The sequence below is a fragment of the Pipistrellus hanaki genome (genome assembly GCF_964339955.1).
Source record: "Pipistrellus hanaki genome assembly, chromosome: 12".
Lineage (NCBI taxonomy): Eukaryota > Metazoa > Chordata > Mammalia > Chiroptera > Vespertilionidae > Pipistrellus > Pipistrellus hanaki.
Genome location: NC_140514.1, coordinates 29,006,473 through 29,294,830, shown reverse-complemented (window position 1 = coordinate 29,294,830; position 288,358 = coordinate 29,006,473). Strand labels below are relative to the sequence as shown.

The following is a 288,358-nucleotide window of genomic DNA, read 5'->3' as shown; positions in this document are numbered from 1 at the left end:
AAAATGAAGTTGCAAGCCCACTTCCCTCTACAGACAGGTCCTTCGCCTCTCTCTCGGTGCACTGTCTCTGCCGTGGAGCTGGGACCTCAGGGCCACAGCCCAATTTAGGTCTCCACGGTGCGGTGACAATCAGCCCAGACCTCATTTTGTAAAGTGTTAATATTTAATTTAAAGCCACCTACCCTAAAGTTCTTAGAGAAAAATGGATTGTCGGCTCCGCATGTCACCCCTTCTCATTGGCTGGAGCTGCACCCTCCCTGCCTCCAACCCCATCCCCAGCATCCCACTTCAGGAGGTTAAGATCTTTTCAAATTGGTTGCTTGAGACCAAGTTATCAAAATGGTAGTATGTATCAATTATGAACACATTTACGAAAGACAGCAAAGGATATATGCTAACGAAAGTAAGAGAGGGATTATTTTTGTCATGTGAAACATAAAAATAAAAAAAAAAGTAAACCACTTTCTAGAAGCTCCAATTGACCATCTTCTCTTAGAAAACCCACACCAGCAAATAGGACATTGCTTGTTCACAGATCATTCTATTGGATGCGGGACAAAATCCTCATCAAGAAAGTGGCTAGCGATAGTTTTTACAAAGGAAAATGTAACCATTTAGGTTATTTATATTATAACATATACTTTACTCTAAATAATTTCTCGTTAGTACTCCCTATTTACAGTGATTAATAAGGATCTATCATATTATATTTCTGAGCCCTCTGCCTTCTTCTGGACATTATCGTATATGCCTTGCACTGGAGCTGAAAAGAGTGTATCACATGAATATGAGAAGCAACAGCAGTACAGGAAGTAAAAGAAATATGTCCTGACATTTCACAAATAAACAGAAACACACACAACAATACAGAAATTAAAATATAGTGCTGCCACTGGTGAAAGACTAGTGAATGGGTTCTAAAAGTCATGGATTCAGAATCTGAGCACTACATAGATATTATCTTTATGATTCTTCAGGATATACCATTATTTATTTAATTTTAGTTTACTTCTGAACTCTGTCCCTAATAATACTTACATGCTACTTGATATATTGGAATGGAGTTCATAATAGAAAACAAACAAACAAACAAACAAAAAAACCTAAAACAATAGTTCCCAAACCTCAATTTACTACTTCTTTCAACTTTAGCAGCCATCAGATGCTTGCCAGAGTTGCTGCAAGGTGACAGCATTGATGATCTAAAGTTGCTCTCCTCTTATTTTTTCTGCTCATATTCTAGAGAAGGGGCAATATGTTGTGATCTGGCCCAAAATTAAGCATACAAACAAACAAACAAACAAAAAGATGAGACGTTGGAAAATATTCATGTAATAAGATTATTCTTAAAATTATTTAAAATCAAACTTATGTAATACCTTGATCAATAAAAGAAATTTAAAAAAATAAAATAAAATTGTGACATATAACTAATAACATTATATAAATTTGGTCCTTTAAGTTTACTGATATTTTTATTTGATTGAAATAAAGATTATATGTAATATTATTACACAAAGTATGACTTGCCAAATGTTATTAGAGAGATAAGAAAAAAAAATGATCTTAAAAACTGAGCTGGAAATACTGAATTTGAAATTGCCCCTTATTTTCATCCATATGCCTATATCCATATCCTAACATATTTTGAATTTTCCCACACTATCTAATTATTTGATGTTGAGATATACAGATCTCTCTCCTTTTTTGGCTTTTATCTAAGGTTTTATATAGCTGGTAATAATATGTCAACAAAATTGGTGATCATACCTTGACTTGTAAAATAAAACTCATTTTAAAAGTATCATAAATCTAACAGAGCATATCTTGTGTTCTGATTGGTAGAAAATTGGATATTAAACACCAGGGAAAACCGATCTTCTAATCTAGTACTTGAATACGTACAGAAAGAAAAGGAGAGAAAAAAATCATTACTTGGAATAGATAGTTTAACTGATCATGATCAATTTGAAGTGCTTATTGCTTAAGTAAATGACCTTTGGGGTGATTTCATTAGCTCCACATACTGCAAAAGGTTACATCTAAATTCAATTTTATGATTGAGTCTAGGCATATAAAAATCTCAAAATAGTGTGAATGGATGTTAAACACACACACACACACACACACACACACACACACATGCATGCATGTACACACACACAGATTCTGACACAAAGAATGGACTATAAAAATCCTGCTTGGCAGCTGCTGCTCTAATGGTTGGCTTTAAGTGTGAGTAAATATTTGAGAAAGGAATGGAGGAAGGGCAATGCGGTGATATCATCATCACCTGATGTTTGTGGTTGGGAATGACTTTAAAACTAACCCCTAGTCCCACCTTTTTAATGGTTGTAAATGACTTTTTACTATAAATAACATTTGGTCCCCCCTAGACCTATTTTATTTGTTTGATAAAGTCTCTTTACCTTTATAGAGTTGCAATACCCTATAATGATTTGATGTGGGTTCTACCTTCCTTTTCCTTTTAAAAGTGCTACAAGTCAGGCCGGTGTGGCTCAGTGGTTGAGTGTCCACCTACAAACCAGGAGATCAGGTTTTGATTCCCAATCAGAGTGCATGCCCGGGTGGCAGGCTCAATTGCCAGGATAGGGTGTGCGGGATGCAGCTGACCATCTCTCTAGAGAGGGGAACTAAGAATGGGTGTCTGAAAGAGAGGTTAGACATTGATGGTTCTGGATTCATATGTTATGGGTAGCTGAAACAGGGCCAAAAGTCATCTCTAAATATGCCCCAATTAGCAATAATAGTATTAGAGAAAAATGCAGAGATGAAATTATATGTTTATCCAACTAGCCTTGAAACCAATATGATTCATTTGCTTGAAGTTTCCTTCCCTTCAGACATTGCTTTTTAGGATATTTCAAAAGTATTTAAAAAAAAAAGTGTCTGTCTTTGAGGTTTCTTAAAAGTTTAGGACCACTTGTGTATTCCTTTCCATTCTTGTCACTTCTCTTGCATCTTCTTCTTTCTTCCTCCTGCAGATCATTGCACAGCAGGGCCACTTCCCAGAAACTGGGTTTTCCTCTTCCTGAGTCCTTCTGGCTGTCAATTACAGGGTCTATGGCCACAGTGGTCCCAGGGGAAGGAAGAACATGATGTGACCCATTGGTGGTCCCCCTTTTCTTTCTTCTTCCCCCTCATTCTGGAATCCACATAGGGGACTTCAAACCAGACTTCACTATCTATGAGACACGCGACTTAACATACTCACTTTCCATCTTAAATCTCAGTGTTTTATGTTTGGGTTTTTGTTTGTTTATTTTGTTTTTTCATTAAATGAAACTCAAAACTCCTGCTCTATCTCCCTTACAGAGCTGCTAAAAGGCCTGCTGAAATATAATACAAACACTGAGCCCGCCAAACTATGTGTTACTTTGCAATGTGAAAAGGTGGCTAGTAAGCATTTTATTTCACTACCATGTTTCCCCGAAAATAAGACCTAGCGCATGGAAAGATAAGACATCCCCTGAAAATAAGACCTAGCGCAACTTTGGGAGAAAAAATTAATATAAGACACTGTCTTATTTTGGAGCAAACAGGATAGAAGCAGAGGATCACACAGAAAGGGTAGAACACAGAGGCCTGGCTTTGAGTCACAGTGCTACTTCCGGGTTGTATGCTCCTGGCTACATCACCCAATCTCTTTACACTCCAATTTGTTCTTCTGTAAAAGGAGTCACAATAATATTAGCTCACCTATCACCTGTAAAAGGTGGTAATATACTCGTATATACCTCACTTTTATCACAAGGATTGAGAAAATTATTTCCAAAATTCTTCTGTGCCAATACAAATAGAGTAGTTATCAAACCCTATGGAAACCACATTTAATCAGTATAGTCCTAGCTCTTGTTACATTAAATATAGGCCACTCTTCCTTAGTGAAGAGCAGTGAGTCCTGAGGAACAAGCAGCATACCTTTAATTTCTGAACCATTGCTAACTTTTCTATGAACTTAACATTGCACAGTATAATTTTGTGACCATGAAATTAGCAAGCCAATGGTATGATTGTATAGAGTAGGACAATTTTAAGCCTTCTGTGGTTTGATGGCTATTTGATGATTTTAAAACATTAGGACAGTGGCTGCCTTTAGGAGCAAGTTGTGGGTAGTGGTTGTGAAACTAGAGAAGCAATAAGTCCAGGCTGCCTGTCACTACTTGAGCCAACCCAGCAGAGACAAGGTCGAATCATATATGAGCATGTATTACAATACTGCGGGCAGTATGGGAGAACAGCAGGTCATCCACAAAACTCTGCTCTCCACCCCCATAAGCCAGCTGCTTGTGTTGGGTAGAAGGATGAAGAGTGCATGGGCAAGTGGGCATAAGAGATAAGAATGGGTATGCACAATGGGCAGTGTATAGGCAATGCAGGCTGGGGTTGTGCAAAAGGCAGGAGTTCTTCAAAGGCCTGGAAGTTTGAAAAGGCCCGGTGCCCTAATCCAGTGGTCGGCAAACCGCGGCTTGCGAGCCACATGCGGCTCATGAGCCGCAGTTTGCCGCTCTGTGGACTAATGTGTTTGCCGGCCACTGCCCTAGAATTTTGGAAATTCCACTTTTCCTTTTTTTTTTTTAAACATGCTATCCTCTTCCTGCTTCTACCCCCCTCTCCAGGAAAGGTGTCCCACTCAAATATTAAAATCATAATAACATGGTTGTGTACTGTGGTAGATTCAGATTCTGGAACTGGATAGCCTGGATTCAAATCTCATATGCCCTTTTTATTAGCCATGTGGCGTTGTCCAATTGTGCCTCAGTTTCTTCATCTGATAAATGGGTATTACTGATAATGCCTGTGTCACAGCATTGCTGGGTTTAATACATTCAAAGCACCTGTGACAATGCCTCTCACGTGCAGAGTAAATGTTTGGTCAGTACTCTAGAAACTACATCATCCTTTCAGAGCTAGCCTTGCTCTGCTGAAACCCAAGAATTTCTTATTGAATCAAGTTTCTCACTTACTTCTAGGATCCTGCTTAGTAGCAGCTACAGCTTTAGTATTATTCTGTTGCATTTTCTCTGGCTATCTCTAAAGCAGACCTTATAATGTGGTTTCTTTTCATGATATTAAACCTAAAATAAAAATTGGGTGAGAAATCAACCTAAGGACTTGTATGCATGCGGATAAGCCTAACCAATGGACACAGACAACAGGGGAGGTGAGGGCAGAGTGTGTGTGTGTGTGTGTGGGTGGGTGGGTAATGGGAAAATAAGGACACATATGAAATGCCTTAATCAATAAAGATATTTTAAAAAATTGGGTGGATGGCTCATTAAAATATCCTTTATTTTCTGTCTTTGAAAGACCAGAGACTTCCATTCACCATCATCCCATCCCTACCCCTCTTCCTTCTCTGGCAGCACAATCAGGCATTACGTTCTAACGTCATTTTCCACCAGGCAGCCCGTGCCACACAAATAAGTGATTTGGAAACCATCCTGAAAACATTTCAACTTATTTGGAATCAACCACTTGTTGGTTAATTTGTTTATTTCTTGCTAGAAATGGAGAAAAGGAGAAAAGATGAGAATTCAAGAATTTTACATCACTGAGAGTTTAATCATCATGACAGAATTCATTCAGATGATACAAATCTTAGACAATAATGACCAGGAGAAACCTAATAAATTATGCCAGCCCTGTGTTATAGATAAAGGCACCGAGTTTTAGATACACCACCTCCTTAACCAAAGCAGTTAACAAATACAGATTAGCACCCCGTTTCCTGCCTCTGCTCAATATTCTTTCTTTCCTCTGCCTTTCAGCCAAAGTGACTGTGCTGTGACATCTCAGAGGAAAAGTAATCAGGAATTAACTATTCACAGAGCTGCACAACAAAGGTAAAGGGCTTTTATACATCAAGGTAAAATCTGGCGGAAATGCCACTTCCATCCTCAGCTGCTCGGATAATTAATATTTTCAGAGTGCTTAAAGCATAATCACATGCATTTAATAATTCCAACAACCCTGTGAGAAAACTCACTTTCTCTCGCCCAAAGTCACAGAGCAAGTAAGTAGTTAACTCCCAGGCTCAAGCTCAAGTCTTCTTTAAACACTGACTTACATTCTTAAACAAACCTCTCAACAATTACTGTAGACAGGATTAGTTCTTGGTGCAGAAGGGAAGAGGCAGAAGAGCTCCAACCAGGTAAACAACTACACAAAATTAAGGCCAGAGCAGTGACGGAGGTATGATTAGGGCGCCACGGAAGCCCAGAGGACAGGGTCAGAGAACTTCTTACAGGATATGCAATGCAAGCTAAGTTTTAAAAACAAAGAAGACATTAATTAGACGAGGCAGCAGGAGAATAGCAGTTGGGGACTACGTAACATGGAATAACAAATAAGAGCTACTTGATATTGAGCGCTTGCTATTCTTGCACTTCATCCATTTCTTTTTTCCCTCTCATTTTTTTAAATTAAGGTATTATATGTGTATATATCTTACCATTGCCCCCCCTCTTCCCATACATGCCCTCACTCCCCAGAGTTTTTCGTCCATTGGTTTTGCTTATATGCATGCATAACAAGTCCTTCGGTTGATCTGCATTCCATCCATTTCAATGATCCTATATAGTAGATACTATAATATTCTCCTTTATAATTGAGGAAAGTGAGAACCAGAGAGGTGAGGTGATTTGTCCAATGTCACACAGAGCCTAGATTTCAACTTTGTCAGGCTTCAGGAATCCTCATGCTTAATAAGTGCCCTACATTCCACCACTCACAGTGAGAGAGAGAGAGAGAGAGAGAGAGAGAGAGAGAGAGAGAGAGAGAGGAAATGTGTGAAGTGTAGTTCATAAAGGCTGGCCGAATGGGCCAGAACCAGGTCTTGACTTGCATTCCCTGTGAATGTGCTACAGCGCTCGGTGCTTGGTGCCTGTCTCTGCCCTGACACTGATGGGATGCTCGCCACTAAAGAATACTTGCCATGGAGAGGAGTAACCTGACTTAAGTTGCATGGCAATTAGGTCAGCTTTGGACACGGTGATTTTGTGGCGCGGTGAGAGGGATAGAAGCATTTGGCAGTCAGTTGGGTACCTAGGTTTTGTGCTCACAGGACATGAGGGGTTGAAGTTTGGGGGAAAACTATGGGGTGTGGCAGGGAGAGTCATGGGTGTGAATGGTAGCTGGGCAGCAGCTTTAGAGTCAGGGGAGCCCTGAGAAATGGCCATGTAAGGAGCTGGTATAGGAGTGTATCCTAGAGGATGTCCAGAAGCAGGAGAAACCCACAAAACCTGGTGTCGCTGACGTTTAAGGGAGAAGAGGCTTCAAGGAGAGAGAATTGGTATAGCAGTGATCGGCAAACTCATTGGTCAACAGAGCCAAATATCAACAGTTACAAGAATTGAAATTTCTTTTGAGAGCCAAATTTTTTAAACTTAAACTTCTTCTAAGTCCACTTCTTCAAAATAGACTCACCCAGACTGTCTAATTTTGTGGACTCAAGGGGCCAAAGAGCCACATGTGGCTCGCGAGCCGCACTTTGCTGACTACGGATTTATAGTATTAATTGCAACAGTAAGGACAAATAAGACAAAAGCAGCATGACTACACACTTGACTCACCATCACATTTCTTTAAATCAGTGGTTCTCAACCTTCCTAATGCCGTGACCCTTTAATACAGTTCCTCATCTTGTGTTAACCCCCAACCATAGAATTATTTTCATTGCTACTTCATAACTGTAATTTTGCTACTGTTATGAATCATAATGTAAGTATCTGTTTTTACGATTATTAATACACAGGAAAACAGAGGTCAGCAAACTAGTGGATTACAAGGAATTCTGTGTCAGACAGACCAGGGATAGAGTTCTCTGCTCCACCTTTAATAGCCTTTAGGCAATTTAGGGAACAGGAAGCTTCCATTCTGTGTTTAATTATATAAAATATTCTATTGTTTCCTGATAATACCATAAGAAAACAGCTGATAACAGCTGACACTTGTTCTATATTTGTTATACGCAACGTAACATGCAGTGTTGTCTCCTTCCATCGTCGCAAATATCCTAATCCTATGTTACTAGCACTATCATTATCCCCCTTTACCAGAAGAAGAAACTGGGGCACAGAGGGTTCAGAAATTTGTTCAGGAGCATAGAGAGTAGGGGCAGAGTAGGGAGTTAGCTTAGCTGATTTTATCCTGGAGGACATGCGTCTATAAACCTTGCTCTCGTGCTCACAATGAGCATCATGGTGGTTCCAGAAAAAACAAATGTCTGGCAGACAGAGGGGATTATGGCACAACAGGATTTGCACAGGCAGAGAGGGCTCCTAACAAAGCTGCTGCCCACCAACCCCTTCCAAACCCAGCACCCAGGCACATTGTAATTCCTATGGACACATACACTCACACACTCACACACGCACGCACACGCATATATGCAGATAAGTAATTATAATTGTGTGTGTGTGAGTGTGTGTGTCCATATAAAATAGAGCAGGATTTTAAGAGAAAGTGACTGCGGTGATGCTTTTCCTTGCTCCAGAGAAAGCCACGTTGGTGGGAGCAAGGTTTAAACTCTCAGCCTTTTCCTCTGCTCCAAAGCGGACAGCCTGTCAATCAGCAGAGAGGCGCCTTACCCAGGAATGCCAAGGCAGTCACCTAACTGCTCCCTGCCAATTTAGTGAGGGATTCATTCTAGCTCTCCTTCCAAGTGCCTGGAAATTAATGTAATATTTCCTGTGCTCATTTGCATTGCCTGCGGGCTGGAAGCGCCCCCTTGTGAGGGCCACCGAGTTAGGCAGGGAGCTGTCTCCAGGACAACCCAGTACCAAGTGCAGGCGGGAGCCCTTGCAGAGTGGCGCTGACACTGGGATTGGGATCTGTTCTGTGAGACTGTGCCCGGCTGATAGATTGAAGTGGTAATTTGGGATTTAACTAATAGAGCAGTAAATGTATGAGGATGAGGGAAGTCCAGGGGGAGCAGAGACTAGGGGAACCATACAAAGTTGGTGAGCGAGGCTTGGTTTTGTTTTGATTTTTTAATTCCTGTCTGTCCTTTGGCTTTGCGTTGGAATCCTGAATTTGAGCATCTCTTCTGCCACTGCAAACATATTAGTAAAGTGGATTGCCTTTGTTAGTCTAAATTGCTGTGTGTTTACAAAGACATTTCAAGAGAACGCCACTCGAGAGGAAGCTTCTCTTGGACCCAAACACAGTGTCTACAAGTAACTCTTGACCTTGATGCATCTGTGCCCCTTGTGTAATGCAAGTAGGTGCAGCCGCGGTTGAAATCTTCCCAAACTATTCATCTCTTATGGATTCACTTGTTCTATTGTGAGCAGAGAGACACCTCCACGCTAGTTTAAAATCAGGATCTCCCAAGACTGTGATGAATAAGAGAGACATGATTTGCCCTCTGGGATTTAGAAGGACAGTATTTTCTCAGCCAGTACTTGTTGAGAATCTTATTATTCTGGCAGATCCTAAACACATGCATTAGCTTATTTCATCAGTCTACACATCCCCAAGCATTGCTGGGATCACTATTTTTTTTTTTAATATATTTTATTGATTTCTTACAGAGAGGAAGGGAGAGAGCTAGAAACGTCGATGAGAGAGAAACATCGACCAGCTGCTTCCTGCACACCCCCCTACCGGGGATGTGCCCGCAACCAATGTACATGCCCTTGACCGGAATCGAACCCGGGACCTTTCAGTCCGCAGACCGACGCTCTACCACTGAGCCAAACCGGTTTCGGCTGGGATCACTATTTTTTAAGTCCAACCACTTGGCAATTTTTCAAAGGGCAATCTAATTTTTAAATGAAGAATAAAAAATAATTTTTGAGAATTCAAATTAATTGGAGGGGGGTATTTTTAAGCGTTGGGGCAAGGGAGCAAAGGTTTGAAATTCCTTTCAGTACGTTAGAATCTAGTAACCCACAAGAGTCGTTGCCGCATGCACACCAGGGAGAAACCAACCCACTCACATAAACAGCTGGTGAAAGAAGCACAGGCCACTTCACATGGCAGGCTTCGTCCTCTGTTTCCCCTGAAAATATTTTTCTTGCTCTGATACTTACTTTCATTTTATTATTATTTTTAAAATATATTTTATTTATTTTTTACAGAGAGGAAGGGAGAGGGATAGAGAATTAGAAACATCGATGAGAGAGAAACATAGATCAGTTGCCTCTTGCATATCCCCTACTGGGTATGTGCCTGCAACCAAGGTACGTGCCCTTGACTGGGATCGAACCTGGGACCCTTCAGTCCGCAGGCCGATGCTCTATCCACTGAGCCAAGTCAGTGAGGGCTGACACTTTTATTTTAAAGCTGGGGCAAAATAAACTTAGTCACCCCCTTCCTCAAGGGAACCCTGTCACTTCACCATCAGAGGCAGGGTTTGTTTCTAAGCTGCTTCTCCCACCTGGAACATAGTAACATTTGAAAAAAAGTCAGACCACTCATCAGTTCCTAAACCCTGAGAATGACCCACAAGGCAGGGCAACAGCGGCAGGGGTGGGCAAAGCGTGAGGTCACGGGGGTTGTTCGCTGCAGTGATGGTGCTGAGACTGGTTCTCCTCATATTCTATTCTTTCTTCACCTCCTTGAACAGTGACAATGGATGGAACAGGCTCTTCTGAGGTCTTCTGCATGGAGACCTCTATAGCCACTGATGTGTTTCGACCCCTGCTCCTTTGTTCATGTTGGTCCATACACTCAGAATGCCTTCCCAGAGACAGATACACCAGGATGCACATGCATAGGCCCCTAACGAGACTTCGTTCTCCTATTTGTAGTTATAATTTGCACTATTCCTTTTTAAAAGGGACCCGGCAGTGTTCACACTTCAGGCCCCACAAAACCCGGATGCTTCCCAGACCTCTCCACTTATTCAAATCCTTCCCATCCCCTAAAGCACTGGTCAGACCCCGGTTCTCTCACCGCAATACTTGTACCCTGAAAATGTAGTTACAAATGAGGGAAACGATCAGATTGGGACCACAAAAATACCTAACTGCCCTTTCATTCGTTTAGCCTCCTCTGAATTTACATTTTGTGAAAATACTTCTCAAACTCTGGGGAAAATTAATGTTAACTAAAGTCCAATATCACCAGTCTGCATGGCACTAAGGTAAATGTTTTGTCAATGGAGGTCATTTGCTTACATTAAAGAATATCATTAATTTCATATTGTCTTCATTTATCTCTAAAATTTTAGAGACAAAATTTATGCTTTTTGAGCTTTATACACTATAATCTCAAAAACACAGATTAAACATGTAAGACCAAACCTTATACAAACTGATGATAAAACTGAAAACATCGGGCTCTGCTGGTGTTGCTCAGTGGTTAGGCATCAACCTATGAGTCAGGAGGTCACAGTTTGATTCCAGTCAGGGCATGTGCCTGGGTTCCTGTCTCAATACTCAGTAGGGGACATGCAGGAGGCAATAGATCAGTGATTCTCTCTCATTGATGTTTCTATCTCTCTCTCCCACTCCCTTCCTCTCTGAAATAAAAAATATTTTTAAAACATTTGATAACACCTGTATTTGAAACAAAGGATCCTTACCATCATGAAATATGTCTAGAGTAAAATATATTCGTTATTTTTTTTCATAGAATGGCACTTTATATACTTCTATATGTGACATATAGAAGACAATTCTAAAAAATACAACCTTTTATAATTCTGGGGAAGAGATTTCTTACAAAGGGTTCTAATGTATCAGCGAAGAATTTGTAGAAGCTCCATAGCCACTTTCACTTTTTTTTTTTATCTTGACAACTTGTAACTTAGACATTTTTGCATATGAAAAAAAGAATTGATGGGGTAAGAGCAAACAAACCATTTACTATTCTTACTTGGTGAACCTAGAGCAGAGATTCCCAACTGCCCTGGGCACAGACATCCGGGGATGGGCTGATTCTGCCTGGTATGCCTGGAGCTGGGGGTCTCGGTGCCGCCTGATGATGGTGATGCTGATGGTCCCTGACGACACTTTGCAGAAGAGCTAGAAGACATTTTCTTTTTTTTTTCTTTCACTCCCTCTAATTTAATTTTTAAAAAATGCATACCAGAAATTATATTCTATCCCTATCTCATTAATGGCTTAGTAGAGCTAGAAATTTCCTGGTAAGGAGCTCTAGTTTTTTTTGTGTGTTTTTTTTTCAATTATTTGGGAAATAATTACAGTATAGGAAGATATAACAAAGAAAAATCTGGAAGTAACCTCAATTTTTATTAGTGAATCTAAGAGAGACACAGTGTAACCTGGACAAGTCATTGGGCCTTTCAAGCCTTGATCTCTTCATGTTTAAAATCAGGATGCTAGCCAGACTTGAGTGGCTCAATGGCTTAGCTTTGACCTATGAACCAGGAGGTCACGGGTTCAATTCCCAGTTAAGGCATATGCCCATGTTACAGGCTCAATCTCCAGTGAGGAGATGGGGGTTGCAGGGAATTGATTATCTCTCATCATTGATATTTCTACCTCTCTCTCCCTCTCACTTCCTTTTGGATTATATATATATATATATATATATATATATATATACACATATATATATATATAAAATAAATTTATTCTTAAAAATATAAAAGTTTATTAATTAAAAAAAACAAGGAAATTAAAAAACCTGATGAACAATATTAATGGTTGATTATAATAGAACAATATTAATGGTTGATTATAATAGAATCGGAGATACGGGAGGGGAGTGGACTGACAACTCTCGGGGAAAAGGGGAGTGGTGGATGCGGGAAGAGACTGAACATAAACTGTGCACCTATGGATGAGGACAATGGGGGGTGGGGAAAGGGCAGAGGGTGGGGTGGGAACCTGGTGGAGGGGGGAAGAAATGAGTAACCTTTGTAATAATATGAACAATAAAGATTGATTTAAAAAAATAAAAATAAATAAATAAAATAAAATCAGGATGCTAGACCCTGCAGAGGCTTCTCTCCAGTTTCTAGATTCTATAACACTGGCCATGTGTTTGCATAACACACAATGAATCTGTTTATTTTGCCATTTTAAATAATCAGAGTGATTACCAATCCACATATCAGCACAATCAATATAATGATACTGGGGCTTAGTATCAATTAGGAAAGTTGCTGAAAAGAATAAATATTTATTTATTTCTTTGTTCATTGATTGCCAGCTATAAACTCTGCTTTTGTGCTTTTTTAAGAGTATTAATTCCCAAAATGAGAAGTAGGAGATGTGGGTCAAGACTTCTGTATCACAGTCAGCTTTGAGTGTGTCCCTTAAGCTCTCTGCATATGAGCTTTCTAGTCCCCATCCCAGGAAATAATAGTTGGCTTACTAACTCATAGGGCCTCTAAGAAGCCAGAATAGGACACAGTATGCCTGTGCTGCTTTAGAAAGTTTGAAAAAGTGCTTTGCAAATTCAGGTTATATTTTTATCATCCCCCACATCTTTTCTAAATAATTTATCAACTAGCAAACAAAAATACACTTTGCATTTTTGTTATGCAGGCATTTTCTTTTCATCTATTTATTGATTGAAATAAACACAAAGAAGCAGGAAAAACAGAAAGAGATGAGTAAATGAAAGAAAACATTCCCCTACAATACACAGAAATCTATGGAAATAGATTTTTTTCCTAAAAAAAAAAAAAAAATGTCTACTAGAATATTCTTAATGATTGAATAAAAGAAAGGAAAAAGACTCAAAAGTTTCATAAATCATTTTGCACTTATTTTATTATTAGGAGAAAAGGAAACTGTGGCAATATGCAAATTATGAGCACAAGAAATTATGAAGTACATATCTGCAAATAGAATATATATATTTCACTAGGAATGTAATTAATAATTATGCCCACACCATTTTACATTGTGATGGAGTAACTACTGAACTATTATGGAAATAAAATTTTCCTTGACAAAGTTGCATTTTTAATAGACCCATAATATGTAAGATTATTCTATTTTTCTTTCTATTGGATGATAATGGTAATTATACTAAACATGATCTGGTTTCATTTCTTCCTACTGCTCTTCTACTGCTCAAAGTTTATACAATACATTAAAATGTTTAAAAATATGTTAACAGCACCAAAGAAACTAGAAAAATTGTTTTAAGCATTTGTCGGGATTTTTTCTTATTTTTAATACAAGCAGATACACAGACCACTACTGAAAAATAGGAAATAAATTGAGTCACTTTGCATTTTTGCTAATCTAGTTTTAAGTTTTAGTCACATAACTGAATAAAGATAGACTTTCCATCAAATCGCCTTCCCAACTGAAAAATTAAAAATAAGCAAACAAATAAAAAACAGATGCAAATGTCTCCAGATTCTTGAAACTTGGTTAATGAAAGGCTTTATGACTTTAAAACCTCATTCTATTAGCTGTAGTTAAAGCATTCTTTAGACCCATCCTAGAAAATGCAGTCTAGTTAGCATAATGAGTTCTTACTTTCATTATTAAGGATTTTGCCATACACCTCAGGTTTATTATTTCAAATGTCTCCCATTGTCCAGGATGGTACACATAAATGTTTAAGATGTGACTGTTCCCAGGGCATCTCTAGAATTTTTTTGTTTTAATATATAGCATTATTTTCCTATGGATCCTAAAATTAAGACTAGTTTTTAACATATCCAGTATGGTTTCATCTGTTTTTATCTGTAACTGTCCTAGTTGAAACCTTCACTATCTTGTACCCAATGTAGTGTAAAACCCAGTCTCTCTGCCTCAGTTTCCCCCTCCTTCTCCCCTCCAAAAACTGGCAGAGTCATCTTCGTAAAGCACAGTTCTGTCAGGCCAGCCCTTGATTGTGATTCCAGCTCCAGAAAGCAGACCAAGTTCTCATGCCTACCTTCCCTTCCTTTCCAAGTCCACTACAATGGCAGGGAGAGAGGTTTATTTCCCAAGGAACAAAACCCTAAGAGGTCTGGAAAATAAGAAAGCAACCCAGAAGCCAACTATAAAGTTGGAGAACATTAATTCCAAGAAAATGGGAGTAACTTAATGGAGAAAAGACTAGAAGAAAAATGGCAGCCCAAAACATCAGAGGAAGTATCAGCCCAAGTTGAGTCATTGGGTTCAAAGACTTTTGGGGCTGTCAGCAGGGAGGGAGTTGAGGAATTATTTTCTGAACAGCTAAACCATGGAGGTCTTTTCCCCCTCCTCCATCTCCAGTGTGTGACATAAACAAGATTCTCTTCCCAGGAAAAAAAAAAAAAAAAAAAAAAGAATTTCTCTCTAGAGAAAGGGGGTGTTATGAATGGTAAGGGAGCCCAGCGAGAGAAGTGGAACCGAGAGAGAAACAGAGCGGAGTTGGATGTCAAGTTAGACCTTCTCACCAGCAACCGAGGGGCAAAGAGAAAAATAAAGTGCTCCAAGGCCTAAAGGAAGCCCCTGTATTGGTGGGCTGTGGAAGTCGCTGTCTGCTCAGCGCCCACCCCTCCTTCAGAAAACCTGGCCAACACACAGTGCCTCCGTGTGAAGGGGAGTCTGCTGGAAACCTGGCCAGCTGCAGAGGAAACACACATACACACACATAGAGGATCACCATATTTGACACCAATAGCATGAAAGGACCAAGAAGAAATTGCAGAACAGGTGTGTTATTGGAGAAAAGATATTGTTCAGCAAACAAAAGAAAACTAAAAAATTGTATTCAAAGAGATTTGAAAGAATGTGATATCCATGAAGAATATGCTGTTTATACAAACAAAACAAATGAAACAAAGGAAAAGTACCTGGAAATTAAGAGAAAAAACATGCTGAGATTTAAATATATATTCTTTGGGCATAGAAGCTTGAGAGCCAGTGGTGGGAGTTTAGTGAAATATTACTATATTTACACTGCCTAAGCCCAACCAGAATTCATAGTACTTTGCTGAACATTATTTACATACTCTTTTATTGGATTAAAATGTATAGAATCATCTGATGGTTAAAAAGAGAAAGACAAAGAAGAAGGCTTAATGATGACTCCAGAATGGAATCTATGTATTATAAAACTTGACAAAAATCTGAATGCTGGGAAGAGGATGTGGAAGGCAGTGATTGTGTAAAATGAATGTGCCTTTCATAGTAGACAATCATCTTAGAAGCCTAGGATTGATAACTCAGAAAATAAAAGAGTCATTTTACCACCTGACAAGATAACGGAATAGAAAAAAAAAGAAAAAGAAAAAGAGAGGGAGAAGAAAAAAGAGAGCTGGCAGGAAAGCCTAAGCCAGGGAAAGAGAGAAGGAAGAAAAAAAAAAAAAAAGCTAAAACTGATTTCCAAGGGGAATGAAGTTGTTGGTTAAGAGGAACTTTTACTTTTCATTTCTGTGCCTCCTGGACAGTTTAAATTTTAAAAATATATATTATAGGTATTACTTTTGTTTTTAACCCACATAAATAAAAAAGTCAACCGAGAGCCAGTTAGCAGAAATTTCAGGACATACACAATTTTTTTCAGGCAAATGTCACAAAGACATAGACACTTTCTCTCACTAACCTTTACATTTTTCTCACGCAGTTTACCGTTAAGACAGAAGCCTAAAAAGTATAAATTATGGATTTCACAGTCATATTCTACTTTTATTCTTAAATTTTAAGGCAGGTTTTATGTGTTATAATTATCTAGCTATTAGAAAAGTTAAATGGAGTTCATGTGAAGAAAATTATATATATTTGATATAAACATTGTATTTAAAGCAGGCATCACTCCAGAAAACACATCCTTTTTCGTGTTTTTGTTTTGCTTTGAATCCTTGACATATACCCAATTTGGTCACCCAGAAAAGAGCACGGATCCTTCTGCCGGTTATGCAGTTAGACGCTCACACGCACGGAGTTGTACATTTCATTTTTGATGCTCCTCTGTTTGATGGACATGGGTCTGTTTGAATTCACATTCTTATACTGAGAACATAGGTAAACACTTGGGTTGCCTTGGAGCAAGTTTATGAGTGGTTTATGCTTCTAGTATTTATATAAATTATAATCACTTAAGGAACCCATCTTTAAAGGATTTAATGCACAGAAATATACTTAATAACTGCTGCCATCCATGAACTTGTTCCCAAGAACTGCCCGTAAGGATTTCCTATATTCTTGGGAGTGTCTGAGCCCCCGAGAGGAGGTGCTGCCACTGGGTCATGGAAAAGGCCCATGGCTTGGAAAACCTCACATGTTCCAAGGCCCAGAAAATACAAGATAACTGTCTAAGGATTATCTCTCCCATCCCCAGCCAGATAAACAACAATGCAACTCGCATCACAACTATGGCCAGGTAGTATGGTAGGTATTCCACTTAGACTTGAAATCAAACCACCACTTCACTGCCGTTCAAACTGTGGAGGACTCCACTTGACTCAAACTAAAGGCACCATTCCAGTCTTTTGAGCTCTCGTGTTCTTTTCCCTGTAACCTGCACGTCTCATATTGGTTGTCACTCTTCTAGTTACTGGGGGCAAGGGGAAAGGGCTGGGGGTGCTCAGGCTCCCTAATCAAGTATCACTTTCTTAAAAAAAAAAAAAATGTAGTAAGAGAAAAACCTAAGACCAATTTCAGAAATGTTAAGATCAGTTCCTGACGTTCCTGATGATAACGTCAAAGAACAATATGTGGAAATATAATATTTTATTTTTTGGGGGGGGGATCTAAAAACTTTATCAAATCATGTCTACCATGTGTGGATCCTTTTGTTCTGTATCATGACAGACACAAAGTACGGTAGTATCTGGAACCATCACTATGGAAAGGGGACTTGAAAATCTGCTCATAATACAACAAACATGTACACAGAGAAAAGGTATTGTAACTTGGCAATACATGATGTACAAATGTGGGGAGCTCAGGAGGGAGAAAGAAAAATTGTGATTATTTATTGGATGCCAACCGCATGCCAAACTTATACATAATGCACTTGATTCTTACAACTATATGAAATTAATATGATAACCTCCACTTTAAAAGGAGTAAGAAGGATTACTAAATTGAAATTAGGTCAATTGCCCAAGGTCAAGCAGCTAGTGTGTGATATAAAATTCATTCGACGTCAAAGCCTATGTTTCCATTAAGGCACATTTTGTGCAACTGAACAGATAACCTTTTGAAGCAGCGGTGCCATGTGAACTTGAGGCTTGAAGGGTTGGTAGAAAGTGGACAGGCGGTAAGGAGAAAGGAGGGACGGGAAGGGCACCTTAACCAGGGGAAGCGTGTGAGAGAGAGAAAAAAATGCAAAGTGTATTTGGAAACTTTGTTCTGGGGAAGTGCAAGCCAAGGGCAAAAAGCCAGGTCGAAGTCCAATTCGCCATTTTTAAATGCCAGGCATAGAGTTGTGATTCTGTTCTTTGGGAGAGGGAAGAGCCAAGGAAAACTTTTAAGCAGAGGAGAGGTCCTAAGGAGTGACATACCCTGACATGCAATTCTCCTGAGAAGTATGCAGAATGTATCTGGCATGGAAACCGACAGGGGAAGAAGAGGTAGAAAGAGGTTTGGTGGCTCCTAAATGTCTCAAAGACTGGAAGAAAAGAAAAAAAGAAAGAAAAGAAAAAAAATAAAAAGCACTGACATCACTTTAAATTTGTCAATGCATGCTCTGTATCTATTAAAATCTGGTTCCATTTTCACTCATCTTTCTATTTTTACTAACAAAATAATGGCAAAATTGAGCCCCAGTTCCAACCAGTACACTTCAGATCCCCAGTGTTAATGGGTCAGGTCCCTGGAGGGCTCTGCATTTAGAACAGACTGTTTGCACATGTGAACAGGGCTCATGCGTTTTGTTCATGCCCCTGAAACAATTGATGTGCTCCCGTATATGGTGTATGTTTTTTATAATTACACCAGAAGAAAGCATTCTTTATGGAAATAAATGTGCTTTTTAAAAACACATTTCTAAAAAAGCAGCAGGCAAGGCATTAATAACAAAGTGAAATGATAAACCGAATGGAAGTCTGAGAAAAAATTCTATATTTGTATTATACAGGCATTGTTTTCATTCCTGGCACCTTATTTTTCATGTACATAAAGAGAACGCAAGCTACAGCAGGGTGAGACAAAGATCAATGCTGAATGTATTACTTGGCACTGGACAGACGCAGTTTAATAAGAAAAAAATTGATCCATTAAGCTAAACCTAATTTTTGGCCTAAAATGGTTGAAATCTCTTCTTTATATTGCTAGCTTCATAAAGACCTGTAATATTTGGAAGAAACAACTCAAGGCTGAGTTTAATAAGATTAAATGTATTGCAAATATACTTAACAAGAACCTATCAAGTTGTTAATGATTGCTATTAATATCAAACAATTTTTGTATAGAATTTTTTATTAGAGCAGTTGTAAAATACAGCCATAAGAAATGCAATATAAAAAGGCTTTCAGGTAATTTGTAACAGCTACAATTGCAGAACTCAAATCTTAACCTACGAGATATAGTAATTTATTTTATCCATCAGTTTCTAACACAAGTGCAATTCAATTTGTAACGTATTTAAGTGCTGGTCTTAGGACTGTGTGGCTAAGTTCAGAAGGACCACTTCTGCAGCTGGCAGCAGTGCTGTTACATGTCAGAAAACCAGAAAGTGAAGAACTTGATGTTATAATATTTGGAATTCTTTCTGAAAATGCAAGGCTAATTTTCAAGAGATTATTTAGTTTCTTATCAGATCATTAACAAACAGAAATTATGTCTCATATTTCATAGAATCACAGAACTTTAAAGATAAGAAATTCAGTCACTGTCTGCTTCAATCTGCCCATCTGTAGATACAGAAACTATGGTACTACCTGGCTCTGTAAAATAATCTGCCAAGGGTGCATACACGGGAGGAATATTGAATGTTTTTATTCACAAGATGAAAAATGCAGCTAACAAAACGGAGGTTACAGAAATGGAAAACAGAAAACGTGTGGCCCTATCCAGAGCATATCAACATGAAAAACATATGGACAATAAATACCTTCTTACCTAAATAATGAAGGCCTTGGTTTGAATGCTCTCATCCTTTACTTCCCTTTATTTACATATCCACTGACTATTACATTGCAGTCAATCCAGAAGCACACGTAGAAGCACCTACACCATTTTCCTCAGAACACAAACGTTCAATATTTAAAATGGATGCATGATAATTAGACTATTTTATAGATCATGATTTATATAAGCACTGATACAAATAAAGTGTTTTTATATGACTGTATTCCCCAAAAAAATTGAAAAGGGAAAATCATGTTCTTGTACCTGTTTTAAAAAAAATTAAAAATCCCCTACAGGCTGGGCACTGGGTGGTGAACTGTGCCCTGTTACCCCCAGGATACCAATTTAAATCTCCCCTGCATCGGGAAGAGAAAATATTGTTTCCATTTTAATGGCTGCCCAGTGTCCTATGCAAAATGGACAGGAGGCTTCAGTTCAGTTCTGACTAGAGAGATGCTTACATTAGAGCATTGTCACCCAGGAGAACGGACAGGTCCTGGGAGGTTAGGGTGAAGGTGCCCTCTGGCCCGGAGTGCAGAGCATCATGAGTGGGAGGGACATCTAAGGTGCTTAAGAATGCCTTTCCGTTGGTGGGCGCTAATGAATTGTTTGCCACAATTACTGGATTTATTATGATTTGTAAAATCAGTGTTTGCATGTATGTGTGTGTATATATATATATATATATATATATATATATATATATTATTGATTTTTTACAGAGCGGAAAAGAGAGGGATAGAGAGTTAGAAACATCCATGAGAGAGAATCATTGATCAGCTGCCTCTTGCACACCCCCTATTGGGGATATACCCACAACCAAGGTACACGCCCTTGACCAGAATGGAACCTGGGACCTTTTCAGTCCACAGGCTGAAGCTCTATCCACTGAGCCAAACCGGTTTCAGCTGCATGTACATCTTTTATGCACAGGACACCAGCTTGCAGGGGGATGCTGCTGGCCACATGCTATGGTCATTAGGTCACGGGAGCTGAGAATATGTGGTTTGTGTTTTTTTTTCTCTGAATTACAACTCCTGAGTATTTGAAATGCAAAGTATGATATAAAAACTATTGATGATGAATCTGTATTTTGAGCATATCCATCACCTCTTGGCGGCCATGCTAATACTGATTTAGAAAAATACACACTTCAGTTTATATTGATCCGTTTTTCTAATTCTTCATCAGAAGGGTTTAATAAGGTTGCTTTTGCAATTTACTTTCTAAGTTATCCTTTTAGGAGATGAAGTAACCAAAAGATATTGGAAATCCAAAGTAAATTACATCGCACCGGTTAGACTTCCCTGAAGGGACGGATACACCCCTGTAATCTGCTCAGCTCAGAACTAATAGGCTGGGGCTTCAGCTCTGTCTTCATCTTTGCTCAACTATGACTCTTTTTAGCACACAACATTTGTCTTCAGGACATCTGTCAGATATTTAGTGTATCTTCTAACACAATTAAATTACAATCTACATTATGAATCAGAGCGCTAAAGTGTATATGAAATCCAACATTATGTTATGATCGTTATCAAAGCTCACCTAAAAGCGATGCTTTGGACAATATTATGGTCCATTTTTAAAGCTCTAAACATCTAGTTAAACAATTTTTTTAAAATCCCCTGTTTTTTTGAAACTGCAAAGTTGAGTTTATATGAACAACCAACCAAACAAACTTATAGACACAGACAACATTATGGTAGCTACTAGAGGAGAAGGGGATGGGAGGAGGTAGAAGAGGGTAAAGGGGGTCAAATATATGGTGATAGGAGACCAGAATGTGGGTGTTGATCACACAATGGAACATACAGGTGATGGATTATAGAGCTGAAACTTATGTAATGTTAATAACAAATGTTACCCCTATAAATTTAATTTAAAAATAAGTTGAGTTTATATATAACTTACTAACGGAGGAAGGGCCTAAACATATACCAAGGAGAAAAAAAGTAACCCCCAATCCTCTAAATGAAGCTAGAATTTGAATATTGCCACATTGGAGAGCACACAACAGTTGTCATCCAAAATAAAGAAAATGAAACTGAATCATTCATATCTATCTATACAAACAGAATATATATATACACACACACAAACACACATAAAATAACTTGCATAACGACAGATGGATTAGATATACATATACAGGAGTTGGCAAAAGTAGGTTTATGATTATATGTGAAACAGTTTATTCTTGTCTTCTTTCTTTCTTTTACTTTTTCTTCCTTCCTCTATTATTTACTTGTATTAGATAAATCTACTTTTGCCCACCCCTGTACTTAATGCCTTTAAAAACTATAAAATGAAAGCTAGAGAAGGAGCTACCAGGTGACAAAAACTATGGAAAATTTTCTAAATTTTACTAAATGTGACTAAATGTAATCTCTAAAGAAAAAAATAATGCCAGAATAGGAAAAGCTTACTGGGCCTTCTATCCTTCAATGTCATCTAGGGGGGAAAAGAAAAGAAAAAAAAAGAAAAAACACACACAAAACTGAACAGTGGACTAAATATCTAGAAGTAATCGATGTTTCCGAATCCATTGAACAATGAAAAGGAAATTAATATAAGCAAGCTCAACACCAATGCAAATGCAATCTTAAAAAGAGACCTACAGAAATCAAGAAAGGTGAAGGAGCTTTAAAGGGGAAGTTAATTTTAAAAACTGCTGTAAAGCTACAGGACAAACCAGGAGATTCCTATGAGAGCTGAATAGCAGTTTAGTGCATGGTCCAACAAGAAAAAAAATGGAGTAAAGGGAAACAAAAATGAAATTTATTAACCATTTCATATGATATTATTCTACCTTTCCATTAATATAAATGTAGATAGCCACTAAAAATGCATCTCTGGTTTAAACTGATGGTTAATCTGATAGGGAGGAGTCTTGATTTTATTTCCCAGAAATGTTCTGTTTGAGTTGCTGTCAACCACCATGTTGCTGAATTTCTTTAAACATTTATAACAAACCTATGGAACAAATCTATAACCACATATCATCTGCCATAGGTTTACTACTGATAGTATATATATATATTTTTTAATTCACGTGACATCTAAGACCTGAAGCTAGAAATAGAATCCAGGTCTTTTGATTTTTAGTTTACTTTAAAAAATTAATTCAAACGCTGCTTTCTATGAAGTTTCCTAATAATATGCAGTCAGTTTTCAGTTACTCAGAATAATGGGGAGATGGAGGTCATAGATCACGAAAATTGTGATTAAGACAAAGCTAATAAAAACACATTTTAAATGGAGTCAATGTAAATTTACTTAGTTGAAATTACATTCAGTTGGCTAATTTAATTATGATGCATTTAGACAATAGAATGCATGCGACTATTTTTTTAAAGATGAGGTTGATACAGTGGTACTTATATAGGTATATGTGGATGTATATGCTAATAAATGTATAAATCTATACACATATATGGAAATATAGAAACAGAAATGTATTGTTATTCATGTGAAAATCATGTGTGTGAGTATATAAATTCTAACTTTATGGGTATATTTTAACATCTGAAATGATACACACCAAAACATCGGGACTGATTAAAAAATATATGTCCAATATCAAAATAGTCTAATTTCACCTTTCTTTATTTTAAACATATATTTTATTGGTTTTTTACAGAGAGGAAGAGAGAGGGATAGACAGTTAGGAACATTGATGAGAGAGAATCGTCGATTAGCTGCCTCTTGCACACCGCCTACTGGGGATGTGTCCGCAACCAAGGTACATGCCCTTGACCGGAATCGAACCTAGGACCTTTCAGTCCGCAGACCGACGCTCTAGCCACTGAGCCAAACCGGTTTCGGCTAATTTCACCTTGTTTTTGCTAGCCATTTTGATTGATTGTGGCTGTCACTTCCTCCTCTCAAAACACTCTCATTTCAATGTCACAAACCCTGGCCCCAACACATCATCTTATTTTATTCAATTGTTAAACCTGAATCCCATGTTATTGTTTAGATCAGGCTAATCTATCAGAATGTTCACCAAAGGTAAAGTTACTTTCCACTCTGAAATTATCAAACATTTTACCTTATCAGCCCAGATTAACACCAATTCAGGCATTCCCTGTACCCCATCATGACTGAAAAGAGCCCAGAACTGCTTTGTCAAGGTCACCATAAAGGAGTGCCTTTTCATGGCATTAGGGCAGTAGCATTTTGTTTTATCAGTCCACTTGAATAACTTAAACTAATATTCAGAAAAATTAATTTGCACTTTTCAAATTATTAAAACTTCTTCCCCTATTTCCATGAGAATGCAGATTGTGACAACATTTTATGGGTACAGCTACTCATCTGGTGGGTAGGAGGTAGAGACTTTGGTTTTGCATATAGCTAAAAACACTTTCTGTTTATTAACTACAATTAATACATATTCCTTAATAGTAGATGTCTTCCAATAGCTAGGGTGTTTGTTTTGAGTAGATTTATAGTGATTCTGTTTCATCAGTAAAATTGCAAAGTGATTGCATTGTAGTTGATTATATTAATTTTTGACTACTGTCTCTTAAGCATCACTAGCTAGTACAATCTTCTATAACTAAATTGAATACAAACACAAAAGGGGAGACATGTAATATGGGGCTGAAACTCTTACCCTTGCAATCCTTCCTGCTTCTTCCCATTGAAAATGAGAACAAAAAATAAAATATTTTTTTTATTCTTTGGTTTGGGTAGATATTCGCGTCATCAACTATACTGTTAATAAAGCTGCTCAAAATATTTGCAAAAGACATACTATTTAACTTCACTTCAGTACTTCCCATTGATCACTAAAAACAGTTTTAAGGAACTTCAATGGTAAAAATGGAAATAAGTTACTGAAATGCTAAGTGTAGACGAAGTCTTAGCAATGATTCCTCCACGCCAATAAGTGTATATAGGATACCTTGCCTTAAAAACAAAGGCTTATTTACCGACAATAGACGTTAGAGATTCCTAGAGTCTATATAATTAAGAGGCAAGATTATTTGGGAGATAGTAGAGATCAGTACAATAAGAATGTTGGTTTGAATCTCATCTGGGCCTTTTCCTAATTATATGACCCATGCACAAGTCACATAACTTTTCTCTAAAAACACAATTCAGTAAAATGCAATTATTATTATAGGAAAAAGTATAGTCATTTTGAGTTTCTCTCTCAGGTCTGTTCAGCAGAGAAAGTTAGTCCTTGGGATTCAAGTGATTTCTTATCCCAATGCCATAAATATTCTTAAGGTAGAAATATATGCAGGGAATTTCAAAGAACAAATGTCAAGTAGTTTTGGCGCATAATATAAGACCATGTCTATGTGTGTATGAATATGTTAAATATACATAACAATTCTCACAAAGTCTATAGAAGAAATGTATTTCTCTCTGAGAAGGGAAACTGGGAGTTTTAAGTGGGAAAGACCTCAGGAGAGAGATTTTTAACTTTTATTTTATCCCCTTCTATTATGTTCAAACCTTTAACAATGTATTACATTATTATATGATTCAAAAAATAACTTAGAAGACAAATTATCTCAAACATCAGGATGATACAATATATCCTTTTCAGTATATGAAAGTAATTAATCCATGTACTATTTTCATAAAGACTAAATGATCTATGAAACTTAAAAGTATAAAAATTTACCAAAATCAATTCATTTCTAAAAGGAGATTAAAATGGCAATAAGTGATTTTTTTCTCCCAGAATGCCTTATCAGTACATGATGCCTTTGGGTCAATGGCTAACATTTTCCAGTCTCCAGAGGTAGAGAATATACCTACCACTCAAGAGAGAAGAGATGAGTCCCTACACCCCCTCATGAAACTCAACAATTGCTAGTTCTGTTGAATTTTCTGAGCTACCATTATATTCTTCCAACAATTTCACTTTGTTTTTTAACTTTGAGTTTCTGTGTAGATAAGCATTGAGACTCCTTCCACCACAACTACCTGCAGAATCTTCTCTATATGCTCTGTCTTCTCCCACTGCTAATACAGATGAACTGTACATATTTATGTCTAAAACAAAACCCTGTATTTGTGCACTGAATTAGATTCCATCTCACCACCTCTGGAAAATTTAATCCAGCAGTTCACCATTTCCTTGACTGCATTATCAATTTTTAGCTATTGACTGGATTAGTCCCTTCAGAATACACAATGTCACTGTTACAACAAAGCCAAGCTTCTGTTGATGTAGTGGTGGTGCCCTAGAGCTGGTCCATGGCAGCTTCCAAGAGCCAACCGTGTGCCTCTCTTTTCAACTCTGCATTTAGTGAAATTAGCCACCCTGGGGGTTTATGCTACTGAGGTTGGCAAAATCTACAAATCAAAATTGTCCACGTTTTTTACCTCACTATCTTCACAAAGTATCACCCCATTTCTTGGCATGTACCTTGGTTGCAGGCACATCCCCAGTAGGTGGTGTGCAGGAGGCAGCTGATCAATGTTTCTCTCTCATCGATGTTTCTAACTCTCAATTCCTCTCCTTTCCTCTCTATAAAAAAACTCAATAAAAATATATATATTTTTAAAAGTCTCCAATAAAGCCCAGACCTCTACTCTTACTGTAGACCCCATATTATTTATCTCAAACACAAAAGCCAGAATGACTGACCTTTTTAAAACTAAAGATCACATCACTTCCCTGCTCAAAACCCTAGGATTGTACTTAGTTTTTTCAAAATAAAAGTCAAGACCTAGATAATGGCCTACAGGCCTTTCATGATCTAGTCTTCTGTTAACTTTCTGAGACTATCTCCTAGCCCTCTCCCTCTCACTCATCCCTTTCCAGGCACATGGAAGCTGCAACTTGAATATGCTAGACATGCCTTTGCCTTTGAGCTTTTGCTCCAGTTGTTTGCTTTGCCTAAAATCACTTTTTATCTATGAACTTGGCTCCCTCCCTTAAGCCTTCCAGTCTTTTCTCACATCTTCCCCTATTTAACATATCACAACTTATCCACCAACCTTCTCTCCTCCTTACCATTTTTCTATTGCACTTTAGAATTTACTTATTTGCTATGTTTACGGTCTGCGTTTCCTCCCATCAGCAAGTATTATTTTCATGTTTGCTGGTGATCCAAAGTATTTAGGATAGTCTGGGTCCCAGTAAATTCTCAACAGATATTTGTTGGGGGGGAAAATAATAAATGTCCAACAAAGGCCGTTAATGATAAACACTTCACTGAATCTATAGCAAAGAAAAATCTGTGGTTATAAAAATTAGAAGTTTTAGAATTGTTTCTCTAATGAAATTTTTGCTTCTACAGTTTTTTGGTTGAAATGTAAGATTTACAAAAGAAATGCAGCAGTATTCCCACAACTGTACCTAAACCTCTCTCATATCTGGGACTCAAATTCTGGCGCATGTAAGAGCTCACAGCTCCTGTAGGAGTTGTGCATTTATCAGTGGTGACACAACCGTCCCGTGAAGTATTTTGTACATATGGTGTTAACTTTTATGCTTTAATATATGTGTGCAATATGTCTGAATTACACTTGCTCTAGGAATCATTACTTTTATTTTACTGACTTTTATGTATTTAAAAGCATAATACAGTATTGAATTAAAGGTGTGTTTTGGGGGATTTTTTTTGTTGTTGTTGTTCAATTTTCACAGAAGAAAAAGAATAATTACTTAAACAACCAAATGTCTTCACACCTTGTACAATACAAAATTCTCCCAAGTTTAAGAAGTGCATGAGAACTAAATATTAGAAAATGAAGGTGAAGTCCTCAAACATCTCTGATCGACTTCAAGCGGGTTTCTAACACATGCTTATTGTACCTAATTCATTTAAAATATGTTAAATAAGAGAATAATGTATAGCGCTTATAAAATAATGATGAAATATACTCAATCAAACATGAATTAAAAACTTTCAGGCATAGGTTGCAGTTGTTTCAAACTGCAACTGTATTTTGTACTCTTCAGTTTAATCTTACAGTTATTATAGTGAAGAAAAAAAAAATCTGAAAAAGAGTGCTTAATTAATTTTAAATGCCATATGCCACTTAAACAAGAATGACACTGATATACAATGAGATTAAAAACTGAATTTAAAAGAAAACACAAAAATCCCCAACATAAAAAGATTAAAAACTGAATTTAAAAGAAAACACAAATCCCCAACATAAAAGCAAAAAAACAAAACAAAGAGTGTTATGAATGCTTCAGAATAGTGAATATTAACTAAATTAATAACTAGATGAAATAAATTTTTAAAACATATAACTGTTATATAAATACTATATAAGCCCACAGATCGACTCAAGGGTTATATATCTAAGAGTGCCTACATCCTTGGATAGCTCACCCCAGTCCTGCCATCTTGCTTTCATTTCTCGCTCTATTTTTTATCTCTATGATTTCCTGTTAACTTCCTATTAACACCCATCAGAAAACCTAGTTCCAGTTCTAACCAGCCTAAGGGCAGTAGGTTGAATTAGGTCATGGAAAATATGACATAACTAATGTGGTTCCAACAAAGTCTTCATGCACTGAAATGAAATTATTTAGGAAGCATTACAGGAAATAAATATTCATATTATTTCTTTCTGTCTATATTTTGCTTTTTCATGTCTTTTTGAACTTGGTTTGATGGGAATCTATATCTCTAAGAAAAGCATTTTTTTAAAACTCTAGCCAGTATCTGAATTATCTTAGGCTAATGAAAATATGCCAGACAGAGGGAATGAATGGGTCAAATTTATAATTTCCAGTAAATATTTACAGTTTCTCTGGATCACCTACACTGTTCTCTTATTAATATAATGTTTAGAAAGTAACCTTTAATAGGAAATGTAGAATGACTAAAATATGATATTTCTGATGAGGAAAGCAAAAATAGAGAAAACAAGGGTGGTAAAAAAAAAAATGTATAGAACCAGACTCAACAAATACAGTAATTTATATTTATTCAACAACTATTCATTTGCTCAAAAAATTACTGAGTTCTTACAATGTTCCAGGGAACAGAGAAGTAAATAATTAAGTTCTTGCCTTCATATTATAATAGTGAGACAGACAATATATGCCCCCCCAAAAAAAAAAAATCAATCAATTAGTAGTAATAACTGCTATGGAGAAAAACAAATCTGGGAGAGAGAATGGGGGTACTGGTTTCATTAGGGCGAATAAGGATGTTCTATCTAGGCCCATGACTCGAGGTTAGGGCAGGGAATGAAGGCAGAAAGCAAGTCATGTGCTGTCTACCTGTGAAGGATAAAGGCATTCCAGGAATATGGAGCAGCCAAGTATAAAAGCTGCCCAGAGTCTGAAAGAGTTGCAAAGAAACCAGTGGAATGAAGAATTTGGGGTTGATTAAAGAGAGCAATGAGGTTTTGAGGGGGGAAAAAATTGGGGCCAAATCATATGGGGCCTCATGGGCCATCCAACATAGATCTTTGGGATAGAAACTCACTGGAAAATGTGCCAAAACGTCCCTGGTTTGCTGGGTGGAGAAGGCACTGTAAGGGGATAAGAATGAAAGCAGAAAACCCAGTTTAGGGACTAATGAAGGATAGACAAGCGACAATGGTGACTAGAATGGGAAGGCATCCTGGGCAGAAGAGTCAACTTTGAACTATTCTTGGGAGGTAACGCCAGTAAAAATTGACAATAGGGTTGGATGGAATAGCCTGAAAGGTAGAGAGGAGTTGAGATGAATCAGGGAATTTTGGCTTGAGCAGCTGAATGAATGGGGATGGTGGTGCTAGCATTTGCTGAGATGAAGAACACTGGGGGAAGAGTGGAAGTTGAATGGAAACTCAGTGTTCTGTGTTTAGTATGTTAATTCCGAGATGCCTTTAGAGATGATGATAAGCAACTGGAGATTAGGAGAGAGGCAGGTGCTGGTGATAAACACTTGGGCCATCTTCTCATAAACATTTGTCTAAGCCAGTGGTCAGCAAACTCATTAGTCAACACAGCCAAATATCAACAGCACAACAATTGAAATTTCTTTTGAGAGCCAAATTTTTAAAACTTAAACTTCTAATGCCACTTCTTCAAAATAGACTCGCCCAGGCCGTGGTATTTTGTGGAAGAGCCACAGTCAAGGGACCAAAGAGCATCAGATGGCTCACGAGCCACAGTTTGCTGACCACGGGTCTAAGCCATGGGAGTAAATCTTACTGCCTCCAGAGCAAGTGCCTATCCAGTAAATGAGATCCCTGAGGCTTGGACCCAGCAACAAAGCAATATTCTGAGGTGCCAGAGAGGAAAAGGGGTAGCCAGCCAATAACACTCAGGAGACGACACTGAGGCAAGAAGGGCGATGTCTAGAATACTGGCCAATACACTGCTGTAAGTGTATCGCATGCCACTGAGAGGTTAAACGTGGGTCCTGGAAACCTCAGTAGATTGACAAGCATAAGGGCCTCACCAGAGTGTGGTCAAGAAGAATAAGAGGCACACATGCAGAGCACACCAGTACCTTAGCAACAGTCTCTTGCCAAATTAGCAAAGCATCGCCTGGAATTGTATTTCATGTTGTTCCTTGGTTCTTTGTTGCTTAATTTTCAGCATGGCCTCCAGTCATTTTAGTATTGAACTTCTGCATTCAGTGTTAGGTGTTGCAGTAAAAGCTTCACTTGAAGCAGTTTAAGTGAGAAATAAAGGAAGCAGAAACCATGCCGACGCATTCACTTAGGATTCTTCTGTAAGGTAAACTCCGTTGTTGTCCTTAGCGTTCCATTATGCAGGTACTACTAGTTAATTATCTGATGTTAACATTGGTGCAGTTATATTTTTCCTCTAAATCTGTCAAAGAGGAGAAGTTAAAGAACTGCAAATACATTCCAATGACAGGATTTTAAAAAGCATATTTTGGATGTAATGAGTGTTTAGTTAGAAATAAGCTTTGAGGACATCAGGTCTCTGAGATCATTTGGAATGGGCAGGAGGAAAGTGATAGCCCTGCTGTGAGGGCTTCAATGGTTTATTTTTTATTTCCTCCTAATGCCACAAAACAAAATGAGCCATTACACAGATGGGTGAAAAGTATACTCTCATGCCCAAAAGAATTTCACAGCCATTCTCCTCTTTCTTCAATGAGCCTCTTATTGACTTTAATAAGAGTATTATGAATAAGAATTATGAGGCAGTATTAAAGGGGGAAAAATATTTAAACAATGAGCAAAACAGGTTTACCACAATGTATTTGCTTACATCTAAATGTTATTCATATTATCAAGATCCTGTTTGGATGAATCTCCATGAGAACTTCTGGACCCCTTCCACTTAGAATAAATTTCACCTGTAAATTTTGCTAATATTTCATCTGTAAATCTTGTTCATTTTTTCACTCATTCAACTAATATTCTCTGGGTACTTATTATGGGCTGGCACTCTTCTAGGTGATTCAAAGGCATCAGCAAACAAGACAAAGGTCCCTGCCTTCAGGGGCAGAGATTCTAATGAGGAACAATGAACAATAGACATCATAAACAAGCAATCACCTGGTACTTAGAAGCTGAAAGAGTCTGGGGTAAAATGAAATGGAGGGCAGAAGAAGAGGATGCAACTCTTTTAATATAGTTGTTAAGGAAGGGTTTACTTGAAGGAGGGGAGAGACTGGACATGGGTATGTAGGGAACAACAGGAGGAGCCAATAGAAAAAACCAGAAGGAATATGCCTTGTGTTTTTAAAGGACAGCTTGAGGGAGGTGAAGGAAGAAAAGAGTAAGAGATGAGGTCACAGGCTCAAGGTGGTGGGATCTAAGGGACAGCTTATGGCAATACAATGGGGACCTCTAGAGAGTTTTGAGCTGAGGAGTGACATTATTTGACTTTCAGTTCAAAAGGACCTTCTGGCTACTGTGCTGAAAAAGGAAAAGGTGAGGTTGGTAAGAAAAAAATGAGTGGACTCTAGCAGTTATCTAATCAAGAGATGATATTGATTCCCATTCAGCACAAGCAGTGGAGCTGGTAAGCACTTTTTAATTTTTGTCATATTGATGTACACAGCTCCTCACTGTTTCTAGACTACACACTCCTTGAAGCCAGGATTGTTTTCAGATTTACATTTTGAACAAGAGGTGCTCAGTAATATTTTTAATGACTGAATGGTCACTAGACCAAGGATCTAGCTTATCAGTATCTCTGGCACACACCCTGCAGTTCAAGGCATATTTACGAACGGACAACAGCACCACCGAGAGCATCAACTTTAATATATATATATATATATATATATATATATATATTTTATTGATTTTTTACAGAGAGGAAGGGAGAGGGATAGAGAGACAGAAACATGGATAATGAGAGAGAAACATCCATCAGCTGCCTCCTGCACACCCCCCACTGGGTATGTGCCCTTGATTGGAATCAAACCCAGGACCCTTCGGTCCACAGGCCAACCCTCTATCCACTGAGCCAAACCAGTTTCAGCTAGAGAGCATCAAATTTAAATAAGAGGAGCAAAAAAAGAAAGAAAGATCTACATACCACATAACGGATGGCAGCATAACATGAGGGGAAAGCTGTCCTTCATATACATGAATTTTATTTCATTGCTTACACGTTTATAGAAGTAATCTACAGCTGCTTCACATCTCTGCTTTCTCCTTAAGGTAACACAGTAGCCAAGGGAGAGAGAAATGTCTAGAGTATAGGTTCACAGTAGACTTTGTCGTGGAAATATTTATCATTATAAGAGCCAGCCGAATGATATTTCATAATACGAAGCCTTACTGTAGTTAATACTGCAGGAAAGAAATCTATCTCTGTCTTCAAATTCTATTATAATAATAAAAAAAGAAAACAACAAATGCATGTAAAATAAATAACTTCTTTGATACATGCATATTCGGCATTATAATAGCCAATCATTTGCTATTAAATCACAAATTTCTGAAACTTCAATATAGCAGGAGGGAAATTCCTTCAGCAAAAAAGCACCCACAAAGATATCCGTTCATAGTTATAGTATATAGCTAAATAATTTTTCTTTATAAATAGAGTGGTCCAGGTTTTAGAAATGCAACATCGAGTTTGGGTATAGGGTCCAAGCAAAGCTGCTTCATGCAATGTGGAAATAATTTACATGTACTTTTGAAAAGGCTAGGAATAGGGCAAATTTAAATATGTTGTCAGAGTCGGCATCTCCTAATTGAGTCTGTAGGAAAAGTCTCATCTCCGAGATATGTTCCCTTCATCCTGTGTCCCCCATTTCCTCTTTCTTCAGTAATTATTGAGAAGACTGAGTTCAACTTATAATAAATCTAGTAGAAAACTATCAGCCTGTATTGCAGGTTAGTGTTTTGAGACAGTGGTTTTTCTGTCTAATTATTCCACAAATATTTATTGAGCACTTGATACTTCCTGGGGGGGAAATGATATAGTCACTCCCTTTTGAGAAGTTAAAAATTTATGAGGAAGAGAGACAAGCTTGTAGTGAACAGCTCTGAGAGGTGCCATGGCCACCCCTGGTGGGGACACCCTGACACACCCAGGGGAGCAAGAGAAGTTCTACGATTGCATTTTGAAGGATGAGCAGAGCTGGCCAAAGAAGGCAACAGGAAAGAGAATCTTCAGAAGAGGGCAGGCATGACCATCAGCTAATTTTTAGACTGAGTGCCCCAACAGCAGTGTCAAAGATGAAGTGATAGAAAATATTGAGGACCTAAATGTAAAAAATGACAGTGGGCATGGAAAAAGAAGTCAAGAAGTATGTATGAAATAGACCATATAAGATCTGGTCTTATTGATCAGAGAGAATGAAGAGTGAGGGGCTAGGACACCTGCCAGTTCTCTAGGAGAGAGGCTGGCTGGCTAGAGCACTGTACTCTAAGGAAGGATCACAGGAGAAAAAGCAAAAAAGAGCAGAGGAAAATATTTTTTAATCAAAACACAAAATCAGACATGCTACATATTTGAGATTATGACTGAATTCACAAATGTAACTTTGTGGTCTGAAGATATTCACTGAGGAATGCTAACACACATTTCCTTCATCTCATGTTTCCTCAAATGAAAAGTTATTGACAAGATAGAGACTGGTAGACAATATTGATTTAATATTTACCCATTTTAGACCCTCCAATATGCAATCAGAAGTATGGCTTCTTGATTACCTTTTTCTATTCTACATCCCACAACAAAATCTTAGCCTACTGTATTTTAATGAATATTGACATACAAAATGAAAAGGAGAGTAAAACAATAATACTTTTCTAAATACTTGACTCTATTTGTAAGTTAATAGTGGTGACTTTTTCATTTGGGATCCTAATTTCAAATTAATTCTTTCATTAAAATTCATATACATTTCAGCTCTGGCCGGTGTGGCTCAGCTGGTTGGAGCATCATCCTGTACACAGCAAGGTCTCAGGTTCAATTTCCGGTCAAGGAACTTGACCAATTGTAGGTTCAATCTCCATTCAGAATGCATATGGGAATCAACCAATGGATGTTTCTCTCTCACATCAATGTTTTTTTTCTCTCTCTCTCTTTCCTTTCCTCTAAAATCAATAAAACCTTATCCTTGGGTGAGGATTCATAATAATCTTCTCAGAACCTCTGTATTAAAAAAACAATTCAAATACATTTCAAAACCTCATGAGGTTTCTTTATTCAAGGACTTCCTTTTCGTAAAAATATTAAAATCTCTCTCTGATCACATCATTTTTGCAGTAGGATTTCCTTTTTTTTTTCCTTCCAAATCTGCACTGGATACAACAATGCCCATAAAAATGAATCTCATCTCAAGCAGAACATTTTGAGTCAGAAATATAATTATCACTCTGTACAGCTCCCATTAAATAATTTCAATAATAACCAAAACTCTTATATAATGTACTCTAGGATGTTCTATTTCAAGCTCTTTAATGCTAGAACATAGATGAGAAAAAGGTGTATTTTTACTATATACTTCTATGTTCACAAATAATGAGTCCAACCTTCATTTGACTATACAACTATGAGTCACCAATAAAATACTTCCATTCCAAATCTAACCAGATTTTACCTACCCATTATAAAGTAAGGAAGACTTGTTTACCTCAGCAATAAAAAGCATTGTCTAAATCAATGTGTGTGTTTTTTAGTTGCCAGTGGTGAACCATTTGTAGATTAAATCAATTTGGTGAGTCACAACCAGCCCATTTACAAAATGAAACAGAAAACAGTAGAATATTTGATATCACAGTGCATTACATTTTATAAGGGTATGTATGGTTTTTGTGAAAGTTTTGTTTATATGTATCTACTAGGTCCTAAAGTAAGTTATTTTTTACCAAGAGTTGCAGTCAAAGAAATGTGAAAGCCCCTGGTTTAAATAACCTCATTCATGGATGTTGTTGAAAAATGTCAGGGGGTTATAGCTCAAATATGAAGTGAAAATAAATTTTATGAAATGTGAAGATTTATTTTTGTATAACAGCTCTCTGAAAATCAAGCACTCACTTATTTCAAGCTGTCAAGTATCTTATAGAATAATACCTAACAAATAGGATCAAAGGTTTCTCCCATACTGTGTTTTGTTACTAAGAATATATGGTCCAACATCACTAAATGACAGATTCTCACTTGCTTGATTTAGCCTTGCTATTTAGTAGTAATTATGGACAGAAGTCTCATTTAGTTGCATTGATCTTGTATTTAACTTTAGAATAAATTCAGAAGTTGAAACATAAAATGCACCATATGAGTTTTTAACCCAGGAAGACCCATAAGAGATAAGAAACCAGTGGTAAGCCTTATGAAAAACACACAAATGCATTTATTATCTTTATGTATAACGTATGTACACACACCGAAAATCTTATTAATATATTCAAACTATAGGATATTCTACTGCAGTTAAAGAATAAACGAACACAAGTACAATTCTAATGATTGTGCATCCCTGTAATTTTATGAGAAGGCTAAGAAACACTAAAAGTTACATATAATACTTTACCTATGCTACCAAGAATAAATTTTATCTAAGGAAATGGTGAAAAACTTGGCCTAATACCACACCACCAGTTATCCCTCACCCTGTGATTCTGTAACTGACATATTGTTACAAATAAATTTTAAGTTACTAGTTATCAATAAAGTATTAGCCATGAGTTTGATATTGAAAAGGTCTAAACGTTGAATAGTCCTCTTTTGAGAGAGTTAGAGTAAGTTTGAGTTTATATTTTATTTCATTTCCATCATTCCATTCCTTGGGTTCTTTATGGTGTTTTTAAAAATCCATAATATAATTCTATGGGAGTTAACATAATAGACTGTAACAGCTGTTATGGTCTATTGTGTAAATAAGTAATTATAGAATTTACAGACTATCATGTAAATATGTAATTATGGACTTTTTAAAATGTGCATTATTTACTCCATAGTCTATCGTTTACATATGTAATTATGGACTTTAAAACATGTATTATGTACTCAGTCTGTAACAGCTCCTTGGGACAGAGTCGTTCTGGCCTATCGGGTAAACATGTAATTACAGAAATGTTTTAAATATGTATTATTTATCTGATAGTGCTGCTACAGATTATCACATCCATACGTAATCACAGATTTTTTAAAAATGGCTATCATTACTTTGTATAATGCTTCTGCAAGTCAACCCAGAGGCTTTCCATTCATGGATCCGTTATCCAAAACTATGCAGTGATTCTATCATATAGAATATTTTCAAAGAATAGTGGTTTTCTGCAAGCAACCTAAGTAAATTTTCTAGTTTCCTGAAGAAGTTAAAAGAACTGACCCCAAAACAACAAATTATTTTGAAAAGAATGATGCTTTTATGATAATCACTAGCATAAGGTTCTATATTTCATTTTTCCATAGTTATCTACATTACCATAATATTTATTTTTAAAAGCCAGAATTTCTTAGCATTGGTTTCTTTGGGCAGTATATCTGGAATGCATTTCACCTGTTACCTTCTTTCATATTTAATTCTGAATATCTTAGGATGATGGTTTAAACCATTTGCCAATTTCTATGGTGTAAATACTTTCACCAAGACTGATTTCAAGCTGGCTCAGGTGACACATAGCTGCAAAACCATAATTTCCGGCAGGAGCCTGTTTCAGCATACCACTGCCTATTAGGCATTTTCAAATAGCAATAATTCACTTGTGGTACCTGAGTCTCATCCTATATAATAAAAGCCTAATATGCAAATTGTCCCCTCAGGACAATTTGACCAACCAGAGTTTGACCACTCACTATGATGTGTGCTGACCACCAGGGGGTGGCATGGAATGCAGGAAGGCCCCAGCTGGCAGCCAGGGGAAGGAAGGCCCTGATCGGCCCTGATCACTGGCCAGGCCTAGGGACCCTACCTGTGTACAAATTTCATGCACTGGGCCTCAAGTTTACCATAGAAAGTCAGGAACAAACACCCAAATGCTAAGGGCACATCAGGTGTTTAATCTTAAAATTTAGTGACACACCCTCAACTAAGAGTGACTAAGAGACTCTGTAGTGTCATCGTCCCTGGTTCAGAAGATGCCTCAACTTCCTCTTAATCAAGTGTGCTGACCATCATTCAGAGAACACTTTTTGAGGTATCGGATAGAAGCCCAGTCTTGACTCATTACATGGAGTATACCTATGAAAATGGTTTTGCAAAAATATTTTAGAACTAATTTAAGTATTAGATGATGGTCAGGCTGAAGAATTTTAAGATCTAAGTCTAAGATGCTATCTCTCTGTGATTTAATAAATAAATGAGATAAAGGTTAAATATATCACTTTTCAAGAAGCCATTCATTGTCCCACAGCTGTGTATTAACAGATATAATTGCCACTTTAAACTGAATAATAAGTTGTAATCTCAGCTAGACAACTCTGGAAGATCGACCTTTAAGAGAGTTGCCATAATAATGAATTTCAGATACTGCTAATACCAAAACTAAAGGCGTTAATAGTGTGTCTTTTATTTTAATAATAGACTTAAACATTGTTCAGAACTGTAATACAGAAATTGAAATTTTAAAACTTTGCCTTGTTTATTCAAGTAGTTCTTAAAAAAAATATGATTGAATATTCATAGATAAATCATAAAAATGGATAGTATACTAGTATTCAGCGATGATTAATTATATCAGTTACTCCTAATTTCCTCTTTAGAGACGAATATGCTGATTCCCTTACAGAGGACAGGCAAGGGATCAGCACATATACATGATGAATTCTCTATACAATAGGTCGTGTTAAACACATCATGCTGTGTAGCCAATATAACAGATGACTAGAGAAAAAGAGCTTTCAGAAAATTTCCACCCAAAGGGAACAAGATATTACATACATTTGTCTAAGAGGCTTACACGATTTTGTTTCATTCACCACTCAGAACACCCAGTGGAAGACGGGACCTTCCATCCACGCTAAATTTTAATTGTATGGCGCCTTTTTCAAGACCTGACACCACAGGCTGCATACCTTCAGGGAGAGATTGTGTTTCCCTACGTTGAAATCCCCATGTAGAGCAAAACACAAAATATACATTACATTAGAGCACATGTGTCAAACACAAGGCCCGCGGGCCAAATCTGGCCGGCCAGGCCTTGCAATGTGGCCCGCACCGCGCTGTGATCACTGCACTCCGCTGTCAGTTTATGACATTGTCAGTTTATGACTGTTCAGTAAACCATTCGGCCCGCGACTTAGGCTGGATTTTAGATTTTGGCCCCTTCTCTGATTGAGTTCGACACCCCTACACTAGAGTGTCACATGGCCAACTACTGACTAGAGCATGCCAGGAAGAGGGCAGGTGCCGCCTGCCAGAGGCTGCAATTTAATATCCCGCTAGAAAAGCAATAGGAGGCTCCTGTTCATCTGAAACCTAGAACCTGTAATAAAAACAGCGAACAATTCAAAATTGGCACCTTCGTCCTACTGGCTGATCGTGTGCCAGGATTTTTTTTTTTTTTTTTTTAAGCATACCAGAGTTGCAAATTGTGTGCAGTCCCCTGACACAGCTGAGCTCTTCCTATTTGTAAGGTGGAATTGTGGGTAGTGAGGGATTTCGTCTATAGGAAATGGAGTTTTCTTTGTTTTAAGGAAATAAATGTAATATATGTTCCCCGATGGTTCTTCGGGGAACTCACTTATTCTGGGTTTATTAAAAGGCTGCACTACATAATTTTAGAAAAGACTTCAACAGTTAACAACCTGAGGCCCAGGAATGGGAAAGGTAAGCCAGGATTTACAAACGCTCATTTCATCCAGGTGCATCTCACTTCAAACAATAAGTGCATCCCAGGAGTGAAGTGAAAATAAAATACTTATCCGCTGAATCATACTTTAAATTAACTAGGGCTATGGTGGCTTACAGCAAGCTTCAGCTGGCTCTTTGGAAATGTGGATGACCAATTTGTAAATTGCCAGCTCACGAAACATGAATTTTCAGATGTAAGGTTTTAAAGACCACTAACCACAGACACATATTTATATATGTTGTGCCCATACTTGCAACTATACGTCCTTGTAAATATTCTAAAAGTCTTACAGTTAGGATCAAAAATACAGGGAAGACATGAATGTGTGGCTTGATCCATACGGATTTTCTGGGTTTAAATGAACCTATGACATATTTGCTTGAATAAAGATGCGGGAGAAAAACAAAGGTTTCCACCATGGCAGTGATCTGTGAGGTGGGAGTGCCGAGCGGTAAAAGGCCGTGTCCACCTGGCTGCGGCAATTAACAGGAAGCTATTTGCAAGGTGGGATTATGGGCCGCGGAACCTCCGGGGATGGCCTGTTTTGCCCATGCGTTAAATCCTCATTTTGTGTGAACTTAATGAAAAGATGGCAATATGTTCTGTCAATGGTTCCCAGAGCAAGGAGGTGTCTCCTTCTCCCCTGAGTAGACGTAGCGAGATTTGTGCTGCATTTCATGGATGGAAATGCAAAGAGAATGTGCGCTTTTTTGCTCCGTTTAGAAGTCTTGAAGATAGAGAGGCTTAAACTCACACAGGGACCCGCAGTTGGTCTGAGGCTGTAGCGCTGACTGGATACACAATCAGTACATTTGTAAAGTTTGCTGTGTTTGGGGAAAAACCTCTCAACTTTATAAAATATGAAGGAGAAAGAGTGGAGTTTTTCCATAGCATTTTAAATTAGGCAATAGCTGTTTTCAACAGAAGTGGGCTGGTCTGCTCTAAAAATAAAAAAAATAAAAAAGGTTTTCATTTATTATTCTAACTAATTTGAATTCACTAGGACTGTGTACTCCAGCCAGAAGAAAGACTTGCTTTGCACAGAAATGCTCAGAGGCTGTGATACAGTCAGGTGTGGGCATACCTCATTTTCATAAAAAGAGAGACTATGTCAGATAGCAGATAATGCACATACTGATAAGTAACAAAAAGCCCAGGGTAGAATAGACAGAGACAGACACCAATAGGTCACTCTTGGTACCAGTATATGTGCCAGTAGGTGCCCAATCAGCTTCCAGGTACCCTTAGCATACACCCCATTTCCTGCGTACATCAATGTATATAGGGCCACTTGGAGCTGAACTGACACTCAGCCATTTGCTTGAAGCCATGGGCCACCAGAGATGCCCCCAGAGTCAGGTCCCTGGTCCCACCTTCTCTCCACCCCTCCTCAATCCATGCCTTCCATAAGACCAAACTGTTTTTTTCTCCTGTTGTTTGAGAGTGCATCACTTTGGATTCCTGGGACCCCGAAATATTAAGGGTCCTAGCAAACAACTCAGAAAGGCTCTTCATAATCAGCACTGGTAACCCAGTTACCTTAATCTCCAAATTCTGTCCTTACCCGGAACCCGCCACCAGAAGTTTTGGAATCTAAGCAAGTCTTGATTCAGCAGGTCAGAGTTTGTTTTTGTTTTTGATACCTTAGTATTCTTTTGGTAGGAGGAGATCTTAGAGATATTTAGCCAAATCCCTTCACTGTATAGTTAAGAAAGGTTAAGGCCCAGAAAATTAACATGATTTGACAATAGGTGGTTAAGTGGCTTAGTCGGAGGTGGACCTTCACTCCACGGAAAAGGAACTAGCACTTATTCCAGTAACTGTAAGGTAAGATTTGTGTAACATGGCTGGAGCAAGAAGGAAAACTATGAAGAGTTAGGTCAAACTAAACTAAAACTAAAGCTGCTGTAGTCACCTTATCCATCAGGATTCGCTATAAACATTAGGAAAGCTCAGGAGAAAAGTTTTGATAAATCAGTGATTTGGCAACGTGGCCATTCCACAAATAGCTCAATAACGGAACTGGAGTTTGGTGCACTGACTTTCAGAGAAGTCATTTGTGGAGAAATGGCAATTCAAAGAATTATTCTTTCTGAAGTTGTTTTCTGGTAAACTGGCCAGCTTCTGATCACCAGACAGTGAAGCATGGAATCCCCACTCCAAAACTCAAATTCTAGCCCCCATGGAGTCTTTCTAACTATTGGCTATAAAATAAAAAGATCTTTGAAACTGTCCAAAGCCAAAGAAATTAAATATGGACTAATTGTACACCACTGAAGAAAGCTGCTTTTAAATGTGTTAAAATAAATATACTGAATAAAACCTCTCAGTCGAGTTGAATGCAAATCTTATCCTACTATATGCCCCTGCAGAAGAGTGAGGTACAGTGATTTTGACTTGCCTCCTGCGTCAGGGCTTTCCCTGATACCAAGAACCTTAATTTGAACAAGACTCAAACATTTATATTCATATCATGTGGATCTGTCTGGCCACAGCTAATTTAAGCACGTCACTTTATTCCATGTACGGAATGTCTAAAGCTTTAAGGCCGGTTCCCAGAGCCTTTTATTCCTGAAACACAAACACTTACCCAGCGCTCTCATTAACTGGAACTCTCACATCTGCACTGAAGTGAAAATGGAACCTAAAGCTCTGTCCTTCCTCATGTATGTCAAATAACCCAGATTAGAAAGGGTGCATTTGACAATGGCATCTCATTCAGACTTTAGAGGGAAAGGAGTTGGGCAAGTCATAAACCTGCCTAACCATGAAAAAAAAAAAAAAAGTGCATCGATGTTTAAAATAAAAACTTTGAAAATACTTGATAAAGACAGCGTGTTGCCTGTTCCTCAGTTGCCTTTACCCCAATTTGGCACAACCGTTGGGAAGGTGTGCCTCCACACCTTTACAGCTAAAACCACGTCCAAGCCCTCCGGAGGTACAGATGGGACTGGGAGTGTATTTCCGTGGCGGAAAAGAAAAACAATTACTTGGTTGCCTCTTCAGGTTGAGATAGTCTAGGCCAGTTCTGCCCCACAAAAATACAACGTGAGCCAAATATATCATTCTAATGCTTCCAGTAGCTCCCATTGAAAAAGTGAAGAGAAACAGGTGAAATTAATTTTAGTGCATTTTATGTAACCCCAATATATCCAAAATATTAGAGTTTACGGTGTAACCGATATAAAACATTCAGATATCTTTTTCTTTTTTTGTAATAGGCCTTCAGAAGCTGGTATGCATTTTACGCTTACAGCCTAACACAATTTGGACTAACCACATTTTGACCACACAATAGCCACAAAAGGCTAAGTAGCTACTGTATCGAACAGAACCAGTCAGGTCTACACCCACGGTCCCCTTTGAGAAGGGAAGGTACTCTGAAGGTACTGGGGTTGGGTGGCTTTGAACTGAGAGTTTGTTTACTTTCAATGCTGCACATCAGGCTGCTATGAGAACATACACCAAAAAGACCATCCAACTCACGGCTGAATGCGTACCCCAGTTAACAGGCAATTAACATTCCCAAACTAAAAATTGTTTGGGCTGCCCCTGGTGTCCTAAATGTTGCCCTTTGCATCTAAAGCCAGGCAGAGAAGAAATACAGGTACCTTCTTGTCTTCCCTGCACTCCACCTTCAGGCATCCTCGATGCTCTGCGCGCTCCTTCCCCTGGATTAGCAAGAGCAGCCATTTTCCCCTCGTTTGCCTGAGCCGCTCTCTCTTCTTATCCTGCCCTTCAGTGCTGCCTGCAACCCCACATCTCCATCACCTGGCTGACGCCTGATTACAGTCAGGAGTCAACATTGCTTTCACTTGCCCTGAAACCTCAAGGCTACCCCAAAGACCATCCCCGACTCCCCCAAATATCCAGACCCAGTGCTCTTTCTCCCGGTTCCCACAGCAAACATGGTGTGATCTTAAGTCACAATATTTCCAGCAATTGTGTCTCTTTCCCAGCAATATTATCCCATCTGTTCATTAGTCTTCTCTTTCCCCCAACCAGACAGTGAGCTCCGACCGGTAGAAAGCACCCCCTGTACCTTTGTTGCTATAGTGCTTAGCATAAAACAGGTCCTCAATAAAGGCTCATAAAGACAGAATGTTGAACACTACATTGAAAGTATTATCAAGTTTATTTGTTCAAAGAATAAATTGTTCAAAAAGTATATGTCTAACATAATTTATAGCAAAAAAATAAATTAAAATTCAACCAATAGTTACCTTCCAAGTTCAGGTCTCGTGCTAGATCCGTGGTCGGCAAACTGTGGCTTGAGAGCCACATGCGGCTCTTTGGCCCCTTGAGTGTGGCTCCTTCACAAAATACCACAGCCTGGGCAAGTCAATTTTGAAAAAGTGGCGTTAGAAGTTTAAGTTTAAAAAATGTGGCTCTCAAAAGAAATTTCAATAGTTGTCCTGTTGATATTTGGCTCTGTTGACTAATGAGTTTGTGGACTACTGTATCTTGAAGCCAGGGAGATGAATAAACTCTGGACTCTCAGAGAGGGCAGTTAAGCAATGCCTAAGGCAAGAGCTTCCCAAAGGAATGTGAATACCCATCACCTGGGGGAAGCTGTCGAAAAGCAGGTTCTGATTTAGGAGGTCTGGGTACAGCCTGAGATTCCATGTTTCCAATAAGTTCCCAAGTGATGCTGCTGGACTAAGGACCACATGTTAAGAAGGAAAGGACAATGGCCTGGGAGTCGGGACACCTGACATTTAGCAGACTCTTGCTGTATGGTTATGAGCCATTCCCCTTAATACTGCCAGATCTGCTTGCTCACGCTTCAGTTGCCTGGGATAAGGGAGGAGAAAATCTCTATATTATCTATAAACTCTACAATTCTCAATATCCATGTTCTGTCAACCTGCAGAAGGTGGTAGGGACCAGACCAGTGATTCTTAGTCATCTGGAGCTAAATTCAGAATGCCAAGAACTAAGCCCAAACTATTATCTCATGATCTCTGCAGGCAGGGCCCAGGCACCAGCATTTTAAACTGCTAGGGTTGAGAACGACTTAAGGGTATTACTAGCACTCACTCTTATGCGTCCCTTTCTTCATTCTTTTGGTCATAGAGTTTCTTTTTCTGGGATACTGATCTGCATTATTATTATTAATCTGTGTTGGTTACTAACTCGATTGATTGTTGTGAACAAGGTCAGAGATTAGCAAATAATGCTCCCCTGTCAAATAAATGTGTTCCATTGGCAGTACTGCAATGCCATTGTTGGGCCAAAGAGCCAGATGAAAGTCATTGTGAGGTATTATTTCCAATACTAAAAAGGCAACACAAAACCCACACCTTGGGGCGGGTCATTGTGCATAGAAGAAAAGTTTATGCTGATGCCATAAGGATCACTCCCAAGTTTCCTAGCTTTTGGCTGTCACCTCTTTGACTCACAAGATCAAAATGAAAATAGGGATTTTTTTTCCCAATGAAAAATAGAAGAATTGACATCAAGGAGCCACTGGATATTTTTGCCTTGCAAGTGCAGTCAGATCCTAGATCCTTTTAAAATTAATTTTTAAATGAGAAAATGTTAAATGAAAAAGACCACAGTTTGTACCCATCAGTTTTCAAAAAGGAAAAGATCCTTTGTAATTCTCACCACAGCTCTTGGCGATAACTTAAGAATAGAGGGAGACATCCAAACTTCTGGTCTATACTTTTAAGATATCTTAGTTTCAAACCTGATGGTGTCTTTAACTTTTTTAGTTGCTTGCTTGAAGTAAGAAAGAAAAAAAAAAGAATTAAGATTCTTTCAACATCAACTCAAGTAATAAATTGTTCTGTAGCACAGCAGTAGCACATATTACTGAAATACTAATTGTTTCCCCCTTTATCAGTTTTCCCTTTGGTCAAAATATGCTGCCCTATACTTTTCTAAAAAAAAAAAAAAAAAAAGAGATGATTTGTGTTTCACAAATATATCAACAAATAGCTAAAAGAGTGCATACTGCCACCAAAACATTCTGGGATTTGAGAGGCAAAATATATATGATGTCCTATTATCTTCAAGGCCTTGGGATCTATCTGAGAAGATTAAACTCACCTTCTATGAAAAGACAGCTAAAATTACGAACAAAAAAAAATAATAAAAGCTAAAATAGTAGCTTTAAGGTGTTCAGAAGAGGGATCTCTCACTTCCAGCTGGGATGGGCTAATGGAAGGCTAAAGAGAGAAGGGAAAGGTTTCACCTGAACCTTGAAGGATGAACAGGGATTAGATCATTAGCCCAGAAAAGGAAAGTCTATGGCCAAGAGCACAAAGAAAGTATAAGATGGGCTTAAAATAGCAATGAGAGAAGTCAAGTTATTAATGAGACAAGGGTGTTTGACCTGTGTCAGGTGAACTAGTCCATGTCATCCAGGCTTAGATCCAAAGGAATAAGGACTATGGACAAAAAAAAAAAAAAAAAAGGAGGGTTTATTAGATTAGTTCTCTTGCACTCCAGGGACAGGATAAAGTTGATAAACATAAGTTGGTATAAGAGTTAACAAAGATAAGGTAGGACGGGGCCAGAATGGATGTAGAAGGCCAGCCTAAGGATTTTTATTTTTAAATTTTCCCACGGTAATGGGAAATGGATGAAGACTTTCATTTGCTTGTTTGCCTATTTGTTTTAGATATCACAATAAAAGTCATGTTTTCAGAAAGACAAACTTTTAAGTCAGAGATAGCACACGCTGGAGTAAAACAGAAGTTGAGGCAGAAAGAAAAGGTTAGTAGAGCGATATAGAGAAGCTGACATGAATTGTAGCACTAGAAAAAAGGACGCATCAGAGAAATTATGGAGGAAGAATGAAGGTGGGACGTGGTGAGGAATTCAATATAAGTGCCCACTGGTGCCTCCAAGTGTAAACTGCTGTCACTCACTTCTTCATGCTGCAGCCTGTTTGCTGGGAGCACCCGTGGTCTCTACTTGTGGTCTTCGGCCTGGCTGAGGGAGCATGCGTGGCCATGCCACATGTGCCAGAGAGATAACACCCTTAGACTCATCTTGAACCAGTAAGATCAGGGACTTAGAGGATAAATGCTGCATTTTCCTTACCCCTCCATTAGAACAGCTTGTAGTCCTACACTCTCCCTCAGACTACCCTAATGGGATGAAACTTCAATATCCCAGTTACCATTTGCTTAATAACACACCGTTTCTTTTCTTTCTTTTCCTTTGTATCTCCTTTCCCCACGCCCTAATCAGCATCCTCAGTGAACCTTGGCACTGGGATCCTTGCCTTGGCATCTGCTCCTAGGAACCTAAATGAACAGTCAGGAAGCAAGTAGAATTGAAAATTAGGTAGAACAATGCCCTCAACACCCAAAGACGTCCACATCCTAATCCTAGGAACCTGTGAATGTGACACCATCTAGGGCAGGGGTCAGCAAACTCATTAGTCCACAGAGCCAAATATCAACAGTACAAGGATTGAAATTTCTTTTGAGAGCCGAAAACCATGGGCCATGAAGTTTCAATGGAACTACACGTGAGTGCCCGCAAGTGGTTTTTTGTGGAAGAGCCACACTCAAGGGGCCAAAGAGCAGCATGTGGCTCGCGAGCTGCCATTTGGGGACCACTGTGCTAGGGCAAAGGGGAGTTTACAAATGTCCTTAAGCTTAGTGAGAGACCATGAGCTGGAGAGACCATGCAAGTGTGCCCCATCAAATCGCACCGATCCTTTCACTCGGAGACTGTTCCTGGTGGTGGTAAGAGAAAGATGACACTGAGATGGAGGAAGGGGGTGTAACAAAGGCAGGAAATGGATTTCCCCCCAGAGGCTTTAGAAAGGAATGCCGCCCTGCTCACACCTTGATTTTAGTCCCATGAGATTTGTCAGAGTTCTGACCCTACAGAGCTGCAAGATAACAAATTGTGTTGTCTTAAGCCACAAAGTTTGTAGTGATTTTTAAAATGGCAATAGGAAACTTATACCTTATTCTTAAAAAGACTACTGAAAATTTGAGGTGGTCATAAAAAGTGAAATAAAAAAGAACACATTGATGTTTCAGGACATATTGATGTGAATATGTTGAGTTCTATGTGTTCTTGATTGTTAGATATTCTTAGAGAGTCACAGAGTTTGTGTGTGTGTGGGGAGGGGTGAGTGCACAGTTATTCTTCAACTAATTATGAAACTGGAAAATGTTTGGTATTTGTTGTGCTGTGTTTTGTTTTAGACAGGAAGTTATTGCCGTTTAACCAGCTCTGTTAATTCATACACTATGCCTTCAAGAAGATATATACTTTTCAAAATGTTCTGGAATAGAGGAAACTATGGCAGTGGATAATAAAATGCCATTGTCAAACTCACTGTCTGTTTCCCATGCTCAGCTTCACCTGTGCTATATTTAGAAGCTTTCATTTGGAAGGGAAGGGCCTGTGACAAATGTGTTGTATAAGTACAGTCTTTGGGTTTAAAAATTTCATTGAGCTGTGGCAACACACACAAGGACTTGATGTGAAAATTTTGACACATTAATTCAGAGCAAGTTAAAGTAACTTCCAGTGCATTGTTGGAAATATATAATTCCGGACACATAGTTTTATTTGAGTGTACGGGTTTTGCTTTCAAACTCGACACCTTTAGCATATTATACTCTGAATGTTTTGCTACATTTTAATCCTGTAGTTTCACTGAGTTTCCCAATTTCGACTCCTGCCTTTTCCTACTGTCTCTCCAAGCTTTGTCCTTTGAGGGGGAAGACTGGGTATCCAATCTCTCCCTCCCCTAGAGGGAATAACTCACAACAGGGAATATTAAAACTCGGAGTAGAATATTAAAACTGGAACCCTCTGGTGAGTGGGATTTGGCAAAAGGGTTAGGTCTGCTGCTCCTACACAGAGTTCCAATCTCCATCCATCCCAGGAAGCCTACCTTTCTTTCTGACTCATCGCCTGCCTGCCTGGTTCTGGCCTGTATACTGTAGCAATGGAGCCCAATTGTGTCTGAGGCTGGGTCCTGGGCCTCTGAGCAAAGTCTGGTCATCTTCTTACCCCAACAAGACTCTGTGTCCACGAGCTCCCCTATTGACAGCTATAGCAGGTGTCGGCAACCTATGGCTCCAGAGCCGCATGCGGCTCTTTTGAAGCTTTACCGCGGCTCCGACAACTTGCAAGCCTGTGTGAAAATGAAGGTAACGTCTTACAGCCCTGATGTGCTGACACTGTGCACTGAGGTTCAGGAGCAAAAATCCCATTAACCAGGTAAATTAAATATTTTAATTAGCTATTAATTTGCAAAAATATATTTTACATTGTTAAGTGAAAAAGTCCTTTTTTTTTTCTTCAGATTGACAGCTAACTGCACGATCCGGTATATAGCATTAAGGTAAGAAACAATATATGCAGTGTTATATTTGTTTCAAATGTCTCAATGGTTTTGCGGCTCCCAGGTTTTTTTTTTTCCTTCGGAAACGGGTCCAAGTGGCTCTTTATGTCTTAAAGGTTGCAGACCCCTGAGCTATAGAATGCTCTGATATCTGTATTTGGAAGCTCACTGATGATAAGAGTTGGTGCTTCTATGAACCCTGCCTTCCCTTCAAACAAGGTCCACAGATTTGGGTTCGCCTTGCTCTGTGGCCTTGGTTACTCATATCGCTGCTTCCTCTGACAGGAGGAGCAGTGAAGATGGGGGGAGGACCATCTCTGCTATCCTACTTGGTTTTCCACAGCCTCTCACAGCATCAACTCCCCCACTACTGCTCCAAACATACAGCATCCCTCAAAGCCACATTAATTAAATCAAATTCCTATGTAAGGGAAACCCTTATCTACCTGCAGGTTGTCAAAGCCAGATGTTTTGCTTTTCCTTCTCCCTTTCTCACCATATACCACACACAATAAAATAAGCTCTAGCCAAACACATTTTAAACAATTCACTCTCTATGTACGGTATACAAAGTGCAAAGCCTGCAATCTTTTCATATATTGCAGATTCAGTTCCATCACGTCAGTGGCAGGACAGGACAATAAATGGTGCTGCTCTCTCGCGTGGGCTGTGCAGCCCGGGGTTTCAATGAGGCCCCTGCTTACAGCACATCCTCTAACTCTGCAGATATGACACCAGGTGCGCATGCCCCTCCAAAAGAAAGACAAGCACTTCCCCTAAATACCAAGATAATTTGTAGAAAGGCTATATGGTCCGAAAGCATTCCGTTAGGGCTTAAGAAAATGAAATAAGGGAGAAAGAAAGTCTGGGAAAACATTGAATTTCAAGTAAGGATGAGCTCAAATATCTTAAAGCCCCAAATAATCTATGTACCGAGAGCTTGGGGACCTTCTATCTCAGCGGATTGCAGTCCTGTAGCCATTTGTTCCCAAATGACTAAAGATGATGATTCAAGAGGATTACCTGTGGGCACAGGCTTTTAATACTGACAAATGTGGGTAGTTTTGAAAGCAGGTGCCTTCCACAACTTTTATTTGCAATGGGTTTTTTAATGTACTTGATGCTGTTTTAATTCTCTTTCTACTAAGGTCCTATTATCTCTGAGACTGGGGCTTGTGAACTGAGGATTTGTCACCCATAGCCCCTTCCAAGAACATCATCCTGAGACATTCCTCCTTAAAATTATCTACTAAAGAGTTTTCACCATCTCTTTCTCTTTGTCCTCTCACAATCTTGCCTTTGATCCTAACCCCTCAATCAACTCTACCCACCCTAAATTCATTATTTCCTCTATGCCTCGCATAATTCTGGGGACCAATCCCTTGTTTTTAAAACTACCAGACTTGATGCTAGCCTTGATTTTTTTGTTTGTTTGTTTGAAAGTATATTTTTCCATTGATTTTTAGGAAGAGTGGGAGAGGGGAAGACAGAGAGAAACATCCATGTGAGAGAGACACATTAATTGGTTGCCTCCTACAGGAGCCCTGACCAGGGCCTGGGTCCTTCCTTACCCAGGAGGAGCCTGCAACCAAGGTGCCCTTGACCAGAATTGAACCCAGGACCCTAGGGTCCACAGGCTGAAGCTCTATCCACTGAGCCAAACTGGATAGGGTAAGCCTTGATTTTTAGAGATATTAAAATATTCTAATTGTCCTATATTTTTTGCTAGAATAATTCTTAGCTTTGTTTTGTTTTTTGCTTTCATTTTAATACATGCTTACCAATTAATCAATTAAAAAATATCTACCACAAATTACTGCTCCTTTTGTGACCTGACAGAAGAATAGATTGAGTGTTGAATGAAATTCTATATGAAGCAAACAATCTACACAACTCCTAATCTATCATACTATTGGGAATATAAATTTTGCAAGCTTCTTAGGCAGTTTCCTAGCATTATTGCCATATTGATTACCAATGATGAGGTTAAAGAGTAAGTAATCACTGATGATCTCCATTCCACCAAATTCCAACTCCCTTGGAATGATCCAGAAATTTCAGGAAGGCCAGAAAAAAAGAAGCATGCCAAGGATTTCATAATACAGTATAGAGTTTGATTTCTAACATAAGTTGATCACAAGTATGTGTCTCATTGGGGCCTGAGATTCACACTTCCTGGTAGGCAAAGTCTAGGGTTAGGGATTGATGACAAAGAACGATTCCATGTCAACAAATAACAAAGTTTCAGAAATCAGCATTTCAAGTCTAAATATCACACATTAGATTTGACAGTCACTAAAATGTACTCAGAAAATAAAAGAGTCAGGGTGCTATCTACGAAAGAGAAAGATGTCAATTTTAAATCCTTAATGTTTATTATATGTATTTTTTCCATTTGGAGAATGTGTTCTAATTGGATATGTCTGTATATATTGCAAATTCTCCCACCAGAAAATATTTTGCATCCCAAAGTCATATACAGTTATGAATCTTCTTTTTTTCTACCAAAGAGTTTATCTAACTAACCTCTTTAGTTAAAAAAAAATTAAGGCCATGATAAATATTGATTAACCTTGGGAAGTAAAGAGTAAACATAAAAACAATTTCTTACTCTAAGTTCAGGTTTAACAATGTGCTAATAGCCCATAATGAAGATAACAGCCATCAGTTAATCAACCCATTAAGTTGGGATCAGAAGTGTCAACTCAACTGTAGTCTACTAATTTACTGACCTCTAATGGGTCAGCAAGATCTATAACCCAAAGACTGATCTTTCTGCTTCTGCTAAAGTCACTTTAGAGACCAATTCACTGCCTTCCACGATTATGATCTCTGACCTAGTATGGGCAGGGAGTCAACATAAAATCCATTTATGAGAATGTGCTTCGAGTTACTGAGTAATGGAATCTCAAATTAACTGATGAGTGAAGTGTCTGGGTAGAAGCTTTGTGGGAGCACCAACTTAGTTTTCCTAATGTCCACACAAAGGTGAAAATAGACATGGACAATCTGCAGGGGAACAGTCTGACCCTGGTCCGTTCTGAGTTCTTGAGTTAGCTAAGACTTGCCAGGCATTCCTATTTCTATACTGCCTTGTGAATAAATCTTAGTTTTTGAATGTTAGTGGGTCAAAAAGAATTGAGTATGGAGTTGGGAAGGTGTAGGAATTTGCCTGCCAAATTATAATTGCAAAGCAAGATTTGCTTTATTAAAGAGGTAGTGGGTTGGATAAAAAGTTGCTTTGGTGATTAACCAGAAAAATTCCTATCTAATAAAAGAGTAATATGCAAATTAACCATTACTCCAACACACAAGATGGCCACCCCTATGTGGACACAAGATGGCTTTCACAGTTGGGGGTGACCAGGCCTGGAGGGGAGGGAAGTTAGGAGCGACCAGGCAGGCAGAGGAGGGCAGTTAGGGGCAATTGGGTTGGCAGGGGAGCAGTTAGGCTTTGATCAGGTTGGCAGGGGAGTGATTAGGAGGTGATCAGGCTGGCAGGCAGAAGCAGCTTGGAGCAATCAGCCAGGCAGGTGAGCAGTTGGGAGCCAGCATTCCTGGATTGTGAGAGGGATGTTCAACTGTCTGGTGGGATCGGGCCTAAACGGGCAATCTGACATCTCTTGAGGGGTCCCAGATTGGAGAGGTTGCAGGCTGGCCTGGAGGACACCCCACTACCCCCTGCACGAATTTCATGCACTGGGCCTCTAGTAAATAAATAAATAGATAAATAAATAAATAAATAAATTAGATATAATTTGGTTGAATGTAATAAATGAGATTCAATTACCTAAGGTTTGCTACTTTCAAGGGGAAGGAAAAAAAAAGTAGGGGCATACCTTATTCCAGATGGGGCTTTGAGAGAATATACTAAAATTAGAAATCAAAAATTCATTCACTTGAATCATATTTCTACAGAAAGTATATAATAATACAAGTTTTTGGGTTTTTTTTAAAGCAGCATTTTCTTTCTCGGCTAAAATAGCAATTCACTGAACTGCAATGTCTATTAGTAACCTATCAGGTATGTGATGTGAGAGACCCAAAAGGATATGTGCAAACGAAGCCACTGGGCTTGGTTCTGCTGCCCTGGTCCCCCTCCAGCCTGTGCCAAGGCAAAGGCCACCAGCTCCAGTCTTGGTCTCACACACAGCTCTTGGCCGTGATTTTCCCCCAAAGAAAACACAGATAAGATACATTAACTGAGGTTCTGGAACCGGGCAGCACGAAAAAGGAAAAAAGCAAACCACTAAATGCACTAAACATTAAACAAAAGTTTTATTGGAGAAAAAAAATATATTGAGAATCACTTGAAGGACCTAGGACTGGTTTTGCTCTCTACAGAGGAAAGGTGTCATTCCTGCCGATGAAGTCTGGAGGGTTCCTTCCAAGAAGCCATCTTTCCTGGGAACAGAGAGCCCCCTCTGTTGTGGGAGAATTGCCCTCTGTTTCCCCCCTATCTGTTGCCTTTGTTTTCCTCCCCTGTCATTAGCCAGTCTCCTAGTACCACGGTGCCCATCTCAGCACAAAGACACTGGTCTGAAAGCCTCTGCAGGAATAAGACTTCCATCCTATGAGGGTTCGGGGGGAGTGAACCTCGGGGCCAAAAATGATGAAGACAGAAGTCAGCCTTCAGCCAAGCTCTCACAGCCTCGGTGGCTGTGGCAGGGCCAGCCTTTGGAGGTGACCTCTTGCTCAGGTTCTCAACCCCAAGGCCTGCCTCCTCGGAGAAGCACAGAGGGGAAGAGGGAGGGAGGGTGAGGAAGGTCCTGGGGATGGAGGGCCAGAGAGCCACTTAGGAGGCTCTGAGGATGGAAGGCCACATCTTTTGGGAGCCACCTCCGCCCTCCACACTTGCAGGGTCAGCGTCGGGCCCCACTTCCCCGGCAGCAGCTCGCACAGCTCGGTCCAGGGGGCAGTGGTGCAAGGCAAAGCCCCCTGGAGGCCACCAGAAGACCTGACCCCAAGAGGCCAGTGACAGGTGGAGGGGGTCCTGCTCTCCAGGCTGCTCCCCTGCCCTCACCCCAGCACCCCCATCCCTGCCCCAGGGCTGCTGCACCCCGGACACTGAGCAGCAGCAGCAGCAGCAGCAGCAGCAGCATCCCCAGTAGCCAAAGCACCGAGCCACCCCACCGCGTCTTCACCGGCATCCGGAGCCCAGCTGCGCCGGGGGCAGGAGGAGGGGGCCGGGGCGACAGACAGACGAGGGGGAGTGGCGGGGCGAGGGCGGGGGCCGCCGGGGCCGCGGGGCGGGGTGGCGGCGGGGCGGTGCGCGCAGTGGCCGCGCCCCGGGCCCGCGCCCGCGTCACTTACCGGCCAGGGCGCGGGGCAGCTCGGCGACTCCTGGGGCGGCGGCGGCTCCGGGGGGGGCCCGGTGGTCGGTCGGGCAGCCCAGGCGCTGCCAAGTGTAAACAATCCGCCATGATTTCTTTGTTTAGCTAATTGAACCTGCCGCCGGCTGGCGTCCTGGGCGCTGCCGCGCTCCCTCCTCTCCCCATCCTTCCCCCCCCCCCCCCCCTTCGCGCGCTCCCTTATTTATTTGTCTTCCCCCCGCTCCGCAGTCTTCCTTCCCTTTTTCTTTGGGCTCGGGCGCCGCTGTGCTTGGGAAATCGAGGCAGTTGGGCGGTGGTTTTTTTTTAATAAATAACAGGTGAGATGAGACCCCAATATCAGGCTGAGGTGTGATTTCTGCAAGAGGGGGGAGGGTGCTGCTCTCCCTCCCTCTCTCCTTCCCCCCACCCCCCACATCCCAGTTTAGTAGATGGTCCTCCCTGCAAAGTGCAGGACAAACAGGTGCAACTCCCAGACTCCCGGGCCCCTTTTCTCCTTGCCGCTGAACTCTGGTACCCAAGTTCACAGGCGGATGTGGGACTGGGCGAAAGAGCCAGGTTCTCCGCTTACTTGGAAAACTTCAAAGAGATGTCCGGCTGCTTAAGGGCATACAGAATGGTCTCCACTCCCGGGAGGAATAATCATAATACAGTGTCATAATCATAACCATCATAATCAGGGGAGATGACCTTTTTGCGTCAACTCAACTCCTTTGAAAACACCAGATCTCTCTCTCCCTCTCTCTCTCTCTCTCTCTCTCTCTCTCTCTCTCTCTCTCTCTCACACACACACACACACACACACACACTCACATACACACACACACACTGTCCGAAATAGCACCAAACTCAGTGGAAAGCTCACAGAAGAGCTAGGAACTGGGCATTCAGCCTTGAATTTGTATAAATCATTGTTATTTATTTTTGCACAAATATTTGGGGGAGGGCGTAGACTGTGGGGACTTATTCTGAGTTTAAAACGTTGAGGAAATATTTAGGTCCTGGTAGGAAGGAAGGCTCGGCACCTCTTTATCTGTTTTCCTGTGCCTACAACTGCATTTCATCATCATTCAAATCCTGTTCTAGGCAGATTTTATGGTGAGATTCAGGGTAATCCGTGGCAGAAAAATTCTAGGGTTATGGACTCATTTATTTAAAAAACTACTCTCAGTCTCACTTCTATTTGTAAACACCAAAAAGTATTCAGTATTTTAATTTGTAAGGAGGATTGGAAGTCATCTCTACCTTGCAGTAAAATGGTGCCTACGTTATCATCAGAATTCATCTCATAAAAAGAAGTCCTTGCCTTACCTATGATTAATTCTGTGTTGGGGGAAAGCACTATTTGAATAGAATAATGCTATCCTTAGAAGTTTGGACCAACCGCTTACAGATCAAAAATGTATTGATGTTTTGGGTAAAAGGGCTACCTGATCCCATCAAGAGAACTGAATTAGGAGTGTTTACAATATAGGCCAGTCACTGTGGTTGTATGGACCACTAGATCAATTAATGCCCAGGTGTTCAAGCATTCTGATTATGCATGCAGAAAAAGAAATTAGGTTGCCAAGCTATCGAAATGACCCCAAATCCCCTCTTTACACATGGCTTTAGTGAATTCCCTCGGGACAGTTAAGCTGAGATTATTATTGTGCTCTTTCCCACACTACTGATGTTTTTCTCTATACCTGCTGAATTTTCCAAAACTACAATGTAACTCTTCCCTTATAGAACCCACCTTGATATTTACTTTGTTACCACTATTGTGCCCTATTTCTCTTAGCATCAGATATGAGACTTCTGAGCTTCAGAATATGTGATTGAGGTCTTTGACTAGGGGATTTGTGTTCTAAGTACACGGAGGAATTTCTTTCATTGCAAAAAAAATGGACTTAAGGAACCATAGTTTCACTTAAAAAAATTTATATATATATATATATATATATATATATATATATATATATATATATTATTGATTCTTTACAGAGAGGAAGGGAGAGAGATAGAAAGTTAGAAACACTGATGAGAGAGAAACATTGAAAAGCTACCTCCTGCACACCCCCCACTGGGGATGTGCCCGCAACCAAGGTACATGCCCTTGACTGGAATCGAACCCGGGACCCTTCAGTCCACTGAGGGTCGACACTCTATCCACTGAGCCAAACTGGTTTCAGCCATAGTTTCACTTTTAAAAGTGAGATGAAAAACAAATATTTTCAGGTCTTTAAATAAATTAATTTTTAAAATGCACTTAAAGAACTGGCCTGCTTATGTAGAATTGCTGATCCACATTGACATTAAGTGTTTCTAACACAATTGAATTTTGCATAGTCCCACCATGTTCCTGTCCATCCTCACATTCATTTCATTTGTCACTTTCCAGGAGCCGAGATTTATTTTGAAAGTTGAAGGGAGAAGTGCAGGTAGAACTGAGTAGCCCATTCAACATTTTCATCTCTCTCTTTAACCAGGTGTGTTAGAGAAAACTCAGTCTTCTTCCTGTGTGTCTCCTTCCTGTGCACACCACATTCACACTTCACCTCTGACACATCTGGTCAGCAAATGTGCAGTTCTTCCCCACGCCAAGCAATTCTCATGGCACCAGCTGGAGGTTCCTATAATTTAAGTCAATTCTGACGCTATCTACCTGGAGATGGTGTTGAATTCCACATGTTGAAGTCTCAGTCCCACAAGACTGCCCCCCATTTCAGATGCCAATCATAAGTGATAAGTCCCCAGTTTACCCACAACTTCTGTCTGGCTTGGCTACAAATCATGGGTCCCTGTGACCTCCCCCGCTTCCCCCCAAACCCTTTTTGATTAAATATTTGCTAGAAGAGTTCACAGAACTCAAGGAAACACCTAGTTTTCGATTCAGTTTATTATATAATAAAGGATCTAATAAAAGTTATAGAGGATGAGCCAGATGAAGAGATATTTAGGGCCAGGTCTCAGAGATCTCAATCATTGGGGGTGGGGATGAAAATTCCAGGCTTCTAATCATGGCTTGAGCAGCCCCCATCCAGGAGCCATCTGGGAACTATCCAGGAGTCTACCAGAGCAGCCTCTGGGGAAGAAAGGTTGCTCTTAATGCTTTTATTTCTCAGAATTGTATTTCTCTCACTGGCCGTGGGCTCAGTGATGCAAATTGCTTTAGCCACTAAAAAGTGTGAAAAGCAGAAGTTTGATAGCACTTGCATGTTGAGGCTTGTCCTTCGGTTGGGGGATATTCATTTCTAAATCCAGCCACCAAGCTTCAAAGAAGCCTATACTACTCTGCTAGAACAGGAGGCCCTGTGGAGAACTGGGGTACCCTTGCCTCGCTACCAGCTGAATTCAGCCAGGTGAGTGATCCCAGCCAACACTTCGTGGTACAGAATAAATGTTCAGTCAGTTCATGAAATCATGACACTGAATCATTGTTGTTTCAAGCCACTGAGTTTTGGAGTGGTCTGCTATGGAGTGATGGTTAACTGATACAGCTCTCACCAGTTTTAAGGACTAGAGACATGGTCAGGTTCCTCCTGGAGATAAGGATTTATTAAAAAGATGCGGATGGGAGAAAGGAAACTAAAAAATTGTCCGGTAGAGCTTCATAGAACTAGAACTAGAACTTCATTTGTCTCTCAGAGCTCAATGACACACTTTCTCCAATGATGTAATAGCAATTTTAGTGACTGTCTTTTGTCATCACTTTAGAATTACTAAGCACCTTTGAGGCCATGAAACAAGGAGGTTATAAGGCACAGGCTCTGAATGGAGTTCAGTGATCCTGTATTCAAATCCCAGCTCTGCTCCCAAGTGCCAAAGCAGAGTGAATGAACTTGGATGTGTCCCAGTCCTTGCAACTTCTAGAAATAGGTATATTTAAAAATATTTTTTTTCCCTCAGGAAATTGTCCAAGTGAGACCAGAAAAGAAAAGAAACTTAATGCTTGTAAATTAAGAACCAAACCCAATACATACAAGTGGTTGTCTGGCTATCTCTAAGTCAAGTCAATTACATGTATACAGTGAATTAGGCATCTGAGGACCTGGATCCTGTAACCTTTGGTTTGGTTCTCGGTATTTGTTGTTGATACACACACACACACACACACACACACACACACACACACACACACATACACACACACACAGGCACATACACATGATCCTGATTATAAATGAGAGTAGGGGGTGGGCATGATAGAATGGATGTCTCAGGATGGCAAAGGATTGAATTTGCTAATCTTGAAAATTTGAGCAATGTTTTGTCTTCAAAAGAATCTCCAGATCCCTAAAGGCTCAAAAGTTTTATACAACCATGAACTAACATTTACAAAGTAATCAAATCTATAAAGCCAATGAGACCTAAATAACCCCATTAATTTAATGGGATAATATTTTGCCTAAACTAAGTGAACACTAACTTTATAAACTTGGTGTTGGTGAATACTGGCATTCTTTTTTTTTTCCCTGCAAAAAAAAAATAAAATAAATAATTATTGTTTCATTTGGTCCAATGCATGGAAGAGGACTTCAGAGTGGTTAAAAGAATGGCTAGTAGTTTTGGGAAGAGGATTAGGTAAAAGCCAGACACCAGAGGATGCAGAGGGGCCCCCTCAAAGGCCCCTGGGCTCCAAAGGCTCCTGATGGTGCTTGAGATTAAGCCTTTTGAAGAGATACTCACCCAGCCCAGCCTGCAGATATTAGTCGGGTGTCGCCCATCATCTTGATGAGTTTCACCTCTTTATCCAGGAAGTGGTTCTCCAGGAAGTCACAGAGATGATGGTCTGTGCTGGTAGAACCCAGGGCCTGCAGCTCCAAAAGGGCCTGGTTCAGGTTCCTCTCCAAGGCCAGGGTGGCTTCCATGGCGTCCTGAGTTTTGCCCACTCATCTTGGGAAGGCTTCAGCATGTCCAGGGAGAGAATGCAGCCACCGCGCTGGTTTTGCAACTTTAAGAGATGCTCAGGGCCAACTCACAGAAGAAGTGGCCCACACCCTCCAGAGCTATATCCTCCTGGTTGAAATAGAAGCCCAGAGAGAGGTCAGTGTAGGAGGCCCACAGATGCAGGTTGGCCAGGAGGTTGACTGCAGCCTCAAATTTGTTGGAATAATTATGACCAATTTGGGAGCTCATGGTTGTTCAGCAATAGAGTTAGGGTAGAAAAAAAGAGGTGTGTTGGCTGGTCCCGGAGGTGGTTCTGGAGGTGGTGACTGGATAAGATGCAGGAGAGTGGTCAGAGGCTGGAAGAAGGGGTCTGTTCCATCCAAACACCATTGAAGCAAGAGACAGATCCAGGATCGCCGAGGGCACTGCAGCACTGGCATTCTTACACTACCATATGCCCAGTAGTCAAGGCATGAGCCCATCATTGTTAGTATTCAAAGTTCTGGGAAATTTTCCTTTGCCCAGTTCTCTTCCTCACCTCATTTGCGCATCATATGGGATGCATTAAGTGCTTATCTGTTTCAGTCCGAGATAATTAAAGTTGGACCACTTAGCATCAGCTCTTGACAAATACGGCACTGAAATGTTCAAGAATGTACTTATCTTAAGGTTAGCATTGAATTCAAAATTCCTCCTTGAGAAAGACACTTACCAGGTAAATAGCACTGGGGTAGCAGAAAGGAGACCTGAGTTCCAATTGTACATTTGACGCTAATAACAATGTAATTTGACGGGAACTCTTAGGCATTTCAGTTTGGGAAGAGGAAAAATCTGAGACTGACAAAAGAGTTTTTAGTAAAGATCATAAAGTAATGTGGTGTGTGTTGTGGGGTGTGTGTGTGTGTGTGTGTGTGTGTGTGTGTGTGTGTGATGGTGGAATTTCAGCATGTGTCAGAGAAAGGGGGGACTTGTGTGGCAGGGTGGCCTTTTGGTGTCTTTCCTATCATGTCTAGCTTTTAATCCCACCCAGATTTAGAGTTTACCCTCATCTCTTACTCTTTGGTTTAATTTTCTCTCCTTTGATTTTAATTCTGCCATGTCTCCTAAAAAATTTAGGCGGGAGTATTTTTACAGTTGTCTTACATTATACTGTTTACTTCCAAAGGATGGCCATTAGTGATGAATAAAACAACTCTTCTATTATGGCTACTAAACGTTCATTGGTTTGGTTTTTCGTTCAGGAAATACAATTCCTTTCTCTCAGTCTAGGAAAAAAATTGGCTTGAGAAGATTAATTTTCAAATCCAAGGAGAATAAAAATTGGGAAAGTCATGCATTTTGTAAGTGCTTGGAATGAGTAGGAGGTTCTAATATACAGCAGAGTTATGAAACGATGAAGTTCTCCTAACAGTTTCATGATACTTTAGTTTTGAACTACAGCCACAGCATCCATGGCAAACCCAGGGAGAAGAATTGCAAGTCCCAACAATGCCTCTCCCTGCATTTGGCACAGGCAGTCGGGGGACATGAATCTCCCTCCTCCAGCCAGGCACTTCTTGGAATGGGCGCAGGATCATCGATGGGCGCAGCTGCTGCTGTACTTGAGGGTCCCAGAACCCAGACACAGCTTCCTGAGCAGCCAAATGAGTATCTTCCTACCTATTAGCTCCTCGCTTCCCTTTTTTTTTGAAGCCTGAAATATTAAAATTAGCCCAAAGTGTTTTTAAATTTTAATTATGCCCTTTGGAATCCGTACTTTTGGAAAACTGTTATTTTTCCTTTAAATAAACCAATATCTGAAATGCATACTTGCTGTGTGTTAAAATACTGCTTTACAGAGCACACTTTTTTATAGTATGCAGCTATGTAGGAAAAATAGAAAAATCCACAGTTCACTCTTTCATGTGTTTTTAAAAGGATTCTCAGGCTATGCCTAGCAAGCTTTTTCGTCTTTCAGTGATGCATACACTCAATTGTGAAGTAAATGCTACCATTGGTCCTAGTAGTAAACCTATGGGAGAGGGGAGAGATGTAAGTAACTGCCACCTTTATATCCTTATGTTGTTCCCTCTTTAAAGGTGGGCCTCTCCATGTAGAAGTAATAATAAATGCTTTCTTTAGGAGATGGTGATTATATTAATGATGCTCCCTTGCCAGAAGAAGCCACAAAGTGTTTTAAATTGTATTTTTGTCATGATAGGGAGATTTCAAATAACTTAGCTAATTTTAACTAATAACTACTGAGAATTAACATTATTATTTAATGTAATCGGCCCTTGAATAGAATGTAAATCCAAGAAGAAAGCACGAGGGAAGATATAGAACAGATAAAGCTTGGAGATTTGTAATTCTCAAGAACAGAAAAGGGAGAACCCATAGGAAATTAAGTGCTGGTTTTCTCAAACAAGGAGATTAGATTTTCTTGGTTCTTAAAATGACTCTGCACAGCATATATTTTAGACAGAGTGCATTCTTACAATATCCTGCTATCTACAATGTAGATTGTAAGCATTTTCCACATCAAGACCTTTTATTTTATTTCCAGTTTCCGTTTCTTTTCCCAAACATCAAAGTGAGCTGTTACTTTACCTTGTTTTTGTAGATTATTTGACAATATAAAAATATATTTTAAAGGCTTATGTATTATAAATGCTATGTCAACTTGTTCATGCAAATAAAGGCACTTAGATTTGTAGCTGCATTTGAGAAGTACACAAGCACAATAAAACTTCACTTAATATGCTCCAGCATTTCTTCAATAAACAGTGTGAAGTCGGATTCCTGTGTAATTTAACAGTTGCTAGTAGCAGCACTCTATGAAACTAGTTGAAAATAGCTCCTCTGCAACATGAAGCACAAACACAGAGAAATTATTCTATAGGTCTGCTCATTTCCCAGGGTTCTGTCCAGATTGAGCCAACTGGTGCAGAAGCATGAACTTGAGAAAAAGCAGTATGAGCAAGTTCAGGTGTTGAGCTATTTTAGCTGTTTCTCCTCACCCTCCCTCCGTTCCTCCCCTCAGGTCACTTGAAAACACAAATAAAAGTGACTAGCATGTTAAAATGCCAAAGAATGTGGAAAATTATCTAAAGCAGTAGTCTCCAAAGTAGAGTGCAAGAGCAGATTATTGGAATTTCCACCTTTAGGTACTTATGATTATTTTATTAGTTTCATCTAAAAATAAATGTAAATTATGCTTGATCTTTAACAAGAGAAGAGCACCAGTGCTCTCAATAATGTGTAGGGCCAGTGGCCGGCCGCCCATCAACTATGGTCCAAACAAATCCTGATGGAAGAAATGTGTACACAGAAAGTCATTTCAGTGGGCAATGAAGCTATTCTCTCTGACACCTTGAATTCAACCCAATTCTTTCACTGATTTGAAGCAGGAAAAGATGAGCCATATTCTCCATCCATTCAAAAGGAAGAATTTCTGGCTCAGCCCGCATGGCTCAGTAGATTGTTGACCTATGAACCAGGTCACGGTTCAATTCCAGGTCAGGGCATATGCCTAGATTGCAAGCTCAATCTCCAGTAAGGAACATGAAGGAGGCAGCCAATCAGTGATTCCCTCTCATCATTGGTGTTTCTATCTCTCTCTCCCTCTCCCTTCCTTTCTGAAATCAATAAAAGAAATATTATTTTTTTTTTTTAAAGAAAGGATTTTGGACCTCTAAGAACCTTTCACCATAGGACAGTGTTGAGAAAGCACTTTATCTAAACCTTCCCTGTGTCACACATCATAAAATAATGAGTGCGAATGAAAGATATTTTTAAGAGTTCTGAGAAGAGAGAGCTTCGCCTACTGGACTTGACATTCATAAAGGACGTAGCATCTAAGCTTTTAAAAATCGCTAGGATTAGACAGATACAGTTAATCAGAAGAGTTTAGAAAAAATATAAGCAAAGGCCTAGAAGTGGGAAAGCCTAGAGGCATGTACAGGAACAACGAATGAGAGGAGCCTGAGTAGACACAGTTCGTAAAGGTAGATCCAAATTGTGGAAGTCATGTAGGAAGAGCTACTTTTTTTCTGTAGAACAAGGACTCTCCATCTCTATCTCAGTGTGATATTCTTTAATGGATAAAAATTACACGTGATTCACTCACCTAAACTTACAATTAAGTGTAGCCCCTTTCTTACCATTGGAGAAAGCACATCTATCTACCTCCCTATTGCTTATAACCTGACCTGTTTTTAGTATCAAATGTACAGATGCCTCAAATTAATCTGTGGTCAAGAACTGTTATGTCAGGCAGTGGGGGACAGTTTGGAGAAATGAGTATGTTTAGATGAATCACCAGGAAAATATTGTGATAAAAATCTATGTAATACTTGTTAAAAAAAACAGTGTCTGCGTTAGTATCATGAATGCAAGTTCTCAAAAATAGGTGGGCGACGAAGGAACATCAAGCTTGAGGATACAACGCAGGTCCAAAATTGCTAATTCAGTAATTTAGTATGTGCGAAGGATTATTCTGTACTTCATTCCAGCTGAAGAATTCATTCTAAAACCTGAAAATTGAGACTCTGTAAGCAGCTTTGTTTTTCTTCTTTTGCATGCATGGTGCACTGCAAAGCTCCCGAGAGCTGTCATTTGGCTCTGACCTACTTTGGAGCACATTTCATTTTCGGCTGGGAGCTGTGACAATGTGTACTTCCTCAGGACAGTAAGAAATGCCCATCTTTTGGATTAAATCACATTTCCCACAGAGGAACTGGATGGGGAATTGGTCTCAAATGGTCTAAACCCTTTGCCTTGTGTGATGGGATTGCTCTTATTGTTTGGTTTGGTGGTGAGGAGCTTCAGGGATCTCTGGGTGAGTTCCAGTCCACCTTTTGGTCCAAATTACCTTTCCGCCCTTTTACAAAATTCTTACATCTCTCCATTCCTCTGCCTCCTTAATGGAACTTGTTTTCTCTATCCGGCAAGTGAAACTTTTTGACCTCCTCTGACTGGGTTATCAGCATCTCTCTGTGAGTTGGTCAGCAGGATGGAGATATTTCTCAGAACAATTCAGCCAGCCTATATGGTTCCTTCTGGGTACCAATTACCTCAAATCTCACACATAATATACTAGTAAGTCTGCTGGTACAAAAGGAGAATGTTTTTCCTGCATCTCACACTTCCTTATATTATGTTTGATTTTTGCTTCTTTGATCCTTAGTTGAGAAATTTTAATAGCTTCTTTACTTTATTGAAGTATAGAAAGACCATAGGATTTTTATTCATATGGAGAGCTGGGATGTCATTCATTAGTTAGGTAGTACAGACAATTTCCTTGTATTCTCATCTCGGTGTCTACTTGCTTTCCTGGAAGAGTTTGAGGTCCAGGGTCATCTGGTAGACAGGCTCTAATATGGTCCAAATGAGTGCTGTCTCCTGCTTTATACCTTTGTAGTCCTCTTCCACATTGAAAAAATGTCTACTATCTCAGGAATGATGGAGTGTGGCTCCTGAGATCGGGTCATAAAATTTATTGTGACTCCCACCTTGCCTCCTTGAAAACTATTCACTTTGGGGAGTGCCGGTTGTGCCATAAAGACCCTTAATCAGCCCTATTGGGAGGAACACGAGGTGAGGATCGAAGGCTTCTACCAAGAGTAGGTGCCAGGCATGAGAGTCAGCCGTGTTGGAAGTGGATTCCCTAGCTCGGGTCAAACCGTCTGATAACTGTAGCCACCACATTGGCCACCTGGACTACTAACTCATGAGAGACCCGAAGCCAGAACCACTCAGTTAAGCCACTCCTGACTTCCTGACCCATAATAATTGTGTGAGCAATAAGTGTTTCTAGACCAGAGAATCTCTGTAAGATCATTATTTACTCTGTGTGCGTGTGTGTGTGTGTGTGTGTGTGTGTGTGTGCGTGTGTGTGTGTTGCTGTGATTATTCCCTGTTAGCATGAGGAGAGCAACTTATCCAAGACTTTGTAAGCTAAAAGGTACAGAGCCAGGGCTCAAATATGTATCCCTCAGAGTGTAAGTTCACCCTTCATTGCTCTGCTCTGCTGCCTGCCTATGGTTGCTTTAAGCCTTTAAGTTTCAGGGTAACTTGCTGTGCAGCAGTGAATTTTATTAACAGAGGACTTCTATTCTTGGTTGCAGCTGTTTTACCCCTCAAGTATCTACATTAAAAAGTGCACAACTCTCTATTATGAGAATACATTTTCTCCCCAAACCCTTTCTGCTTTGCATGAGAAAATGATATTCCTTTTATTACCATTCTTTTGACCACTACAAAGCATTTAACATTAACTGACAGTAATTGGTACCCATGCCCCATACTTTTCTTAGTTACTAAATTCTACTCTAACCTCTGTGAGGGGTGAGGAGGTAATCGATATGGAAGAAATTTAATCTCAGCCTGCTGCAAAGGACAAGCAACACACAATATGTTATTGCAAAGTTGATATTTTTTCCTGAGAAGAAAACAAAATCTCCTATAGAGGCTATTGTTGGTTATATCCACTATGTCACTACCCAATAGATAACATATATTTTATATTATCTTCACAAATTTTACTATAATTGATTAAGAGCTAAGAATCCCGGGTTCGAGTTTTAACTGTGTTATTTCGTAGTCTGTAACCTTGAACAAAATACTTTTTCTTATTCTTTGCTTTTACATCTGTGAAGTGAAACTATTAAAGTGTACTTGTTCATTCCACCAATACTACATTTATTTAGTATCTTCTATATGCCAAAGGTGAACAAGACAGGCATGACACCTGCCTTCTAAGACTTTATAACTTATGTGTAGCATCAGATGACTTCATTTTTGGACTAAATTCAGGCTGAGAAAGGGTCTGTAAAAGGAGTCCATCCAGCACATATTTTTGTAGCATCTGTGATATTAATTTGTTGAGCTAGTTGCTAATATTCCATAATTAAATGCCCCCAAATTAATAACACCAGATCAATTGTAGCTATTTATACTTTTCAAGGCACCTTCCAATTAACATAGAGAGCCTCTCAGAAACTATTGGTAATTGCCAGATTTTATTACCTGGACTGTCCATCTATCTACTTTTAACTCTGCCTTAGACTATATTAGATTCCCCAGCTACCTTTTCTCAAATGGGTTTCTTCAGAACATTATCCCACCTGTAATTGCATAGTAAAGCATAGGGATTTGTTAAAGTCTGCCTCCTCTCTAGATTAAATCATAATCTAGGTCATTGTTCTATCCTAGTATTTAGTATGAAGGAGGTACTCAATGTATATTTATTATGAATGAATTTTATATGTTTATAAATGAAACACCTGAGTCAGAGGGATTAAATGACTTGCCTAAAGGCACATACTTAATTGTATAAGCACCATATTTAGGCCAACACCTACATGGGTTATTTCAAAACTACTTGGGTTAGACATGATGTGAGTCTGTACTGTTGGTCTTATGCCTCTTACCTTGATTTGTTTTTTTAAAGACTTTATTTTTTAGAGCCATTTTAGATTCACAGCAAATTTGAGAGGAAGGTACAGAGAGTTCCATAGGCCCCCTGTTCCATACATAAATAGGCTTTCTCATTTCAACATTTCCCACCAGAATAGTCCATTGTTACAACTGATGCATCTACATTGACACATCAGCAGCAGCCAAAGTCTATAGTTTACATTATGGTTCACTCCTACTTGATTATTTTTCTATATTGGTTGTAGCCACAGCAGGGATAAGGATAGCACCCCATAAGAGAGGTGTTAAGGGGAAGACAAGAGAAAATCAGATGCAATCCTTATTGTTCATGGGTTTTGCTCCATGTAGCAGACTCTCCCAGTGAAATAAATTTTTACTAGTAATGAGGAAGAAAAATGGAACCAAATTTTTTTCATTTCAGATATAAGTACTTTTTAAATCATTAAATAGAAATTAACTTGGCAAATAATTCTTTTGAAATTAGGTATATTAAATTAAATTTTTATTAAAATCATTAGACAATATGGAAAATGAGGTAAGAATTTTGCCTTACTAGTTTGTATCTCTGATTATTTTCCATTTCTCAATTACAGAATCTTAATGAGAGGATTTTTTAAATGGGAACTATAAAAAACTATATTTCTCTTTCCTTCTTCAGAAGCTGGCTTCTTTGTTTAGAAAACTGTATTTACTCACTTGCATTTTGTGGTTTTGCTTAAGTGTCAATTTCCCTGTAAAGTTTAACTCTATTAAAATATATTTGCCTGTGGCCATGCCATCTTTAAATTTTTCTTAATTTGCATGCACTTCATATCTCAATGGGAAGCCTAAAATGTCTGACACAAAGTCTATACATAACAATACTTTTGATTGACAGAAGGGTTTATTATGCATTGATATGACATCATATTTATGTATAACAATGACTTTTTGACTGACAACTAAGCAATGATAGAATTCCAGATACCTTCTATATACCATTTTTTTTATAAGAAACTAAAATATCCAGATAATTGGCTGAAATTTCAGTTTTCATGCCAACTGCTTAGCATTGAATATGGAAAGACACAATGAGCTAGTTTCTCATTTCTTACCTTTTCTAGTGGCGAAAAATGATATTTTCTCCCAGTAGACTATCGTATGGTTCCATGGTTCCATTCCTATATTTTATTTTAGTAATTTTGGTGTTAAAAGTTGGATGATATTAAATGATTTAATTTTGGTAAATAGGCATGCTTACAACTGGTCTGTGGAGTATTTTCCAGAACCTGATCATGAAAGTAGAAAATATTAGTGGCATTCTGCATTCTGATGTCATGAGAAGGCTCTTTCAGGGGGTATAATCCACATCAGTGTGTACCAACGCCAATCAATTAACTCATCTGTGTGGAGCGCCTATCATGCAGTCAGCATTCAACACAAGGTTCAGAAACAAGAAAGACTATGGAAGTGCTACACGGCAGTACACAATTGAGTGCTAAATATGTACTAGACTAAGAACCCAGGGAAAGGCAAAGCCAGAGTGGGAAAGGAAATCTAGTGGCCCACCCTGTAGGAGACTCAAGCTCCATCTCAACTTTTACAGTAACCAGCTGGAAGACTTCGGGCAAGCTGCTTAACAAGTTCATGTCTCAGTTTCCTCATCTGCAATGTGAGCTAGAATGACCTCCCTACTCTATTGCTGGATGACTTTATGTAAGACAGGCTCCTCAGAGCAAGCAAGGCCTGCCCTGGGTCTGGAGGGCAGGTGTTAAAGCCAACCCTAGGGTGAGCATGGATGGATGAAGAAGGATGTCCAATCAGAAAGAGAGCCTGCACAAATCTGAAGTCTTTATAATAAAAAAAAATGGCCCTGCTCTTCACAAAATCAACATCTAACTTAGCTATGTGACAAAGTAGAATAGTAGCATGACAATGGTAGAATGCTTGTTCCTTCTTGCAAATAAATATGCACTTTTTAAAAATAGAAAGCATCTAGCTTTTAAAAACTGATTTGAGCATTGGTGGTTGTCATGGTGAAATGATCAGCTTCTATGTAGCGCCACAGCACTGGATTATAACCACCAAAAACAGGCATCTCCCTCAATCCCTCCACTAGGAAAAAGTTGCAAATCTTGTATTTATATTGCAGTCATGAGTTGTTTTCTCAATTCTACAGGCTCTCTGAGTTATGTACATTTTCCTGTGTTCTTTACAGAAAAGAAGTAAGATGGCCAATTCTATAACAATTTTAGAAATAATAAAGTGGAGCATTCGTTTAGGCTCTGGCCTTGAGAACATCTGGAAAGGATCAAAGATTCAGCACTAAATGGAAGGAGAAAAGCAGCCTTTTACTCAAATTAGGATGTAAACAATAGAAGATTTTGGCACTTTTACAGTAGTGGCAGCTCTGCTTTCTAAATTTTCTTCATGTTGCCTCTTCTTACACCTTTGATACCTATAAACTTAGCCTCAGGTACATGGCTTTTACCAGCAGTTGTGCACTGAGCTAAAATGAGGCTCAAACAAGCAATCTGTGCTCAGTAATTATTTATAATTCACAACTTGTGTTGCTTTTGCCAAATAAAAGCTACTTTAGAATAATTCTGTATTATTCTATTTGGAAACATTAGGTCCCATCTAGGTATGGCTATTGGCAGCAAAATTCATCTTCAATAGTCATTAACAAAGAGAGTGAGTTTAGCTTTTTTTTTTTTTTTTTTCATCAAGAGAAATTAAGCCCAGCATTATATTCTAAGAAAAGATAGTGTAAGACAGAATCCATTTTAGATTTCAAGACAATACCAGTAAATGGATGGATACATAGGTAAAATCCATGGTATACAAGGTAATGTATATAGACAGAGAGTAAAATATAAATAAATACTACATTTTTATCAGGTTTTTCTTTCATGAATTATAATTAGCAGTAGTTTGGGTGATATTAGCTTTGTTGTTCTGTTTTGTTGTTTTGTTTTTTGTATCTATATCATTTAAAAAACACACACAAAATAATGCTGAAGTTAAAAAAAATTTAATATAAATATTTATGACCCTCAATAGCATGGGTTGAAATTCCCCAAGATCTAGAAGTTCATATTTAAGATAGACAAAATAAACTTAGCACTTCAGAAATACTATATGCTGCTATGGTCTACTAATGTAAATTTGGAAAACTGCAAGCAAAATAATAACATTTTGCAAAACTAAGTTTTTACAACCAGCAATATGAGGAGCTCCTGGAAATGCAGTGGCAGAGCACCTGAGTCTGTGCGGGCTGCAGAGGTGGTGAAGGGGGTGCAGCAGCCCACAGGCTCAGACCTGCTCCTGCATCCAGGAGACAAACTCAAGGATGCACACAAGTACTTCACAGAGGAACTTGCCAGGTGCTGGGTCCTGCATCACCAGGTTTGTTGTTGTTGTTTCTTAGAGGGGCAGGGATCAAATGTCCAAACAACACAAGCTATGAGTATACATTCGAACATAACCTAATTTATTTCCACAGGCTGCTGAACTCTGGGACAGTAGACTCACACTACTGAAGCTCAGAATATCTTCCAACGTTTAAGGGGTCCCAACCTGCCAAGAGGGTGACTTCAAGTTGGAAGTTCCCCCCAAAAAACTGGACGAAATTAGTTTGAATGCACACATTGTCAATGATAAGAGAGAGTGAGAAGGGTAGGCAGCCACTGAACTGTCCACACTGCCTGCCCGCAATCTTCCATCCATGTGGGAACCACGAATGATGTTACTTTGCACTGAAACAAGATTCCATACTAATGTTGGACACAGGAGAGAAGCTGGCAGGAAGAAGGATGGGGCTCAACCAGATCATAGATAAAAATAATCTTGAGTTTTCATACGTGGAAGTTATCTGTAAACTTCACCAGTAAGATGATGTTGGGAGAAGTGAAAATGAAGTTCACAGAAATACTGGCCTTGGGAAGTCCTACAAGTATTCACACTCTGCATTTCCCTGCAAACATCCTTTGCTGATTGCCAACACAACGGACAAGTTTGGGCACTGCTTTCAAATCAGGGGAGGGAATCTCTTGAGGAGTTATACGCAGTGCATCTTCACAATTAGGAGAGCATCTTCAGACTGCAAAGAGACTTGCTGACATACCTACTTGTAGAGACAAATGACAAAGAGAAAATGGCATTAGTCCACTTGCTTCCAAATTGTGTTTCCTCTCAATTTTAAGTTTTCACTACAAAACAATCTCTGTAATATTTTACTCCTTATAATTTTCCAACTTTTTCTATCATATGCATACAAAGTAAGACTATATGTTATTCTTTTTGCATTTTTTTCTGCCCCACCCCAATCCACCTTCTTTAGCTTTAAATGAAGAATGTCCCTATGGGAAAATGTCCTCATTTTGCAGTCTTTCATTGCTCTATTTTGATTTCTTCTCAACTTAATAATTCAGTTCTTTAGAGCCTACACATCTCAGTGAAATAACTTGGTTATTTTGTACACACAGGAACACACTCATAACCACATGCCTGTGTACATGCATGCACACACACACACACTTTAAATTTAGCTCTTTTTTTAACAAGGCAAATTAGAATCACATCAAATTTAAACTCACATATTTCTGTAAAAATTTACAAGTGAATATGTCATTCTGAGTTCAAAAAAATGGAGGATGGAGGAAATGGTTTAAATGATGGAAAAAAATATATATATAGTTCCCCAGAGGCTGAAATATTATGATAATGATTTTCATAATTCAAATGAATACATAATTACTAGACATCAATGTGGAAGATTTATTATTCACTAAACTAAACCAAAAAAATCAGTAGCTATCACTATAGGAAAATGTATCCTCTTATAGCTGAGGTAAATTAATTTTGTTAGTGAAATGTCATTATGTTGTCATATTTCCACTCTTATCACTTATTCAAACATATCCATTTTTCCTTCCTAATGTTTTATTGCTAAGATAATTGAACTTTGCAGTTTTTATCTCAAGCTTATATTACTTTAAAATCTCTGTGTGCATTATTACAACGAAAGGGCAAAGGTAGAGATAGGACTTATTTAGCTCTCATGGTTTATGATTGCATTGAAGCTCACAATTGATTATGGCTTTCTAACCTCTCTTTTCCTACTCATTACCCTCTTCATTTTATAGCACTATTTCTAGCTATTAGACTATCTTTATTTAGGAGGCACAAAAGGAAAAGACCAGGAAGAATTTGAAAAATAATATATTTTTGTTTGGATGTTTCCATTTAAAGCAGGTTTGAAAATGCAGAACTGTCTAAGGTATACTAAATATTCATTAGGCAGTTTACCTTTTACTAAGTTCTAAATGAAAATGACCCAGCAAAATCAAATTGAAATTTCATAGAGCACTTTTCAAGTATGGTTCTAAAACATACATTAAACAAAATGCATTCATTTGAATGCAAGTCTCTCTCTTTCTCTACACACCCTAGGGTCTATTATGCTTTCAGTTCAATGCCTCTGAAATGTGTGTGGTGTGGATCAAATAAATAGTTCAACAGCTTTCATAAGCAAACAATCTTATGGCCTGGTATATCAACAAACCTCTTGTGCTATTTCTTTATGCTTCCCCACTTACAAAGGTTAATGCAAATTTCATTTGAATTCAAGCAAAATATTCTGCGTTATTTTCTACATAGACAAATCTGTTCAGAAAGAGCCCATCAGAATTTATCCATGTGAATCCAACAGCCCTTTATGGACTTGTAGAATTACAGTAAAATATGTTCACTTTCAGAAATCAAACCTAGAGTCATAGTTCTTAGAGGAGGAAAGGTTCCAGAAATCATGTAGCCCAACTCTCCGATTAAAAAAAAGAGAAGAATTTAGCATACATTCAAAATAGACTATTACGTCACTTAAATTATACCTTTCTCTACCTTTGATAATATTCTTTGTCTTCTTGTGTGCTTTGATACTAACATACACACTCTAGATTTTTTATGCTTCCAGGTTACATGGCATATATTTTTCTTTCTACTTTCAATCTATTTGTGTCTTTATATTCAAAGTACATTCATTTTATAGAACCCACAAATGGGTCTTGTTTTCTATTCCAGTATAAAAATCCTTGCCTTTTAATCAGGGTGTTAGGTCTTATGAACTTAATGTAATTATTTTATTTTTGTTATTTTCCATGTCATTTTTGTATTTCCTTTCATCTGCATTTGGTTTAATAAAATATTTTTGAAATAAAAATTTTATCTCTAGCCACTTTGGTTCAGTAATAGAGCATCAGCCTGTGGACTGAAGGGTCCCTGGTTTGATTCTAGTCAGGACATGTATCTTGGTTGCAGGTTCCTGGCCCTGGTCAGGAGTATGTGGGAGGCAACCAATTGATGTGACTCTCTCACACTGGTGTTTCTCCCTGTCTCTTCCTCTCCCTTCCACCCTCTCTGAAAATCAATGGGAAAAAAATATCCTCCAGTGAGGATTAAATAAATAAATAAGTTTATTTATTTATTTAAAAAATTTTAGATTTGGGGAAAAAATGAGATGATAATTTAAGAGTTTCCTTATACCAAACACCACTTTTCCCCTATTATCATCTAACATAAGCATGGTACATTTATTAATGAGCCAGTATTGATACATTATTATTAAATAAGCCCTACTTTATTCAGATTATCCTTGTATTTATGTAATGTCTTTTTTCTGTCCCAGCATCCCCTCCAGGATACCATATTACATTTAATTATCATGTCTCCTTTCTGTGACAGTTTCTCAGACTTTCCTTACTTTGCATGACCTTGGCAGTTTAGAGGAATTACTGGTCAGATATCTGTAGAATATTCCCCACTGGAGATTCAGCTGATGTTTTACTCATGGCAAAACTGGGCTTCCATATTTTGGAAGGCAGACACTGATGAAAAGTGTCATTTCATCCCATATATCAAGGGCACATACATACTATCTACATGACTCATCACTGTTGATATTGATTTTGATCACCTGTTTGAGGCAGTGGTTTATCAGGTTTCTCTACCATCAAGTTATTTTTTCTTCCACTTTTCATACTGTTTGGAAGAGCCCACTCTTTTGAAAAGGCATGGTGTCATGGATTCACCGTTATAATATTACACAGAATAATTTCACTACTTTAGACTATCATTGGCCTTTACTTCATCTATAGAAGTTTTCCCTTTTCCAGGATCCGTTTAGTCAGAATCCTGAAGTATGTCAGCATTTCAGACTGGTTTCTTTCATATAGCAATGTGCACTTAACCATGTCCTTCCATGCTCATGACTCATTTCTTTTTAATCATGGAATAATAATCATATTATGGGTATATCACAGCTTGTATATCATTTTACTTATTAAAGGACATCTTAGGGTAGGGATAAAGCATCTAGTTTATCACTAGCCTATATAATAAAAGCCTAATATGCTGTGTCTGACCAATTGTTTACCCGTTTGATGAGTAACTATGATGTGTACTGACCACCAAGGGGCAGATGCTTCAACCGGTTGGTTAGCTTGCTGCTGGGGTCTGGCCGATTGGGACTGGGTGAGATGGGCTAGGCACACCCTGGAGCCCTCCCACAGTCCCTCCCTGGACCCAATCGTGAACTGGTAAAGTCGTTAGGCTTGGCCTATGCCCTCTCACAGTCTGGAGAGCCTCAGGGGATGTCAGAGAGCTGGTTTGGGACCAATTCTCACAGGCTAGGCCAAGGGATCCCACCAGTGCATGAATCCATGCACTGAGCCTCTAGTTAAATATAATGTTAGTTGAATGGATTTTGTATAGATGATCTTGATTAAGTTCAGAAATATCTCTATTCCTAGTTTACTGAGTGATATTATACATGGGTGCTGGATTATGTTAAATTATAATATTTCTTCTGCTTCAATTGATATAGCCATGCAATTTTTTTTTTTTTTAAGCCTGTTAATGTGATGAAGTGTACAGACTGATTTTCAAATTTTGAACTAGCATTTCACACCTAAAACAAATACCTCTAGATCATGGAATATTACTCTTTTTATATACTTCTCATGCTCTTTTTATTAAATCTATTTGCTAATATTTTGTTGACGTTTTTGCATCTGTGTTCATGAGAGATATTGCTCCATAATTTTCCTTTCTTGTAACATAAGTGACTTATTTTGGCATTAAGTTAATTCTAGCCTCATACAACGAGTTTAGAAGTATTATCTTTGCTTCTATTTCTAGAAGAGATTATGGGAAATTGGTACAAATTTATCCTTAACTGTATGGTAGAATTCAACAATAAAACTATCTGAGCCTGGTGTTTGTTGTTGTTGTTTTGGGTGGGAGAAGTTTATGAATTATAGTAAAACCTTTGGGTGAAGGGGTGTCAAAGCCCCAAGTCTGCTATATAATAAAGTAGGCTTTATGAATACGTATGTTAAAAATTGACGAATTAATTTATCTGTTTTTACTTATTTAGATACATTTGTGTAGTTAAAGTTAAGTATGTATGAAAAGTTTAATTTCACAGAAAAGTTTTCTATATCTATTACTGCAATTTTAAATTTATATTGAATAAATCTAGTAAATGCATGCATTCACCGTCAACAAGAATGAGCCAGGCATGGCTTACTGCAAGTCAGAGCATTAGCCAACAGTCAGCACACATTAAGACTGCTGCAGAAAGTCACTCCATGTGACAACAGAACCAATTACCCCTGGAGCTGCAATGTGATCACAAGCTAGTTATTCCCCAAACCTTGCTTACAAGTGGTGATTCTTGGATTTAAATATGTAGACTATATTTGTAGATATGTAATTTTTATTTATGTTGACGAAATTACTACCAGTGTTTTTTTTCCAACAGATGATCTATTCACTAAAATTTGTTATAAACAACAATAAAATAATAACAAAAATAACCTAATTCAATTTTAAGCAAATCTTGGTTTAAATCATTTAAAAATTAACAGGGTATTAATTTTCACATATGACATATGGATTAGAAATATTAGAAATTTTTGTCTATGGTCCTTAAATTGAGGTCTGCAAAATGGAGGGTTTATTGTATTGATTCAATTTTTAAAATAGATATAGGCCTGTATACCTATTCAGATTATTTACTTCTTTTTCTGTGGTAGTTTGTGTCTTTCAAATAATTGGTTCATTTCATCTAACTTACCAAGTTTGTGGGCATAGAGTTGTCTTTAGTATTTTAAATTATCATTTTAAGGTTCATAGGCTCAATAGTGATGACCCTCACTGCATTGGACCCCCATTGATATTTGCCTTCTCTTTTTTCTTAGTCTGGTTTAGAGGTTTATCAATTTAATAGATCTTTTCTAGAACCAGATTTGAGTTTTGTTAATTATCTTACTCTTTTTAATCTAATTGGTTTTTATTCTAATTTTTACTATTGCTTTCTTCTGCTTGCTTTAAACTTATGTAGCTATATTCTTTTCTAAAGTAGTAGATAAGTAACTTTTCATAAAACCAGCATTAACCCATTAAAATTTTATTTGGAGCATTCAGTATACTTACATTAATTTTAACCTATCCTATATAATAAAGAGCTAATATGCTAATTAGACTGGACAGCAAAACAACCATCCAGATGACCTTCCAGACAAGGCTGGGACTGTAAGGACCGAGCCCCTTGCATGGATTTCATGCATCAGGCTTCAAGTGTGTTGTATTTATGCCATCTTATTTTATACTTCTGTGTATCTCTTTATATGATTTTTTCCCCTCTTTTTTCTTTTTTTTAAATATATATTTTATTGATTTCAGAGAGAAAAAGGGAGAGGGAGAGAATAGAAATATCATTGATAAAAGAGAATCATTAATCAGCAGTCTCCTGCACGCTCCACATTGAGGATCAAGTCCGAAACCAGGGTATGTGCCCTGACCAGGAATTGAACCATGACCTCTTGGTTCATAGGTCAATGCTCAAGCATTGAGCCACACCAGCCGAGTTCTCTTCTTTCTTTACTTTCTTTAAATAGTTAGATTTTTTTCCTCATTTATTTCCCCCTAACTAGATAGGATTTCTATTTTCTATTTCTATTTTGTAGTTCTTAGTTCAGGAAGTTAAATTTATATACATTTACATACATTTAATTTACAGACCTAACATATTATACTCTAAAGTTAATCAGCATTTCTATTCTCTTCCTGAAAAATTCAAACTTGGAACATTTTATTCCAGTCACTTCTCTCACAGTAAATGCTATTTTGGGGAATTTTAACTCTACCTCCTTTTACTATTTATATACTTGCTATATAGGAATTTTGTTATATATAGTTTGTGTTGATTTAGATTTACTCACATATTTATTATTTTCATTGCTGTTTATTTTTTCTCTGAGATTCTTTTTCTTTTCTTTTCTTTTCTTTTTTTTTTCCCCCTGAGATTATATCTTTTAGAACATTACTTGGTGAAGATAAGTTGGTGGTAAGGTCCTTCAGGAATTTTTTTTTTCTTGAGAAATATTTTTATTTTATCTCATTCTTGAATGATATTTTGCTGGCTACAGGGGTCTAGGTTGGCCGCTGTTTTTTTTGTTTGTTTGTTTTTGTTTTTTTCCAGCTCCATTAAAGATAATCTCTTGGCTTTTGTTTTTCATTGTTAGTGTTGAGTAATCAGATATCAGTCTAATTCAGGGGTTAGCAAAATATGGCCTACCTAGGAAATCTGAATCATCATCTATTTTTGTTGTTGTTTTGTGTGTGCCTGTTTGTGTGTGTATGTGTGTGTATGTATGTTTAAATAAAATGCCTGTTCATTTACAAAATTTCTATGACTGATTTTACTACAATGGCAGAATTGATTACTTACAGTAGAGGAGACCATGTAGTCTTGAAAATCTAAACTATTTACCATCTGTCCCTAGACAGAAAGAGGTCACTGATTCCTAGTATTATTGCTTTTGTTTCCATAATCAGTCTTTTAAAATAATAGCTCTGCAATTTCAATATGATCTGTCTAGGTATGGACTTTTTTATGCTTGTAATTGTGGAGACTTTTTGAAGATCTGGATTATTGTTAGTTATGAGTTTTGAAAAATTTTCAAATCTTGCCTCTGCTATCTTTCTAATTTTTAAAAGAAAAAATGTTTCCTTCTATGCTTCACATCCCTAATGTCACTTCTGTATATTTTCCATACCTTTGGCTCTTCCTTCTTAATTCCAAATGATTTCTCACATCCACCTTCCACTTCATTTATTTTTCTAATTCAGTTTGCAATGCAGTTAATACGATCCACTGAAACTTTAATTTAATTATTAGAATTTTTATTTCTACCAATTGTTTTTTTTCCTCAAAGATGCTTGTTTTTGATATTTTCTCTGCTCATATTTTCAAGATAGTCTATTATTTTTTAAATGTATTAATATTTTTTTTCATAGTTGGTACTTGATAATTAATGTACCTGCATTCTTTATGGGCGTGTGTGTGTGTGTGTGTGTGTGTGTGTGTGTTTGTGTGTGTGTGTGTGTGTGTGTGAGAGAGAGAGAGAGAGAGAGAGAGAGAGAGATTTGGTATTTGATGTAGAGCATTATCTATCGAGATTCTAAGAGACCCGTGAGTAAAGTAAATTCTTCCAAAGAACACCTGCATTTGCTTCTCTCAGGTGTGTTAAAGCGTGACCTGTCCAGGACCCCCTGAAACCATAGCATTGCCCATTTGAGGATATTTGGAAAACCCAGCCAATGCAAACTGATCTACAAGCTCTGAGGATAGGCATCTGTTTAACAGTTTTCAAGGAGGAATTTTTTTTCTCTTTTATTAAACACTATAGTTTCAGACAGGCGATTTTTCCTGTATTCTGGATGGGATAGGAGTTGGGGGGTTAGGGGAGGAGGAATCTGGTTTGTTTTTAACTTCCCCTAACCCTCTTATATAGGACTACTTCTGGAATCCTAACTTCACAAAGTTTAGTATTTGCCTTGTAGTAATTTTATCAATACACATACAGAGGTGGAATAAATTATTTAACATTCTGAGTTGTTTTTGGCAGAAGGTTAAGTTAGGATACCTCGTCTGCAATGTCAAGTCTAATACTAAAATCAAAAGAAAGCAAGTGGATATATTTTGTTTGTCAGTTTACTTTATTCATTAAATTATATGTATAAGTGAGATCATGTGATATTTATCTTTCTCTGACTGGCCTATTTCTCAGGAGGGGGCAAGATCAGGGAAAAGGGGGAGTTTTTGGAGAGGGGAAGGAATATCTATAATACTTTCAACAACAAAGATAAATTAAAAAATAAATTAATTTTAAAAAATAAAAATAAATTTAAAAAAGAAGGCAAGTGTCTTGATTAAAGTCACACAGTTCTGATTGCCCAGAATGAAATAATAATTGTTGAACAGCAAATTCTTTTTAAAGATATTCTTTAAAAGAAAAAGAAAAGGTTCTAAAAATTATTTTTAATACATTTAGAATTCAGAAAATAATGACTGGTATAAAAGTAAATTACTATTGATATTCCAAAAGGTAGATGGGTTATTAAATAGTAGTCAAATACATGCATTTCAAGACACAAAAGACTGTCATTTGATTAAAGATTTTAATCAGATTCTATGCCATTTCCACCTAAATCCGTGTGCCTCAGACAAATGTCTTTGTTTCATTTAAATATTTCCCAACTACCCTACTTCCTAAACACCAAGAGAATCCCAGCTGCGATCCTAGTATGTAAGCCCAAATCTTTGGCATTATCTTTACTTTCAAATCTTTCTTCTTCCGCATGTACTCATTTATCAACTTCAGGAGCTTCCTTTGCTCTGTCAGTCCCTTGTTGGGGCGTGGTTACTTCCTGATTAGAATAGTATCAGTTTGATTCTGGCTTTCTAGTCTCCAACACCTACAAAGTTTTTAACCTTATATAAAAGACATATATAAACTACACAGCCACCACACACACAATTCATCTGTACAATAAGTCAATAAAAATTAAAAATCAATAAAAATTAAAAAAAGATCGGAAGGTCAGGTTAAGTGCTACTTTAGATAAGTTGTGTCACTTGTGGGAAAAGAATTTTGCGTTAAAATTTAGATGATGATGAGGATGAGTATTTGTTCTGGGCAGAGATAGCAGCTGGGCAAAGCTTCCAAACTCGGTTCATTCTTGACCTATACAAAGCGCAGGGCGGAAAGTAGATTAGTGGGACGGGAGCAAAGGAAATGAGGGCAAAATGATAGAAGAGGAGGAATTACCAATTCCTACTCTTGTAATGTTTCAAAATATTTTATGACAACATGCGAAGATTAACTTTGTGTGTCACCTTGCCAGGGCCAAGGGGTACTCAGATATTTGGTAAAACTTTATCCTGGGTGTATCTGTGAAGGAGTTTCTAGATGAGATTAACATTTGAATCAGTAGACTGTCCTCCCCCATGTGGGTGGGCCTCATTCAATCCCATAGGCCTGTATAGAACAGAAAGACTAAATATAGAATTTGCTCTTCCTGCCTGACTGTCTTTCAGCTGGGACATTGGTCCACTGCCTTCAGACTCAGACTCAGACTCAGACTTACATCACTGGCTATCCTATTTCTTAGACCTCCAGTCTTGGACTCTTGGACTAGAACTATGCCATTTCCTGCGTCTCCAGTTCCTTGACTGCTGAACTTGAGATTTAGTCATATTATTACAATTCCTTATAATAAATCTCTTTATGTGTATATCCTATTGGTTCTATTTCTCTAGAGAACCCTGACTAACATAGACAATCATGAATTGCTTTTGTAATTTGGAAAATGTTATATTTAAAAAATAAGAAATAGAATTTATGCTAAAAATGAGGAACACACAAACATTGAAAAAGCATGGAGCAAATTATGTGGGCAAGTAATTTGATTTTAATATCCTCATTGGCAGATGAGAGTAATAATAGTCCCTACTTCATGGGATATTGTGATGATTAGATAACAAAATATGTTTAGAGCAGTGATTGATATAACAGTGCCAGTTATGTATTAACATTCCCAAAGAAGAGAATCAATAACTGAGTCTGGTTGTTTCTTGATAGGAAGAAGAGGAAGCATACAATTTAGGGGGGAAATAGCATTACAAAATCTAGGGGGTGGAGGGGTGGAATGCCAGAGAGAGAGAGAGAGAGAGAGAGAAAGAGAGAGAGAGAGAGAGAGAGAGAGAGAGAGAGAGAGAGAGAGAGAGAGAGAAAGAGAAAGAGAGAGAGGCCAGAAATTTTAAATGTTGCCAAGAACTCAGGATCTTTTTTTATTTTTAATATATTTTATTGATTTTATACAGAAAGAAAGGGAGAGAGATAAAGAGCTAGAAACATCGATGAGAGAGAAACATCGACCAGCTGCCTCTTGCACACCCCCTACTGGGGATGTGCCCCCAACCAACGTACATGCCCTTGACCGGAATCGAACCTGGGACCTTTCAGTCCCCAGACTGATGCTCTACCGCTGAGCCAAACCGGTTTTGGCATCAGGATCTTATTACAACTAAATTCCATTTACTCTCCTCTGTTGGCATTCCACAATTCTTACTGCAGTGGCAGTAATGAGCTCACTTGGCTGTGTTGGCTCACTCTTGTATATATATATATTTAAATCATAATCATTTACATAACATCTGAGCATTATTTCCCTCTATTTATGTGTTCTCCTCAACCAGACTCTAATAAAGCTAGAACTATATCTTTTTTCCTCCAAACAATAAACTTTACTTTCTACTCTCTTACCTCTTTTTTGAACACACACACACAGACACGTGCATGCATGCACACACACATTTGATATAGGCACAGAAGGCCATCTACTGTGATTTATCTGACAAATGTCACTGAAGTCAGAGGTGCAAACTTTAAAAAATTAATTTGAAACATAAACTGCCCTTTGCAAATTTTGTTGTAAGTACGGTACTTTACCCAAGAGCATTCAAACTTGTATGCTTCTCTCAAGAATTTTGTTTTGACAAGTTTTAGACTATATACTTATTACAAAAAATAATAAAATAAGCCCCAATTCTTTTGGATGTGATATGAATTGATCTATTAATCTACCAACAAGATATCTTACAGATACAACCTTAAAGGAAATTTTCCTTTAGATATTTTTCATGGTCTACTGCTATTAATTAATTTAGTGAGATAAGATGTTTCCTATTCTTTCTTTTTTTTGCTTTACTCAGTTACTTTAGTAATTTCCACCCAGTTGAATAAAAATGAGTAAGACTTTTATTTTGAAATAGATCATTTTTATGGTTGCAGGCATTATCAAAGTTTTATAAAAGTTTGGCATATAGCCCATGATATCTATAATGAGCATTTTTCTTTTTAAATTCCAAAAAGCAACAATTAAATTTTATATGATGAAGTAAATCATTTCCATTGCAATGCCTTTTTTATTTTTAAAAGAAACTCAGAAATAAGCTTTCACAGGAAAAAATCCAAGTCTTTAAAAATATTTTAATCTAGATGCATACATGATGGGTACAGAAAATAAGTGATTAGTGATGAAAATAAATCTTTATTGTGTTATCATAAAGTGAGTAAGTGTGTATCTTAAAGTATTCATGTTGGCCTTAATTTGAAGGACTCACTTTGCTTTGATGATTCTGCTTCTTATTTCTCTGAGAAAATAGAAGAAATGTACATGCATCTACCACCAAAACAGCAAACTTACCCACATCTAAATCCACACTTATATTCTGGTTTCCCTGCTATTACTAGAGATGAACTGTAACGGGAGTCCTATATCCTATCTAACTAAGGCCAGTGCCTCCCCAGGCCCTGTCCCCTCATATTTACTCCATTGCATCTGCAATTGTCACCTCTGTCTCCATTACCACCAATTTTTTCTTCTCCACTGGTCATCAAGAAAGCAACTCTTTGAACCCAACTCTCCTCAATCTACTTCCTTCTTTCTTTGTTTCCTTTCTTATCAAAATGTCAACGAATAAAACTCATCCATATCCACTGTGTCCAACCCTTTTTCTATTCCCTTCTAAACCTACCATAGCCTGTTTTTGTTTTTTTGGAGGGTTTTTTTTTTTTTTTTTTTTTTTTTGCCTACTACTCTTGTCATCAGATCTTGTCAAGGTCTATATATATTTTAAAAATTAACATTTGATTTATCCTCCTTGGCTTTATTTTGTTAAAGTAGGAGGTCATTCATTTTAACAGCAACAATCTCAGCACTACATATTTTTATTTTTGTCTGTAGATATTATACTTCTGGGTCTTTTATCGTTGTGTTTTATGCATTCTTAATAAAATGTGTCCTGGTTTTGTGTTAAAATTTTTCTTATTACCCTGTTCATTTTGAGTATTGGTTTTCTTTCAGAGGCAAGCAACCTTTAAAATACAGCAAATTTAAAAGTCACTGTCCCTGACTGAATGGAATATAATCTAAGACCTATTCTCTGAGATTTTACTAGTCACAATAAATTACTCATTTTTTTAGATAAGGCAATACAGCAATGAAAACACACACACACACACACACACACACACACACACACACAAAAAAAAAAACAAACAAAAAAAAAAAACCCTGATAAAACCCTAGTCATAGGGAGCTCACATTTTACTTGGGATAGAGAATGAATAAGGATATAAATAAAGATATAAAAATAAATACAAATATGCTAGGTGTATCAGTTTTCCTAGAGCTGCTACAACAAAGTATTATAAATGTAATGAGTTAAAAGAACAGACATTTATTCTGCCACAAGTTTAGAGGCTAGAGGTCCAAAATCAAAGTGTGAGTCAGTTCATCTTTCTCTAAAGTCTCTAGAGGAGGATTCTTTCCTTGCCTCTTCCAGTTTCTGGTAGTTCCATGTGTTCCTTAGCTTTTGGCAATATTAATTCTAATCTCTGAGTTCATGGCATTCTCCCTGTGTTGCTCAGTGCCAGATTTGTACGACCATCTTCATATAAGGAAACCATCATAATAGATTAAAAGTTCACACTACGCTGGTAGTAACTTCATCTTAAATAATTACATCTGCAATAAGTATATTTCCAAATAAAATCACATTCTACAGTACTGTGGGTTAGGACTTCAAAACGAAATAGAAACATCAATGATGAAAGGGAATCATTGATTGGCTTCCTTCTGCATGCTTCACACTGGAGAAAGAGCCTCTCCCCCTGCCCCCCCCTCCCCCCCCCACACACACAATGGAACAAGTTGACACAAGTTGACACTCAAACACTGAGTCATGCCAGCTGGGTTTTTTTGTTTGTTTTGTTTTGTTTTGTTTTGTTTTGTTTTGTTTTGTTTTGAGAGAGAGAGGGAGGGAAGGACAGAGACAGAGAGAGCTAGAAGCATGGATATGAGAGATATACACTGATTGATTGCCTCCTGCATACACTCCAACCAGGGCCAGGGATGGAGCTTGCAACCAAGATATGTGCCCTTGAAAAGAATTAAGCCCAGGACCCTTCAGTCCACAGGCCAATGCTCTATCCACTGAGCTAAACCAGCGAGGGCATCAAATGTTAAGTTTTTTTTTTTTTAAAGTTTATCTACAAGAGAGTGGGAAAATATGGTAGAGGAAATAGGAACAAAGATAAGACTAATCTGAATAATTTAATTATATAATTTTGATTTTGGAAACAAATGTCTTGCCTTCTCAAACAATTAACTTAAAAAAGAATTCCTGAAATAATAGAAAACAAAAGCATTTACCCTGAATACATGCCAAATAACGACAAAACCACACAAAGAAAATAGTATGTCAAGTCACTTTATAAAAGCATATATCCCCAATAAAATGTATCCTAAGGCAAAAAGAGCTCTAAAGACAATTTAATTTTTACTTAGTGGTTTATTAGTGGCAATATTGGTATTTTTATTTTAAAATTATTTTATGTATGTGATAGTAAAATGCAAACAAGTAATTGCATTACTATGTCAGGAACCAAGATTTTCAGTGTAAAAGAAAAGAGATATAAGTATAAAATCAAAAAAGTTAAAATCATATAATTTTAATTTTTTATTTGTATTCATATTTGAATTAAAATAGTGACATAAATTCATTTAATCTAATTGCTTTTTAAAAAAGTTATTTTTAGATTTGTCCTAAATAGGTCTAAAAGCAATGACTATCTAAGAGAAATGAACATACTGAGAGCCAGTTTGTGGCATTTAAACACCAGTCCCCACTAAAAGTGATCAGAGCTTCATAAAAAACAAGCTAACTAATTTTAGAGATCAGGGGCAGGAATTTTGCAATGTGAGCCTGTGTTATCTCGGTGTATTGGAATTTAAGGTCTCCAGCAAAAAGGCCCAATGTTCAGCATGAAAAGACCTTCAACTGGCAAAAGATGGGACAATTTGAAAATCAAAGAGAGTAATTAATGCAATTGGTTGAAACCATTAAATGCTGTCTTATGAATTCAAAATTATCTTTTAAAAGAGAGTGGTTAGGAAAGAGAACTCCAAGGAGAGACGGCGGCGGCAATATTTCATTGGACACCACTGAAAGTAACTAAGCACCAACACCTTACTCTGAAAACTGGCAATTAAAAGGGGAAAAGTAAGCATTTATCCTGCCCCTCCTGTTTTAACTGCTTTGCAGACCAATCCCTGTGGATGAAGGAAGAAAAGTTTCACTTTGTGAGTAAATTCCATAAATTTGCAATAGGTAATATAATTGAAAAACAATCGCTATTTTCAAAGCCTAATGAAATAAGTGATTCAGGCAAAAGCCATCAGTGGATGAACCATTAGGTGAAAAGTTGATGGAGGGATCAGGCTGTCAGCACTTGAACCCATTGATCAACCTTAGAGCACTAAAAGTGGGACTTAAGACATTATGTGCCTCCTGATATATAGCACACTGCATCGCCAATAAATTATCCTTGCTATAAAGTGCTGAACTTTATTATAAACAAGTATCTAGGGGGAACCTCCATGTACAGCAGATACAAGAGGGAGAGAAACGTACTAAAATGGCACTATGAGAAAGCAATAGACAAATCCAGGCTGTGGGATGTTCTTCATGTCAACTCAGTTCATAAAGACTGGGTTTCTTTAACAAGCCGGAAAAGGAGAGAGGAAAAAAAAAGAAAGAAAATGCTTTTGATTTTGAGAGGCTTCAGAGACATATCAAAAAATGTCATGTGTGGAGCTAATTTGGATCCTGATTTAAACAAAACAATTATAAAAAGACATTTGGGAGATAACTGGGGGAAATTTGATTATAGTACAGGGTATTAGATTATATTAAGGAATAATTGTTAATTTTGTGAGGTATGTTAGTGAAATTATAATTATGGAGTAAAATGTCCATATTTATTTAGAAGAATGGACCTAAATGTGTAGCGGTAAAATGGCATGATGCTTGGGATTTGTTTTTGAGTAATTCAGCAAATAAAAAATAAAAAAAAAAATAAAAATGAAGTAAATGTGGCAAAATCTTGATAATTATTGAATACTAGAGGCCCAGTGCATGGGATTTGTGCACTGATGAAGGTGTGGCCTGTGGGAATAGGCCTGCTGTGGCAGCACTGCTCATGGATTGTGGACCTGCCCTCTGAGCGGCTGCTCCCTGGTACGGCATCATCTGTGGAGCCAGAGCACTTGCCTCTCCAGGGGACCAGGGAGGGGCTGAGCCCAGGAACAATAGCACTGAGAGACGGAGGGGTAGGCCTCTATTCTATGGTAATCATGAACCCACCTCCAAGCCTCCCCGGTCGGTCAGCTTTGCAAGCCTGGTGGCAGTGCTGCACAACCTGCAGGCATCTGGAAGAGGAGGCAGGGAGCAAGAAGGAAGAGCCTGGGGTGAGGAGGCTAGGATCCCAGGCCAGGTTCCTGCCTGTTCGCTCAGGGTTCACAGCGGGAGCAGCCATTCATCCCAGTCAGCCAAGCAGCTCTCCCACGGTGGTAGCACACTGACCACCAGGGGGCAGCTCCTGCATTGAGCATCTGCCCCCTGGTGGTCAGTACGCATCATAGTGACTGGTCAACTGGCCATTCTGATCATTCTGCCATTCAGTCTCTGGGCTTTTCTTATATAGGATAAGAAAGGAAGATACGGAGTTTGTTGTGTTGTGACTTGCCTGTATGCTTGAACATTTTTATAACAAAAATATTTAGGCTACCGCGTTTGAAAATGGGAGGTTATTCTTCAGAGAAATTCTAATTGGGTGGCAGGGCAGAAGCTAGACTACAATACATTTAAAGAGCAAATTGACAGTGAAGAAGGGAAGGCAATAGGCTTCTATTTGCTACACAGAGAGAAGTTCAAGAAGGAGGAAGTAGAAGGGAAAACAAGTTGAGATGAGCTGAGAACAAAAGGAGTTGAGATTGTGTGTGCATATGTTGTGTGTGCATTTGTACGTGTATGTTTATATTTGTATGTTTTAGCTTAAGAAAGAATGTAGCATTAAATGTTTTGACAGTTTAAAAAAATCTAGTAAAGAATAATAAACTCATTATTTTCTTACATATAAAGGTTTTGAGGTTTTGTTTTATACAAATAGTCTAATAATGTTCTCCCCATGTTCATGTCTATGCGATAGACTTTCAACTCCTAAAGTTAAGAGTAATTAATTCAACTTAAAGCTGGAAACATTTATTTTGGGGCAAATTTAGAATTTTGTTTGTTTTTTTGTTTAAATGCATCTCTTCCATATCCACTTCAGCCTGCACCTCCATTCCAGCACCTTCTTGGGTTGTAAGGTGAGGCTGACCGCTGTGCCTTCAGTTCCCTCTCACTTCCATCAGCATACCTGCCTGACTGTTCTTTCAGTCTGTCATTCACTCACAAAACACCTTCAGTGTTCCATCCCACCCCACCCCCGCATTTGGAAGCGTAGCCAAATCCCTGAATCTTATTCTGTAAAGTTCTCCACTCCCTCCTTCAATTTTACATTTTAAACTTTAGTATATTTCATTTCATATAATCTAGTGAACACTTGCTCTAGCCAAGTTGTTCCACTCATTCTTGACCTGACACACTTTATTCTTCTCACTTTCCCATACTGTACATGTGCTTGCTCCTGAAGAACCAGCTTAAAAGCTAACTTCTAGAAGAAGGCTACTAGAACAATGCCTGGTGATGGCTAGATTTTCCTTTTCTCTGAATATCTATCAAATTCGCTATGTAAAACATGTGCATTTCCTTATATTTTTATAACACAAAGAATTATTTGATGTAGCATATGTTTATATATACAAGAATATGAACAGAGTAAAGATAAAGTTAAAAAAAAAAAAAAAAAAACGTGGGGAAAGATGTATTTGAATAGAGATCCAAGGATGGCAGCTACCCTTTGGTCATCTGTTGCCTTGTAGTCATTTTAAATAGTTCATGTGTCTGTATATCTGCACCTTTACCAGAATATGTGCTTCTCAAGGACCAAGTGATTAAATATTAAAATGTGATATAAAAATTAAGCAGGTGGGTATATCCTTGGAGATCTGCATTAAGAGAAGAACCATCTGTCCTACATGATAGATATTTATCTCCTGAAGTCGGGACTACGGTAAATGACCCCCAAAGTAATTTTTACTTACATCTTTTAGTAGTGGAACTGCCTTCTTTAGCAAAGTTCACTAAAGAGTTAGTACTCAAAGTGTGGTCCCTAGACCAACAGCATAGGCATGACCAGAAATGCAGAATTTTAGGACCTACCCAAGGTCTACTGAATCTGAATCTGCATTTTATAGGATCCCCTGGTGATTCATGTGTATATTAACATTTAAGACTGGAATGGTATAGCTACCTCATAAAAAGTATATACATGCTTTATATGTATATATATATATATATATTAAAGCATTTCATATATCTTATATTTCAAATGTTTTCATATATAAAATATTTTAAATATATTAAAACATTTCAATATTATTAAGGAAAATGTCTTTTTAATTAAGAAAATTAAGGGTTATATTTTACCAAAGCATAAACCATTTAATTGTCACTCTTACAAAAATTTATTGCATTCACTGGCAGTTGAAAAATGTAGCACTTGGGTATGTAACATATATCTTTTAATGTGTTCATTGTTTTAATCTTATTTTAAAGCTATATGCTGGAATGGTTTTTTATTAGCAAAATTCCAGCATTTGTTCAGTCTTTTTCTTAACAGTCTTAATTTTACTCTTGGTAATCAAAAATGAAAGCAAGATTTATTACTTATTTTCGTCCCTATTTAATAGGTAAATCTATTGTTAGATTTTAAATGCCAGCCGTTGTATTCACATTTCTTCACTTGAGTTATTTAAGCTATAAAACAGTAGCCATTTGCATTTTTTAAAATTTCCCTCTAGCTTCAGGAAAAAAAAAAAATGATTCTTGGTAACACAGCTGAAGATTTCTATGAAATTTCAACCACTATCTAAAATGTTCCAAATTACCATAAAAACCCTGAGAAATGACTCTTCATGTAGAAAGCTGCTGATGGAGGAAGTTTTACTAAAACACTAAAAAATCAGAAAATATATTATGAAGTTTTAGTTCATCCACAGTCAAACCTGGTTCTAGAAAATCTACATGACATGTACAGTCTGCAAATGTATTCATTCTTTCTTCTGTGTACAAACATTTATTGTTTTACTAATATGTGTCAGGCAGAACATGTCGAGACAGAACATGTCCAGTGAAGAACAAACTAGAACACCTCCCTCCTGGAGTTCTGAGCCTGGTAAGAGAATATACAAACATAAACAATATAATATTGACTATTAGAATGCGGTCTACAAAGAAAAAACACACACACACATATATACAACAAAAACAAACAGGGAGCCATGAGGCAGGGTTTGATGGCAACAAAATGCCTCTCCGAGGAAGTTATGTCTAGGCTGAGGCCAAAATATGAAGCGAGAACCAGGGAAAGGATGAAAGAATCTGTGAAGGGTTTGCTAGAAGGCAGGAGAAAAAAATCAACCAAGACTAGAGTTTATTTTTAACAAGCCAATAGTGCCTAATACTGTTGAGAGGGCAAGTACATTACTGTTAGCCAGGTCATTAATTCATCAGATATTTACTGAACACGTACTAAACAGAAAGTTAGACCTAGTGGATGGGAAACATGCATAAAATATAATTACAATATGTGGTGGTTTATAACCCAAACTGAAGAGTATGTTAGATCCTAGGAGGAGAATGTAGAGAGAAGGACATCCATCCTTTCAATCATACAACAATCAGTTTTTGAGCATTATTTCAAGAAAAGGAAAGCATGTTGACACTGGTTAATAATCGTCGCATAGTCCAGGATTTTTCATTAGAATGAAGGACTGCACACTGTTTCCAGAGATTTTTGACTTGCAAATCCTGTAATTTCCTTTATCTTGTCTATACAGAAAACAATCTATCTTTCTAAGAATAAGGAAAGAATCCAATTCATTGACATTCATTAATGCAGAACCTTTGCAAGAGAACTCGAAGAGGACTAAATTGAATCAAGTGTTTTTGGAGCACCTAATATGTACCTGGCATTAAAATTAACCTTATGGTGATACCAATAAAGTCATGGGAACTGTTATTACCAGTTTACAATTAGAATAAAGTGCTATAGGATGGCCTATGGACCAGAAATATACTGTAATGAGCATGTATTAGCTTAAACTCAAATTATATGCCCTTAAAAATAAATCCTGATATTGTCCACTAATATATCCTGCATCATTACAGCCTATCTTACCTTACATAGCCTCTGTTAAGGATATAATGATTTGTGTTCCATTATGTGGGAAGGAAAAGATATGCAGCCAGATATCCATAATTTTACTGTATTTTTCACTAGGTTAATAATAATAATTAAAAAAAACAAAAAACACCTTACATCTTGGAAAGGACATAATAGAATATCTGATGCTGGAAGAGGTTTACCGTTTACATAGAAAATGACCCCATTTTCCTCCAAGGGCAAATTCTGGCTGCAAAAGGCCTTTTCCCTGAGCTTTGCCCAGGCCACAGTCATGGGACTATCAGCTATAATGAGGGCTTTGTGGCTAAGTCCTCATGCATTGTACTGAATACTTATCTCAGTAAAGTGTCTGTAGACATAATGAATGTAACAGCCACATTAGAATTATGGGCTGTAAAAAAATATTGCAGTATGAATTATTTGTCAAGAAATAGAAGATGCATTGTAATTTGCCAAGAAACAACTGTCTAATGTGTTTCCTTTATTATTTTTTTAAATGTGCTTGCTTGCAAAATATTTGGAAAGTAAATTATCTATTACTATTGCTTGCTTGCTAATTGTCAGTAATAATCCCTTGCAATTACTCTGGTGAAGTAGGTCAGCCAATTTTTAGTGCTCATGAAACTCGCAATTTAGAGCAAGGCAGCGTATCAGCATGTTAGGCTTTCATATGATTGAGCAAATAGGCTTCCTTTCAGTCCTCTTAACCCTAAACATGGATGCAGACAAGCTGTAATATCTGAAAGCAATTACGCTTAATTTTGTTTATATTATTTTTATCACTATTTGTAATAATGACATTCCATTCTCTATCCTGGTTATTTTGTTTTTGAATTAATAGATTTCATTTTAGAGCAGGTTTAGAGAAAAATTTAGGCACATAGTATATAGAGTTCCCATAGATCCTCCCCCCACAACCCCCCACCCCAAATCACTAGTCATTTTACTTACCCAAATTCTTCTTTGAGAATTTAATATTCTTAAACAGCTTAAAAATCTGAGACTATAGTTCTAGTAGTGCAACTTTTTTACTATACTTATTCCTATAATTCCCTGATGTTTCCAGTATTTTATCCACCAATATCTATATATACTGTATAAAAGACTAATATGCTAAGTGTCCCTCCTATCATCCAACCAGTTGCTAGGACATACACTGACCACCAGGGGCCAGACACTCAATGCAGGAGCTGCTAAGCTGTGGTGGCTTGGCAATGGTGGTTCTCAAGTGATGCACCCCGAAACCAGAGAGGGGGGAGCCCAATTCCTCATGAGGCCATGCAATTCCATCTTTGGCTGTGGGTTATGTTGTTGTTGGGTCACTGTCACTGTGAATCTGGTTTATTGCACACTTGTGTTTGCTTTCCACACCCTGTAAGATAGTAACTTTGCAGAGTGCCCTCTTGCACTCCCACTCACACTCTGGGACCCCTCAGGGTATGTTGGAGAGCTGGTTTTGGCCTGATCCCCGCAGGCCAGGCCGAGGGACCCCTCCTGTCAGAGGAACCCCAGCTCACTCCGCAGATGCTGGGGAGGTTGGCTCCAGAGCGTGTCTGGCCCATCTCATTCCATCCTGCCCTACCGGCCACCTTCTAATTTCCTTTCCATGTGCACAAATCTGTGCATCGGTCACTAGTTTCTTATGTAAGTCAGGGCTCCCGGACAACAACAGAGTTTTAGATGGGCTTGTTGTTGTTGAAGGAATCCCACAGCAATGAGTGTGGACGATGATTTGGAGCAGAAAGAATGTGGGAGAAGGAAAACCAGAGTCTGGGGAGACCTGATGAGGGACTGAACTATAGCAGTGGTAAGGGGGATAGGAAGGAAGAGGCAGATTTGGGAGAGTTGGGTATGAATGCAATGTTGCCTAGCAATGAGTTAGGTGTGTGCCTCAAGGAAGAGTGGAAAGAAGTCCCGGTGTCTGGCCTCAACTGCTGGAGTGGCCATTAACAGAGACAGGGATCTTTGAGAAGAGGCACAGATTTAGGGAGACAGTAAATACTAACTCACCATACTCAAGGGACCCCCAAGTGAAGATGCCCACTTAGCTGTTGAAATAGGGGCACGCTCCTGAGGAAAGCCCTCAGGACTCATTTATAGCTGAGTGGATTATCAATGTATGGTCTAAAACGGAGGCAAGGCTGGATGTGGGACAGGCTGGGGAAGCAATGGCATTGGTAGACAGAAAAGATCAGTTTAAAAGCCACTAAATCCACGAGTCTTGCTGGTATTTGGAAGCAGTAGAGGAGTAAAAAGAATCTCGGGTATTTGAATTTGGGATCCTCATTCGAATCCCAGCTTTACCATCTCACTGAGTGGCTTTGGATAAGTCATTTTACACCTCTCTCTCTCTCATCACTCATTGAAAAGACATAATGAAGTTTCCCTATTTTACATCATGGATCAGTGTAAGATTTGACAAATTAATAGATGTGAAAAATGTTCTCAGAAGTTAAATGTAAGGCATTAGCTGTCTCCTGAGGTTGAAAGTGCTTTGGAGATTACAACAGGGAAGATAGAAGATAAAAGAGAAAGAGAGGAAGGAAAGGGACAAAACAGACCTAGGATACTCACTAATTGGAGTGTTAAACAGCCAGCAGTTCCTTTAGTCTTAACCTTTTATCCTGTCAAGCACTGTTCTGAGTTGAATTCTGTTTCCCCCCCAAAAGGATATGTAAAGTTCTAACACTAACTGCCTAAGGATGTGACCTTATTTAGAAAGCAGAGGCCCAGTGCACATTGAAAGTAAGTTAATTAGAAGGTGGACTGGACGGGACTGGGTGAGATGGGTCAGGCATGCCCTGGAGCCAACGCCCCTAGGTCCCTCTCTGACTAGCTGCACTTGGAATTGGTGCTGAGGCTCAAAGGCCATCTGCAGAGTGAATGGGGTCCCTCCAGCAGGTGGGATCCCTCAGCCTGGATTGTGGGGATTGGGCTGAAACCAGCAATCCGACATCCCCTGAGGGGGCCCTGGAGAGTGATAGGGCACTTTGCAAAGCTGCTGTTGCTTGGCAGCTCCTGCTTTGAGCGTCTGCCCCCTGGTGGTCAGTGCACGTGACAGCTACCGTCCGGTCAGTGGTCTGCTGGTCAGCCGGTGAGCCAGTCGGCCAGTCACTTAGGCATTGATATATAGAGAGAGGCCCTGCAGGTATACTTCATTAGAAGAGGTCATCCTGGAGAAAGGTGGGCCCTCATTTAATATGACTGTTGTCCATATAAGAACACAGCCACGTGAAGATGCAGAGACACAGGAAGAATACCCTGTGAAGACGGAAGCAGGCGGAAGCCAAGGAACTGTAAAGGCCGAGGGCAACACATGCCAGAAGCTAGGGAGTGGCCCGGAGGGATTCTCCACGTGGGTTTCACAGGGAGCATAACCTTGCCCACACTTTGATTTCACACCTCGGGCTTCCAGTACTGTGAGACAAAAAGTGTTGTGTTGCTTTAAGCTTCCCAGTTTGTGGTCCTTGGTTGCAGCAGCCCTAGGAACCTGATGTGGGGACCAATCGCTTTCTGTTTAAAAAAGTCTTTAATAGAGCCTTTTAAAGACTTTTAAAAAAGTCTTTAATATTATCTGAAGCAGATAAATAAAGAAAACATAGTAGTGGATTCAGTTATGTTCCAAAAGAAGATAATGCAATTTTTTTTTCCTCAGTTACCTAGAGGGATTGCATACACAAGTGAGTATGGTCACTCTTAGCAGCATAAGAAGCCATTTATTTCAGTCATGAAGGCACAGAGTCAGCTGGCTGGGCCGTCTTATCAGCCTCAATGTGATGGATCATCAGAGATTAAACAAATGGCCCAATATCTTTCCAAAAATCCAGAGATGTGAGATGAATATGTCCCAGGTATCATTTCCACTTACACAAGTCTTAGAATTGGCATTGATTAATCCTCAGGTAGTCCTGCTTCTCACTATAGTCTGAACAGGACAGAAATGATACCGCTAAGTCATATACAATATCCTGAAGAGTACTGGCCTACCATTTAGGAAATATGTTTCAGTGCTGGCTCTGCCAGTTTTGCAGGCTTTCAGGTGAACACTTAAGTACACACCTGTAAGTTTTGGTGAATTTAGCATCGTTTCCCTTCAGGGATTGTCTCCCCCTCCCACAAGCTGACATCAAATGGCCTCACTTCTCTTACCTCAGGGCCAGGCAGATGGCCTTTCGTGTTCCTGTGTCTTGCTCAGCCAGTCTAAATGGTCAGCAAATGCTCCATGGACAAGGAGGTGGAATATTTTCCCTCCGCACTGTGAACTCGGAAGGCCAGTGCTGCCAGGTGTCTTGCTGCCCCCTGGAGCAAATGTGCTTGAGAATGAAACCGACAGGCAGGACAGCAGAGCCAAGTGATGGAGAGGAACAGAGATGCTAGATCATCACGTGAACCAATAAATTCAGCGGTGCCTTGAAGCCACACCATCCACTTGGATTTCTCTTTTTTTTTTTTAAACCAATGAATCATCTCCTCCTTTCTTTCCCCTCTATCTAGTTTGAGATGGGTTGTATTATTACTTAACCTGCCTTTCATTTTTCTTATTTATACATAAGGGTATTACCCTTGAACTTCTACTATCACCATGAGAAGAACATGCACGGGCTATGCTCTCCAGCATAAGAAGCACAAGAGACATATGGAATAGGGTCACCCTAACTCTCCCACAGCCCAGTGACCTAAAGCAGAGCTATCAGCAGAGCCCAGCCTAGATCAGCCAAGTCCCAGTGAACCCAATAATGCAGGGTCAGTAATAAACAGATCATTTTTTAAGTAATGCCAATACATTAAGAGAATTAGAGTATGTTTAAGACAAACTTAACTTTCTCATTAGCATCTCTGGTCTTAAGTCTAAAAGTGTTACTATTGTATTCCCAAATTTCTCTAGGAAAAACAAAAGGCTGTACCTACTGTACAACAATAGAAACAAAATAAGTCTAACTAGCAGGTTGAGCCCTGGAATTTTAGGGCTATCGGGGGTTATCTAGTTCAATTTCCTCCTTTTATGGATGAGAATTTTGAGGTCCAAAGAATTTTCCTGACCTCTCAAAGGTCTCCCAGCTAGTTCATGTCAGATGGAACTGGGACCCAAGCTCTTTAATTCTCACTTTATTAATTCTTCTAACGACAAATTTCTCCTGGTGTTTACCAGGTTTGGTAGGTTTCAAAGTTAATACTTCTTCCTGAACTCACTGTTTACAAATTTTTAAGTATATTTGGGGCTTTTAAAAGCTGTGAGGTTGAATATTGAAGTTTCTTCATTTCTTCTAAAAATGAAGAACTGGAAGCAGCCAGTTACCCTGATGCTTTGTTATTAGCCTATTTTGTGTTGCCTCCATTTCCTGTTCCATAAGAGCATGATGATTCTGCTACTCAAAAAAAAAGAAGAAAAAAAGAAAAAAAAACCAGATTTAAGTCACCATTCCATCTCTGTCTTTTATGACAGCAATTTTTTAAAGGTTGAGCAGCGTTACCCCCACACCTGTTTCTTTTAAACTGAAAGGGACCCAGCTGCACTCTGCAGGGAAATCACAAAGACAACTGGAGATCTTGTCAATTTACAGCCAAGCTTGGCTGGAGAAAAGTGGATGGCTGATTTGAAAAGATAAGGGAACAAGTACATTTACCTGAAGATGAGCATGGCCCAGCGGAAGAGAACGGAGATAATGAGGAAGGCTTCCTTTGGTTTGGGGGGAAAGCCATGATTCTGTAACATCAATCAAGACAGTTTTATCTGATTGCTAAGTTTCAAGAAAAGCAGTGAAAATTTAAAATAACTATACAGAAAGAGGGGGGAAAATGAGATAAGGGACGGCACAATCATTCTCTGTTATGTAAAGTTGGAAACTAAAGCCCTACATGGCATGGAATTAATATTAAATTTCAATGTTAATCCATTGAAGTAGTGAATTTGGGACAATTTTAAAAGAACAAAGGATCTCCTTGTAGATTTCCAGGCCTTTCCTTGGAGGGATTTTTGACTCCAGTTCAATGCACATATAAGGGAAATGGGCCATTGGCATGTGAGAGCCGGGATAGCAAAGTGAACTTTAAAACTGCAGGTTTAAAAAGTCTTAATGAGGATAATCACACGTAATATATTCTTTTAGATGGTCAATAAATGTGGATCAAGATCTTTTTACATTCCTTAGTTTGTATCATCTTATCTCCTCATTTACCTCTAGACCAGTGGTCGGCAAACTCATTAGTCAACACATGCCAAATAGCAACAGTACAACCATTGAAATTTCTTTTGAGAGCCACATTTTTTAAACTTAAACTTCTTCTAATGACACTTCTTTAAAAATAGACTCGTTCAGGCCATGGTATTTTGTGGAAGAGCCACACTTAAGGAACCAAAGAGCCGCATGTGGCTTGCGAGCTGCAGTTTGATGATCAACGCTCTAGATTAGGGGTGTCGAACTCAATCAGAGAAGGGGCCAAAATCTAAAATCCAGCCTAAATCGCGGGCCGAATGGTTTACTGAACAGTCATAAACTGACAATGTCATAAACTGACAGCGGAGTGCAGTGATGACAGCGCGGTGCGGGCCACATTGCAAGGCCTGGTGGGCTGGATTTGGCCCGCGGGCCTTGTGTTTGACACATGTGCTCTAGATGATAGCTGTAAGCAGCTCATCCTTATACAACACATAGCAACTGGATGACACAATCTGAGGATGTTGGAAGAACATCATAATTCCTTCACACACACACACACATACACACACACACACAGGCATACACACATGCACACACAAGCACTGCATAGAGTCCAAATAAACTGGGTAAGCTGATTCATTCATGGGCAGGAATTAATCTATGCCATCTACTTAGGGAACAATGTGATTTTAGGGATTGTGGGAGATACTGGAACACAGAGTGTTCCAATAGTATCATGATACAAGTAGCAAGATGCTTGGAACTGGGGGGAAGGCTCACAAAGAAAGGAGAGGAATGCTTGGAGGTGAGATTCTATAAGCAACAAAGAGGAATCACCTCCTTCTCAATAAATATCCCTTAAATATTTTAAAAATATCAACAGTGGGTAAAGAATATGTCAAAGTAGTCATTATCTCTATATTTAAGATAGCTACTCTGTGGTTAATAATACAAAGCACACACATTTAAAATATCCTATATAATAAAAGGCCAGTGACCATAAGCACAATGCCTGGAACCACCTCTAGACCAGTTGCTATGAGGTGGGGGCCAGTTAGGGGAACCAGGTGGCTGGCAGCGGTGGTGGGGCGGGACCCAGGGACTGGCAAGGGGAACTAACTGGTTGGCAGGGGTGGCATGATGGGGCCAGGGATTGGCAAGCGGTAGAAGATGGGCCTGATTGCAGGCTGGGCCTAGGGACCCTACCTGCATAGGATTTTGTGCGTTGAGCCTCTAGTTAAAATATACAGACAGTGAATGGCAATGACACATGAATGGTCCTCGTACAAAAGACCATGATGTTCAGAGATTCATGATATTACCACAAGGTGTGTGTGGAAAGTGGAGCGCAGATAAAGATTCAGTACAAGGAGGTCTTGAGCCAAAGCTTCAGGGATGGTAGGATGTACCTATGTGAGGGGAGAGATAGAAGCAACGTGTGGAGATGAGGAAATGCTGGAAGTCTGTACGGCGAGGAAACCACCACTGACATGAGGAGGAAGATTCTAGAAGGTTGTGAGTGAAAAAGCTGGAATGGTTAAGTCCTGGGCTTTTCTCCATGAAGAATATAGGGAGCCTATTTTAAAGGGAAATATCTGAATCATTTTAGTCAGATTGACCGGCTTCTGATGACCTCGGCAAGGCCTCTTCTCCCCAGCAGGCCTCTGACACAGCCATCCTGAGTCCTTCAGCAGATGATGCCTTTGGAGAACCACTGACCAGATAACCAGTTAAACACTTGGTGGAGCCCAGAGTCAGATCTGGCATTTGGAAGACACCTGGGCCCCTGCCGACAGTACCCTTTTGTTTAATTTCTCAAACCTGATGTTTTCTTTTGTTTTAAATTTATCCTAGTAGCAACAGTTTATATTTCTAAATAATTTGCCCACACCTTTCTCGGGGTCGCCCATCGCTGAGGATACCTTCTGCTGTTTTGTGCCCGATGGGATCTCCTTGTTTGAGGAAGCAATAGACCAATTCAAGGTTTTCTCCGAAAGGAGGGTACTGCCCTCTTTAGGGGACCTAATCCGATAAGTGCTTCCTATGTGGGCATTTACCTGTCCTTTTTAAAAATATATTTATATTTTATTGATTGTTTACAGAGAGGAAGGGAGAGGGATAGAGAGTCAGAAACATCAATGGGAGAGAAAAACATCCATCAGCTGCCTCCTGCACACATCCTACTGGGGATGTGCCCGCAACCAAGGTACATGCCCTTGACCGGAATCGAACCCGGGACCTATCATCTACAGGCCAGCACTTTATCCACTGAGCCAAACCGGTTAGGGCTGCCTGTCCTTTTACATGTTCATTTTCCTTGGGAACAATAAGGCAGGGCCCCTCAGCCCTCAACTTCCAATCTCTCATCTCCCGTCATTCTCATTCACAAAAGGAACAAATGGAGCTTTTACATTCTTCCCAGTCACTTCTTGTCAGCTACATTTCATGGAATTTATATAATTCTGAGTAATAGGTAAAGGTTTTAAATACTAAAGCTTCTTCTGAAAGTACTGAGCTGACCAGAAATTCTCACAGTGAATGCTTCATGAAGGGGTAGTGGCATCTTAAGCAAATAATCTGCTAAATTAATAAACCTCATAAATTACAAAATCCCTGAATACCAACTGCTGAAATACAATCACTCTCTGACCCGAACCTATTAAGTGAAGAAGTCTGCTGTGCATAATTTACAACGGTGCTATGAATGAAAAATAGCTTCTTAAAAGGGAGATAAAACACAAAATTGGTCTTGCTGTAGAAACAGAATTAGTGGTTATTTCAGTTCTTATTTATTCTAATAATGGTTTGTGGGTCATCTAATAATTTTTTCCTTTGTCACTGTTTTTCTCTCAATTGCTCAATCATCCAAGATAGAGACAATATTACATTTTGTTGCTGGGATAGCAAGAGCAATGTGAAAAAGGTAATGTTCATCATGTTTATTTCGTATGTATGCATACCGTTTCCTTCAAGTTATAAATATAATATTGCATACCGATGTCTACTTATTGGTGATATCCATTTAATTACACCTCTTGTCTAAAAAATAAAGGTATTTTGAAGGTATTAAATGAGTGGTTCCCATCTGGGAATGGTTTTGCCCTGGAGTCATTTTTTTCTCTACAATCAATAAAAAACATATCCACACCAATCGATGAGTGGATATGTTTTTTATTGATTATAGAGAAAGGGGAAGGGAGAGAAACATAAAACATGCATGTGAGAGAGAAACACTGACCAGTTGCCTCCTATCTGATCAAACACACAACCTAGGTATGTGCCCTGATGGGGAATCGAACCTGCAGCCATTTAGTGTACAGGACGGTGCTCCAACCAACTGAGCCAACTGGCCAGGGCAACTAAAACTATTCTGGAAAGATAAATCAGCATTGTCTTTCTGTTCTTCAAGTGAGGTTACAGTATGTTTCTTTCTTACTTGTTCTTAGGAAGGAAAGTCCTTGTTTTCAACCCTAACAAAGAAAGATGATTTAAATCTCTCTAAATACAAAACCCAACGTATGTACATGCTGCTCGTTGCATTGAGGGTCATTGGCTAGCATAAAAAAGTATCTGTTGACAATAATGATTTAAGTAGCATTATTTCTAATCTTTGAAAAGATAATTTTGTGTTTAAAATTAATTTTCTTATCTGTCTACGGTTGCAACTTAACACAGTTTCCCTTATATGCACTATAAAATGTTAATAGCTACATATAGAGTGACTTTACTACTGTAGTGTCATTTTTCTCAGCTTGATCAGCTCTTTTGAATGGCATCATTATGAACAAAGTTGGTTTCAGTAATAAAATATGAATAGTTCCGATAAAAAAGTAGGCACCATTACAATTAAGCAGTATCTGGCATTTTAGAATATGATAGCTACTTATAATGTTGTTGTAGGATAAGCAAGTCTTCAACATAAACATAATCACAAGAATGATCTAGACAAGTCTGTGAAGCACAAAAAGGAATGTGAATTGGGGGAGATGTGGTGCCATAGGCTGGGGCAGGGATAGAGTGGAGGAAGCTGAATATTTAATACTCACCTGGATTCTTTCAAAGAGATGGTGAGCTGTTTATTAACATTTTATTTATACTGGTGCCAATCATCTTGTTCTATTTCTGCAAACAAACACATTTTTAAATTAGGACAACATACCAAATATCTCAAAAAACTTGAGTCTTAATATTTTGTTCGATAAGATATACTGCAAAAATTAGCATCTTCATATTTGTAAGGTATTTATTCAATTATATTATAGTGCTTTTGGAAAGTATATAAACTAGGATATATAAAACAACTCTAAAAGTCTTAAACAAAAGTCACTTAAACAAAACACATTGAATGTATAACATAACACTAAAATATAACTCAAGATATGTGACTCTTTACTAATTTATTATTTTGGGGAATAATAAAAGTGTTTTCTCATCTTAGAGTATTCTAATTTGCCAAATGAACAAAATCCAGACTTTTTAGACTTTCATTCAGGCATTTCTGTAATCTGATCTTGACATCCTCAAACAAATTTATGACTTTGCAGCCCTGAATGTGAACCTCCAACCTATCCCTAGCCCCTTGAAAAATTATTGCAGATTTGTATCTCCATCTCTCTCTCTCTCCCTTCCCCCCGCCCTCTCTCCTTGCACCACCCAATCCCAACTTCCACTTTACCTATGTAAACTGTATCTTTATTTCTTTTTCTTTTTTTTTAAGTGCTAATCTTTCTTTTGGTAAACTTTAAAAACAATATTTATTGTTCAAAGTATTACATACGTCCCCTTTTTCTCCCCACTGTCTTCTTCTAGCTGGCACTGCCCCCACTGCCCCAGACCTTCACCACCTGATTGTCTTGTGTCCAGGGGTTATGCATATATGCATACAAATTCTTTGGTTAATCTCTTCCCATACACCCACCCACCCCCACCTTCTTATGACGCTATTCAATTTCTTCCACCTCTTCTGTAACCAGCCTTTCAAAACTTTCTTTTGTCCAATCTTTTTCCATTGTCTGTATCAGCTATTCAGCACTCATCCAAAGCTATTTTAGATTTAAAGTTAACTACTTCTGGCTGCCTACCACATAGTATGCTGGAAAATATTTAGTTGGAAATTTTAATATTTATGTGATATTCTGATTAGAGCACAGAGTTACCAAGTGTTGCAGCAATAATATATTAGCTTCATCCATGAGCTAGAATTTCTGTGTAAGCAGCTTTTCCACTCTCCTTTAGAGTTCAAAGTGTTCTTTCTCTCTTTCCCATACTCTCTGCAAAGGCTACCCTTTTTCACCACAAGGCAGCCTAAAGGATCCTGCATTCTTCAGCCGTATATTTGTTCCAGGTTGAGTTAATCAATTACTATTTTCTTTAGCTACATAATAACTAGGATTAAAGGTAGAAAATGCCTCTTTCACCTACTTAAATTTTTAGACAATCTACAAGTTTTTCTAAAGGGAAACAGCTAAATAAATTATGGTAGATTTGTCTACTGGAGATTTATATTGCTGTTAAGAATGAGGTAGCTCTCTATAAATATGCTATTATAAAATAATAGAGTTTAAGTTAAAAAAGGAAATTACATAAAATATAGAAGATATTGTGTCACTTTTGGTAAAAATACATATATTTGTATATTTTTAGAAAGATGTCTCTGTAGATATATATCTCTCTAGCAGAAGGAAAACAGTCACTATTTGTTTGTATTATTTTAACTATCAAAAGTATTTTTAAAACTATTTTTATGGTATGAACACCACATAATCTCAGAAAAGTTCTACCAAACTTCAAGAAAGACAATTCCTTCATTATTGGTTTGTTTGCAAAAGGTAATGGAAAAACCCTTGGTTTGTTAAGAGGTATTTTTTTCTATCTGTATTTGCTATTTCATTTCATTTCCTCATTTGGAAACCATTTTTTGGTCATCTATTAGAACATTAAAAATTGCTGATTCAGAAACCAGTACTGACTTATATATCCTAACCTGAGTGAACAATCAGTGTATGGCATTGTGCATGACCTCAGAACTGGCTTGGGGTGACTGAGCAATCTTAGCCTCCTGTTTGACAGTTGTGTGACACTCCCACTGGACAAAGTTGAGAAATCACACAGCCTTACTGACTACTGGCAGCAGCTCTACAACCCCAGGGGAACCAGCCTTCAGATGAAGCTGACTCTGAGGACTCAGAGTAGAGAGACAAGCTGTTTGGTGACACTATTGGGCTGATGGATTGGCCAACCCTAAAGCCTTCCCTGCTCTGTATTTCCAATTATAGGCAATAAATTCCCTTCATTAGTTAAACCACCGTGGGCTGGTTTTTCTGTTAGTTGCAACTGAAGGCATTCTCTTAATATGTTTGTTTTTTTCTGTTTGCTCAACTTCATGTGACTTTCTCAGACTAGAATGCCTCTGAATGCTTTCAACTTGTAGCTCCATCCTACTTCCCTTTTAAAATTCAGCCCAGGCACTCCTCCTCTGGGGAACCAGCCCATGACTGACCCTTTCTACCTTGAAACCCAGGTTGGTACTACCTCCTCCTCCAGCTGTGGCTGTGTTCCTTTAACTGATGGTGTTTTAATTATCTGATTATGTGTCTTTCTTCGCCATGGGATTGTGAGCTTTCAAAGACAGGGACTAAATGGTTTACATTTGGATGTGTATCCCTAATGCCTAGCATTAGGTCTAGCATTGCATAGATGCTCCATAAATATTTATAGACTGGTAGATGGTTAGGTGAATAAGAGCATAAATCTTAACCATGGGTATATAAAAAATGTAGGATGGTTAGCTTCTAATTTTTATAATGGCTTTCTGTATTTTGCACAGAAATGAGAAAAATGTTTAAAAAGCAGTTGCCTATTTATGCAGAAATTAAGGTTAGACCTTTGTGGTTTTTTAAAAAAAAATCCACATTTTAAACTCCCTTTGTAAAAACGCATTAACCACAATTCATTAATAAATATTTATAATTGAGATAGCCGAAGACAAACCCCATACTGTTATTCTCTCATGAAAAATTAAATTGACTTACTCTTTTGATTAATTTTGAAAGCTTTGGTTTAAGGTTAGAGGAGTCTGACAGAAAAATTGAAGCTGTGATTGATTTACATGACACACTTTTAATGGAAAATACTGTAAAACATTGCAAAAGCTCTCTGACATCTTCAGAGATGAACTCAGATGAGAAATGCCAGGTTTGTGGGGCAGGGGAAGATCTCTGTAAATAACCTTCACCTCAGACCCACCCTTTCTGAAAACCCTGGTAGCGAAGTGCTTCTACTTTCTTAGCGGATACCTACAGGAATAGCAGAGAACAGACTTCGCTTCCCCGTCTTACAAACAATGTAAATGCTAAACTTTGTCAAAAGACTTCAAAGAGCAGAGAGAATATAAATAAATCCTGGATCTGTCCATAACATATGAAAGGTACAGGGCTGGCAGAAATCCCTTCTCTTTACCCCTCCTTGAGGACAGCTTGTATTAGTTATTTTTGTAAGCACGCTGCCAGAAGAGATGTCAGACACTAGGCATTCTAGGAATTGCTAAATACAGGAACTGTTAATGGTGATTCTCGCTTTGTAGTGGGATTACCTGTGAGTCTTATTTCCTTTTTGGCATTCTTTAGCCTTTTCTACATTTTCTGCAGTGGTGATGTACTTGTGGTGTTATTTTCATGAGCCCAACAGAAGTCAATAGAGAGAAAGGGGGGAAAGAGGGAGAAGATATTCTGATATTGGGAACCTCTTTGTTCTCTTCTGTAATTCAACATGGCCCTCATAACTGGTGCTTTTGTAGATGTGGCCAATCAAGATAGAAACAGGTCTGCATTCCAGCACTAGCCTGCCAGATATGCTGCTTACCTGATTTTCCCCTCCCGTTATCAGAACGTGTACTCTAAAATCTACCTATGTGAGATCTGAACTTACAGGACGGTTACAGTGACAGGAACTAATATTTGCTGAGTGCCTAGTGAATTTGATGCTTAGGTTACCCATAAAATCTTCCCACAAACCCCAAGTCCCATGGTGATGCTAATGAGTGACTTGAGTATGGAAGTGAACTTTAACTTCCCTATGATCCCCATCCCTTCAAATAATTTTTTTAAATATATTTTATTGATTTTTTTTTTACAGAGAGGAAGGGAGAAGGTTAGAGAGTTAGAAACATCAATGAGAGAGAAACATCAATTAGATGCCTCCTGCACACACACACACACACACACACATACACGCACACACTGGGGATGTGCCCCCAACCAAGATACATGTCCTTGACTGGAATTGAACCTGGTACCCTTTAGTCCGCAGGCCAACGCTCTATCCACTGAGTCAAACCAGTCAGGGACCCTTCAAATAAATTTAAGTAAAAACAGTAAATACATTCACCTCAAAGGCAGGAAGCCTTTATCAGATTATAACTATGCTCCTGCTTCCAAAAAGCCAGAGATTATACAAAATTTCTCATTTAGTTACAGGAAACATGTGGTCAGAAATTGCTCATGTGCTAGTTCTCCAAATTCAGCCTCAAGACAAATCACTTCACCCCCCCTTCCATTTCCAGGCCCCTTTTAGAAAGATGATCTGCAGCTATCACCATGGATATTATTGTACTCATTTTACAGATTTATCAAGATTAAGTAAAACATTCAAGGGCATGGTTAGTGAGAGGTAGAGCTCTTAAGAGAATACTTGTCTTTCAAACCCCAAAGTCTGTCCTTTTCCTGCTGTACCATGCTACCAAACTTTATAAAACTACAAAATGACTGATCTAGAATGATAGGTTTAGAATTCACAGAATAAAGACTATACTTTATTATTTAGGCAAGTAAAGCAATATGCTGAGTTATTCTGGTATTAACTACTAAACTCTCTTAACTAAGAAACAGAAAACAATCTCTCAGCCAACTGTGACTAAGGGAAATATTTTTCTTTTCTAGTTCAGTATCTCTTCTAGATTGGCCATTCTGTTCTGTTTGTTTATTTTTTATATTAACTGATCTTCTGTGGCCCAGACTATTCACATTTTAATGATCTCTATATTGTAATGACTTTTTAAAATTTATTTTTGACTTAAATATTAATTGCAGAAAATATCTGTTCATTTATTCTCCTTTAAATTAAATATTAATCAACCATATTTCTCTTTCCCCAACTAGCTCTGTTATTACTTACTAGCTACTGTAGAGATCCACGTAATTCTGAAATGTAGAAAGACAGGTGATATTTCAAATTGCTCACTCCAGGTAAAAACTGAAAATTACCTATTTTTTGAAAAGTAATTATCTGTATTTAAGCAATTTCTGACCTTATGTTTCCTGTGACTAAATGAGAAAATTTGTATAATCTCTGGCTTTTTGGAAGCAGGATTATAGCTGTAACGTGGTAAAGGCTGCCTGCCTTTGAGGTGAACGTATTTACTGTTACCTCCAGTGCGACAACTGAACATTCCCACCCTGACCACAGTAGGTGAGTGTGGACTATTTCAGTCTCATGAAACAACCAGGATTCTTAAATAGGAAACTTGATTTTTATCCCTGTGCCATTGTTCTTCACATATCTCATTACTACTATTAATTTCCTCCTCAGAGACATCTTATCTCTTCCGGTAGAACCCATGGATACATTTAATAAGCCTTAATCAATCTTAGTCAGGAAAAAAAAAAAAGTCCAGGAGTTCTTCTTGAACACGTTTCCCTCTGTCTGCACACATACCTGTATGTATACAAATGACCACGATGTCTTGTTGCACTCGCAGGCTCCAGATTCAAATCTTGGTTTGAATCCTGGCTCTATAATCTTCTTAGTATACTTCTAAAGTTTAACCAAAGCATATTTATATAGTTTTTGCAACCCCAGGAATAAAACAGAAAACTTAAAAATTGGCCTGGAAATCTGATTTAAGCTGTTAGGAAACTGTGTGTGTGTGTGTGTGTGTGTGTGTGTGTGTGTGTGTATGTATGTGGTTTTGTTTTAGGATCCACTTCCTACCCTGTCCCCCAGTTGATTAAAGAAAAGATTTTCCTTTTAATGGAGAGTTAGAAATTTAAGTAAAGAAAATGTGAGGCTACATTTTACTTTGATGAAAGCTTACTTTGAAGGTCAAGTTAGTATTGCTTTTCTTTGGTCCTAGCTGGAATCTTATAAAAGGCAGGCTCTTCCCAAGGCCATGTCAATGACTCTGAACTAGTGAACACTTACTATTTATGTTTACTTACATAGGGTTTTTTCCTTTCTGTTTAGTTTTGATTATGTTCTTACTAAAGCAGGCTAATACACTTATGTAACCAATTATGCAATAAGTAAAGCTTATTGACAAGTGTTTTAATTCATATGATCTTTCCAGAAGCAGGGTTTTGCTTTGTTTATTTTATTTATGTGTGTTTGATAGTTTAATGAAATATAAATTTACATATCATAAAATACACCTATTTTAAGTGTATAACTCAATGTTTTTTGATAGATTGACAGAATTGCACAATCATCACCACAATCCAGTTTTCAAACACTTGTATTGCTTAATAAGATAATTCATTTGCAGCCATTCTGTCTCCACTCAAAGCTCTAGTAGCAGATTTTGAGGAAAAAAAATCTTCTCTTAAAAAGTGATCTAACTCTCCTCCATTATCTACTCTTTTGATAGGTGAATAGACCAGGGGACTAAAATTAAAAAAACAAAATCAAGATTCACCTCAAACCAAGCTAGCTTATGAAGTTCAGTGTCTGTCCAGATATATCTATCTGTTTGTTTATTTTGCACAAACTGTTTAAATCAAAGTATGTTGGAAGAAAGATCTAAGAGGTGAAACCAGTAAGTTGCATAGACTGCTTCTGTTTATTCCTAACTAAAACTCAATAAAAATGTATTTTTAAATATTTCTTTAAGTATCTAATTGAAAGATATAGAGTTTTTAAAGAACATAAATTCACTTTTCAACATCATTTTTTCAAATTCATTAATTTTCATTTTAAAATTTTATTTTTGAGCAGTGTTTCTGATATCTTTCCAATTATCATAAAATATACAATTATTTCAGCTAAAATGAAAAACAAAGGCATCTCATTATAAAATCACTGAAAATAAGGGCCAATTTCCCTGCATGATTATATACAACCAGGACATTCCAGGTAGTTAAAAGGTGACCTTTTGAAAGGTAGGCTAGGGATCGTTTAGTAGAGACAACTGCCTCATCAACCCTGTTGACCTTGCAGAAGAGGTTACTCCTTAGTGGCCATACAGACTTCTGAGTTATTAATTAACCACCTAGAAAAAGTAATGAAAACATAAGGAGTGGGTTACAGGGTTAATATCAGGAACTATCTCATATCTCTCCCACCTGCTCATGGGTTCTCTAAATGATTCCACTCAACAGTCAAATCTTTTTGTCATGGAAATAGGAGTTATTCTATCACTCTATACATGCATTTGTTAACAAATACATAATCCATAATAAAGAGCTTATATTATAGAAAGACCATGCAAGATAAAATTAAAAGCACTTTGTTGTTTGAAGATATTTGAATTGTGTTGTACACTAAATAGGATGAGCAAAAACACTTTAATCTTTCTATAATAAATCAAGATTTCAATCAGGAAGAAAACAAATTTCATAAGTTTGTTGTAGGTACATAATAGACTCAAATACTATAAAACTGGGTCATGAAATGACAATAGGCAGAGCTCTGGTGATATCTAAAGAATGGAATTTTATTACCAATATAATGAATGGTAGGAGACCTATATAAATATGACCTATTTCAATTCAATTCTTTTCTTTCAAATCTACAAGTATTTGTTGATAGCTTATTATATCAAAACCACTGTTCCAGATCCATAGGCAACATAGTAGGCCATATAAATAAAAATAATAGAATATCTGCTCAGTTAGTGCTCAACAAAACACAGCTGTGACCTAAAACATGCCAGCCATCATATTGCCTATCTTTTGGCCCAAAATTAAAATTATGTAAGGGTTATCATCATACCTATTTTCTCACTGGGCTGAATAGTCAAGTCTTCAGATATAGGGGCTCCTTTAGCTAATACTAAAATTAACCCAGGTAGCTCTAAATTTTCCTGCATAACCTTGAAGCTCTACAAGGTAAAATTTCCACAAGTTTTCAACCTGTGCCAAATTTGATCAGTAAATTACCAAATCCACATACAATTTTGAAATGATCTATATTTAGAGGAATTCTTAAGATCACTGATGACTCCTCCACCACATGAATGAAAGTTGCAGGATAATATCAGCATTGCACAGAAGCTCTGAATTCTGAGCAGGAGGAAGGCAAGAAGCTGTGGTGAGGAGGAACATGTCAGGAAAGCTGACTCTGAAGGTGGGTTCTGGAGGCAACTGGAGAATGTTTCACTGGGCCTCTTGATAATTTGTTCCTCCCTGCAAACATTTTCCAGGTCACTCTGTTTTTATCCAGAAAAATCTATTCTTTAGGGAATAAATGGGCTTACTAACTGTCTCCCTTTTAAAATTCAATTAACTTTTAAGAGAATAAGAAGGCTAATAGCCACAAGTTAATGAGAATTAGTTTGAAATTTTTAATACAGTTGCTTTCCTTCCAATAACTCAAGGTAACTACACTGTCAGAATGCTAGTTTTTATTTGAGTAGTTATAATACAAATATGCAAGAATATATACTATATATTAAAAGGCTAATATGCAAATTGTCCCCTCCACCTGGAGTTCGACTGGTAGTTCGACCAGGGGGTGGGGCTGGCTGGCCAACAACCCATGGCCCCTCTCCCTGACCAGCCTACCTCCATTGGCCAGGGCAGGCTGGCTGATTTTATATATATATATATATATATATATATATATATATGATCTTTAAAATTTAAAAAGAATTGTCACATACTCTGATGGTAATATGTCATGTGACAAAAAAGACACTGTTGGTTGCCTACTTTCAGTTGCTTGTATGTAAAACCCTGATTTTGGGTTCTCCCCAAACCTCATTTTGAATATGGGTCAAATAAAAAAAAAAAAGTCTAAACCAATTGTGGTGTATCATTTGACTTACCAATGATTTATTTTGGGTGAGCTCAGACCTCATTTCTGGCCGATAGTTATGAGGGAGCTCTGTGGAAGAGCTTCCAAAAAGGTTACTTTGCTCTAAGGGGGTGGGGAAGATAAAGTATTCACAGGAAGAAGTAAGTCCCCTTGCTTCCATCAGATGTCATTATATTTGCAGGTGAGGCCACATTTCAGAACGGAATAATCAGAGCTATAGAAGTCCTCTCACAACCAGGAGGCTGCTATGTCCCAATGCAGAAAATGGCTGACAGAAAAAATGGAAAGTTGTAGGGTCTTTAGTCACGTTCATTAGCCATTAATTTAAATATTCCGATAGCTGCATACTCATAGGATTTTGTGTCATAAGAACGAACTCATCTGTCTTATTGTTTAAGATAACCGAGTCAGAGTAAGTGGTTACTGTTAACTGAAATCATACCTATACCTGTGAATTGGTTAGATCCCTAATTTAGAGATATGAAAACTGAGGTTCATAGATTCAGGAACTTGACCAAGACCACATGGCAAGTTGCATGTATGTAACATAGTTGCAATTTCACATTCCAAGGGTTATAGGGATTCCATTTAATGCTGAATGAGTATCGATGAGTAAAAATAGTTAACCATTGGGGGGCATTGGACACTTTGGAAAACTAAGTAGACTTATTCTTCTATCCTCCTCAAAATAGGAATGCTGTGGTAGAGGGCTTAGGGCATCAGAAAGATCACTGGGAGATTGGAGGACAAGGAGTAGCGAGGTATCAAGCTCAGATTTTGCCTGTTTTGAAATGTTGTCTAAAGCTAGCCTGAAACTTACGAAAAAAATGAAACTCTTCCTCCTCTTTTTTCCTATTTCACATGTATTTCTACCCTCAGGACATCCACCATTGATGAGTAATATTGGTAATTCTTTTATATTCTCTTTTAATAGCACTGTACTTTGCCAAATGACTTATGTAGAACCTCTTGGTGATAAGGAAAATGGCCCATTTACACTAATGGGAAAAGATAAATTTATAAAAGAATGAATGAGCAAATGTCATGGAACAGAAAGGTAGAGAGCACTCCTTGACGGAACAGGGTTTCAAGCCAGGAGTTAGGAATCTAACAGGAACTTGTGTGTGCCATTACATAGGAGTGTGAGGAGACATGGGCTCTTTTCTAATTTATCTACCTCTCAGTGCAGATCCGCTTTTCTCTCCTCCTCATACACAGGGTCAAAAGATGCATTCCCCCAGCCTGCCCCCCCCCCCCCCAATCACTACCACCCCACCAGCCAAGTTAATATGACCTTACATCAAATGCTCCATTAGAATAGACCCATTCTCCCTGAAGTTCAGTCCTTCAATCCTTAATCCTGAATTCTTAAGAGAGGTGAATAGGTCTGGCCAAGCTGAACTTCTGGATTGGTTTCACTCTAATGAGACATGCCTACTATTGTCCAATCAACTGTTGCCATAGGTAACAGACACCTTGAACCAACATAGATACTTCCATGGCAAGAAACAGGTCTCAGAAAAGTGGCTGTAGATGGGAAGCACCCTCAAATGAAGTCTAACCAGTATATAAAAATTCATTTTATGTTGCTTCTTAATGACTTCAAAGTTTCTAATAGCTAGTTTGTAAATAAAAATTTCAATACAATTCAGTAGTCATAAATGGGAAACCCCCTTTTAGTGGTGAAGAATTAAAAAACCAGGCATCCCTGCTGATAATTACTTAATGTGGATAATGGCATGTATGTGACAAAAACCTCAGAGGCCATAATTGCTAGTGAAACTCACCATTTTTCAAAGAGCACTGGGTGTCCCTGGTGGTCTAGTGGTTAGGATTCGGTGCTCTCTCTCTCTCTCAAAGAGCACTGATATGTGTAATTTATAATTACCCATTGCACTTAGTATATACATTACAAATAATATATATATAATATATATGCTATCTATTATATATATTAGTACATTATCAAGGATAATGCAAAATAAATATATTTTATATGGAAATATATTAAAAACTAAATTCTTACATAGATTGTTTGATTATATTTAAGTAACTAACTCAGCAACCTGCTTTTAGACTATAGATGTAATGTTAAAATTTCAGATAAACAATTGACATACAATACTGTAATAACATCAGGCAAAAGTATTTTAAAATGGTGAAAATGAGTAATGTTAAAGCTGAGCCACACTATAAATGACACCAAGCATGCAAAGTATATAATTTAAGTCACAGAACACCCATATGTGAAATAAATTGAAATTAAATGTTAATGAAAGTTAAGAAAGTACAGGTATAAAAACTGTCACGAATTATAAGGTTATAAATTTTTATCACTCTATTTTTGTAAGCTGAAATTCATGTTCTCTATGTGTCAACACCAATATGAACTTTGTTTATCAAAAATGCTTTTCAAGTGTCACAAATTTTAGGAGCACAATGACTCAGATAATAAATCCTGACATGATATGTGAATCTATGAGAATATATATTCTATGAGTGAAAATATATTAGGAAAAACCTAGCTAATGTGAAATTCATTTTGTAAATTGAAATAGGCAATAATATAGTCTTTATAAGATTTCCAGGGAATTTGAAAAGAAATTCTATATTGAGTAGATCTTTTTAAAAAGTAATGACTTAAGATTTCAAATGACAGGAAAAGTCAGAATTAAAACACATGTATTCATGTACAGTATACAGAGGGGATACCTAGGATGGGAGCTATTTTGGCATAAAAGTGAAAATAAAAATCATGCCATTCATTTAGAAAAATCAGAACTGCACAGACATTCACCCAGTACGGCAAAGACAAATGCCCATTTTTTTTTTTTTTTTGCAAAAGCTGGGGCAATTTTATTCTTTTGTTAGTTTCCATTTTCACTAATCCTTACCTAATATGGATTGAGTGAATATGCCAAAATACTATGCAAAAAAAATCTGTTCTTTGTTTCAGCTTAATTGGGAACCAGAAATACAGAACAACTGAAGGGGCTCTTTCTTCACTGAGCATTGTAAGCACTGTGGGCATGAAACATTTGAAGTATTCTGGTCACATTTTAGATAAGAATGTGAATTATTGAAATGGCCTTAAATCTCCAAGTCTTTTGGCCAAGTTCACCCTGACTCTAACTGAAGAGGGACATTTTATACCTTAAACTAGGAGCTCAGTGCACAAATTCATGCATCTTGAAAGGAACTGTGGGCTGCAAGGCTGCTGTGGCACAGGGTTGGGTCTTGACCCTCCTGCCACATCCCCGGTCCCCTGTCTGCCAGCAGCCCTGCTCCTGCAGCTGCTCCCATACACTAACAGCGCTGGCCACATCTGCACCTACTGATGGCATAGAGTGATTAGGACCAGTGCTAGCACCGGGGGTACAAGCGGGGTGCCATCAGCAGGTGTAAGTGGTGGCTGCTGCCCCGATTGCCCCTCAGGAGCAGGGGGAGGTGGAGAAGGCCTCAGGGGTGATTGGGGCCAGTAGCCACAGCTTGCACCTGCTGATGGCACTGGGTGATTGGGACTGGCACCAGGTGAGAATGGGGCTTCGGTGCTGGCTGTGGGTGTGAGCAAGGCCATTGCTGGCAGCAGATGTGAGTGGCAGCTGCCAGCACTTGTGGCCCCTCAGAAGCAGGGGGAGGTGGAGAAGCCCTGAGGAGCAACTGGTGCTGGCAGCTGCAGCTTGCATCTGCTGATACTGCCCAGCTATCGGGATGGCTCTGGAGCCTGCAGAGGGTCCTAGCAGGGCTGACACTGGCAGCAGGTGTGAGTGCATGGTGGACCGCAGCACATGGGAGCAAAGAATTTTCAGTAACCACCAAAGGCTTGCCCCAATGACAGCCCAGTGTCAGCAACTGGCACTCTGTTTTGGTCTGGTGCCCCCACTCACCTGCTTCACCATCCCGCCATAGCCCATGACAGCCATGTTCCACTCAATCCCCCTGGTGGTCAGCACACATCATAGTGGCCAGTGTTTCAGTTGTTCAGTTGTTCTACAGATTGTCTATTTGCACATTAGAGTTTTATATATATAGATGGATCTGAGTCTGCTGTGATAATACCGAGAACTTTTTCTGGAAAGCCTAGCCCTCCATGCAGGAGCCAGAGCACACTGGTTTCTGGGATACCACCTCCAAGACTGAATCTATTATACCTTCAAGCAGTTATTTTGTGCACAGTCTTCAGGAAAGTAAAGGCATATCTGCAGAGATCCCAAATGGGCGCTGCCAGAAACCCTCGGCCACTTCTGGCACCCAAAAGCCAATTAAGTGCACTCCGTCTCTCTTGCTTACAATTTTAGGACAGGGAACAAGAAGTAACCTCCTCCAGTCACCCAATTTGTCAATATTTGGTTCATATTTACTTTTCCTTGTCCTGTTTTTCTACTCTAATTTGCCTACTTTTCTCCTGTCAGTTTCTTTGTTTTGTTCTTTGAAACTTTGAATTCAGTTGCAAATCAACTCTTCTGTATTATTATCTTTCTCACAGTCATGCTATGGTGATAGTGTCTCTAGCCTGGGTCTGTTTGTGGGCTTATAATAATCTTCTTATCGAAGTAAAATCTATATTTTTATATAAGTCCCAGATTGTAAGTGTATAGTTCCCTGAGCTAGAAATACTTTGGTCACCTCTCCAATCAAGATATAGAACTTTGCCATCATTCCAGAAAGTTCCCACAAGGACCTTTCCAATCAATCAATTGCTCACCCTTTCCTCTAAGCAACCACTTTAAAATTTTTATCAGTATCCATCAGTTTTGCCTGATTTAGCATTTCATATAAATGTAACCATGTAGCAGGAATGACTTCATCTGATTTCTTTAACTCAGCATAAAACTTTTGAGATTTGTTCATGTCATTGTTTGTATCAGAAGTTAATTCTTTTAAATTGTCGAATAGTATTCCATTGTGGGGATGTACTACCTAACATTTAAGTTGTTTTAGTTTTTTTTTTTGCTTTTAGGGTTAAGTCTGTTATGAACCCTCATGTACAAATCTTCTTGTGGACCTATGTTTTCATTTCCCTTGAGTCTTAGAATTGGATTGCTGATTCTGAGGGAATCTGGTTCGTACAGTAAATTAACCATGATCTTCCAGTTTTTTTAAATCAGTCCAGTGAACTTACTCAAGGTTCACCTGTGAGAGCCGGGACCCCTCTAAGCATAATGACAAATAGGGCTTATAAGACAGAAGACCATCATGACACTAGCTGGTCTTTGCAATAGGTTTCTCTTCTGCCCGCTGTGGATTGTGTTTATTTCCACCTGAAGCTCTGTACATTTTACCTTTCTGCCTGTTCTGTGTCACACTTCCACCTACATTCTACCATTCATTGTGTCACTGTTGGGAGAAAGACTTTTCCTCTTCCCACTTGGGTGTAGTGTTTGGGGGCCTGTAAATTAACTGACAATAGGCCGATTAACAGGAGAAAAGACAGGGTTTGTTTATGTGTGTGGTATATACAGGCAGGAGAGTTTAAAGACAAATAACTCACTCAATAGCCAGAGATAAAAGGTGTATATATAAAACTTAAGAAAGAAGGGCGGATGTTTATGGTTTCAATGGGAAGGTATGGAAGGCTCTATTGGGCTCTTGGATGCTAATAAAAATGGGCAATCTGTTTCTGTGGTTGCTGAATTCACAGAAAATTCTCTGGAGTGAGCATTAGTGGCAGCTGTATTTTCTGGAGGCTCTGCGTTAGTCAGATAAGGGAAATTCAGGTTAGATTTACTTCTGCAAATGTTTTTACTTGAAGTAGTCTTTATACTAACTCTGGAAGGCTAAGTGGGGACTGCATATTTACTCTATCTAAAACATCCCTAGAAGTTTGACCCCAAAAAAGTGGCTGGGGTAGTTGTTGTGGAAAGAGATTCAGGTTAGAGGTTGTAGGGCAGGAATTCTGCAAATGGAGAGAAATCAAAGATTAGTGGTTGGAGTAAACTATGAACCAGTTTTTAAGTCCAGAGGGCAGCCTGTTGAGAAGATTTTTGGATGTTGGGCTCAAAACACCTGGAGTGAGAATTGTGGTGGGATTGTCATAATCATGATCATTATCTGGAGCGGAGACTGGAAGATGGACATTTCCTGGGAAATTCCTGAGCAGCCTGCAATGTTGTGGTGATAAAGCCTTTGAAGTTATATCAAGTCATCCAGGGTTCAAGCAAAGGCAGTTTAAGTTTTCAGTGGTGCCAGGTCAAAAGGGTGGGAACCATTAATTACTGACAAAAAGTGCAAGATGAGGTGAGAATATGTTTTGTTCAGAGACAACGAACAAGACTAGAACCCGATAACTCACAAGGATGGGTTGTGGTTGCCCATTTAAACATAAAACATCTCTCCACAATCACCCCCATTTTGATCAAAGATAATCAAAGTAAAATAACTTTTGTTTATAAGTAAGTCCGGTCTCATTAAATTTAGCCTGGTCCTTTATATACATAAGTACAGTAAGAATAATAACTGATCACATAGGCCTTTTAAATTTTTCCTTGTTGGAACTTTCATAAGGAATTTCAGATTGGACTTTTAAAATTCTCTCAAGGCTGGGGTGCCATGCTAAGAACTTACCAATTATACTTTACCTTCATTACTATAGGTTTGGATGAATTATTTTCTTCTCAGGTTTCCCCAAACAGCTTAATTTTCCAGGGCCTGTCAGGAAGTGACCTTCCTTACTCATCAGTAATATCTCTAAGTCAGATACCAAGCTGGTTTTTCTAAGAGGGCTTTGTAAGCATTGGCTCTATAAATTCAACCTTAGTTCCTTAAAACTATCTGCTCATATCTGATTCTATGCACATCATTCTCAAATATAAGAGTCCAGTCAAAGCCAGGAGATATCACCAATTCTTCTCATTATGTCCTGTTTATATGGAAAACATATTCTTACTGAACTTATGCAAATAACTATATGGCCAAAAAAAATAAGATACTTAAGCATTTCTGAATTCTGGAGGAATTAGGTAGGGAGAAAAAAATACAAATGTTTCACTTTTGTTTATAAAGGTATAATCTACTAAATTGTTGTCAGTTATAGATCATGTAAGATAAAAGAGAAAGGGATTCCTTAAATCCAGAAAATAAAACATTAAAGATCTAGTCAAGTTCTAAACAAAAGGTCATAAAAATTATAATCATTCTTCATCAGTTCATTTAGTCCTATTTTTTCCATTCCTATTCTGCTTGATCTTGGGCTAGCAGTTTAATGAATCCATTGACTTCTCCACTAGAATTTTGGAAATCCTTTCTCTGTCCAGGGGTATGATCTCAAAGTTATTTAAGGGATGCCATTAAAATCCTGTACCCAGAGTACTTGTCATAACCCGTCCTGTGGGTCTCTGAGAAGTCCCTTTTATTGAGGAAGAAGCATTGTAGCTTGTTGCTGATTACAAGAGCTTTCAATAAAGCATTAAAATAAAAATAATTTAAAAAACTATCTGTGAAAAACAAAAGACTTAAAATGGCCGCCCTTAAAGATTTAATGGCAGATTATTATAAAAAGTAACACAATTGACAATGAAGTTTTGTTGTTTCTGTAGCATACAGCACTTTAAGATAATAATTGGAATTATGACTAATAATGTCATGCGAGGAGATATCATGAACATCTACATCATGAATAAATTTCTATGAATTTTATATAACTTTGAGACACTTATATTAAACACATGTACCCATACAAATATAATCCAGGGAAGGTTAAGTATCTCTTATTTGACAATGTTTTCTAGCAATTAAACATATACAATAAGCTTTATTATGTAAAAATGTAAGATGAACAAACAAATCCTTTCACATTTTCCATAAACAGTCTTGAAAAATCTTTAAGACAGTTTGAGATCAAAATTTTATTTGGGGTTGATTTGATTTTTGGAATAAATATAAAATAAAACAGCAATGTGGTGTTTTTTTGTTTTTGTTTTTTTAATAATTTCTTGTATTTTATGCTTCCATTTACCTTACTTTAGAAAATATATATTATTGCCAAAACCGGTTTGGCTCAGTGGATAGAGTGTCATCCCGGACTGAAGGGTCCCAGGTTTGATTCCAGTCAAGGGCATGTACCTTGGTTGCAGGCATATCCCCAGTAGGGGGTGTGCAAGAGGCAGCTGATCGACGACTCTCTTTCATCCATGTTTCTAACTCTATCTCTCTCCCTTCCTCTCTGTAAAAAATCAATAAAATATATTTTAAAAATAAAATAAAATTTAAAAAATATTATTAAAGGGCAGCAGAGGGAGAAGAGATAGAAACATCAATAGTGAAAGGGGATCATTGATCAGCTGCCTCCTGCATACCCTCTACTGCGGATTGAGCCAGCAACCTGGGCATGTGCCCTGACCAAGAATCAAACTGTGACCTCCTGGTTCATAGGCTGGCTCTCAATCACTAAGCCACTGTGGCCTGGCAGCAATAGGTGTGTTTTTTAAGAGGGAGAGAAAAACTCTAGTTTTATCTCCATTAAAGCCCATTTAATTGATAATAAATCCATTCAATCTTAGCTAGCTTGACCATATGAAATAAGATTCTCTCTCATTCTCCTTTTTATTCTTTCTTTACCACAGACTACAATGTTCTAGAGCCATTTATGTGTTTTTCCTTCATTGCCCTCCTTCTCATTCTAGAACAACCTTTAAACAACCTCTAAAAAACCAGTTTAGGACAATATTACTCTATTTTTTCCCTTGACAAAAACACATCCTACATTCCTGAAATACCTTTCATGCAGAGTTTTTATCCTTCGTCCTTTTTATTTTTAGTAATTGTATCTCCAGAGTTAGTTTTCTAAAATGCAGATTAAATCATGTTGCTACCTACTACAATAATGGCAACATACTGGATAATATTCAATCCCATTCAGGAAAGGTCCTCTTTGACTAAGATTTTGCCCAACTTTCTATAGTTGCCTATTATTATACCCTCTTCATACTTCTGCTTTCTAAGGGTTATTCCTTGAATAGACCGTTTTTTCTATACATCCAACTTTTAGCACATGATAGTTCCACTCACTGAAATTTCCCCTCCACCTCTGATCACAAACAAATTTCTACACCTCTGAAGTGTCAATTCACTTGCTTCCTCCTTTGTGAAGATTTTTCAAATGTTTTTAATTCACACTTGACACTTCTTTCTCATGGCATCCATTGCAGCTTATTCCCACCTTCCCTCCAGCAACTGTCATATGGTATTATTTTGTCAATTCTCATATTTGTCTCATTGTAATACAAATTTCTTGAGGTCAGGAATATTATCTTTTATGCATCCCCATCAACTCTTACAGTGCCTTGCAAAAACATGGTGGGCCAATAAACAGTTGTTTTTGAATGAGTGAATAATTGAATAAATGAAGTTTTGGAGCACTCTTCAGGTTAAGCAAATTCAGGAGACTTATATATGATAGTGCTTTAAAATATAGCAATTTGATATAAGCCTCTTTACTTTATATTGAGCCTTATGAAAACCAGTGATAAGAATGGAACTTTCTTACTTCCATTTCATATTACTTCCATTTCATATTCAATAGGTGAGAAAATAGCCATAGAAAGGGTCATAGAGCTGGCTAGTAACAGAGATGGGGGTAGAACTGTGTAGCTAAAATAACAACACATATTCCATAGTTCTCTGATTTTTTGTTATGTTCTTCTTTTTGGACCTTGTACACACACACACACACTCCCATACAAATATTGAAATATGTCATAACACTATAAGACACAGACTAGCAAGTACTTTAGAAATCATATAATTTGCCCCCTTATAATGATAGCAATTATGTATTTGCCTACCACGAAACAAACGCCATCTACATCATCTCATTTAATGTGAATGACTGGTCTCCTTGTACCAGTGTTATTCCTCCACAGTTGCAAATAGGTACCATTTTGTCTCACAACAGGCTTAGGCGTGAGTGAGATACACTTCTTAAGGCTATACTAGTACATTCCTTAGAATGTTGAGTCCTCCTCCCTTGCACTGAGGTGTTAAGAAGGAACTAATACACACATACTCTCTCTCTCTCACTCTCTCTGTCTCTGCCACTGACTGTCTCTCTCTGCCCCTCAGCCTCTCCCTCCTGTCCACCTCCACCCCCTAGGTATACGGGAGAAGAAGACATGCTTGATAGATTTTTATAGCTCCACCTTTCCACAAATTGAGTGAGCTGTGAGAGGCAGCTCTCTGACTTGAAGAATGCAGACCAAATGACAGGCTAACCTGCCATACGTGAGCCTGGGAGTCAAGTGTGAACCCACACACCAACCAGGCTGTGATAGTCATCTCCTGTTTACCTGTATCACAAAGGAGACCATGAGAACCACCTTCTTAGTCACAAATTTTCTTGACTCAACTAATCAAGCACCCCTCCCAGAATAAAGGATGTTGTCCTGAATGCTAGTTTTCATTGTTATTGTTTTTCTGTTTTTGTTGTTTTGTTTTATTTTAGGTTTGTTTCATGTTTTCTTACCCATTGTCACTATAACTTGAGTCCAGTCATAGAAGGCAGTCAGAGTAAAAAGTTTAAAGCCAGCATAAATCAAGGGGAAGTTATCATAAGTGAATACTTCAAATTAAAGAGGAAAATACCTAACATTAAAACCTTAGCCCCGGCCGGTTTGGCTCAGTGGATAAAGTGTCAGCCTGCGGACAGAAGGGTCCCAGGTTCGATTCTGGTCAAGGGTATGTAGCTTGGTTTCAGGCACATCCTCAGTAGGGATTGTGCAGGAGGCAGCTGATCAATGTTTCTCTCTCATGGATGTTTCTAACTCTCTATCCTTCTCCCTTCCTCTCTTTAAAAAAATCAATAAAATATATTTTAAAAAATAAAACAAAAAACCTTAAAGGGTAAATGTATGTTACTAAAAGAAAAGATAACTCAAAAGTAAAAAGGCAATATCATGCTCAAAACTCAGACACAAAGTTCATTACCTCTCATGTCTATGTTATGATCATAAAGAATTATTAATTGTTAAACAATCAGCATAAACATGGATTTGCTTTGTGTGTTTTATTTCTGACCTGCAAGTTTCTGTAATTCATTTATGTACTTAACACACATATCAAAGACATAGCTATTCCCTGGTGTTTATGGGTACTTGGTTTTCTCAATACAGGAACATAGAGAATTTATAACATAGTTTGAAAATAAAACAAGCATGCTGTAGTGATACTTTCAAAATCTACGTATTATGCATGCTTATATTTTCTGCAGGTGGGAATAAAGACTAAAACATAAGAAGTTCTTTTCTGATAAATTTTACTTTTCTATCATGGGGACTTCACAGTAAAATAATTTTTAAAATTTATTGCATGAAATTTAAATGCTTCCTTCCTTTTGATTTGAAAAAATCTAGGTGTGCTTTTTTGTGATTTTCATGACAAAACAAAAGCTTTCTGTGCTTCTTATATAAGTAAATTACTGTTCTAGATTATCTGAAACAGAAGCATGTCAACTGCTAACAGTTTTGAAACAAAGAATAGAGATGGAAACTACTGTGTCTCCCAACCCTACGAAAAGAAAAGAAGCCAGGTGGTGATAATTTTGTCATTTGATAGCAGCCCATTTGGTTATTATAGACTGCAAGCATATTAATTCCTAATTCAAGTTCACCTTATTTTTAATGTAGTTTAATGGAAAGGGCAGCTGTTCTTGCTATGTAATGTATGAAAGATAATAAAAGCTGGCTTTGTTTTCTTAGGCTTCAGAAAAACCTACCAAATTTACACAGAGAATGTGATATACAGCGATGACACAAGCTATACTCCTGTTATCAGAAAATAACACAATTGAATTGCACTGGGCCAGCTCAAGTTGTCATATCATGTTGCTATTGTTTCTTATAAAATAAATAGCTTTGTTTATCGTGGGGCAGTGTGACATGGCAGTGCAAAATCATATTCCATGCTGTGGCAGCAGAGGAGGGAGCAGGTGCCACCACTCAGCTAAACCTGCAAAGTCCTTCGGAATTCCCTTGGAATTTTTATTAAAGCCCGCGTTCTCTGCAGTTTTCTCGCTGGCCACTCTATGTCTTCTGCAACCAAATTCACAAATATCTTCACCGATAAACCCTCAAAGTGCCCATATCTAAAGAAACCAAGGTCTTTCTTAGGAAATGCTGGAATACAAATTGATTTCACCAGGGGCAACCCAACTGCATTGTGTCGTCTACACTTACTTACGAGTATAACCAATTAAATTGCTCTTTCAGCACAGTTAAAATGTAGCTTTGAAAAGTTCCTTTATATGTAAAATACAGTGCAGAAATCTTGCAATGCGCCATTCATAATAATAATTACGTTTACCTGTCTCTCTACCTCCTCTTGATTTTTCTCATTTTATCCACAGCATCTTGTGGCTTTTCCTTTGTTAGTCGCACTATAGAACTTTATAGTGAGGGTACAATAATGAGAAGAAAAAAAAAAAACTAATGGGGAAATTTATAATTAAATAGTCTACGGAACATGTCTGCATGAAGCAATGGAGGCAATTTACAACGTTGGTCATACCTATAGGAAAAGCTTTTGTTGCACGAAGGCATATTTTTATGCTGATAGACTATTGGACCTAGAGTGCACTCATTATGGTTTTCCTGTAATTTAACTATATTCTATGCCCTGAAGTGAGGATAGAAGTGAAAAATCAAAATCCAAGTACATTCATAATGGGAATATTTTTTTTCCCACTGAGAAGTGGAAAAATTCATGTACTCCTTTTTGGACACTAAATAAATGGACATGTTACTTCTTTATTATGTGTGTATTTGTGTATGTGTGTGTACAGTTCACATATTTACATATAATATATATATATATATATATTTTACATATACACACTATTGTATAAATGGCATGTATATATTATATAAATATATAAATATACAGATAGTACCTTGGGAGAGACTATAAGATAAGATGCCATAGTATAGGGTTCATATCTTGGAATATTCTTCCCTACATGAATCTCAAGGGATCTTTAAAAGGTTAATTTCTAAAACGTGCCCCCGGATCACATTTCACTTTCCTTATTTTAGAGATTTGTGACCAATGATAGATAAAAAATATATATGTAAGCATTTAAATAAAAGGGTAAGGGTGGTAAAAAGTCCATTTCCTCCTCTTGAAGAAAGCATCCCAGTTTTTTGCCACCTTCCATTGAACCCAGTCTTCATGGGACTAGGAAACCAATGAGTGAGCCTGTGAACCAAGCTAGGTCATTCAATGCAGTCTCTTCTTGGAATTAGAATTTTGAGCAGAGTGTCACCAGAATAGAAAATAGCTGGATTTTATTCATGTGGAAAAGTTTTATTCAAGCCACTATTTGGGCATTTCTAATGCCACGGAATCCCTACCTCACAAAGGGCTCATTATATTTTCAACTAGCTTTTACTGTTGAAAGGTTCCTCATTAATGTTAAACCTAATCTTGTAACTTCCACCCTTTGGTTAGTCTAAAATCTGTCACGTATGGCTATACAACATTATCTAATTCATCTTCCATGACAGCATATTAATTATTTAAAGACACTATCATAATCTCCCTTGTCGTCTCCTTGAAAAGCATCCCACTTTATTCAAATGTTTCTTATAGATGTGGTTTCTGGACCCTTTATCATATGGACTCAGCTCCTTAGGATACCACCCGATTTTCAATATCCTTTCTAAGTTGTTGTAATTCCCAGAAAAGGAGTCTAAAACATGTAGTCAGAGTCAAATATGCAGCTACCTTTTCCTTTCTTAAACTATAGCCTGGGCTTCCTGTTAATCATTCTAAAGCTGCTTGAGTTATTTTGAAATTCACATTACATTTACAGACTCCCACTCTGTTTGCCATAAACTGAAGTCTTCTCATATCATTTTTTTTTCTGAATGAATCCTAAATCAGTTCTTAAATTTGCAATTAATCTTTTCAACCTTCACTCAACATGCTACATTAATTTATGTAAGAAACAAAATGCTCTGCACAAACCAGGTGCCTAACAAATGTCTGTACCTCCCTTTCACATGCATCTCTTATCACAGAAGTAACGTTATGTTTCCCATGTGATTTTGTGAGAGTGGGGCCTATGCGTTACATTCTCATCACTTAGTAAAGTAACTAACATACAGTAGTTGCTCAAGAACACCTTTACTTTCCCCATAATTTTTGACTGCCTCGCCATAATGCTGAAAACAAGCCGATTTACAGAAATAGTTTGGTTGCATCATCAGTCCATTAATTCGAAACAATTAACCAAGTGACTTGATGGTGACAATGTTTGATTGAAATAATCTCCCTAATATATAATAGTTCAGTACCATTAAAAACCCAAAGTTCATGGCAGATTTCCACCATATGTCTCATTTAACCTAAGAATGTAACCTTTGAGCCAAGCAACTAATAATGCCATAGACTGACAAGCATTATTTTGAGTAAAGTGGCTGTTCACATGCTTAGTCTCTACAATACTGTCTTGTAATTAGTAGGTTCACAATTCTGATGGCCACTGCTACCACATGTAAGCTTCAAAGGAGAAATATTTTATTTTCTTAGCCTTATCAGTTATGAAAATTTTTATTTGAGCAGCTATAATTTGTAAGGCATATAATCCATCCCCATTTCTTTAAGTAAAGAAAAGTTTAAAGGCTTCTCTAGAAAAAAATAACTTTAGGAGAATACATGTAGCAAAAATAAACCATAGATACTATTGGTAGAAACAAGCTTCTCACCAACCTAAAACTTCTCATTAAAATTGGGCTGTCACAATTTTATAACATACACCAACTCGAACCACATTATTTCATTAATTAAACTTGAAATATCAAATGATTTTAGAATTTGGGAAGCTTTTGATCTTTTTTTTTTTTTAATTCTCATACTTATGGGAGAATAAGCAGACAACTCTCCTATTCTTTAATAACATATCAGGTGCTTCTTGGAAACAGGGCACCATAGAGAGAGGGACTGTTTATGAGTCAGAGAAACATGTGCTACTGTCAACCTGAATAAGAACCATCAGATATTTCTGGTGATGAAAACCTGTCAGGGAGGTGACCCGGACCACATTCCATTCCTTTTATTTTTAGAGATGAGATGGATTTGAAAACCATAACCTGGCTTCTTGATGCAAGGACTCCTCGCCGCATGAGATAATCTCCAGCACATTACTATTGGCGAGCAGATCTTTCACCCTTTTGTCTCCATGCATTACAGAAAATGTTAAATCAGTTTGGTGTCCATATAAACTTTTGATCCTAGGAACAGCCTAGGGTACCATCATTATCTTTCCGTGGACCATGTGTAGGCCTTCTGTAGGTAGTACTAATTTAATTTCTCTACTAAAGAGAAAAGTAGCTGATTTTCTAGATCAATATTTGATTGAATATGTTTGAAATGCTAGCAGATAAAGGCCCCTTTTCTGGTCCAAAGACTTTTTGAACCACAGAGGTATGGCGTTCTAGCTCCCCTGGGATTTGAGTGGAAGGAGGTCTCAAAGATCTGTAAGAATCCTTCCTGCCTCTCCTTGTGTTCTTCCAGCAAGACTCTCTAAAGGTTGAGATGAGAAAAAGATAAGATCAAGAACTGGAATGTCTTTATATCCATTTAAAAAAAATCTTTCCTGGGGCTTCTCTTAACTAAAAATAATCGTTTATAACACTAGTTTACAAAAACCTCTTATAATAGGATGGTAGAAAGAAAGACCATCTGATCAGCTTTAAGGAGCTGATTTTAACAAATAAATTGAGACCTCAATTTCTATCACTCTTCTCACTAATTAAACAAGAATACCAGGTATCATCAAAAGTGAAATGAATAGAAATGAAAATGCCAAGGTGTTAGACACAGATTAGAACTAACTTGAGTTGTCTAGTTGAACTGATAAATAAAAAAGTTTTTCACAAACTGTACTGGTTTTGTGAAAACATTCACAAAGGAAAAAATGAAGATTGGGTGGAAATTCCATCCATACAATATTTATCTGTACAAATAAAAAATCTGGTTGGGAAGTATATATCACTATAATCCTGATTTTTCCAAGTTAAAGTTTTATATAAATTAGCAACTCTTTCCCAAATAAAGCAGCCTACTCATGTCTGAAAAGTGTTAGTCAAAGTAAACAATGCTATCAGTAACTATTTTTTAAGTCTGCATATGAAATTCAAAGAAAGATTATTAAAAAGAATATTTTTCTTGAATTCGTCCTTTACTGCAGACATGAACATGCATTCCCTAACTACAAAGACAAAGGGATACTCAAATTCCTCTAACTTTATTTTCTATCATTGAACTTTTGCTTGACTGATGGAGAAATTTACTTTCCCCTACCTACTGATTTAAACGCACAAGTTAATTTTATAAAGGACAGTGACCACTGTACGCAAAGTCAACTACAACTCCTTGAAAATGCAGACTCCAGAAATGCAATGGACATACTTTCCATAGATCAAGCCCCATGAATTCTCTTATTTGAGATGAAAGAATTACAGTCATTTAGTATTTTTCTTTTTCCATGACAATTCCTCACCATTTCAATCTCTACTAGTAAAATCATCTAGTCAAGTAGTAATATTTGCAATATAAATTGAACAACTATTCAGAGCAAATCGACTATAGGAAATATGATATCATATTTATTTACTTAAAGTGGGAAATAATTAGCCTGTGAAAAGGGACTTCATATTTTATGCTGTATTTTATAACACCTTGCTCATTGCTAGTATGGAATAGGTGTGCAATAAATACTGTCAATTATGTAATAAATTTAATTTCCAAGTTCTGCTTTTAAGAAAGAGTTGTAATTGGGATGAAATAAACCAAACTTTCTATGTGAATTACACAATGTTAATGTCATAAGCGATTGTAATAGAATATTTCATCATAGTCTTACACGTCAATTGAACATAACATATAGGCCACTGCTATAGGCACAGGGATCTTTAATGCAAACTCAGATTGCCTCTGAATCTTTGATTTAGAATCCTTACTTCAGGGTCCTCTTGAAACCAAACCTCCCGCGTCAACTAGGCAGCTCTGATTGTTAGTCCTTGAGAGAGTTCCCATTTTTTCCCCCACGGCCTAAAAAGGAGAAAAGAAAAATGCAGTGAGACAGGTTGTTATATGTGAAAATGTAGAGTGACTCCAGCAGGAGATGTAAAGTATTTCATGTACTTTTCCTTAATGTTATTGTTAATAAAAAAGTGACTCTACATTTCCCCAAAACTTTGTTTTATAAGGTTCATTTACATATCTCTTATAACAGAAGTCCTCTCATATGCTAAGATTTAAAATTTTAAAGTTACCGATAATTTTCTTAAATAAAATGATGGGCACTAGAATAATTTATTTCATCAGTCCATGCAAAACCTAATTTGAAACTTCTGTCAAATATGTGTATTGATATGAATCGAGGAAATGTTTTCCAAAGAACCTGAGTAGCAATTGCATAGGTTTTCACATTTCTCAGCTTACTAATCATTTTTGTTCTACTTTTGCCAATGACTTTAAGGCAGCTGAATTTTGCAAATGAAATTAACGTATGTCTGGAGGCACTGTGATGCATTTAGTATAGTTACCATTTGTTTTGATTATGTGATTAGCATGCTCTTACTTACTCATACCATAAGGAATAGGATATGGTTAATTACATGGCTTTTCATGACAATAAAATAATACACTAAAATTGCCATTTTTTTCCCCTTTAGCTGCTACGGTTACCCATATAACACACTTTTTGATGATGAGGTTTGGATGCTCTTAAAACAGAAGAAAGGTGAACCACAGTGGGTAGTATGAATTAACTCCTAACGTTTGTAGTAAAAATATAAATACAATACACACTGAAAATTTTGGGCAAACTCTGTGATACATAAAGTGTTCTGTATTTTTACATATCAAACATTCTGAAGAACTTTCAATAGTTTGAAACCAGCCATCCTTTTTCTGATATTCATATCCTGAATGACTACACTAGTCTTTAAACTAGCTTAGATAATAATCATGAACGTACGCATGCACACACACACACACACACACAAGCTATGACTCAATATTCTGTGTACAAGTTAAGGTCTGTAACTGAGGGATGGTAATTCCCCACTTACTAAAGCAAGAAATTCCCAGAAGCACAGGGAATAAGTGTAGGGTTTAGTGACAGCAGAATAGAAAAACAGGGGGCCCATGTAGCCAGATTGGCTCTGAGATTGTGCCAGGGGGGTGGTGAATCCCTGTTTACTGCGTTTCCTTCATTTATAAAAAAAACAACAACACTGCAAACAGAGTCCCATCATGTAGACAAAACACAGTCACCACTAATGCAAGACAATAGCCATGTTTCTGGAATCAGACAAAAGGGGTTGGTTGGTCATCTGAGAACTGTCCCCCCTTAACATGGGGATGAGGCTTCTGGCTACGATCAAGGCAGGATGGCACCATCTCCATCACTGGATGGGGACTCAGGCAGGCTTTCAGGCCAGATGTATCAAGAGAACCAAAGTTAGATGATAGAAGTAAAGACAGAGATGATGCCTACTATCTCAGGAAATCTACCAGAAATGTGTAACACTTTACACTTTATGCCAGGACACTAATGCTGCTACCCATAGCATAATGCTGAATGAGCTCTCCAGAAGCTACATGCTGGGGGAAGTTTTAGATGGTCTTTATAAAGAGAAGCTGCCCATGGAGGCCGGGGATATGAATTATGGAGTCCTTGGTGGTTTTCTGGGTCCACATGTTACAGACTGATCATGGCATATTGAACAGAGCGTGAGGTAGAGGCCCTGCCTTGCAGACTTTGCTGTTGCCAATAACTGCATTGCTTTGGGAAAGCCAAAACCAGTGTAAGTCTCCATTTCCTCATTTATGAAATGAAAAGAGAAATTATTCAGGTGATCTTTAAGATCACAAAAAAAATTCCGAGGTTTATATATTCCTGGTAGATTTCATGAGACAATGAGTTTTGTCTCTATTTTTTTCTGGCCCCATCTGATTTCAGTAGCCCTGTTACTATTCATTAATGTATATAAGCTGGTTTTCCTAAACCACGTCTTTTAAAGATTAGAGACTCTTCTACAATTTCCATTACATCCTTAAGGAAGTTGATCATATCAAACAGTAACTCTGAAAGAGTAGTAACTAAGCACCCAGCAGTGATGTTGGATATGCAATAGTCTCCAAAGGGATAAAAGTAAGCCTGGCAAAATCTTTGTTGTGTACCTGCCTCCAATACATTTGCGAAGGAGCCTTAATGGAAAATGAGAGTGATGTCCCCATCACACATTTTTGGATTACCGTGCAGCAACATCAATTGGAAACCTAATGAAACAGGGACCACCTACTGAGGAGGGATATTGTGTTCCTCTGTCTGCCTGCATCTAATTTCCCAACTAAGTGTTAGGAACAAGCTGCCTGTTTGTTTGAGCCCCTGGTACTGACTGACCATACATTTAACATTGATAATTGGCATTGCCAGTTTCCACTCTTCCCTGTGTTGAATTTATGTCCTAGCGCTTCACAATTATGTGATGACGGTAACAGAAAATAGGCACAGTACCATCTCAAAATTCCAGCACTGTATCCTCTCTCCATGGTGAAATGTCGGCATGAGATTAGGTCCCAAATAAATGAACTGGTCATTCTGTGTTCAACTTTTTTTTTTTTCATTGACTAAGGGAACATGCTATGTGTTCATCCAATAGAACTCTTCCCAAGCAGGGGAATAACAATAAGAAGCCTAGTAGGTGAGTTCCCACAAAGCGTATCAGGGACGACATAAAGAGGAAAGCTGATGATGTTCCAACTGTAAGTGTTCTATTCTCCGATTTTGCACCTGTTCAAACTGGCACCTGGTATTAGGCTTCGAACGAGGGAAATGTTACTACTTTCTGTTGAGCTGGCTGGGATAAACAAAAGAAAGAGAATGTAGTGTAAAATATTAGTTCCTCCTTGTGTGTTATTTCAAAATGCAGTTACTGCATTTTCCTTGTCAGGCTCCCTACCTGTGCTTATCATTGACTGCAGTTTCTTCTTCTTTTTTTAAAAAAATTTGACTTCTAGAAGCCACCTGGCATTCAGTCTAATTCCCACATTACAGTTCTCCATAAGTCAGGCTGCCGACTGCCTGTCAAGTTATAGGATTAAGTTTAAGGTTTTCTTAATTCATCGTGAGGTTCTTCATGGATTTGATCTATTATGTCTTCCTGAGCTTGTCCAGTTGTAGATTTCTGCATGTGATGGATGTTTAACAGGTGTTAGTGTGCTAGAGTTTTCTAAACATCAACTTCACAATTCAAGGGAGGTTTGGGAAGACACCAGAGCTCAAAATTGTATTGTTGCACAACTGGCAAATGGCCTCCCCGCTGAAATTCAATGTTGCAGAGCTATTTATTAAGTTAAAAAGATGGATATTTCAATATGTGAAAAAAAATAAAAAGGCCCAAATTCCATCATCAACTCACCAGTTGTATCTGTGTATTCTGTGGCTCCCAGGATACACTATATCATTTAACAGGTAGGACAACTAGGTGAGTTTAAAAATACGGATTTATCCTTTGTTGTGAATTACCATGAAATTGAATGTTATCTTGCAATGTCCTACTTTTAAGTTGATTCCTTTGTGTGACTTTTGTTTTCCTGGTATAAAGCTTAAGTGCCTGATGAAAACCTAGGTATTGTTAAGGAGAGGTGGAAAAGGGTCTCCTTAAAAGAGGGTACCTAATAAAAGCATTTAAAAATGCTTTATTTTACATTTAGAAGATGCATAATATTGAAGAGAACATGAAGGAAGGAATAATGTTCATTAAATATTGAATAGCCACATAAGTGTCTGACTACTGTTAGAATTTTTATTTTTATTTTTTATGCTAAATACACTGTAATAAGATTTCTAGATTGGAATATGGTGAATTCCATATTTCTCAGACCATGGGCCAGGTGTCTTATCTTTGTGTAAATGACACAAAACTTAATGTTTATGAAACCCACAAATCTTTAGTTTCACATTGGTCTTTAAGCCACTCTTTGTTTTATAGTTTTATCTCACCTCTATTTCAACTACAGGAAGGAAATCGTTACACACACATTATAGATAAGCTATCCAAAATACAGGGAGATTAAGGTACTGTGCCTGTGGTCATGCTGAGAGTTAATCAAAATTAAAATGCATAGCTCTGAGTTCCCAGGTCACCTCTCAGCCCCTGGAGCAATGCCACTTTGCACTATAAATTGTCCCTATAATTTTAAAAATTTATAATGTACTCAGCAATTTGCATATCTGAGTATGAATTACAAACATTAAAATTGGCTACAACTCCTCATCACCCAATTACTAACAAAAAGCACCTAAAAGGTCAAAGTCATGAAAGACCAAAGTAAATAGATAGGTATGCACCTTTTGCTAAACACCTTGCATACAATCCAACATGTATTCATTATTTTCTGACACTAGAAGATAGTTCAAACCTTGGTTTATTCACAGTAGTTGACTTTGAATTATTAGGATAAATTATAATAACATTTCAAAAATTATTTTAATGTGATTCAGTCATGATGATATCAACTTTAGATTCAAAGTGTTAGGGGAAGGTACTTATATGCATACAAGGCAATAATAAGATATTATAAAATGTAATTTTGAATTAGAAATTGGTACATTTATTTATTTTTTTGCAAATTGCACACTTATTTTTAAAGTCGGTAATATAGGGCACTATATAAAAAGGGCCCTATAGCATTATAACAAATATTAAGCAATGACTAAATACATTCTAGTTTTGGAATTTATTTTTATGAACTTTTATAATAGGAAGCTTTCTAGATTTTTTTACTTTTAAACTGTTTTGTTCTCATATTTTGTCCTATTATGGTTCTATTGTTTGGTTTCTAGCAGTCAGTCTCAATGGAACAATTAACCATATAGAATGATAAGAATACTAACTCAAGAAAATTGTCAAAAGAACAAGGAAAATCGAGGATCTTTTTAAAAAGGCTGATGGTCTCATGAAAACTGTAATTAAAGTATGCGTGATTTTGCTTCTGTGTCTGTTACACAAATCTACCAGTTTTGAATAAAAGAAAATTTGGGCCCCCACAGTGGATTGCAATGGGGAAACACTTTTATTCTCTAGTCAGTGATAATAAAGTATAACTCCTCAGGGAGGGACTTTCCTCCTATATTATTTGTACCACCTTCCTTTTAAATGCTGCTAAGGTTGAAATTAGTGTTGTCCCTCAAAGTACATACGATTAATAATCAGTATTTGAACACAGTTTGGGGGCTAATTACATAAAAATTGATATTAAAAGAATACCACCAAATTGATTGAATTTTCCAGTTTGCATTTAGTTTTAAAATTACATGAGTTGAAAGGCAGTAGTAAGAAACAATAAAAATCCATTCAAAGCTGCTAAAGCAAATTAAGGTTTACTAGTCCTTTGAAAGACAAATGAGTCAAGCGCTGCAATGTAGAGAAAGCAGTAAAAATGACTGAGATTAACTATAGAATCCAAATGTCAACTGTAACTGCAAACTTATTCTCTAGAGCATTTGAGATCTTACTTCCCAGTAATTGTCATTGGTTTTGGCTCAAATAAACTCTTATAACTATTCTCTATAGGTTTGGATGTTTCTTATCAACACTCTGAAAGGTAGAGAGAAAAAAGCAGGCTGGGTAGCAGACATGGAGATCAAAGGAATGACACAGCGGTGAGTTCCCTGAGTTTTATTTTATGATTAGCACTAGAGGCCATTGGGATCGGACCTAAACGGGAAGTTGGACATCCCTCTCACAATCCAGGACTGCTGGCTCACAACTGCTCACCTGCCTGCCTTCCTGATTGCCCCTAACCACTTCTGCCTGGCAGCCTAATCACCCCCTAACCACTCCCATGTCAGCCTGATTGATGTCTAACTGCTCCCCTGCCAGCCTGTTTGCCCCCAACTTCCCTCCCCTGCAGGCTTGATCACCACCACTGCCTTCCCTTACAGGCCTGGTCCCTCTCAACTGCCCTCCCTTACAGGCCTGGTGCCTCCCAACTGCCCTCCCCTGCTTGCCTGATCACCCACAACTGCCCTCCCTTGCAGGCCTGGTCCCTCCCAACTGCCCTCACCTGCTGGCCATCTTGTGGTGGCCATCTTGTGTCCACATGGGGCAGAATCTTTGACCACATGGGGGCAGCAGTCTTGTGTATTGGAATGATGGTCAATCTGCATATTACTCTTTTATTAGATAGGATAGAAGCCTGGTGCACGAGTGGAGGCTGGCTGGTTTGCCCTGAAAGTTGTCCCGGATCAGGGTGGAGATTCCCTTGGGGCATGAGGTTGCCTGGGCGAGGGGTCTGTGGTGGTTTGCAGGCCAGCCATGCCCCCCAGCGACCCAAGCAGAGGCCCTGGTATCTGGAATTTAATTGAAACTTTGTAGCCTCGAGTGGAGCCAAGCCTCCTGCTCACTCCTTGGCAGCAGCCATTTCTGTTGGAATTTATGTTTCTTCTATAATTGAAACTTTGTACCCTTGAGTGGAGGCCTGGGCCAGCCACGGTGTGTGCAAAGCTTGGCTTCCTCCATTGCCAGGGAAACCCGAGCCTCCCTCCTGCTCTCTGTGGCTGCAGCCATCTTGGTTGGGTTAATTTGCATAATCATTCTAATTGACTGATGGTTGTGGCTTGTGGGTGTAGAGGAGTGATGGCTAATTTGCATGTTACTCTTTTAATAGATAGGATATTTCAGACTGGATGCTGGAGAAATACCAGAAAACACCAATAGGTCTAGACCATAAAGCTTAGCAAAAGCCTGTTCTGTCTTACCAACAGAACAGAAAAAATAGCCTCGCTGGACAGAAATTTTTAGACAATGACTGCCCTGCTCCATCAAACACCACAGAAAAATGTAAGCCTCTAATTCGTTACCCCTCCAGGAAAGGCCAAGTGGGGAGCCTCAACTTCTACCTTTGCCTGGTTGTCAAAGGCACCCAATCCACCCTCTGAAATTAACAGGGCAAGATGAGTAGTAAGTATATTTATATGAAGAACACACTAAGCAAAATAAAATTAGCTTTACTGAACACACACACAAAAAATAATGCTTAAGACTACAAAAAAATTAAATCAATGACATAGAGGCTAACTTTAGAAATGTTCCCAGATATATAAATGACTACATAAAGAGAAAAAATATGAATTAGAATCTAAAGAGTTTAAACATCATAGCAAACGGATCAGAAACAATAAGCAAAGATAGAACAGAAAAAAAGAATTCAAGATCTAAGAGAACTAAAACTCAAGTTGTCAAGGCTAAACATATAACTGGTAAAAATTAAGAACAGAGATTAATCCCTACACACAGCTTTGTACAACCTTAAATTTCTTGATTGATTCAGGAACTTGTAAACAATCAGTACAAACATGCACACATGTGTATACATGGATGCCCATGTGTATTTGCTTTGGGAAATAACTAAAATTGGATTTCCTTTGCAGAAACAGTTATCAAAGCACAGTTGGGGAAGTTTCTATAGAACTTTTAGAGGAAAAGGTAATATTCCAATAATTTTATAAAGTTATGTAATTGTTCATGTGAAATGGCAACTAGAAGACATTCTCAGATACCAAAAGCCACAGAAAATATGTCAGCGAGGTATAAGTTCTGAAAAGCTACTAAAAGATTCTTTTCAACTGGAAAATGAATCAACAGATTATATCAGATAGAAATGAGAAATGAAATCCAAAATGAGAGAAAACTATAAACATATATGGAGAAAACTAATTGGGAAATGGTTTATATTATCAAAATGGTTAAAAAGTAGAATTTTAAAATATCAGAAAACTGAAACTTTTTTTTAATGACTCCAGATTAAATTAGCAAGAACCAGTGAAAAGAGTTTTACAGTAGAATGCCAAAACATGAAGTTTCTTGTTGTCCCTAATAAAGTAAGCATTCATTATTTTAATTAATCCAATAAAATAAATGGAATTTTAGCCTTAACTGGTTTGGCTCAGTAGATAGAACATCAGCCTGTGGACTGAAGGGTCTGGGGTTTGATTCCAATCAAGGGCAGATGTCTGGGTTGTGAGCTTGATCCCCTGTGGGGGTGTGCATGAGGCAGCTGATCAATGACTCTTTCTCATCCTTGATGTTTCTCTCTCTCCCATCCTCTCTGAAATAAAAATTTATTTAAAAAAATAAATATAAATTTAGTTTTAAGGGAAATAGTATATTTTAAAACAAGATGTTTCCTTTACAAATCATTGAAGTATACAATCCTATAGAATAAAACCCTAAGATGCAAATCAACTGAACAGCAGAACCACCGAGTCGCTATGACGTGCTGGAGCCCAATGCAGGCGCTGCCCCCTGGTGGTCAGTGCACACCCGAGGGGGAGCACCACTCAGCCAGAAGCGGGGCTCACAACTGGCGAGCACAGTGGAGGTGGCAGTAGCCTCTCCTGCCTCCTCAGCACATAGATTCAGCCCCTTAGGAGAGGAGCACACATCCTCAGTTAATAGCCAGTCATCTCCACCACAGCCATAGACGTAAACTGTTTCATTTAACTAAAAATCAAAGATTCCCAGGTTGAATTTTAAAAAAAAAATCGTCAGATTATAAAAGATATGGTTTAAACAAAACAATACAGATAGTTCAAACAAAAGTAAAAGGGACTTACATAAAACAAACTCAAGCAAGTAGAATTTACGACAATCACTTAAAAGAGAATATATTATTTTATCCCATTTTTCCCTATAAAAGAGAAATAAAGACCCCCATTCAGATGAGGGTGTAGTTGGTCCTTCCTTTTCTGACAGGATTCTTTCTGCTTCTTGGCAGAGCAAACGCAGGCAATGCCTCTCTGGTATCCTGTGAATACCTTATTGGTGCCATCTCACATCCCTGAAGCTACTCAAACTGTCTGTACTCATATTCTCTCTCACTACGTGTATCCACATCTCACCTCAGGGTGTTTAGTCTACTGTACCCACCTCTTGCACACCCCCATTTCCCATCATGCCTGGCTTCCTCTTTGACTCGCTGGCACTGAGCCCAATTTTCTTCTAGCAGCCTTCTTTCCTCATCAGGTGATCTTCCTGGTCTTCAGCTGCTGATTGCTTTCTTTCTGTGCGGCCTGTGTCCCCACAGCTGGATTTTGGCCTACCCAAGCCAGGTCATCACATGGGGACTGATATTAAGTGCCAAATAACAGAGCCAGAATAGCAAAAGCATGAGGACAAAACTGTGTCAGAACCAAAAAGAAATGAATAGAAACAGTATTATACTTAGATATTTTAACATAGTGCTATCACTCTGGGACAGGACAACTTGGCTAAAATAAATAAGATTTTAAAGAATAAAAAAAAATTAATAGCTTAGAAATCTAACAGATTGAAAACTATACCACCCGAACGTAATATAATGTAGAATTCTTAAGATCCTCTGGAATAATACAGAGGCAAGAGTATTTTTTTAAATTCTTAGGGGAAAAAAAGGTATAATTTTAATTACTGCACATGAAAACAATTCTATACTAATTAAAACAGTAAAGTTCTAGCATAAAAAGAGATAGCTAGGTCAATGGAACAGGAAAAAAGACTCTAAATAGAGTATATTGTGTATAACAAATTAACATATCATAAGGGTTTTACAATTCAATGGGGAAGAAAAGGCTTACCAATGGCTAGTTTGGGATAATTGGTTGGCAATTTAGGAATAGGATCGATTGATTTTGACTTTCTTTTATGCCATATACCAGTGTTTTTTCTATTTACTTCCCCAAAACTGAGTACATTCTCTCAAATATAAGACCAGGGATAAAGGAAAGCAGGAGAGAGAGAGAGAGATGGAACTTAAATTTCTATGTAAGATTTTTGTTTGAAGAAAGTTTGTCTTTGGCTTTTTTTTTTTTTTTAAATAAATTCTATTTCAATTTTAGAAAAAAGTAAATTATGTGGGTACCTATGTCCAAAAGGGAAAAATCCTCATAAATATCAAAACAATAAAGGGAATGTGAATGAGGAATTCCAACCAATTTTGGCAAAATGGAAGGTGGGTTGAGGTGTGGAGGTACCTGGTGACAGAGGGCAGAGGGGCGGGGCCTGCAATGTGTTGAGTGGGTTGATTGCTCTGCCCTGCTGAGCCCCACAGTGGAGAAGCATCAGGAAGTGAGACATGGGGCTACAGAGAAACAGGTTCAAAGGCACACAGAACTTACTCAAGGCTGTTTCCACCCCATCTAGCTCCCTCCTTCTTACAGATGTACAAGCACACACATGCAGAATCCCCAGAAGTTAAGCATTTATTGCCCACCTTAAAAAAGGAAACAAAATCACAGTTTCGTATTCCAAAGAAAACAAACCTTTTTTTTTTAGGGGGGGGGGGGGGGCGGGGGGAGGGAGAATACAAGAGTGTGATACAGCTGCCCCAGAGCAAAGCCGTCCTTCCTTGCTTTAGGACCTCTCAGCATGGTGCTGGCTTCCACCCCACTCCCACCAAACCAAGCATGCCAGTGGGTCAAGTCTGCCATCTATATGAAGCCTATAGTCATTTATTGTTGTTGTTACATTCTTAAGCACAAATAAATAAAATAGATCATCACTTGGCATTGTGCAAAGCCTGTAATATGAAAGAGAATAATAACGAAGTATAAACAGAAGTGACCATCAAAGAAATACAGATTGTAGGCATAGAAAATAAATTAAGAAAAATAATCTGTGATGTCTCATGAATATTTTATAGCACTATATTCGTAAAATATAAACAGGATGCTATTAAAAGATGAGTGTCAATTGGAAAATAAGAAAAACTAGTGGAAATTAAAATATAATCGCTAAACACAGAAATAACACTCAAACAAACATAGGGGAAAACGAACAACAGTGCAAAAATGCAAATTATGCAAATTAATGCAAAAAAACCCGCCCAGCTTTGTTGCACTATTAAATTAACAAAAGCAACAAAAAATTTAATAAAAATACTTAATGCTGATCTTGAGAAAGGAAAACAAAGTTGGAGCTATCACAATATCTGAGATAAAACCATACTATAAGGCCATTATAATTGAAACAGCCTGGTATTGGCGTTAAGTACAGGCAAATAGATCAATGGAACAGAACAGAGAGCACAGAAATAAATCCATGCCTTTATGGTCAATTAATATTTGACAAAGGAGGCAGAACATACAATGGAGTCAAGACAGTTTTTTCAATAAATGGTGTTGGGGCCGAAACCGGTTTGGCTCAGTGGTAGAGCATCGGTCTGTGGACTGAAAGGTCCTAGGTTCGATTCCGGTCAAGGGCATGTATATTGGTTGTGGGCACATCCCCAGTAGGGGGTGTGCAAGAGGCAGCTGGTCGATGTTTCTCTTTCATCGACGTTTCCAGCTCTCTATTTCTCTCCCTTCCTCTCTGTAAAAAATCAATAAAATATATTTTTTTAAAAAATAAAATAAATAAATGGTGTTGGGAAAACTGGACAAGTGTATGCGAAGAAGGAGGAGGAGGAGGAGGAACTAGACCACCAACTTATACCACACACAAGAATAAACTCAAAACGAATAAAAGACTTAATTGTAAGTTGCAAAACCTTAAAAATCCTAGAAGAAAACATAGGCAGTAAAATCTCAGACATCTCATATAGCAATATTTTTGCTGATATATCTCCTAGGGTCTCAAACCTCATACTTTAATTTTTTTGAGAAGTAGGAAGCAAGCTCATTTAGGTAAGCAAATTGAAGAATATGGTAAGATGTTGAAATGTCACTGAATCCAAAAGGGAGCTGACAGAGTATAATCTTAGGATTGTGGGACGGCACTGAGGCCCCACACTAAATGTGCAATAGTACCAGTCAGATGATCCTAAGATTTTTCTCTGGATGTTCCCAGCATACTAAGGGTAGCAGAGAAAGTGGTCTGTCAGTTTGGCCAGGATGAGAAGGTGCCAAATGGATGTGCTGGAGGAATAAAGATAAAGAGGCTGGAGAAAAAATAGTTGATGTAATGAACCATGTAGTTTAGGCCGGGGTGGAAGGGTGTTAATAAATTAGGGAAAAACTGATCAGTCAAGAGATTTTTATCAAATAGAGATCAGGTACAGTAAGAGTGGGCCTTTACCTACAATAGGTTTATATTACCATTATTATACGAAAAAATAATTTGTAGAATTTTTTTTTAAATTCTCAAGAATCTAAAGGTACTTGCATTACAAAACAAACAAACAAACAAACAAACAAAACTTTTACCCTGGAAGAAAAGCTTTTTTGGGGGGAAATGCTTATCTATCATTTTGTTTATAATAGTGTTAGCATTTGCTAGCTCAAATCTAATAAAGCCCTCTCCATGAATGCATCATTAATAAAATCTTCAGAATGGCTTCTCTTAACATTTTCCTTTTGATTTCTCATGATTTAATTAGAAACATCTTTTAAAAGGCTGGTTTTACTGTGGTAGTATCACATCTGCATTTTCAGCAGTATGCAGTTTAATCACAGTGGGTTATAAAGTGAAGCTCCCAGTACTTATTGGATTATCTAGTAGGTCCCACACATTTCCTGTTTTTAGTGCCCCTGAGTCATCATCTTATATTTGTTCATCAACATTTTAACTGCCCCTCTTTTAAAAAAATGTAATTTGATAGTTAATTTTCTAAACTTGTTATTCTTTTATGTCTTTTCAAAGTAATGACATTTCATGTCTTTGATAGTCTTCATCCTGCACCTGAACTCTGTTCTCTCACAAGTCATTTTGCTCTTTTTAGCTCATTTAAAAATATATATATTTTGATTGATTTCAGAGCGGAAGGTAGAGGGAGAGACAGAAACATCAATGATGAGAGAGAATCACCAAAGGACTGTTTCCTGCATGCCCCCCACTGGAGAACAAGCCTGCAACCTGGACATGAACCGGGACCCTTTAATCCACAGGCCAACACTCTATCCACTGAGCCAACCTGGCTAGGAACTTTTTACCTTATTTTTTCAATTTTTGAATAGAGACTTGATAAACTTCTAAGAATTAAATGTCATGATCATCAGTAAAAATGAATTAGCAATTTTATGCCACATCATTGGACAGTTTTAGAATACACATAAAACACTATAGTGACAATTTTGCAATCGGTAGTGTGACATTAAAGATGTCCTCCAAAAATGTATACACATTTTAATAGCTGATAGCTCAATTTTGAAAATGAAATGCATTTTAATAAACACTGCCTTTATAATTATTCCAAGTATGTGAGTGTATATATTTTGGAGAATACCCTATATATGTGATCTGTTGGTTATTTTGAAAGCAAAAGAATGTTTCTTTCATTATTTTTGAAGGAATGATTTCTTTCCCACTAAAGAACAATTCTCAGATATTTTAATACTCAAAAGAATGGTAAACACAATTTGTAGGTTAAGTGCCGGCTTCAAGTTTTTCATTCATTGTTGCTTATCTGTAACAGAATCAAACAGTATAAAATGGGTCACAAACCTCTTAGTAAAGAACTAAGGTTTGTTTCCTGCTCACCCACCCCACCCTGATTCCTTGATCCCATCCTCAACTTAGTAGGTGTCTGCAGACTCACAAATTGAGTGTATTTGACTCCACGGGATGTGGCCTCAGGGACTGAAACACTTAGCACTCCAGTTGATTTTTTAATATATCTTATTGATTTTTTACAAAGAGGAAGAGAGAGAGATAGAGAGTTAGAAACATCGATGAGAGAATCATCGACCAGCTGCCTCTTGCACAACCCCCACTGGGGATGTGTCCGCAACCAAGGTACATGCCCTTGACCGGAATCAAACCTGGGACCTTTCAGTCCTCAGGCCGAGGCTCTATACACTGAGCCAAACCGGTTTCGGCTCCAGTTGATTTTGATGCAAAAGTCTGAAGATACCTTGCAATAAGATGGGCAAGATAAGAAATACTGGAATAAAATCTCAATGCTGCTGCAGCATATCCAAATTGTAAACAAATTGGTACATCATTCCAATAGTGCAGTAAGGAAGACGACCTTTCAAAAAAAGATTTATCCTAGACAGGACAACTAATCAGTCTTCACGTGCTAGTCCATAGTACCCATAAACCATGCCAGAGAGACCCAAGTATCCTATTTTAGAAGACTTCCATATAATAAAATTCTATAGTATTGATTACACCTCCTAGTGATTATAATGTTAATTATTATTATATTCTTGGGTAAAATCAGAAACTTGAGCTCTCTTGCTCCTATATTTCACTTTCTGCACATTTTTTCACCCTCAACTGCTCCTCTAATTTCTTCCATCAACTTTTTAGTTTTCCTCTCTTATTCTACCCCTTTTCTAACCTATATCTGAAAAACACTGAAACTCCTTTTCATTAAAATAATGCAACAATGATAAGGTTCAATGAATAATTCATTTTAAGAACTATTTTTATTTTAAGGTGAGGAAAACCTTAAAGAAACACACATTGAATTTTGGTATTATGGAAACAACTAATGGTGTACAGTTGGTTTTGTTGTTGTTGTTTGTTTTGCTGTTCCTTTAACTATACCACCCTGGATGGCTATGACTGGTAGCCAAAACTATTTGTGGGTTGTTTAAATACTAGGCTCATTATATGTATACTCCTTATCACTGTATATGTGCTGTTCTAGTTTGAGTGCTGAGAACTCCATGCTCTGATAGTTTTTGAGATATAGGGGAGCAGAATAAAATTGTCCACAATGGTTTTAAAAGCCAGTTGTTACTCTTTGTCCACGGGCAGAATAATAATAATAGTACTTGTCACCACTTAAATAGTGCCTTTCATCCTCAGACATTGAGGCACTCCAACACTGTTACTTCCCATTATTTGAGTGAATTTCTTTTGGAAGTCAGGGCAAACTGAGAATCACATAATACATGGTTAGCTATGCTAATTTTGTTTTCTTTAACAAGTGTAAAATAAATAGTCTACTAGAAAGCCAGATATCTTGAAGATAAACCTCTCTAAGGTAGGTTATTCTAAACAGATATTTTGTTCTATATAAATGTTATTTTTTTAAAAAAAATTATTCACACAGACATAAATCTTAGACTTGATTAACCAATGCTGATTTCTTTTATTTTGGCTTCTATTCTGTCAGAGAAACAGAAATAAGCAAATTGCTTGCATACAGAAAAATGGTTTTAATGAACAGTAAAAGTACAGATTTTTAAAGCTGTGATGCCTTCTAAATTTTATGAGTAAATTTTGTGGAAAACTGTAAATAGAGCATAATCATTTGAAAAATAGAAGCCTGTGTTATTAGTAATTTAACTGTCATGGTTATACAAAGCACCCTGCTGTATAGACAAAGGACTGAAAAAAAAGTTACCTGAAGAGAGTTTTTGGCTATTGAAAGAATAAAAACGAAAGCAATGGGGTGAATTTTTGTTTTACAGATGCAAACACTGAATGCTAAATCTGAGGGAAAATCAGTTTAGCCTGATAACCGGATTACTCAGAACAAAAATAGAGAAAATTAAGAACTAAAGAGCAGAAAATTAAGGTGGAATACAATTCAAAGAGCAAGTAAATGATGTAAGCTTTCATTTTCTTCCCCCCACAGTGTCCAGCTAATTAAAATTACAATCAAAATGAAAGAGTCTAAACTTGTAAATATCTTTAGCTAATGATGTCTTTTTAATCATCTTCACATTCAAAGACTTCTTTCATTCATTTAGGTCTTTACAATAAAATGAAATTGTTTTTCCCTGTAAAAACCCTCCTTTTAATTTTCCTTATCTGCTTCCTTTTATATTATATATTCTGTAGTGTGCGTTTTTTTCTTTGCCTCTCTCTATGCCAGTTTTTTTTTTTTCTTCCAGCTTTTTCTTTTCCTTTGAACATACTTTACAGGAGGCAGAATTTGTATAGTTGTTCATGTTGTATTATCTTATTTTACAATTTAACTGCCCCTCCAAGTACAACTTTTCTAGGTTCCCTCACACACAAAGGACATAATTATTCTTTAGATAATATACACCTTATAAAATTACACTTTAAAAAATTAAGTGTATTCAACTTTCTTACTAGAGATATTTCTCCATTTCCTTTCCCATCAGAAATGATTTTTTAAGCTCCTGTTAACGAAAAAAAAAACAACATTGAAATCTGTAAAGAAATTTTTTTTATGAGTTTATTTGAGCCAAAACTGTGGACATATACCAGGAAGCAGAACCTCAATGGATTGAGATAATGCTCCGAAGAATGGCGGGTTACATTTCTCTATTTATACACCGAAATCAAAGGAGGGACATAGGTGGGTTTCATGAAATTCATTGGTGATGGAGTAAGGAGGCGGGAGAAAGCAAAGCGGTGGGAAAGTCCTGGGATTGGATAAAAAGTAAAATGATGGAGGTGTACTCAGGTGAGTGCAGGAACAATTAACATGATAACGAAGGAATTTGAGGCATCTGTCCTGGCGCCCACCACATTTGGTTGTTCCCCAGGGGCTCCGGAAAAAGGGGAGTTACAAGTTACCCAGACATCTCACAGATATGTTATCTTAGAGGCAAAAAGGCAAAAGGGCTCAGTAAAAAGATCAAAGTTGATCTTTGTCTGGGAGAATATCTGGGGCATGACTACCTACTATAACCTGTTAGATATTTAATTTTCAAACCATCTTTTGTGGTTATCTTAGGTCTCTGGGTTTGCAAGACTGCCACACAGGCCTTCCCTAAGCTTGACAGGTTAGCATGTGGCTTTTTTCTTTCACACTACCAAGCGAAATCACTGCTAAAGATGCTGTGGATAGATGGACATTTTGCTATACATCTGAGTTTACAAGTGCTTCAAACTCTTCTGGAATTTGTATTTGGAAACCCAGGAAGTGAAAAGGTGCTAAGGAACATGAGGGCCAAAATGGTGGAACCCTTTAAGTTCTCAAGCTCAATACACATTAATTGGGCACCTCCATTCTATACACCTTGTTGAGAACTTGTTCCTGAACCTAGAGGTCGGTTCTGGGCTTCACATAGCATCCAATCTCTCTCTTGATTAGTTTCTGCTCTAGTTGCTTAGGTGTCCATCTTATTTTCTGGCTTGCTACCCTACTAATGTAAGTTAAACCTTGGCACTGAAAGTATGGGTAGCAGCATTCCCATAGCCTAGGAGCCAGTCGAAAATACAGAATCTCAGGCAACAAATCAGACATACTGAATCAGATGTATTTCATCTTAATAAGAAACCTAGGAAATGTATGTGCACATTAAAAGTTGAGAAGTACTATTTAAGGCAGTCACCTCTAAACATTCTAGATATATGACTACTTCTTTTGGCCCCTTTGCATTCCTTCAGGCCCTACCAATGAGTGGAGAATAGATTGGTATAATGTCTATGGTAGGAAAGGAAGGGATTGGTTTTCATGCCTGGTCAGCATCAGACCTAGCCCAGGATGTCATTTCTCATGACCTAGGTCCATTCCTGATAAGCTGGATACAATGCCTAAAGCATGTAGCCTGACTTAGGTGGTGATGATGGTGTACCCACTACGGCAAACTTGTCACTATCAAGGCCTGCCTCCTAGATAAAAGACCAGCTTGGTCCAACCTCACTCAGGACCAAGCACAAGGTCAATGTGGGAATGGATTTGGAGGTAGGAATGGTGTACTTCTACTTTCCACAGCCAAGAGTGGATGCTCCTAGCAGGCAGAGGTACCATTTAATCCACGATATCCAGCACTGCCAGAAACATTTTGGTTCTGCTGATAAGAGAGGAATCTAATACAATCTCCTAAGAATTCTCCTAGATTCATTCATTCCATAAATATGGCTACTGCTAACTGGCTTTCCTCTTACCTCTCTGACGACTTGCTTTCATTACCTTTTGATGGCCTCCTTTTCTCTACCCAGCCTTGAAATGTTTGAGTTTTTCAAGGCAACCTCTTCTTTTCTTAATTGTCTAGACTCCATTCTATGTTAATAGCTTCAATTACCATCTAAATGCAAACTACTCCCATTTATATCTCCAACCCGGATCTTTCCTCCATACTTTAAATCCATATAGCTAGTGCCCATTTTTTATATCACTTGGATGTCTCACAGGCATCACAATCTCTCTATATTCAATACTGAACTCATAATTTTCTAATCACTAACCAGTTCTTTCTCTGTTCATGAGCCTAGTAAATAACTCATCTTATCTCATAGCCAATTAATCATCAAGCCTTATTGATTCCAATTTCTATCTTTAAAATCCTTTGGTTCTTCCAATACTGTATCACGATCAGTCCTGTCCAATTATCATCATAGCTTATCCAGGTTACCTCAATAGCCTCTCAATGGTCTTTTGCTATCTCCTGGAAAATATAACTTAAAAGATGGCCCTGGGAAAGCTCGTTCCAGATAATCACTAGAAACAACCAATGACCTAGTTCAAAGTTAGTAAAAGCAGTTATCTAACTAGTCTTTTAATTAATCCCTATCTTCCCTCGGACACTTTTGTTATTAATACTACAGCCACTAAGATTTTATATAGCAAGCATTTTATATACTACTAGAAGCCCGATGCATGAAATTCGTGCAAGGGGCTCAGCTCTCACAGCTGCAGCAGCTGCCTTGGCCCTTGCAGCCCTGGCTTTGTACATAAAGTTCCAACCTGAAGCAAATAATCTTGCATTCCCAGACTGAAAACTGAAGACCTAAAATACCTAAAAACTTGATATAAAAGTCAATTTTATTAGAAGCCAAATAAAAAAAATATATATATAGCTTTGATCAGTGGCCCATGTTTATAGTGCATTGTTAATCTCATTTTAGAAGTTATTATTATAAAATTTTATAATAAACACCAAAGTGTGTCATAAAAATTAATGCCTGTGCCCATATATATTTCACATATAGAGTATCCCCAAAATATGTATATATACACTTTGAGTAATTAAATATAAAGGCAGTGTTTATTAAAATACATTTCATTTCCAAAATTGAGCTATCAGCTGTTAAAGTGTGTATACATCTTTGGGGATACCCTGTATTTATATATATGAGCACGTGCGTCTGTATGAAAGATCATGGCTTAACCTGAGTCTCATGATTATTGTTCTGGTGCTTTCTCTCACTCATTTATGGACTCAAAGAACAAAGGGATCAGAAAATTGTCTTTTATCCAATCTACTTGATGCAGAATTCCTTGTATACAAACCAGTACATTATATTACATAATTTAAAAAAAAAACTGTTATTTTATATTAGATTTAAATTATCTTATTTGGACCTACTTTTAATGGCCCACTTTCTTGAGTGCCAGGTCACTTTCAGATCCATATGTGTTGCTGTTGCACAAGTCTTTTAAAATGTAAGGCTCAGAATCTTTGACACATCCTATAAGATATATAAGCCTAAAGCAAATAATATATTATTTTGAGGGTTGTTTAAAGAAATAGAGTTTATCAAATCCTGACAAAAATCTTTTATGAATGGAGTAAACAAAGTATTTTTCCCAGGGGAAATAATTTCCCGTGACATTGCAAAGCAGCATTTGTCAAAATAAAATCTTTTTGAAACCCAAGGGTTCAGTTTATAAGAGGACCCCATAAAAAATGCTAGTACTAAATTAACTAACATTGTTAGTATTAAGAAAAATAAAACAATTTATGATGTAAGGAATATCTCATCAGTACCATAGATTTACATTATTTTCTTTAGTAACAATTTTAGTATTCATGTTATTTTTAATGATGGAAGAAATCTTCTATAAAAAATGATTACTCTTACTCCTTCTCTAGTATAATCTTAATTGTATATTTTTCATACTCCCCTACTGAATGCCAAGTTAAGTAAAGTATTCTAAAGGGGTATTTTATTGGTACCAATATTTCTGGGTTTTAAAGTTTATTATTTTTGTCTCCTGCAAAATGCCTTTGCAGAATGATGCAGTTCATGTTTTCAAAAAACAGGAATACAAAATTAAAATGCAAGAGTTTCCCTTTCATCTCCAATAAAAATACAAAATTTAGATTTGACAATTTGAACCTATCCATATGATTAAAATCAAATTAAAACATATTTCACATATCTTTTGTATTAATAACTCACTGACTGGGAAATCCACCATATCAGGGTAGAAAAGAAAAGATAGTTTTTGGTAGCAAATTTTTTTTTTTTTTTTTTAGTTTGGGTAGGGAGGCAGAACAAATGCATATGAAAAAGTAAAAGTGCGTTCAGAGAAACATCAACAAGTACAAATCACTATAATGCTGAGTCTTCATATAACACAAAATCAAGGTGCTGATTAAAGGTAGATTAAAATTAAGGTGTAATTAGAATGATTAAAATCGCTTTTGGAGCCAGGATTTGAAAAAGTAAAAATATATGAATTGGAAGTGAGGGCAGAGCTTTCTAGTGCAAAGAGTAGGGCAAAGACATGGAAAGGAGCAAATAATAGATGGGTCAAGAAACTTCTAATGGCCAGAGCAGAGATTGGATGCAAGATATACCCCTTTTGACCTTTTCACTCCTTTAATCTTACAATCCCATTTCATTCAGTCTATCACCAATCACTTCTTTGCCCATTCTGCATAGTCCCATGGTATACCACCTCAATCATTCTGTGACCAGAACACTCAGTGCCTTATACCCTGTCTTGCTTCACTACCCTCCTGCCGGCATGGTAAGTTTCAGAAATCAGAGGAACATGCACAGAGGTCTGCCTGTGCAGTGGTCGCTAGCAAACTGAACAACTATAGCCAAATCTGAATATCTCTAATGTGACTCACAATCCTGTCTCAAGCACTGATTCCTCTTCTGTCCTTTCATCATAATCTTAACTTTCATGTTAAACTATTTCTCTGTTTAAAAAAAAATTACCAATGTTGCAAAATAGAATTTCCTCAGGTAAGCAATAGTTCCCCTTCTCCATATACAACTCCTCTGAAAGTTACACTTCTGTTTGTAACCACTGGTAAATCCTCAAATTTGCATCAATCTAATATTTCTGTTCTAAAGTCCAGTATGTTGAAAAACTCATTCTAGTTCATATTGCGCCTATAAATTCATCATCTCTGGTTTCATCTGGGCTTTTAGAGCCATTTGACAAAAATTCTACATGCCTCTTGTCTTTTGCAATGCCCTCTCCATGTTCTATTCTCTCCTTTCCAATTCCTCCTCATGCCTCTTTCCCCGTCACCACTCTGTTGATGAGATCATTGACCAAATGCCATGCCAGAAGGCCATCCTGCCTACCTGATTATTAAGGGTTCTCCTCTCCATCTTGGGCCTTCTGTTGAGTATTTGCTCGAGGTACAAAATTTTCTAGGTTCTGGGATTATTGTAAGAGATCCAGTCCATACATACACCAGTTCCATAAGTTTGCTTTTTACCAATTCTTTGATCTCGTTCCTTCCAAATTCTAGATAATGCATACTATTAGCTCCTGCCCAGGAATCAGTACCTACATCCTGACCTCAGGCCGGATCATGAAATGTATTTAATAAGTACTGCACACCAAAGCAATTTCTACTCTCCATTACCCTAAGAGCCAGCAATCTTCTTCCATCTAACAGAGGCATTTAGTGTGGAACCATCCTTAAACCAGGATACCTCACTTCCCCCACTACCTAAATCAGGATATAAAATTGCCTTTTACAACCTCAGTCAATTGTTCATAAGAAACTTTCCCTAAGATATAGATGTGAGTTAAAATGAGTATGGCAGTTTGCAGAAAGCAAAGGGATGGAGATCACGTGCAGTTATTAAATTACTGGGCACCACAAACTTTATGGCTGGAATTAGATATAACATAGTTCATTACGAGTAGCATGAACCAAATGAAATCCCATGTTCAGTCTCCTTGGAACTCATATCAAGTCAGGAACTTTTTCACACAATGTTAACTTTTGAAGAGGGCATGGCCTTTGTCCAAATTTGAGGGTCCTTCTCTGTGTATCTCCTACCTAGAGTTAGCAAATGTCTATTCAGTATTTGCCAACTATAGACCTGTTCACAGTTACTTGCACCAGGTACTAAGTTTTATTTTATTATGAACCCCAATTATGAATGGGTAACCTATCTAATAAAAGATTAATATGCAAATTGACCATCACTCTAACACACAAGATAGCTTCCCCTATGTGGTCAAAGATGGTCTCCCCCATGTGGACACAAGATGGCCACCACAAGATAGCCAGCAGAAAAGGACAGTTAGGGGTGACCAGGCCAGCAGGGGAGAGCAGTTAGAGGTAATTGGGCTGACAGGGGAGCAGTTAGTCATTGATTAGGCTGGCAGCGAAGTGATTAGGGGCAATCAGGCAGGCAGGCAGGTGAGCAGTTGGGAGTAAGCAGTGGGACATCCCTGAGGGGTCCAAGATTGGAGAGGGTACAGGCTGGGCTGAGGGACACACACACACACACACACACACACCATCACTAATTTCATGCACTGGGCCTCTAGTAATTTGAATAATCTTGCTAATGGTCAGAGTAAGACATACAAATATATGCGCATTTCACTTATTATGATAGCCATTTTGAAAGGAATAGTTTGGAATGCCATAAATCCTCAAACATCCATCCCTTTTCTGTCAGGTAAGAGGTCTGTAGTTTTAGAGAAGTTCACAGGCATACATGTGACTTACAGAACCACCCAGGATCATTTCTACTTTCTGATCTTCATGTCCTATTAGCATGATGTTTTTGTGGATATTGGATAAAAATGATGTACTACTTGGATCAAAGTGGTAACATGCTCAAGGTTCCAGAAAACTAGCTGCTACATACAGTTAGAGAGCTGACATATCCCTGAGGCATGACAATAAAAATTTGTTGGTGCTTCTATCAACGAAGGTAAACTTCTGGTGATGCTTACACCAAGTGGATAAAAATGTCTTGGCAGGGTCAATAACAGCACCGTAAGTGTTGAAAAATACATTGATTTATTCTGGTAAGGAGGAAAAAAACTAGACTAATAACCACCACTGGACCCTCTGTGATCCACAGTCATTCTCCAAGGCCTTTGAGATTACAGAAGCCAAACCACCCTGTTAATTAATCACCAAATTTAAAACTTTCAGGAAGCAACCTTCAGGATTGTAATGCTCTTCTTCACTCCTTATTTTACCAGAAAAGGAGAATGCCAAAGGCCTTCTCTTAGACCTTCCTAAAATACTAGCCTTTACTTATGACATAAGAAACTGTGTGGGAATCTGCCATTTTCCTATCATATCCATTCCAAGAATTAACTCAGGATCTGAGAAAATGACACCAAGAAAGTGTTGGAAGTCCCACTCAGGCTACCATTTTAAAAACTCAGGTCAGAACTCCATTTAAAACCTGGGCTCTGCAGCCGGGTCTGGTGCGGCCAGGCCCGGAGCAGCGGCTGCCAGGCTGGGAGTGGCCAGGCCCGGAGCAGCGGCTGTCAGGCTGGGAGCGGCCAGGCCCGGAGCGGCCGGGACCGGAGCAACCGGTCCCAGAGCAGCCGGGTCGGGTGCGGCCAGGCCTGTAGCAGCAACAGCCAAGTCCAGAGCAACTAGGTCGGGAGCGGCAGTGACCAGACCTGGAGCAGCTGGTTGTGGAACGAACTAGAGCAACAGAGGCCAGGCCCGGAGCAGCCAGGCCCGAAACAGCTCGCTCCTCGCCTGTACCTGCCCACGGCTGCCTCTCAGACATGGCTGGAAACTTTTGTGGGAACTTGAGGGTCTGCTGAATCAAGTGATGAAGGCTTAGATCGGGATGTGTTGAGTTAGTATAGCGCTGGGGTGTTGATCTGTGAGTGCCTTGGGTGGGGCCTGGATGAGGCTGGTTGACCTATTTGGAAATGTCTTTTGTGTGAAGTGTATCATTGGGCATGTGGAGGTATTATTGATATGAGAAAATGCTAAGTAACAGATTTACTATCTGAAAAGGGATTTACTATCGGGGAAAGGGAGGGAGGAAGAGACTGAACATAAACTGTGCACCTATGGATGAGGACAATGGGGGATGGGGAGGGGGCAGAGGGTGGGGTGGGAACCTGGTGGAGGGGGGAAGAAATGAGGAACCTTTGTAATAATATGAACAATAAAGATTGATTTAAAAAAAAATAAAAAAAAAATAAAAAAAATAAAAGTTTAAAAAAAAAACAAAAAAAAACAACAAAAAAAAAACCCTGGGCTCTGTAATGATCCCCAATTCTGCCAAACTGACTATAATTGGATTACAAGTCCCCAGGAATCAGTGACCACTTGGGGCTGAAACTGATATTTCCAGAGTTGAAGTATTTCCCTTTCCTCAGTGCACATCTATTCGGGTTAAGGACTGGCAGCTCCATTAGGAAGGACAAAAGCAGAGACTCGCAGTATGCCTGGGCACTGTTACAGCAGGGTCTTTCCTCACAGGTACCAGCCTCCCCTGCACAGGGTCAGTGAACCCAGAGTTCCCTAGCACCTTGGCTCCAGTGAGGCCTCTGTGCATCAGACCTAGAATAGCTTTGGTTAAATAAATCAAGACACACCTTAATTGGCTGTCTGTCTATTTCATTCCCGGGGACCCCATGATTAATTAACCACAGTCAGAGATTTCTGCTACTGAAGGCATTCCCTGATCCCTGAGTGCAGCATCTGGCTATTAAAACAATACCTGCTTTGCTTCAGACTGTTAACAGTCATCACCTGGGCCAGGCCTCAGCTGGCTTCTCACATCCCCACTGAGATCAGGAATACCATTTTTATTATATCTCCTTCCAAAAGCATTCCAAGCCAAAGGGGAGGTGGGGATAGGGGGGGATGGTGGTGGTGGTGGGGGAAGGGCCAGCAAAGCACTTTTAAATATTTGGGTATTTCCCTTTTCACTTGATTTTTACTGGCAAAGGAGACTAGTTTTCAGGGCCCAGCCAGGATATAGAGGTGAGGCACATGATCCATTTAATCTACTTTTTTTTAAAATTTAATTTAATTAAAATTTTTATTTTATTTTATCTCCCATGGTCTTTAAATTCTTCCCTCTACATTGTGCCAAGGACTTTCTGGCCTTTTACTTTACCCAAAGAGATCAACAGTGGGTTTGTTTGCTTTAGCAAACCCAGAAAAAACTGTTGAAACTACAGTCAACTGCTTGAGCTATCACACATAATGCAGAATGCCTTATTAATAAACTGAATATAATGAATGCAGTTCAGAAAAAAAAAAATCTTAGATTTCCAACACTGGCTGCACATAAAAATAATATGAAGAGGTGTGTTTTTTGTTTATTTGTTTTTAATATGATGCTTACACTGTCCACTCCCAGATGTTTAAATCAGAAGCCCTGGGGTGAAACCAAGCATCCGTATTTTCTTAAAACTGCCTAAGTGAATTGGATCCACAGTGAGGTTCATGCACCAGGTCTGTAAAAGTTCTCATTTACTCCTAAGGTTTCTATTACCACCTGTATACTAATGTGTATATTTTTTAATCCTTCTAGGATCTGTCTTCTAAGTTTCAGCCCGACTTTCCCCCACTTTTTCAAGAATCTGGAGGCTTACACAATATAAAAGGAATTATCACAAATATATGCACTTACCATGTACCAGGGACACTGCTAAAGTTAAAAAAAAAAAAAAAAAAAGTATCTTCTTCCTGTAGACATTTGATTGCCTGTTGTGAGGTTTCTTAACCTTAGCACTACTGACATTTTGTGCTAGAATATCCTTTGTCGTGGGGTGGAGGAGCTGTCTTGTGGATTGTTTAGGAGCATTCTTAGTTTCTACCCACTGGATTCTAGTAGCATCCTACTACTGTCTCCTCATTGGACAATCAAAAATACCTTTAGATATGGGCCAAATATCCCCTGGGCATCAAAATTGCCATGGCTGAGAATCACTATTCTGAGGTCATCCCTGCATGAACAGTTCACACTTACTTACATTTTAATGTGTTACATATTAAATATATCAATTTTCTCTTTCTTGTTCTTAGTGTTGGATGTTTATCAGTCTTGTACCATTATCCAAACTTCACCACCCAGAAATCTCTTTCCTAGGGCAACTACATATGCTTGCGCAATTGTTTTGTTCACGTATTCAATGTTTTCATATTGCTCTTGAGTGTTAATGTTTCTTAAGTCTCTTTTAAAATTGAACGGTCCTTTTCCCTCCTGTTGTCTCTCCCCAACCCTCTTATCCCCCATCTATTTATCAACTAGAGAAATAAATAGGCTCATTTGTCCTGTGGTGTACTTGACATTCTGGATTTGTCTGATTGTCCTCCTGATGTCATTCGGCTTGTTCCTGTGTTACCAGGAAACTAGAAGTTACATCCAAAAGCTTCATTAGTTTATGTCAAGTATTTTTGGTATTGTTCTTCTTATTGCCAAACATCTGTTGACAATGTGTGGCTATGTAGCTTTTAACTAAAGAGGTGTCAGGTGGTGATAGCCTGATCCCACCATTATTAAGTTGATAATTATTCATTATGTTAATACTTATATCATGATAACCTTTCATATTCTGGTTTAAGAATCTATTGGTACTTATTGCCTAAGTCAATTATTTCTTTAGAAATTATAAAATGGTCATATTTTAGAGGTCCATTTTGACACAAACAATTTGAATATCAATTAGACATCTGAAGTGGAAATAACCTGTAGTAGGTATGCAAGTCTGAAGAGTGGGGTGAGAAAGATACATTTAGAAGTTATCAGTATGTAGTAGATTTTAATATTCATATACTATGTAAGATTACTGAGAGGAGAGGATATGCTGAAAAGGGGGACTAGCAATAAGCATTGAGGTACCCCAACTGTTACAGCTGGATGAAGAGGATATGTCAAAAAAAGGGCTGAGAGCTTAGCTGAGGTGTCTCAGTGGTTGAGCATCTACCTATGAACCAGGAGGTCATGGTTTGATTCCCAGTCAGGGCACATGCCCTAGTTGAGGGCTCAATTCCCAGTAGGAGGTGAATGTGGGTGCAGAAGGCAGCTGATCAATGATTCTCTTTCATCATTGATATTTCTATCTCTCTCCCTCTCCCTTCCTCTCTGAAATCAATAAAAAATATATATTTTTTAAAAATGGGCTGAGAGGCAAGATCACCTCCTTAATATCATTTCTCATAACTATTTCTTTAGCACCTTCTCTGGATTATGGTAATCATCTCCTAATTGATCTTACTCTAGTCATGTTCTACAGAGCTCTCTGAGAAGTTTTTCTAAAAATCAAGTCTATCAAATCAGTTCCCAGATTTACAAAAGCAGCATTAATAACTCTACAAAAGCCCAAATATCTACTGTTACCATGTGATACTCTTTCTGATGTTTCTTTTCTATCTCCTCACCTTCACATCTTGCCCTTCCCCATCCCTCACCTGAAATACTTGCTTTTACTTTGTTTTACAGTACTAATTGATATTTAATTTAGTAACTAATTAATGAGCATTTACCATGTACCAGAAAATATACTAAGTGATTAGGGAGAGGGATAATTTTCAGCAGGTAAAAAAGGTTCCCAAAAAAGAGGTAGCATCTGAGGACTTTGAAAGAAGGCTAGAGGTTTCACGGGGGGGGGGGGGGGGGAAACTTCAGTGTGCATTACAATCACCTGGAGTGGCTTGTTAAATCACAGATGGTGGGGCCTCTCTCCCAGAGCTTAGGATTTTCTGGGTCTGAGATAGAGGGGTGAGAATGTGAATTACTATAAGGTTCCCAGGTAACGCTGATGCTCTTGGCTGCAGAATCACATTTTGAGAAGCACTGCTTTAGTGCCATTAACAACGAACTGCTGCAGCATTCTTGTTTATCCCTAATCACCCAGAACACTGTGACACATTTGTCAAACTTTAAGGGTCTTTGAGAAGTCTGATTCCATTTGGAGGCCAACAGAGATGGGAAGGGGGTATATATCTTATTCATCTTTGCACAGCTTTGGCATATTACAGAGATGTTTTGCAAATACCATTGATTGGATTAACAAATAACCATGCAGTAACTATCAACAAGTCCCTTACTTAATCAATCTTAGTAAAAGGGAACAGATGATTACCATTCCTAAGTTAGAAAAATATAAAGTGTTAAAAAACAACAACTCCAACTTTGGTTCACCAAGTGCATCAGTAATCTTTCCTAAGATCAAGGTGAGTGCAGTGTATCAGAACTCAGTCTGGTGTTGACCTCAATCTGGATCAGTGCATAGATACTTAATGTGTCTCTCAAATACAAGAACACTGAATCGATTTGTTAAGCCACAGAACTGCAATACATTGATATACTAAATGGAATGTAATACATTGCCCTTATATGATATTATGACATAAGAGAATAATACACCTATTATGCTGTATGCTGAGGGCATGCAGGCGACTCTGTAGAGCTGGCTAACAGGAGATTGACGATCCTGGAAGTGGGGAGGGGAGTCGGGTTCCGGGTAAGCCATTGCATACTGGGAGAAATGCAAGGCCAAAGTTGTAGCAGCATTTCCATACATTCAAAGGACAACACCAGAAGGGTTCCTGTTGCCTTCAGGGCCAGAAGAATCTTGCTCACTGAGATCTGTGAAGCCCAGAACAGCCTTCCCTCCCGCCTCCCCTGGGGGCCAATGCTGGCCCCTACCGAGCCCCATCTATCTCAGCTGGGCTCCAGCCCAGGTGGCCCCGCTAGCAGGAGACTTTCACTTCTGCCCGTGGGCTCCTCCAACTTTTTCCCGCCAACGTCCAGGCTTCCGCCCCCGCCGCCCTAACGCCGGCGCGACTGCGCATGTGCAGGGCCAGGCCGCCGACCAGGCCCCCCCCCCCGAGGCGCCGCGGACGGCGAGCCATGGAGGAGACGGAAGGGAGCCTGTGGCACCAGTTCCCGTTGCTCCTGCCCCAGAACCTGGCGAAAACCGTGTATGAAGGCTTCATTACCGCGCAGGTACTGCCCGGTGGGTGTGGCTCTCTCGCTAGGGCAGCCTCCCTCTCGGGGCGCAGGGCCGCCCCACATGGAGTCTGACCCGAGGGGGTGAGGAGCCCTGACTTACGGGGATTGAGAGGGACGGCAGGTCACGACTCTCCGGACACTATGGAAGTTTGAGAACCGCCCGGCCACGCCCCCGCCGCTCAGGTTCCGCGCGGGCATCTGGAGACCCGCGCGCGGAACCTGAGCGGCGGGGGCGTGGCCGGGCGGCAGGGGCGTGGCCGGGCGGCAGGGGCGTGGCCGGGAGGTGGCCACGCCTCTCGGCCCTCCCCTCTCTGAGTTGCCTCCTTCTCAATGTAGTGGCTGCCCTACATTTAAACTCTGCTCTCTTTTTTGAATTTTTGCGCCTAGCTCTTTCCTCACACCACCCGCACCCACGAAGGTTGGCGGCCGTTCGCGGGCATCCCTGCTCATCATTATATTGGTGTTTCCTGTAGAAGGGACATTTTGGGAGGAAAACCTTATTTTGGGCCCTGTTGCAAATCACGTGTACCCGACCCCACTATTTGTGAATTTTTGTAGATTTTGACAACAGAATTGTGCTTGCAGATTCCAGATCGCCTCTCTTGTGGAGTTATTACATGGAGTAACACACGTGTAGGGGCTTTGAAGTTTACAAAGCGCTTTCCAAGTACACCATCTCCATATTAACCTCAGCCCCTTGAGGCAGGAATTGAGGAAAAAATCATTATTCTTGTTTCTTCGTTGAAGAAGTCAAGGCATGGGAGAATGGAGAGGTTTAGTTCCCTTTTCCATGATCGCAACAGAACCCCTTAAACTCGGGCTGATTCTACACCTGGATCTTTCCCCTCTGCGTTTGCACCAGGATACCTTAGGTTAGGATTAGACCGTCTTTTGTTCCCTGACCATTATACTCAACATCATGCCCCCTCCCCAGCACACATTTTTTTGAGGATTAGGGCTATATCCTAGGAATTACCATTTGTTTTCATAAATAAATAACATAAAATAACCTCTTAAAAATATCGAATTATCAAAATCACTTGCTAAATGAAACTTTTGCCTATCCCTAAGAATGGTAGGTGCCAAACAGCTTGAGATTAAGTTGCAGACACAATTACCCTTTATTCCTAAATACTTCAGGTATATTTCATGAGACCAATGACACACACATACGTAACCACAATACAATTCTCAAAATCAAGATATTTGACCATGATATAATACCACTATCTAATCTGGAGTCCGTTTACAATTTTTTTAAAGTGTTGCAATTACATTATTTTGCTCCCTACTCATATTTAGCTGTCTCTAACATAAAATAGTTTATTAGTCTGTCTTTGGTTTTCATGAACTTGCCATTTCTTTATATATATATATATATATATATATATATATATATATATATATATATATTTAAAATTTATTTTTTACAGAGAGGAAGGGAGAAGGATAGAGAGTTAGAAATATCAATGAGAGAGAAACATCCATCAGCTGCCTCCTGCACATCCCCAGTAGGTACATGCCCTTGACTGGAATCAAACCTGGGACCCTTCAGTTCACAGGCCGACACTCTATCCACTGAGCCCAACCGTTTAGGGCTGAACTTGCCATTTCTTAAGAGGACAGGTTAGTTATTCGGTAGAATGCCCCTCAATTTGAGTTTCACTGATGTTTCTTCAAGTTCAGATTATGCAATTTGGCAGAAATGCCCCAGAAAGAATGTTGTGTCCTTTTCAAGGTATTTATATCAGTGGATCTGGCTATTGATAATGTTTCCTCTGATCACCTATTTAAGTTGGCATCTTCCAGTTATTCCTTTGCAATTAATAAGTACTTTTAGGGAGATGAAACATTAAACTTTCACCACATACCAATGCTAAAGTTGTAGCATTGTTGACTCTTGTTTCCCATGGCTAACTAGTGAGTGATGGGACAGAGAGATCAAGCAGAAAGCTGCACAGTGCCTTTTCTCCCCTAGCCGCTGATGTTAACACATATTTATTCAGCTTTATTTTGTTTGTTGGAAGCAAGTCACAAATGTAGCCCATAGTAAAAGAGATAATTGAGACACCAACACTGAATGGTGGAAGTATCAAAGACATTATGTGCATATTTTATAGCTACCTCCTATCCCAATACTGATAATGGTATTTTGGGTTTCTTCTGATGCATTGGGATAGAGGCTTATACATTTTATTGAAATGATTTCTTCAAGAATCCGCTTTTGATATCATTGATTTTTTCACTATTTTTGAAGTACCAGTCAAGGTTATTGTAGGATACTCTACTGGGATTTCTCACGATTAGATTGGGGTTATGGGTTTCTGAGAGAAACATCACAGTGTAAGTACCATTTCATCACATCATATTAAGGGTTCAGATTATCAATGTGACATATTACCATTGATGTTGACCTTGATCATTTGGCTGAACTGGCATTTTCTGGTTTATCTACTGGAAAGTTACTATTCTGCCCTTCCATTCCCCCCTCTGCCACCCCTACACACACACTCTTTCCATACTATACTCTTTTCCTTCCCCCATACTGTACTGTTTGGGAGGAAGTCACTATGAGCAGTTCCCATTAAGGAATGGGGAGTTATACTCTCTTTTGAGGTAGAGTTATGTACATAATTTATTCAATTCTTATGCATGGGAGATTAGCTTAACTCTCCCATTTACTAATTCACTTATTGATAACAGTATGGATTCATTAAACTTATTTTATACTTTGGGTTGTAATAAATTCTTATTTTCTTTGTTGCTTAAATTGAGCGCTTTGGCACTGACAATTACCCTTTAAAGAGATTTTTGAAAAATAAGAAAAGTCTTTATATTTATTTGTTATTAACTGTTTCTGGCACTCTGTTGTATACCAGATTTCCATCTGATTTCACTTAATATCTTCCTGAGTTCTTTTAATATTTCAGGAAGTGTATGTCTACTGATGATTAATTTCTTCAGCTGTTTCAAGTCTAAAAAATTGTTTATTTGGATTTTTGAAAGATACTTTCATTGGGTATAAGATTCTAGGTTGACTTTTTTTTCTTTTAGTGCTTTAATGTTGTCACTTCACTCTCTTGCATTATTTTCTACGAGAACTCTTTTTTTTCTTATCCTTCTTAGTAGTGTGTTATTTTTCCTTTGGCTACTTTTAAAGTTTTTATTTTTATCTTGGTTTAGTTTTATTTATGTTTTCCCGCCACAGAGTTTGTGCAGTTGTTTTTGTTTGTTTATTTGTTTTAGATCTATAAGGTTGTTTTTTCATTTAATTTGGAAAAACTTTAGCCATTATTTCTTAATTTTTTTTTTTTTGTTTCCCCCTCTCTTTTACTTGTATTGGGGACTTCAAATACATGCATGATAAGCCAATTTAAGTTGTTGCATAATTCATTAATGGTCTCCCTTTTTTTTTTTTTTTTTTAACAATCTCTCTGTTTATTTTTGGATGTTCTATTTCTGCTTCAGGTACACTAGTATCTATTTTTGCAAGGTTTAATCTGTTAATACCACCTAGCATATTTATCACGTTAGACATTATATATGCATTTTTAAATCTTTTATTTTTTAAAAAAACATTTATTTATTTAATATGTTTTATTGAATTTTTTACAGAGAGGAAGGGAGAGGGTTAGAGAGTTAGAAATGTAGATGAGAGAGAAACATCGACCAGCTGCCTCCTGCACATCCCCCACCGGGGATGTGCCCTCAACCAAGGTACATGCCCTTGACCCGAATCAAACCTGGGACCTTTCAGTCTGAAAGCCAATGCTTTATCCACTGGGCTAAATCGGTTTCGGCTTTTTTATCTTTTAAATATGGGTCTTCCTTTATATCTCTCCCATGTATATTTAGTATACTCATGCTCTCCTTAACCTTCTTGAATATCTGTAATATTGTACTAATGATTTAAGAATTTTAAAGCAGTTTTATCATCTGTTTTTGTATTTCTCTTGACTATGAATCTTATTTTCCTGCTTCTCTACATACCTGGTATATTTTGATTGAATGCCAGACATTGTGCATTCTACTTGTGGTATGCTAGATATTATTATTATTATTATTATTATTATTATTATTATTTTTGCTAGATATTATTTATTCTCTTAAATATTCTTGAGATTTCTTCTAAGCAGCAGTTACTTGGAAGTGGTTTGATCTTTTCAATGTTGGCTTTTAAGCTTTGTTAGGCAGAGAAAGAACAGACTTTGTCTCTATGAGGCAACACTTGTATTTGTTGGCTTTAATAGTACAAGGTTGCCCAATTCGATGGGAAGAAGCTCAACCTTGTGTGAGCTCCAAGATGGTTTTGCATGCTCCATTCTCTTGATTCCTCAGCTTTGGGTGGTTTTCTCACATCCATGTAGCAATCACTATTTAGCTAAAGATTCCTTTGGAAGAATGAAGTTCTCTAGTTTACTCTGTAGTTCTTTCTTCTCCATGTATTTCATCTTTGGTGCTGTACTTTATGAATCCTGCATACCTTTACTTCCCCTAATTCACCCCTTTCTTCTTAAGCCAGGGAGAATGTTGGGCTCTATTTCATTCTTCATTTTTGCCCTGCAGCCTGAAAATTCTCCAGGTCATACAGCTGACTATTTACAGAGATTTTCTCATTTGTTTCCCCTTTTCAAGGTTTACTGTCCTATATAATGCCTATTGTTTGATGTCTGACAAATCATTGTTTCATACATATTTTGTCCAACTTTTTAGTTTGTGGGATAGTAAATTCTGTATTTTTTTTTAAATCATGGATAGAAGCAGAAGTTTCCTAAAAATTGTATTCCATTGTTGCTTTTTAAAATCTTGCTTTGAGAAGTCTGATGCCAAAATTATTCTGTCTCCCATATAAGTTATTTGACTTTTTTCTTAGAAGCTATGTACTTTCTACCTTATTTTAAAAGTGTTTTCATTAAGATAAACCTCAAAGTGGGTCATTATGAGTCAGTTTTCTCATGTGTCCAGTTGTCCTTTTCAGTATGTGAATTTTCAGAAACTATACTTTTGGATTATAATTTTAAATAGTATTTTCTTCTATTTTGTTTTCCTTTTTATGTTTTCCAATTATTTGTATATTATATTTCCTATACTTGTTTTCCACTTCACTTTTTTCTGATTGATTGTCTTTAATTTTTTATTAATTTGATAATTTTTTTTTGTTTTTCTTTGCCTCTTCTGATTTTTTTTATTCTATTGTTTGTTGAATACCTTTATTACATTTTAATATCTTTTTATATTTTTCTTAATTTTTTTAAAAAAATTCAATTTCTGTCCTTGGTTTTTGAATTTCTGACTCTGGGTATAAACACTCAAAAATATATAACTCAGTATTGTAATTTGTTTATCTCTGCAGTTTTTGCATGGTAGACTGTCATCACTGAAATGTTTTGAGTCTCTTATTCTGTTTTTGTCTCATAGTAGTGTGGCATTGATGAAGTCAATAGCTTTTAAGTTTGGAACTGTTTGACTGTTTACAATAGTTTATAAAATTATTAGTTCAGGAATACACTGTTCTGTCAGTGAAGCAAAGTACAGTTTATTTAATGGATGATGTTTTTGTAGTGCTGAGGGGAGGAGTTGAGTGTTTCTATTTTGTTACATAAGATCCCAAGTTGCCACTCTTACTTGTTTATTCCTCCTAGCACGCAGTTTCCAAAGTATTTTTCCCCTGCCTTTTTACCATCTTCTATTCCTACATTTCCTTTCCAAGACAAACGCCTTGCCTTTTGTGTTCATGTTTAGTCCCTTCTCTGTAGTCAGTGTTCTACCATACTCTGATCTACCAGATTATCTGTTATTATTTTTTTGAACTTGGTCCAGTCCCCTCTTCTCTCTTCCATGCATTTTTTCTGAAACTCGAGCCATCTAAAAGGACTTGCTGTTGGAGTTCCAGAATGGAAACACCTGAAAAGCGATCTATATATTTTTTTCCTGCAGTAATTTGAAATTTAGTGTTCTCTGCTTTCCGATTTTACTGAAGATGAGGTGTTTGTGTGTGTGTGTGTGTGTCTTTGTTCTTAATATTCATCTATATAGTGTTTTGGGAGGATGTGTGGAGAGCAATTATCAGTACTTTGGTTTCCTCTAAGCCTGGAAAATCTCCTTTTTGAGAGCAATTAAGAAAAAAAAGCTAATTTGGATATTTTCTTATCATCATAATCAGAAACATATGATGGCATGTGACATGGCATTTGACCTTTTAAAATGGCTGGATTTTAAATAAGGGAGTTTGAAATTTTATTCTTTCAGATAACAGAGCAGTAGAGAAGTTTTACTATTTTTCATGTAAATTTTGAATTCCAGATTGTTCTTACACCTATGTGTGGGATGTCTATAAAGTTAGGTTAAAGTTACTACATAATACCTCTTAGTGCTTTAATGAAATAGTGAATTATTGTTACTTGACCTTTTGAAAAGGTCAGTAGTACATTTTGTTTCATTTTTTTAAACGACATTTAAATGTAATGAAAGTCAGAACTGTAATATTACCATGAAAGTAAAGGTTATGGGGTACATTTAATTGTGTTCCTCTATTTTTGAAACTGCTTTGAGAGAGACTGTGCTAAAATTCTTGAGGTAATTGTTTTTCGAGAATTTTATTACTCTTTTTCATTTTATTCTGTTGGAGTAAAAGATTATAATTCTGTTTGTCCTTTTCTGCCTACCTTTGCTCAGATTTCATGTGTATTATCCTATTTAAGTTACAAAGTTTAAGCTGCTTACTCATCTACTTTCTCAAGAAAGTAAAACTGAATATATTTCTGAGGACAGTCTTTCCTTCCTTAGAAAGACTCTTGAGTAAAATTTTATGTATTCAAATGTATAGCTAGTGGATATGTAAGTTGAAAGAAGTAATGTAATATGTTAGCAATTTTATTATCTGTCTGCAAATGTGGGAGAATTAAATACACTCTGATTTATGAAAATATTTCTCTGATGTTTACATATTTAGATTATTTAACCAAATGTATTTTTGTTTTATAAAATATAAAACATTGGAAATATGATTCCTATAATGTATTACATATTCTTATTTTTTTTATATCAACATCATGACTTCTATATTCAAAGCAATTTGAAGGAATTTTCTTTCTCATACATTTATTTCCCAAGAAATAACATTTAAAAATCTTTGTCTACACTAATAATTTCTTACAACTCTTATGTTTATGTGAGTGACTATTTGAAAACAATTTTAGTGTTTTGATTTCCCAATAATTACAAAGCTTTGGACAATTACTTTTCCTCAAGTGCAATATTATGTTGCTTATATTTTAATAGGTATAAACATTTAGATGAAGTTCCGTTTAGAAAATAAAGGAAACTTTGTCTCTTCTATATGATTCTAAAGTTAAGTGAAACTCATAACATTACATTAAAGGTGAGAATTTGAACCTTTTCAATATTTTCCACAGGGAAGAGACTTCCATCTTAAAATATTGTTGCCGGAAGATCTGCAGCTGAAGAATGCCAGGTAATGTGTTTTGTCCTATACTTGCATCTTTATGGAATGGGAAATCAGTCAATCTGCTATAAACTGATTTCAGTCATTACAATTTTGCCTAAAATGCTTATTAGTCATTTCTAATTTTCCCAAGTCATTGTGCATTTGTAAATGATTTTCCCTGGTGCTGAAGTACTTTTCAAAGGTGACACATAAATTCTCTACTTTTTTTTTTTTTTTTTTTTAATTTAAAGCAGTAAACAGCAACTGTGAAAATTTTACTAACAAATATTGAACTGAAGTATAAAGTGAAAATACAAAATAATTATCATTAGTACAGACAGCCTGTCAAGAAATGTCAAGAGATGAGACTAGAAATTTAGGAGTGCCCCAAATCTCATTTCTGCTCCTAAATATCTCTAGGAGGAGGGGGTAAGGAAGACTCCGGAGGCATTTACAAGTAGAATTGATGGATTTTGTGACTGATTAGAAGTGGGAACTAAGAGGGAAAGAAGAATGGAGATACTCTCCAAATTCCTGGCTGAGATCACTAAGCTAGAGAAGAGGGCGTTGATGGAGAAATTGTTTTAAGACATATCCAGTGTGAAATATAAAGACAGGCTATTCAGTATTAATAGAGTATTGGCGTGTTAATTCCAGTGTGATTCTTGGAATGGAGATGCCTGTGGAATTCACAGTAGGCACGGAGCTCTGAGTACAGACTTTCAGCGCTGCGTGTGTAGGGTGGCAAGAGAAAGCCAGTGAGGGTAAATAAAGAGGACCTTGGAGGAAGACTAAGGATTGACCAGAAAAGTAAGGGAAAAAACTGAAGCCAAACACAGAGAGACTTAAGGAAGGAGTGGTTAATAGTGCTGAGTGTTGCAAAGGGATCATGTTAGAAATGATTAGGTTTTATGTAGACACAAGACAGGTTATTGGGTTTTAGCATGGATGAGTGGGTAGAAAGGAAATGTAAGCAGTATAAACTACTTTGTAGAAAAGGAGTGGCCAACGCTGGGAAAACTCAGGCCTCCCACTTCTAGGTAAGTTAAATCTCTTCCTGGAAGAGTTACTTGCCTAACAATGTTGAGAGCACAGCTGAGATGATCCAGTAGATAGATGAACATTAACTATCAGTGACACAATTAAAAGACTGTATCCTTTTGGTTATATTACTCTGGAATTTGAAGAAGTATATTAAGATCTAAACTGTTGGTTCTATTTAACCTACCTCAGAGCAGAATCTGGTTCTGTAGATAACATTGCTATGTTTTAAAAAAGATGTACTGTTTGCTTGTCATTTATTGATTGCAGTTATTTATATTTTGAAATAAAATTAGTACTGTTAGTTTGAAAACTTTGAACTTTATAAGTGGTAAAAATTTTATTAACTTTTCAGAATTATGTCGGTCATTCTTTTCTGTGCTCATGCCTGTTTGTCTTATCATACATGTAAGTTTTTTCCTATTCTGAACAATTAACACACTATTTTATTCCATTAAATTTTAGATTACTATGTAGTTGGGAGCTAAGGACAATACTTTGTGGATACCAACAAATAATACAACAAGTAAGTCCTTTAAAAGGTTTATGTTTTAAGCAAAGGTAAGGAACTACTAAGTTGACTTGTTTTAAAGTCTTACTGTGCAGAATCCTGTAACAAACTAGTTGCTAAATTTTGTAGGTTTAATATCTATGAAATATTTTAAGGATCTATGCATTATGTAAAGTGTTCTTCTGTCTCAGAATCCTTAGCACATCTCTGGGCAGCATTTATATCCAAGATTTCCATCCTTGAGACTTCAGGGTCTTCAAATACATTTACCCTTATCCATATCTGTCACTTTTTGAGTGATTTTTTCTGCTAAGACTGAATAATGGTGGTATAAAGAAATGCCAGGACCCATTTAGGAGTTGTAGGATACCTGTGACAAAAATGTAAATGTAGTTCTAGATTAGTAACAGAAAAGATGTGGAGATTACTTAGGATCATGTACATGGACATAATAGGAGTAGCTGTGAAGGCCACATTAGTGAGATATAGGCAGGATTAATTTAGTTATTTTTAAAATTATTGTATACTAGTAACTGCAAGTTTGTACCTTTTGATCACCTTTACCCATTTTACCCACCCTCTCTACCCTGGTTTAGTTATTCTTAATGTTTACGTTCCTCTACCTGAAAATTCCTTTAAAGAGTAAAGAAACTTTAAAACAAAATCATTGTTACTAAAGCAAAGGAAAAGAATGAAATGCTTCTTGTAGAAAAATAAATTAACTAGAAATGCCTTTCATTTGTATGCTTTTCCCTCTTATATTTTCTCTATCTAAAAGGCAGATTATTATCTATGATAACTGACAATGACAGAAACTCTCACATAAAGCATTACCGCACCAAAAAGAAATAATAGGAGAGAAACTATTTGATTGTAGAATGTAGACTGTAATTGCTGGCAGTATAATTACAGCCATTTTTTAAGAGGATGCTTAAATTATTTCTTCTCTTTTTTCCCCCCCATTGCTCCCTCCCTATCTCCTGTGTCTATTTATATTTAACTAGAGGCCAGGTGCAGGAAATTTTTGCACTGTGGGAGGGGGCGTCCCCTCAGCCCAGGCTGCACCCTCTCCAATCTGGGACCCCTCAGAGGATGTCCGACTGCCGGTTTAGGGCCGATCACCGGGATCCTGGACTGCTGGCTTCTAATTGCTCACCTGCTGCCTGCCTGGTCACCCCTAACTTCCCCTCCCCCCTCCCCCACAGCTAGCCTTATCATCCCTAACTCCCCCCACCCCCCTTGTTGGCCTGGTTGCCCCAAACTGCTCCATGCTGCTGGCCAGGTCACCCCCAACTGCGCTCCCCTCCCCCTGCCAGCCTGATTGCCCCAAGCAGCCTGTTGTTCAGTTGTTTGGTTGTCCCTCACTAACCCCCCCTGCCAGCCTGGTTGTAGGCAGCCATCTTGTGAGGGTGTGATGGTCAATATGCACATTACCTCTTTATTATATAAGGTATCAAAGTTTAAGAAGTGAATCTATTGAGATATTTAAGTTGCCTGAAAATCTTGTTAATAAGGACTAAGTATAGCTGAAACCGGTTTGGCTCAATGGATAGAGCGTCAGCTTGGGGACTGAAAGGTCCCGGGTTCGATTCCGGTCAAGGGCATGTACCTTGGTTGCGGGCATATCCCCAGTAGAGGGTGTGCAAGAGGCAGCTGATCGATGACTCTCTCATTGATGTTTCTAACTCTCTATCTCTCTCTCTTCCTCACTTACAAAATCAATAAAATATATTTTTTAAAAAAAGAGACTAAGTATAATAATAAGATATCTGGTTTTCTTCACCAGTTCACCAAGAAGGTTCCTAAAAAAGTCCTAATTACTTAATCTTTTTTCTGCCCTCCAGTTGGTTATATAGAACCCAATATTAGTTGAGTTTTTGTTTTATTCCAAGTCCAGATGAATATCACTATTATTTGTTTCATTTTTTTTAAATTGAGTTCAAAGAGGGAGGAAGAGAGAGAGAGAGAGAAACATAAATTATTAGAGAGAATCATTGATCTGCTGACTCCTACATGACCCATACTGGAAATTGAGACCACAACCCAGGCATGTGCCCTTGACCAGAATCAAACCTGGGACCCTTCAGTTTGCAGGCTGACACTTTATCCACTGAGCCAAACTGGCTAGGGCTCTTTGTATCATTTTTAACTAGTAAATATGGGTCAGGGGGTCGGCAGCTTTTTTCAGTGAAGGACCAGATAGTACATGTTTTAGATTTTGTGGACCGTAAGTTCTCTGTTACAGCCACTCAGCTATGCCCTTTAGCGCCAAGGCAGCCCATGACAAGAGGTAAAGGAATGGCTTAGCTGAATTTCAGTACAGGTTTATTTACAAAAGCATGCATTGGCTGGATTTAGCCTCTGGACTGTAGTTTGTATACCTTGTGTATAACTTATTACTACTCATTTCTAACAAATTGAGGGGAGGGGAGAGATATTGTATAGAAGAAGGGAAAATCAAAGATTTGTTCTAAAACATGAACACACTCAAAGTTATGTTAAGATGTGAATCTTATGTCTCATTCATTATTGCTAAAATACCTTAGATTATTTTTGTTTCTAAAGAGAGTGAACAAATTCATATATTTACTTTGTCTAGAACTGTGTGGCTGTAGTGAGGGCATCACAAAAAGTAACAAAAATACAATATTTTGAATTCAGGCAGTGAAATGATAAAGAACTTTAAGAAAACTATTTTAATTAATTTTTTTGCTTTCTCTTATTGTATAGTTATTTTATTTTAAGAATGATTTCTAAGAAATGGAATAGTGATTCTTTTTTAAAAAAAATATATTTTATTGATTTTTTACAGAGAGGAAGAGAGAGGGATAGAGAGTTAGAAACATCAATGAGAGAGAATCATCCATCAGCTGCCTCTTGCACACCCCCTACTGGGGATGTGCCCGCAACCAAGGTACATGCCCTTGGCCAGAATCGAACCTAGGCCGACACTCCATCCACTGAGCCAAACCGGTTTCTGCAAGTAATAGTGATTCTTAACTACTCATTCTACTTTAGAAGTTTTCTTTTGCCATTTTGTTATATTAGTTTTACCTTATTGAAACATTGACTCCTTTTGAATTAATATGGGTTAATCATGAAAGGACAAAAATAATAATTACAGGTCATCTTTAAGGTCAATAAAAATAAAAATAGACAGTATTATAATTATTGATTAATTGCTCTAACTAGATATTTTTAGTGGTATAGATTTGCCTGATTTTCATATTTTACGTGCCTATTTCTTTCCACTTTCTTCTCTCCCTTAAAAAATAATGATGTGGTTTGCTAGATTTGCTAAACTTGACAGTAACCGGTGCTAAAGGAAGAGAGGAGTGTGTGAGTTTTAGGTGACAGTCTATTCAGTTCAGTATATCTCACAAGAGTAGATTTTAAGTTCTAGTTTACTGTTTCAAAATGAAATTCGTAGGAATAGTAAGGATGTTGACTAATCCTTCATTCTTATACTTTTATTATGTAAATATAATTAATATTTTTTCACACTCACATAAATGTGTATTTTATTTTAGTTTCAGTGAATGGAATATTCATTGTACAAGTGAAATTAATTGGAAATGTCATTTTGATCTAGAGAATGAAGCACTCTCCTGATCTAATGACCTTTATGATGGAGTTGAAGATGGTCTTGGTAGGTATTTGTTTTCTAACACTTACCATAAGTATCGATTGCTTTTGTAATTCCTGTATATTTTTTATCTTACTGTGAAAATCTTGGTTTCTAGTATTAACATAATTATTATTTTTGGCATATTGGTCATTTTATTTCAAAGAAATAATCATTAATTCAAAACTGAAAATACTGAGTTCATCTCTGAATCACAATATTTTCTTTAGTACATTTATTACTATAATTCTGAATAACATGAGATCATATTTTTTAACTTTCTAAAGAAATATGGACAGTATTGGTGATATTATTACACACTTACGATAGTGTATCTAAAAATGGAAGAATTATTAGTTTATTTGTTGGGGTTTGTTATTAGTAATAGGGTTCCTATAATACAATCACTGATAAAAGTATTGATATCTCAATGAAATCAGTAGTTACTGAATTTGTTCAGGAAATTTTGTAAATCTTCCATGGAGTTTCCTAGTAATAATTGGGCATATAAGAGCTGTTCTGTATGCATTTAATAAATGAACAATTACCCAAATTTTTAAAAATTGTATGAGGTATAGGTTATTGTATGCCTATTTTAGAGCCGAGTCGTTAACTGCCTAAGACCTCAAAACTAAGAAATATTCACGTTAGGATTTAAAAGCTCTGAGAGTAAATCCTCTGCATTCTTTCTATCACATACCTTTGTGTCCTTCTCCACGAAGAATGCTTTGCTTCTCTGCCTTTGCTTTTTTCCTGTTACGGTTCTATGATAGGAGTGACACGTCTGACCTCAGGAAGAAGGCATAGTTTACAAATATAAATTTAGGATTAAAATACTGTTTTTATTATTATCCAAGTTTCTTTTTACTTTCAATATTTGAGGGAAGTAATAATTAAAATTTCTGAATAAAAATAGAAATTTCAAAGGAAATACTATACACGTGTTATATGTATAAGTACAGGAACTGTAGTGACATATTTTTTTTAAATAGATAATCTTAGCAATACAAATATATCTTTATGGACCATCAGGCTATCATCAGATATCATTAAGTGTTTAGTTTGTAAAAAACAAACAAAAAAACTCTTGGTTTCTAGGAGTTTACCTTCTAATCAAATTTAAATTGATACTTTGGGCTTTAGAAATCTGCTCTTCAGGGTTTTTTATTTTTAAAATCATAAAACAGGTTTAGAACTTTATTAAAGTACTTCCAGTTAATAGTTCTGATTTTAAAATATACTGTTTTTTAAAGTCTGATTCTTTTCAGTGTTCCCTAAATTTGATAGTATGTTATCATTGTTAAAAAAAAATAAAGTATAAGCACTAATAATTAAACATATACTTAAAACATTAAAATTTATACCTTTTATTAGGGTTATATTTATATAATTTTTAATGCTTATTTCCATATGGTTTTGGTATTGTATTAGATTTCTTTTGAAATTTTACTTCCTTTAGTTTTTAGATACCTTTTGATAATTCAGACTATATGAATATCTATATATTTTGTAGATAGCATTTGTTTTTATTTTCCAAATAACACATTCGTCTAGGTTCTCACCTTTGCAGTAATTGTCATTTTTAACCTCAGCAATTCTAGTGATGTTTGTATTGCTTCTAAAGCATAATTTTAGTTTTGTTTGGAGGAACATAAACCATCTTAAACATATCTTAGGTAAGCTTAGTAGAAAAACCAATTTTGACCTAACCAGATGGCAAAACACTTGAACTTGCCCAGTCTGGGAGTTATACAGAATGAAGAAAGAAATTAGCAGGTAAGTATTTATTGTGATAATGAAGGGTTTTTGTTTATAAGGTAATTCATAATGTGTATTAATGTATCAGTCTAGGTAATATAAGTAAGAGTTCAGGTTTTTCTTTAAAGGTACATGTTACTTTCTATCAAACATGTTCCAGGAGTAGTAAGATAGTAATGAAGCCTTGTTGATGAGTATTCTTTAAAAGATGTTTTTCATCTTTGATAAGCATAATAGAGGAGAATATTAAAGTTAAGGTTGAAGGTATAATAATTGACTTTTTTTTTAACCATTCTAGTTTTTTAATTGATTTAATAAAGAAGAGAGAGAGAGAGAAACATCAATGATGAGAGAGAATCATTGATCGGCTACCTCTTGGATGCCCTACGCAGTGGATTGAGCCTGACGCCCGGACATGTGCCCTGACCAGGAATTGAACCGTGACCTTCTGGCTCATGGATTGACGATCAACCACTGAGCCACACTGATCAAATAATTGACGTTTTTATATGATCTTCAGTGCAGTCCTTTAACTTTTTCATGTCTCTCTCTTTTTTCTTTATGAGAAGTGGAAAGATTCCGTTGGATTTCTTATTAAAATAATGGACACTTTAGTTAGAGACAGAGAAGATTATGAAATTGTTTTGTGTAATCAGGTACTAACAAATCATTGTCTGGCATTCCACAGCTGACCCAAGTTGTTTTTTTTTCTTTTAAATAGGAAGTTGCTTTAAAGAATAAACAAGAAATGCATGCACTACCTCCTCATCCCCAGTTCTACTCAAGCCTTATTGAAGAAATAGGAATTATTGGTTGGGATAAGTATGTCTATTTTAAAATATGTTTTAGAAATGTCTCTATTTTACACATTTCAACTTAATATTTTTTCAGTTTTAGCAATCTATTTTATACCTTTATAATAAAACTAGAGGCCCAGTGCACGAAATTCATACATTTGGGGTGGGGGTGTCTCAGCCCGGCCTGTGCCCTCACGCAACCCTCGGGGGATGTGTGAGTGCTGGCAGTCGTACATCCTTAGACACTGCTGCTGCTGTGCTCCCAGCCCTGAGTCTGACTTGTGGCTGAGCGGTGCTTCCCCTGTGGAAGTGCACTGATCATCAGGGGGCAGCTCCTGCATTGAGCGCCTGCCCCCCGGTGGTCAGTGTGTGTCATAACTGGTTGTTCTGCCATTTGGTTGATTTGAATATTGGCCTTTTATAATATAGGAGGATTGCTTATTAGCCTTTTATTATATAGGATATATCATACCAATGGAAGGAAGAAGACAAGAGAAGACAAGTAATGAGTTAAGATGCACTAATAACAATTCTGCTGAGGTTATAAAGGTGTGTCTCAAGGCACTGATGACATGGACCCTGCCATTTTTTGGATATAAGGTGACAGAATAGAGAAAAATTATTTTGACTTATTTTCAGGTGCTTAATATTAAGACCTTTGTTTTTAAAATAGTTAAGGATGTATGAAGGGAGTGTCAAGGGAAGAGGTAATGGTTCTAGTTTTGTGTTAAATTGATAAATTGAATATGTGTGACATATTTCAGAGAACTCCAGTAAAAAGTCATTGAAGTGCTGATAATTTAAATATAAAATTTTTGAATAATTTCTTTCCAATTAACTGTTATTTGTGAATGCTTATAATTGAGGGCAGTGAGAATACATAGGCACGATTTAAGATTGTTCGTAGAATTTACATATAGAAGAAGAGTCAGAATTTAAGTAGATAATCACAATAGTACTTAATTCCAACTGATAAGAACTATAAATGTAATTATAGGATTTCTTGAGAGCTATTAGTATCAAAGTTATAAAGAGAAGTAGTGCAAGTTTATAAAGTCCTTTATGGAATATATGGTTTTAGAGATGAAAGGAAAGTTTTGACTATTGCTTTGTATTATACATATTGTGATGTGACAGAAAAAGGGATAGATCTCTAACCTAGATAATAGGTGAAAGGCAAAAATAAGGCTACAAATGCCTCTACCACAACCCTCATCACAATATAAATGTTGGTCAGCACCTTAGACTAAGGTCATTGCACACAGGAACTTTCATTTATGAAGTTGCTGTTCTATGCCACCGACTGTGCTAGCCACTTTATATAATTCTTATTTAATTCTCAGCATAAGTTTCAAGATATATATTTATATTCCCAACTTTGTGTGTATATAAATTGAGTGTATACAGACAAGGCTGGTTGCATGTCAGTGCTCAGGCTTTGTGTATGTGAATCATGCTCCCTGGAGTTGTGCTGTGGGTCAGCTCTGATATACAGCCTTCAATAAAGTTCCCTCAAGTACCTTCAGTGTGTGACTAAGGATAAAATTGGCCATATGCAAAATTAATGCATCCTGAGAGACAGTTTCTTGGCTTAGATTTGAGAAAGGTGATAGTGTAATTATGGTGACTAGGATGCATGATTGAATTAGGTATATAGCTGTTACCTAATCATTTGTTTCATAGCTTTACAAATAAGGACTGTTAATAGAAGAGAATATTTCTGCCTGGATTGTGAGAGGCCAAAAGAATAAGATTTGTCAATATTTATCCAACACTGGTAAAGTAAAATCTCCCACCAGTTTTATTTTTTGTGTGTCTTAATTCAAAAATCAGGTATACTTGGCACACTGACAATACTGGGTTTCAGGACACTCAGAGCTAAAACTGAGACCTGAATTGTACTGTCCCAAAACTGGTATTGCTACATTTTGAGGCCCTGCCTCAGCAGCTAGCTAGCTTTTTCATTTAAAATACTAGAAGCCTGCCAAAACTGGTTTGGCTCAATGGATAGAGCGTCAGCCTAAGGACTGAAAGGTCCCGGGTTCTATTCTGGTCAAGGGCATATACCTTGGTTGTAGGTGCGTCCTCAGTGGGGGGTGTGCAGGACGCAGCTGATTGATGATTCTCTCTCATCAGTGTTTCTAGCTCTCTGTCCCTCTCTCTTCCTCTCTGTAAAAAATCAATAAAATAAAAAAGTAAAAAATAAATAAATAAATAAAATACTAGAAGCCTATGAGGGCATGTGACAGGGGGTAGGGGAGGATGGGGGAAGGTCTATAGGAGGAAAAAAGGAGATATATGTACTACTAAATGTAATATTTTAAACGATAAAATTAATAACTAAAAGCAGTGGTATAAATGGCAAAAAATAAAATACTAGAAGCCTGGTGTATGGATTCATGCACCAATGGGGTCCCTCTGCTTAGCCCTTGGGGATCAGGCTGAAACCGGCTCTCTGACATGCCCTGAGGGGTCCTGGATTGTGAGAGGGAGGTTCTCGGGTGATGTACCCGGAATCGGGCTCCCTCCTCTCTGGTTCCAGGTGTGTCGCCTGAGAACCGCAGCTGCCAAATCACCACAGCTAGGCCGCTCCTATGTTGAGTGACTGCCTCTTGGTAGTGTGTGTCATTGCTATTGGTTGGAGGGTCTGCCCCCCTGGTGGTCATTGCACATCATAGCTACCAGTCAGATGGTCGGCCGGTCACTTAGGCTCTTATATACTGTATATAGATCTTTTTTAAATGATACGCATAATGATTTGTATGACAATCTAGTTTAAGTGGACTATGAGAATCTCAATGATTGCTACACCATGTCAATATATCCATATTTCCTTTGCATTCTTAGCAATAATCTTATAAATTTGTTAGTGTAATAACGAAATCTGATAATAAAAGAAACATCTTAATGAAGACCTTGCTGTGTTTTTAAATAACATACTTGACATTTCTAATTAACTCTATAGGATCAGGCATTATAAAAAATTAAGTTAGAAATTATATAGAATTAGTAGCCGTCTTAAGTTTGATTGCTGTTGTTATAATTTCTATACATGTTTAAACTTCTTAAAAAGCACACTAAAAAGAGCAAGTTGTTCAGAGGATAAAGATGAAGATGATATGACAGTTGGGTGTTATGCTGATTCACAAGGGTAAGGGATGCAAAAAGATGTCTTGATTCGCTTCTGTTAACTTCTGCTTGTGTTGTTTTGTAGAGTAGCTCATATAAAACAATGGGAATTAGAGTCCTTGGTGTTTTGCAGGATTGTCTGTTTGGTACTATGAAAGTCCCGAAGTTACAGGTGGACTGATCTACATCTCACTTTACCTAGAATAGTTCTATTAATGAATGCCTTTTATCCTGACCCCTGTCAATCTCAGAAGTGTCCCAGTTTGGAAGAAATTCATAGTCACCTTATTTATAGCATATCTTATAGTTGTTTTAATAGTCACATAACCCCAGATAATTCAGAGATTAAATGGGGAAGTGATATGATGGTTTTATCATTTTTATAGCATATTACTTATCAGAGTGAGTAGAATTCAGGTATTTGGCCTTTCAGATTTGTCTTGGGAAAGAGCTGAATTTTATCTAATTTGTTGTACCACTGAAGGATTGTTCTCATATCTCAACGTATATTAAGTTAGATTTTTAATTAAGCCTATTATTTTAGTAATGGATTTGATCCAGTAAATTTATCCAGTGGAATTATGTTCTATAATTCTCAATGAATTTCAAAGAACTTCATAACATATTGGAGTAAATGGAATACTTGTTTATACTAAATTAATTTCAATAACTGGACCAGGACTTTAATTCTGACTGATCAGCTGTTTGACCTCGGTCAAGTAATGTAACTTCCCTAAGAGCCACATTTCCTTCATTTTTAGTTTGAAACTAATAATGAGTGTTGAAAAGAAACATGTTATGTGACTCAATTAATCCCTGACTAAAGTTTCTATAAAGTTGTTGAGACACTAGATCACTCAAAAATGTCAGACTGTATATGAGTTTTACAGAGATTTAATTAGTGTTGTGATTTAATTATAACCAGTCATAACTTTTGTTATAAAATGCAAAAGAATATAGATGTTAACAAATTACCTTTATAAGAATGTTTTTCCTCATTCATATCCAAATCATTGAATAACTGCAAATTATCTAATAGTGAAAAATTTTGTTTTTCTAAATTGGTTGTGTTGATAGTATCTAATGTAAACAGAATGTGCATTCAGTTGTTTACTACACACATGTGAAGCATAAACATGAACCGGTCTGAATAGCTTTTCCATGTTCATTTAATACATAGAGCACTGGTACATATACAGAAGGGTAAAACTTTTATATTCTTTATAAAAAAAGCAATAAACTTACATGAAAAGCAGCAATGTGAGAGTTTTAAGAAAGGTGAGGTCCTTTTGAGTTACAAATCATTTAAAAAGGTTTGTAGAGAAGGTGGGTTTTGGGATAAGAATGGAAGGAATGTAGAAAGACTTAAAAGGGAGGTTTTGGTGGAGGCAAGGCTGTAATGATGGAAATGAACAATTTTTGAACTTTTGAGTAAATCATTCACTCACATAAGAGAATTAATATGAGGGCGAGACTGACGGGTCTTAATGCTAGACTAAGGATTCTTTCTATGTAGTTGATGAAGGCTCATTGAGTATTTTTGAGCAAGGAGTTACTTAGGTAGATTAATGTAGTCATGGAAGGCAGGATAGGTTGATGTACAGAAAAGACAGGAAGTAAAGACACCAATTAGGGAGGTTGCTTTTTGAAATGTAGGTTTGAAGTGTTAATGCTTAAACTTGAGTGTAGTGGTAAAAATAGAAACTTTGATGCTTTATTAAACCATGAAGGTCTTCAGTCTACCTTTTGATGTTATTACTATGTAAATATACCTAGATATTTAAATAAAAGAAAAACTATGTAACTTAGGCTTTTGGTCAAAATAGGTACACTATTTCAAGCACATTCCTTCTGCTGCTCTACTGATAACATTCAGCTACTAACAAGAACAACAAAAATCTCCCTGAGCTGAAGTATCCTTTTTAAGTGTTATAAAACTTAACTGCCAAGTTTAGTGCCTTTTTACTTATTGCAAGCATATTTACAAAGAAATGCAGCAAGTGATAAATACAAAGTAAAGTGCCAAAGGTATATTTTATTTCTTTAGATTTTATATATGTTTTATATTTTTAGTCAATTTTGAATGTGCCTAGCTAAGTAATAATACCCAAACTCCTTATCTTAAATGTGATTTCACAACTTTAAAAAATATTGAGCATTCCAATGATGAAGGTTTTTAAAATTTATTATTAAAGTGAATTATTTACCTTATTTAAATGAGTAAAAATTATTCCATGTTGTTTAAATCAAGATACTCACCATAACAATAAAGTAGATCGTTTAAAATAGACTTTTTTAAGAATGATTTTTAAAAATTATTTCTAAGAGCTTATCACTGTTCTCCCCTCTATAATATCTTTTTTTTATAGACCAAACACTAAGATATTCTTTCCTATTGTGAATGGATAGAAATATGTTCTTTTAGTTAGGGTACAAGTTAAACTGCTATTAACAAAGAGAACCCCAAATCCTCAATATTTCAAACAAGATAGAATTTTAGTAATCTCATTAACAGCTCAGAGGTAGGCAGATGGTCAGCAGTGAATACAGGTGGCACTGTCCCACAAGGTCATCCAAGAACCCAGGTTTCTTTGATTTGTTTCTCAACTATCTACTGTTGCTTAATTGTTCAGTGTAGTAGCTACTATCCACATATGGGTATTGGCATTTATATTTAAACTACATTAAAATTTCAGTGTCTATAACAACTATATTTAAAATTTTTCGTAGCCACATGTCACGAGGATCTGTTGTTTTGGACAGTGCAGATGTGGAATACCTCCATTGTTGCTGATTGCTTCAGTGGTCAGAGTGGCAATAAGAGAGTTGTTCTTGTCTGAATGGTCTTTGCTGGCTTATATTGCTCAGATCTAGTCTAAAGGAAGGGAGAGTGAGAGGGGCACTGGAGAGGGTAAGGCAATATTTTGTCAATAAAAATAATTCAAAAGGTGCACATATCAATCACTTTTATTATCAGTCTAAAATTTAGTGATAGGCTGATACCCAAGGGCAGCTGGGAAGGATTGCTAGCTGAATGGAGTGTGCCCTGCTAAATCTTGGTGTAGTTAGGGGTGCTATAGAGGCAGGGATTCTATTACCAAAAGGAGAAAATTAAAAGAAATAGTGGAGGTCATGTAGCAGTGTAGGTCACATCTACTCAAGGTGTTAATAATCATGAGATTTCTCCCTGTTCCTGAAACAAAGTAGAAAGAAATCGACATGGGTAAAATGTATAATTTCAAACGACTAGGCTGAGAGTAACCTAAAGTTATAAATGTTTTTATTGTTTTACTTGACTTCTTAAAGTTTAACAAAATTAATCTTACCATTTTAACTGCACAACCATATTTTGAGCATGACATTTTTATCTAATGTTTTATCTCCATGTCTTCAACTTTATGGAACGATGATAATCTTTTGTTTGTGTGACTGGAAACAAAAGACTAGAACTTTTATTTCTGTCTAAGAACATCTGGATGAGGAGCAGCAATGTGAAATACAAAAAGGACTAGTTGGTGATATAGTTGTTTCTTTTCTCTCCCCACCCTTCTTATTCTCTAGTCTATAGGGATATATTCATCATGGTTATAAATGATTTAAGGCTCATAAAGAAAAGCAGCAGCCTTTCCCCACACCATTTTTTAAAACTCCAGTCTTATTCTCTGAGGCAAATACTCTGAAATATTTATCCTTACAACTTCCATATTTTTCAATGATATGCCTAAATTCAAAATTGCTTGATTATTAATTTTAAGAATTACATAGTGATAACTATAATTAAAGAGGGTTTAGTTCCTATACCACCATCTCCCTCCTTTCTTTACTATTCTTTTATTTTTCAATTAGATTTAATATTCCTTAAACTTCTTTCATGTCCATTTAATTAATGATATGTATCTTTTACTCTCAAATTAGCAATTATAAGTTTTAGTGGTCCGAATCTTCTCTCCTCATTTCTTTCCCCATTCTACTTGTCTATTTTTGTCACCTCTTATAGTGGTTAAATATATTTACATTCATTTCTGTAGCTACAATTCTTTTAGCTTTGTTTATTCTTGGATTTTCAAAATTGGAATTAGTAAGCAGTTTGATATTTTTCATTAAAAAGTTAATGGTAGAACAATTACAATTTTAACATAGCTTCATTGTTTATAATTTAGATTAAAATTTTCCTTTTCCTTTTTGGTTTCCTTTTTTTTATTATTAAACATTCCCTTAATTTCTCCTCATATATATCATACCCTCTATTCTCTCTATTCTATAGACTTTCTCCTTTCCTTCCTTTGCCAGCTATCTTGCTCCCTGGATCTTCTTTTTCTGTTTTTTGTTGTTGTTGTTTTTTGTTTGTTTGTTTGTTTGTTTTAATGTGTTTGTCACCCAGTGTTCTTCAAACCACTTTTTATTTTTATAAAATTTGCTTTAGTTGATGCTATTTCCTTCTTATTCTTTTTATAACTATGGATTTATCTACATCTTAAAAATTATTTTTTAGTGAGTAAAGAGAGGATATAAATAAATTATGTGCTATATCAGCATCTTGAATCTGAAGTGTTAATGCTTTCAAAGTGATGTGCCCATATATCTGAACTTAGAGTTATATTGATAAAATGTGTGATAAAGTCTCATATTCTATATTTTTGGGGGTAGGGGAATTTGAGGTACTTGTAGATATAGCTGAAAGAAATTAGTGATTAAACATTTATGTATATCATTGATATTTTTGTGTAAGTAAACATTTTTTCTGGAATCGTTTTTTTCTAAGACCCTAGACTTTTTATAGATTATGATAAACATTCTTCTGCTGATAAAGACTATCTTATCTTTTAGTTTGTTGTTGAAGATATGCACCTTTTTTAGATTTAAATCTATTTTTTATTACAAATAGTGTTCCACAACTTTATTGCCCATTATTTTTGAAATGGACCCACTTTCACTCTTATACCAGGCCAGTGACTAAGCAGCACACAGTGATGTTAAAAAAATGTTTCCTGGGTGAGAAGGCTAATGTTAGTGCTGACCTCTAATGGGTCTTACCAGCAGTCTGGGTGATAAGTTGTGCAATGCTCTTAGGCTACTTTTTATCTTCACAAGAGAATAGTATTGTAAAAATGTCAAAAAATATCCACATGCCCAGTTCACTAGTAAATATACTACTAAATTTGAACATTTTTGGCAGTAGCTTATGCTACTCAAGGGACCATAGTTTTACAGAATGATATATTTCAAAGGGTATTGGTTTCCGTTGCAGAAAATTCATACATTTAGAGCAACTTAAAGCCAAAACAACTACGCTTGTCCTATATGTTTAAAATATTAGTCATCTTGAATGCATGCCCAGGTTAAGTGTCAGAAACTATATGTCGCAGAAAAAGAAAATTTATTGTTAGGAGATCAGGCTATACCTGTGCTCACGCAGCATTTTCCTTAGAGGATCAATTTAAGTATGAACTAATATCGGCCAGATTTTTGTATAGTAGCATTATTGATAATAAAGGAAAAGTTCATCATGGAGAAAACAAATAAAGGAAGCATAAGAGTCTCATACCGTATAAAACTACAGAAATGGATCAAAGACTTTGACAGGAAGTTTAATGTGTACATAAGTAGAAGCTGACAGGAACATGCTGTGTGTGCCAGAGGTTCCAGTGATGGAAAACCGAAACATAGTGCTCACTGACCACAGCATGAGCCTTGACACACATTGTAAATAATCCAGAGATCTATGACTACATTAAGCACTAGGCTGGTGTATTAATGGCAGTAAATCTATATAGCAGCATAAAGGGCTGGCATGCAGAAATCTTTCTGATTAATTTTGCAATGGATTAATAGAAATATAGCAAATATTTTCATTTCCAATTCTACCATTCTCCACTCCTCCCCCCAGTCCTGTCCTCCCCAGTGTGATCACTTTTTATTCTCTTCTTCTCACCAGACTTGTATATGTGGATTCCTCCTTCAGTACCATCAAGTTAAAAGCTGAGGATGCTTCTGGTAGAGAGCATCTAATCACTCTCAAGTTGAAAGCAAAGGTATGTGCTTTATTAAACTGTTATTGTGGTCAGGAAATGCTTCGTGAAATGACCTCTATTAATGTTTTCAATCTAATGAAGTGCCAGCTGCTTCTAGAATATGTACATATGGTACTTTAAAAAATTATTTTGGAAAACCTCAAAGAAAAATTCAGCAGGTTTCTAAAAGCCTAGATATAATTTCATGTCACTATTGTAAATAGTTCAAATGTGATCAAAATATAGACTTCATAAAAAAGAAATATTGCAGTAAGATTCAGCAGCTTTTAAAGTATCAAAATGTTATTTTTGTAACATCCAATACAGAAAAGAGTTGGAAGTTTCCATTATCCCAAGTAAAGTTCTACTAAAGGTCTTTTGTCTTCAACTTGACTATGAATTACCTTTGTAGTTCTTATTTCTGACCCACTCCCAACCACCATACACAGACATACACATACATGCATTTTTTATTGTTTGTTTTGGCTGATTTTTTTTTTTTTTTTACTTCTGTTATTTTAAGAATTTGCCAAGGTTATGCCTCTCTTTACAGGGCCTTTATAGGCTAGTGATCTATAACTATTCATTAATTTATTGGCACAAAATATAGCTGTTTCATCTTTATTTTTTAGTTCTAGATTGTGAATTTTGAGAAATAAGTAGAATAAGCAAGTTCAGCATATTAATCATTTATTTAGTAATCACTAGGGAAACATAAGAATTTCAGAAAACCAGGACATCTTTTTTTTATTGTTCCCAGGAGTCATCAATCAACTCTATTTCAGAAGATTGCAGTGATGAAAAGATCAATTGTGTTTGTCCTTTTTAAAAATGTGCCTGGCATTTAAGCTTTCCATGAGAGAGAATTAATATATAAAGCTGTACTGGGTGACACAGAAAAGTTGATATCTTATAGTGCCTCTATATCAGACAAATTGAGAAATTACTCATTCCCTCTCTTTTCTCACATACAGAATGTTTAGGCATATATAATTTTAAGACTCGTGTGATAAGTCCTAAAAAATATGAGTGGGCTAGAAATCTTATTTGTAAAATAAGTTACATGGATATTTTAGTTAAAATAAAAATAAATTATTTTCCCTTTTAATTTTTAAAGCTGTGCTTTTTTTAAAAACCAAGGAGAAAACTGTCCTTATTCTTCCAAAGGTCACACATACTGCCAGTGGCAAGGGTTCTGTCATTTCCCTTAAAGCTTTACTTGTTTCTTTTGTTTGTTTGTTTGTTTGTTTTTTTAAGAGCCTACTTTTTGCAAGCATTTCTACTTACTGAAGGGATAATGCTTCAAGTCTGCACCTGTACCTATACCTACAAAGATGTTATTATTAATTCTAGTTAATGATGTTAATGGTAGTATTGAGAGCGAGTATGTAGCTATTAGTCTTTTCCCTTTTTCTTATGTCTTCACAAGGTAGATAAGGTGACATTTTTAATATTTCTCTGGAGAATCTTTTCAACTGTCAATTTTTGCAGTATCAATAGCTGTGAAACACTATCATGGATGCCCTGGCAAGAGAGAATAGAAAGCTTTATTGGAGTTGGGAAAGAATTAGGAAGAAAATCAAATGTGTGTGTTTTTTTGTTTGTTTGTTTGTTTTTGCTTTTTTGTTTTTGAAAAGACAGTGGAACTGAATGAATCTTATGTTGGTATGATTTACTAGAGTCTTTAATTGTCCATTTAGTTCCATTTTCATAGAGATAGACCTAAGTTCTTTTTTAGATATGGTCATTTTTTTTCTAGGAATATTTGGATCTGGGATTGTCAGTTAAAAATAGCGATTAGCTGAAACTGTATTAAAGTACAAAGACACATTTGTAATACCTTAATCAATAAAAATAAATAAATAAAATGGTATATTTATGTGTTAAAAAAAAGTACATAATGCAAAATCTTAATCCAGACTAAGTTTTAAAGGATCAAGTTGATTTAAAAACAAAAAATAACACCTTAATAAGAGGCTTGTTTTGTAAATATACAAAACTTTTTTTATGTATATAGTAAAGAAATTCATTAGTTGAAGTATTTTTATTCTGATATACATACTTCCAATTTTGCTCCTTCCCTTACTATCTGCAAAAACCCACAAAGAAAATAGTATCAGAAACCCCCACACACAAAAAAATAGAACTAGATGCTTCCTATTAAAAATAAATATATATAAAAAAGAACTATGGTAAGGGAAATAGTTAAGTTTTTTTTTTTTTTTTTTTTTTTTTTTATAAGTGATTTTTAGGCATTACATAATACTTATAGTATATCCTGAACTGTGGGATGTAATTACTTTCTTTCCTTGAGGAAAATAAGTAGCCTAGTGCTTCTTCACCTTTGGCCTAGATCAGAACTATTTGAAAAAACAAATCACATGTGTATATCAGAGGCTGGACATTCTCTCTCTGATGGACATTTTTATAAATCTGCAATTTGTATGCATTTACTTGGGAAGCCTCTTAGATGGTCCAATGACATGACAGAACAGTTTGGGTTAAATTTTTTCTTAGAACTATATTAGAATTTAAATATTGGATGTGACAAAAATATGCACTTTTATAATTTTAGAATCATTTTATATTTATTGATTTGACTGAATCATTTGAATTGAGATTTTTATACTATATTTTAATTTAAAACAATTGCTATACTTATTTTTCAATTAATATTCCTTTATGTGGAGTTTTTATTGTCAATTATACTTCTAAAATGAAACTTATGGTAGTCTTTGGTGATTTTATATAGACCTATCCTACTTACTGAAAACTCTGAATTTTAATAGTTATTTTATAATATTTTTAGTTATCTATGTTGTAGTTAGTACTATAATACAAATAATTCTGAATATCTAGGACACTACTTCATAATTCATGTTAAATTACCCACAAGTATATAAATTTGTGCTTTTTAGGTTCTGTGCAGTTTTATAAAATTTATTATGTAAATAAAGTTGATCTTAAATGGGAATATAATTAACACACATGATATATGCATTTAATTTATAATAGATATATAGAAAGCAAATAGATCAGTCTTATTTATGTTTAGATGTTTGAATAATTATACATAAAATGTATTTTGAAGATATTATCTCAGAAACTATCCCACATTTATGTATGTGAGATTATGTTATATTTAGCATAGCCTGCTTTTTTGTTCACTTGCTAGATTTCTATGTCAGTGTACATACATAGCATTTATTCTACTAAGTCCTACTTAAAAAAAAGATCATATTCTCTTTTAGCATAATGAGTTATAAGTATTTAATTACTTCCAAACTCATAGGTGCTTTACTTGGTTTATCTATTCTAAATACAATAAATATTTCATTAACTTCATACTCTTACTCAGATTGATGATTTAAGTTAGAGAGTTGGTATTGGTCATTGTCAGCATCAGTGGGAGATAAATAACAGTATGCCAAAGCAAACTAAATATTCCATTTTTGACCCATGGAGGTTTCAAATGTGCATTATTAGTTTTACAGATTGTTAACATTTTGGAGGAAAAATAAATTTTATAACCCTTTTAGGTGACTTGCATTATTTTTACTTAAAAACAGAAGTTTACTGACTTGTCCAACATCAGGCAAATTAATTGGCAGAACTAATGAAAACTAAAGTCTGCCTATTTACTTTGATATAATCACATGCCTAATAAAAATGGCATACAAATGGTTTTCCAGTGATTACAGCAGTTATACTCTTAAATACATCATCTGATACTTAATTGTCTGAATTAGAGCTCCCTCTTTAATTTCAGCCTGACCTTTCTTAAATTTCCTCCCAAATTAGAGCATAGTTATATTTATATGATTTCCTGTATTTTTGTCTTTGTGTTATTGGTTCTGTATATCCAGATATCATTAGTCAGAGTTTACAGTAAGTTTTCTTTCCGGTCAACAGATCATTATAACTAAATGTTAATTCATTTCAGAGCATTGACTTCAATGGCATTTTGTAAATACGATAGTGAAAATTTTGTCCCTTTTTGTTTTATTGAGCAAAGTAGTGAAAAATAAACTGCAAAAAGTGAATCTAAAACTTTTTTTAAAGTCTGTCAAATGAAAGTTTTCTTAAAACTAATTTTATTTTAGTAAATTTAGCTTTTTAATGGAAAGAAATGAGTATTTTTAAAATTACATGTGACTTTGAAAAATCCAGAATTGCATTTTAGAGAAATCATGTAGTACAATTCTCTAATAACAAAATTGATTTTAATAATAACTACATTTTGTCTTTAACTTAGAAACCCATTTGTCATAATGACTTTCACTTTTTGTAGAATACTGTTGAAGAATTGATTTTCTGTTTATCAACCATGAAAAAAATTTTTTTTTTGGCTTAAAACTAGTACTTTTGTTTTTCCTTAATAAAGAAGGCATTTTATTCTTTTTAAAAATCTTCTTACTAAAAGTAATTGCTTAATTGTGGAAAATACATTTATTTTATAATTAAGAATTGTTTGTATTTTTATGCATTCCTTGATTCTGATACTGCCTCTTCAAATAGTATTATAGCAGGCTATTTGAGATTAAATTTTACACCGAAAGGAAACTAATATCAATAAGTTTGACCTCTTGTTTTAAAGATAAGAAACTTTAAAATAAGAGGCACAGGGTGGTTTCCCCCGCAATCACATTAGCAGCTCACCCAACACTGACTTCACTCATTCTTCCTTGATCAAAATTGATTGTGTTTTCCCCCCCAGATCATCAAACTTTGTATCCCTTGAACATAATTTTAACTGCTATAATCAGTTCTTGACATCTGTAACAGTAAGAGCAAAATATTTATATATAATACATTTGCATTAATAATACTATTCCTAATCAATTTTTCTAAAACACCTCATGTGAAATTGTCACACAGAAGTAAAATGAATCTATATTTTTGCTTTTTCATAGTACCCTGCGGAATCACCAGATTGTTTTGTGGATTTTCCTATTCCATTTTCTGTTTCCTGGACTACACAGGTACATTATTAAAAAAGCATATTCTGTTTATTTATATGTGGCCATTATAGGTTATAAAGTGATTTTCTTTTAGTTTTCTATAAGCATTTGTTTATAAACAGGTCTTCTAGAGTATATCTTTTATATCTCCTAGTAGTTAATATTCATTTTCTCTCTGTCTGCACACACATACACTCACACACGTAAATACACCATTCAGCCTTTAGATCTTTATGCTTCAGTTTAGACAAACATGAAGAAGCTCTGTTGACAGAAATTTTGCTTTAAATTTAAATTCTAAAGCACTGTTTATAAAACAGTGAGCAGTAAGTAGAAAATTGGGTGACATTTTTCAGACTGTTAAATCTTTTAACATTGTTGACAAAATATCAGAGAATCTTCAAAAGAGAATGAGTTATGATTAAAAATATAAGCCTTTCCCTTTTAACTCTTTTTTTATTTATTTATTGTTTTTAAGTGTTTTTTCTGCATTCATCCTTGGGCCTAGACAATTTTATTTTTGTATGTATTTCCAAACATTCATACTTTGAGTAAAGAATATTGGAGATTCTTTCTCCTGCTCCTGTCAATTGAATTTCTCAATACATTGATGATATCTAATAAGATAATGCGTTTACAAGTGCATTGTAAACTGTAACATTATATAGTTATAAGATATGATTCTCAGTAGTATCATCATCAACATTATATGTATGGTTTCTGAAGACCTGGCAGAATAGTAGCAGTTAAGTTCAAAGAACAACCTAGTGATGATGGGCATGGCCCTTCTTTCATTGGTAAATTGTGTCACACATTTCTGTTCTTATGCAAAGAAAACAAAATTCCTAGTGACATTTTACAAATATTTTTTGTTAGGAAATTTTGTTAGATTCAAGTGAAAATTTATGCTAGAAATATATAAAGCAATTGTCCTGAATATGAAGTGTTGTTTTTTTTCGTTGAAAAAACGCCTAACAGCATTTAAATAGTTTTATGAAGGTTTTACATTTGTAAAAATATATTCAAAATTATTTTTCTCATTTTTTTTTTCTCTAGAAACATAAAAAAGGCTTTCTCCTTTCAATGGGAATAGAGAAAAAAGCAAAATAAAGGAGAGGAAAAGCCATGTGATTTGCTTTTGGTATTCTGTTATGTATCATAATTATAGTAGAGGCCCAGTGCAGGAATTCAGGCACCAGTGGGGTCCCTTTGCCTGGCCCACGGGATTGAGCCAAAACTGGCTCTCTGATATTCCCCAAGAGGTCCTGGATTGCGAGAGGGCACAGGCCAGGCCAAGGGACCCCATGGTGCATGATTGGGGCTGGGGAGGGATGCAGGAGGTTGGCCAGCCAGGGAGGGATCACAGGAGGGCTCCAGGGCATGTCTGGCCCGCCTCCCTCAGTCCCTATTGATCAACCGGACCCCAGCAATAAGCTAACCTATGGGTCGGAGGGTCTGCCTCCTGGTGGTAAGTGCACATACTAGAGACTAGTTGACTGGTTGACTGACCTCTAATGGTCAGTGTGCATTTTTAGCATATCATTAGCATATTAGGCTTTTATTATATAGGATAGAAAATAGTGTGTTGACTTAAAAAAAAAAGATATGAATTGTATAGCTTTGCTTTTTTTAATATACATTGTTTATTTGGCTCTGTAAGCTTTATCTTTGTTAATTTTTAAAAATATGTTTTTATTCATTTCAGAGAGGAAAGGAGAGGAAAAGAGAGATAGAAACATCAGTGATGAGAGAGATTCATCTATTGGCTGCCTCCTGCATGCTCTCTACTGGGGATCGAGCCTGTTACCTGGGCATATATCCTGACCAGGAATCCAAACATGGCCTCCTGGTTCATGGGTTGATATTTAACCACTGAGCAACACCAGCCAGGCTTTATCTTTTTTTAATGTGAGACAGTGCAATAACATTATACCCAGATTGCATTACTCTTTCCAGATATGCTATCTGTAAATTTTACTTCAGTATTTATCAAAACCCAAGTTTGAAGAATATGTTTTTGATGTTTCTTCATTTTTTTTTAAAAAAATGTAGATAACTATACAGGTTTTCCGCAGATTTTATTCTGTGAAAAAAGTTTGCATCTCCACAGAAAAATGCACTTACCTTGTTTTGCCTTTTAGCAACATTAATGTGTGAATAGACTAGACTAAAAAAATCTTTGAAGAAATTTTTTTTAAATTTTGTATCTTAACATTAGTTCAAGTGCCTTAGATATTAAGTATGAAGTGTTTATAATACTAATTTAAATTCAAAATTTAGATTTAACTGGGTCATACAAATGTTCTGTTTTGTATTAGCTCCAAGAAAATAGAATTAATTAGTAGTAATCGGAATGTCACAAATTAATTTTTAAGTTACAGAATATACTAAAATCCGTAGCAAAGTACAGAAAGAAATTTGGATACCTTATTATCCACAACTCAGTTTTGACAGATGTTAATATTTTGTCACATTCACTACAGATATATCTCTTCCTGTTTCTGTCCTCTCTTAGGAATAAAATGTTTTTGGAACAACTAAGATTTACCCCTCCTTTTCCTTCCTCCTTTCCTCTTCCTTTTCCTCTCTTCCTTTTGAGAGGTAACCACTTCCCTGAAATGATGTGAATGCTATCTATGCATATTTTTGCTACATTTGTTTATGCCATTTTCTATCACATTTGCAGTCTGATTTTTCACAATGGTTTTTACAATGGTTTACCAATGACCCATGCATATGTGGCACATTTATTTTAAATGCTTTATATCATTCCATTATATGAATCTACCAGTTAATTTATCTGTTGCCCAGCTGATAAGGTTGTTTGCAATTTCTCACTAAATTTTTTGCTGCAGTGACATCCTAACATGTTTCTTTGCACACATGTGAGACTTTTAGTGCTGCCTATGCCTAGTAGTGAAAAGGCAGGGTTGTAGGGAACTGTGCCTCTCCGGGATTACTACATGCTGCCAATTGCCTACCCAAATTGGTTATATAAGTTTATACTCCTGCCCAGTAATGCATAATAATTCCTACATTTTCAAAGACCTTCCAAATCTTAGTCTGATTTTATTCTGACCTTAATTCTTATTAGGAATGATAAATCATTATTACCGTTTTTATACCCTGAGTCTATTTAATTTTTTTTTATTATAAGCATTCCTTATATATTCTGGATACTGATTCTTGTTGATTATTTTGAAATTTTAGTATCTTCTCCCTGAAGCATGTCTTTTAACTTTGTTTATTATATGTTTTGTCAATCTGAAGTTTAACAATTTCTTTCTTGTGATTTGTACTTTTTTGGTCTTGAATTGAAAAATCTTGCATATCTTGTTCTGAAAATATATTCTATAGATTGTTCTAAAAGTTATACGTTTTTCATATTTAGTTAAGTATTTTTCATATTTATTTACTATTAAGTCTGAGGGAGGAATCTATTTACACTTGCCTATTCTATAGATGCTCATTTGGATGTGGCGTCTTCATTTGTGGAGATCAGAAAGTGATTTCAATTTTTCACTTATGCATGCCATTAGACTTTAGAACATTTTCAAAATATATCTATCTATTCTTTGAAAATCTAGTTGTACATCGTAAGTATTTTGGTGATGTCACCACGGGTATGAACTCTTGAATCTTTTAGGTATGAGAAGAGTGTTGGTGATGTGTTTTGAAAGTAAGAAGCAATATTAGCCTTGTTTGCTGTTTTTGACTTTTTTCCATTGACTTGTTGGAAACAATTCTGCTTGTGAGAATTATTTTTTTAAAAACAAGTTTTAAACAGTTGTGGTTCTCAACCAAAATAAATGCTACTATTGTAGTCTAATAGCAAACATTTAAGAGGCTGTTAGTAGGCTCCAGATAATTGATTTTAAAAAACAAACAAACATTCCTTTTCTGCTTTTGTACATTTTTTTCCCGTTGGATTCAGTGTTTCTGGACTTTAAACTTGGAAGATCTTTATTTTCCTTTCTTTTTGTAAAATAATAGACATGGCTTTGTGGCATCCATATTAAAAATGGGTAATTTTCCTTATGGTCCCTGTCTTCCTGCTGGGTTGATAATGTTTTGATGTATTTTTCTCTTGCTCTGATGAGAGGTCTGCTGCTGCTGCTCTGACATATTCATTTGGATGAATAATTATAACTTGCACAATGTCAAGCTGAAGATGGTAGGGTTTTGTGCGTCATGACAAGCCTAGTAGCCAGTGCAGGTGTCTCACAGCATGATCAGCAACAGCCAGTGTATTCTGGCTCAGAGGAGACATTTAGAGAAGTAAGAAATCAGCACCAAGGGCAAGGCTGCTGCTACCACTGCTGCTGTGCTATGTGCCAAAGAAGCACAAAGTGCTTCTCAAAGACAAGTGACTGCACACCTCTTTTCAGATAGCTACTTTGTTTACTCCATTAAATTTTTAAAATAGATTTCAGTATAGAACGTAAGAACATGTCATGATTTTAACCTTATCCTACTTCCCAACATGACAAATACTCCGAAATGTGTCTTTAACAGTCTGCTATCTTTTGGACTTTTACATACAGATCATATAATGAGACTATAGAATCCCCTAATGTAAGATTTTAAGTGCATTGATATCAATGATTCTATTTTTTTTAAAAAATGATTTTCTCCAAGTCGCTGACCAACCCAAAATGGATGTTAAAATTGAAGTTCTATCTATACACGTGCCATTCAGGACAGGCTTGGTGAAGTATTCTTGCCAGGGTGGTTGGAATTTTCAGATTTGGTATTCGACAGTAAGCAGTGGTCTTTATATTTTTAACATGAAAATCTCATATTTTTTGGAATAATGCCATGAATGCAAGAAGAGCAAAACTAATGATAAAGCCTCTGGCTGATAATCTGGTGGAGAATGAAGAATTTGTAATTAAAGGAAACAGTCTTATTACATAGCAGGGAGCATGATCCATTAGTTAGAGCAGCAGACTAGCAGTTGGATATCCTGGGTTCTGTTTACAGTTCAGCCATTGATTTAATTGTATAATTTCAAACAAGTCACATGACTGCCCTTTATCTTAGTTCATATGTATGTGGAATAATGAACTTTTCCTCTTTCACAGAGATGTTAAGAAAAATAAATTTGATTTAAAACAAAAAGAATGTCAGAAGGGGGGGGGAAATCCCTCACTATCCACTGTAAGAATCCTGTGGAAGTACTCCTTTTCTGACCTAATGGATTATCTTTCTTACCCTTTTTCTCTTTGCTGTGTTTGTTAGATAACTCGTAGTACTGGACTTTTGTTCACTCTTAAGTTGGTTTAATTAAATATGCTTTTGTCTTCCTGGTAATCTGATTGTTGCTACAATGAAATGGATAAAAAGGCATCCAGCGATCAAAACAAATAAATTTAATTCATTATTGAGATTAGATGATATGGTAGAAAAAGTAGCAAAGTGACCTAATAGATTCAATGACCTATTAATTGCCTTTTTTTTTTCAATAACGTATCTTCAATTATGAGAAACAATAGTTTTGAAATTGTACTCATCATTTACCAAAATATATGTTTTTCAAACATTAGTAATTCTGTGCATTTATTTTTCCAGATAATTCTTAGAATCATTTAAGCTTTTAGTTACAATTGGGTTTTCACTTATCCACCAAATTAAGAACTGATATGTTCACAGTCTAGGAACTGGTTATCTCTGCATTTATTTAGGTTTTTGATATCATAGTTATATTTTGCTATATATTTCTTGTACTTAAATTCTTTATTAATAATTTACAGATTTTATTTTATTCTATTTCTATTTCTAGTTTGCTAAGAGTGTTATAAATGAAAGTTGAATTTTATCAAACACATTCTCTATATTAAGGTAATAAAATTATTTTTCTTCATTACCTAATAGGATAAATTATATAGTTTGATTTCCTAATGTTAAACCAATCTTCCATTCTTAAAATAAGCCAAATTAGTTCATGATCTAATTTTATCTGTCAGTCAATTGATCAATCAATTGGAAAGGAAAAAAGCAACAACATAGTTTTAGTAATAGTGAGTGTTGGGAGAGAGTGAAATTAGATGTTTACATTTAATCCACTCTTCTTCCTTACCTAGTAGCTTTAATCCTCTTTTTATATAGTCCTACATGTGTAGTTTTTACTTTGTTTGTTTAAATTATAATGAACACGTTAATTTTTTTCATAGCTTTCACCAATGGCCTCTAGTGAAAGAGACATGAGATCGAAATTTTAAATAAGTATGCTAAATATGAATGGAGTTTCACATTTTCAACTAGAGGCAAGGGACAAAAGTATAAATGCTCTGGTTTATTTTCCTGCCCTCTTGTGTGATTTGGTAGGGGTTATCGTGGGTATCAGGGTACTTTGGACATCCCTAGAAATTAGGTAAGGGAGCTGACTCACCAAGGTCTGCTAGGGACTTTATCTAGGGACTCTGCTAGGGACTTTAACTTCAGTGCTTTATTGGATAACATTATATAGCTGTCATGGTCAAGTCTTCTCTTAATAGTTAACTTTTAAAGTACACAAACAGAAAAGCAAGAAGCAATAGTTTGCAGTAGGAAACAATTTAAATGCAGCAGACATTTTTTATCTACTATATAGGGAACACTGAGCAGGATCCTAAGGATATTACAGTGAATTAGACAGGCTTCCAAAACCCTAAGTTAGGTTTTCAGGAGTAACCCTCAATCTGATAAGGAGAGAGGCATTTAAAAAGATAATTTCAGTTAAATATGTTGAGCAATATGGTGAGTTGTTTTGATAAGATGAAAAAGAGGCATATAATCTAGCCTGATGTGGTCAAGCAAGTTTTCTAATAAGATATTACTTAAGCTCAGTGAGTCTTAAGGAATGAGACATTAGGGTTGGGAGGAGAGATGGTACTTCAGGAGAGAACTGTGTTAGTCAAAGAACAAAGGCATGCAATTGTAGGAGATAATGCATGAATTATACCTCACTTGGTACTCCGTGGACTGGAACTTTTGCTAGAGTTAAGCCAGCTCTGCTATACTAATTCTCATGAGCTTGGCCTTTATCCTCAAAGCCTTTGGGTTATATGGAAGTGTGACAGGGTCAGAATCTTGTTTTATAATAGTATTTCTCAAAGTGTTTTTCTGTTTGGTTTGATTTTGGCTACTAATAGGGATAAGGTGCCCTGGGCAATTTGGCTCAGTAGATAGTCAGCCTGTGGACTGGGGGTCCCAGGTTCAAGTCTGGTCAAGGGGACATGCCCAGGTTGCGGGCTCGAGCCCCAGTGAGGGGCGTGCAGGAGGCAGCTGATTGGTGATTCTCATCATTGATGTTTCTATCTTCCTCTCCTCTTCCTTCCTCTCTGAAATCAATGAAAGTTTATATATTTTTTAAAATAGGGCTAAGGTGAAGAAAGACTCTATGATTTAATAAATTCATGAAATTATAGATTTAGATTCTGTTATTTCTTGATTTAGGACTTCTGAGATTTCTTAAGATGCCAAGATGTATTATAACTTTTTAGTATGGCCTCCCCCCCCACTACCCAACTCCCTTTTCTCCTCTCAAAACACCTCTCTGGATTAGATTTCAACAAAACATGAGTGTGTGTGTGTGTGTGTGTTTGTTTTTTTTTGTGCGTGATTTTTTGTTTTGTTTGTTTGTTTGTTTTTTAATAGGTCACTCTGTTAGCATAGAGGAGGGTTCTAAGTGACTATGTCAAGACTATAGTGAAGGAAGGTGATAGAGGCTATGTATCTCCATGTAGGAAGTAGTGTTTGTTCTAGCTTAATGGTTGCCAGGTAAGAGAAAAAGAGAGTGAGAAAATTTCACGTGTTATATTGATATAACTGGATGATTGATTGGGCATGAGGTCTCAGGGATTGCTCCCAGTGCTGCTGGTATGGGTGACTGGGTTAGCTGCCAGTGCTGCTGAGTGAGACAGAGAGTGCAGGAAGAAAGGGTGTAGAGGCAAGTGGAGTCTGGAATTTGAGGATTTTGATATGCCTACGGTATATGTAACTAAATGTGTTTAGTAGGCAGTTGGTATGACTATTATAATTTCAATTGATTTCTGAGATTATCAAAGTTAGTTGAGTTTTGTAGATTTAGATGTGTGCATTGTGAGCAGGTGAACTACTTTTATAGGATGGTAGCCAGCAGCATGCTGCTATTCTCTTATAGTCTTGACCGTAATTGAAGTAAAGATTTTTGTGACCATTTATTTTCTTATTTTGTTGTTTTTAGTGAGTCATGAAAAATTAGGTATAACCAACTTTTTTTTTTCTTTTTTTTTTGTCAAGGATAGCATCTTTTTTTCAGTGTGACCTAAATGGAATAAAAGCTAAGCTAGTTTTTTTAATTGGCTTGATTTTTAAAAATTATATGATTTAACTTCACATCTTAGATGTTTATATTCAAGTATTTCATCAAATTTGTGCATTTTTCCCCCATCATCTTTTTCTTCAAATATCCTCTCTGCCACTTTTGTTCTTCTGGGACCCCACAATGCATGTGTTAGTCCTCTTGACAGTATTCCACTGGCTCCTTAGGCTTTGTTCACAGTTTTCAATCTTTTTTCTTTCTGTTCCTCAGATTTGGTATTTCCCATTGCCCTATATCTAAGCTTGCAAATTCTTTCTTTTGCCTGCTCAGATCCGCCTTTGAATATTGTTAGTGAAGTTTTCAGTTCCATTGTTGTAACTTTTTGGCTTTCTTTTAGGCTTGCTTTCTCTTTATTGGTATTTCCATTTTGTTCATACATCATTTTCCTGACATTTCCCACATCTTTACTTTTTTAAGCATACTTAAGACAGTTGTCCTAAATCCTCTGTTAGATTTACTATCAAGTCCTTTTTTAGGGACAGTTTCTGTTAAATTTTTTCCCGCTGGGAATCAGGGCCATACTTTCCTGTTTCTTTTTATGCCTTGTGATTTTTTTTTTTGTTTTTGTTGAAAGCTGGAAATTTTAATCTAATAATGTAGTAACTCTAGAAATCAGGTTCACCTCTTTCCTCAGAGCAGAAAGAACAAAATCCCCTGCTTTTGTTATTTATTTTATCATTGTTGTTTTTGTCTTTGTGCCAAAGATCAGCCTGAGGTGTAAACTTACGGGCTTCTCTGGTCCTTTCTGAGCTGAACCTTTCCCTGGGCACACGTAGTGACTTCCAGATTTTCCCTGTTTATACAGTTGCTTTTGAATAATCTACTCTGTTTGCCTCCCAAAAAGAGAAAAAAGAGGACAATGAAAAGATAAGTTAAAAGGGGATTGGCTATTTAAATACCCCAAAAGTCACTTCAGGTAGGGGGGAGAGGCTTGCAACAATGGGGAGAGGTGCATCCATGATGGCCAACAATCTGTCTACCCTTCTGAGATCAGAAGTAGCAATTAGTGATCAGAGCACAGATCCCTGATGTTTGAAATACAAGGTCCTTTTTGCCCATCTTGGCTTTAACAAGCAGTGTGCAAACTGCTTCTGGAGTGTGTGCAGGACTGTCTATCATGGGTCTGGGACTTGGGTGATGGGTACCTCCTGCCAGTCTAAGAACTGAAATTAACCAAAGATACAGCCCTCCAATAGACTCCAGAGTTTTAAAATAGGTACATCAGATTGATTCTGTTAGTGTAATTGTGTAGTTGGATAGAGATATTCCTGGTGCTTCCTGCTCAACATCTACTTAGAATATCCTTCTAATTGGCCTCATTTTATAATAATTATTTGTAATGATCTACAATATAGGATAACTATGGACCAAATAGAAAATGCTTACATCTTTTTTTGAACATTATATAATGGCTGCACACAAAGTGAATATGTTTCTTTTGACCTTGTGGGCAGATACCTATCTCACATGACTTAAAAATAGTGGCAAGTCTTTTAAATCGTTAAGTGATTAAGTGATCAGCTATAATTTAAATAAACAACTATATAAAGAGATGAAATATTCTGTATGGATTGCTTGACAGAATAATAGCATCTCATTAAATAGATTTAGTTATAGTAGTACCTAAAAAAGAGTTGAGAACATCAATGAAGCTTGCAAATAAGATAAAATGAACTGAATAGTTAAGAGAGTTATTATCTCTTTAATGATATCTGATTGGAAATATTGCAATTAATATTAAAATTAAATTTCTGAAAAAGTTTAATCTCTTGATATTTCCTTATTCTATTGAAGCCTTTTAAATCCCTCAGAGATAGACAAAAATTATTATTAAAGGATTTATCTTCAAGTACTTATAGGAAAGTATAAAAAAATCAGAATGGAAAGCATCTGTTGCAAGTACCAGAAAATTATGCTATTAATTTAAGTGTCATCAGAGCACAAAAGATCACATTTCGGGACTGTGAGAAAATTATTAAAATACTGGAAATAATAGTACTTAAGATGAAGATATTATACTCTAAGATCTGGTTAAGTGACTGACATTATTATATCACTTCAGGTATTATAAAAGTAACAAAATGCTTTTAAAGATAATAAGCGTTACATTTTGAGATTGGCAGTGTTCACACTTTTCTGCTTAAGTGCTTTCCTAGTTTAGCATAATTTAATAACAGTTATGGGGGAATAGCTAACATCTTAGTTCCCATATATATCTTTTCTCCCTCCTTCAATATACACATTTGTATAGATCTATATATATATACATATGAAAGTGATAAAATTTCATTCTCTAAGTGGTGGGTTTATGAACAGTTACTCTCCTGCCTTTGTTTGTGCTGTTAGAAATGTTTTAATTTTCTAAGGTTTTTAAAGCTAATTGTTGAGAAGTCTGCTATAAAGAAGGTATTGGTATTTAGATCCATTAGTGTCCAGAAATCAGAATGAGTTTTTTAAACAGCTCTGTTGAGGTATAATTGATATACAATAAACTGAACATATTTAACGTGTAAATAATTTGGTGAGTTTAGCAAATGTTTACCTCTGTGAAATCATCCCTACAATCAAGGTAATAAACATTTCCATTACACCCAAGTTTCCTCCTTTCCCTTTTTAATTTCACCCTTCTCTCCCTCTGTTCCCTAGGCAATTACTGATCTGCTTTTTACAATGTTATATAATTCTATTTCAGGGTTGTTGTTTTTTTTTCTCAGCACAATTAGAGATTTATCTATGTTGTAGTATGTAAGAACAGCTTATTTTTATACTGAGTAGTAGTACTCCATTGCATGATATCACATATTGTCCATTTACCTGCTGATACATACGGGTTGTTTTCAAGATTTGGCCATTACAAATAAACTGCTATGTACAGTATGTGTATATTATTATATGAGTCATATGCTTTCATTTCTCTTCAGCAAATACCTAGGAGTAGAATGGCTAGATCATATAGGAAATGTATGTTTAACTTTCTAAGAAACTGCTAAACAGTTTTCCAAAGTGGTTTTGACATTTCACATTTCCAACCATAGTGTCATAGATTTCTGTTTCTCTAATCCTTGCTGATAGTTGTTATGACCAGTCTTTTTTATTTTTTTATTTTAGCCATACTAATTAAAAGTTGCTTAGTGGTAGCTTATTGTGATTTTAACTTGTATTTCCTTAATGTTGGTGTTGAGCAAATCTTCATGTCATCCATACATCTTTTTTGATAGAGTGTCTGCACTTTTTTTTTTTTGCCTAAAGTCAGAAATAAACAGGGATATGTTGCATATTTATGGGTTAAAAGACTCAATACCGTTAAGTTGCCAGTTCTGTCCAAATTGATGTATAGATATAATGCAATCACAGTCAAAATCCCAACAGATTTTTTTTTTTTTTTTAAGAAACTGAAATGATTCTAGAATTCTTATTTAAATATAAAGGAGCTAGAGTAGTCTAAAAAAATAAAAACAATAAGAATAGAAAGGACTAATCCCACTTAGTTTGCACTGTACATAGTGTTTTTATACCTAGCTTCTTTATAGAATGTAAAAAATGTTTGTTTTGAAGAGTTTAGACTTAAGCATACAAAAATTCATCAGTGGGTACTGACAGCGTGGAAACCAGACCACTGATTTCTTTCACAAAAAGTACAGTCACTAGCCATGGAGCTAATGAGAACTACTTCATCCACCTCCCTATTTATTTATAGCTAGGTACTTTATAAGAAAATGTGACACCTTTTAAGGTTTTTGAATGATGATACATCCGCGTCTTCTGATGGTTTAACTTTATGTGTTAAACATGAATAAGAATAATCAACCCAATGTTTCCTTGCTTCAGTACTGAGGTTCTTGACTCATACATGCCTTCCAACATAAAGATTGGCAAGCATTGCCCAAATAGACCGTGCTTCAGCATTATAAAACCGGGCAGGAAAAACAATAAGCCTGTTAGTGTTTTTGTAAGGTCATGGTTTGGTGACTTTTGAACAGACTTTCTAATGGTTCATGATCTCAAGGTTTAAATGCCAGATCTATCATACTGAACAAGACTGTTCAGAAATCTTTCCAGTTTTGTTCAGAAATTTTCTGGGAATCAATGTAGGGGCTCCAGATACAGATATTTCACTGAGAAGCCCATATACAGAACTGTCCAGATATTCTGATTTCAGTGCAGAGAATTTCATTACGACCTTTGAAACGAAAAAAAGTCAACCGAAAATCGGGGGCAAAAGACCAAAATTGCACAAAAATTACCTGCAGATCTTGACGGCAAAGTAAGTCTTTCCTTTGAAGTGGGGGTAGTCTTATACAGTGAATATAGGCCTAAACCTATGTTTTAACTGTAAAATTAGGGGGTCGTCTTATACGCCGGAAAATACGGTGCCTTAGGTGATTCTAAATTAGATTGATCTCTTAATATCTTTATGCTTGCTATTTTCAAATCATGGAAAGATATCTATTTTTTCCCTTCAAGATTACACTTGATCTTAGCCAAAAGGCTGAGAAGTGATTTTCCTCAGGATTAATATAGTCTTTTTATTCTTCTGACCTTTGCTTTTAACACAGGAAATTGGACTCCATATCAGGCAATAGCTCCCCCATTAAACTTAGATCTTCTGCTCCCTGTGAATGTAATGTTATAGGGCAGTTTTCTAACTTCTGGTATTTAGCCTGTGCCATTCTTCTGTCACAACCTATATAAATATACACCACATGGCAGTAAGACACACATATAAACTCACCTGATATGGTTGGAATGCCCTCAGCATGAGCCCTTGCTGCAAATTCTTGGAGTAGAGTAGAATGTAGAATGTATTCTTCTCACCTTGCTTTATAATTTCTAACTTTCTCAGGATCTCTCTCTTTTTTACATTTTAAGGACAAGATATTGTTGAGGTTGTTTTCATCCTGTCATCTCCTCTCTCCCACACAGGCAGGCTTGGGTGAGAGGCTTCTACATCATAGTCTTGGTTTCTGGAATACTTTTCTTCTCTGTGAGATAGTTTGTTGCTTTTGGGAAACAAAGCATTTTGTGTTTTCTTTAGTTTTTTTAGATACTAATTTCTGTTCTCTTTTTTTCCTCCAGGTTTATTTCTATCTCATATCTTGGTTCCTCCATTTCCTTTCCTTTAATCCTGGCCCTATGCATGTGTGCAAGGAAGGATGATACCTACTTTTGATTAGTAAACTAACCAGTTGCAATATTTTGGTGTTATTTTTGGATCTTCAACCACATTTAAGCTATATACCTGCTTTGTTTTTCCTATTAGGAATTTATGGTTTCAAACCAATTCCAAAAACTCAAAAGTTTTGGAAGGCTGACATTTTCCCCTTTAAATAATAGTAGTTCTATAATGCGTCTTTCTCTTCTTCCTTATATATATTCTATATAATAAAAGGCTAATATGCAAATTGTCCCCTCAGGAATTCAACAGACCAGGAGTTTGACTGTAGCTGTGACGTGACCACCAGGGGGAGGCACAGAACGAAGGCAGGCCCCAGCTGGCCTTGATTGCCGGCCAGACCTAGAGATCTCTACCTGTGCATGAATTTTGTGTACTGGGCCTCTAATAAGGTTCTAAAATAGTAGAGGCCTAGTGCATGAAAATCTGTGCACTGGGGGGTCCCTCAGCCCAGCCTGTGCCCTTTCGCAGTCCGGGACCCCTCAGGAGACTGGGCCTAAGCTGGCAGTCAGACATCCCTCTGGCATTCCGGGGGCCCTTTGGCAGCTCTTAAGCTGTTAGACGGACATCCTGGCCGGCCTCTGACTGAGTAGCATTCCCCTGTGGCAGCACACTGACCAACAGGGGGCAGCTCCTGCATTGAGTGTCTGCCCCCTGGTAGTAGGCGTCATAGCTACCAGTCATTCCACTGTTAGGGTCAATTTGAATATTACCCTTTTATTATTAAGGATAAGACAAATATTTTAATTCTGATATGTAGTTCTTTTTAAAATATATATATATTTTTATTGATTTCAGAGAGGAAGGGAGAGGGAGAGATAGAAAGATCAACAATGATGCACACCCCACACTGAGGATCGAGCCCACAACCCGGCCATGTAACCTGACAGAGAATCAAACCGTGACCTCTTGGTTCATAGGTTGATATTCAGCCACTGAGCCATGCCAGCTGGGCTGATACATAGTTATTTGGATTAAAGAAATGATTGCTGTAAATTAAAACATACAAATTATTTACATTTTATATATATATATATACATATATATATACATATATATTATATATATATCAGTTCAATTTAAAATGTTTTTAAACAATAATTGGAAATAAATGGGAATACATTATAGTAATCAGGATCTTGAAAAATACTTTTAAGTGGACAGAATGACCTACTTTATGGATTTTTGAAGTTATATTTAGAATTCTTAACTTATAGAGCTGGAAGTGACTTTAGAAGCTATTTGTGCACAACCACCTTTATATTTGCAGTGTTAAGGTTCCAGTTGTTGAATATGTCTTGGTTAAGATCAGTTCTTTGTTATCAAGATTATAGCTGTGTTCTCCTTATGGATTTTTTAATCTTTGTATTAGATTTCAAAATAGTCCTATCAAGAGGTTGAAATATTAGTTAAGTATATTTTTCCCTATGGTGTTCATCTATATAGAAATGGCTGAGTAGTTCTAGAGTTCTCCATCTGGCTTAAATAGATTTGGGAGGATTTAGAGAAGATAGTTACTAAGCCTTGTAGTAGTAAATATATCTATGGAAAGTGTTACTTTACTCTGTGTAAACATATCTGTGTATACATACTAAAAAAGAATGATAATTGCAAGCCATGTTAAAAACTGTGGTTTTAATCAGTAATATAATAAAACACAATTTGCAAGCTTCTTGTATATAAAGGTAAACTTAAGAAATAGAACAATCATCAATGATTATTTATGTCATGTATTTCAGTTTAAATATTTACTGAACAGCTTTTGCAACTTGTGTTACTATCATTAAGTAGTGGTATTACAAAGCAAAAAATATCATTTTGATAAGAACTGCACCAAAACTGTTTTATGATAGAACAATCAACTTAATTACAGTATAAATAATGGGCTTTAGGGGAATATGACTAGAGAGGGGAATACAATTAAAAAGTTAATATGAATGGTTTTGGGTGGGAAACTGATATGTTCAGTTTTATATTTTAGATTCAGTACTCTACAGTAAGGTAGTTAAAGTCAAGGATGGCTAGTCTGGATATGGAAACAGGAACTAGGGAATTATTCTAATGGCATATAATTATGCTTGGGTAGTAGAGTTGTCAAGATAAATATGTTAAAGTAGAATCAGGTTCTATGTTAACTTATTAAATTTATTAGGTGTAAGGACTTCTATAAGGATCTAGAAGTTTCTTTTTTTGTAATCTCAAAAATTGTGGTGAAACCAGAGGGAAAAAGTAATAAAGTATAGCCCATAATAAAACAAACACACACACTTGTGAGTTTAGTTTTCTGATTTCTGGATTCTGACATTTAAACTTGTAGGTAAGTGTAGTATACCAGAAGAGAACAGATATTCTGCCTTCAGTATTGTGAAAGGTTCTTCTCAGACATTAAGCTCTAGTTTCTATAAGCTTTTCTATATATACTGTAAGTCTGAAAAGTTATTCATCCATAATGTTTAAAAGTAATTTAAGTTGCTAATAGTACTGCATTTAACTTGACAATGATAGCAAAAATGGAAATATTTTCATTATAAAATCGTAACACTGCCCAAAATATATTCTATACAGTAGTTGTACATATATATCTTCTTGTATTAGTAGTTACTATGTCATATATGTAATACAAAATTCATCATACAAATAAATGAAAAATTTTTAAAAATGACATTAAAAAGCCAGTCTTCTTGAGAATTGTATAAAGGAATTCTGTTAATATTGATGGAGGTGAAGAGGTGTGAAGTAGAGCCAGTTGACTCTTGTTTACAAGAGTCTATTTTTAGCTGAAATAAACCAGTTAAAATTCTAAATTTGAGTTTTAAAATAAAAGTGAAAGATGGTATGTGCCATACAACTTATTCAGCGTTCATCTATCTTTTTACAGAGCTCCATAGTAAGCATTCACAGTCAGTTTTTAGCAGCTTTGGAATCACTAAAGTCATTCTGGGATGTTATGGATGAAATCGATGAGAAGACTTGGGTACTTGATCCAGAAAAACCTACACGGAGTGCAACAGCACGCAGAATTGTAGTAGGTAGGGAAAAATATGATTAATGAATTTTTTTTCTTTTTAACGTGTTTGATTATATTTTGTGTTACTTAGGAAAATGTACCTAAAGATGACATTGGACTCTTAGGTGAGACTTTGCTGCATGAAGTAAACTATTAAAACTTTCTGGGATGAGCTTTTTTTTTAATACTATGTATTTAAATGTAAATATTTCAGGGAAAAAAGGCATGTACTGAGGTGTTTCATTATAGAAGGTGACGTTCCAATGGAAGCAGCATTCAGAGATGGTGTTAAATTAGCTTTTAATTAGCACAGAAATACTGGAGCAGGCTTTTCAAACCTTACATTACATTAGGAAAAAGAACTATGTTAGAAATAATGAAGTCTTCATCCATGAAACTAGAGAAGATGAGTGTGAACAAATCTGGGAATATTTTCTGAAAAAATATAGAAGAGAATAAAATAACTCACAGGCCTTTGAAGAGTAAACAAAAAGCACAAAATAATAATTGAATATATTTGAAATATTTTCATAAATATATGAAATAAATGTAAATATCCTTTAAATATCACCATATTCCCTTTACTATAAAATTATTGTTTTATATATTTTAATTATGAGCAAGCAAAACCATTTTCAAGTCTGCCTTTCAAGATTTTAGATATTTTAAACTCCATTTGAGTTCACACTAACTACTGTAGTTGGTTAGAAGATACCTATTCAGATCTTTCCTCCCTCTTTTCCTAGCTCAAATAAATACATTGTTACAAATCGTATATTCCGAATGATATCTTGAAATTCTGATGTGGATCATATCCCAATTAGTGAGCAATTTTTAGAGTTTTTACCCAGGCATACTATAAAGAGTATTGTTACCCAGTTTGTTAAAAAAAAGACCTAAAAGGTAGACATTGATTTACCTTTTTAAGACCAAGTTTTCAACAAATTAATTAAAAGGTTACTTAATATAGCCATTGTTAATAACCACTGTTAAAGGAAAGTATTTTCTGGATTCAAAGGCTAAAATAGAATTTGTGTTCATGGTAAAGCATGCATTAGCAAATGAGATTATGAATTAACTTTTTGTATTTTTGTTTTTCTCATTGAATGAGAAAACCAAATTTATTTTTTTTTGGTCATGTTATTGCCAGATATGTAATAATTGTACTTACGTTGTTAGGAGAAGAGGAAAGTATAATTGTACACAGCTCTACAAAGGGTGTTGTCACCCAGTTAGCCAAAGGCTTATACACTATAGAGTATAGAATTTATCAAGACATTTTCATCATAAAAATGAAATTCAAATTGTCCTTAAACAATTATACTGTGTACCTTCAAGAATAGTAAAATATATGAAATTTGTACAGTACTCTTGTGTAGTTAAAATTGATTAAAAAAAAAAAAAGGTCTGGTACTAAGTAGAAATAGCTTTTTAATAGATTCTGCAAGCAAGATTAGTTGCTGTTTTTACTAAATGAACACTTTCAAATTTAATAGGAATTGAACCATTTAACTTACAGGGGGAAACTTCACATGGAGCAAAAGAATTCTTATAAACCTTCATAAAACTCAAATCTTAAGCATGTTTATTTTTTTTACCATTTGTTGTACTTTCAGTCTATAATTCTGACCATAGTTCTATTATTTCCAAGAAAGTCATGAGAAGTAACTTAGGTATTTCTTACATATTTGATTTATGAATTTTTTTAAAAAAACATTCCATAGAACCTTGTATTTACACTTTATTAGAATGCTAACCAAGATTCTGATCTAAATTAATTATATTAACTTATGGTTTGACTGTTTTTTGAAACTTAGGGTCCCCAAATCTTTAGCCACAATTATAATTTCAAAATTTATAGCTTTTAATGAAATTATAATATAGTGATATATTTACCTTTATGAAAAATGTATAAAGCATTTGGTTACTGTTTTCTTATATATACAATGAAATAAGCACCCAGCCAGAGGCTCCTTAATCTTTTTGTAAAAACTTTTACTATCTTTTCTTTTAGGGAACAATGCTTCCATCTGCATTGAGGTGGACCCCAAGCACCCCACCATGCTTCCCGAGTGCTGCTTCCTCGGCGCTGACCATGGTGTGCAATCTCAGGTCCAAGTGTTTTAACTGAATCATAAAATCCTTGTCTACTACTGCTAAAATATTACTCTAAAATATTAGGGGGAATTATTTCAAATGAAAACCTCATTTCAACTGCATACTTTTGTTTTTAATATTTTATTTTTTAATGCAGTAGTAAAACAAAATCTGTAGTTAATACTATATTGTATATCTGAAAGTTACTATGAGATCTTTAAAAGTTTTCATGGTAAGAAAAAAAAATATCTGGTAATGGATATTAATTTGTGGTAACCATTTCACAATATGTACATATGCCAAATCATCATGTTGTACACCTAAAACAGTGCTGTATGTCAGTTTATGTTGGAAACAAATTTTGTGCCAAATGTGGTTTTACAAAATAAGAACAGCAACCCCTAAATTATTAAACTTTTTTTTTCTTTAAATATCTGAAGTGGTGAAACCCCTGGGAATTAAGCTGAGCAGAAACATCCATTTGTGGTAGGTATCTTTGCAATAGAACTATTACTTTTCTATGACGTTACAAATTTAATTTAAAAAAATTTATGCTTTCAGGGATCCAGAAAATACTCTATTACAAAATTTGAAAGATGTTTTAGAAATTGATTTCCCAGCTCGTGCTGTCCTAGAAAAATCTGTAAGTGTTTTCATTGCTTTGATATCCTAAATAGCACTGAAGAATGAAAGTTAAAAGTTCTTTTAGGCACCAGAGAAAAATGAGGTTGAAAGTGAGGGAATTGGAAGAATATTATAACAGACTTCTGAACTGCAAGCAAGTTGCATGAAAGAACTTGTTAACCTTCGACTGATGGTTATGTGTACTTTTCATAGTCTTTGTAACAGTAAATTGATTGACAGACATCTTTATTACTAAAAATAGAGGCAAAGGTCCAAAGTAGCTAATGAAATGTTTGGATTTTCTATACTGTATGCTTCTGGATGACTGAAATGAAGTTCTGATTAGCCTAATATGTGTTTAAGGATAGCAGTACGGTTTTTCAAAACTGAACAGACAAGTCTGCACTGCAAATAAATTTAGAATTGATTTTTGACAAAGTTACTAAATTGTAGAACACTAAAGTGTTTTTTTTGTCTTTTTCCTTAACACAATTTTGAAGTTTAATTAGTATTAGTTCCTGTTTTTACATACTTGAGTGTATATTGATGTACAATATGGGAAAATTACTTAAGCCCAAACATGTTGTGAGAGAATAAACAGAATCTGTTTTTTTTTTTAATATATACCCATGTGTATAATTTATTGGATGAATACAATACAAATAGCTTTTCTTAAGTGTTAAATAGTAATGTGACTATTTTCTATAATATAGGGATAGTTACCTTTATAAAAACTATAATTATAAAAATTTAATATTATCTATACCATATTCATTGTCTCATCTCATTTTGTTAAGTTTTAAACACACTTATAAATATTTCTTTTGAAGGATTTTTCTATGGATTGTGGAATCTGTTATGCCTACCAACTTGATGGTGCCATTCCTGATCAAGTGTGTGATTATTCCCAGTGTGGACAGCCTTTCCATCAAATATGCTTATATGAGGTAAAATAAAAATAAGACATTTTTTCAGCTAACACAACAAAGAATATAAATTTGAAATATTTAGACTTAAAAATCTATTTCAATATGATCTCCTGTTTTGTCATTAGCTCCTGCATTACTCTACTAGTTCATTCCAGATGTCCATGTGCTTCATTTTTTCATCATGTCCAGAATACATTCATGGACTCCTATTGACACATAAATTAAATTGATGGTACACTAGAATCTTTCCGGAAACACCTCATGTAACCACATGCAAACTGTTGACTCACCTAGTTGGGAGTGGTAGTGGCAATAAGGTGAAGGGGAACTAGCACTAAGGAGCACCTATTACTTTTCAGGCTAGATTTAAGTATAGAGTAAATGAAATCTTACGTTTGATAAATGAGAACACATTTTGTGATCTGAGTATCTCACAACACATTTAAGTGACATTTTATTTGCTATATTGAAGTCTGCTTTTATTCCTGTCTCTCATCATTTGCTCTGTATAGCATTCATCTTAGTGCACAATTGACATATGTTAAACTATATGTGCATTAACATACAAACCACTTTGCAGTTTTTGGTGCTTTCAATTTTCTAAGTCTTCCATAGTATTACTACCTGGTTTTAACAGGGGAGAACTGAGTTAGAGATGTCAGTTTACCTTATTTAAAAAGCATATCAGTTCTAATTATAGAGATTCTCTTAAGGGAACATATGTTTTCTTTTGTAATAATGAATTTATTTAGTTTTTGAAAATGAACTGATGCTTGTAACTAATTTTTGAGAATTAACCCACTATTGGTGATTAACACCAGAATTAAGACTTAACTTTTCAAGAGCCTATGGTATCTTTCATCACATTAGGTCTTAAATTGCAATTAATGTATTTAGGCAGATCTGTGAGCCCCATATGCATTATTTGTGTGTTTCCGGGATAGAAAAGATAATTTTCATCAAAATCTTACTGGGGTCCATAATTTAGTTATACAGCACTGGATATAAACCTTGAAATCCATGTTGGTTTCCCTTGTTATTCCACATATTAGTAGTCTGGCATTGGCTCAGAAAATATTCCCCTTACGAAGAAAGTAAAATTTTTTTGGTATTATCTGTAATCATGCTAACACTGCTTCCTTTCTCTTTAAAATCTTCAGTGGTTGAGAGGACTGCAGACTAGTCGACAGAGTTTTAACATTTTATTTGGTGAATGTCCATATTGTAGTAAGGTAAGCTATCACATTTCATAAAATATCCTTAGCGTTTAGTTATGTGTTTTAGAAGATATCTTTATATAAACTTTTCTAAAACTTTCTAAGATACATTAATTATCAGATTGCTCCTTGGATCCAAAGAAGAGGTAATATCTCTTTTTTGGAGTAACATTTTAAAATTTTCTGGGGATCTGAAACTTTAGAAAAGTATTTTCCAAACTATATCATGACACCATTTCTTATATAAAAGCAATTTTTAATGTTTTTTTAGAATGTGCACAAACTTTGTTAAAATGTATTCTTTTTTTTTTTTTTTAAGCCAATTACCTTGAAAATGTCTGGGAGAAAGCCCTAAAATAAGAACGTAACATTTCTGTGAATAACTAAAAGCTATCAGAAGGATTTTGTTCAATATCTTCAGAGAAAATATAAAGCAAGACCCATTAACATCAAAAGTAAAAGAATGATGAAGCCATAATAATATACATCTGCCTTTGCCTCTTCACTAAGGGTAAACTGGGAAATTGCAGACCAAAATCCTGTAGAACTTAAGTCTGTGACTTCCATACCAGCTGTGGAAGGGCACGTGTACCACGATGGGCATCTGGACTTGAATGTATCTGGATGGGTAGGATCTTGATGGGGTTCATAAAATGAGTTTGGGAACTGCATAAAGCTCTCTTTTTGTGGAGAACTTTTTACTTCATTCAAAAATTCTTGCAACTCACAATATTTTTGTCTTCTCCTTGTGCTTTCCTATGGGAAAAGATATATTTAGTGTGTTAGATCTGAATTATCCAGTATTTATTTTGTATACTCATGCTAAATAAACTTTTTGTCTTTATTTTACCTGAGAAGTTGTTTTTTTAGTTCCTGTATTTTAGGAGTTTATAAAGTACTTACCAGCATCTAACAGTCAAATCTGACTAATTTTATTGATTCTTTTAAACCAGAAAGTAAGCTATCTCTTAACATAACCCAAAAATAATATAGAATATAAAAACTAAATTTTTTGGCAAGACAAAAAAGATTTAATCTTATAGGTGTCGGATAATTATTATAATAACTAGAGGCCCGGTGCATGAAATTCACAGGGATGTGTCCTTCAACCCAGCCTGGAAGACCCTCTCCAATCAGGACCCCTTTAGGGATGTCCGATTGCCCTTTTAGGCCTGATCCTCCTTGGATCCTCACAAATTTTGTCCCACAGGGACATTCAGCAATTTGTGAAGATATTTTGGGTTGTTACAACTGAGAAGAGGTACTATTGCATCTACTGGTTAAAGGCCAGGGATAGTGGCCTACAATTTCAGAACATCCCCTTACAGCATATATCCTAGCCCAATATGACAAAAGTGATTCTATCAAACTGCATTCTGAGCACCCCTTCTAATTCTGGCCATGCGTAATCGGGTATTCATCAGATTTCTCCTCTTGCTTTGAAATCCCATGAAATTAATACAACAATCAAGTTCGACAAAATACAGGTACCAACTTAGGCTACAACTTAAGATGACTTTTACCATAGGGCAGCCTATAAAAGTTTAAACAGAAGTCAGGACATATCAAGTTGAACTACCAATAAATTAACTGCCTGCCAGGACAAAATTCAAAACTATTTAATCAAGTCTGGACTCTCAAGAACTTAGCATCCAGAATGTTCAATAAAACTTGACTACACATAAGAAGCAGGAAATTTTGACTCATATCTAGGAGAAAGAAATAGATATGAGTCAGATGGTAGAATTATCAAATAATAAAACATCTACATAAATATGTGCAAAGGCTTAAAAGAAAAATTAGGCACAATTACTGAACAGATTGGGGACTCAGCAGAGAAATAGAAAATATAATGCACTTGTAGAACTGAAAAATGACATGAAAACTTCATTGTCAAATCAGCTCTTAAATCTAGCAAATCAATGAGAGACCCAGCAAAACAATATCCAAACTGAAATACAGCAACATAAAAAAGTGATTTGATAAATGAACAAAGCTTCAGTTATCTGTTAGAAAAGGTAAAACAATCTCATCTGCATATATTTGGTTATTAGAAGAAGAAATTAAGAGGGGTTAAGGCAGAAAAGAAATCATAGCTGACTTTCAATTGGATGACAAATATCAATCCAATGATAAAAGAAACTCAATGGACCCAAGCAGAATAAATACAAGACAGCCATCCCCCCCACCCCCCCCCCCAAAAAAAAATCTAAAAGCAGGATCAATAAGAATAATTATTAACTTCTTACAAGAAAAACACACACCCAAAAGTGGAAACAACATCTTTAAGAACGTAAAATTCCATAAGCAGTGAAGCCTTCAAAATGAAAATGAGCGCATCTGTTAACAGACAAGACAGAGTAAGAGCATTCTAAGTGAAACATCCTGCTAATTACAACTAAAGATTTTGGATAAAAAAACAAAAAACAAAAAACTAACAAAACATTCTGAAAGTTGCACAATAGAAGGCAGACTGGATAGAGACCTCAGGACATGAAGAATAACCAACCACAAGTCTCACCCCTAGCTCCCTCTTTTTGGATCCTATGTATTGCAGCCTGGCCATAAAGCAGCTGCAATCTGAACACAATATGCAGAGACCAAAGAAGGTTGAAAAATCTCTAAGCAGTGGACCTGAGGAGTGGCAGGTTTACAGGACAGAACCTGCCTATACCTGCTCTGTTCTATGTGGAAACCATAAAAAGCTGTGCCTCTCCTATTTCCCACCTCACACCATAAGCATGATTGATTTGAGATGGTTCACAGACCCAAACACAAAACCTAAAACAATGAGCCTTCTAAATATATAAATGTAGCGAAGTTACTTTGTGACCTTAAAGTAGACAAAAGCTTCATTACAAAAAATAAAAAAAAATTGCAAAGCAAAAAATTGGTTAATTGAACTTTAACAAATACTGCCTGGCTCGTGTGGTTCAGTGGTTGAGCATCAACCTATGAACCAGGAGGTTGAGGTTCGATTCTCATCATCTCCCTTCCTTAGAAACCAATAAAAATATTTTTAAAAAATAATAGCTTCTTATCAAAGACACTATTTAAGTGGCTGTCAGAGGGGAGGGGAAAGAGGGAGTGGATGAAAGAAGGTGAAGGGATTAGCCAAAGAACATACATATATCCATAACCCATAAACATAACAGTGTGGTACTGGCCAGAGTGAAGGGAGGGGAGGATGAAAGGGTTTGGTTGAAGGGAGGCAAGTGGGATGGGGTGGGGTGGGAGGAGCGTCTCTAATACTGACAACAATTAAAAAAGGAGACACGGCTAACTGGCTGCACACTAAGGAGAATATATCCACAATAGATGTACCTAGGACTCAAGACTTATGTGTAACATATATAAGGAATTCCTACAACTTAATAATATAATTAACTGAAAATAGATCAAAACACTTGAAAAGACATTTAACAAAAGATTTATGAATTTAGCACATGAAAAGGTGCTTAAAATTACTAGTCATCAAGTAAGAGATAATTAGAATCACCATGAGATGCTAAGACACATGTTGGAATGGCTAAAATAAAAGACAACACCAAATGTTAGGGAGGATGGAAGGCTTGTACATTACCAGGAGAAGTATAAAATGGGAACCATTTTTAAGCTTTTTATAAAGCTGAATATGCATCTGATAATGAAACCCAGCAGTTTCATCTTGGAGGAAAAACAAAACACGTCCTTTGGACTTGTGTCAGAATGTTTATAGTATCTATATTTGTGGTGATGGCTAGAGCCAGGGAGCCCAATTGTCCATTAGTAAGAGAATGGATATGGGAATTATGATATATCAATAGTTAAAACAAGTACTACTCAACAAGAAAAAGCAAATTACTCATACATGCAACAGTATAGATAAATCTCAAAAAGCATGCTGAGTCAAGCCAGACGCAAAAGTGCATACTGTATGACTACATGTATGTGAAATTCTAGAAAAGGCAAAACTAATCCACTGAAGTGAATTAGAATGTCTAAACAGTGATTGTCTCCAAGATGAAGGGACTGGCTGAGAAAGGAAAAAACTTTCTGGAGTGATAAAATCTACATACACATCACACTGCCATCCAATGAAAATAAATGAGTCAGTTCCTAAGCTTGGAACCCGGGCATCTCTCTATTAGTTTGTATGCTTACTGGATGGACATGAAATGACTAACTAATATGCTTCTAATTTTGCCTTGTCTGCCAAGAAGTTTAAATCCAACTACAATGCTCAGTTTGGTGATTAACATCACAACTGCCTGATATGCCAATTTGGGGGAAGGGGTGAGGGGTAGAAAGTGGGGGAGTTAAATTTTTCTATTTCACATTTGGGAAAATGATGGTGTACAAATCATATAACATATTGGCCCTTCTGGTATTTTTTAATTTTTTTTTTCCTGAGGATATAAATACATTGTACTCTTGTCAAAAAGTTTAGATTAGGAAAGACATTTGCTGTTGGCTGAGTGTCGTCTGCTAAAGGTGAGTCACTATCCAACCAAATGATCAAATGATGTAGAAAGTACATCATTTTAAAATGCAACCATACTGACAGGAACACTTCACTTACAGTTGATTATAAGGGTTAGAGTGGAGGCACCAAAGTAAAAGTATGGAATACGTTAAGAGTCCCTAATGGATCATAGATGGCATAAAAATGTAAGTGCACTTTGTTACATTCTTGGGCTAAAGGAAGAAATCAGATCTGTAGGCAAATGTACTCACTGTCATTCTTTTCCTCTGATAACTGGTGTTGGCTGTTTTGCGTTCTGCTGGATAGGACATTGACTGTCCCTTCTCATTTAACAAAACTAGACAACCTTGGCCCCCAGAAGAAAGTAAGACATCTTTACTCCCAAAGGGCATATTCTGATGGAACACTTTAGTTATGAAATCATAGTGAAGGTGTGCCATAAGGAGAAAGAATCAAAAACACCTCTCACCTGCGCGGCTTCTTTGTTACGCGATCCAGTCCGCTTCTCCTCTTTCTGAACTTCTCTCCCTGTGGCAGAGGGCTCAGCACTGCCCTCACTGCGGACACTTTTTTCCATGAACCTGGTTTGCATCTGACTGACTTGCTTTGTTGCAGCCTTTTGCGAATGAACCTGTTGATTTAGAGTAATAATAGGTAATGAAAACTTGACACCTAAGAAAATGCATTTCTATCCAGATTCTTGAAAATTCCAATCTTGCCAAGATTTGGAAGAAAAAAAAAGGAAGAAATGGAGAGGAAACCAACAAATGGACGTTATAGAAAAAAATAAGAGTAGTTGGCCAGATCCTGCCCCTTTCTCATCAGGAGGACAAGACCAATTAAAATCAGTGCCTCTGTTGTGCACTCTTTGGAAATTACCTCTGCAGAATACTTGCTTATTGAAAACAGCATTTTTTTTTACAGAAAACTGTCACATTTTAAAACAGCACATGAATTCATTATTAACCTTTGCTGGGAATGGATCCAGAATATCTTTTTAGTTTAAACTCCTAATTAGAATCTTCCTTTTCTATCACTGAAGGGAGCCTAATTAATGTGAATGTGTGAGAGGAGCGTAGGATGTTGCCTACTTTTTTACACAGGTAATTTAACCTTTAAGCAGGTGGATAACAGTTCATGTCATCTACGCCTGTGTACCAGGAGCAGAGGTTAAGTTCTACAACAAACTTGCTTCTGAGATTTCTTTTTCACACTCTGGCGTTATCTGGGGGATGACTGACTCTTCATAACCCTGAAGGAGATAGGGAAATAGAAGCGCAGATCCCTCAGTACGGCTGGGAGATGGAAAGCCGCAGTGAAGATCCTCATGTGAAGTATTGGTTCGGCAGCTTCCTGTTAATAGCAGCTGAAGGCGCAGCCATCTTTTCTCCATGGGTTAAGCCGGGGGCAGAAGACAGGAACAGTGCGAGGGGAAATAACGGAGTAGCCAGTGCCAAAACAGAGAATGAATTACACTGGCTGGGCAAGCAGAGCCTTCATTTGTAGCCTCAATTTTTAGCTTCTATTGCCAAGTGTGCTCACTCCTTCCCTTTAAAATATGCTGGTGTTTTGTGGCTAGGTCTAAGGTGTCACATCATCATTCTTTTTGGTTAATCCTCACCTGAGGGCATTTTTTTCCCATTGATTTTTAGAGAGAGTGGAAGGGAGGGAGAGACACAGAGACAGAAACATTGATGTGAGAGAGACACATTGATAGGGGATTGAGCCTGCTACTGAGATAGGTGCCCTTGACCAGAATCAAACCCATGACCTTTCCGTCAGAGGGATGACACGCTAACCACTGAGCAACGGGCCAGGGCACAACATCATTCTTTATTTGCCCCTCCGCTCAGAGAGCCCAGCTTCTCAAAGGAAAGCAGCCACTGCCTGCCAGTAACCTGAAAGTGGAAATTGCTTCCTAATCACTTAGGGGTTCTTTATTTCCAACACTCCCATCTCCCACACTACTGAGGAAATGTGTATCCCCCTCCTGAGCCACTCCTGCATCTTGGTAATAAACGCTCATCATGCCACCAGTGTGAAACAAGGAGCTTCCCGAGGCTGCTGTGCGGTTTTATCCTAATAAAGCACTGGCTTGCCAAACATCAGGAAAATGTGTTCTATGGCATAAAGGATCAGTTGAAATATTGAGTTTTTTTAGTGCTTCCTGTATGCGAGGCACGGTAGGTCTGACAGTTGTTCTGGGAGCCTCTGCCTGTGCAGAGATTTAGTCTAAGATTCAATTCTCCGTGAGGCTGGATCTGTTGTCGGATGGTTAGGCTGTGCCGCCATGGGACACCTCTACCTACTAAACAAGATGATACCCACTTTATGCCAAAGTTCTATTTCTAGGGAAAGTTTTAAAATGGCAAGAATGAAGTAGATTAAGTAAACATTTTTCTCTAAGTTATAAAAATACAGAAAACACTCGGCATCCCACGTGATCTAAAGGGATGCTATCCAAATGTGTGTCATTTTGAGAAAGTAGCTATTCAAACAAGGTACTTTTTACTTAAATTTCCACTAGTACTTCTCACTATGCTACAGAATCAGGAATACTTTGGGACCCTTAAAATTTCATATACCAAAAAATGTGTTTATAATGGAGAATTTATATTTTGTTCTTCTCACATACAGAAAATAAACATGAGGTTTAATATAATTATTTTGAGAATTAAAGCTCAAGAAAGAATTTTGTAGACATTTAAACTAGGTGCAAAAATTACCACAGTAATAATAAGTCACTCCTAGCTCTGCTGTAGGAACCTCCAATTTCGGGTGAATGTGGGAACAGACTTTTACTGAAATCTGATTAGCTTGAACATTTTAGCACGAACCTGCAGCTACTCCTCTGGGTAGGGGAAGCACTGAGGAAGAATGGGTGGCTCCTGATCCCAGGGTGTCTACACTATGAAACTATGGATTCAGGTATCCTCCTAAGGAAGGAGCTACTGGCAAACTGATAAAAGGATCCACTACACTGGCTCCTGAAGAAACCGCTTATGCAAGGGCTGAATTGGGACTTCAATAACGCTGGTTTTTCAATTTGGCTTTAGCCTTCTCATCTGGGAATTCTAGAGCTTTAGCTCACCTCAGTAAGCATTCTTACTGAAATATGGTTTCCTTCAGTGAGTTTTGGACATTAAATCCCAGTGGATGGCATAAATAGACTGGTGTAGGCCTGATGATAGATTCTTCTAATTTGTCAGTGCTACCTCAGGAGCCGTCAGCACGGCTAGCGGGTGATTTCAGCTACGCACACCATCATTTTGATTGAGGCAAATACCCCCAAAGATTTGCTTTTCAGGAAAAAATATCAACGTCTCTACTATCTTGACATAAATTCATTCCCACTTTAACTTCAGTAACAGCATTTGAGGACTTTGGGAAGAAGGCTCACTTTATAGGGAACAGTTTATGACATCTAGTAAAAACCTAGTGTTGAAAAAAAAATACCTCATTTTTTTTTTTTTTTGGTAAAAAGTTTGCTGAGGTTCATATGGTGATGTGCTATTTTCTAATAGCTAACCAAAACATATTTTTAAGAATTCTAAATGGAAAAGGAACAGCAATTTATAGTGAGGGAAATAACACTTTAAAAAATTAAACATATCTTTCCTTTGAACACTGAATGATAGAAACATTTTATTCATAGAATAGTACCCATTTTTTGGTCCATTGGCTTATTTTTAAGTATCTTTAAAAAGTACAAGTCCAAAGTTCATTCATTAATTTGTTACATAACTAAGTGACCCATGTGTAGGTTATTAAGTAATATTTTTAAGGAAATTTTAATGACTAAAGAAAGAAATCTGGGGCCATTCATTAATACTCACTTTGGACTTAAAATTACACTTGTTATGGAAACAATCAGTTACAGAAACTATCTTATGCTGTATCGGGCAAAGGGGTGAAGTATAGAACAGTTTGTATTGTCATACTTGGCTTTTGAACATTTTCAAGTTTCGTTTTTTAAGCATCACAAAATCTGTAAGTTTTAAAAATAAAAATTAAGGTTTAGCCACATATAGTGAATCTATATTTTATACTATAACTAAATATATTTGTATACTTAAAATGTTAGCGAAATAAAGTCATTATCCAATAAATATTGACATACTGTGAAATATATCCCCAAATCATCATACTTTATAATGAGGTTGATCATATTGTTAACAGAAGGTAAGGTGTTAAGAATGTTATTTTTAATATTTATCCTCATTGTTCAAAGTCTTACAGATGTCTCTTTGTTTGTTTTTCCCAATGACCCCTTCCAGCCCTCAGCTCCCAGGTCTTCACATTCTATTGTCTGTGTTCAAAGGCTATGCATGTAAGTTAATCACTCCCTACCCACTGACCCCCACCCCTGCCTCATTCTTAAAGTTTTCTTTTTACAAAATGCTCTCATCAAAAGAAAAGAGTAGCTGGGTTGGGGTGACTCAGTGGTTGAGCTTCAGCCTATGAACTAGGAGATCCTGATTCAATTCCTGATCAGAGCACATTCTCAGGTTGCGGGCTCAATCCCTAGTAGGGGCATGCAAGAGGCAGCAGATCAGTGATTCACTCTCAATACTGATGTTTCTATCTCTCTATCCCTTTCTGAAATCAATAAAAATATATTATAAAATAAAGAGTAAATCATTTTTGATTTGAGGCTCATTGGAAAAACTGTTTTATGTTTATGCATGTTAAAATGGTTTCAGAACATCCTTAGAATTTGATGAAACAAAATTCTGGTGAATAATTAAATTTTTATATCAGAGGATATAGCTATCTGTTTTTAAAATGGCTTTTTTTATATTTCAATTAAGTTCGTGAAACTAAAAAACTACAAAAAAGGGAAAAACATTACTTAGTGTAGACTAAATGGTGACCATTATTGCAAGGGAAATACTATGTCAAGGAAATGCTCTTTGTTTTGTTGCAAAAGTGTTAAAACACAAAAGTCAATAAAACTGTTGAAATAAGTCTCCGTAATTACCAAGATCAAAATCCAGTGGCTTTTTATTAAACATGAACTTTTGTTCTGCCTTCTGCAATAAGTAAATAGTGCTGACAATTGGTTTGTGAGGCACTTGCTACAATAAAATGTAATTGTATCATGAGAGAAAGGTGACAATCAGGAGATCATGAAAAAATTACATATTCTCACTGGTAGTTAATTAGCCATGCAAAACCTCCTCAAACAGATATTCTCTTCTATTAGGAATGATTACTATGCAGGCCTACAGATGTCAATACCACAGTCATTCAAATACTTCTTTCCCTACTAATTGAAGGTTGTAAAGCTCTGGTGTCAAGGTTTTGCTTCCAAAGAGCTAATTTATGACTAGAAGGATATTTTATGTCTTCAGTTGCAGCAGCTACAAAATTCAGCAAATCAGAACCATCTGTGCTCAGATACTTGACTCACCGTTCATCCAGCAGCCTATCCGTCATGTTAGTTTGCATCCTGCATTCTTGGCTCATGAACACGTGTGATGATCCAAAGTTCATAAGAAACACTAAAAATGAATGGCATCCTGACCCTACCTTATTATACACGCATGAGGGGAGAAAAAGCCCTTCTATTTTTTGCATGTGGATAGTGGCAAGGGAGAAATGGCCATTTAGTAACCTGTCCAGTCATGTTGCTGACTGCAGTCTCAGGTTTCCCCACCCTCTTAAAAAATAATTTGTCCTAACTCTTTTGCATTGTTTCAAATTTAATCCTTTTGCAAGTTCTAATTCTTCTTATTTTTTTTAAATTTGGACGAGGGACTCAGAAAACAGCAGAATAAAGGAGGGGATACGACTTTTTAAAATTGACTTAAAAAAAAAGAATTGCTTCTATAAATTGAAATATCAGCACATACAAATAATCTGCTTAAGTCTAAGAATATTATTATCACCATCAAATTATGGCCAATTTGGTCTGCAAAAAACAGAGGGAAATAACTAAAGAAAATCTGAAGAAAAGCAGCAAATAAAGGTTCTTATAAATAAAGTCAGATTAGACTTAACCTAGTTGCATCTCTATGACAACAGTGACCGTTTTACTGCTTTAATAGTACACAACAGACCACAAATCCTACTATTTTTCTGCAAGAAACAATATGTCGAACTTTCAACCAAATTCTTGGAGCTGAGTTAGGGGAAATAGGAATTAAATATAATAAATAAGAAACTGAGTTGTCAAACTCATTTGAAACCTAAAACAATCTCACTTGGAAGCAAGCTTCACAGGAGGCAATCATAAAATCCCAGGGACTATGACACTTACTTTTTGATGGTCTGGAGTACGCACATTTACACACTCTCCTTTAGTGGAAAAATCCAATGGTCCTAAAGGTATTCCTCCTGGGTTCAGAATTTTCTTGAGCATTTGATAGTCTGGCTTTTCATCATATGCTAAATTATGAGCACATACCAAATACTGGGCTATTTCATCTGTGAAGTATTAAATTTTTTACATGTCATTCATAATCGGCAAAGGAATGTCAAGACACTAGTATCTTCAAAATCATTTTTCTCTCTTACACACACACACACATCCTAAAGAAACTAAGAATAAACAATTCAATGAAAAGCACTTTTTAAATGATATCCAAAAATGACTGAAACATAGTTACCTATAGATTGACAAGATGAGAGGAACATTGTTTTTTTTTTACATATTTTTGTATATACAGGGTGTCCCCCCCACTAAAATATATACACTCTAACAACTTATTGCTCAATTTTAAAAATGAAATGTATTTTAATAAATACTGTCTTTACAATTATTCGAAGTTTGTGTTTACATTTCGGAGGGAGGGGGAGGAACACCCTATATTTATTAAATCACTAATCTTATCTAAAGAAAGCAAACTTTTTATATTATAGTGATTTTGATTTATGGGTTACAAGTTCTAAGAACTACCTTAGTAACATGATAGATGCTTTTATTTTATGTTGAGGTTTTAAAAAATCAGTTAAAAACAATTGGTACTTACTATAAACCTCTTTACTTCAAATCAGTGGTTCTCAACCTTTCTAATGTCACGACCCTTTAATACAGTTCCTCATGTTGTGGTGACCCCCAACCATAACATTACTTTCCTTGCTACTTCATAACTGTAATTTTGCTACCGTTAAAGAATCGTAATGTAAATATCTGTGTTTTCCAATGGTCTACAGCTCTAGAGCAGCAGTTCTCAACTGCTTCAAAGGGAAAAAAATAATTCCAAATTTTAATTAAGGCTTTGATTTTCAGATTATAGCAGTTTATTTAGAAATGACCTTGAATTGTATGTGTTCAGCCGTGACTGACTGCAGACTTCACCAAACCTCCATACCTGGCTAGCCCAATACATACCCATCACAGCCTTCCTGATTTAGTGCAGAAGAATGAGGAGTTGCTACCTTTTATTTTTTTCTCTACTGTCATCTCCTGCTTGGGACTATAAGGTAACTCTCCCCCCGACAAAAAAAAATAAAAAAAATAAAAAAAAATAAAAATAAAAAAAAATAAAAATATATATATATATATATATATATATATGAACTACAAATCTTTAAAAACAAATAGAATCAGTAACCAAAAGTTATAAACATAGCAGAGCCGTAAAACAAATGTGGTTTTTGCATTTTTGTTTCATGAAGCTTCAATCTACAATCTATGTACGAGGATAAGACCATACACTGTTTAAAAAGGGGCATGTGTTCGTTTGTGGTGACGTTTGGAGGTTTAGACTAGTTCACAGACTAGTCTTCACAAGCCTTTCCCCTTCAAAGACGTATCACTGACCCAGACTCAAGTACTTCTCACTTTACCGCGAGGCCGTTCACATCCACAGTGAAGGAATCTGGGAAGTGTGGCGGGTTGGCAGGAGTGACTTCCAGCCTTCTCTTCCCCTCCCTCCAGCCCTACCTCTGTTCAATCTGGTCTGGGAAAGACAGAGAAACGGGGCTTCACTGCCCACAGGGAAAAATCCCAAAAGACACAGCCATCATCTGTTTTGCTAGATGAAAGTCAGGGACTGACCATTACACACCAAACTGTCCACAGCCATTCTCCAGGGACGTCAGGCTCATGTGTTTATTTGTTTGGACACTGTGGCAATTATGCAACCTACTTTACCTTCCCCCCCTCTAATGTATATGAAATCTGTTATCTAGCATTCCATCAGCCAGATTTCTATTAACTGGCAAGTGCAGGGGTTCCATCATATTTATAACTAAGGCTTGTGGGAGCCCTCTGGGGGCGTCCAATTCCTGGAGGGATGATCAAGGAGGAAAAAGATTAAATTACATTCACTGCTATTTTAATATAAATATTCTGTGGTTCTTTGCGCCCTTCAAGATTGGCAAGTGTGTATGGTCTATCTTACAATTCTATTAACCAAAGTATCCCAAATGGAGAGAGCAGAGCTGGATATGCTGGGAACACTTTTCACCGATGGCCGTTAGAAGACAATGGAAGGAAGACTCCTGGCATTCCACTGGCTGGAGCAGCTGTTCTGCAAAGCCTTCACAGGTCTGGGGTTTGAAAAACACTAGGTACCAGTGAGGTCGGAGAGGGAGAAAAAGCAAAGACCCGCCTCTGTTACAAATGCATGATTATAATCCTGGAGCTCAGACTTCTGTGATGTAGTACTGGTTTAAATGTTAGCCTTTCAAGATCTGGATTTATTATATTAAGTACACTTTCTAATTTACTAGCATATTTCCAGAGCTATAAAACAAAATACTTTGAGTAGTATGAAATTATGATATCCTTGAATCATCTGCTTTTTAAGCTAGCAAAATATTAAGTATCATTACTGACTATCATTTCAAGAGACAGAAACTTTTGTAACTACTTATTATTACACTGAGTTAGGCATGCATGCTGCAAACTTCTTGGCTGTTTTATTTTGTAAAATGTCTCGGTAATGAACCTTTTGTAAATCAGTTTAATTGCCCTGCTTAGAATACCCATTCTCCTAAGCATAATCAACTAACTTAAGAGACCTTCAATGAATATTAATGGCTCAACGTGTTGTTCTTTAGAAACAGAAATCTGCATTTTATGAAATAGTACTATAGACTCAGATGCTGAAAGAGAGGAGCCTGGCACTGCCCCCATGAGTTCCACTCTCCTCTTCCTCTAACCGGACCTTAGCAATGGAAGTGTCATGGAAGGTTCTCTTACACAACCCAGGGCATCTGGGCGCTCTTTTCTGGCCTGAAACTGCACACTGACCTTTTGTGCAGGAGGGACAGCAAAGGTAAAGGAGATATACGAGGTGTACAATTAAACATTTTTTTATGGAAATCTCCCAGCTCTTTTTTTTTTTTGCTAAGTGAAACACAAACTGTATGACCTGTGAAAATGTCAATAAGAATATTAGTCGAGCACAGCTGGTGTGGCTCAGAGGTTGAGCGTCCACCTATGAACCAGGAGGTCACTGTTCAATTCCCAGTCAGGGCACATGCCCAGGTTGTGAGCTCGATCCCTAGTAGGGGGTGTGCAGAAGGCAGCCAATCAATGATTCTCATCATTGATGTTTTTATCTCTCTCTTTCTCTTTCTTCCTTCCTTTCTGAAATCAATTATATATATTAAAGTATTAGCCAAAAATGAATATTGGCATTTGGACCAAGTTGCTCAGTGCAATTACAAAAACAAAACACTTTCATCTTTCAAGTCCACCCCCTAAATGAGGAATCCTTCAGTAGCAAAGGGAGGGCAGAAGGCAGGATGGCAGACGTATGGACTTGGGAAATAGCGGTGGCAGAGCAGGTCTGGTTTGTTCCTCTTTGGTTTCCTATGAAAATGAAAACTTTGTCTCTTGTCAAAGAAGGGCTATGTCAGTAAGTCTAAGATGATTTAGCTTTTAAGCCCTCCGATGGAAATTGACACTGACCGTAGCTAGAGAGTCAGTGTGCATATTCACTTTCATAAGTTAGGTAAAAGCTAACTTTGAGACTGCCCCATATAAACAGAGAACAAGATTCACTCTGCTTATCTATCTCGGAGAAAAAGCAAGCCTGACAGCCAAAGGTTCTATAAGACAATGTAACCCACTTGCTTAAATTGGTGCCTCACTTGTATTGCAAATGGCAGGCACTTTTGTGACTCTGTATCGACTTATTATTTTTACTACTACTGAGGTCAAATTAAAGAGCTCCCAAAATGGTCTAGACTAATTTGGAAGGGAAAATGATTTGATGAAATATTATCTCCAAATTCCAGTACCACATGCTTTTGCCAATCCAAAATTTTGTTGCTGGCTGTTCAGCCAGAGTGTAACCCAGGGTCTAACAACATTCAAGGTTTTAATAATTTTTTTTTAATTACTGATTTAAAGTCGTTTTTTCATAGATCAACTTTATCTTCTTTCAACAATATATAGAGGAACTAAAATAGGAAGTCAAGATGAAGCTGTGTATTAAACCTGGGCATGATTCCCATAAGATATGTATATAAAAAACAAAAACAAAAAACAAAACAAAACAAAACAAACAAACAAAAAACTCAGTCGGCAGAGCCTGGAAAGCAGCCTAAACACTTTGGTGCGGTGTTCTCCTGTTCTAATGTCAGAGGGATCTAACAGTCTCTGCTCCAGCAACCTATCTGTAACCCCGGAGAGTTTCCTCCCCGCCCTGAGGAATGGGAGCGGGTGGACTAAAAAGTTGTAAAACAGAAGTGACAAATGTGGTGATCTGTCAAGCCTACGGGAGGAGGCAGAAGTTATCATTTACTTACAGCAACTGCTTCCAGAAGGGGCCCATTTAAGCACAGACTCAGGGAGCTCATCCAACAGGCTGAAACAAAAGAGTAACACACAAATGAATTTGTTTAGGATCCTGTGACCCACTGAAACAAAAGAGTAACACACAATGAACCTGTTTCCAATTCCCATTCGGTGATCCACTGTTTTGATTAGCAGACAAAACCCAAATTCTGCCTTGTTGAGTCACCCATACTTGACTTTAGTACCTTTTTTTTTTTTTCTTTTTTTTTTTTTTTACCACCAGTAATAAATAAGAGGGAAAGTGGAGGTGGGGAAGATCTCCCAATTCTCATTGAGCAATCTTATATCAATCCCCTAGAAACTAAACAATGTAGGACTTAATTCAAAGTTTATACGTGTAAAAAGGTAGAAGTAGCAATGTCTGTCATATTTTTCTTAACAAGAAAAATACATATTGTAGAAGAAAAATGCATGTGGATTTTAAGGATATTTTTCTTCAAGAACTTATTATTGGGGAGAGGCAAATTATTTAATTACTTATGTATAGAGTTCTCTATTGGGCAGTGTTCCATGCTATTCTATGGTTAAACAGATTAACAAAAAATATCCAAAAACAAATAAACAAAAACAACTATTATTCTAACCATTTCCAATCTTTTAGACTGAACAAGTACAATTCTCTTAAGTTGCTTCAGCCACAACAATATAAACATTCAATGAAAATTACTGATATGGATGTGTGATTCATAAATTCGGACACAGGCAGAATTGCAATAATAAATGCACCGATACCACCCTATGTCAGGAAAATAAAAGGCATAAGGGAGATATGGTAGTTTGGTTAAATATGCAAGTATGCCCTTATGGAAAATTCAGTGTTATGCCTCCTCAGCAAGTGGAATAAATTATGACTATGTATTATACACAATAAGATGTGTGAAAATGTCTACAGTTTACCTTAATTATACATCTCATAATATATTAGCTTTACTGATCTAAAGGTTTTACTAATAAATCAAAGTGAAGATATTAATATATGTAAGGATCCCCAAATGTAAATCAAGTTTATATTTATTGGCATTGTATTTATTATTTTATATAATCCCCTATTATTATATTTGAATATACATATATAGGCACATTCATTAAAGATATCTATAATGACTGCATCTATGTAGGCAGATTGATAACAGACTAAAATCATCAGAAAGTTTTAATATGAGAAAAACATATAGTCATTAGAAGTAAATTGCTAATCTTTGAAATAAAGTACAATATTCAAACTCAGCAAACTGAGGTGAAAAATTGCCAGGACTGTTTATTATTTATACCCATTACTGAGTTTTGACTTGACCCATAGACTGAAAAATGTCAGTTACATGGGGGTTAATACGGATACATTGCTCACTGTAGTGATAACTAATATTGACTTATATAAATGTGTTCATTTTGGGTGAGGGACTAGAGTGATCAAGATTCCAAGTGGAGAAACATTTCTTATAGTAGACAATACATCCATATTTGCAATAATCTGTATTATTCTGCATCTGCAGGCTACCCTTTGTCTCTCTTAAGAACCAGTGCCACACTGAATCTGAAAGTTGATTTCCGTGAATCAGCTATCTCTTTTGTAAACTTCTGTTGTAACATGCCCTCCTGAGAAAATAGCTGCCTTGCTACCTTTCCCGATGCTGATATACTACTATCTGTGGATAATGACTGTTGGGCATATCTTGGTATATAATAATTAAAAAAATGGCTAGTCTGTGCTACATACAATTGACTTTTTCTTAGGCTTGATAAGTGAGAAAATAGTAAAATAGCAACACACTCTCTTCTCGGTCTGACCTAATTTTCATGCTAACAGATTCTAGCTGAGGAAAACTGAATGTGAAATATTAAAAATGTTTATGTGGCTGCAGGATTACCTTTTATATAAATGCCTCCTGTAAAAATAGTTTCTTCTTTCAGAAACAAAACATACTCCCTCCAAGACACAAGATTAAGAAAGAGGTAGGTTCCTCTCCCTTGAAAAATATAGGCCGTATCTGCCCAATGTGACTGTCTCTCTATTAATATCAGTCACACCCAGCTAGGGCTGGCTGCATATACGTGCACAATGCTAATTTGAAAACCCTCTTCCTTGAAAACACCACCACCCAGAATCTAAGCTTTGGAAAACACCATGTAAAGGAACTACTACCTCGCTTTGCATTCTGTATTACCACTCCCGTACATGTGATTTCATAGGCGTCATCCTAATGGATTTGAGGTCTGTCAGCTGCTCGGTTTTTCATATAATATTTTTCAAATTTAAGAAATGTGCTTTAGTGATCATGTTGGGCGAATGGGACACTAACTCCCCCAGTGGGTCCCTGCAGACCTGCTGCCGCACAGGATGGGAGACGTGAAAACCTTTACTTTGTTTTTGCAGCCTGCACAGCCGCCGGGTCCTGCAGGCTCCGCTCCCAGGGCAGCTTCCCGCAGGTCCACCGCAGCAGGCAGTAGCCCAGGATCTCAAGGTCACTCCGTCTGGACAGGGCTAGAGCAGTCGGTGTCGAGAGAGAGAGAGACGAGGGATAAGCACAGGTTTTGAGAGACGGAGAAGCCGCTGATTTCACTACTCCCGATGAAATATGAAAAAGCCAAACGGGCAACGTGTTTTGTTTGTTCAGCTGGAGTAGAACTTAAAACGCCGCCGAGGCGCTTGGCTCCAGCCCGCAGACAGGCAGTGACTTGTGGCTGTTGAAAGTGAGGGTCAGTTTCCTCACCTCCTCCAACTTCATCCTTCCTCAGTCTGGCCTGTCACATGAACTTGATCTCCATGGCCTGACATGATCCAGACAACCCATAACCTGGCACCAACACTTTCTCAAAGAGCCAAGCAGTAAAACAAAGAAATAAATGTCTGCAGCTAAATTGCTAACACATGTTCCAGGAAGTCCATGGGGTCTGCATTGGTCATGCAGAGACCCTTTGAGTGCAGACTAAACACTGATGGCCTTTTCCGCTCCCCTCATGCGAGCAGCGTTCGGAGTTGGAAGAATATGACAAAACTGCCATCTAGTGTGCAGGATGGAAAACCAGGGCTGTCTTTAAGATTTCCCATTTAGTGAAAGTGGAGGATACATATGCCTTCTGTTTTGGGTACACGGTTCTAAAAATTTCACAAATATTCGTTTTAGATTTAAGCGGAGCTACGCTAAGATTCTGGGTCAAATATCCTGAGTAGAAAATAGAAAGATAAGGCAATGGTGTGCATGGTGGAAGTGGCCGGAAGTCAATTTTAAAGCCAAACAGAAGCTTTCAGCCTTTTTATATAAAATGTAGTAAAAGAACATGGTTAGGCCACACAAAATATCGTTTATATCGAACTACTAAATGCTGTAGATTAATTCCATCATAACTTTACATTTTAAAAAGTGCCTGATTTAAAGAGATGGACAACGAAACCTAAGAATCATGTCATATATAAAAATTTTTTTACTGAAATAATGATGAAAATATTAATGAAATCTTACAAAATAAACTATTTCTAACCATTCTAACCTGCTACAAAACGACAAGTTGGTATTTACATTTCTGCCACTACGTGCATGCTCACCTGTGCAGGGATAGACACTCTCCTGAGTGCAATTTGCGGCTGTTCTAATTTTCTGTAAACAGGTATTCTATTTTATCTTTCATGAAATAAACTCCAAAAAAAAAAAAAAAAAAAAATCGCTCGGTCAACTTAGTTTTTAGTTTTAAAAGTTATAATGCTAAGAACAATATAATGCTAGCACAGCACGGCTACTTTTGGTAACTATACCTAAGTTTTTATAAAAGCAGAAGACAAGATTAGCTCTCACACGCACTCCATCTTAACTGCTATTAGAGACTGGGACCATTAAAGGCCCTTCAGTCTAGCAGAATGCTGCAATCCCCTGGGTGCCATTTGCTTTCTGCACGAGCTTCAACAATGTCCTAATGCGAGTCCTGGCTCTCGTATTAAAATAAAAACACGGCCTCTACCACACAGTTTTGTACTGATTTCTTCAGCAATAAATCTCCCATTAATAATGGAATGGCTCCATTTTTACAGATGTGTTCACACGTCCCTTTTTCCATTATTGCAATTCCCGATTACCACCACTTAAAAAATCCACGTCCTCTAATTTTTGAAAAATTATATTCTGGCACCTGTTTGGAGGACACAGGCTATACACAAGCAGGCCTCTGAGGAAAAACAATCAAGAATTAAAATGGAATGAAGTTTCCAGTCACTTTCTCCCGCCCTCTGACTGAGGGATTAATTGATCCGAAGCAGCAGTAACGACAAGTCATTTAGATTTCTGAAGCCAATCTTTCATAAACTGGTCTCATTGGAAATAGCCCTTTAAGAAGAGTTAACTTTACTTCACTACTACAGTTTGGCCTTACCTAAATAAAATATATCATCACATTTTTTAATGTTTTACTTTTTTTGTTGTGATATTATACAATAAAAATGGTTAGGTAGGTGTTTTACCAGTGTTTCCATTCAGTTCTATGGAAATAAATGTAATGTTTAACAACATCCTATAGTTTCTCTTTCCCACCATTAAAGAATGAGATGAAATATTAAAAATGTTTATAAGTACATGTCCTCCCTGAAATTCCCTCCCAGAGAAATAAATTGGGAAAACTGATGTGTTTCAGTGAAATTAAATGCTAAGTTTCTACCAACAATTAGGTCTTCTTTCCATCTACTGTACACAGAAAAGTAATTTTAATATCTGTTAATTTAATTAAAAATAAATATTTTAGATGATATGTCAATATGTGTGCAACTAACACAATCAATTGATCATATATATCTAATTGATTTTAAAATATATCAGACAATAAATGACATGCCAAATATTACTGAATAAATGTTTTAATAGTTACTACATATATCCTATTATTTCCTTTGTATTTCAAAAGAATTAAGTAAAATGCTGAAAATAAAAACAAGAATTGATTATGTTTGAAGAGAACTATTAATGTCTAAGTATAAAAATATTTAATTTGAAAGTTAAAATATATTATGGATTCTTTTGTTTCTGTATAATTTGTATTTCTATATAATTTACTGTAACATATGGAGCTCTTCAGTTATATTTATAATATAATCATTAACTGTATATTTTCACATAGACTTCCTAAAAACATCCATTACCTATCGTGCTCTTGGAATGTAACAAAATTTGGTTAATAATATCTTTCTTCTACACTCTCTTGTTAGTTTCCCCAAATATAATTTCGCATCTAACTTTCATTTAGCTTATTAATATGAAGCAATGTACGTGACTCTTTTTGTGAAAAGCCTGTGGTGTTCTCAATGGCTCAACCTTTCTAAATTATAAAGTATTGCCTACAGTTGTGGTTGGCAAACTGTGGTTCGCGAGCCACATGCGTCTCTTTGGCCCCTTGGGTTTAGCTCTTCCACAAATACCATGGTCTGGGTGAGTCTATTTTGAAGAAGTGGCGTTAGAAGAAGTTTGTTTAAAAAATTTGGCTCTCAAAAGAAATGTCAGTCGTTGTACTGTTGATATTTGGCTCTGCTGACTAATGAGTGTGCCGACCACTGGCCTAGAGGAACAATGACTGAAAAGTAAGGCACAGGGAGGAACTTGAATTCTGTTTCATTAGAAAGCTTACGACAGGAACAGGTGACACTGAAATGTGTCCTTAAAATAAATACAAGTGATGTGATTTATGAAGCTGCTACAGTGCCAGACACTCTGACTGCTTTGATATTACCTCATTTACTCATCTTAACAATATAAGGAAGGTATTATTAACCCTGTTGGCAAGTAAGAAAACAGAGGCTTAGGGAGGTTAAATAACTTGCTCAGTATCACAGAGCAATATTTGACATATCTCTGTACTGAAATCCTTCTTTCAGAATCCAAAGCCCATACTCAATCTAATAATTATTTTGCTTCCAATGTTAGTTTTAACATCATTCAAACAACATTACATATACTCCTTCTATAGTTGGGGACTTACTTGAAGTAGGCATTTTAATTTAACACACCAAAAGATACACAGAGACAAAGACAGTTCTTTGGACAAGAAATAAACCAGCAGCAAATCCTGAGTTCTGAGCTGTAGCACAAAAATTTTTCATACAACTACCCTTTCAGGATACTATTTCTTTCAAACTACTTCATTCTAAAGAAGAATTATGTCTAGTTAAAACATTAATTCATAAAGTGTTAAATGGTCCTTCCAAGATGGTACATGAACAGAGAAGTTACCTTAGAGAGCTGGGCCTTATTCTAAAAACAAACTGGAGTGAAATCATCTGGGCCCAATTCATCCAATGGAATGAAAGAGGAATTGAGAGAACAAGAAAAGTGCAAGTGTTAATCCCAAAATGAATCTGATTATTTGCCTAAAGGGTTTTCTGTTTAGTTTTATTTCTTACAGAGAGTACCATTATGAAGTGTGAAGAAAAACAAGTTTAGTAGGAAATAATAAAGTGAACTTGAAAACTTTTGCCTCAAGCAAACGGGGTTTAAATGCCCCAAATACTCATTTATATGCTCAGAAATGACAATAGGAATGCAGAATGCATGTGAATAAGATGCTCATCTGGGCAAGGGGAAGGTGACTATCTGCAAAACAAATCTAAACTTTAATTTTATGTTTCTAACTAGTAACTTCTGTTATTCAGGATTTCGTAAATTCATATATATAACAAGCTGGAAACTGTTATGGTGGCCACAAATGTTTGCAATTTCAAAAAGAATGACATTGGGAAGAAAGAATGCAATATGCGACAATGCAAAGAAAATATTAAATCCCTATTTTTGTATGTACCTTTTAAATTCTAAGCCTTAGTTTTTTATGAAACACTACAGTGGCAGGCTTAGGACATGTTACTCGACAGAGCAAAGCTGTAGGCATCGTGCATTTGGTCGATGTGTATTCTTAACCCAACCAAAGAGTTCAAGTCCTATGTCATGACTTCAAAAGTCATATCTAAATGTCAGAATTGGGTTATGCATGCAGAAGAAATAGTGTCCTCATTAATTCTTATTGATAGATACATCAACCAAAGACTATTTACAGCAGATACATTTACCTAAAAATAGAAATCAACAGTTATTTTTTTTTTTTTTGATTACTAAAAGCTCCAACAGAGCACATCAACAACTTGATGGCTTCCCTTGACATCCTATAATGGAAAATTGGGTTCCTTTTTTGAATTATTGTTTAAGAAGATAAATATCATGTCACCTCCCCAAGTTTGGTAACATGAAAACACATTCTCAGTTTATTTCACATATATTTTGTAAGTTGGAGTGCTAAATTATAGTGAAGTGAAACCATGCAAGAAATAACACAAGACTTGGATTTCATACACGCTAGCAATTGGCAAAAAAAAAAAAAAAAAGTATGTAATATATCTTTCCTTGATACTGAATATATTACATAAACAAACAGCCACTTAAAATGGAATTTAGATATCATATTTTATGGTCATCCATGATGTCAAATTAAAACAGGCATTATACACTCAATGCACAGGTCTGAAGTATTTAAAAAAGCTCAATATGTTAAACGCAGTATATCTCAAGAGAAATTAGGTATTGACTGCATGCCTCAGTGAGTAGAAAAATCTACAAAAATCCATATCACACCATTGATCCAAATATTGCTTTTTTAACATTACTAAGAATGTAACAAATTTTAAAATAGTACATTTGACACAGATATAATTCTCTTTAATTATCAGGCAACGAGCCCAAAATATGTCAATGTTTATACATGTTAGTTTTTAGGAAGAAAAAAAAAACTGATAATAGAAGAGATAAGCCCAACATACATGACTCTAATTTTACACTAAATGAAGCACTTCAGCCACTCAGAAAATACCGTTAGGTCATTCAAGAGAATTGAGTTTGAAAGAGTAACTGCAATTTTTAAAAAACATACAGATATATAGATGTATGATAGTTGCAGACATAGTTGTTTATCCATTCATCTGTCAATCTAACCACCCCGCTGTATGTATCTCTTTGGTTTGTAATAATATAAGCTACCCTGCTTTTAAATAAAGTTGAACTAGAAAATGCTTAGGTCAAACTGCTGATCGACACCTTACACAAACTCCTTAACTATAAAAAAAAACACACAATTAATCCACAGAAAAATTAGTTAGCTGTGCTTTACGAATAATCACTATAAAAAGTACAGAGATTAGCGAGTTTGATCAGGTTAACAATCTCTGTTAAATGGTTAATTCACAAATCAGTCTCACAGTGAAGCCGGAATATTCCCTGGGCCTGACCAGACACAGACACCTGACACAGGACAAATGCTTTGACACCTAGAGGTTCCATCTCCCAGTGACAGCTTGTTCTGTTCTTTACGTTTTCCTTTGCATTATCTTTCTGAGTATTTATTTGATCTCATAGTCGGACTGTTATAGAAAACATTTTTCTGAGATTAAACTGCACAGTGGCTGTACCAAAAGTAAACACATACATATTTATGAATTTGACCTTCTGCATTAACCTACAGGATTTATGGCCATGTTTATTCTGGTTCCTAGATATAACTAAATGATTATTTCATTTCTAATAAAATCCTAAAGTGAAATGTTTTATTTAGGAAAACTAAATGTAAACCAATTAGAAATGAATTAAAACATAGAGGATATAAAACCCTTTATTTCGTACAGCAGACTAAAACTGCATATTAAACTTCAGTAAATGTGTGTGTATGTGTGTGTGTGTGTGTGTGTGTTAGCTATGTATGTGTGAACATATGTGTATGTATGTAAATAGGTATGCATGTATATCTGTATATTTAGATACAGATATGCCTGGGAGTTTAGTATAAATTCTATTTTAAATGCATTAAGGAGATATTTTTATAGGTAACCTATAAAACCTATAAAAGTAAATATTCACTCCAGCATATGACTTTCCAGCAAATACCAAAAATATATAATACAGACTCTTCTCTGAATAGTCTTGCCAGGGAGATAGTATCTTTCTACCATCATTTTCAGTTCAATATACTCCCCCAAAGCCCTACCATGGTGAAATCCACCCAACTAATCACATGTATTATTATTGAGGGAGGAAAAACCTTAAGCGAACTACAGAATAACAATTTGTTCAAATATTTTATGAGGATAGCACAATAAAGGCAATGCCCTAAACTATGGAATAACTGTAGAGGAATTTTAGATTACCACAGTCCAAACACTGTCCAGATTAACATGTAGCACCTCTTCTTCCCATTCAAATATCACACTGGTTTCTTAGCTGTTTTAATAGCCAAAAACACAATGTATCAAGATCAAAACTACCAGTTGAAATAAGTGGTCCAACCATAAGTTAATATCATCCTATATAATAAAAGGGTAATATGCAAATTGATCAAATGGCAGAAAGACCGGCTGCTGTGCTGCGCACTGACCACCAGGGGGCAGACACTCAATGCAGGAGCTGCCCCTGGTGGTCAGTGTGCTCCCACAGGCGGAGTTTTGCTGAGACAGAAGCCAGGCTCACAGCTGGAGAGAGCAGCAGAGGTGACAGGAGTCTCTGCAGCAGCGCTAAACATGTCTGACTGAGGATACCCCCCCTCCCCCACCCAGTGCAAGAATGTTGTGCACTCGGCCTCTAGTCATTAACATAATCAGACCAATGCTTAAGAATCTGTATGATGAATTTCCAGTTATACTACTATCAAAAACGCATTCCCAGATTCCTGAAAGTTATTTCACACCAATGAATCTGGCAAAAGAGGAAAATTCACTGAGAGTAAAAGAACTTTAAATTGAACAAGAACCCACTATCAATGAGCATTTGATTCTTATATTTCTTAATTTAATTTAAACCATGTCTAACTTGTATTTTTGAATGCTCCCTGATTCGTTAATAATGTAAACAGTGAAAAAATACAGAAGATTTCTTCATTTCTGAGCGGTCATTACTTTCCTAACCAAACTATCCTTGAAAAGTAATATAGTGATTTCTTTCCTTCTGATCCAAAGTATAAAAGCTAATTTCTATTTCAGAACATGTAACCTATGGTTCTTCCTAAAAGAAAGACAGTATCTAACCCACACACGTCTCACTTCTGCACTGGCGTACCTTAAACTGGGGTGGGTTTTAATTGCCCTGGAAAATGATCAAAACCCCTCTACATTACATGGCCAATGGTCCTTTTAATAGAAAAGGCAATAATATACAGTTGTTTGCACCAACTAAAACTCGTTAGAAAGTCTCAGTTTAGGGTAACAGTTTACCAGTCATTAACAAGTGCACATGTCTAATTGCCTTTTAGTGACAATGTGGTTCTTCCCAAGCTGTTTTATAATTCTTTGTATGGCTTAGCAAACTTGAAAATACTTTTATAAACAAAGTTTAAGGAGTATAATTTTGAAAGCCTAAGTTTTTCAATAATCACTTTTTTTTTTTTTTTACTAGCATAACATTAGAATTGACTTTTTGTCTTGCTGACAGAGCAACTAAGAAAGTACAGTTGCATTGACCATATTGATTGTGAACAAAGCAACCATCAGTGGGACTCTGCACCATATATTTTCAATATTGACCTCCTATTTCCTTTTCCATGGCTTTCTGGGCCGGCTATTGGATTTGGACTGCAGTGTAATAAACAGCTAAGGTTTAATTAATGGTAAATGAATACAAGACATAGGTTATGACTTTAACTAATTAGGTAATTGTTGAATTAAGTCTGCCCTGGAATGCAAGGCAGTACAATCAATATCCAATAAAAGGACTATGTATGTAATTTACCTGCAAATGTGTTTCCAATACCATCAAAGTGAGTTTAAATAAGTAAGATATATGAAAGGCGACTAGGAGAGATTTCCACAAATTAACACTTTATAGTTTCAGAAGAGATTTTCTTGTTGGAGATGGTATCTTCTGAAGCTCTGATAAGGGCACAATGAAAAGCAGGAACAATTCTTCACCAAAATTCTTTACCAAATCTGCATTCTTCACTACAGCATGGAAGTTCAGTTGCTGACCTCCAAGTTTAATCTATGCAAACTACTAATTTCCTGCCAAAAATAAGCATCAAGCTTACTTCTTTGAAACCCTTGTGCTTTTTCCCCACTTGTCATAGTCTGTATCTCCTCTCCCTATAAAACAAATATTCACTAGCAGACAATACCTCACCAGTGCTCTCAGTCCTTGAAGTGACTACGTAAAGGTCATTTCATGGAGTCTTATTATTCTGTAATTATTCTTGTGAAATAAAAAAGAGAAAAAGAGACTTACCTACTCCCTTGTGGGCATCCAAGCTGGTAAACTCCATGGTCCCATTATGGCCTTTTCTAGGGTTTTCCTGATACTGCTTGTGGTTCCCGTTGGGACAATATCTGTAGGCAAGTCCATAATCTGCAAGATAAACCTGGAAGACAAGTGAACCATGCTTTCATCCTCTGAAAAAGTAACCTTTATCATTAAGTCTTAAGAAACTGTTAGGTTAAGAAGTCTTATACCTACATTTGTATTACACCAAATGGTGCCTTAGGATAGAAAAGATACAACTGAGGACCATAACAGCTAACTTTCTGGTTTCAAACCTTACTTCATCATAGGCATATCCTGCTTCTGAGTTGACTTAGAGTTTATTCTTTTTATTTTGCTCCCAAATTCCCTCCCCTCCAGTTGGACATCTAGACATCATAAACCACAACGTGCATTTTTACCTGCATTCATGCAGCTACTGGGGCTCCGCCTTTTCTTGTAACCCCTTCTCTGTCACATAAAACTGTTTCAGAGCAAACAATCTACATGTACAAACCTAATGTTATAGGAGTTTCCATGAACAGGAAGTATAAAAATAGTGAACTGATTGTAAGAGGTAATGACTCAAAAAACACACCAGCAGGTTGTATTTAAGAATGGAACGTCAATGCAGTATTCTGCCATTCAGCCCGATCCATATCGTCACTGTAATCTTTGCAAGCCAGTCAGAATTTGTAAGTCAGTCGGAATTGCAAGTAGGGTTTCCAAACAGAATATAAATTGATAAAAGCCAGAAGTCAGTTCAGGTGAATTTTCCTCAGATTACTTTGGAGTGAGAAAGAGGAGGGAGACATAGTTTTACAGACACAGAATATACTGAATAGAAACCGTTATGACTATTTATTTTGACAGGAAGTCAAAATACAGTCCTTTCCAACTATCTGTTACCATGCTCCCCCCACCCTCCAAAAAAAGCAGTTTCTACTTTTTTAAAATTTGTGGATTGAGATAACCTTTCATGACAATAGAATATTATAAAACCAGTACTTTAGATTGCCCTGCGTGGCTTAGTGGATGAGCGTCAACCCATGAACCAGGTGGTCATAGTTTCAATTCCCGGTCAGGGCACAAGCCTGGGTTGCGGGCACGATCCCCAATTTAGGGCAGGCAGGAGGCAGCTGATCAATGATTCTCTCTCATCATTGATGTTTCTCTCCTTCTCCTTTCCTCTCTGAAATCAATACAAATAGATCTAAAAGAATAAAAATAAATAAAACTTGCATTTTAAAATATATCTATTAAAAGTATCTTTTAGTTTCTGTAAGGTTTTGGTTTTAGGATAGCTGAAGTAGGAGGTATTTTGAACTTCAAAATATAAACAGCACAGAGTTTTCTTCATTTGTTGGGTAACATAGCTTGCTAGTGCCTGAGAACATGGTGTTTTAGTTTTGTCTCTCGCCTACAGATGCTGTTTCTCTACATAGTCTCAGAAGTAACTGATCCCTCTGCTCTAAGTAACTTGACTTCAGGATCATATGTGCAACTGGTTGCTTGCTTTCACTATTTATGATGCATTTATCTTTATTTATTTCAAGAACTAAGTTGATAGGCTTCACTTTACAAAGTAGATATCCCAGAAATGTACATATTGATAATTTAGCAAAATAGAAATATGTATTACACTAGAGTAGTTTACTTAAAAATAAAAAGAGCCATAAAGAAGCTTTTCATGTAGTCATTAGCCAAAACAATAAGACCTCAATTAAACTTTACGAGGTACTTAATAGACGTCAGCGCATGCTAAGAGCTTTATATTCCTTGGCCCATGCCATCCTCCACAGAAATCCTGCATGTAGGTAGCATCATCTCCAGCTCACTCATGCAAATTGACGCTCAGTGAGATTATGTGACTTGTGTAGTAAAATGGAGTCAGAGTCTGACTCCAGAATTTTCATTCTCAGTCACTGTTGGAAGGAAACTGCACTGCACTGCACCTGCTAAGACGACGAGAAAGACCTTATTCAAGGCCTTGCAATAGGGGAGATAGATTAAACTCAACTCCACTGAAACAAAGGTGGGGAAGTTTTTAAGCGCTGGGCAGGCTAGTGAAAAGTCCTGGAGGATATTAGGGGAAGTTGGTCAAAGTGGCTAGGTTACCCATGTTTGTTAATTTGTGCTTAGGCCCTACCCTCCTTCAGAGATTGAAGGGATAGGAACACAATGTTTCTTACAGGAATGACACCCAGGACCTTGAGAAAGGACTTTTCTTTGCTGGGAGGTTGTGGTTGTGTGTGTGTGTGTGTGTGTGTGTGTGTGTGTGTGTGTGTGTGTGTGTTATTACTGGTTAAATCTCCCAAGTAGTCATTGTTCTGTTCAGATTTTTTTATTTCTTCATGATTCAATCTTTTTTTAAAAAAAAAAAGTATTTTATTGATTTTTTTTCTTTTTTTTTTACAGAAAGGAAGAGAGAGGGACAGTTAGAAACATCAATCAGCTGCCCCCTGCACACCCCGGCAACCAAAGCACACACCCTTGACCAGAAATGAACCTGGGATCCTTCAGTCCACAAGCCAACACTCTATCTACTGAGCCAAACCGGCTATGGCTATGATTCAAACTTGATAGGTTGTATCTTTCGAGGAATTTCTTCTAGGCTATCTAATTTGTCGATACATAATTGTTCATAGTACTTTCTTATGATTCTTATCTGTGTTATCAGTTATAATGTCTCTTCTCTTATTCCTGACTTCATTTATCAATATTTGGATCTTCTTTTTTTCTTAGTTTAGCTAAAGGTTTGTCTATTTTGTTTTCAAGATAACAGTTCAGTTTCATTGATATTTTCTATTACCTTTTAAATCTCCATTTCACTTATTTTCACTCTGAAATTTATTATTTCCTTCCCTTTAATAACATTGTGCTTGGTTTGTCCCTTTCCTATGTGTAAAGTTAGATTGTTTTATTTGAGATCTCTCTTTGTTTTTAATGTAGGTGTGTATTGCTATAAACCTCCCTCTTAGAACTGCTTTGGCTGCATTACATAAATTTTGGAATGCTGTGTTCATTTCCATTTGTCTAAGAGTATTTCTTCCCTTTTGATTTCTTCTTTGACATACTGGTTGTTCAAGAGTATGTTGTTTAAGCTCCATATATTTATGAATATTATAGTTTTCATCTTGAAACTGATTTCAAGTTTCATATCATTGTGGTTAGAAAAGATGCTTGGCAAGATGTCAATCCTCTTCAATTTACCAAGACTTGTGCCCTAACAAGATCTATTCTAAAGATTGCTCTATGTGCACCTGAGAAGAATGTGTATTCTATTGTTAGATGGAATGTATTGTATGCCAATCAGGTCTATCAGATTTAACATGCAGTTTAAGTCCAATGTTTTCCCATTGATTTTCTGTCTGAATAATCTATCCATTGTCAAAAGTGGGTTATTGAAGCCCCTGTCTATTTTTAATGTATTCCTATTTTCCCCTTCAAATCTGTTCATATATGCTTTATATATTAGGTGCTCCAATATTGGGTGTATAATTGGTGGTCTTAAAAGAGCTGTAGGTAGAAATCAAACAATCACAGAAGGCTATGGAACAAAATAACAAAACAAACATCTATCTATCTTCACCCCACTACATATATTTACTTTTTCAGTTTGTATTTTTATCTACTAGTATAGCCTATGATTAGAAATATTTACATTTTTATAGGTTCAATGAGAATTAAATTCTCTAAAATTCTCATGCAAGTTTTACTACTAGAATATATCAATATTTTTAAAATGATAGGTTGTAAAGCATTAATAAAATAAATTTAGGATAACTGAATTTGGTGGGTAGAGATTTGATGTAGAGGAAGTAAAGCAAATAGTATGTACAAAGTGTTGACAAATTATTTTATCTCAAATTAGGTCAAAGTGAGAGTTTCTACAAAGATAACTTCATAGAAATACACTGTATAAAATGGTGTTAGAACTAATCAAAATAAGAAAGAAAAAAAAGGCTAGGAAATGTCAAGCAAGATAAGGAAGGAAAGAAAGGAAATAACATTTGTTGAGGTTCTAATTATGTGATAATCACTGAGCAAAATACCTTTCACAAATTATTTCATTAAACCAAATCAATCACCCAGCCAAGTAGCATTGGTCTCATTCTACATATGAGAAAGCTGAGTTAACTTGTCTAAGTCACTGCACCATAAAGAATAGAAGGATTCAAATCCATACCAGTAAGAATTCAAAGTCCATTTTTTTTTTTTTTAATAAAACATACAATTTGGGATTCTGCCCATTGCTGAAATTTTGTTGAAGTAAAATCTAAGTTTAAGTAGAACTTAATCTACAGTAGGGTTTGCAGTGTTTGCCCTGTTTTTATATGCCTTTGAGCTATGAATAATTTTTGCATCTTTATAGGATTGTAAAAAAAAAAAAAAAGAAAAACATAAAGTAACTAAAATATTTACTATCTGGCTCTTTACAGAGAAAGTTTACCAACCTTTAATCTAAAGAAAAACTTGGTTTCAGTTAACTTTTTTTATATTATCCTTTTTTATTTTCTGTGAAATAAAAAATAACTGGTTAATATTTTTTACTTTAAATATAAATACATATAATGTGTTTTAAGTTTTAGAAGCTAGTAGTAGGAAACCCAAGATCACCTACCAGGTAGATGATTTGCATTATAATAGGAATAGTCACAAGAAAATTTAAAATCCAGCACCCTAATGCATTTTAAATGATTTTCTTTCTATGCAACTTTTCTGAATTTGGTAACGGATTCCTTTCTCTATGAGTAAAAGGACAGCCCTTCCTGCTTCCCTTTCCTTACACTGTACTGCCCCTCACATTTCTACATGGTACTCATTTTTTTCTCACCTTTCTGAGATATGCTTTAAAAACAAACAAACAAACAAAAAAACTGTAAGGCGGGTAGAGATGATGTGTGTCATTATCCACACTTAACAGGTGAAAAATAACGTGATATACCCAAATAATGCATGTTACCAACACTCACCAAGTCCTGCTTCTACAAAGGGTTTTGTTTTAATACATTTCTTAGCACACCTTCTCCCAAAAAAAAACACCACCACCACACTGTCACACACACACAAAAACAAAACAAAACAAAACAAAACAAACAAACAAAAAAAACCCACACACCTATTCTGAGCTAATGTTTTCATGGACTTTTGATTTTATTATCTTATTACCTAAGGTAGTGTGTCAGCCACTGAAGTGTAATCCCATCAAGAAAGAACTGGCCTATCACCTGTAAGGAGCACAATAAAGTGAAAACTCCAGAGGCGGGATCATTAGGAATCGCCAGAGCATGTGAGCCAAGGCTACACTCTTCCTGGGCAGCTCCTGTCAGACAATGACCACGAAGGGGTGGGAGGAAGGAGGTTGCTGTGTGGCCTATTCTACCTAATCAGAGCTTCTTGTGGACATTGGTTCTTCTGCTGCTCCCTGAGGGTTAGCTGAGCTTTGTCAGAACTGCACCATCGTCAGAGCTCTCCCTGCTCAATCCTCCTTGTCCCCTTTCCTTTCCTGGGTGTCACATCAACACCCCCCTCAGAAAGCATCCCTTGTCCAATCCTGCTTCTTGTCCTTTTGCTCTCATAGGTAATATACTTCCTTTCCCAACAAAGCCCCTACACTCCTAATCCTGCCTCAGCATCTGTTCCTCTGAGATGGTCTGTAAATCACATACAAAAAGATGAAATCAAAGTTGCTTTTGATGACCATGAGAAATACAGCTTTCCTGTACCAACCAAGCCTGTCTCCAATACAACATTCTGTTTATCTACCTGTGCACCCATGTATGCCTCATCTTCATGTTCCGCAGTTAAACCTTTACTTCCCATCTCCTTTGCTTCCTACTGTTGTAGGAGCTTACATTGCTTTACCTTTCCAAATGGATGGGTGACACTAGCAATGGAAGAACACCTGTAGTGACTCTTGGAAGGGAACTGCATGGAAAGGGCTGTTGTGTTCAATCTGGCCCCCGGGTGCTCTCCTCTACTTCCTACCACACCTGCTGGATCCACAGTTCACTCCCTGGATTCACCACTGATGAAAGCTAGGGAACAAATCCTTCACCAACAGGCAGCTAACTGCGTTTTCATTTGTGTCCACGCGGATTTACTATTTTAGAATGCACAAAGTTATTCTACTTTATTTATGTCTTGGCCCCACATTTATAAGATGTAAGCTCCTAGTGAACAAGAGGCAGGATAATGTTGTATAACTTGTTTGTATCCAAACAGCACCCACTCTAAGGTCTTGTGTATAGCAGGCTTAAATAAATTCCCATTGATCAGACTTGATGGTAATAATTGGACAAATTGATGTAAATTTTTTTCAATAGATAGCTGAGTGCCAAGCATGATAAACTATTGACAACTATAATTAAAAAAAAAAAAAAAAACAAAGAAAAGTGAATGCATATTATTTTGAATATAGTTGACCCTTGAACAACACAGGCTTGAACTGCATAGATCCACTTATATGCAGATCTTTTTTTCAATAAATACCATAAATGTATTCTCTTAATGTGAAAATGTGATTTTCTTAGTCACATTTTCTTTTCTCTGGCTTAGTTTATTGTTAGAGGACAGTACATAATACCAGTAATATACAAAAATGCATGTTAATCAACAGTATTGTTTTGAAGAAGTCAAGTCATATGCAGCTTTTTGGCTGTGCAGAAGCAGGGGCGGGGCTGTCTGTGTCCCCACATTGTTCAAGGGTCAACTGTACATGCTATGTGAAAGCATCAAGTACTTCACAGAAATGTGATTGTTTAGCCCTCATGACCCTAAGACTAAACTATTTTAATATACCTTGAGGATGGAAAAATAGGATGAGTAGGTTAGGTGCTCTGTACAAAACAAACTTACAATAATTGGCAAAGTTGAGATTTGAACCTCAATCAGTCTGACCAGAAGGCTGAGCATTTTCCCACATACAGGAAGGGAGATGGCATAATCACATCTACAAGTCTAGAGGTAACATGTTCTTTGACAAAAATATATTAGATTTACATTTAATAGTATTTTAGAACAAGGAGAGGGTATTTTGAATTAGGGAACTCAGAGGAAAAAAAAAAGCTGAGCCTTGAAAATTCCTATATAATAAAAGCTTAATATGCAAATCGACCAAACAGTGGAGTGATCAGTTGGCAGGTGGCAGGGCTGGTGAGCGGACGGTGCCAGGCCAGCCAAGGCGGGTGCCAGTGGGCAGAAGGAGGGGACGGTGATCAGGGGCAGCAGTGACTGGCAGCAGCGGTGGTGGGGCAGGGCCGGAGCTGCCCCGTGGCGATCAGTGCTTAGGAATCCTAAGCACCCAGCAGCCACACTGACTCAGATGGCAGCATTTCTCAACATATGATAGGATGGCCACGAATGTCAGCTGGAGAAGGGCGCCAGAGATTCTGACACTGGAAGAGAAGGGAGGCGCTAATGTGAACAAATGTCACTGCCCATCAGTAATGTCATTACTACCTTACCTCCACTTTGCAAATTCACATTAGAGAAGAAATATGTATATGTAGTCCCAAAATGTGATTCACTTTTCAAGGACTTAATATTGTTGTGTGCAATCTAATACCTTAGCATAATCTAGAATATTTAACATAAATAAATCCTTTTCATTAGCATAACCTGTTGTGGCAAAAAAAAATGTGTCTGTTAAGCTCTCACTGTCAAGAGACTGATGGAAATTATACTACTGGGGAGACAGTCACTACTCATGACTCTGTTTTAATAGCAATTTAGAAAACACTTTGAAAACTCCAGAAGAACATATAGAGGTACTCGGCAACTGTAGAGGCTCTTATACAAGAAGGCCAGCATTTATCTTATTTGAATATGGTATAAATATTTTACTATTCTATCAACAAGATACTGTAATGTGAAAATCGTCACTATAAACTAAATGCTTACTGACTAATGAAAATCACTATATGCCAAAAGGAGAAAGAAGCATGAAATGAGCAAGCAGCATGTTCATGAAAGTCATGCATATCTGTTATAAAACCTGCATGTAGCCTGAAAGATGCTACTATGTTTTTATATAAATCTGTGCTTCCTATTATTTTTATTACTAGAGGCCTGGTGCATGAAATTCGTGCACGGGTCCCTAAGCCTGGCTGGCGATTAGGGCTGATCAGGTTCCCCACCTCCTGGCCTCCTCCCTCGCTGGCTCCTTCAGCACCCCACCACCCCTGCTACTGATCACCTGCCATGTTCCACGACACCCCCTGGTGGTCAGGGCATGTCATAGTGAGCGATTGAACTCCCAGTCCAACTCCCAAGGAAACAATTTGCATGTTAGCCTTTTATTATATAAGATATAGTACTTCCTTGCTTCTACTCAACATCCCTACCTTGTTTCTGCCAATAAAATAATGCTACAAATGATACATGTACATTACCACTATTCAGCCTAGACAAAAAATACAACTTTTAAAACTTGCCAGCTTACTTTTCAAACACGATACTTATTAGAATAAACTCAAAGACATATTTTTCAAAAACATAGTCTGACCTTATCTTTTAGTGAGTGGTAAAAACCCTGCAATGTCTGGTTAATGATAAATGTAACATGTGCTTATACTTAAAATATATGCTTCATAATGTTGGGTTTTCCTTTCTTCTAGGTCTCATAACTACTCATACTTCAAGTTTGGAATTTTATCCCTTTTATTTATATTTACTTTCAGAGAGAGAGAGAGAGAGAGGAGAGAGATTAAGAGACATGCCCAAGGTTTGTGGAGAAGAGGCATAAAAGCTGTATCTCTTATAAATCATTGTCTGTCCACTCCATGTACTGTTCCATCAGGCCCAAATATATGATCCCTTAAATGGTACCATATACTCAGGCTTCCTAACAACATACTGAGGTATATTTAGCAGTGTTTGAAATATTAGCATGTTTATTCCAAGACCTGCTTTTCTACTCCAACCTGGTTCTTTTAGCAACATATGGAGGCCTATTTGATCAACTAGGACTGTGACTTAATATACTTTGATGACTTTAGGTTGAAATTCCCTCAATAATTCAGAGGCTCAGAATTGCTCCTTTACTAAAAATGACTTCACCTATAAAAGAAAACTTTTCCAATATAGTCTATTTCCAATTTGTCCTTTTGACACAAGTTCTCAAGGATTATACAAAAGAACCTCTCTTTATAATTTCTAATGTGATATCAAAGCATATAACTTGTGTCTGTCCTTTAACAAATAGACAATGGAAGAGGCTAATCTGAATTGCATCCAATTTATGGCCTTCCTCTTTGTCTAAATCAAATCTAAACTTGAGACTTCAACATGTCAGAAACATTCTCAGAGCATGGCACATCTGCAAACAGCAGATACTCACAAAATGTTAGCTGATATAATCTGACTGTCATTGCTATAATATTATAAAAACATTCACCACATATAAGTTGTGTCTACATAAACACAGCCATCCAACATTCAAAACAGCTCCCTGTTCTACATTAACTACAAACTCTATTGTTTCAAAGACAGTATTTGAGATTACCAGCAATGAGGCCATTCTTATATGCAGAGACCCTAAATAAGGGTACCTCTTAACCCACCCAATTTATATAACTCTATGAGTATATTCAGAATTCAAAAATGCCATTTTCCCATTCTAACTGGTAAAAGGAAGAAAAAACCTATATGAAGCCTTTTGTGGGCCAGGATGCTCAACTATCTTGGTCATAAATAGTTCTTTGGTGGATGTCTATGATCAAACTTCATTCCTGGACAGAACTTTCATTATTAAGTCTAATTCAATGCCATTTTCTTAACAACTAATCAGAACATCGTGTCTTTTCTCCATAAATCCAGAACACAATAAAATATCCTACTGTCATAAGTCTAACAATTATAAAAAATATTACTTTCTATCTATTACTTACTATTTACTGTGTGCTTGATATTGGTCTAAGAATTTCACATGTTTAAATTATTTGGTCTTTAAAATATCTCTTTGATGTAATATCCTTATTTTTATATGTGGACATGGAAGAAGTGAGAGGCAAATAATAAGGCAAATAACAAAGAGCTAACAAGAGGCAGAGCCAGAACTCTAAGCCAGGGTGTCTGACTCCAGAGCTTCTGGCCTTAACTGCTCTACACTGAATCCCCAACATAACTGAAAGTTATGCAACGAGTCACCATCTTCTATCAAATGTTTTGCCTGGGATTAAGGGAAGGTAAATACCCCTCTTTTTATATCTTCCTTCCTACCTTGAATAAGAACATTTAGCTCCAGAATAAAAAAAAAGTAGACAGTATTATAAAGCGGAGGCCCAACACACATATTTAAGAACTAACTGCTTGAAGCATATGGATCTGGTGATGGTGGGGGTGGGGGTGGAGTGTTGGGTCACTGGGGAGATTGAGAAAAATAGAGAGAGAACTCATGGACAACAGTGTGGTGACTTCAGGGGGAGGGGATGGAGGTGGAAGAGGGCATGGAGGAGATAAATGGTGATGGAAAATATAAATTTAAAAAAATAAGTGACTTAAATTTTACAAAAGGGGCAGGGAACTAACTGGTTGAAGATCCTATGTGTAAGAACAAATCATGTTTTTAACTGATTTGGCCCTGCCTGGAGTGGCCCCAGGGAAAGTAAAAGAGAATACTTCTTTCTGCCTTCTGTTCTGACTTTCCCCTTTCCCTCTTCTTCCCCTATTCTGGTGCCCAAAGTTCATAAATGGCCATGCTAAGGTGTTAACAACTAACATAGAACAGAACATTATCCTGAGATTTTTATTAACATTTTTTGGAAAACATAATATTATCTCAACTTCCAATCAAAGGTTTATGTCTAAGTCCCTGAATAAGTTTGGCGGGACGGCTATAACAGAGTCCCACAAACTAGATGACTTAAACAATACAAATTTATTGTCTCATAGTTCTGGGGCTAGGAGACTAAAACAAGGTGGAGGAGGCTGGCCGCTGCTGTTGGCTGGGAGGGATAGCCTGCCCATGCCTCTCTCCTAGGCGTCTGGCAGTCTCAGTTCCTCGGCTTGCCGAAGTCATCCTCCGTCTCTTCACATAGTCTTTCCTCTCTGATGTCTCTCTTTTTATAAGAAAGACAATCATGAGATGGCTTTTCTCTAGTCATCCTATCTTAACTCAAAGAAGATCCAACTTCAAAAAGATCCAACTTCCCTATGTTTCTATGCAGAGATACTAGGGGTCGGGATTTCAGCATCTCTTGAGGGGGACACACTTCAACCAACAGGAGTCTCCATTCTGTTTCTCTTTGGGAATATGCTGACAGAGCTCTATCCATAAGAATCCACTCACAATGGCTATACTAAGCAGTAAAGATCTCTTGACACAGTTCGATAGATTTCTCCCAATAACAATTTAAGTCTACAAATGGCTTATTTGCTGAACTTGTCTATACCTGTTGGGCTTTACCTGTTATTCCTGAACACTGAGTAGCAAATTCATTTATGCATTAACCTACCCAGTTTCTCATTGCTTATTTATTGAGTGCTTATTATATGCATGTTCTGTGCCAGCTGCTGGATGCACATCAGTGAATCAAACACAATCCCTTTTTTTCTGTTTACAAGACTAGAAACTTCTCCTCTTGATGGACATTTACTAAAAAAAAATCACGCCTCGTTCTGAACCAATAGCTTCGTAAATCAGATTGTGGCTAACAACTGGTTTTATCCAGGAAGTCAGAGGCAACGAAAGTTAAAAGGGGCCAAAGAGATCACATGATATAGGCTATTCAATTACTGCAAGTTGTGGCAGAGAATCTACTGCAATATGTAATTTTTTTTTAAAAAAGGGAAAAGAGAGCTGAAGTACAATTAGAGTAGAAATTGTATTCCCTTTTTCTCATGGACTTTAGAGTAAAGAAGAAAGTGGAAGAAATAAAACTTTATTCGATAACTAGAGCCCTGAAGCACGGAATTAGTGCAAGGGGCTCAGCGCTAGCAGCCACGGCGGCTTGTCTCTGCCCTTGCAGCCCCAGCTTCCTCTGGAAGGTCTTCTGGAAGGACGTCCAGAAGGCCATTTGGCTGTCCAGCCTAATTAGCATATTATGCTTTTGTTATTATAGATTAAGGATGATGTAATTTTGTTAAGTGTGGTTAATGGCATTGTTATAATATGATGAACTGTCGTTTTTCTTCAGAAATACAATAAATATTTAAGTATTTGGAAGCAAAATTTCTTGATGTCTATAATTTATTTTAAATTCTTCAGCCAAAAAAATAGATAAAACAAAATTTCAAAACCTTAATTTTTAAGTCAAAGTGATGGGTACATGGAATCCTCAATTACTTGGAGTATTTTTAAAAATTAAAAAAAAATGTATTATCCTCTTAGAGGCAAAATTACATACTTAACAAATTCTCACCTGTCTCAGAGTCTCAGTCCTAGCAAGTAAGCCTTACAAAATACTCATTTTGAATATGGAGAACATAGCTTCTAAATTATATTTATGATGTTGTTTTCTTCAATATTTTTTACTCATCATCATTCTCCAATAAGACTTAGTAATCCACATTCTTGTAGCTTTCATTTACATAGTATTCTGAAACCAGAATGTTAAAAATATGGATCTAATCTGATTTAAAATCAGGCATCATAACATACACATGTTAGGGATAAATTCTGATAACAGGAACACTACAAAGTATCAGATAACAGAGTTAAAAAATAGTAGTATTAACACATTATAGAATATGTGATGGAAATAAAATTTGGGGATGACTTTATTTTCATTTGACACATAATATTGAAAGAATCCCAAAATAGTAAGTGACAGAATTGGTCTATGAAGTTATTAAATTTCAAAAACAACAAATTCATATGACAAATAATTATACTGGGACAATCCAGCAAAAGTGTGTATCTTAAATAATATTAAACTCAAAAGAATGTTTAAAGTTCAAGTAACTAAAATCATATGAACAAATTTCAATATCTCTTTACTCAACTGAATATATACAGCAAAACCTCACTACAAAGAACATAACGTGCTTGCTCTAAGAGACTACATACACCACCATGTGATCTAATCCAGGGTGTAACCCTATCCACCTGATACCACACACATTTAACAGCAGTACCAGCTGTGCCATCTAGTAATAGCATGGTATCACACCAAGCTAAGACACATAACACTCCTCTGGAGATAATAAAATATGGACATATGTTACAGGACTACATTTCATGCGTGTTCAACAAAGAAAAGGTTATCTCTAAATGGCAAACACATATCATGCAAAGTTCTTACAAACACATTCACACTCCATCTTACGAGTAACTGTGATTGATAAATGGATTGTGTTAGAATTCCCTCTAGCAAACAAGGAACAAGCAGCTTTAATGAGGCTTATGACCCTACCCTGCGGATATCCTGGGGAATCTGAAAGTGAGTGTTTGCCGCAAGACACAGGTCAGCTGCTACGATTCCTGCTCCCAGAACATTAAAATTTGCTTAAATTTAAACACTTGAACGTCTTTAGCTATGCAACAACAGGCAAGACACCCGGGAAACATTATTGGGAAGATCACCTTCTGCAACGAACTTGAAAAACACATTTTCAAACCTATACGGTTGTGTGGACTAATGTCATCCCAATAAATTTAATAAATAAAATTTAAAAAAAACTAAACTAAGAAAAACAAACAGACAAAAAACATGTTTAAAGAGAATCACAGAATTTTAGGACTAGAAGGAACTTTTGAGACCACCTAGACAAAGCCCCAGATATTATACACTAGGAAGCCAAAGTCCACACAGGTTAAATCATTTGCTGAGGGCTGCAATTCTCTCAGTGTCAGAACTGGGACTAAACCCGGGTCTCTTGATTGTCAGTCCAGCATAACCCTAAGTCATGACAGGCTTTCTAAGGCCTATTTATCACTCAGATACTGATGTGGAAAAGTGTCCTCCTCTACCTGTGAGGCCTCCTCTTCAACTGAGCGGGCGGTATGAAGGATAGAAACACACTGAGCATGTCGGCATTGAACAATCAAGGTATTCCCTCGTGGAATGTTCACGTAAATATTCAACTACATTTTTTATAGACTCATTTTTAATATAGTGGCTACCAGCCACATGGGGGTTCTTAAAATTTAAATTAATTAAAATTCAACTTTTCCCCTAGTTTTCTTCTAGTTTTATGATTTCAGGTCTTACATTTAAGTCTTTAATCCATTTGGGGTTAATTTCTGTGTACAGTGTAAGATAAAAGTCCAATTTCATTTTTTGCATGTAGACATCCAGCTTTCCCAACACCATTTACTGAAGAGACTGTCCCTTTCCTGTGGGTGCCATGGTCAAAGATTACTTGATCATGTATGCCTGGGTTTCTTTCTGAGCTCTCTACTCTGTTCCATTGACTGTTTTGTTTTGTTTTCATGCCAATAGCATAGTATTTTAATTACTCTAGCATTGTAATATAGTTTGAAATCAGGAACTATTATGTCCCCAGCTTTGTTCTTGCTCTGACTATTCAGGGTCTTTTGTAGTGCCATACAGACTCTAAGATGGTATTTTCTATTTCTATGAAAAATGATATTGAAATTTTGATAGAGATTGCACTGAATCTATAAATTGCCTTGGGTAGTAAGGATATTTTAACGATATTAATTCTTCCAATCCACAAACACAGGTCTTAGCAATGATTTTTTGCATATACACCAAGAGCACAGGCAACAAACCCAGAACAAACAAGAGTACTTCAAACTAAAAATATTCTACACAGCCAAGAACACCATCAACAACATAACAAGGCAACCTATGGGATGGAACAAAATATTTGCAAACTATGTATCTGATAAGGGGTTAATATCCAAAATATATAAGAACTCATTAACAACAACAACAAACCCAACTAACCCTATGTCTCTATAGTTTTGCCTTTTCCAAAATGTTATGTAATTGGAATTATACAGATTTTCACTTAATAATATGCATTACTTAAGGTTCCTCCATGCCTGTTCATGTCTCACTCATTTCTTTTTAATATTGAGTAATACTGCAATATCCAGATATGCTACAATTTATCTATTCACCTATTAGAGGACATCTTTGTTGCTATAAATTTTGAAAGCTGCTATATATACCTATGGGTAGGTTTTTGTGTGTTTTCACGTTTTCAGCTCCTTCAGGAAAATCACAAGGAGTATAACTGTTAAATCAAATATTATGAATATGTTCAGTTTTGTAAAACTACCAAATGATCCTCCCCAGTGGTCATACCATTTTGCATTCCCATCACCAATGAATAAGAGTTCCTGTTGCTCCATGTTCTAGCCAGTGGTGTTGTACCCACAATTCAAATGCTTAATGGCCACGTGTTTACATGTGGCTAATGGCTACTGCACTGGACAATAATATACAGAATATGTCCATCATCGCAGAAAGTTCTACTAGAAATGCTGCTCTATTGAAAGCTTAATTGTTTACACACAAAAGAAGCTAATGTGACAGTTTTTTTTATTTTTTCTCTGCATAAAAACCCATCTCTTCTCCCACTGGATACTGATGGATCTTTGTATTTGCTCAGGTCAAATTCCTATTCAGCCACTTGTGAACTAGTTGCCCATTAGCAAATTATTTAACCCTCTGAGTCTCAATTTCCTCATTCTAGTCACTTATTAGTTTAGTGCATTAAAAATTAGATAAGCAAGGTAAGATAAATTACAACATTCATCATGTTAAGTCCTCATTTGTAAACCCATCTGGATTAGGAATTTTTTTTTTTTGAATATCTCAGTATGGCACTATAAGGACTCCTTATGAAAGCAAAGTTTAATATTGCATTTACCCGATCTGGATTTTTGTAGCCCAAGAGTAGATTCGCTGCTTTTATATCGCCATGAACATACTCATTTTCATGTATATATTCCAGTACATCCAACTGTGAAAAGAAATAAATAAGGTTATACAGATGTCTATTTAGAACTCATGATCAACTTGAAGATTTTGAGTTTAGATTTTTATTTTTTTCATACTAATAATGACAGTGACATGCTTTGCAATTATTTTCTTATTTTTTCTAAAGTATCACATGTACTGGCTACTCATCCTGAGAAAAGTTAAGTAAAATGACCCTCTAGTATCAAGTGTTTTAATTGAAACTCTAATTAAAGAAAACCAAGATTCAACAATGCCTGTGCTCCTAACAGCCCGGTGGCCAAATCACACTGTGCCAAGAGCAAAAACACAATAAAATCAGAGATCTAAACTGAAATAATCCGGAAGCCCACTCAGAAATTCCTTTCTGGAGGAATAATTATAAATCACGTTTTGGGGACCCCAGAACAGAACACCTTGTCCATCAGCACAGAGAAAGGCATTGTCCCTCTGTACAGAAATGCAATAGACCTTGGTTTCATCATTGAATCCCTTGAGCCTTGCATGTTACCTACACTCAATAAACATTTGCCGGCTGGGTTGATGGGTGAATGGACAAATGGGAAAATTAATGAGTTCTATTTGCCACATCCCAACCTGGCATGAGTATTTTCAGTCTATTTAAAATGGAAATAAATAAAATGGAGCTTAGGCAAACCGAACACAAACAAGATAAGACAAATATGTGGCATAAACAAAATGTGTGCATGGGTACTATTAAGATTTCATTGCTCCTTATTTGGCAAAGTATGTATTATTCATTTCCATACTAATTACTGCCACCATCCCAAACTCATAATAAAAACTGTATAGCACCCCCATACCGTCACGTTTAGTATGGGAAATAATATAATCTGCTATAGTTTGCATTATGATAAATATAACTGACAAAAGAGATGTTATTCTTAAAGGGAATGCAAGCTTATTCTTGTGTGTAAAACAAAGCTGTGTGGGAATAATCAGATGGTAGAACCAATGCCTAATCGAATCGGTAGTGCCAAACACAGCACACTCTGTTACTTACAGAGCCCACCATTATAAATTTCACCAAAATAGCCCCTTACTCTCAATAACTGACATTTCTAGAGCAATAATCCTTCCTCCCCTGGTAATTCCACAAAGGGCAACACTTTGTAACAAGCAAATAATCTGAAAATAGAGCCGTGTGAAAGAACTCATTCCTTCTTACCATCCGAACACCTAGATGCAGGACAGTTGATTTTCTGAAAGTACCATTCTGGTCAGAGATCTTCTGTAAATCCATCCCTAGTCTTTCCATCACCATAAATCTGTAACTGTAAGAGGAAGATGCCAAGAAGAGATCCTAAGATGGCAATTCCTGAAACTTTCTATTTATGAACAAAAAGAAAAAGTATACCCAATCTAACAATAGAGAACAATGCGATATGAACCATTAGAGAACGAATGCACATTAATAATGCTGTTCTTTTGCAGAGAGATGCTATGTAGCATTTTACTTTGCAGTTAGTTTCCTAGAAGAGAATGCTGTGCTTAGACCACACTGTCTTCGATCAGTGGTGGCCAAGCTTTCCGACCTCATGGACCATCAGGGGTCCATGGACCTCTGGCTGGCGGCCGCTGTCTTAAGTCACGGGGGGAAAAAATCTATATTAAATAGTCCTGAATTTAGTTCATTTTGACTCCATTATCTTCTCACCATACAGCCTTGAACAAATGACTTGTCCATACAGAAGATGTTATTGATATTTGTTTTTGACCTTACAAAAGCATGTGTACTGTCTCTATCCATTTAGAAACATGCCTTTTCTTAAATGCACTTTTTCCTTCCTTCTCTGTTTGGCATCTCTACCCCTGCTTTTCTTCCCTTCACTTACATACCCACATAGGACCCTATTCTATATCTATCTATGTGTGCACACACAAGCACAGACATATAGAAACTTGTCTTCATTTTACAAAAATGCGATCTTATTATATGCACTTTTCTACATCATGCATTTTTCAGTAGGATCTCACGGAAATCCTTCCAAGTCAATGGGTATAACTCTGGCTGACTGACTTGAAGAGCTGTACAATATTGCATGATAGGGATGTACCATGCTTAGCCACTCAGTCTCTTTTTGGCAGCCGTTTACTTTGTAACAAGATTGTTGTTTGTTCATTTTGTTTTCACTTAAAGTATTTAAAGACCTTCTGAGCAAAGCATTAACCTCTGAGCCTATTTTTTCACCTAAGAAAGACGTATCACCTATTTTAAAAGGCCGTTGAAAGGCCAAAATGGGTACCTAACAAATGACAGCATTTCTTTTTTCCTTTAATATCATATTACTGTTAGTGATTTATATGTGATTATCTATATTTGGTGGTTTTAAAAATATTTCTAAAAATTGTTTTGCCTCTCCTCAAGAGATAGAGCTTCATTAATTCTCTCTTGAGTATGGCCAACTTTTAGTGAATTGTTTCTAGCAAAGAGAATACAGTAGAAATGATAGGACATCACTTCTCACATTTGATTTAAAAAGACTGACTTTCTTCTTGGATGTATGTTCCTGTATACTATGTGTGCGCGCCTCCCTCCCTCCTTTGAGTTACTTGTTCTGGGGCAGTGGTCGGCAAACTCATTAGTCAACAGAGCCAAATATCGACAGTACAACGATTGAAATTTCTTTTGAGAGCCAAATTTTTTAAACTTAAACTTCTTCTAATGCCACTTCTTCAAAATAGACTCGCCCAGGCCGTGGTACTTTGTGGAAGAGCCACACTCAAGGGACCAAAGGGACGCATGTGGCTTGCGAGCCGCAGTTTGCCAACCACGGGTCTAGGGAAAGCCAGCTGCCATGTCTTTGTAACACCAATGGGGAGACCTGCGTGGAGAGGATCTGAGGCCTGCCAACAATGACATGAGTGAATTTAGCAACAGATCTCCTCAGGCCTGCCAACAGCCACAGACCTCAATTTAAAGCAGAACCTTCCCCAGGCTAGCCTTGAGATGACTGCAGCCCAACAGACAGCTGAATACATCCTCCTACGAAGTCCTGAGCTAGAACCATTCAGATAAGGCAATTGTAGATAACTAGTGCCCAGGTGCCCAGATTCATGCACATTGACAGGAAATTAGTTAAAAAGTGGCTGGCAGGACGGGACTGGGCCAGATGGGCCAGACACACCCTAGAGCCAACCTCCCCAACCAGCCGCACCTGGTGGTAGCGCCATGGCTCAAAGGGCATCTGTGGAGGGAGCAGGGTCCCTCCAGCAGGTGGGATTCCTTGGCCTGACCTGTGGGGATCAGGCGGAAACCGGTTCTCTGCCATCCCCCAAGGGTTCCCGGATTGCAAGAGGGCAATTCTCAGGTGACACACCCCAGAATCGAGCTCCCTCTTCTCTGGTTCCGGGGAGCAATACCCAAGAACCGCTGCTGCCAAGACAATGAACTTGATAGCTCCTGCCCCCTGGTGGTCATTGTGCATCATAACTGCTGATTGGACAGTTGCTTAGCCTTTTATATATATATAGAGAGAGAGATGAACCCACAGAAATTAAGATAATATTAATTTGCCCATCCAGTGTGGCTCAGCATCAACCCATGAACCAGGAAGTCATAATTCAATTCTTGGTCAGAGTACATGCCCAGGTTGCAGGCTTGATCCCTAAGTGGGAGGGGCATGCAGGAGGCAGGTGATCTATGATTCTCTGTCATCATTGATGTTTCCATCTCTCCCCCCACCCCACTGCTCTGTGAAATCAATAAAAAAACATATTTTATAAAAAGAGATATCAGTTTGTTGTTAAAAAAACAGCGCAGTTTGAGTAATTTTTTATATAGCAACAGATAATTAATTGGCCACATTAGTAATAGTGATTGGACAATATTTGATTACTAGAGGCCCAGTGCACGAAATTGGTGCATTAGGGGTAGTGTTCTTCATTCCAGCCTGTAGCCTCTCCCACTCTGGGAGCCCTTGGGGGATGTCCGACTGATGGCTTAGGCCCACTCCCTGAGCAGACCTATCCCGTCAGTTGGATATCCTTAGCGCTGCTGCAGAGGCGGCAGAGACTCCTGCCACTGCCGCTGCATTCACCGGCTGTGAGCCTGGATTCTACCTGAGCAGGCACTCCCCCTGAGCAGTGCATCACTGCGACTGGTCGTCCCACTGTTCAGGTGATTTGCATGTTAGCCTTTTACTATACAGGATAATAATTGCATTTTACCTTCTTCCCTTAAATTCAGTAAGACCAGATCCATAAAACACAGGAATTCCTAAATAATCAAGTTGTTTGGATTCTATCCATTTTTTTACTGCAAAGACAAATTTAAAAGAAAAAAAAAACACAAGTTTTTAGAAAGGTATTTCTTACTTTTACATTGATATTAAAACTTACTTAGTTAACCTAAATAGAAACAATATCTTCCTAAAAAACGTTTTATAAATTAAAGATATCTATGTAATGGCTTAAAATTCTATTGGAGAATTTTTAAATTAAATATGTTATAACCAGAACAAAAGTAGTCATAGTCATAAAATATAGTTATCATGTACACAAATGTTTGTATTCATGAAAAAGATAATTTCCTTCTATGCTAGTAAAATTTTTAAATATAACATGTCCACCAAAGGATTTTCTTCCTTATTATTTAAAAAATCTAAAGCCATGGTAGTAAAAACAAACAAACAAAACAGAAATTTGGCAGAGAAATCCTCTTACTCTGAAAGTGTATTATAAGGAATTTTTTTTAATTAAATGTAGCTTTGAAAAAAATCAAATCCACTTAAACAATCAGGTAACTTATTAATTTTTCACTTTTCTACCATGTATGTTTAATGATTAAGACAGCTCTACTGATAAACAATCAAGTTTAATGGATTCTATTTGTCACCCTGACATACTTTAAGCAGTCAGTAAACACTACAGTATTAATGCTTAGAAGATTTTACTAAGAGAAAAAAAGTTAATTATTGAGGCTAGACTCATCATTCTTTTTCCTGAACATAATGTAAAGGACCTTGACTATAAAGTCATTATTCAAATGAACTTCCTTAAAGCTTCACTTAGTCCATGTATAACATAGTGTTTATAAAATGTTTTTATTATTCTTTAGCTCTGCTCATCTCATTTCACATTCAAATCCTCTAACTGGTAGTTTTCATATCTGATATTCAGCTCCAATTAACATTCACATTCTAGCATTTTTAACTTATTTTCTAAATCGTAATGTTTAATCATATCTATACACCTATCCTAATCCATTCTAAGATCATTCCTTTTGTTTAAATATCTACAGCCCATTTTAATTATTTTTTCCTTGAAACCTTCCTATCCAAATGGATGTGTTTTGTTTGTTTTTTTTAATTTCATTCTATTATTTTTTACTAGAAGCCATGCACAGAATCATGTGTGAGCCGCCACTGTGAGCCCCGCCCTACCACCGAGAGCTACACGCCACCAGCCAGGAGCCCAGAGCTGCCCCCACTGCCAAACTGTGAGGGCCTCAAGCCACAAGAACTGCCTCACCCCGCCCGCCATGCAAGCTGCTGCTCAGGGGCTGGGGGAGAGAACTGAGAGGTGCTGAGTGCACCACACGGTGACCGGTTGTTTGGTTGTCCCATCACGGACACTGGCATTTTATATCTACACTAATAAAAGACAAAAGTAAAAAATGCTAATTGGCCTTACCTTTGCTACGACCACAGCCAATCAGAGCGAGTATGCAAATCAACCCAACAAAGATGGTGGTTAATTTGCATACGCTGAGGGAGGGAGGAGTGAGACTGAAGACAGCTTAGAAGGAAGAGGGAGGAAAGCAGAAAGCAAGGCGGCTGCCGAAAGGAAAGCAGGGGCGGGGCGCAGCGGGGCGGGGCGGGGCAGGTGGCCGCTTGCAGGAATCTTCCTGCAAATGGGCTCCTAGTGGGCTCCTAGTATATAGATACTTAGAGAACTATCAGTAGCTTGAATCAACAATATCAAAACTTGTACACCATCTGTCTTTTTTATATGTTGTAACAGTTAACTGAATCACTTTACAATAACATTTCCAATTGAAAAGAAAAGAATTTTCCAGAAGGCTAGAAAAAGACAAAAATATTTACACTCACTTTAGCAAGTATATATATGGAAGTAAATTGCTTTGCTAATTTTACTTACTACACTCTTTTTTTGCAGCTCGTTGGTAAAATTTAAGTTCTGAAAATAATGGGCCATTTTCTTGATACTCCTATAAAAGAAAAGAACAATTAATTTTATTTTTTAATCCTAAAGATAAAATTGGTATTGCAACTAGGAAAATATGAATATACATATGTATTATATAATAGTACTCTAATCATTTGTTATAAAACACAGGCACCAGATTTTCACTAAAAATCTCCAAAAAAAATACTAACTTAAAAGAATCTCATTTTTAACTTTAACACGTTATAATGCTATCGCTATACACGCTTACACATGAAAGTATCTTACTAAAAGAACTTATTAAAAGCACCCAGAGCTATATACATACACAGACACACAATGTGTACCAACAGGCACATCAGGGAATACAATACACTGCAAACTACCTGGCGGTTCATTCTAGATAACATCTTTACTGAGTACCTACTATATTTCATTCACTGCACTAAATACAGGGGATACAAACAAAACCCAAACCTCACCCCTGCTGGTAACAACCACACCATCTAAAGTATATAGGAAGGGTAGGAAGGACGAGGGGAAGTGGGGGAGGGAAAAGAGGATCTATAGCTAGATAAGATACAAGGGCTATAAATGTTAACACAAAAGAACAAAGTTCTCCAGTCTTCGATTTTTTACAATGTGAAACTACATCATAACATTAGGCTTAATGATAAGTAAAATTATAAAAAATATGTTTAGAAACATTTTTACAAAAATAAGGTAGAAACATTTTTACAAAAATAAGGTAGAAAAGAAAAATTTGAATGTGAAATACAAATTTAAGAGCAATACTTACCACTTTTATTACATGTCTTGCATCTTTATCTGGTTTATTTGTGGGGAAAGCTGCAGAACAAAACACAGATGGGGGAAAACAGTTGTTCCAAATTATTGAATGTCTACTATATTCCAAACACTGTGCTAAGCACTTCACATATATTATATTAGTTTATTACATCCTCCCAAAAACCTTTTATAGCAGGTATCATCTCCATTTTATACAAGATCTCACTAAGGTTTGACAAGTTGAATAATTTTCTAAGAAGTAGCAGATTGGGGATTTAAATCCAAATCTGTCTGACACCATAGTCCACACTCTTTACCAGAACCATGTTCAAATATTCAAATAAGTAACACCAACAAATGATATTAATCACATAGATCTAAATGTCAGGAAAAATATTTTCTAGGTATATAGCATTAAACCCAATAAATGATACATAGTAAAATCTATTGATTAAATTTTACTAAATTAAAATCTATAATAATTCAGAAATGAAAACCGATTCATTTTAAGTAGAAGTTCAAAACAATTTCTACTTGGTAAAATTCTAAAATAAGTCAAGCTAGAATAAGAGCAAAATCTTTTTAAAATTACCTTGTGAACCTAGCCATCAATTATCCCAACATTAAAGAATACCTATTTCATAGTATAAGCTCATTTCAAGCTATCTTACTTCATTTTATTATTTACCACTTGCATTTTGGATATAGTAATCCTACTTCTAAAAACTCCATTATCAAATGTTTAGATCAAATCAATACTTTTGTCTACATTATTTAAGTTATTAACAGATTCTTCTGTTTTCAGATCTTGTTCAGGAAAGTTGACGTGTATATTTATTTGAATTGTGAAGTCTAGAATTTTGTCATTCATCTGTTCACTCTTCACCCATTTATTCCTTCATTCAACTAACAAATATTCATTTATCAAGAGGCTGGAATACGCAAGGCACTGTGTTCAGCATTAGGATGATGTTTAAAGGGAAGTGACAGGGGGGAAAAAGTGAAACTAGTATCGAATACAACTGAAAATCAGCACTTGGATTGAGAACAAGATCAAGTTCTCCAGGTATGTTTTCAGTATGCTGCACCCTCTTATTCCTACTCCCAGAATTTTTCCTATTCTTTCTCCTAACTCTATCAACTATTCTATTAACTAACATGATAGATGTAAAAAGTATTCCACCACTACCTTAAAGTATATACCTTATACTTTAGAGTGGTATACACGTACAATTTTCTTAACCATGCTTCAACCTTTTGATGTCTGCAATGCTATTAGTTGAAGAAATCATTACTTCAATTTTAGTAAATATTACATATACGTTGTGAAACCAAACATCTTTACAACAACAAAGAAACTAAACTTGTATCAATGTCTCTCTTCATTTTTATTCACATAAAGTCATTTCATTTTTACTCATGCAGTAGTCCCAATGGAACTGCAGGAGAAATGGATCATCTGCACCTAAGGAAAGAAAAAAACACACAAAACAAAAGCTATACACAGAAGAAGGGACCCGGTTCTGCCATAGAAGAAGAGGTAGAAACAGCCTTTCCTCTCATCCTATGGCAAACTATTTTTCCCAGTGTGATGCCCAACCCTGGGGAGAAACAGGCCTGCCCTCACCTTGGACCACACAGTACAGTACCAACTTCAGAAAATGGTCTTTGCTTTCTGAGGAATAAGTTGGTACAAAAACTTCCTGCTTCTTCTCTAAAAGTAAGTGGCCACAGCAGCAAATACATTTCTAAGCCACACAGAATGTAAGAAGCAGAAAAGCACAAAAGCACAAAAGGAAAATGGGGATTTCAACTAGAAAAATAACATATTATGTTTCTATTGGGGGGGAGAGGGAGGAAGATATCCAATCAATCCAAAGTCCTACTCCTTGCTGATTTCAATCAGTATTTCTCGACCACTGTATGATCTGAATAGCCCTTTCACTCTATTTCACACAAACATAAGCATGCATTGACACATTCTTGAAATATCCCCATACTTGTCATTTGATAGTTACACAATGTTCTCTGTAAGCCTCCAACTTAGATTATACTTGAGCATCTAAATCCAGAACCAACTGACTAGAGAGCTTTGGGAGATAGAGGTTAAACAAATAAATTGTCCAAATTACCATGCAGTTCTCTTTACAGTAATCAATCAGTTAATTAATGAAAACAATATTTATTTTCCACTGTAAAGCCAAGCCACATTCTAGTTAGTGAAATTAAATGATCATAGAAAACAGACATGGATCTGCTTTTATAATCTAGTGGAGAACCCAGACATTCATACACAAGTGTAAAACTGTAAGTATAATACATGTTAAAGGGAGAGGTAGATGGTACTATGAGAATGTATAATTTCATTTATATAAAAGGAAATGCTTAAGATTAGTTGGAGAGGTGGCAAAGGGCTTGATGAAAATCTAGTTTGTAATTTCTAATAAAAGGTTTTTAAAGTTTGAGGTATATATGGAAGACAGGAAACACAAAATTATTAGATTTGCACTTGGAACAGATCACTGCACTACACTGTGCAGAACGGACTGAAGGGGAACCACAGTAGATACTGATATATAAGTAAGGATTTAATTTTGGTAGACCAGAGGAGAGAGGACGATAGCTTGAACTAGAGCATCAATGTTCAATATAAAGAAAAAGGAACAGATTCCAGAGATTTCAGAAACTGACAGGATTTAACAGTGGAGGGAAAGGGATCTAGTTTGGCAAGTTACAGCTTGTTTGACTTATTGAGAAGAATGATCAGTAACCAACACTGACAGCATTGAAAGTAGTAGTTTCATATCTTCATTTAAATTTCTGATGAGAGATCTCATGACTTGATAAGGATGTGCTGTACACATATGTGATATTTACCTTCCTAGCATTTCTTTTTTATTGGGAACTTGATTTGGTTTTCCCTTTGAGGAACCAAACCTTTCAATCCATTTATCTATTTCTCTAACACTCTTAACACTGATGTACTCTAATTTAAATGTTTTCATTAGTACCCTGTTTCCCCGAAAATAAGACAGTCTTATATTAATTTTTTCTCCCAAAGTTGCGCTAGGTTTTATTTTCAGGGGATGTCTTATCTTTCCATGCGCTAGGTCTTATTTTCGGAGGATGTCTTTTTTTCGGGGAAACACGGGATAGTAGTATTATCTAAAGACATTTTGAGCTTGCCTAAAGGGTTGATATGGAACTTTTTGTTCAACTCTTAACCCTATAATTCCTAAACATAGTTCATTAATACACTTTCTGAAAAGACATAGTAAATACTGTATTTTAAGTTTAAAAACGCACTACATAAGAACTTTAACTCCACCCTCAATTTTTCAAACACTTTCTAATATTCATGTTGAAGTTAGGTTAGGTTTCAAATACGGGAAATCTTTCTTGTATCTTTCATTATGATCTCTATTTTGCAGGCCTTCACCTTTTCATGTGATGTTCTTACTATTCAAATCTATAATAATAAAAGTATAGCATGCTAATTAGACTGGTGACCTTCCAGGTGACCCTGGGGCTTCAAGGGAAGCCTGGTCCCAGGTGCCAGAGGGAGGCCTGGTGTTGGCAGCTGGGGGAAGGAAGGCCTACTCTTACATGGATTTCATGCATCAGGCTTCTCGTATCTGTATTATAAAAGGCCTGTGGCTGTAATGCCGTAATGCCATAACAACCAAAGAATGGTCACCGGGAGGTGCATGGAGCACCTCTCAGTACCTCCCCCTGGCCCATGATCTTGTGGTTCACATGGTGTGGCCCACAGGCTCTGACTGCAGCAAGGCTGGCAGCTAGCAGGTGGGCAGGGTGGTGGGCTGCAGGCAGGTGGGTGTAGGGAGGTGGGCGCGGTGAGCAGTGAGGCATGCGCAGGTGGGCGGGAGTGCAAGTGGGGTGAGGCACGTGTGAGTGGGTGGGGTGGTGCGATTTCACACACGGGGCTTCTAGTACACTAATGAACAGATAATAGAACCATTATTTTTTTTACAAGATGATCTCTTTTTGTCATTTCCTCTGTGACTTAGATCTGCTTAGCTCTCTCATTAATAGTACAACTCTTTGCTCAGTTGAGTTAACTCTTTCCTTAAAGTTTGTTTTCCATGTTTTTCTATCTCTCACCATCTTTCAAGATCTCACAGGTGTTTAGTGTCAGAGGAACTCAAAAATTCTTCCCCCAATGAAAACTGTCATTTTTACAAAGATTCCATAATGAATTCAATTTACATTACACTAGATAATTTCAGAACATTTACATCTGATTCTCCATTTCTGCTGGAGTAGAAATTTTGAAATCATAGAAGTCTATACAATTTGTTTTTCTTCTTTTTGGTATCACACAGCAACATATGCACATTAGCTACACAACTCTGTTTTTGCTTTATTCTCACGTTTCTTGGAATGTATTATGAGAGAATTTTTTCATAGGTTTTATTACTTCCTTCTACCATCCTAACAATAAGTAAGATAGCTCTGCTCGAGTAATACTCCTTCTCAAACATAATACATTCGACACTGGATATCTACATTAGACTTGTAACACGTGATCATTTATTAGAAAGAAAAAAATGTCAAGCTTTTCTTCATGTTGTCCAGAAATTAAAATTGTAACCCCATTAATAGCACCATAAATGCTCAAAAACATGTATACTGATGTAATAGGTATTCTGTTCATTTTTTCCTTTGCTATGTATATACGCCAAAAAATATTCTAGCATACAAATTAGCATTACAATAATAAATATCTCTTCTCTGTTAAAAATACCTTAAAATTTGCCTCTACACCAAATGTTATAATTTTTTTTTCATAAAATCTTGTATAAGTATCTAATAAATCACTACTATTGTATAATATCTTAAAATAACTTAACCCCCCCGCCCACAAAAAAAAAAAACTATGCATCTATTATAAAATAAAATATGTTGGTATCTGAACAAAGTCTGTAAGAAAATGTTTTGTTTATCAAGATTCCATTTATCCAAGCATTTGTTCATCTTCCTTTTTGAAAGACCTAGACTTCTAAATAGTGTATCTTTAAATTACAATGCATTAAAGAAAAAGATATGTTAAAGAATAATTCGGTATTTTTTTAAATATCTATTTTTACATCCTTATGAAAATTTTGTCATTGGAGGTTAAAGAGGTCTCTTTTGATCTTCCTATTGCTTATGAGACTCAAAGCAAACACACAAGATCCTTACAGTAGACTAGGCAAATTTATCCATTTCTGAAAAAGCAGGAAAATCCACCAAATGTTTCTCATCAGTCTGTATGTACTATTGGTTGCCTATTCTCATTTTTCATAAAACTTTTATCTGACCTAAGTATCATACATTTTTAAAATGCATTTTTTCCAGTTCTTAACATTGGATTTACTATAAATATCAGATGTTCTCTCACAGATTTCATGAACATAATATTAAAAACATATCACTGATGCTCTACACCTCGAGTTGTCAATCTGAATGAAAATGACACCATTAGCATCATCACTAACAGATTTCTCAAATTAGCTGCCAATACTATCAATTAGATAGTTCACTGTTATTTTAGAAATGAGGATGTCATAAGCATGTCATTTGCCACTATTTTTTTTCTGGCTAGAATTAATTCAAAGTGTTCCTGACAAAGGACCTCAACCGGGAGAGCAGAGAAATCTGAGTTCAAAGGTAGATGGAGACAATTACGGTGGCATGGAGGCAAATTACTTAACCTCCTGAGGCTTCCATGTCTTTCATATTAAGTTGTTGGGAGGATTAAATGAAGTAATGTGCGTAAAGCATTTAACACAGAGCTTGGCACACTCTAGTAAAATAATTTAATACTAGATGTTGATTTCTTAAAAACAAACAAACAAACAAAAAACTATCCTAATAGGCAGCAGATACCACAGACAACATCTGACTCATCAGCTACTCTACCGGATTCTCTTTCATTCTTTTCTACTTTTCTATGTTCTATGCTAAGGCCCAGCTCAGGGAAAGTTTGGTAACATTACCTGCAAGTATGTCATTAGGTGGCTCTCAGAGCACCTTACAATGGAGGCTACGCCCGCCAGGAGGCTGTGCTCTTTCACACACATGCAGCTTCCCGTGCTCTGGAAACAAAGTGGTGGAAGCTGCCTTTCCTCCACCCTGAGCACCGTAGAGAAAAATGGCCAGTGTCTCTGGGGAATAATTAACAAAAGACAGTTTGTTTCATCTTCATGATAAAATACAGCATTCCTATTAAAAGGCAAATTCATCATTCCCAAAAGTTAAGTAGAATGACACTTTAGAAGTAATTCCAGCTGATTAGATTTAGGGTTCTGAAAAAAAAAAAAAATTTTTTTTTTTTTTTAAATTCATGAATATACTCTGAGTCTTTCATTTGATTTTAAAATGTATAAATGTTCATTTAACTTTGAGCCCTTGCCGCTCAGTGTTCTATTCTGAGCTAGTCAAACAAGTGAGAGCAGGCATGCTGGGCACAATAATACTGCCTCTCGTATTTAAATACTCTTTGTCGGTTGGATTGCAAATTAAAGACAGTCTCCTGAACACTGACACATTTTCAATGATTGATTTTGCAAAACGTGTTGATTTTTTTCCTACACTGTTTTGCCTCTGTGTGTGTCAACTTTGGCCTTCTTTTCTTGCTCCTTTGCAGCGCTGCTGTCTCTTTGAAGCAATTGTCTGCCCGATATGAAAAATGTACATTACGCTCATGACTAATTACATAGATAAAAATTCCTGATCTCCACTATGAAGTACCTGTGCCCAGCAACCAGGACAAAAGCTTCTGACTATGTACAAAACTCTTAAATCAAACCTGTCATTCGCTTAAAAAGAAATTCCAATAATTTATTTCCCATTAAAGTTGTGTTTACATTCTGTGAAAAGTGGATTTCTTTTGCATGTGACATGCCTTACAAGTCAATTCACTTAACAATAAACACCATCCCTTCCCTCCGCACCATTTCATACTTGCTGTTAGGTCTACTTCAAATAAGTGCTACTCAGTGGAGCTGTTTTAATCTAGACACCACTGTTCGGTCTTAATACCATGGATATTAACTCTCCCTTCACTGCGCATGAGCAAAGCAGACTTTCCCCAATAAATCCTACAATCTATGGAGTATTTAAAAAATACCGTGTCTTATCCCTACACCACATGTTACAGCACAAAATTTCATCTCAGACCATTGCTGGGAATATTACTTTTTCCATAACAAACTACCTCTGAAGTTCATTAACCCAATCATTTTTAGAAAACTATCACAAGCAAGGCCTGGGTTAAGCACCCTGAGAATGCCTACAATGAGCTTATCATCTAATGTTGGTTGGGGGGGGGGGGGGGGGGTTGACTAGGACAATATACAAATAACGATCAAACAAAACAAGATGAGCACTGAGAGAGAGCATGCTATAAGAACAAAGAGAAAGAAAAGGTGTGGATACTCCCCTAAGTTAGCATGTTAGAATTTCCAGAAGGCCCACCAGCCATTTGTTTTCACAAGTGGTCCTAGCCACAGACTCCCCTCATTCCCAGTCTACCAAACCTGGGTACTCCAAAGTATGGCTGCTACCAAGTAAAGTAAATGCATTACATGCCATCACACTACCATTTTGGGAAGCCCTACAATGACTACCAGTGTACCTACAGGCTAGTCCAATCCTGGCTATGAAATTGTGGTTGCTTGAAAATGATGTTTCAGCATGGAAGGACAGGGGATAGGGGAGAGATGAACCACACATCTCACTAGAAATGGCCACAATACCTAAGAAGAGCAAGTTGAATGGTCTGCACATGAGCCAAAGCTGGGAGTTTCATTGCCTTTGTTGGCTCGTGTCACTTCTTTAATTAATGTCACTTTCTCTGGTTTAATATCAGAGCAAGTGACAAGAGTGCTTCTGGATGAATTGTGTTTTCCGAGGCCTGTATGGCACCCTCTCCCGCAGTCTGACGGGGGGACGTGCCAGTTTCACTTGGCAGTTGCCGAGCACCAGCTTTAGTTTTAGTGGTTTAATTTGTGGCAGTTATATGTTTTGAATACGTTGAAGTATTCACAACGGTCTCGTGGAATCTGTTCCATAGATAACGTTTACACAGTGGAAAAGAAAAAGCAATGGCTATACGGCGATTGGGAAAAGCCTCTCTTGGCCACAGCTGGTCGTACAGGCATTCCTGTAAATTGAAGAGCATTGAGGGGATATGATTGAAGTGATCACAAGAAATGATGGCCTCTTTTTTTTCTTTTTTTTTTGGCTACTTCTGTAGTTGGTGTGAGACGATCATAAGGAATACGATATTTAGAACTCGATTTTTATGCAACATCTATTATTCACGAAGCGATGTTTATGTACATGATAGACATGCAATGGAATACATGTTAGAACAGGAAGCTGTGTTACTCACGCCTCAAGTTGGTTCTAACATTTTGGTAAACTACGTGTTTATTGGTATTCAGAAGAATCTCTGCCTTGAGGAAAAAGGACTGAACTTTTCCTTTGGTTTGATAAAGATCTTCCTGTTTCAAGCTGAAGAGCTTTTATTTGGAGTTTTTCCTTCTTCTTTTGATACACTTTTGTGAAGCCTCATCAGTTCATGGCAAGAGCGGCCACCAAGGAGTTCTTGCAAACTTTGCCCGCCCTTTCTAAATTTAGGGTTCTTTACTGCAGCGGGCTGAAGACCTGGCTCTGATTGCACCTGACTCTGCGGGAGAAGAGAAATACTCCTCTCCACCGAACGCATGCTGCTTAAGTGCTGGAGGCACTTGCAGGAGAGGAACTCTCATCGGAAACTTCATTACAATACTGTCTCTCCCCTACATGGAGTAGTAATTCTCACTCACCAAAGATAGAATTTTTCCCGGCACAGCCACGGGAGCTCCTGTTTGACTTTCAAAATTAATCAACCTCCAAGCTAGAGTAGAAATGGCATGTCCTTTCACCTTAAGCACAAAAAAGCTCTCAACAGACTGCCGTTTTTACATCCCTGGATGGAAGTTTGGGCCCCTGATACTTAAACTTGATGCACATACTGGGTTTCTGGCAGGCTTTTGCCCATCCCCATCTGCTAGCCTGGCACGGCGCCCGTTCAGAAGGTGTGATGCCAGTTTCAATAGGGCATAGGTGCCAATCAAAGATGGGGTTTGGAGGGGTGGCATGCAGAACGCAGCAAAAGTCAGCTCTTCTGCCAGAAGATCCTCCTGTTATCATACAATGCCAATGGAGGGCCACATGCTTCATTGCTTGGGTTCACATTGCATCTGTAGAGGTTTCTGGCCTTCGATGGATGGCTTTGTACGGCATCTTTTTCCTCAAGTGATTGGAGATGTCAGCAAAGCAAAGTCTACCTGACTAATGGAAGGCCATCCTTTTAAAACAATGGGAAACTTCAACAACTGTCTTGGAATAACTGTTGTCTGTCTTTGTCTCTTACAAAACCACCTACATACGCAGTCTAAAACCCATGAAAAACTATGTGTCATTGTTAAGTGTGAATGTGTGAACGGTAGACAAACTGTCATCATCCAAATAGCTAATTTCTATGAGTTCTCCTATTTAGAGCTTTGAAATTTCCCTTTTCATTTATTTTATAATCACAGACATGCCTATGTCTTAAAAGAATGACGATACCTCCTCCTACTTATTCTTCTTCTTCTATATCTAAAGAGAAGACCCTAAAATACACCTCATAAGCAAAAGTCTATCCACATGTCATAAGGAAGCCAGACTCTCTCAAAAGCTGAGACGTCTTTTACTCTACGGCAGGAGAGGTGAGATCATCTCATGAGGAAGACCTGTCCCTATTGCAATAGGCTTCACATGTTAAAACCTCAATCATTCTAAATGGTTACAAATTAGTAACAGGTGCAGTGGAAGAGACATTATATGTAAGTCACTGAAGAACAACAGTGTTTGTAAATGTTTCCCAAAGCAAGAGATTAACAGCAAAAAAATGTCGAAGATGAAAACAATAATATAATTATGATAAAAAGGCTGGACACTTAGAAAAATAAAAAGGACACGCAAAGGCTAAGACTTAGAAAGACTCTTCCTTTTTTTTATATACAAAGCCAAACTTTTGTAAATACTTAAGATTTCTTAACTGATAGGAAAATAGACAGTGCTCTCTCTTTAAAAACTCAAATTTAATAGTCTGTGGATAGCACATACAAAATTAAAATACAACTGCCAGGCCCTCTTAAGTATAGGCCCAACCAATATAGTATCAAATTCACATGGTCCTTTTCTCTCTCTACACCTTCATCTGAAAAACTAACTTATCCCATATAATTTCTAGTACAAGTTACCCTTATTTCCTACTGATGTCCTCCTTTCCACCCCCACAGTCAGTAGGGCTTGCATAATACCCTAGTAACAGTTGTGACAAGCATCAAAACGGTACCCTGTGTCAAATAAGACTGCCTATCTCAAAGCCTTCTCTGTATAACACTGCCAGAATAATACTTAATACAGCAATGTGCAATGAAGCAATGTGTGTTCCAATAACTGCATTTTGGAGATAGGCTCTTCTGAACATTACTCTGCATACATTAACAATCAGCCCATTACAGCTGACTAAAAAATAAGTAAAAATCACACTAGTATAAATAACCTTTTCTATTTCTTTATAGGTAGAAGTATGTTTCCTTAATAATCAAGTAAGTGGGTTAAATTTTGATAATTTCTAAAAATCCTAGCATCCCTACGCACTCCCCTGCCTCTGTATTTCTGAAGATCAAAATTGAGCTAACTGGAGAGCATAGCCAAAAAAGTATAATGATGGTCACTTAGATGAAATCTAAACACTCATCCATGCATAAAGGATTCAGTCATAAGACTTCACCAGAGTTCATTTTAGTTCTAGTACTGTATTCTTCTTCATAAAAGGTGCTATTGATTAAGTATCAATAAAGCATACATAGATTATTTTAGGTGACATCCTGCTATTTAACTTGTCCCAGCCTTTCGTGTGGCTCTAAGATTACAGGCTGGAATTAAGGGTGACATCTATAATAATGGAAGAGAATAAAGCAAACTGGCTTGTATGGGTTAAATAGCCTGATCTCAGTCTCAGTCTCTCAGGCCAATAACTCTTGAACATCCTCTACTCTGTATTTGATATTCTTTCTCTTTTTAAAATATATTTTATTGATTTTTTACAGAAAGAAAGGAAGAGGGATAGAGAGTTGGAAATATCAATGGGAGAGAAAAATCGATCAGCTGCCTCCTGCCCACCTCCTACTGAGGATGTGCCTGCAACCAAGATACATGCCCTTGACCTTAATCAAACCTGGAACCCTTCAATCTGCAGGCCCACACTCTATCCACTGAGCCAAACCGGTCAGGGCTGTACTTGATATTTTAAAGCTGCTAAAGAGTCACCACTATGCCCAACTTCAAAAACTAAAACTTCCACAGATAAATAATTTTCATTTTTCCTCATACAAGACCACTCCTGCTGAGAGTGGTCTAAGCCAGCAGGGCACCATTTTGATGCCGCCAAAACTGTTACTAGGACATTTTGCAAATGATACTGACTGTGGGGGTGGAAAGGAGGACATCATAGGAAATAAGGGTAACTTGTACTAGAAATTATATGGGATAAATTGGTTCACAGATAAAGGTGAACAAATAAGCTGAAACTTATTACCTATGATTCTGTGTTTCTGGATTTTTTACTAACTTCTAAAACCCACTATCGCTCACATCTGGAGCAGACAAGACAGCTTAAAGGAGAACTTTCCACTATGTCATCGTGGCTACTACTGTAAACTTTAAGGGGAAAATGGTTGGTAAGTAAAATGCCATAGTCTTCCATTGACATTCCCTGTATTCTTAGTTATACCACATTAGTAGCTAAATCTATCACAATCCTTGGCAGGATAAATGGAAAATCCCTCCAATAGAGGTCTTTGTCACCATCCTAACCCCCTGTGGCACCAAACACTGAACCTAGAGTTAGTTCAATTATCACTGAGGATGGGAAATTCTAATTAAATAAACAAATTAAATGTAAGTGCTTACCAAGTTCTAAATCGTTTAAAAACATTATTTCAATCCTCACAATTAATATTATCCCAATTACACAAAATAGAAAGAAAGACTCGCTACTAGGAAAAAGTCATACTGTTTTTAGGTGGCTTAGTAAGCTCAGAATTCAACCCAGATTTGCCAAACACCAAAACCCGTGCTTTTACTTGTGCAATTCTCTGAGAGCAGAATTCATACTCAGTTCTCTCTCCTTCCTGGGAATCTTAGAAACATTTCCACTTACTTTATACTACAAGGACAGCATTTTCCCCCCATCCTTTAAACCAGTTTCCTTTCTTCCTTTTTTTCTCTCTTTACATACTGTATACAAAAAAGAACCTTCACTTTGTTCTTGTATTCACATTTTCCCCCACTTATAAGTGTTACTACTAATGTTACAGGCACATCATTTCTTCAAGTCAAGAGTAAACAGAAAACTTCTCTGCCCTTCGCACTGAAAGGTCTTAGCCATGGGTCTCAAAACTAGAGCACAGCTGTATATGTACAATGAGGTAGACAGAGAGGCTAGTTTCTCCTCAGCCTTCAGTAACAAATGCTGATAAAGTGTCTGCTAAAACAGTTTATCTGAAATTACCGGCTTCTCCACTTTTACTCAAGAAGTGATGAGAACCATGGTAAAATGCAAAAACATGATGTAATTTCCAATGGATTTGCTTAGAGAGCGTACAGAATGATCAATACAGACTAGTTTAATGAAGTTATTGCTGAAGGCATCCCACTGAAGAGCTGATTCTGTGAGTCATGGGTGCCACTTTTGATGGAACAGTGACAACATTTGGGACACAGTTTTATTATAATTTCTTTGTGGAGCCTTTTCCTCAAACCTAAATCCTTTTTAATGGCCTTTCCTTAATGGTGTTCACTTGCTAATATTTTTAGGATCCAGGTTCTAAAATTTAGACAGTAGGAGGTATCACAAACATATAGGACCTTGAAAATTGTTGTACAACATATACTGTTTGGCAATGAGAAAAAATAAGCAAAAAAAAACCAAAACACATGGCATGGATTTAGACTGAAAGAAGCAAAGATTTTTCTGTATTTGAAGAGACAAATCACATGCCTGAGCAAATAAATTCCTTTTCTAAGGGACCAGTCATCTACTCCCTTCTTATGTTTCCCTACTAAGATCCTATATAATAATAAGCTAATATACAGATGGACCAAACGGCAGAACGACCGGTCACAATGATGCACACTGACCACCAGGGGCAGACACTCAATGCAGGAGCTGCCCCCTGGTGGTCAGTGTGCTCAGCCAGAAGCTGGGCTCACCACCAGCGAGCACAGGAGCAGTGGCGGGAGCCTCTCCTGCTTCGGTGGCAGCACTAAGGACCTCTCGGAGGGATTTCCGACTGCCTGCTTAGGCCCGCTCCCTGGTGGAAGCGGGTCTAAGCCAGTAGTCAGACATCCCCCAAAGGGTCCAGGAATGTGAGAGGGCGCAGGCTGGGCTGAATGTCGTGCACCAGGCCTCTAGTGGTATATAAGTGCTCATATCTCACCACTTTCTGGGATGTTCCCCCCCCTTTTTTTCCTATAATATCTCTGTACTTATAACATTAAAATGAATAAATCTGTACACTTGTTTCCTGTTAATCTACCTGTTGTCAATTCATTTCATAAATCCAGCTATCAAACCTAGAAGAGTACAGGGATAGTCCTTTCCTCCCCAGCAGTTTGAAATGTTTAATGAGGAACCCAAGATTCCCGCAATGGGGTCTTTTACCAACTTCTTAAACTCCTTCAGAAACAGATGTAATGAGTCAATACATTTAGGAAAACTTGTCCTTGAAGGTACTTTTTTTATATCACTAATATTTATCTTATTTTATTCATTAAATCTAGTCTTGTTATAGATATCCTCTAACCATTCAACTACAGGTTTACGGTAGCCCAGAATGAGCCTTTTAAAATTTAGTGTAAACATTTTTAAATATAGTGTACAACTGTAAATATAGTGTAAATATACTCAGCCAAGGCCTCTATGCACCAAAGAACTCAGAAAATAATACTGAGCATCTATTTTCTCAATTATCCCAAAGACAACACGTAACCATTAGACTCTAGATGCACAGGAGAGAAAATTCGATCCAAGAAGTAGATGCTTTGAGATATTAAAGGGCAATTCTCTGGTGGAGCCTAATTAAGAAATGACCTAGACCTTATATTAATTAAATATTAATCAGATTCACAAGTGGAAAGTGTTTGTACTCGTGTAGTTGTGGTTTCCCAGCTGTAAAAAAGCAATGTTTCCAGGAAAACACACTCTCAAAAAAGAACATTAACATTAACACTATGTCTGGGAGAGTCTTTCAGAAAAAAAAAAAGAATAAGGACTGAGACCAGTCATGTTGTGAAACTAGGAGTTCTACTCCACATTAGCTATCTTCGTATTACTAAAGCACATTTATTCCCTTTTATCTCAAAGTTTCAATTTCAAAACATTACAGTCACATATATAAGAACACGTGATCAGATGCAGTTATACTTTACCTAAATATATCAATCCAAACCCGCCAGCACCAATCATCTTGCCCAGCACCCATTGCTTTCCTTCCATGTCATCCAGAACCTTGCCTTCTGGAAGTGGGTCGGGAAGTTTGTATTTCCCATTTCTTCTTGGGGGCATCACTTCTGCTGACAGAAGAGGGGAGAGGCCAGCGATTAAAAACAGAAACAGCAGCAACAAAATATGCCAGTTAATATACCTTTCTCAAAGTGTCTTCTAAGGGGGCACTTTCCCAGGTTCCTAGAAACTAGGATTCTGGTCAATTGGGTTTGTTCAAACGGAAGCTTCACATATATTACAATGTTGAAAACTAGGAAGTACTGCTGGTCAAAAAAAAAAAAAATAAACAAGCAAACAAACAAAAAAACATAACACAAAATACAAGCCTGTTTAATTTAATGCAACATTTCCAAAATTCATTTGGGGGGTCTATGATACTTCACAATTTCTGATGAAAAAGATAGAATACATTTTACATATTCCTTTCACTGGCATGAGGTCTTGGGTCGGTAGGAAAGAATACAAAACTATGGGCTGGGAAAATGGCCATGTTCACCATTGCCAAACACAGCAAATGGCATGGACTATTTGTTAAAGAAGCTGGGGATTTTCATGGGTTTATAACTTATATGAAGCACTTATAATTTAGCAGAAGTCTAGGCCGCTGGGCAGTTTCAGGCCTGCACATGCCTCCTTCAGCTTCTTTCGGTTTTTCTATACCTTGTCCTTTCCCCACCCTCACCAACGTGAAAACTGCCCTGCCTGAGAGATGAGTGTGGTATTGGCAACAACAAAAGTATAGACTCCACAAAACAGTCACACCACTTTAGTCGATTAATTGTAAGTTGAACACAGGTTAGTGAATTTCACAATTAGAGATTTTGCCCTGGAAGAGAACATTTCTTCAGAGGGGTGGAAGGGGACAGTATATAGGCCTGAAACCAATTTAAATGTGATGGTAACTGCAATCCTGTTATTTCCAAATAATTTTTTAAAAGTGTTGAGAGCTTCTGAATAAAAGTTAATGCAAAGTTCCTTCGTGTCATCTTCCCACCTTCCGAATGAGAACGTTTCTGTTCCTTTTCATAGGTTTTTCTGTCCTTCCCTTACTTTAATCCAGGGCCCTGCTATCTTTTGCAACAAGGCCTCAGGTAGCCTAAAAGCAAAGAAACAGCTGAAACCTTCCAGGATATTCACCTGTCCCCCTCCTAACAGGCGCCCCGGGAAGCCGGGAAGTTAGATGGTGATCTGAGTCCAAAGTAGAAAAAAGTTTTGGAGAGGTTCCCCCTGAACCAGTACTTTGTATTTCCTAGTGTCCACTACCTATTCGCTGGTGTACAACCTCAAGGCTCAAAAAAACAAACTAACAAACAAAAAAACAACGTCCATCTGGACAAACATCCTAAGTCTGAAGCGGGTAAAGGCAGCGTGCGACCTGGAGACCCGAAATGAAACTGGCATGAAATGCACCCCGGGTTCCCGCTCCCGCAGCCTCCCTCCAGGCCCGGGCCGGGCGTCCTGCCTCCGGACCTCAGCCCGGGGCTGGGAAAGGGGCTCACCGCCGGCTTCCGGGGGGCAGACCGGTACCCGAACCTGGACGCGAGCCGGGGCCGGGCATGGGGCGGGAGCGCGCGGCCCCGAACCCGGTTCGCGGGGAAGGCCGGCCGGACCCAGCGCGCAGCCGGACTTCCCGCCCTCGCTCTCCCGGGGCCGAAGCGAGGGAAGCCTCCCCGCTTCCCCGCCGGCGCTTCGGGCAAAGGCGAGCTCAGGGGCCCCGGGTTCTCCCCGGAGTTGGGAAAAGTAAGGAACCAACCGCGGAAGCAGGGACTGTGCGGCCGGCGTCTCCCTCCGAGGCGGCTCCTCCCGGGCGGGAGCGGGAGCGGGAGGAGGAGCACGGCCCCGGGCGGCCACACCGCGCGCGCGCGCGCGCCCGCTGCCCTCGCGGGGCCGGGCAGGGAGGCGGGCCCAATCCCGCGGGGAGGCGGGCCCAATCCCGCGGGGAGGCGGGCCCAATCCCGCGGGGAGGCGGGCCCAATCCCGCGGGGAGGCGGGCCCAATCCCGCGGGGAGGCGGGCCCAATCCCGCGGGGAGGCGGGCCCAATCCCGCGGGGAGGCGGGCCCAATCCCGCGGGGAGGCGGGCCCAATCCCGCGGGGAGGCGGGCCCAATCCCGCGGGGAGGCGGGCCCAATCCCGCGGGGAGGCGGGCCCAATCCCGCGGGGAGGCGGGCCCAATCCCGCGGGGAGGCGGGCCCTGCGCCGGGGCCGCCCCGGGCCGGGGCCGCACGGACTGGCCGGCACCCGGGCCGCCTCGCTCGGGGCGGAGACGCCGGCCCGGGGCCCGCGGGTAGCCGGGTGGGCGCGGCCGGGGCTTTCCTCCAGTTTGTCTGGGCTCCCGGGCCGCCCAGGGGAAGAGGAAGTGGTGAGCCCCAGGCACCCCGGCCCGCCAGCCTGGAACATCAGCCATCAATTCCGCCTGCAACATCCAGGACGCACACTTGTGTAGCTGGGACTTTAGGTCTCTTGTTCAATGATCAAAGGCTTAGGGGAAGTAAGAAAAAACACTTTAAAAAACATTTTAATAATGTACTAATGTCATTAACCCAAAGTCAGAACTTCTGGGTAAGGGTAATGCCTTCTAAGTAACTAGAGTTTCCAACTCAATCACCAAGTACTGAAAACTCATATGCCGGCTGGGCCCTGGGGAGCAGCAGGCCTGGTGTGAGCAGGAGTGCTGGAACCCAGCGATTAGGCTCTTGTTTTTACTTCTGTTTTTCAGTTACAGTTTATGTGTAATATTAGTTTGTATTAGGTTCAGGGATACAGGGCAGTGGTTTGACAATCACATAGTTGACAAAGTATTCCCCCAGATGTTTCCAGTACCCACCTGGCAATATAGTTACTACAATCTTATTGGCTATATTCCCTATGCTGTACTGTACATCCTGTGACTGTTCTGTAACTACCAATTTGTATTTTTTTTTTATTGATTATGGTATCACATAATTGTCCTAATCCCCCCATTCCCATCCCAAACTCCTCCCCACATATACCCTCACCCCCTGTTGTCCATGGCCACTGGTTAGGCTTATATGCATACACACAAGTCCTTTGGTTGATCAATTTGTATTTCTTAATCCCGTGACCTACTTTTCATCCATCCCATTACCCCCCTGCCCTCTGGCAACTATCAGTCTGTTCTCTAGGACAGCATTTTTCAACTAGTGTGCCGCGAGATGTTGCCTGGTGTGCCGTAGGTGCAGACAAGACAAGAATTTTATAATTTTTCACTATTTTGTTTACTTAATATTTCATAATAAAGTAATTATAAAATACTTTCTTTGTGTTTATTTGATTCCTATTCAAGAGAATTACTTTATATATAGTCAATATAGGCACAGAGTTAAATTTTTTAACATTTTCTAATGGTGGTGTGCCTCGTGATTTTTTTCATGAAACAAGTGTGCCTTTGCCCAAAAAAGGTTGAAAAACACTGCTCTAGGAGCCTGTTTCTAATTTTGTTCGTTTTATTTCACATATAAATGAAATTATACGGCATTTGTCTTTCTCTGTCTGACTTATTTCACTTAGCATAATACCCTCTAGGTCCATCCATGTTGTCATAAATGGTAAGATTTCTTCTTTTTTTTTCTTTTAAGGGTGGAATAATACTCCAGTGTGTATATGTACCACCACTTTTTATCCAGTTGTCAATTGATGGGCAATTGGGTTGCTTCCATATCTTGGTTATTATAAATAATGCCCCATTTACAAATTGGATAATCTTGATTAAATGTAATTACAAACTGCAATTTTGTTGTCTACAAAATGAAAAATAACCCTAGTTATTTAGGTTATGAGGTTTGTTAAAGAAAAATTGTCTGACTTTAAATTGTAAGGAAGGTTTTATTCAAAGGGTTGCAATAGCTCAATTGCAACGCTCAATTCCAAATACAGGCCAAAGTGGGAATTTACAGCGAAGAAGCAGTGGATAGAATATTACCAAAAGGGAACAGCAGGAGTAAGGGGAGAATTCTGACTGAACTGAGCTCACAGGATTCTGTAGCAGGCCAGGGTGATCAGGCATCTAAGGGGTCATAGGGTACCTTGGTTGCAGGCATATCCCCAGAAGAGGGTGCGCAGGAGGCAGCTGATCAATGTTTCTCTCTCATCAATGTTTCTAACGCTCTATTCCTTTCCCTTCCTCTCTGTAAAAAAATCAATAAAATATATATTTAAAACAAAAAAAAAAACTGATTTAAAAGAATGGCCAAAGAGAATGATGGGAAGAACCTGAGTCCTTGAGACCATTACTGATATATTCATTTAATTGACATTGAAGCCAGGGTACTTTTCATATTCCTTCATAACCATGACGGGCTGAGTGTCCTACTGTTTAAGCCAATGGCATTGATTTTTGGGTTTCTCACATCCAAAATCTTCTAACAGATGAAATAATAAAGGTTCATGTGCCAGTGAATATAAAACGTTACCAAATTTTTACTGAATGAAAATGGGAACTGAAGTGCAGGTAAAGCCATACTGAGAATATGTGGGGTTTTTAAGTGTTGGGATTTAATGCAGAATTTTATGATTCAGAGCATATTGCTGTGTGTATGTTTCAAGATGAAAACTGACAGAATATAGAAATACAAATTTTGGAACTGGTGAAAGAACATCTTCTGAATGAACATGATGAGAAACGAGAAAGAAAAGAGAATCTAGACATAAACGTACTAACGTATGAGTCGTCAGAGACAAAAAATAGGGAAAACAAGGTTTTCAAACAGTGCAATTTTGATCAGTCTTACAGACTCTGAATGATTCACCACAAACACACACAAAAGGGCTTTCTTGGCAGTGTGCCATCTTGTAGGTATGGCGTGGGTTCTGCTTTTCAAAGGACCAGGTGCTGTGAAATGCTTACACTGGTTCAAAGAAAAAAGAAAAACCTAAGCATTTAGTGAGCATACTTTCCAAGGCCAAGATCATTTCAAGTCAATTAAAGTGTTAAAGATGTTGCATAGACAAAACATTTAGAAAAACCCAGTCTTTGTTATTTAATGTAAGAAAGGAGATCACTTCACTGGGAACATTTTGCCTGCCCAAGAAGAGCTAGTTTTTATTTTATAAAAACCAGGTCATTTGCACTCCTAAATGCACAATCCCAGGAGAGCTGTGACTGACGCAGAGATTTTGAAAAGAGTAGTATTCAGATAAATAGAATCGCAAACCTATCCTATATTACAACCAGGCCAAATATCTACTGCATTCCTGACATATAAGACCATTACAAAGTATGAAGTTAAAAGACATAATTCTTGATTGTCCATATAAATGAAAGACAAGGATACAAAAAAACCTCATTTAAAATGTCATCTTTGAGTATGTCAACAGGCTCCATAAACTAAATGCGGTATAATGTAATATTGGCTAGCCAAAAGTGGTGTTCGTCCCACCCTGTCCATTCCCCTAATATAAGCATCATAAAAGGTTAATCAAAGATTGGATTGGCATTCTCTATTCACACATGTATCTTCTCCCTCCCCCCACCCCCTCCCCCATCACCTCACCTCACCACCCCCAACTAACATGCCTGCAATAATCAAAAGCACAAGCTGGAAAAGGCGGAAGGATAAAGACTTTTTAGGAGGCAGAAAGAGGTAAGGAAAAACATTTCATGAAGGGGAGGATTTATGTCAAGTCCTGAATATGAAGGACCTTAATTTGTTTAAGATCCCAGAAGGACAACAGTGAGAGATGATGATAGCAGCAGGTAATCCTGGAGAGGTGTGCAAAGGACAGATAATGCTGAAGTTTGTGAGTTTACAGATTTTGTCTTTTTTTTCTAAGTAAAATGTGTCTGAAGAATTTAAACAAGGAAATGACATGATACTATCTGCATTTCAAGAACACCATGGCTACTGAGTAATTATTGTCTAAATGATTCATAGTGAGAGATGGCAAAAATTTGTAAGCACTTACCTAGACTTCAGAAATTATTTTAAAAGCAGCTACATTATCTGTACTCGCATAGGATGAGAGCTTGAGTTACTTTATTTCTATGACAGAGGAAAGAATTATTCCAGAAACCTTGAGATTAGGGATGATATCCAAGTTACAGTATTATATTGTAACTTTACCCATTTATCACTTGATCCAGACAGGGGAGATACTAGTAGGAATCATATCATGTTAACAGAAACCATATCCATTTCTGTTTGGCCATAAAACAAGACTGGGAAAACACAGATAGCTCTCTATGGATGATCAAACTGAGAAAAAAATACCAAACTTATGGAAAGTTCCTATAAGTTAGACTATATTCCTTCTTTAAAAAAAGCAAAACTACCTTCTTTTAAAAATAAATTTATTACAATAAACAGAAAACCATTCTAAAATTCTTTGATTCATATGTGCAACAAAATTAAAGACATTTGTACCTATGAAACTAAAAATAGTATGTATTAATTTCCTATTACTATTTAATAAGTTTACCACAAAATTATTTATTAAACAATACAAATTAAACAATACAGGGCTGGAGGTTAGAAATCTTAAAATAAAAAATGTCAGTAGGGTTGTGTTCCTCCTGCAAGCTGTACGGGAGAATCCACTTCTTTGAATTTTCTAGCTTCTACGGCTACCTGCATTGTATGGCTTATGGCCCCATGCTCCATTTTCAAAGCAAGCAGTATAGCATCTTTCATTATTCTCCTACTCTGACCCTCCTGATTCCTCTGATGAAGGCCCTTATCATGATACTAGTGTCCCAGTGCATGGATTTGTGCACATTGAAAAAGGAAATTATTTACAAGGTGGCCAGCTGGGCAGGACTGGACGAGACGGGCCCGAAATGCCATGCAGCCAACCACCTGCGGTCCCTTCCCAGCCAGTCACACTTGGGATGGCACACTGCTCAAAGGGCATCTGCAGAGTGAGAAGAATCCTTTCCAGCAGGTGGGGTCCCTTAGCCTGGCCTGGGGGCATGGGGCTGAAACTGGCTCTCCTACATCCCCTGAGGGGTCCCGGATTGTGAGAAGGTGGTTCTCAAGTGACACACCCTGGAATCAGGCTCCCTCTTCTCTGGTTCTGGGTCTGCCCCCTGGTGGTCAGGCGGTTGAACGGTCGGGCAGTCAGCCGGCTGGTCGCTTAGGCATGTGTATATATATATATAGCTCGCCCAGATAATCCAGAATGATCTTCCCATCTCAAGATCCTTAAAGTAATCGCATCTGTAAGTACAATACTATTTGCTAAAGAGCACATTCCATTTCCAGAGATTAGAACCTGGACATCTTGTGGGAAGTGGGGGGTATTATTATTATTTTGACTACCACAAAGCACTCTAGAAAAAAATTATCTTGGACCAAAAAGAGATAAATAATATAACCTAAATTATAAACCAAGAAAAAAAGTACTCAATTTGTTACATCTAAAATAGCAACTTTTGTTATATAGAAAAACTTACAAAATTCTTTTAGAATTCAAGCAAAAGGACATGATAAACTTCAAAGATAAGACAAAACATCCATAAATTACCAGTGCAAAGATATATTGCCTGCAAAATTAGATGGTCCTCAAAGATTCTTCTCTGACACTAAATTACAAAAAAAGGAGTGTCAATCACAAAGTTGTAAATAAAATGACTGTTGTTGCTTAAGAATGCTAAATAAATACAGTCAAGTTTCCTGTGCCTGAGGGCAAAAATAGATTGTGTCAAAGTCAGAAGATATGCTAAGAAACCTTCCTGAGTAAAGTAACTAAAAACCTGAAGATAAACTTTAAAAATGAGTCAAAATAAGAGCAAAGTTTCTTTTGTATCTATTGATAACCACACTACATTCTATGAAAGGGAATTTTATTTGACAGCATCTTGGAGGGAAAATTGCTCTGCAGAATTGAGAAAAAGTGTGGAGTTCTTGGAGGTTGCCCAAGAGCAAGAGGGGAAGAAGCAAACCAGAAAGGAGAAAGGTTGGTTTGAGGCTGGATGCTGGATCTGGTAAGCGGTCACTATGGAGACACTGGTTGGAGGGTGGACAAAGGAGTTCAGGAATAATTTTGTCTATTGGTTCACTCAAAGTTGTTTGGATTTCAAGAACTGCAACTCCTCTCTTCTCTCTCTTGTGTTCTCTTTAGTTTGTGTGACTGTAAAATTGGAAGAGTCCATGTTTTATATCTGAACAGAGATTGTAACCACAAGAACATAATTGCCTGAAAATCCACAGAAATTTTAGGAAAGGGTCTTTTGACCTACAATAGATCTTGAAAGGATGGGAAGCACTAGCTATCATTTGGATTGCACATGAATAATGAAAATTACAGCTGGAAGATACTGGTGCTGAGAACATTAGTGATCTGAAATCTAATTCATTATTTTAAGTATCATTTCAAAATGTATTTAAAAGCTTTATTTGACTTCTCAACTTCAATGATTTTTTTTTTTTTCTTCAGTCTTACTGAAGCCAATCACTCTGAGGGAAAGGAGGAAGTGGCATTCATACTCTTGCTGTCAACACACACAAAAAAACCACATTAAAAAAAAAAATGCATCACTTCCCATCTCAGTTCTCTTCTTTGGACTTCCATGGTGCCACACTCTCTCTGTGCTCCTTCTAGACCACTGGCTTTTCCTTCTAAATCTCTGTTGTTTAATCCACCTCTGCTGACACTGAGCATCTTTCATTCCGTCTAGTCCCAGGGCTAGAAAGTGTATAGACCCCATTGTTTCAGTTACTATGTGGAGTGGTGAGCAATCCAAATGCAGCGGCGTCAGACAACAACTATGTAACTATGCTCACATATTCTATGTGCCGGGCTCTCGGAAAGGGCACGGAGAGGAAGGCTTACGTCCTGTGGGGATGATTTGCAGGCTGGGCATCACTTGCAGCCTGAGGGCTAGAATCAGCTGACAGTTTGATCACTCCCGTGTTTGGACTAGAAGACCAAGACCAGTGACTGTGTCTTGACTTCCTCGGGGCATGTCAGCCTCAGGGTATTGGTACTTTTTACTTGGTGGCTCAGAGCCTTAAGAGTGAGTGTTCTAAAGAACAGACAGAATTCCATTGCCTTTTCTTTATCCAGCCTCAGAAGTCACATGCATAACTTGCACCCCATGCTATTGATTACGAGCAAGTCGTCACAAGCTCGCCAATATTTCAGAAGAGACATAGCTCCACTTCTAGACAGGTGTACCGTCAAGATCAAAACAGGGAAGAGCTTGTGGGATGGGAGAGATTGTTGCTGCCATCTTTGAAAAGTGAAATCTGACACAAGTTTTGATCAATGTAGTGAATTCCAAGCTTATGTATTTACTTTCCTACTTAATATTTCTACAGGACTCTACATTTCAATTATCACCTGACCAAAGAAAAAAATATGATTTTTTTTTGTCCATGCCAGATTTGGGAATTATGGCATTGACCATAAAAGGGTAATTAGCTTAAGGTTATTAGATCTGGGGAAATACCTATATGCAATATCTCTGTGCATCTTCACTGAGCAAAACCTTGATATCAGTATCAAACTGGTAACAGCTAAAGAAGTCCTCAGGCAACTTAAATGCAGCAATAGCTTTATTGTAGGTAGTGGTCTTTTAACCATTGCAGAGGGGGGAAAAAATCACGGCCTCATTCCCGAGGCCGCCGACTAAGAGAGCTGACCCTGAGGCTGACCTGGGTTGCTAACTTTGATGAGAAATAAAGTGATAGAAATAATCTTAACAGCTGGCCTCTGAAGTCTTCTGGTAAACTGGACAAGACAGAAACTCAGAATGCAAGAAAATATGAGACTTTAATGTCTCTAAAGTTCAAATAATATTCAGAAAGGGCAAACAACAATGATAAATGGAAATGGTGTGTGGGATGTTTCAGAATCTCAGAAAGCATTATTGAGGGCCAGGTATGTGCCTTTTTCATCCAGATACCCAAGGAAAAGTTATATAACTAAAAGATAACAGTAAACAAAGACAGAGTATACTAGGAGATCAACAGAGTCCAGAACCAAAGTGGCCATTCTGATACAAAACAAAACAAATAAACCAACAATAATACCTAGGAACCTCACTATGACAAGGGAGGCAGTCTATGTCTGTCTTAGCATAACAATCTGAATAGTTTCAATCGGCCATTAAAAAATAATGTGGCTAAGCTCAAGCCAGTGTGGCTCAGTGGTTGTGTGTTGAAGCAGGTCATTATTCAATTATGATCCCCAGTAGGGGACATGCCAATCAAAGATTCTCTCTCATTATTGACACTTCTATCTTTCTCCCTCTCCCTTCCTCTCTAAAATCAATTAAAAAATATTAAAAGAAAAAAAGATTGTGGTTAAGACAAGAAAATAGGGCAACATCTTGCAAGCTCTTACTAGCTTTTGGTCAACTCTACATGTTGTTAATATTGCATCACTTAAATTTCCCCCTCAATTGTTAATAAAAGGTCCTTTTGTAAAAGTCAAATCTTCTTCCTACTTGAATTTGTGAAAGCAATATGGTCTCATTTAAGCTAAGCCAGCCAGAGAGGAAAAACAGAGACTTCTGAGAGTTCAAGTCCAATGGTGCCTAAGAGGAAACTGGTGTATAGAGAAGAAAGATGGAAGTGGGCCAGACAGGTAAAAGATATTGAAGGTGGAAAAAGAATTGAAGGTTCAAATTATGCTGATGACTTTATACCTGAAAGTTTGCTTTTCTTTTCTCCTCCTCTATTTGGTTTGTAATAGAAACATAAACTAGCTAATCTTTAGGCTTTTAAAGGACTTAATTGAATAGAATTCTCAGCCGGCTTTTTGGGAATTATTGGATGACTAAACTGCAATTAGATCCCTCATCTTCCAGAAAGGCTATGGGTATTTTTCAGGAGAAATCAAATTGCTAAGTGTTTTAATGTGACTGCTAAGAGTTTCAAGAACCCAGAAGCTATTCTATTGGATTACTCTTTATATTCCTACTAGTGGCCCAGTGCATGAATTCATGCACATTGAAAGGAAATTAATTAGAAGAAATATTTTAATATTGCTATTCACTCTTTTTCTATTATACAAGTGTCAAACAAATTCTCGATAGAAAATGAGAGATCAAAGCACACTTGTGATTGGTGCCAGTGAAAGCTTTATATGTATCACACATGCAAGAATCAACTTAGCTTTTTATAGATATAGAATAAACTTGCTTAATCAGACCTGCTTTCTGATTTAGCTAAACCTTTTGCAGCCCAGTGAAACACCCCAATTTCTCATTCAGGTAATTGTCAGCAATACAGCAGTGAATATCAACACAAAGCAGATTATTATTATAGATTATAAAGGGAGAACAAAGGGTAAAATATTTAACTTCAGCAGTGTTTGACTATATTCTAGTGAGAAAATCTGAAGTCATTTTCAAGGTCCACCATTTCTTACTTTTTTTCAGTCGGGTCAAGTTTCTAAGCTTTCTAAATCTCCATTTTCTGGCTAATGAAAAGAAAATAGGATTCCACTGAGTCTTCTATCTATCAACTCCAGGACTTCTGTGAGGATCAAATGAGATGAGGCACAAGAAAATGCTTCACAAACATTTGGTTAAAGTGTAAAATGTTTCCACCTGGTTATATAGCAAATTATGTTTCTGGGCTGAAGAAACTCCAAGGAGGCTAGTTGCTAGGGAGAGGAAGCTGGGCGTTGTTATGTGACATCATTACCCCATGCCCACAGTGACTGTTTCTGGGCTGGGCTGGGCTGTGGCTGCATTTTGCACCATGGAGTCTTGGCAGCATTGGCTGCGATTTGGTGGGTTATTGCTCCAGGGTGGTGGCTTATCCTATCTTCCATTTGGAGGAAGCTGAGTGCTCGTTAGTCAGCCCCAGGTCCGTGGTGCCAGCCAGTGCGTGTCATGGCATGGCAGCTCCTGCATTGAGGATCTGCTAGTGGCCAGTGCACATTATAGTGACCAGTTAGTGGTCGGACACTTAGCATATTAGCCTTTTGTATATAAAGATTCCTTGATGTAGAGCTATCATAAAAGGAACTATAGACAAGACCAGGAAATGATGTTACTTCTTGTTGCTCTTAATTGTTACCTCTTTCTGGGAGCCCTGGAGTAAAAAGCACTAAATCAGGAACAATATATGTCCCAAGATAAAAACAATTTCCCCCACTCTGAATGCTAAAAATAGCTGGCGAATCCAGTTGCAGTATCCAGACATTTTCCATCTAGATTTAAGACCTAGATTATGGGATTGTTTGCGCTCTAGCTAATAACAGATCATCACTGTCCTCCTTACTAGGCAGTTCCTCATTCAAAAGCCTTGACCCTGATGTTTCCCTCCTCATTTACCAGATAGATGAACACTGCAGTGTTGGTCACATTTTACTATGATTATGTCATTTAGTCACCCTCAATTCCTTTTCTTAAGACTTCTCTTATACCTGATGATTACCAGAGAGAATGGGGGTGGAGGGAGGTAGAAGGGGATAAGGGGGAGGGGGATAAATGGTTATGAAAGGAGACTTGACATTCATAACCATTTATGACACACAATGCAATTACCCATTTCTGGTGCCTTTCCCAGGATATAATTTGAATACTTGAGAGGCCTAACTTATGTTCATGGGGTTGGATGGAGAGGCATTTTGTCTTTCTTCCATACCTTGGATTGTCACTGGCCTCCTGTTAAGTTTTTCTCATTCTGCTGGGGCACTGGCCATCCTTCATTCATGCCCTTAAGTTTGGAAAGCATGGGATGGAGGTGCTAGACAATTTGTAAAAGAAATGGTTGAAAGGAAAGGGCATACATGATTTTCCCAAAATGATATAATTATTTAATTTATTATTATTTTATTGAAATAAAAGTTTAAAACCATAGAGGCCATAAGTTAGCTCAAACGCACTAAAATTTGTAGATTTTTATTCCTTCAGTGGTCAACAAATAAAGATTCCCCTTTTGTCACCAGACTACATTTAAATTACTAAATGGTCTTTTATGCCATGAAGGACAATTCATTCTAAAACAAAAACAGAACCATACTAACACTTTTAAAATGCTGCATTTACCAATACTAACAAACTTCAACCATAAACTGCAAACTATTTTGAATCATGGCTCCATATTCCTAGAAAGAGTATTGTGGATATGTAGTTTTTAGAGGTGTCACATTAACTTCTTTAAAAAAAAAAAAAAGTATTTTATTGATTTTTTTACAGAGAGGAAGGAAGAGGATGAAAGAGTTAGAAACATCGATGAGAGAGAAATATTGATCAGCTGCCTCCTGTACACCCCCGACTGGGGATGTGCCCGCAACTAAGGTACATTCCCTTGACCAGAATTAAACTTAAGACCCTTCAATCCACAGGCCAGCACTCTATCCACTGAGCCAAACCTGTTAGGGCCACATTAACTTCTGTTAGTGAAATATTTAGGTTGTTTTCATGTTGTAAAAATTAATTATATAAATTAGAAACTAAACACTCCTCCTCCCTCTTTCTCCTTACTTCCCTCCCTGTCTCCCACATCGTTGGTCCCATTGGCAACACTAGTTCTTAGGCAATAGACATTCCAATCATTTCAGCAATTCAGAGATTTTTCCCATTATTCTCTCAGAAGGGAAAATATGCTAGGCAATTTTCACTTTGCACATGGCCATGATATAATGGAACAAGTGAGACAGAGTACATTGAAAGAGGAAAGACCTGCAATAGTTGAAAGCATTAAAATCCCCCAGTAGAGTCACATTTTATTTCATTTACACAGTTTTAAAGAACAGTATTTAATGCACGAGAAGTAGACACCTGTACAGATGTATGCTTTGTACATCTTATAAATTAGATGATAATGGACTGGGAGTATGGGAGCAAGAGTTAGATAAAGGAGATACTACTTGGAAAGGCTAATGCAAGAGCCAGTGATTTGCAAGGGTCAGGTGAAAAGTTTTTTAGTGTCTCTAGTAGAAGCTTGCCTTTTCTATAAAAACCACCCAACTGGCATTCTTTCTCTGGTAAACTGAGCTAACTATGAACACCAGGATAAAGCGTTCCAACAGAGAAGGGCATCTCTGATCGAGCGGGAAGATTTCTTCTGTCCCTAGGGGAAAAGTTCAAGCCACAGCTCTTAACTGTCCATCAAGCTAAGTTAGACAAAAGTCATGACTTCTGCATAAGCAGAATTCATGGAATTATTCTCAGCAATGCACAGAAAGGTAGATAAGATGTATTTATGGTTAGAATGGTTAAAATATAATAAATATTTTATTTTTTTTTATACATTTCCTATGATTGTCTTCCTGTGTCCGGTTCTTCAATCTGGGCTTTCTGTAAAATTGTTTTTCAAATTCTTGTTAAGAAGTCAAATGAAAGAAGGAGACCAGAGTGATAGCAATGGTAATGACTTACCACTTATTTTAAAAAATATATATTTTATTGATTTTTTACAGAGAGGAAGAGAGAGGGTTAGAGAGTTAGAAACATCGATGAGAGAGAAACATCGATCAGCTGCCTCTTGCACACCCACTACTGGGGATGTTTCCACAACCAAGGTACATGCCCTTGACCGGAATCGAACCCGGGACCTCTCAGTCCGCAGGCCGACGCTCTATCCACTGAGCCAAACTGGTTTCGGCGACAACTTATTTTTTAAAAATATTTTTTAAGTTGATTTCAGAGAGGAAGGGAGAGGGAGAGAGAGATAGAAATATCATTGGTGAGAAAGAATCATTGAATTGCTGCCTTCTGCATGCCCCCCCACTGGGGACTGAGCCTGCAACCCAGGCATGTGCCTTTGACTAAAATCGAAGCCGGGACCTTTCAGGCCACAGGCCCATGCTCTATCCAATGAGCCAAACCAGCTAGGGCGGCTTACCACATATTGAGCTATTAATATGTCCCAGGCTCTGTTATAATCTTTTTTTTCTTCTTCTTGGATTAACCTGAAACTGAGCAGTTTAATTATCTGCCTAAGGTCACACAGCTTGGAAGCAACAGAACTTGTGCTCTCAACCACTGTACAGTGCATCATGGGATTAAGATAAGGATGACTCGGTTAAAGAGCAACTAGCTGAGATGTCCTCTGCCCAGAAGAGAAGCCTTACATTCCAGTCTTTCTGACTTTATAAGCTCATGGCTAGGCAAATAAAATGAGGTCCAAGGCCTATATTTGTATTTGGTTTCTAATAAATGTTTTCCCCTCTATATTTAATCTCTTCAGGTAATATTTAACTCCCAAAATTTTGATTCTTTTTATTAACTTGCCGTCACATTTACCAGCTAAATTCAGCACCTTCCACACGCATCATTACTCAAATGTCAGTGAGTCCAGCTGCTGTTTTCACCTTAAGAACTTAGAAGTTTAGGAGTCAGGTCTTCATGAGGGCATCACCACCTTGAAATAAAATGTCTGTTGGGTATTCGGTCTTTATAACACAGGTAATAGATTTGCTTCAACCAGGATCTGTGGGTGGTTAGGAATAAAGCCATCAGAATTACACTCTATAAAATGCTTTAATTTAATTCTTCTAATAGAATCACTCACACACACACACACACACACACACACACACACACACACACATTAATTCCTGGGTTACCCTGCTTCCTGAGATTGCTATTTCAACCTTTAAGTTGGAATGTATCTGTACTGAACCCTCAAACTATTCACAAGTGTGAAAGGTCCTTTGCAAACCTGAGGTCTGCTCTTTCGTCTCTCCATCTGCAGACGTTTCCTAAAAGAATAGATCTTGTAACATAGAAACTCACACCTGAAGCTTATATGGTCATATTAACCATTGTCACCCCAATAAATTTAATTTAAACATATTATTACTAGCTAATTATCGGTTCATTAGTGTTCAGTTGTGGGATTACAGATTTTTTTCTTTTTTTCCCCAGTAAACCTCCCTATTTCAGCAGCTTGGTTGTCTAAACCAACCGAAGCATCACTATCCTGTTCCAGTATCTCAGATATATCACCTGATCTGTCCCAATACTGTTGTAAATCTAGCTGTAATTATTTTGCTGGTGAAGGGTCCTCCCTTCAGTCTGTACAAAATGCAACAAGTGGAGTGCCATGAGGTCTGCTGGCGTCTATTTTGTAGTAGTGTACAGGTGTTGTCCACAGCTGGCCTGCTTAGGTAACTCCGATTGTACTAATCCTTTCATATATATCTTAGAGCCTACGAAAAAGAAATATTTTTTTACTTCTAATGTTTATCTTTGGCCTTTACATAAAGAAGCCAGAAAACTAAAAGGAAGTAGTGAGCTCTGGGGATTTCCTGTTTCACTTTCAAATTGATCCCTTTAATTTTAATTTTTAGTTGGTAACTTCTGTGCAGATGGTAGGCTTTGAAAATGCACATTTAATTTTTTTTAAAAAATAGTTATTAAACAAAACCCTTTCTACCCTCCCAATTTTGATATGTGAATGTCTCACCCCTTCTTGTTTTGTGATACCATCACAGAATATCTCAGAGACAACATGATTTTTACATCTGTTTTTTTTTCTCGCTCCTTTTTTTTTCCTTCCTTTTTTTAAAATCTGCATTGTTGATTAAAATACTCCACAAAACTATACACTGGAAACAATGTCTAAGCAGCATCAACATGAAAGGAATTCAAGTCTTCCCACTTTCAAATCTGGGAAACCTATTTATGATTGGCAAACGCTGTAACATTCCATGCTTATTTCAGTCTCAGCCTGTTTTTGGCATCTTCTCAGAACTTTTCAAGTAATTACTTTTAGGGTATCAAGGGACTTATAACAACAAAAGAGCATGTTGCTCATCTCAGTCATTGTCTGGGTGCACTGACACTCATTCTAAAGGCACTGACACTATTTTGTGAGCCTGGCCTCATGATTGAGATCACATAATTGCAATAATTAGGAAACTCACCTCAGGATATTATCACAGTGACCCACCCAAACCTAAGTCCATATGGTTTGAAATAGCTAATGAGTCAGTTAATGTGCTATGTCCAGGAGTAATGGGTATTCAATATGGATAGCGTGAAGGTATAATTTACCAACTTTCTGACTGATTAAGGGTTTCAAGTGGACATTTTGCAACTTAAAGAGGGTTCAGAGTTCTAACAGCTTTGATGGTTGAGACAAAAGGAAGAATCAATGATTGCTTAAGAGTCAGGAGCATTGGCATTTGAGCAATTTCTCTTAATCACATACCCCAAGATGAAAAACGTGATGCTATATAAAGTCAAATGAAAACGCAGGCTTCAGTAGCCATTGGCCATAGGTCTGGAGAGGTTGGGGGGGGCGGGGGGGGTGCTATTAACTGAGTCCTATACATAAAGGAAAAGTAAACAAAATGTTACAAACTGTAACTCGGTGATTTCAGGGTGGGGTGGAGGAAAAGGGAAGTTCAATTATTAAAAGAAAAGAAAGCCGGGACCGGTTTGGCTCAGTGGATAGAGCGTCGGCCTGCGGACTGAAAGGTCCCGGGTTCGATTCCGGGCAAGGGCATGTACCTTGGTTGTGGGCACATCCCCAGTGGGGGGTGTGTAAGAGGCAGCTGATCGATGATTCTCTGTCATCGATGTTTCTAACTCTCTATCCCTCTCTCTTCCTCTCTGTGAAAAATCAATAAAAAAAATATATTAAAAAAAAAGAAAAAGAAAAAAAAAAGCTAGAACCAATATTATCAGATTAGGGGCTCAGTGCACGAAAGTGTACACCTTGAAAGGAACTGTGGGCTGCAAGGCTGTGGTGGGGACAGGGACAGTTCTTGGCCCATCCTCCATGCCCCTCTCACCTTAGGTTCCTGTCTGTCAGCTGCCCACTCCCACCACTGCTCCCACGTGCTGACAGCACTGGCACTGCTCACAACCAATGGCGCAGAGTGATCGGGGCCAGTGCCAGCAGCAGGTTTGAGTGGCAGCTGCCAGCCCCGATTGCCCCTCAGGAGCAGGGCTAGGTGAAAAAGCCATCAGAGGCGATTGGGCTGGCAGCCACCACTCACACTCTCTGATAGTGCAAGTGGGGCGAGTGCCCAGAGGGTGCCATGGTGTGTGGGAGCAAAGAACTTTCAGTGATCACCAGAGGCTCACCCTGATGACAACGACTGGCGCCCTGCTTTGGTCTGGTGCCCCTGCTCACCTGTTCTGCCATGATCTGTGCATGCCCTCTGGTGGTCAATGCATGTCATAGCAACCGGTTGTTCGTTTCCACCATTTGGTCTATTTGCACATTAGAGTTTTATATATATAGATGTCTACATGAAAATGATTCACTGGGTAGTTGATGTATTTTTAATTCATACAATAGTATAAACCTCAAAACAAAATTGCTGTGATACCTCTGTCTAACCTGTTGACTGTGGTATCTTAGAAAAATTAATATCCCAAGCATGATTATAAATTGGAATGAAGAAAAATATACAGTAACCTATTTATTCTTACTCATCTGAAACTTTTATGAGAAGGATCTGTATTACATTTTTTATTTTGAATATGAATGAATTTAAGCCCAAGAGAATTTTTATTAAGAAAGGATTCTTAATTTAGAGTCCAGATTCAGTGAATTCCTGGATAGACTAAAAGCAGTCTGTGACCTTAACTGGTTTGGCTCAGTGGATAGAGTGTAGGCCTGTGGACCAAAGGGCCCTGGATTTGATTCTGGTCAAGGGCACACATACTCTGTTGGAGGATCCTCCCCAGGCTGAGCTCTGGTCAGGGCATGTTCAGAAGGCAACCATTTGATGTGTTTCTCTCACATTGATGTTTCTCTCTGTCTTCCACTCTCTTTAAAAATCAATGAAAAAATGTCCTCGAGTGAGGATTTAAAAAAAAAAAAAAAAGAAGCAGTCTGTGAACTTGAAAGAAAAATCACATCTTTATTTTCACTAATTTTACTAGAATTCAGGATTTTCTGTAATTACAAAATAAACCTTGTAATGTTATCATTACTTATGATTTTTTTCCCAGCAACAAAAATGGAAGATGTTTCCATGTCATAGTAGAGCTGTTATAGATATCTCAAAATATAATTTATATTGATCACTAGTATGAAAGTCTGATCCACTATCATCTATTTTTAAAAAGTCCTGTGATAATAATGCCAATAGATTTTATTTCCTTTTGATCCTATTTTATTTTTATCCATTTAAAAAGCATTAAAAATATAGGGAAATAGATCCAAAGGCTATCCTAGGCTGTCAAAGGGGTCCATGGCACAGAAAAGGTTAAGTACCTGCAGTGGCTTTGTTAAGGTCTAAATGCTTACCTATAAGCAACTAATCAAGTCACTCACAGGTAACACAATTACTTCAGAAATTTTACTTTATTTCTTGTTTTAGAAAACTTAAAAAAAATAATT

At 37.2% G+C, this 288,358-nt stretch overlaps 2 protein-coding genes, 1 long non-coding RNA gene and 1 pseudogene across 8 annotated transcripts; 1 reads left to right on the top strand and 3 right to left on the bottom strand.

Annotated features, from left to right (window-relative positions):
• Positions 1-58,380: 58,380 nt before the first annotated feature.
• LOC311631447 (ferritin light chain-like) lies at positions 58,381-58,898 on the bottom strand (annotated as a pseudogene). The gene has a single exon. The product of its transcript is annotated as a ferritin light chain-like (transcript).
• A 10,279-nt stretch (positions 58,899-69,177) lies between these two features.
• Positions 69,178-154,741, bottom strand: LOC311630889. Its single transcript, XR_014796478.1, has 5 exons — positions 154,681-154,741; positions 99,855-99,930; positions 95,275-95,354; positions 93,800-93,963; positions 69,178-70,173 (listed from the first exon to the last, which is right to left on the bottom strand). It is a non-coding gene; the product is annotated as an uncharacterized lncRNA (long non-coding RNA).
• On the top strand, positions 154,441-205,965 carry FANCL (FA complementation group L). 2 transcript variants are annotated; one of them, XM_084900407.1, is made up of 14 exons: positions 154,441-154,574; positions 161,996-162,054; positions 163,534-163,594; positions 167,172-167,228; positions 169,684-169,784; positions 178,824-178,920; positions 183,813-183,881; positions 200,256-200,406; positions 202,399-202,482; positions 202,922-202,967; positions 203,043-203,124; positions 203,936-204,052; positions 205,195-205,266; positions 205,571-205,965. In XM_084900407.1, exons 1-14 carry the CDS (start codon positions 154,479-154,481, stop codon positions 205,604-205,606), a joined length of 1,128 nt encoding a protein of 375 aa, XP_084756533.1. In that variant the 5' UTR covers positions 154,441-154,478; the 3' UTR covers positions 205,607-205,965. The 2 variants fall into 2 exon arrangements, with proteins under 2 accessions (XP_084756533.1, XP_084756534.1); XM_084900408.1 differs by lacking the exons at positions 154,441-154,574; positions 161,996-162,054 and having other exon boundaries at positions 163,536-163,594; positions 167,116-167,228.
• On the bottom strand, positions 200,668-271,021 carry VRK2 (VRK serine/threonine kinase 2). 4 transcript variants are annotated; one of them, XM_084900404.1, is made up of 14 exons: positions 270,888-271,021; positions 269,059-269,199; positions 254,534-254,583; positions 253,708-253,777; positions 251,776-251,863; positions 248,774-248,879; positions 247,496-247,588; positions 231,695-231,827; positions 222,837-222,957; positions 220,427-220,485; positions 215,979-216,145; positions 210,186-210,347; positions 205,821-206,007; positions 200,668-200,819 (listed from the first exon to the last, which is right to left on the bottom strand). In XM_084900404.1, the coding sequence occupies exons 2-14, from the start codon at positions 269,192-269,194 to the stop codon at positions 200,782-200,784; spliced, it is 1,410 nt and encodes a 469-aa protein (XP_084756530.1). In that variant the 5' UTR covers positions 269,195-269,199; positions 270,888-271,021; the 3' UTR covers positions 200,668-200,781. The 4 variants fall into 4 exon arrangements, with proteins under 4 accessions (XP_084756530.1, XP_084756529.1, XP_084756532.1 ...); XM_084900403.1 differs by lacking the exon at positions 200,668-200,819 and having other exon boundaries at positions 205,550-206,007; XM_084900406.1 differs by lacking the exon at positions 200,668-200,819 and having other exon boundaries at positions 205,550-206,007; positions 269,059-269,202; positions 270,888-270,993.
• Between the last annotated feature and the right edge of the window lie 17,337 nt (positions 271,022-288,358).

Excerpts from the sequence above, each read along its gene's own strand:
- FANCL (XM_084900407.1), top strand. The coding sequence starts at position 154,479 with ATGGAGGAGACGGAAGGGAGCCTGTGGCACCAGTTCCCGTTGCTCCTG. Across the intron at positions 167,229-169,683 it reads TGGAGTTGAAGATGGTCTTG|GAAGTTGCTTTAAAGAATAA; the intron begins GTAGGTATTTGT and ends TCTTTTAAATAG. Across the intron at positions 200,407-202,398 it reads AGCACGCAGAATTGTAGTAG|GGAACAATGCTTCCATCTGC; the intron begins GTAGGGAAAAAT and ends CTTTTCTTTTAG.
- VRK2 (XM_084900403.1), bottom strand. The coding sequence starts at position 269,194 with ATGCCCCCAAGAAGAAATGGGAAATACAAACTTCCCGACCCACTTCCA. Across the intron at positions 254,584-269,058 it reads GTTTGGATTGATATATTTAG|CTTTCCCCACAAATAAACCA; the intron begins GTAAAGTATAAC and ends TTTGTTCTGCAG. Across the intron at positions 248,880-251,775 it reads ACTGAATTTAAGGGAAGAAG|TTACAGATTTATGGTGATGG; the intron begins GTAAAATGCAAT and ends TTCCTCTTACAG.